At 43.8% G+C, this 288,358-nt stretch overlaps 5 protein-coding genes and 1 long non-coding RNA gene across 15 annotated transcripts in view; 3 read left to right on the top strand and 3 right to left on the bottom strand.

The window, feature by feature from the left end:
* ALG10 (ALG10 alpha-1,2-glucosyltransferase) overlaps window positions 1-38,324 on the bottom strand; it is a 44,154-nt gene extending 5,830 nt beyond the window's left edge. The window contains exons 1-3 of one of the 2 annotated variants that reach the window (XM_061366209.1): window positions 38,093-38,324; window positions 37,597-37,794; window positions 33,818-34,893 (exon numbers count right to left, since the gene is read on the bottom strand). In XM_061366209.1, the coding sequence (XP_061222193.1) occupies window positions 33,838-34,893; window positions 37,597-37,794; window positions 38,093-38,257 (1,419 nt within the window). In that variant the 5' untranslated portion in view covers window positions 38,258-38,324 and the 3' untranslated portion in view covers window positions 33,818-33,837. Of the gene's footprint in view, window positions 1-33,817; window positions 34,894-37,596; window positions 37,795-38,092 lie in introns of those variants that run through there. The other variant, XM_061366210.1, reaches the window with a different exon arrangement.
* On the top strand, window positions 38,317-41,162 carry TPRKB (TP53RK binding protein). Of its 2 annotated transcripts, XM_061366213.1 has the most exons (5): window positions 38,317-38,340; window positions 38,599-38,820; window positions 39,540-39,662; window positions 40,077-40,253; window positions 41,043-41,162. In XM_061366213.1, exons 2-5 carry the CDS (start codon window positions 38,680-38,682, stop codon window positions 41,127-41,129), a joined length of 528 nt encoding a protein of 175 aa, XP_061222197.1. In that variant the 5' UTR covers window positions 38,317-38,340; window positions 38,599-38,679; the 3' UTR covers window positions 41,130-41,162. The 2 variants fall into 2 exon arrangements, with proteins under 2 accessions (XP_061222197.1, XP_061222196.1); XM_061366212.1 differs by lacking the exon at window positions 38,317-38,340 and having other exon boundaries at window positions 38,483-38,820.
* Window positions 41,163-45,901: 4,739 nt separating this feature from the next.
* On the bottom strand, window positions 45,902-50,456 carry LOC133219131 (uncharacterized). Of its 2 annotated transcripts, XR_009727358.1 has the most exons (3): window positions 50,442-50,456; window positions 47,937-48,326; window positions 45,902-46,701 (listed from the first exon to the last, which is right to left on the bottom strand). It is a non-coding gene; the product is annotated as an uncharacterized LOC133219131 (long non-coding RNA). The 2 variants fall into 2 exon arrangements; XR_009727357.1 differs by lacking the exon at window positions 50,442-50,456 and having other exon boundaries at window positions 47,937-48,532.
* A 684-nt stretch (window positions 50,457-51,140) lies between these two features.
* Window positions 51,141-60,832, top strand: GTSE1 (G2 and S-phase expressed 1). 2 transcript variants are annotated; one of them, XM_061366207.1, is made up of 12 exons: window positions 51,141-51,161; window positions 51,628-51,711; window positions 52,432-52,495; window positions 52,576-53,191; window positions 53,671-53,841; window positions 54,712-54,850; window positions 55,667-56,029; window positions 56,216-56,288; window positions 56,651-56,899; window positions 58,214-58,394; window positions 59,484-59,624; window positions 60,601-60,832. In XM_061366207.1, the coding sequence occupies exons 2-12, from the start codon at window positions 51,633-51,635 to the stop codon at window positions 60,682-60,684; spliced, it is 2,160 nt and encodes a 719-aa protein (XP_061222191.1). In that variant the 5' UTR covers window positions 51,141-51,161; window positions 51,628-51,632; the 3' UTR covers window positions 60,685-60,832. The 2 variants fall into 2 exon arrangements, with proteins under 2 accessions (XP_061222191.1, XP_061222192.1); XM_061366208.1 differs by lacking the exons at window positions 51,141-51,161; window positions 52,432-52,495 and having other exon boundaries at window positions 51,626-51,711.
* A 2,304-nt stretch (window positions 60,833-63,136) lies between these two features.
* Window positions 63,137-75,405, top strand: TRMU (tRNA mitochondrial 2-thiouridylase). Its single transcript, XM_061366206.1, has 11 exons — window positions 63,137-63,257; window positions 63,598-63,763; window positions 65,934-66,040; window positions 66,597-66,719; window positions 69,918-70,090; window positions 71,049-71,102; window positions 71,650-71,716; window positions 72,518-72,618; window positions 73,611-73,755; window positions 73,986-74,068; window positions 75,194-75,405. Exons 1-11 carry the CDS (start codon window positions 63,173-63,175, stop codon window positions 75,338-75,340), a joined length of 1,251 nt encoding a protein of 416 aa, XP_061222190.1. The 5' UTR covers window positions 63,137-63,172; the 3' UTR covers window positions 75,341-75,405.
* Window positions 75,406-93,904: 18,499 nt separating this feature from the next.
* On the bottom strand, window positions 93,905-260,033 carry CELSR1 (cadherin EGF LAG seven-pass G-type receptor 1). Of its 6 annotated transcripts, none has more exons than XM_061366230.1 (35): window positions 257,156-260,033; window positions 191,702-192,340; window positions 170,236-170,458; window positions 165,988-166,103; window positions 162,890-162,978; window positions 141,734-141,891; window positions 140,434-140,597; window positions 138,899-139,024; window positions 134,817-134,983; window positions 134,192-134,377; window positions 133,780-133,893; window positions 133,285-133,459; window positions 132,428-132,569; window positions 130,328-130,448; window positions 128,921-129,104; window positions 127,999-128,100; window positions 126,208-126,302; window positions 125,678-125,887; window positions 122,956-123,139; window positions 120,299-120,442; window positions 118,899-119,100; window positions 118,398-118,565; window positions 115,867-115,993; window positions 115,251-115,451; window positions 110,687-110,861; window positions 104,834-104,946; window positions 104,102-104,181; window positions 102,729-102,855; window positions 100,673-100,798; window positions 100,240-100,376; window positions 99,640-99,743; window positions 98,727-98,894; window positions 97,613-97,855; window positions 97,225-97,489; window positions 93,905-96,118 (listed from the first exon to the last, which is right to left on the bottom strand). In XM_061366230.1, the coding sequence occupies exons 1-35, from the start codon at window positions 259,836-259,838 to the stop codon at window positions 96,094-96,096; spliced, it is 8,283 nt and encodes a 2,760-aa protein (XP_061222214.1). In that variant the 5' UTR covers window positions 259,839-260,033; the 3' UTR covers window positions 93,905-96,093. The 6 variants fall into 6 exon arrangements, with proteins under 6 accessions (XP_061222214.1, XP_061222217.1, XP_061222216.1 ...); XM_061366233.1 differs by having other exon boundaries at window positions 118,899-119,097; XM_061366232.1 differs by having other exon boundaries at window positions 100,282-100,376; window positions 257,156-260,032.
* Between the last annotated feature and the right edge of the window lie 28,325 nt (window positions 260,034-288,358).

The raw sequence follows: 288,358 nt of genomic DNA, 5'->3' as shown, positions 1-288,358 counted from the left end.
TATTCAATAAGTGGCAACACCTTGCTCATCTCCGATATCCCATTCCCCTCCGAAGTTCTGATTGTTTCTGGCCATGGCCATCAGGACTGTTTATGTGTTTTATATTTCATGTTTTTAAAAATGTCAGGAATTAATCAAGGAATCAAGAGCAAAGCTCAGGTCTGTTCTCCAGACAAGATCACTGACAACGAGGTTAAATTTTCACCCCTAACTTTTAACCATTGCATGTCCTATCACTATATGTATAGGTTGGTCAAGCTCTTCTGAATCCTCCCAGTCACTACAGTTTTCCCTTTGGAGTTGTGTCCTTCCATAAGGATGGCATAGGCACCCGAGATCAGCTGCACATTGTTTTCTCGTGGACAGCATGAAAATATTGTAATTCATATGCAGTGGAAAAGGCCTCTGCATTAAAGTGTCTGTTAACTATGTGTCTCACGTGGTTTGCCTCTCAGCAACAAGCTAGAAAACACTTACTTTTCCTTCTCTTCTGTGATATGAAGGTGCTCAAGGTTTCCCAAGAAAATCAGAGTGGCTCTGTACTAGTCATGACAGAACCAGTCAAAAAGGCGGCTCTTGCGCAAAGAGCTGGGGAGCAGAAGGATGGAGCAAGGGAGACCAGACAGGGGAAATGGCAAAAACAAATAAAAAAAGATGGGGCAAGAGAGACTTTTTAACCTTATCTTTTAGCTTTTGCATGAAAACAGTGGGAGGACAGGTCAGAAGCAAGCTGTGCACACAGTGACACACCAGCAAGCCCTGAGCAGGCTGGAAACCAGACCTTCTCCCACTTCTCTCACATTGTTGGCCAACAGCATCACAACCACCTTCTGCTCCCTTTTCGGAAGAAAAGACATTGTCTCAGTCATCTTCTGCATTCCTCTGTTGAGAACCAGCTGGGAATGCTGTGGGAGGTGCTGCAGGGATGGGCATGCAGACGCCAGCTGAGCCATGCTATGCTCTCAGGGATCCCTGTGCAGGCAGCAGTGCCTCCCAGCAGAGGTATGGAGAACCTCGGGCCAGGATCCCGGGGCCTGGCCATCCTCCTGTGTCCCACAGCAGCACAGATTTAGACACTGGTGTCACTTTAATCTGGCCTCAGATTAGTAAAAGAAAGAAAAAATTCCAATGAATTGGATTTAACACCACAGCTGTGAATCAGACGAGGTGCCTATGTGCACCTTTGAATTCGTTCCCTACTTCCATGGCATCCCCAGATCCAGGAACCTTTGTTACATCAAACAGTGAACTCATCAAGCCATGCTAATTCTTTTTTTCAGACAGAAATTGGCCTAAACAGACTAAAACCTTGAAAAATATCCATTTTGTTTATTTTCAGGGTTTTTTTGTTCCACCATATTCTGAATTTCATTCCAGAATGGTGATTCTATTCCAAGGGTGACCTACGGTTTCAAAAAAACATTAAAGGATTCAGTCCTCCAAAATGAAACTTATTTTTCCATCAGATTAATTGTTATTTACACAACTCAGTACCCGAGTCCTGCTTTTTGCTAACGACTCTTGAACACAGACTGTACTGGCTGTCACCTGCCAGAGGAAAGCTTTCCATAATTGAATCCCTCTCACCAGCAATGTTATGCTTGATGGTCTGGCATTGAGGATGATTTTAATTAGCTTATGTTTTCCCACCTTCTAGTGCCTTAAACCAGAGCTGCCCTTGTCGAACAGTGAACTTTTAAATACTTGTTCTGTGAACTCTATGCAAATGTCCCTCCCTTTTAAATTGAAAGTTCTTTCAAGTGGAGATTAGGACACTCTTTTAGAAATGTGTTGGTTTGTTTTAACAAACTGCCATCTGGCGAGGTAATACATCCCTATCACTGTGCTTTTAGCTTTATTACATCAAAAACTTCCCCAGTATCCAAGACCAAGTCTGGGTTGCATATTAATCTTTCCATATTAATTCACTGCAGAGCTTAGACATATATCTTAATATCATGGTAATCATTTCTGAAGATCCTAAGTATGTGTTTGGGTGAATGGAGCAATAATGAGTTACTTTATGCTGACATCAAGTGGCGTCTCTTCGGTCAAAATACACCAGCACAGCTGCTGTATGCTGTAACCATTCAGTGCTGGCACAACAGCAAAATGTTTGTGTTCCCAGCACAGCTGAAGCAGAGCTGAAAACCCACTGCATGCACAAGGGCCATCACCCGCCTGCTCAGCAAGACTGTGGCTACAAAGCTGGTGCTGTGCATTTTCCCCTTCACTTTCCAGCACCATGCTGGTGTTTTCTGCCCTTTCCCAGTTTAATGGTCAGCACCGTGGTTAGCACCAGTGAGCTGAGTGGGATGTTCCACCTGGTTGTAGGATGCTCTCCTGCACAGCCCTGGGTAGTGACCCCACTTTGCACCCATACCATGGCGGCAGGCCCTGAGCAAGGCTGGGTGGGAGGGAGGGCAGCTTCAAGTGCCCTGACCAATGCTGATGCCTATTTACATCTCTCAGTTAATACTTATGGTGCCAAAAGAGTGCTCCACATGGTGATGGTGAACAGGGGAAGGGGAAGGACAGGGTTTTGCTACCTCTGTGCCCAACACTGCCATGTATCTGTGCAGCAGAGGCAGCCCTGGGGCTTGGGTCTGGGGGACAGGCTCACGCTGAGGTTCAACCATGCACTTTGACTCATAATGAAGTTGTCACTGTTTGTTGGATGGAGAAATACGACACACTTGAATTTTCCACTAGGCTTCATTTGATCAGAAGAAATTGGGTCCACTGTACCATCTTCTAAATGGCTGCTATTGCACATCACCCCACACCACTCTGTCTCTCTGGCAATTTAAAAAGACTTTTTTTTTCTACTTTCCTGAACTTTTAGACCAGGCTGGAGAAGCAGAACTTTTGCAGTACAGCAATGAAAGCATAGGAGCAGTGTGGGGTTCTGTACCTCGGTCTGTCCCTGCAAACTCCCACCACCACAGTTCGCACAGTGGCTGAGGCGGTTTGGTGGGTGTGAGGACAACCTGCCAATACAGAAGGGAAAACTGGTACTTGCAGAAATACATTCCCTGCTTCCTGGGGTATTTTCCCCCTTCACGTGATTTGTCTGTGCCTGGAGAGACCGGCCAGGGAGCAGAATAGAGGTGGTTATGAGGGTTTAACCAAATGCCGTGAAGTCCCCTCATACCTGGCATGTTTCCCTGTGTTGGGTTTGAGCTGCGAAGCAGGCATGAGACCTCAGAGCCCCACTAAGAGTGACATGATGTGCTCAGCTGGAGGGAAATAGGTCTCTGAAAGCTGTGACTCAGGCAGCCCTCAGCCCACAGGGACCTGCTGAGGAATCCCACATTCATCCTCCCTTGCTAAAGCCCAACATAAAAATAAACTCATTCATCATCTGTGATTAAATTAGCGCCCCTATAAAACTTTAATCTGCCTTCTGAAAACCAGCCACATTCTGAAAGCTCTCCCCTAAATATTTCATCAAAGCCTTCAACGGCAGTGGCCACACAGCAAATCTCTTTTGCTTACAAGGACAGCGTTTTAGTTTAATGGCAGTGGTTAAAGATAACGCAAGTTCTGCACTGAACTGCCTCTCGCACGGAGGCTTGCACCCGTGTCCCACCCCTGCTTCCTAACACACGCCTGTGCAGAACGTGCCTCATTGTCATTTGAAACACACATCATTTCTTACGCAGAGATTCATGATATGGGGAGGTTATTTTAAGAAGTCTAAACAAGACGCTGTGGGAACAGCACAGGGATGATTGAAGGCATTTGTGTATTGCACAATGCTGTTACTGAGGCACCTCGGGCAGTCACTCTGCAGCATAGACTATGTAGGAGGATATAATCCTTCTCTGTGTGTTGTAATGATTGGGATTCATTGTTTAAAACCAGGGTAAGATCTATGGTGCAACTCAATGTAAAGAGAAGCATGAAGTTATTAGTGCAGGAGTACAATTGCTACTGTTAGTGCTATTTGTTAAGTGTTAATTATATTCTAGGCTTAATGCAAGCCATGAAACAACAGCTCCTGCTCTGAACTGTTTGTAGGCTTGGCTAATACATGGTCACTACGGGGTTAGCCAGCGGGTCTCCAGCTGCTGCACATCCTTCACTTTCCTGTAGTGGGGTTTGCCTCTGCTTGGCACTAGTGGCCAAATACCGACCAAGTCACACGTGTGCTATGGCTCTTGTTAGGGAAGAAGTAATCAGTAAGGGAGAGGGATTTGGAGCTGGGGCTTTCCACATACAAACAAATGCCATCAGAAGCTAATTACAGAGCAACTGTAAAACTGATGTCAGTTTTTCTATCAAATTGTAAAGAATCTCCAATTCACCCTCAAGTGGGAAGGAATTCTGCTATTATAATTTTGTAGTGATTAGCGAGGAGTCTGAATTGGAGACAGAGGCTCCATGTGCCATTCATTACATAGGGCACAGGTGAGATGTTTTAGGACTCTCTGTCACACTGGTAACATCAACCAACACCATTTTTCTGAAACCAGGATATTCCCAGGGGTGCTGCCTTGAGTTCCAGCCCTCTGAGGGATTAATTATTCCTTCAGGAGTGACTTTGATATCTCAAAAACTTTCATGCCTTTTCTCACCTAAAATCAATGTTTCCTTCCCTAAAAATAAATAAATAAATAATTGAATAAAAGCTGTCTCCTGAAAGCTTCATTATTTGGTAGGCTCAGGAATATACAAGTGGTCTCTGATTCATTTGTTCTCTGGGGAGCTCAGTAACAAAGCTCCAATAATGAGAGGAACTTCTCAATCTTTTAATATAAATAGACGGGTTTCTTAGGCTCAAGACACCAGGCTATCCTTCAACAGACATTCCTATTGCCACCTTTGCAGGAAAGAAGGGCTCTCAGTTGAAAGGCAAAACTGGATTAGCACATATGACACATGCAGCACTTGCATTTTTAAATGAGGTTAATGTGTGCTTGGCAGTAGGATGAAAAAGCCATTTTGTAGTCTCCTGTTTTCGTTCTTCTCAGAATGCCACACTTTCTCCTTCTCACCTTCAGAAAGGGTTTCAGGCAAGATGTGCCATAGCCAAGAAGAGAGAAACCACACACTGCTTTGCTAATGATGAGTCTTGGCAGCCGCATTAGATGTGGGTTTACCTATGGGACTTGGGTTGACCCAGAGAAATACCCACCTCCAGCCATGGCAATCAGCCACATGAATGTGCAGCGAGACCAATGCCCTATTTTATTTGGGCACAAGCTGTCAAGCCAGGTGCCTTAAAGCTTTCTAAAAGCAATGCCATGCTGCTGGATGTTGGTGAAACCCTGGAGGAGGGTGATGGGCCACAGGATCAGAGGAACTATAAGCACCACTATGTGCTCATACAGAAAAACTTGCTTTTGGGTATTGTTATGTAAAAAGAGTACAGCAGCAATAACTCTGAGAAGGAAGAAAGCTTTAGGGAGTTAGTGAGACAGGCTCTGCAGGGATTCATAACCCAAGAAACAGACCTTTCATCCAAAGGAAAAACAAAGTGCAAAGGATCTGATAGCACTGCTTAGGGATGATGTACTATAGGAAGGCTGTGGCTCCAGAATCTCCTCACCACTCAAGCTGTTACCATCTGCGCGCCAGACATGAGGAGGACAAAATTAATAGTGCAAAATGCTGCAAAATAAGTTGTCCAGACTCTGAATATGCTGAGATAGAAAATGCCAAATGAGGAGTGGTTCCTAGTTACCAGAAAGCTTCCTAACCCAGAGGTAGAAGGAATGATTGGTCTGATAACAAGAACAGTTGAATCTTTAATGTTACGTGAACACAGTGAGATTCAGTCACAAAGGATATCTATAATAAGTCAGATGCCTGCTTTCCATCATGTATGGGTGATGTAAGGGAAAGCTTTCACATAACCCAACCACTTAGTGTTTCCCTAGCTAACCAACCAGCCTGCCATAGATCACCAGGAGCTGACAGCTGAACTGTGAGCAGCAAACAGCCTGGCCTCCAGGGAGACCCTGCAGCATCTGAGGAAACTTCCACTGACAAGATAGAACTGAGTTAGCTCCTCAGTGCTCAGAGCTGAAGTCAGATTTGATCAATACGCCTCCGTCAGGCAGACACTTGTGTGTAATTTCAGCAGCACAGGAAGAGGACTAAGTTCATTAGCTAGGCCAGAGCAAATGACAAATTCCTCTGCCAGGATGTTCTCTTCTCAGTTACAGCAAAACCATAAATCTGTCAAAGTACGTTTAGGCACTGTGTGCTTTAAGTCATCAGCAGTTAGCACGGATCTTACTCAAATCCTAGATAAGCTGGGAGACTGCTCCCTTCGTTCAGCTGCTGAAGAAACTGATAAGGCCCTTTTCCTCCAGAAGTTAAAATGAGCTTCAAACCAAGATATTTTCCTGACACTAAAGCTTCACACCTACGTACACCAGTCTTATTTGGGGAAACATTAACAGATAAGTAAAGAAAAGACTTTTTGTATCATTTCAGTTGAATTACCCATCAGTCTGCTTCCCCTGGATCACAAGAAGGTGGACGAGTATATACATGTATACACTCAGTTTATACAAGTGTGACATGAAGGAGAAGTCTGGTGTGCATCTGCCATATTTAAACACCAAAATGAACTCACACAAGATGCAGTTCAATCAAACTTACATCAATGTCTTGGAGACCCTGTAGACCTGCCTACAATCAAGTCCTCTTAACAAAAGTATCTTCATCCAAAGAGACAATGCAACCCAGCCATTGCAGATCATGCAAATACAGTATTTTCCGAAGCACTTTTGGGATTGACCCAGCTCTTTCCTGACCCAAGGAGGAATGACACAGACAGATACCGTGTCTTTCAAAATGGTCAGCTTCAACCAACCCAGCGTTTGACTGGTGTCCAAGATTTCCTCCTTCTCTGCCCCACTCACATTTGTGTGGCAAAAAATGAACCCTGCCAAACCCCTGCTAGATGAGAGAGGGCAGATGAGCCCCGAGCAGCAGCTCAGTGGGTGAGCAGGGAGACCAGTGCACAGAGCCCTGGGGAAGGAGCGCAGCTCAGCCCAGACTCATGTCAGCTGTCGGCAACCATGCCCCTGAACAGGACTTCTGCATCCTGCCTGCAACATCCAATGTTTCCAGGGCTGAGGTGTGGGACAACTGTGGGCAAGATGCTCCAGCCTTGCCCAAGAGCTGTCCAGCAGATGAGGAGGGGGCATCATCACAACTGTGCAGTAGAACTCCACAAGATTGCTTATGAAGCCCTTCTTTCACTACCATGGAAAGCATTATGTCTCTGGCTATGGGATAATTACACTGCCAAGCATCCTATCATCACTTACTGGAAGAAGTGTTTTAAGTATTTCAGCTATGTTTGTGACAACATCTGACAGCCATAATTCAACTCAATCCCTTTAATGATTAATCTTCATGGATTGTACATCTATTTCCAGTGCACTGCACTTACTTCAAAGGCAGTAGTAATGAAAACTTAACATTCTGAATATCTTACACTGGGGTGGTAAGCATGAAATATGGACCATTGCAGAGACCCTGGGTAAGTGCCTACCAGAGCTCTAATATGCTTTCTTGGGAAATGACTGAGATTATTTATGCTGTAATTAAAGGTATGTTATAATTAATTTGTTAATCTTCAATTGCAGTGTGAATCTCTTTTTGATTAGTAAATATGCAATGCTTAAGTGCTATTATGTAAAAATATATTTATCACCAGACAGAGGGGGTGTCATCGTTAAGTACATAATTACAAATCTATAATTATAGGAAAAGCTATGAAGGCAGTGTCTATAGAGACACAAAATCTTCAAAAAACATCATTATAACTTGTGCTCTCAGGGGCACAAAGAGCTGGAACATGTACCTCTGGGTGCCTGGCAAAGTGCTGTATGCCCATAAGGAGCTGTGCATGGCCCATGGCACATGACAGTGGTTCAGCACCCTGTGACACCCACCTTCTCCACTGGTCCTGCCCATGATTTAACTGCTACCCAGCCCCAAGGTAGCAATGAGTGGAGAAGTGTCTATGAGCCACCTTCCCTTCTGCTTTTCCCACTGTCTGGAAATTAAACCATGAAATGGCCTTAAAAGAGAACAGCAGAAAGAGAGGACAAGTCTGCTCCGAGAGTTCGTCTTGCAGATCGTGCAGTGATTTACGTTCTACCCTGGGGAAACAAAATTGGTGAGAACCACTTCTTCTAGAGGCAGGTCACATTTCAGTGCAAATTTGTCCTCCTTCTAGAGAGACACAAATCATCCTAAGGCATACAAACCAGCAGGAAATCAGGCTTGGGCTTATTTAAATGCTCAGGGTGACATTTTTTTCATCTTTAAAGTGGGTGTAGAAGGTGAGCTGTAGAGTGTGGGACAGGTAGTTGAGATAAAAATGGCAGATGCCAGACAGTCACTGTATGACACTGAAATGCTTCTCTGCTCCCTTTTGCTGCATACACTTTGGTAGTTGCTTAGTGCATGCTATTAGTATAGCTCTATAGTAACCTACTCTAGCCACTTGGCCCTGAAAATTGGACTTCAGACGCTTTTAAGAAACCAACATTCAAATGCTGAAACAGAGGCATGGAGGATTTCCAGATAAAAGGCAATAGCTGCTCTCCTAAGCCTTCCAGAGATTTCTGATACTTCTTTTTAACATTTTGTCCATCCAGCCCTGCTGTTTGTGAGGAAGCAGGGATAAAGGCCATAAATAAAGCCTGTGGTGCATGATCTGCATTTTGATCTGGAAGCTATTCCTCTGGCACAAAGAATCATTCCAACTTCCTTATTGCAGAGCACCATGTGTGTGACTAATGGTAACAAATGTGCTCATTCCCCTGATTTTGTAGAGCACGGAATTTATGAGGATTCATGTAGAATTGGAAATGATTGATTTCTACGCAAACTATATAACTGGGCTTCTCCAATTAGTCCTTAAGGAGGTATCGAATATTCATTCTTGTGTCACAAGTGTTCAGTCCAGATACAATCTATTCAAATGTTTATCAAGAATAAATTCTCATTTACTGTCTACTTCTCAAGGCTAATTAGCAGAGCAGCCCTGCTGATTCTGAACAGAAAACTTCACTTAAAGCAAAGAAAAACACCGAAGAAATGTCACTCCAAGGGGAATGCCTGAAGTGCAGCTGGAGGTGTGCTCCCAGCACAGAGATTGCTAGACTGTTTTTCTGTAGGCCTCTCACAAAAAACTTGGCCTTTGCTTTTCTACCCATCATATGAGGGACTTCTCAAGTAATGGGCATAAGACCAAATGTCCAATAAATATTTAAAGTGAAGTCAAGCGGCCCTGCCAAAGCATGGGCAGGAGAAGCAGCCACTGCAGGAGCAGGAGCAGAAGCAGCATCTCCACCCCAGCAGAGCCAGGAGAACAGAGAGCCAGGGGAGTCAAGGGCTTCATCTGCAGACCTCAACTGGCAGAGGCTGCAAGGGTGCTCCAGTAAATTCCTGTCACCTGCCTGCATCTCTCCCCAAGGAGAAATCTGCAGCTCTGCAGCTCTCCACACATCAGTGCCAGGAAGGTTTTCAGCCGCATCACCTGGTCCTCTGCCAGCCAAAACAGGCGTCATCCACTGCACTCAAGTACACAGTGAAGTGACCCCAATAGCTCCAGGCAAGGGGCTGTGCAGTCCAATTTTCCCAACTAGACTGGTATCTAGCTGGAGCTAGGGAAGAGCATTACTTCATCATCTGAAACACCAAGCAAATATGCTTTAATCTGCTTCAGTGTTGATCATAATATTGATTAAAGTTGGAAGATAACCTGCGCTTCTCTGTGTGTACAGGCAAGACATATTCAACTGAAGAAGAGTCATTTGCAGCTACCCAGGGGAGAAAAATTTTAGCTGTAAGTGATACTTGCCAAAATACATTACCTGGCATTATAGGTGAAGGGGATAAATTAATATCATTATTACCTTCTTTATATTTAAAGCTAATAAGTTATCCAGTGCTTGTAGTGAGGATTACTTTATACTCAGTTAGTGCAAATGAGCTGAGAGATATACAATCCTTGGCTAAGTCCTTAGAGATAAAGAATGTCACTAGTTGTAGGATATGCCTTAACAGGGTTTGGGGTTTTTTTATTGTTTTTCTTTCTAGGGCTATATTTAGGAATATGTAAGGAGCAGAACCAAATTCTCATGCTCTCATTTTAAGTGACAGCAAATTTGATGCAGTTACTACTGACATATGTTAATACAAGTCTCTGGAAATGATGGGTCAGTAAGAAGAGACAGGTTTCTCCCACATAATATTAACAAGCAAAACAAGTACATTGTCAGTACGGGAATATAAACTAACCCTGACATTGCAGCTATAAATTCTGAGGTGATTTTCACCACACATTTTCACACTTTTTTTAAGGTGGTTTAAGGAAACAGAGAAGTCTAAGGGGAAATCCTGCCTGACCAATTTGGTGGCCTTCCATGATGGGACTACAGAACTGATGGACAGCAGTAGAGCAGTTGATGTCATCTACCTGGATTTGTGTAAAGCATTCAACACTGTCCCACACGACATCCTTGTCTCTAAATTGGAGAGACATCAATTTCATGGATGGACTACTCAGTGGATAAAGAACTGGCTGGATGGCTGCACACAAAGAGTTGTGGTCAATGGCTCAATGTCCGGCTGGAGACCAGTAACAAGTGGTGTCCCTCAGGGATTGGTGTTGGGACCGGTCTTGTTTAACAACTTCATCGCTGACATGGACAGTGGGATTGAGTGCGCCCTCTGCAAGGTTGCTGATGACGCCAAGCTGTGTGGTTCGGTTGATACGCTGGAGGGAAGGAATGCCATCCAGAGGGACCTTGACACGCTTGTGAGGTGGGCTGATGCCAACATCGTGAAGTTTAACCCTGACAAGTGCAAGGTCCTACACCTGGGTCGGAGCAATCCCAGACACAGCTACAGGCTGGGCAGAGAAGAGATTCAGAGCAGCCCTGTGGAGAAGGACTTGGGGGTGTTGGTCGATGAGAAAATGAACATGAGCCGGCTTCAGTGTGCACTCGCAGCCCAGAAAGCCAACCGTATCCTGGGCTGCATCAAAAGGAGTGTGACCAGCAGGTCAAAGGAGGTGATCCTGCCACTCTACTCTGCTCTCATGAGACCTCACTTGGAGTATTGTGTGCAGTTCTGGTGTCCTCAACATCAAAAGGACATGAAACTGTTGGAACAAATCCAGAGGAGGGCCACGAGGATGATCAGGGGACTGGAGCACCTCCCGTATGAAGATAGGCTGAGAAAGTTGGGGCTGTTCAGCCTGGAGAAGAGAAGGCTGCGTTGAGATCTCATAGCAGTCTTCCAGTATCTGAAGGGGGCCTATAGGGATGCTGGGGAGGGACTCTTCATTAGGGACTGTAGTGATAGGACAAGGGGTAATGGGTTAAAACTTAAACAGGGAAGTTTAGGTTGGATATAAGGAGGAAATTCTTTCCTGTTAGGGTGGTGAGGTACTGGAATGGGTTGCCCAGGGAAGTTGTGAATGCTCCATCCCTGGCAGTGTTCAAGGCCAGGTTGGACGAAGCCTTGGGTGCCATGGTTTAGTGTGAGGTGTCCCTGCCCATGGCAGGGGGGTTGGAACTTAATGATCTTAAGGGGCTGATCCTGATGAATTTAACTTGATTTTAGGTAAATTTAAATGATGTGAGTGTCAATCAGTCTCAGCATTCAGATTCTTCTAGGTGGGTTCAGCATGGCTGGCAAATGTCTGGGGCTGAGAAGAGAGAGGTTTGTCAATAACCTTTAGAGACCTCAGGTAGGAATCATCCCACCCCATTCAAGCTTCAGAAGCTGCAAGGGCATGTCTGTATTGTAAATGAAAGCGGGTTTGATTCCTGGCTCTGAAGCCAGGCAACACTTCAGAGATAATCTCAATTCATTTGCTTCTGGTACATAATTGCAAACAGTTCGTGCATATACACTTATATACACAATGTGTTATTGCGGGTAGGTAAGTATCTGAGTGAGCACTGGTAAAGCAGGTTGTAGGATACCCAACTGACAGCATGCAATCTACCAAAATATCTTCCATGTTCTGCTAGATCATACATAAAGAAAAAGACAAAGCATCTCTGTGCACTTAAAGATACAAGAGGTTTTGTTGCTTACTTTATGTTGAGTACCGTCAGTGTGCTCATCTCTGAAAACCTTACCTGCAAGCATTTTACCAATGAAGGACTGTGATCGGATCCTAATACACTCTATGAGAAATGAGTGACAGGGCTAACTAGTAGTGAGACACCAGCCCAACTGTGATTTTTTTAATATGAGGAGTTCTAGGCATCATTATTTCTTGTTTTCCGTGTTTCTGGTATTTTTAATAGTCACCTGTTATTCACTGCTTGTTTCTCTGATGCAATTTACTGATCAGTAACTAAGACTTCAAAATGAGTGCATGCTTTAGAGTAACCAAATGGTGCATTCATACAGATTTCATTTGTCTTTAAATATGCAGAATCATTTCACATGGTCTTTTTACAGGTCAGCATGGGGTATGGCTTCCTGTTTATTCTATTAATGAGTCTCATATGTTCTTCTGGAAATCAAGATACATACTCATCGGAATTTTATGTCAGACCAAGCCTGAAAAATGCCCTCAGATATTTCCTTAGTTCAATCTCTTCATTTAAATGAAGTGAAATTAAAATAGCATCGAAATAAAGGTATGCAATTCGTGGGGTAGGTCATGATTCATAAGCCTTTCATAAACAGCAGGGAAATAGCAGCTATTCTGACTGCTATCACAGATATTTTTGGCTTTAAAATCCCATTTACCGTGTCAATTAATAGAAACTATTTGAGCCAAAAATAGCTGTCACTTTTTCATTTTTAATTACGGCATCTGTTATCCCATTTAATCTTGACATAGTAATACAATGGGACATTACCAAAAATAACCCCACGAATTATTTCCAGGCTCATGAAAGAACTGCAAGAACATGTAAGAACCCACAGAAGGGTTTGCAGTGATAAACAATGCTTTTGGTGTGCATGAATGTTTCTAGTGAATTACCAGATGCTTCTTTAAATAAATATGCCTTTCTGGCATGAATAATTTGGTGCAGTCACCAGTGCTGCTCTGGTCCATAAGGGGAGGTGGGATAGGAGCTGGCGATGTGCCTGGGCAGCTCATGGTGACAGACCCATGGCACTAGCATCCTTTACTAATTAGAGGCATTAATGGCACTGTTGTGATTGCCCAGCCCTTGCCTGGCTCTGCAGCAGGAAATGGTTATGTTTTTGGAGGGGATTCTATCCTGAAGTGCTAAAGGCCCATTCACTGGTTGCTGCATTGGGCTGGAAAGGCTGATGGGACAGCAGACATTGCCAAGAGTCCAACCAGTCCCTGACCACAAAAGGGAGCAGGCAGTGATCTCCTTTCCCTGCTCTGCTGTATGACAGCCCCAGGAGAACTGGCAGAGACAGAGAGAGAAATGCAAACCCTTGGGCTGGCATCACAGCTGCACTTAGCAGGCTGTCGAGAGGCAGCACTGAAATGTTATACGTGAAAGCACAGCACAAACATGCCTCACCGCAGACAGACTCTGTGTATGGCATCCTGTCTGTGGTAGAGTTGGTGGTGAAAACAAATGGCATAATTTTAGCACAGGACTAGGCTGGCGAGAGAGGAATTCAAAACACAAAGCATCAGTTCGGTGGGCTTCTCCGATTTCTCTACAGTGCTGCTATTGAAGCTCTTTTTATTCAAGAGAAATTTAGAAAACCTTTTCCTTTGGTTTTCAGCACATGAAGACAAGAGCAGAGTACGTGGGAAGGGTTTTGTCTTTCCTGGCAACTTGAAATGCATTTTGACAGAACAGCTAGCAAGAGTACCGTAAAATTTTCTAAGTACCATTTAGTTTATCTGTAGTTGCTGCATTCTCCTTGGACTTTTATGTCATTCTGAATGAAAAAAAAGAATCCTAGAATAATGTATGGCACTTACTTTTGGTTTTCATTTGCCTTGGGGCTTTTGGAAGTTCATAAAATGAACCTGCATATCTCAGTAATTGTGTTTACAGAAAGCTAGGCTGTAAATTCAGATTTCTAGCTTAATACTGTAAGATTGCAGTCTCCAATTGCTCATTATCCATCCTAAGCATTTAATTTGGCTGGGAACTTCAAATAAGTTCACAGATTTATCTACACATATCAAATATATAAGATTATTAATTTTTTTCTTCCTTTTAGGATAATGAAGTCTGTGGGGTATGCTGGAAGCTGGCTTTTGAGATAGAGCATAGCAGAAGCAATGGCGGGGAAGAGACAGCAAAACAGGGAAGGAATGGGGAGGGAAAGAGACCGAGTTCCATTCAAATAACTGGCTGCCAGTGGCAAAATAAAAATGCAAAACAGAACCCTCTTGCTGACAATTTAGTGGTAAAAGCTCTGAGAGAGTTGTGCCTTCGTGTAATCCTCATGTAGGTCCCTGTGTGCTGAAACCAGCTGAATTATGTGGCCATATTCTCCACACAGGCAACACAGCTGTACCTTTTGTTGAGTAGTTAACTGTAATAAGTCAATGTTGGATTGAACGGGCTGCTGTAAGGTGGCAACATCACAAGAAAATAAAACATCCATTAGCAACCAAGGCTGGTATATCTGACCCAAACTTGCTTTGATAAACATTCTCACAGAATTCTTGTCTTGATTTAGGGCAATTTGAAAGCTGCATTTTCTATTCATCAAATGAAATTATCAGAAGGAAACTACTTCAGATAAATAGATCACTTGAAACGTTGATGAGTGCATTTTTGGCATTCAGGGAGCATTTCAATCAGAGGTGAAAAACATACCCCTTCTGGGTATGTTGCAGGAGGGATTACAAAACTCCTTTACCACGTCATGCAAAGAAAACTAATGTATATTGGAGTATAGGCAATGTTATGGACTGGAGATTAGCTGGAAACACATATTTAATAAATGCTAGACGCTGTGTCTGTTTCAAGACAAAATCTGTTTAAAAATGTGGATGCATTATGGAAAGATGTGCAAAAAACTCCTTAGTTTTGAGCTAAACAGATCACCTGCTACACCATACACTAGATGACTGGAACTACACCATGGACCACATCTTGGTGCTTTCAAAGCCTGGAGGAGTTGTGCCATTCATTCAGTGAAGCAGGAAAACCCCTTGTTTTCTTGGTCCGGCAGGGCTGTGGCAAGGCTGGAGACCAGCACCCTACAGCATTGCTAGGGCTGGCGACTGAAGCGGGGTCCTGGGCCATGGGCAGGGTGTGGGAAGGCACTGGTGGGGCAGGCAGGGTCACGGGTGCCCTCGGGACTGTGACAAGTACTCGAAGTCCTTGTCTGACACCACAAGATTTAAAAAATGGGATAGAAAACATGAAGTTCTGCCTTTACCGCACCACAAGCAGCGCTCACCCTTACTTCCAGGGCCTGTGTGAGCACAGTGGATTATGGAGGACTTTGCAGAGATGCTACCTGATTATCTCTATTTTCCTTCACTAGTCAATCCCTTTTTAAGTTACTACATCTCACTGACACATCTTCACAGTTCTGTTCCTGCCTGAATCAGCTCTCCCATGTGTCCCACTGTTTCCTTTCTTCCTTCTGTCTGGACTGCTTGATCCATTACTCTGATAGCTCAAACTAGAGGGTCCTTTGTAATACCTGAGTTGAAATTGTGTCTGCCACATAAAAAGTTTTTGCCAGGCTTTATCCACCCCTGTAAGCTGGTTGTGGGTTTCTCAGTTGGCTTCCTAGTCTATTTAATCTTTTCATCTGCTGCTTTCTCAGAGCTGCACAACAGTTACTAATCCTAACCCTTTTCCTACCAGAGAAAACAACAAGACTTGAAACCACAGGTTGCTTCTGTGGCTTTCTGGGGGAGACCAGAGAGCCCAAGCAGGTGGGTCCTTCTGCTACAAGACAGTTTCTCAAGCTATCAACAATGACTGGGAGAAGCCAAAGCTGATAAAAGCTTTCGTGAACAGCACAGACAGGAGGGGATTCTTGATGTAATGAAATCACTGATTTCATTAATAGGTATTTTTCTTGGTGACACTTTACACATTTTTTTCAACGTGAAATGAATTAATCTAGAAAAGATTATTTTTAAAAAAGCTAACAAATCATTTGAGGCAGAAGAAAATAATTTTACCTTAAAATGTTTAAAGAAATTCTGCACTCAAAAGCTCAAATGCTCATTAAAGCACTAAACTCCTTACCAAGGACCTACAGCATAAATAGTCTGATCGCTTAAAGAATGGCATTTATTTTGCTGGGAGTGAGGCTACACAGGACATAAATATACAGCCCATCACCATGTCTGTCATAGTGGAACAACACTGTATGGTGCCAGCATAGACATATGCAGTATATATTTTCTGGTCTTTTCACCTCCTCAGCTTCTACATGGATTCTGTCACAAACCAATAGTGCTTGTAGGCTGGTTGAGCCCAGAAAAAGACACCTCACTTTTTGCATTATGCGTCATTCCACCTGCAATTTTTCTTTGCTTTCATTTTTCTTTATGAGTTGTTTGATTGAATGCTATTTTGGCTTGTGACTGTGAAAGCACAGGCACATTTTCCCTTCAAGCCAACGTCACTGCTCACCCAACCAGCCAGATCATACGTGGTGAATCAATGCCACCACACCACAAGTGCTTGCACAAATCACTGTTCATGTCAAGAGAAACATAAAAGGGAGTTTTGAAATGCCTTGCCACGGGATGAGCTGATGGACAAGGTTTTTTGACAAAATATTTCATTTTTTCAGAAAATTTCAATTGTTGAAACTTCAAACTTGCTTTTCACTAAATTGCAGAGGCGGTCCACATACTGCAAGTTGTGATAGCTCCAGTGAAAGAACTGTATAATACTGTTTTAGATAGATAACATAAAATCATTTACATGGTGGTGTTGCAAGACACAGGTGTGACTAAGCTCTACTACTACTACTACCACCACCACCAAAAGATTTAAATCATGTTTTAGAGGCAGCTAGACTACAGTGCCCCTGGACTAGATGACTCCATCTGAGTGCTAAGACACATTTTCCTGGTCTTCTGGTCATTACCTGTTTTCATGGATGATTGTTATCAGAGCCTAGGTAGAGGAAAGGGAGGAAATTAAAGGCAACAAAAGGAGAGGAGGAAAAGTAATACAGTGCTTACTGTCAGTCCATGCAAGTGTATCAATACGAGTCTAACTGTTGATCTTCCATCCTAGTGGGCCAAATCAAGTTATTCCATCTTGTGGTATGTCCCAGAACTAAATGAAAAAATAATGTTAAGGTTTCCTGGACAGAACCCATAGACTGTTTTTTTTATTTGTTTTAACACAAGGCATTTAGTGTAAGGTCTATGAAATCTTTGCTTTCTGTGCAAACAAGCTTAAAGGAGCTCTTGTATTCCACAGAAACATTCCTGTAGTTGCTCATAGTTTCAGATACACACCAACTTGTCTGAAAAGTCCTTGTAAAAACAAATTCAGGAAACCTTGGAACTAGCTGAGCAGGGATGTGTAGGCTTTGGAAGCTGGTAACTAAATTCGTGAAGCGTTCCATATTTTTAAGACTGAGGGAGCTGGGTCTCTATAGTTTGGAGAAGAGGAGATTGAGGGGTGACCTTATTAGTGTATATAAATATATAAAGGGGGAGTGTCACGAGGATGGAGCCAGGCTCTTCTCAGTGGCAAACAATGAAAGGACAAGGGGTAATGGGTACAAATTGGAGCACAAGAGGTTCCACTTAAACCTGAGAAGAAACTTCTTCTCAGTGAGGGTGACGGAACACTGGAACAGGCTGCCCAGGGAGGTTGTGGAATCTCCTTCTTTGGAGACATTCAAAACCCGCCTGGACACGTTCCTGTGTAACCTTATCTAGGTGTTCCTGCTCTGGCAGGGGGATTGGACTAGATGATCTTTTGAGGTCCCTTCCAATCTCTAACATACTGTGATACTGTGATACACAGCTTGTGACTGTGAGCCCCAAGTGGCTTGTGCATCTGCAGCTTTTGGGGAGAAAATTCACTGTAGGTCCCAGAATGCAGTCATGAGGGTGACCCTCTTCTTCTCTTGTACACCTAGAGGCAGCAAATATTGAGGATGTAGTGTGTGTAGCTGTGCAGGGAAATGTAGCACACACGAGTTTTGAAAGCGTTATGTGAGCAGGGTGAAACATCAGCTTTGCATGGGAAAGGGGATGGGGTGGCATCTCAGAGTGCTCTGGTGGATCTGCAGAATACTGGAATCTGCACAGAAACCAAAATTTGGAAGGCTCTGGCAAACCTGGGAGCTGCCGGTGACAAATGACATCCTTTCCAAACAAAACAGCCAGCTATGAGTCACCAAGTCAAGCACTAAGTTACCTGCTTTAAAGCTTTTGTAGCGAAACAAGCTCTTAGGGGGAGATGCTGAGCAAGTAAGGAGGAAATATGATGGAATGGAAGGAGTTTCTGTCAAACACAAAAGCATAAGGAGTTTGTAATGGCCATCTTGAGATGAGTGATTAAACCCATGCTAAAAATTGTGATTTGTAAACGTACAGTTCTACATCCTACTGCAGGCAAATGAACACACCAAATACCAACAGCAACTCTTGTTTGCTTCCCTGGTCTTCTTAACAAAAGATCTTAGGTTTGCAAGAAAAAGATCATCATTCCCAAATGCAGGGAGCTCTTTGGGATACCTTTCTCTTTTCTCACAGTAAAATGCCACATTCAAATTATAATAAGCTAGAAATGCACTCACTGAATGCCCTGAAGGAGGGATCACCAATAGTGACAATACCAGAACCCACCAAGACCAGCTTTTCTTCTCCCTTCCTGGTTTTCAGCCCTAAAGACAGACAGCATGAACCCCCTGTTAACTGCACTTTAGACTCACTCACACAAGGTACTGACTCCCGTTCCCAAAATGAAGGACATCTATGTAAGTGAATGCTCTTCCTGACCCGTTTCTCCTGTCAGTTTACTATCATCTTATTTTCAGGCCAGTGCTCAGGGTCACGGCTGTGTAATTCCCATTTCAGCTGGCAGAGAACATGAACCAGTTAGAAACAAAGCAGCTCAAGTGCCAACATCAACACAGATTTATTTCATTAGTCTGTATAAGCTGTCTGATGCTATTTAAAACTCACTTTGGCAAGACCTATGGACAACAGGCATGCTGGCAAAGGGAGGGAATTTGAAAACATGCCTCTCTGCTCTCCCTCTTCAGCCAGCAACCCTGCTCCAGGAAAGGCCCTGAATTGCTCTTCTGTCCCCATGGGCCAAACCCACTGTGGTTCTCAGGGCACTGGGCTGAAGGCCAGGGAGGGCTTTCAGCGCTCACGGCCCAAGGAGAGGATGGTGCCTTCTCCCATCCCAGTCTCTTAAGCACTCACAGGAGATACCCTCAAGGCAGAAGCCCCCGTAGAGGGGCAATGGGTCGCACCTCCTACACCTTGATGGGGAACCGCTCATTTCATCCTAGAAAAAAAAGCAAACTTTTCTCTACCCTTATTGCAAAGGTTAGGAAACAGATACGAAATCAGGTGTCTCTGACACAGCTCCCCACCTATTTATACATTCTTGTCAGACCTGATTCTATTTTCCTCCACTTTGTGCTTTTAAAAATAGCTCGAAGAATGTGGCTTTTAAGCATTTTAGAGATGGTGGCACAATACAATACAGGTCACTTTTTTCACTGTTTTGTGGCTGATTAAAATAGAAGTTCCAAAGTACTACTTACTATAATTTTCATCTCCCACACAAAGCCTATTTATCTCTCTTCCCCCAAATTACAGGCTTTGTTACTAAAACAGGGAATCAATTTGTAGACATACCAGTCATTGATAACTTTTCAATCTTCTACCCCAGTTAGGCTTTATTTAGTGTGTATATATAGGCTCCCAGTTACTAGGCAGCATTTAAATGTGAATTCATATTTCTTGCAAATCTTTGTTATTTTAGGAATAAAACGTTTAGTGTTACCCACATCTTCCTTTGGGATCCTGATGCTGTAAGCAAATTCTTTATTATGTTGGGGAAGGTGTGCCCTGTAGAAAAAGAATATTTTGGCAAAGTTTTGGTATACGCTATAGTAAAAAGAAGTTGTAGTTTTGAGAGAGAAATAAACATAAAGATGCAATTCTTTCTTAATTATAGAACATAGAGTTTCTCTCTGCACTATAGAATCATACAATGATTTGGAAAGGACCTTTAAGCTCATCCAGTTCCAAACTCCTTGCCACGGGAAGGGACACCTTCCACTAGACCATGTTGCCCAAGGCTCTGTCCAACCTGGCCTCGAACACTGCCAGGAAAGGGGCATCCGCACCTGCTCCAAGCAACCTGCTCCAGAGCCTCACCACGCTCAAAGTAAAGAACAGGTTCCTTATATCTGATCTAAACTTCCCTGTTGTCATGATTTAAGCCCAGTTGCCACGCAGCCTCTTGCTCACTCTCCCCCTTCTCCCCTCCCCCCCCCCCCCCCCACTCCCGGAGGGATGGGGAGGAGAATCAAAAGAATGTAACTCCCATGGGTTGAGATAAGAGCAGTCCAGTAACTAAGGTATAACACAAACCACTGCTGCTGCCACCGATAATAATAATGATAAGGGAAATAACAAGGGAAGAGAATACAACTGTTCACCACCCGCCGACCAATACCCAGCCCAACCCCAGCAGTGATCTAACCCTTCTGGGTAACTGCCCCCAGTTTATATACTGGGCATGATGTGCTGTGGTATGGAATACCTCTTTGGTCAGTTTGGGTCAGGTGTCCTGTCTCTGCTTCCCCCCGGCTTCCCCTCCTCCCTAGCAGAGCATGAGGCTCACAAAGTCCTTGGTCAGAGTAAACATTACTGAGCAGCAACTAAAAGCATCAGTGTTATCAGCACTGTTCCCAGGCTGAAAGTCAAAAACAGCACTGCACCAGCTACTGATAAGGAGAAAAATGACTCCTACTGCTGAACCCAGGACACCTTTTTAAACCCATTACCCCTTGTCCTGTCACTAAAGTCCCTGATGAGTCTGACTCCAGCATCCCTATAGGAATCCTTCAGATACTGGAAGGCTGCTATGGGGTCTCCATGCAGCCTTCTCTTCTCCAGACTGAGCAGATCCAACTTTCTCAGCCTGTCTTCATACAGGAGGTGCCCCAGTCCCCTGATCATACTCTGGCCCTCATCTGGACAATGATCTTTCCGTAGATGGACGGTACTATGATTGGTACTAGATTTAAGGGTCACATAAGAATTTGCATTAAAATAGATAAATCAGAATTAGATACAGTTTGAGCCAGATACAGCAATAGCCTCTGCATTCTTACAGGTGAGCCTCCAGCAGGCTGATTCTAATGGATACTGTAACATTAACATTTGTTGATCACTGTGTCACCATCAATAATTTGTCTCTGATCAGGTGGATCAAAATCTGAGTGATTTTAGCTATGAAAAATGTGTGCATCTGCATCTAGCTGTTATAGAAATTCTAATCAATCTGAGTACAAGTATACTCTTTTGTTTTAAATCCCATGGGATCAGAAAGCTCTTTCTCCCCAAGCTGCAGAGTCACAATTATGTGTGAGAGATGGATATATTTGGAACAGCTGATACATTGATACACCTAATAAAACAAAGGAGGAGCTAAATACAAGGAAAAAGGTAAAAGAGAAAGTTAAATTATCCTTTACGATTAATTTCAAGGAAGCTGATATCTATTAAACTATTTTAAAACCAAAATCTAAACCAAAACCAAACCAAAGCTTTTGGAAACCAGTTCAGTCATTGGCTGTTATCCCTCCCTGGATTCTGACCAAAGAACATGACAGACTTACTTATTTTCTTTGCATCTTTTTTAATTAACATGCCTTTGGAGGAGCAGTGGCAGTGGCAGAAGGGACCACCCCTGACACTCACTTAATTCCAATAAACATCTTCTGTCCGGCTGCAGACAGGCTTTATCTGACAAGCTCTTTCTGGCTGACTAATGTGCCTTGGGTCATGTTTATGGCTAGCATAGATACTTGTAGAGCAGATATGACTTATTACAACATGTGCCACTTGCAATGAAAATCTCACTCTCCAGGAGAGGGAAAAAAAGAAGAAACAAGCAACAGCTTTATAAAGGAACATCTTTTAAGATGTTCTGCTTAGGCAAAACCTAATTCCAAGCATTCCAGCCTTCTATTTTCATTCAGGCAAAAAATGATTACTTTTTGAGGCAGGATTGCTGTTATGTTAGAGAAATGCTATAATAAAATACAGTATCTAATAGCAATATACTATAGTAATTCTGTGTATTTAAGAGCAACACAGCCTTATTTGCAATGAACTGAAAAACTGAAATGACAGAGTCAGTGCTAAGGTCTCATCTCTTTCCTTATTACCCATGTTGTACAGTAATAGATGAGGTGAAGAATGAAAAATGTCACTGTATCACGAGCTCTCAGAGCTGTGGCTTTCATCAGTAGGTCACCTACCTGCTCAGGGTTTCAATTGTCAGCAATTATTTCAAGTTTCCATGAAGGAAAATTGCCCTAGGAAAGGAAAACTTTACATTTGCTAATATTGCATTGTACAGGTTTGTGAGTCCTCCGTGTTTGCTCTTCTGGACACCAGATTTCTGTTACCCCTATAAGGCCATTTAAACAACAATTGAAGAATCCTCTTTTTCGCTGGTGGTTGTATACTGGGCTAAATAAAATCTTCACTTGCACATTAAGTTTTGCACTTTCAAGAGTTGTACTGCTGCCATAATACCAGGGAATGCCACTACAGTTAGTGTCTGCACCGATGTTCTTCATTCCCACCCCATGACTGCCTGCTGCAACCTGGCCTTGGCCACAGCCCTTGTGAGCACAAGCAAAGCTATCTCCACCTCTTTCTTCCATCTTGTTGCAGCTACTGTCATGTCCCCATGCTGCCTTTCCAAGCAGAAACATGCATTTATACCTCACCATGCAGAGCTGTGAGCCTAGCACGCCTGGGATGCTCACTGGGATGCCCATGTGCTGTCAGGTTGATCTGTGCAGTGTATGGAGGTTTCCAGCTGTTCTGTAGCTGTTTTTCCAAGCAGGCTGTAAAGCACCTGGAAATCCTATCTATTTCCCCCCCACCCCAAATCCTCTGATCTATGTAAGCAATACTTTCAGCTGGGAAAAGATGACACTCCTAGGAAAATTCAAACTTGTGCTCTGTCTCCACATTCATCTGGGCTCTGGCATGAACATCAGTTCACCCAAAACCATTTAAATATCTCATCCACAATTTGACTTGAGAAGTGAGTGGTGATAACAGGTAGTTGCAGCTACCCATATATCAGCTACAAGGGCAGCTCCTGTACTCCATGGGGTAATTATATGCTCCTGTCAGTAGGCATCCAGCATGCTCTGAGAGCAGCAGTTCAGGAGCTGCTGCAGCATTTCTAGGTGATCATTGTAAGAAATCTACGCCAGAGCTTATAGTCATGGTGAGTTTTTAACAGGGAAAGGTTGGGTAACACATGTTAGAGGGAGAGGAGTGCGGGAGGGAGGAGGACACGTTCCTCCTTTCAGGCTGCCAGCAGCAGCTCCAACATCTGGTTCAAACCACAGCGCTGCCAGGCTCCTGTTTCTTCTCCTGTTGTATCTCCCACTTCTACATACAAGTGTTAGCAAATGTCAGTCTGTCTCTAGGGCTTCTTTTCTTGTAAGCATTCAGGGTCTGATGAGTTGTACTTACTTACTTATTCCCCTTGGTCTTCTCAATCCGCAGAAAGCTAATGTGGTTTGGAGCTTGGATCTGCTCCTCCCTCGGCTGCAGGATACTTTTTGTGCTGCTCTGATGTTCTTCAGCAACAACAATAAAGGAGCAAAGAGCAACTTTACTACCTATGACAGCCTGTTTCACCTATACTTTGCTTTATTATACATATGCATTGTCTCCACTTGCAGGTCTGCATTTGAAAACATCTTCCATAGGTGATTTAGTGACACAATTTGTATTAACTCAAATATGAGTCAAATCGTCTATAAGTTCGGAACACATCAAAAAGCACCCTTTGGCTTCAGAGGTACTAAAGAGCCACCCATTTCCAGGTTGAGCAGATGTTGATACCGCAGCATCCCAGAGAAGGAAGCCAAAGCTGGGTTAACAACAAACATGTACTTCTATGGCTGTCTTTAATGCTTTTCGAGGGTGGAGCAATACAGAACTCAGATGCTTTGTAACCATTCTCTTAGGACAAGGCAAAAGGGCTGTTAGCTTATCCTAGATAAAAAGGAGCAATCATCTGGAGAGGCCCTACTACAGCTATGAAAATTAGGACAAGTGAAACTCCTGCAAATTTTGCTTTAGCGGTCAGGGTGGATGATTACACACTCTTCCCTGGCAAGTCTTTGTGGTGCTATTCCATCAAAGTGATGGTAAGTACAGACTACACGGACATTTCTTGAAATCCTTGCCTGAATCAGTGCTGAGTTTTGTTTCTCAGCAGCAAGAATGGGGTGGCCAGGACAACTACAGATAATCTGTAACGTGCTTATGTGGAAAAGAGAGGGTTGCAGCAAAGGAAGAACAGCCAAGCAACAAAAGGAACAGTCTGCAGTGGGAGGGATGGGTTCATGCACCAAAGAGAGGATTGAAAGTAGAGGCTGAGGGGTCAAGGTGAAGGAGGATTGCCATTACCACGGAATTTATCCCTGGCCCAAGCTTCCTGCAAACACACATTACTTTCATCTTTCTTCTCTTCCTTGTGACCCAGGCACACCCCTTACTTTGTTCTCATTATCAAAATACAGAAGTCCTAATGGAGGTTCAAAGAAAAAGATCCGATATGTTAAGGTATTTAGGACCATAAAAATGCAGATGAGCACCTGCACAACTACATCCTACTTTTTCAGATTTGGTGCGTGGTTGCTTTCTACCTTACGCAAGCCAGCATCAACCTGCTACAAAAAAAAGTCTTTTCAGCTTTGTTGATCCCTGTATCATTTTCATTGTTGTAAATACCAGATGGTAGCTTTGCAAAAAAGTAGTCTTTTATAATATATAGTTTTATTTTATTTTTTATCATTATGCATTCTACTAAATAAACCAAATCTAAAGATTCTTTAAGGTCTTTATGCCTGCTTCTTCAGGTTGTAAGACCAAGAGCATGCACCTGAAGTGTTTCAAGAGGGCATTATTTCCTTAGTGTGTAGTTCCTGTTGATTTAGATCCTCTAGATAATGCCCTTGGAGAATGAAGTATTGGAATGAAAATAGATCCATCTCATGAAGTTCTACTTACTACAGTTTCAATTAACTTAGTATGTAGGTAATGGAAAAGCGAGTTAGATTGTAATTACCTTTTTCAATGTTCAAAGCACCAAAGAAGTTGTCAATAACGATACACTTGCAGAGCCACAAGAAAGGTTAAATCTGATATCAAACTATCCCACTTACTCTATGCTAGATTTAATGAGAAAATAAAGTATTGGATGTATTCTACCAAGACATACCACTGTCTGCATTTTGACTGCAGAGTATATGTTCATTTGGTCCAAGTACCACTCACTACTTATGTAATATATACACCTTTTTAACTTAATAAAAAAGACCCCAAAATCAATTTTTCATCTAAGAACCAGTAAAGATAAGCCCAGGAAAGAGGATCTTGCATTGTGAAAGAAAACACAAAGACAGCCCAAGAACATTTATCATGAGATCCATCACAGCAAAAGTTACCAGAAATCTTTTAAAGCTCTTTGCCAAAGGAAAGGTGATGACTAGAAGCTGATTTTGACATGCCAAGTAACTGCAGACTATCAGATGTTGTAGCTGACTTAAAGGTTTTTCTTGTTTGTTTGCTTATTCTCTGACAAAATGTCGGGCAAGAAGATTGAAGAGCATCATGTACTCTATTATGTGGGACTTAAATAGCAAGGTAGAATCTTTGCAGGTGTTTAACATCTTTGACTCAGATTCAGTCACAAACAACTTACATTAACTGATCTTAGCCATAATTGCATGTGAAGGTTTATAAAAGCCTTAACTGCTAGTAGGTTTGGCATTTATTTCCCAGAAAGACTCTTTATGCACAAAGAAGTTTTAATTACACAGCTTAGATTTGAAAGTCCAGGAGGAATGTGCCCACCGATTTTGGTGGTGGTGGTGCTCATTTGTTTTCCAAAATCAAAGGTTTCTTGCCAAGTTAGCTGATCTGGTAGTTTATTAAAACAAAGCCTAAAGCCCACTAGCCCTCAATTAGGCTGACTCTGTGGATTAGAAAGTATTTATTGCCCCATCAGGGCAACTACAATTTGTTCCTGAGGGAAAGGGAAGGGGGCCTCCTTCCAGAGCCACCCATTTTTGTCACCTGAATACCTTCAGTTTAAACTGGAAAGAAAAGGAAAACTCCTGTGCTCAAACTCCACAAAGAAATCATGTCTCAAGTTGGCTCTGGCTTTACAGACCAAGACAGTAGTCAATCAACTAAATTTACTCCCATGAGAATTTAACTTGAAGGAGCCCTACAGGAAACAGCCAAATCATAAAATTGCTTGGCCAAACTGAAATTTCACATGCCCTAACTCTGCTTGCTTCTCCCTGGTTATTCCTACAAACCCATGTGTATATCTCAAGCCACTTCACTGCGAGACGAAAACAGTTGTTATGGGAATTGTTAATGTATTTATTTTGGACTGTTTTATCCATTAGCGTGACTTTGCAAGTCAAAAAGTGATGCTTCTCCTACAAGTTAGGCAGCACACTCTTCAAACTAAGAGCTTGTTTTGACTAAACAAAGCAAAGTACACAGGTCTAACTATGCGATACTTCTTGCTTACAAAAAAAGGTAAGAGGTCAGAAGTGTTGTGTAGTCTTCAGCTCTGGTGATCATGCTTCTTTGTACGCTGAAAAAAAAAAAGGCAGAGAAAAACAATCTAGATCACAAGGGTCCTCATGTCTCCGCAGTTCAGTAGGTTAAGAGGCTGTTGGGCTGTGATCTGCACATTCCACTATAAATATTGTGAATAGGCACACGCAGAAGAGGAAAATGAAAATTGTCTTTGCACAGATGTAGCATAATGCTCATAACTAGAGCAAAAAGTTCCCTGAGAGTACAAGTAATTAATCTGTGAGAAAGCTCGTCGAAGGATACAGCAAATTCATCACTACTTGATGGCTTTACACAGAGTGTATTTTCAGATGTGCTCCATTTCAGCTACAAAATATTAAACTCTACAGGATTCACATACATGATGTGCAAACTAATTCCCTCCTCGTTGGAATTCCCAGGGAGCTTTGTGGCCTCCTGTCAGGCAGACAGCCGGATCAGGCCATTGTAACACTACCCTGTCATCCTCTCACCTCCCCTCCAAAATTTAAGCAGTATATAAGTAGTAAAGGAGGGTGGAGGGAAATTATTAGTATTTATCTTTAAGGCAAACATAAAGCTCCTCTCAGACAACAGATGGCTCCAAAATCCTGAATATATTTTCTTCCTAATTCTTAAGAAAGGTGAAAGCACTTAAGTTTTTTGATTTTAAGAAAATGATTGCTCTTCCCTGCTTCAGAAAAGAAATACCAGCTTAGTAACAATTAATTGCATAAAACTCATGGTCACTGAAGCAAATGTGCACCCGTACATTTTTAGCAACATAAATACAACTCTTTTCTATAGCTAGGAAATAATTTCCTTTTCCTTTGTCATGCTCCTGGTTCTTTTCCTGGGGTCTGGACCTGGACAGGGAATGCTATTCCACAAGGCTTCTTGAAGCATTAAAGCCAAGTTAACACATTGTGTTGGGCTGAAACGTTTCAAATTTAGCTAGCAGAGTGGCTGCCAGCAAAATCATCTCAAACACGGTTCATTCTGGCCAGAATCTCAGATTTGAGGCTTCCCCAGCTCATGTGAGTGCCTTGCCCAAAGAGGTTGTGCTCTAGCAAATAGATGGCACTAAAAGGTAGTTTGACAAGATACCTTTCAGATGAATTCCCACCTTCACCACTATCCCAGTGGACTGCTGATGTAAAATAACCCTTTTGGTAATGAAAATTATAGAGTGCTACAGGGGCACAGGAGTGCACAGAGCAGTGAGTAAGGAATCCTATAAGCAACAATGAAAACATTAAGCATAAAACACCTACACTTCTCTTTGCCAGCACTATAGTTCGATGTGCTTACTCCCACTTACTAAGAATGTTGTGGCATTTGCTCAGCACTGACCCAGAGGGTGAAGTGCTGTGTCTAAAATCAGTGATATTCCTGACTGTGTCTCCTTTGTTGTTTCCAAGCTTGTCATTTAAATTTCAATTCAGCCAGGGAATGCTTTGTTTGAGATTTGATGGGAACACAGGAAAATGCAGCATGACTTACATGTAATAAACTTGTACATCTGAAGCAGTGTCCTGAAATTAGAGACTCTTGTCAGTAATAATCACCCTAACCATTCCTTTTGCATTTTATGTTTGCAAGATTACTTCTATGACAATACTTTTAGGAGGGTTGATATGAAAATATGGAAACCTGGTGTCATTAGAGAAGATCTGAAGGTAGCTAGGGCACAAACTTTCCAATTATATCTTTGAGAAGGTGTACACTGCTACTATTAATGAGTTCATGCCACTTTGAATCAAATGTATGTGATATTAATTTACATTTACTTAAAAGCAGTATATAAAGTGCATATGAAGACATTGTTTTAAAAGTGTTTATTTTTTAAGATACAACATTTTTTGCCTTATAAAAACAATGGAGTATCTGGGCAACAAGCAATGTGAAAATGGAATGAACTCCTTCCCTATTGCTGACACCTGGCTGCAATTCAAGTAAATTGAATTTCACAACGTCTTGAACACAGTAAAGAACAGGTTTTATTTACAGATCCAAAACATCTAACAAACCAATTAGCTCCCAAGTTTTCAGGGCCAGATCCAGCAACAAGCAGCTTCTCCTTCCAACTGGAGAAGACATTACCAGTCATGTATGACAAGCTACTCCCCCGTATCACCACTTGCTTTCGTAAGTCACAGTGCACTGCTAAACACAGCAGTGCCCCAAAACCCCCCCAAAGCACCCCACTCACTTGTGCTCCTGGTAGTGTTGTACAGTCTTAGCTATGGCAGCACTGCAATGACAGCCATCTGTACACATCTTTTTCCTCTTGCTTCCTGCACCTCATATCCCAAATACCCCTAAGTGGAAGGAATAGCATGAGGTCCTGAGCATATTCTAAGCTTAAGCACAAAAACTTGCATATTAAGAGCATTTTAGCTACACACTGCTAGCTAGGTGCAGTCTCTCATGGAGAGATTAGTTTCGTTTGCAAAATGATGTTTCTTAATAAAACCAATTATCTGCATCCATCTAAAGCATTCTTTTAAGAAGGATGTTTTTCCATAAAAGATGCCTCAGCTGTGCTGAATCAAAACCAAAACCCATATCCTATCTCACATGAGATAAGCAAGGACAGCAAAGCATTTCAGGGGAATAAAAAAACAGGACAGTGATACAGTCAAAGAATTGGAGATAACTGGAAGCAGTAATTTTCACACACTCTGGCTTTACCCTTTTTCATTTCACAAAAGCTAGATGACGCATTTAAAATGCAGGATGTCAACTACCATAGGGCCAGCAGACATTGGAGTATTTGTATTTTGTATGTGCAACATCCGGCTAAAAAGAGTATTTCAGAAAATCACCATGTATCTGTCTCAGAAGTACAATTACTCTGCTTTCCTCAATTTGTGCTCCAATTTTTGTTCTTTTTAGACAGCAATCAATAGAACGAGCATGTGAAGAAAATAAGGATGCTGTTGAAATTTAATAATCAAACAGCAGAAGGAAATCTGCTAATTTTCTAAGCAACTACATTGTTTAAACAGTGACACCATGTCAACAGTAAGTTCTCAAGTTTCATATTGTTCTCTCAGACCAGATATGAAATTTCCACGAATACCAAAAAAGTCAAAATAGGACACTTTAAAGGTGATCAAAACTTGCTCTCCTCCTAAAACTTAATGTATGATGCATATTTAAAATTAAATACAAGGATGTTTTAGCTAAACCACGTACTAAAACAAGCAATCAACCTTGAGAGAACTTTAAGATTTCTAAGAAAACTTAGAAAAAACTATTTTCTCAGAAATAGTCCTGCTGAAACCCTGCCGTTATAGCAAGCAGCTTCACATTGACCAGTTGGTCACTTCAACAAGATGGCACAAGACTGCCACCTTGTGAAACCAAAACAATCAGACCTGTATAGGACAAATAGCAAATCTCTGTCCCCAGAAAGTACAGAATACTTCTTACTGCAATACACTGAACAATTAATCTGATTTGTCTACTCATAAGGAAAGTAACAGAAAAATACTTCAGTGTGTACACTGTGCTTCTGTGTAAGATTTATCCTCGTCTTGAACACGAACACATGACAAAGAACTTAAAAGGAATGAAATACAGAATGCTCATGAATAACAGAAAACAGTTCACTGCATACCACATTATCAAATGAATAACACAGTTCACAGCATACAGGAGTATCAGACAAACTTCCTATCTTCCTGAATAACAATGTATTTGTAACTAAAATGAAAAACCCATGCGTTCAATTATTTGTGGTGGGTTTTTCCCATCTCAAACCAATTCAGCCATGCTGTGGCTGTTCAGCTCTCTATTATTCTGACAGATATTAAAAATTATCATCTTTCTGTCCAAGAAAAACTGAACCTGAGCCTTTATTTTTAACCAGTGATTAACAGAAATGTTGGCTATGCTATTTTTGTTTTCACCTTGGACATTACAAATGAGTGTGATTTTATCTAAATGGAGAGCTGATTAATACAATAAATTATCATGTTAATGCTATTGTAAGTAATTTCATTGCCAACTGACACCTGCTACGGAATTAACCTAAAGTAAACAATTACAGTTCTACTGAAACTAGAAGACCTTGGCAATGTAACCCAGGATAAACAGTCCTTTCTGCAAGCCTTCAAGAATAAATTATGAACAAACACAATGGAAATATTTCCAGAGCCAAATATTAAAATCAATTTTCCAAAAGATCATATAACCATAGAAACAAGCAATGGCTTGGGTTAGAAGGGACCTTAAAGCTCATCTAATTCCAACCCCCTGAGGGACACCTTCCAATAGACCAGGTTGCTCCAAGCCCTGTTCAACCTGGCCTTGAACACTGCCAGGGATGGGGCAGCCACAGCTTCTCTGGGTAACCTGTGCCAGCACCACATCACCCTCACTGTAAAGAAATTCTCTTTAATATCTATGATACTTGCTCCAGCATTTTAAAGGATGTTTAACTAATTCCAGTACCTAGTTTTAAACACTTTTAAGTGATATTTCTTGAATTTCTAAGAGATGTTGATGGAATTTGCAGCCCTTTATGACTAATAATGATATAATTACAACCATCTTGATTTCTGATACTGAATCAAGCTGACATTGAGCATTTCTTGCAAACTCACTGTGATTCATCACCAAAACTGAAAACACACCTTTACTCTAAAAATAAATTCTTTCATGTTTTACTAATTCATGGACTTTCCACTTTAAATTAAGCTTATAGCAACTCAGCTTGCTTTAAAATTAGCTTTTATAATATTTTCAGAATAATTGTACTCCTAATATAAATCCCTTGGTACAATATTACACCATCTTATAATATTGATTTAAAAACCCCCAACAGTTAAAGACATCTGTCTACATGTAATTTCTCTAACATCTTGTGATGTGGAGCTTATTAGAAAGGTATTGTGCTCTAAATTTTTGGGGCATTCTGTATTAGCTTTTCTTCACAAAATAAATGTATTAAAATTGTATACATTTAAACTCGATTCTTATAACCTGAAACATGGCTGCTATCTCAGTTAAGAGTAAGTAGGAAGCATAAGCGTTGTCTCTTAACAGTGTTAATAATTGGAGGCATTCAGATACCAGTATCAAAAGACATGCTGGACAAAACAAAACACCGATGGACTATGTAAGGAATTTTTAAATCTTCTCAAGCATATGAGTATTTGCTCCTCTTCATAAAGCCAAACAAGGGAACAGATCTAGAAGGCAATTCACAATTCTAACCAGACCCCCATCCCTTCCCATTTTATCATTCCAATTCGCTCACTACTAATATTTCAGGACACAAATAAACTTGTACTGAAACATGCAGATGCTCTCTACCTTGTTTACATTTTTCCTAGCATGGCATACAAAACCAAAATTGGAAGCGGAAGGCATGCAAGACTTCCCTTCCCAAAACCGTCATACTAAAATTACAACACAAGACAATATCCTGGACCCTGCAAGAACCAAAGTATCCCATTTCAGGTTTCTCTTGTCCCTTCAGCTTGATCAGTCAAATACAGAGTGATCAAAAATGGCTCTCCCTATGGTACACACATTATTAACAACTAACATACTGGCTACAGTGACCTGGCAAACATCTTAAATTCAATACAAATAAACCTACTCATTGAAGAGTGGTTTTAAGGTTTCCTTAGAAGAAACAGGGCTGCAAAGACATTGGGCAGGAGAATCTGAGTTGACCACACTCTTCATAGTAAGCACAGGTAAGGAACCAGAGCCAGGACATTGATATCACTGATTGATAAAGAAAAATGAAAAAACCCATGACAGCACTAATGGGAGTAAATAACTCCACAGTACTGACTTTTTGAGAAATAATTCCATTTCAGAGTGACTGGCATGGCAATAGTACAGTATGTTTGCATGGATTTGTCAGCTGTCTTTTAATTACAGAACGAGAAAGAATTCAAAAATGCTACACACCATGCAAAGTTTTGGATCTCCTCCCCTGCCACACAGTTTAGTTATATTTATAAAACAGCTTAATAGTTAACTTTAAGCAATCAAATATTTTTGAGCCTAATTAAAGTCATTTACAGCCAGAAACCATTACAGCCTTCTTTTATTCTCAAGATAATACACTAGATGCTTTTAAAAATATATATGTATACACATATTGTATTTTACCTTTGTAATACAAAATATATATTCCCTAGTTCCATTAGATCTGTATATACATGAAAACCATTTAAAAGAACAATTCAGTAATGCCATTAGCATTTCTTTAAGATTACATGTCACAGATCTTAGAAACACTCAGTTCAACTGAGGAGTGCACTCAGATCCTACATCAGTACAAACCTGTGAACACAGACCATCAGGACATAAAAGCCTGATTATTTAAAAGGGTATTCATTAGGCTGCATTCCACTGTGTAACGACACATTTCAGTCTGACATATATAAATTACTTCCCTCCTAATAGGTCACATTATCAACTGCAATTTATCTTTTGTTGTACAATAACACTTGTTTCCCCAAAGAAGGTACATGCACACAGCCTCCACTGTATTTTCTAAGTATCAGTTTGAAACAAAATTTTCAAACTGCTTTAATGACTTAAGAGCCTACATTCTGCTTGCAAAACCAGTGTAAGCATTTATCGACAAAAAAAATCATGACAATACAGTGGCACGTAGGAGGTTTTGAAAATGTACTTTAGCAGTGGTTCATACCTTGTCTGCCAGCAAACCTAGATGGAAATGGCCTGATCCAAGCAGTAAATACACAGAGGTAACAAAAATGTAAAACACCAAAATACCTTGTTTTAAAGAGAAGCCTCTGAAACATACTTACAAACTGTCATATCCTCAAGAGAATGTTATATAGTATTTTGCTATAATGAAAAATCACTGTAAACATCTCTCTTACTTCACATAAATTACAGAAAGATGTGCTCAAATTCCCCTTCATATTGAATGTTTTAATTCCAGGAGCTCATAAATTCAATATATGGAATACCTTCACATAACAACATATCAGATCTCACATTCAGTTGCAACAATATAAGCAAATAGCTTACTTCCCCAATTCCAACTGCAAAACATACTGGGAAAGAAAAGGTCACCACATAAACCTCTGGATTTCATCACTATTTGGCCATTGGAATGTTTTGTTTAGAAAAACATATAAAGTTATGGCATTCACAGCAATATAAAAAGCCAACTCCAGAAGCTGTCTATATAGAGACAGAAATGGAATATTGAGTCTGTATATTAAGAATGGCAAAATAAAGTAACGAAATTCCAGCAATTTTTGAGGAACTGTGACTGCTAGTAAACATACAAAATACATTAAGATCCAGAATATCGGTTTTGATTTTAGTGTATCAGCAAAACTCCAGCAAGAAAATATATAGACTGGAACCAATACATATTTTACAAGCTCATGTCTTTGGAAGACTTTTCTCCAGACATAAAATGTATAATGTCTGTTATCTGCTAGTAAATACTTATGAACATAGGTAAATTTCCAGATCAGGAATAAAGAGATGGCAGTGATTAAGCTGTACTGCACAGGGTGCTTTCGTAATGACAGAATGAATTTCTTGATTTTAGAAGGGGTCAATAAATGAGGGAATGAAAAAAAGACAGTAAAGGACAGAAAATAGAACAGCTGAGGAAAGTGCAAACAGGCTTCATGGCTACTTCTGTCACCAACAACTATTCCACCATTGATGAAGACAAAGACAAGGAACCCAGTTACTAATATGATGTACGGCCAAGTTAAAGCAGTAAGTGTAACTAAGTTTTTAGGTGATGCAAGATATTTGATAAGAAACTGCAGTACTCTCATCAAATCTGAAAATGATCCTTTCCTGGAAGAAATCTTTTCATCTTTCTTTTTCTGTAACTCTGTCTTCCAGGCTTCATTTAGCTTCTCTGCAACAATATTTCCAGCACAAAAAACTGTCCACACAATGTTTGTCTGACGAAACATGAAGCCACAAAATCCAAGGAGAGCTGAAGTTTTATGGTTACCATAAAGGCACATTAAATAGGCGAAAAGTGTGAAAAATACTGATCCTGGGTCTGTATAATAAAGGAATGTAAAAAAGTAAAGGGTGGGAAACATTGCAAGTGTTAACGTAGACAAGATTCTCTGGAAGCCATACACAGCCTAGAGAAGAAGCAGAAAAATGTGGTTAAAAATGTCCAATAAAAATAACATGAAACAAACAAACAACCCCAAATAATAAGTATAATTCTTGAGAATTCCATTAACACAATATAATATCTCTTATGTTCTTTGGCTCCATTATTGCAGAAGCACACAGGCTGTATTTTTGTTAACCTCCTGATATGTTAATGCAGAGTGTCGGACTACACAACATTAGAACAGCACATTACTGCAGGCGAGTTAAAAACACAGCAACAAAAATACATCAACTTCTTTTATATGTCAGGTGTTCACATATCTGTGCCATTAAAGTCATTGCAGGAGTCTAACTGCTCCCATATCTCGGATAAAATAGCTAATGGGCCAATAAAAAAAAAAAAAAAGACCAACAAATCAACAATGTTTTATGCTCCTGAAATTTCATCACCAAGATTCTGCTTGTTTGTGAGACAGCAGAACACATCATTTCATGCTTCTGCTCTTGCCTCTTTTGAACCCAGTCCACAGAGTGGCCTGTTCAGAGTTTCTGATCTTTGGTGCAGCTTTTACTGTTTATTGTAATTTGTGAGTTAGAAAAGAAACTTCAAAGAAGTTAGGAGACCATGCAGTTAAAAGCTCCTCCCAATTATCCCACTCACTACATGATGAAATGCAATTCACAACATTAAAAAATGTTGCATTATGCTTCTGAATGATATAGCATGGGGTGAAACAGCCAGTCACCACCTTACAGACAGGAGGAACAGAGAAAATGGTGAGCTCAAAACCAACAAGGCAACTACATTTTCTAACTCTTAGACTACTGTCACAAAAACTTTTATTTTCTTACATCTGTATTTCCACTTCAAAGCATAAAGTGTTCTAAAAGTGAAAAAAAAAAATAATTATTGAATTTGACTCAGTTTTGTGTAGTCTTATTGTATGCTTAAAACTGAAGAGTCTCCTGTAAGAAAATACATCAGAAGAAATTTTCCTTAAAGGAATCCTTCAGTTATCAGGGAACAGGAAAAAATGTTCTTATGGTTAAAAGTGAAACTGAACAACTTGACTATGGTGAAAGCTTTTGAATAGGCCATTAATCACTGAAACAATTTACCTGCTGCAGTGGTGGATTCTACACCACTTTAAATATACAATATTCCTATGCCCAAGTTGAACTGTTATGGTCTGGATGGGTGGTCAAAGGTAAGAACTGGCTGGCTGGTTAACTTGTCACACTCTACCCAAAGAGTAACGACCAGAGTAACACAGGCATCTATACTGGGACCTGTCCTCTTTAACATCTTTATCAAGGACCCAAAGGCAGCAAGAGTACACTCTCACCAAGTCTGCAAATGACACTAAACTGGTGGCACCAGGCTGAAGAGCAGAGCTGCCAAACACAGGCTGGAGAAATAGGGCAACAGGGAGGCTGTGAATACTCCATCCCTGGCGGTGTTCAAGACCAGGCTGGACGAAGCCTTGGGTGAGATGGCTTAGTGTGAGGTGTCCCTGCCCATGGCAGGGGGGGTGGAACTTGATGATCTTAAGGTCCTTTCCAACCCTAACTATTCTATGATTCTATGATTATGAAATTCAGTGAGTTCAAATGCAAATTCCTTCACCTGAAAAAAAAGAAATCCCTACACTGATAGAGGCTCGACGCAGAGTAGCTGAGGATCTGCTGCTCTGTGGAAAGGGACCTGGGGGTCTTGACAGATAATGAAGTGAATATGAGCCAGCAGCTTGCCTGGATGGAATAGTAACAGCCTCCTGGACTGCATCAGCAAGAGAGCATAGAAGCAGATCAAAGGAAGTGATGATCCCTCTTTATTTGTTAGGCTGCACTTACAATACCGCGTAAAATTTTGTGCCCTGTGATACAAAAAAGTACCAGTAAACTGAAGCAATGGCAGAGGGCCACCCAGACAGTGGGAGACTGAAACACATGCCCTAAGAGCAGAGGCTGCGGGAGCTGGCCTTGTTCAGTCTGTAAAATAGATGGCTTGGGAGGACTGAACAGCAGCCTACAAATACCTGAGAATGTCACCAGCTTAAGGAGCCAGGCTCCTCCAAGTGGTACACTGTGGAAGAGCAAGAGACAACAGGCATAAACTGAGAGGTTCAGACTGGATGTAAGAAAAATCTTTTCCACTGTGAGGCCAGTCAGTCACAGAGCAGGTTGTCCAGACAGCAACCTGATCTGACCTCAGGGCTGGCGTGTTTTGAGCTGAAGGGTGGATCTTCTAAGGTCCTTTCTGCCCTGAATCATTCCCTACATTACAACTTGAATTATTCTTTGGTTCTAAATATTGGTATGAAAAGTGGTATCTTTCCAAAGAACAGAGTTCAGTTTAAACACAGCTTACAGGGCTTCACTCAGGATTCAGTGGCTGAAATTTCCTGGAGAGTTTGAAGCAATTCCAACTAGATGAGCATTAAGACCTTTGGGCAGTGTGTATTAAGTTTTATTTCAATGGGGCTACTTATCGTTACACACAAGAGTAAATTTTTAGAGGTTTGCACCCTGAAAGCAAAAAAAGATTAAAAAAAATCAAAACAAAAAATGGAGAAAAGGAATATGCCTCCTTGGCCAGACTGGTAGTAGTACTTGCAGTTATATAGCTTGCTCACATACATAGCAAAACACACACTGAGGTATCTAAATTGCTTGTACAAGCGTGTAAAATGTACGAGTACACAAAAGTAATTATTTCACCATACCTTATTCTTCTGATGGATCTTGGACAGTAGTAAATACAATAAATAGAAGTTCCCAGCACTGAAAAGCAGGTTAATAAACCTGAGCATCCCTGTAGAGCACACCACGCTTCCCGTCCATCCACAGAGCCATGCCACAGGCTTCACTATTCCCACCGACACCAGGTACAAGCCCGGCAGTGTGGTGATCATCGGGTCCCACTGCAAAGTGGAAAAAGAAACAGGTTATGGGCTAAAATCACACAGAAAAGGGACCCGAGACACACGGTGGGGTATGCCACACCATGCCCACCCGCCCGCTCCCCTTTCTGTCAGCTTGGATGCTTGGTGTACTGCTGGCATTACTACACTAGAATATTTGAATACTCCGTATCCTGAACCATTAAGAAGCAGAAAGAAGCGTCTGGGGCAACAACGACCACAAACTATTCGCTTTTCGAAACGCCCGCGGTACGTTCATACAAAGCATCGCTCTGACTGGGACGGCTCCGCGCAGCACCTGCAGGAAGCGGCCCTGGCAGTAGGCCTGTGCCTGAGGGACGTGGAAGGCCTCGTCCATGTAGGGTCCGCGCTGCCCGCGATTGACGGCCGCGAACAGCAGGCAGGACAGCAGGAACGCGCCGCTCATGACCGCGGAAAAGCCGTAGGCCTCCAACCGCTCCATGCTGCCGCCGCCGAGTGGGAAGGCCGGGCTGGCAAAGGGCCGCCCTTCCGGGAAGGGCTGGGCGCGGGAGGTGGGGCCTGGCGGTGCGGGACGTGACTGTGGTGCTCGGCGGTGAGGGACGGCGGGGAACAGAGATGGCCAAGATGGGACGGGAGGGCAGGAGAATCAGGCGCGGGCGGTGGCTGCTGGGTGGGGAGGATGAGGACGAGGGGACCGGCGGGCTGGTCGGGAGGTGCGGCCTGCCTCCGGCCGTGGAGGCGCACGCGTGGGGCTTGTCCTCCGGGAGACGTTGCAAACCATCTGCGAATGGTGTTATTAAAACTGTGTTTTATACAGGACAGGAGCGGGTGCGTGTTCGTTCGTTGTTTTGGTAAATGGTGTAAGGTTGGTGCTGCTGGACGCTCCTGGGCTGGCTCTGCAGGATGGAGTTAACGCATGGACTGGAGCTGTTCCCTGACTGCACCGTCACCCTCCTCCTCTTCAACCACGTGAAAAATGCAGCTGCTCTAAGGAAGAAGGCCATGGAAGGGTCCATCGAAGGAGCGTTAATAAACCCTGCCATGGTGAGTGAATGCCCGAGTGCCTATGGCCTCCCGTTTGGACTGCGTTACAGTTCTAAACGCAGCGTGGGAATTCTCTGTGGGAACTCCGTGAAGAACAGCCTATGCTTGTAATCACTTTTCACATGAGTTGCTGCTATACACTGCAAATGCCCCTCCTCTGATTTCATTATGGTGTTGTACAGTGTAAGGGTTCATCTGTGTGAAATAAAAAGCCCTGGCAGAATTGGCCAGAACTATTGTCACCTTGGTTCACTTCACATCCTGCTTGGTGGAGCTATTTAAACCTGCTCCCATCTGTGAAATTTAGTACTAATTGCATTACGCTGTCCAAAACCTAATATTTGGAGCCTTTTTTTCTCATTTAAACCCATAACTAGTTTCTGAATCTGGCCTTTTTTGTTAGAATTAGCAAAGCTGTAGTTAGGAAAGATGAAAAAAAATAATCTGACAATTTACTGAAAGAAGATTTATAATGTGATTATTTTTTCAAAATATTTCAGTAACCTGATTGAGAGAGCATAGTCTTTATGTCAAGTATAACTGCACACAGGAAATAATCACTTTGGAAGAGCAAGAATTCCTAAAGTAACTAGTAAAATACTGGTTTCCTCACCTCTATGATGTAGGCATATGCTGTCAAAATTTAGTGGTCAGGATTTTTTTCAGAGTTCAGAATAGGAAGTTAAATTTCTGTTGAACTTCTTTGTTGTGTTTTACAGATTGTAGATCCTTTTCAAATTCTTGTGGCGGCCAACAAAGCTGTTCACCTGCACAGGATAGGTAAAATGAAAACCAGAACTCTCAATGCCGAAATTATTTTCAGCCTTTCACCAAACAACAATGTAAGCTTTACTGAACAAATGTCTTTTATTGTCAGACAAGGTTGCCAGGATCCATGCAGCCAAACTAAATAGATGTATTCATTCAAGGTCAGGTTGGACAGAGCCTTGGGTGACATGGTTTCGTGGGAGGTGTCCCTGCCCATGGCAGGGGGGTTGGAACTTGATGATCTTAAGGTCCTTCCCAACCCTAACTATTCTATGATTCTATAAACTGTTTACCTGGCTACTAATAGAAGTTACAGCTATTTTTATTAACACTTATAACGTTGTTATCTCTTGTAGCTTGTCAGAATTACATTAATGTAAAACTGACAGTTTATATTCTTAGTCTGTTTGACCCTGTAGCTGAAAAGGTTGCTCATATATAGTGAGAAAGTGACTCATAATATTTTCTTATTTTTCATGCTTTCTTAGATTTCAGATGCATTTAAAAAGTTTGGCATTTCAGACAGTGACACAGCGGTGCTCATTGTTCTGGTTGTGGACAAAGAAAAAACTGTGAATCTGGGAGATATAGTATCTCAGGTGGAAGGCCAGCAGGTTTCTCTGAATGAACTCCCCCAACTAACAGACACTGCCAGAGTTAAAAAGGTATGTAGCCAAAAGAGATGACTGGCGTAGAGAAAAGTGGATATTACCTTAGGGTCTGTATTTCTTTAGCACAACTGGAAACCTGTTTAGTGAACTTGATCATTTCTTACTTACAGTTTTTTTAGTTGCAAGAAGTTCTAGTTGTCAGACTTACAACAGCATAAATTTTAAGTCTTAAAATTCTTAGCATCGTCAGGAAGTTGGAACATAAAAATACATTCCAGATTGCTGCCTACCATTCAGGCACTTTGCTTCCTGTTTTCTCAGGCAAATATTCATTTAATTAAAAATAAATTTCCAGTCCTGAACAGTTTCATAATCTTAAGAACATAAATAGTCCCAGCATGGGTGGCTGAACTAAAAATGTGTTGATTAGCTGCTAGAAGCTGCTTTGGGGCATGTGTGCTCTTAGCAGATTACCATATGCTAGGTAAGTATCTTGAAGCATATGTGTTTAACTTCAAGTAACTTAAAATTCAAGTAACTTAAATCATTTTGATCATGTTGGTCAAAGTAATGATGGGAGACATGAATAAAACTGGACGAATCATAGCATACAACATGTGGAGCTAAAATTGCTGCTCTCATTCAGTTTCTTAGCTTTATGTCTTGCCATTTCAGAATTTCCGTGGTTCCTTAGTCCCAATTTTATGTTGCAGTCATGACAAGATTAAAATTTCCAGTGTAAAAAGTGGGGAAGAAGGGCAAACCTTGGGTACATATTTTTAGAAGACATGTGATGAATTTTTTTCTCCCTTACACATCTTTTATGGTTTTCTTTCTCTGCAGATGTACAAAGTTACTCCGCAAGAGGAAAAACTCGGCACCTTATTGGATAGTATTGTTTGCAGAATGTCAACAAAAGATGTTATATGAAAATGCATAAATAAATTTTTTCTAAAGGAAAAAGAGGGCTTTTTGAGATATAAAAACATTTCATTGCAATTTATTGTGCATATCAGAGGAAGTGGTGTAATACTGAGCAGTTGGATGACATCTGAGCTTTAATCATAAATAAGCAAGTTTGGATATGGGGGTAACCAGAGCTGTGTTCTAAGCACAAAGAGAAATCTTGCCATGGAAAGCAGAATTTGCCATTGGCATTTCTGTCCATTTTCTTAGCAAGATTAAAAAAAAATCACTTTTGCCAGTACCTTAAGTTGATCTAAACAGAAGGCTGGGAAATTTCTACTTACTCCTCTCTTTCATCAAATGTTTTGCTAGGTGCAGAAAGAATTCAAACACTAAATCATTTTTATTAGCCCTCCCTTGATTTGGTTTGTTTTGGCATCCCGATGGATGATGTCCTTTTAATGATACTGCTGCCGGAAAAGACATCTCCGTGGCATGAATTATTGCTGATGGGCTAGGAAAAGGAAAGTTTCCATAAACTGTCAGCAGCACCTCCCTCTTTCTGCTAATGGGATACAGTCACTGCCCACCCATTGGGAACAGGAAGGGCCCTGTGGAAGCCAGTGCTGGAGCAGCATGGAGCAGGGGTGTCAGGGATGTGTGGGACCTTGAATGATGTCAGCATGGATGACGCAGCGGTGATGGTAGCACCTAACAGTGTGATGTTATCAGATGCAGGGTGCTGCTGAGCTACTGGTCTGTTGCTGTGGTAGCTAAGTGTTGGTGTTGAAAGATAATGAGAGATGCTTTCACTACACTGAATTATGCATGGTGATGCTGACTTCCTAGGGCCTGGTTCCTGGTGCAGAGCTCACAGAGAATTTTTTACCCTAAATTTATTTGCTTATATTGTCAATAGAACTTACATAGCATTCTGAAAGGATCATTGAACTTGTTTGGTTGAACCAGTGTTACAGGCCATCAAAAGGAACTAAAAAGAATATTGTTTTCTGGTAGTCATCAGATCCAGCAGTCCTGCATGAGTATCATTTAATCACATGCAGGCATCCTGTTTAAGAACAAAATCTGTTCTAATTAGGTAGAAATCCATTCTGCTATTGCTATGCTATATGGTTTTTCTGGGATGTGTATACACCTGTATAGCTGTTTGAATATGAGTTGGTTTTATTTTTTTCCTAATGTTCTCTGAGGTGTTACAATTTGTGTACTTAGAAGATATTTGGAAGAGTATGGCTCAGTTTCTTCCACAGTATATGGGGAAACAGATGTGTTTTTGGGGAGAGGCAGGTCTGAGTTAAGAGTTGAAATGTTACCCACTACAGTAAACAGACCAGCAAAATGACACATAGACCTAGTATTGTCTGTGTTTCTGTATTTAATATGAAAACTCCTAGTTTCTGTTCTGCATTTTTATTTTGGTTAATGCTTCCCTCCATTAAAACACAGTAGTACAAGTACCATCCTCTTACCAACCAGATCAATGGCCAAATACTTGCCAAGTACCCAGGGAATTAAAAGGTTTATCAAAGTAAGTTATTCAGGAGAAATGACTCTGCTGATTTCTTGATTGAAAGATGGCTCTACAGAATGTATCATCCCCTTAAAGGGAAATGTGAGGCAATAATAAAGAAATGGAGTTTGGAAGGGCTTGAGTCTTTTGAAATAACACATGCGTAACATCAGCATGTGAGAATGACTGGCAAATACAAGACTTGTTTTCCTTTTCTGACAGTATGGTTGGTACATGGATTATATCACCAGATTTGCTGGCTCAATTGCTGACATTGGTTTTGGTAGTTTAAAATAATGGTAGGCAGGTATGCTTAAAGCACAGCCTTTTTTGAACACATGTAAAGCATCAGCCTGGTCTGTTTAATACAGGAGAAATGCTAATAAAAAGATCCCTGCATAACAGTTGATACACAAGTTCCAAACTTCACTGGTGTGGAAACAGTAAATAGTTTGTTACTGTTGCCATGAGTTAAATTATGAAACTGTGATTTACTGTGAGAATTGAACAAGCCATTTTCATGGGTGGATTTACTGGATATTATTTTGGGAGCTGAAGTCTCCTGACTGACTATCGTTCAGTCAGGCAGATGATCTGGGTCTGTTGGTAGTGAAGACTATGCCACTGACCTGCAAGACCACAGTTTTCCCCTAATCCTAGATGCATTATCTGACTTAAACAAATTACTTGCAAAAACTGGGAATAAATTTGGGTTGTGTTGACCCTGTGAAGTTACACTTGTCTTTCTGAAAACTGAAATTAGAATGTCTGGATATATAATACTGCTGTTAAATCAACCCCCACTGTTTTCCAGCAAAGCAAAAGCTTAAGGAACTTGGGTTTTTCAAAACATCCAATGTTCAGCTGCTTCCCTTCAGAACTTTCATACCTTACCACCTCTATTACAAAGGTGAAAAAGAGGAAGCTGAAGCATTTTCAATACCTTCTGGGCTTCAGAGGTAGGATTGCACCTGCAGGACATAGGAATTTAACATCTAAATGTAAAAGTATGATGTGTGGTCAGTTGTTCTAGCTTTTATTTTTAAGGTGGAGTGTTTTTGGGTGGGGATTTTTGGCTGTGCTGCCTGTTTAACATTGTGTATATGATAAAAATTGAGTGAAACCAGCAGACTGTGCTACTAAAAGGCGATGGCCAAAACCTCATCCTCCACAGAACTCACTTTCCTGCTTGAATGCTTTGTAACACATGAGTTTATTAGAGAAGCAGAGGGGAGAAAAAAGAAAGGAAAAACACTGGAGACAGGGCAAGCAAGAAATGGCCAGTACAAAGCCACTTTTTACAATGACGTTGTCATACATGCTAAGGCCAGCAGGCCATCCTTTTTGAGTTGATTCCCAGGCTTTCAGCCCAGGTAGATCTGATGTATATCCAAACTGCTGGGATTCCATGAGGAATGTGGACATACACTCAAGGAGCATTTGCCTGCCCTGTAGCAAGGGAGGTAGTCCAGTAGCACATTGTGATTTGCCAGCAGCCATCACCTGCAGGCTAGTGTGTATGTGCGGGATCAGATATGTGCCCATCCCATGATTAGGGGAGTGTGTATTTTGGCACATAGGAAATCTCACAGTGATGTAAAACGGGCAGTCAGAGGTTCTGCAGGGAAAGAGAGCAGCAAAGGGTAGTCTGCCTTGCACCAAGATGACTCTTCTGAGTGCTGTGCAGCCACATCCGCAGGCCGCTGTGATCAACGGCAGCATGAGCAATGCAGGTTCACTGACCTGACAGCTCAATTTGTGAGCTGCAGCCTGTGCACCTCTGAACTGTGTGTTTGATATTAGTAAAATGCATGTTTCTAAAAGCTATGCATGTTAGGATAAATAGCCAATCCAGTTTACAAAATTTTAAGCAAAGGAAAAATCCCCATCAGCTGTTGGTGACCAGTTCCATGACTGAGTTCCCCCCACCATTAAGTGTGCCCCCTCCCAGCTCTGTTCACTGCCTTCCTCTCTTCTGCCATCCTGAGATGCTTTTACCTGTCTGCTTTTATTTCCAAAGCCCTTCACAGTTCACATCAGTCTCCTATAGCCTAAGCATACCCTTTTGCCTTGTGATTTCAAAGCAACAGCTTCAGGCCTCCTGTGCCTGCTTCAGGTAGGGGAACCTCCCTTCATCATTTTCAAAATAGATGATTATTCAGTATCACTCTTTGCCCCTCTGCCAAAACTCCCCCTCCTGCAGAAGCCTTGACAACGGTACACATCCAGTGCACTGAGGCCATTGCCTGTCACACAACCCCAGTCACACGGGTTTTTGGGCTGCTGTCAGGATGTCTAAATCCCTCTCTCTTCTAGTGTGCTTCTAGTGTACGTTTATAAGAGAGGGACCATCCTTTTGCTTTCACTTGCAATATTAGTTCATGCTGCTTGGTTTATGGCTGGGCTCCCTATGTCTTATGACAAGTTATTTAATGTGCTAATCATCATTTTTTAAACATTATTCCTTTGTATGCTGTTCTTCAGAGATCACCATCAAAGCTCTGCTCCCATGTTAATCATAATGAGGTGGTACCTTAACAAGGACATTTGTTTTGAGTGGTGCAGTGCTGCATAGGTACAGGAACACTGATTCCAGCACCCCCACCTGCTGGGAGAGCTGATGCAGGTGTCCTGGATGCTACACTGTGTTTGTAAGCACTCCTTGAGGTGTGCCAGGTAGGTCTTTGCAGAAACATTTCAGTTTATGTGCCCCTCCTAATTATGGATGGATACCAAAAGGCGGTACGCAACACTTAACAGAATTGTGTTCCCTACTGGTGCTCTGTAATTACGAATATATAAATCTATCTCTTCCTAAGTATTCAGAATATCTTGCAGTTCTTCTTTGTTTATTAGGGTACTGCTAGTTACTTTATACAATGCTGGAGTTTGGGGTTTAAGCTGAGTTTGAGCTCTGAAAGCTTGAAATACTGTTCCCAACAGCCACTGCCCCTCAGAGCTTCCAGTCCATTAACCTGAGCTTATCAGGAGTAGGCAACCACACAGCCAAGAGTGTAACAGAGGCTGCCAACTGGCTGTATTTCCATAAAGCTTGCAGGTTTTCTAAGTAGAGTTCCCTGAAAACATGAGAATATGGAATGCCCTCCATCAAGTGTGGGCTGGTGTCGGTAGAAGTTGGTACGGCCATTAGGTATTTTAATGAACTATGGAAAAGCAAGCAGTTATTGAAGATGAATTAAATATATTGGTATAAGACTGAAGATGAGCCAGTTGGTTCTGCCACAAAGGATGCTTACAAATATAGTTTATTTCATTATTTTATTCCTGAGTTTACAAAGGCATTACCACAGGTTAAAAATATGCAGGTGCAAGTCCCATATAAACTCTTCAGCAACAGAGATGAGAATTTGATTGCTTCATACGTCTTCCTTTGCCTTCAGGATAGCTGGTTTTGTTAATGTATTTGTTTTCTTATGATGTTGTGACATGGCAGATTATTTGCTTGCTTATAGTATATGTTTTATGATGGATTCAAACAGGTAATCTTAGCAGAGGTAGACACTGACAACTGAAGTTCAAAAGTGGAAAGCTGAGGTTTCTCTACACAACACTGACCAACAAAAACATAAGTAGAACTCTTCTTACTAGCATGTTGTGCTTAACGTAAGTTTCATATACATGCGAGGGGTAATAGAAACATGTACAGTGCAAACAGGTATATGTTATTCACAGTCATGTTCTGTATATTGACAATTAAATTGCTTCACAGTTTCAGTTTCACACATAGCAACAGTTTAAGCAGTTTCAAGCAAACTGTAATATGCTGAGACCATTTTTTTTTTTTTGTACCTCCCGGGTATGGATAATTGACACAAATATTCCTTTAAATATTTGACAAAGAAAGCATATTGCTGCTATCAGGATGAATCCTTTCTTGACCAGGCTCCCCAGATTGCCATTAGAAGGATCATGACAATCACTGTGTAAAGGGTATGGACTGTAGCAAGATCATCTCCATGCTGATCCTTGAACCCAGAGGTGCTGTGCCAGTTCTCACTTTTGCTGCCATTGGTTTTCTGTCTGTGAGCACGGAGAGAATGTATCCTGCCATAACAAAAAGCATGATTAAGATTAAAAAGGATTCTTTTTATTAATAGCGTTTATAATGAAGCACAGGGTGTGCATTGTATCATTGACTAGATTTGGGAAAGAGCTCTTCAAGCTGTATGGGGCTAATAAATTAATTTCCATAATTGGAAATGCAAAAAACATTTACCAGCCATTTGGTATTTCTCTCCCACTGACAGGCAGAGAGACTGGGTATGAGCTTGTTAGAGGATGCACAGTGCTTTTTCTCTTCACTGTTGATACAGATCAGTTGTATGAGAAAAAACATACACTTAATTTTGCAATATTATGAAAGTGGGAAGGTTTAAAAAAATAACCAGTTTCCAAAGCTTTAATCCATGGGAATAAGCACAGCCTGTGCTATGTGAGCTTCCCATCCTGCTCTCATAGTGTGTTTCTATCTCCGCTTTTCAAAAGGGACTTCCCTTGGCAGTCTGTGTCAAGGTGCTCATTAGCCAAAGGTAGCAATCAGCGGTAACTACACAAAGCATACCTCCAGGATTCTCTGGAGTTACATTTTACATTGGTTTGCCACCTTTCCCAATTGGTTCGAAAGCAGAAATGTTAACCTATGGTAACTGACCTCCCCTTACTGTTATCTCCACTGAAATTTTCTAAGTCCCAGTGGGCCTGCTTCTTTTTCTGGGTTGTTTTTTTAAGAGAAAAAAAAAATGTTGAATGTCCATAATTCCACCTGAAGTGGAATGCCAAAAGGTCAATCAATCAGCTGGTGATTTTCATGCAGCTTAGGAAGATGTCTCAGAAGTATTAGCTGTAGTATAGCTCTCATTCATACATGTTCCTGCTGTTATTATCACCAAAGGGTAGAAGTTACCAAAAATACTACTGCAGATACAGCTTACAAGTAAAGAGCTTTTAAAGACAAATCATATTTATGCTTATGCACACGTAGAAAAGAGCTGTCAAAACTGATTTCTTAAAAATGAAAGACTAGGAAGTACAATCTGCAAAAGGCAATTCATCAATAAAACAGACGTTCTGCAGCTGAGACTTTACATAAAACAGTTGCAGAATTAGAAATACACATTTAACACTGGTATCAGGACAAGGGCTACCTTCTACCTTGTGTAAATCAAATAACACAGTTCATTATCATATTGCAGCATCATGTGAAAACCATGAGAGGAATATTCTGTCAGTAGTTTGCTTTCCTATTCCCACCTAAGGGGAATGCAGTATATGCAGCTTACCTCCTGGAAGCATTCATGGTGTCTTGGTAATTGAGATCCCAATGCGTCAGATTTCTTCTTGCAGAGAGAAAAAAGGCCTTTTTTATGCTCTTGTTTCCTTCCACAGGAGAGGAAAATCTTCACTCGGTACCAACAAAAAGAATCCTTCTTAATCCCACCAACTTGACCAACACTACTCTGGTCAATCGAAGTTCTCAAATTACTGGTTTTCTAAAGCTGATTTTGACATAGTTCTTCAAGAAATTCCCTGGAGCAGCTCAAAAGGCAAGTAATGAGTAATCCCAACGACTGGCTTCTTTTAGCTGCTGGGATCCCTTCTTATAAACAGTAGCTCACTGCTGAAGGGTTGCCAAATTCATAGCAACACAAGTAACGCACAGATGGAGGGTGCTGGAAATGAAAAATGCAGGATGAGCTGTAACTTAGAACTACTTTCTATTAGATCACAGGCTATTTTGGGGTAAAACCTTTCACAACTACAATTTTGTGTAACTTGCCTGGAGTGAAATTTCAAGCCACCAGCAGTTAGATGTGCCCTAATATTAAAATATTTTTAATGGAAAAATATGTGCCTTCTTTAATAAGCTGTTAACTTTTATAATCTTTAATAAGCTGTTAACTTTTATAATACAATCATACTCAATAATCACAAAAGAAGACATTTTTGACATTTAGGGTTAGTAACAGTCACATATATCCTACTCTTCCCTGACCTCCAGTTAATTGGCAGAAGTTCTCCCAAACCTTGGGCATTGCATGATTAGCTGGGTTAACAGTGAGTTTAGAATAATAAATCCAATGATCTAGTAATTATTTGTAGGGCTTTTGAATAAACACATTTAAATTTGTAGTTTCAAGAAAGAGGCCAAAGCCCTTCATTCCCAGAACAAAATGGGAACACCTTGCATCATCTTTAAACTATATACAAAAAAACCCAAACCTTATTTCTCATTTAACTGTTATTTTAAGCTGGTTGACACATATAATTGCTCTTAAGAAAAATCTGAACTTACAGTTCTGGTGCATTTCTAAAGGCTTTTGCCCTTCCTTACACAGCATTTATATTTTTATATAAATGAAATTGGTTCCTTCAGTTTTACTACAACAATTAGCAATTTGTAAATATGTCTTGGGGTATCACACTCCCGAAAATTAAGCCTGAGCTTGTTGGCTCATACTCTCAGCAATCTTAAAACTCTTTTCCATAAATGTAATTTCTAAAAAGAGCTATTTTAATTACTTTGACACTGTGACCATTTAATAGAAACTGATTTAATTTCCATTTCTTTTAAGTAAACTTGTTACAAGACCACTACGTCAGCATGCATTTCAACGAAGGGTATGTGCTGCATGCTTCCAATGGTTACGTGAGTAAAACTGTCACCGGAACCAATGAAGCTACCAAGGACATCATATCATTCTTCATTATTAGTAATATATTAAATATAGAAATATTGAAATATTACAATGACTTGGAAGAAGAAATTCAGACATCAGTAAATAATTACTGACTTGAATCACTTCTAGCTCTTTCAGACTTGATCCTGAAAATATATGCAGCTATAACTTTTGGATTTTGTTTTCATAAATAGCATACAAAGAGTGGTAGATGCCCCACTGAAAGGCATACACTGATTTTTTCCTGTATGATTTTAGTTTTCTTTATAAATTTTTTTTCTACTTTATAGCCTATTTGCCCTTTTCCCCACTAACTTAATCTTGGTTTTCTTTTTCTTACTGATGCTTTCATTTTTTGACTGAACTAAGCAAAAGGAGGTACGTGCTAGCCTCATCTCAGAAGTGTAAGATTGTGGATTTTTTGTCTTATAATACACTCTTGAAATCTCCTGACTTTTATTCTTCTATCATAATTTTTATTTGTAGAAAATTATCCTTTATAATGCACATGGCCCAGTTTTGTTAATACACCCATGGGCCCTTGCTCAACTTACTGAAAAAGAATTGCTGTTGAGCTATTAGTGAGACATTCTATAGGCTAAAGCAAAGCAGGAGAAGAATGGTAAATGTAGAATTGAAATTGTTACATCAGTAATGGCAATTCAAGGACCCATAAGAAATACAATGAAGAGTAGAGGTATTAAACCCTGAGCTAAAAAGCTGGAAGACAGAAACTCTGTAACAATGACGATCGGCCTGTTTTAAACACAACAGAGCCTGAGGCTTCCCCCAACTGACCATTTCTAGCCAGGAGGCGCTCCTGCGGTGATGGAGAGGGAGAAAAGGTGAGAAATGAGCATGTTCATATTCAGCCTAGTGGCTTGTCCTTTCCTTTACTATGCGTATTAGCCAACACATAGGATACTTGCTATGTATCCAAGTTGCACGTATACTGCTTGCAAGGCTCCATGAAAGATGCCAAAATGGAGAAGAAAAAAAGATAAGATGCCAAGCAGAGGAAGGGTTACAAAAATTTTATCTATATAAAAATCATGGTTAACCGTTCTTATTCAGCTGCTAAATTCCAATCCAGTGATTCCACCATACCAAATACTCAGCACAGAATACATCACTCGACTGAAATTTCTGAGGCCATACATGCCTCAGAAACATGCCTAAGCACTGGACTGCCTTAGATGTCAGAAGAAATGTGGAAGAGTGGCATTTTCCTGGGGTTTCGTTCTGCAATAGGCCTACTTCAAAGCATATTCTTTCATCAGTCACAGGGCTGTTTGGGTTGGAAGGGACCCTATAGCTCATCCAACCCTTCAGACCGCGATTACATAGATTTAGTCTATTTAAAAACTGGTTAAGTATGTGAGGTGAAGCACGGGCCTCTCAACAACACAGCCGGCCATTAGGGAACCAACTACAAACCCCAAACTGCCCTGCGGTGCCTTGTATCGTTCAAACTTGCCAATGAGAGGTCGCGGAGTGCGTCACGTGAGTGGAGGGCGATTTTAAACGGCCGGGCGCCACCATTGCACTGTTCGGTGCGTGGCGGAGGTGAGTGCCGGGGTGACGGCCCTCGGTGACCAGGACCAGGCTGGGACGACCGAGGACCCCCGCCGGTAGCGGCGGCCGCCACAGCTAGAGGTACAAGCAGCGTTGTGGTCGGGGTTGGGGGGACCATGCGAGCGAGCTCCCCCGAGGTGAGGGGGAGGACGGTATGTGGTGTGCGAGCAGCTTTGTGCACGTCGGGCAGCTTCTTTCTGAGGGTGTCCTGGCTAATCTCTTGGCCAAGCCTGAGCAGGTTAAGGTGTTAAGGTAGGGACGAGTCTACCTTTGCTCACAGGAATGTCGTATTTGGTGCGTTTCTGGGCACAAACGAAAGGTACTATCTGAAGCACAGCATGTGTTTCATCTGTGGAGCAGTCTCGGTTACGCTAGCCTAGGATTAGTGCCGTAAGAAGGGGTTTTAGCCTGTGGGGTAGCAGCCTTCTGCTGCACACTGCAGCTGTATTCATGTCAAGAGTCTAGCTGTTGAATGCAGAATTTGCATTAAGGAATTTCAGAAATTCTAGGCATCACTGCTGTGTTTGAATGCTTTTTGCAGAGATAAAGTATTCCTCTGATTATGTTATAACATAAAACATGTTGGTGTCCTTAAACATAACATGTAAGAGTCTTCAAAAGGAATGTTTGCCTCCATGCTAATTTGGCAGTATCATGAAATTCTGCGACCTTATTGGTTTTCTTAAACCTACTATACAGGTAATTCTGTATTTCCCAGGCACTATGGAGGAAGGAAAAGAAAAGGCAGCATCTTGCTCAAGTTATGTGATTGAGGAAAAAACGGGTACTTGCATGAGTAATGGTAAGTGGAGAACAAGTTGGGATCTTCTCTACCTACTGTATCCCTTATTAAAAGCTAAGCCAGTTCAGATCTGCAGACCTCCTGTATCTGCTTCACATCTTGTTCTGTATACTAGTTTCCTTGGATGGGCTGCTGTTGCCGATGTCAGACTTTCAAGCAGCCCCAAGAGTTTGTGAGGGAGCACTGGTGCTAGAGCATGTGCAGTGGCAACGTGTTATCAACTGCTCTTCTATATATCTAATCTGAGCTCCTTTCCTTATCTGTTTGCTGCTGATCCAATTAATAGTTAGTGTACATATTAGCTAACAGTAAAATGAATCTTTCCCACTGGCTTCTGTTACTGTCTTGTGGCGATTTGAACTGAAAAAGAATTGATTGGTAGGACAACTGTATTTTGCAGCTCTAGATTATGTGTTCTCACTTTTCTTGACTGGAGGCTGTTAATATCCTTCCCCACAGCCAGATTTCATATTCCTATTATGGATCCTTAAAAATCAGCATTGAGATATTTCGTGATATTTGGGCATCTATCACAACTATGATCATATTCACAATTCACCTTTAATTTTTGTCCTAAAATATGCTTTTATTATTTTAATTATTTGAACTGGGTAGCTAAAACTTCCTTTGCCATCTGACATCAGCTTCACCAAATTGTCAAAGCATAATGCAATCATTTTTATTGAAATCCCTACTGTGATAAAATTCTTGTTGTTACAGTTTCAGACTTTCCTCTTCTGACTGATGAACAGTTTGATTTTGACCTTTCACTCTCTCCATCAAGGTAAGGGAAGGTTCTGCAGGTAAATATACCTTTAAAATTGACACATGGTAGGTGCTGGGCTGACTTATTTTTCTTTGCAGTGGAAGTGAAGAGGAAGTTTTTATGGGACCTTTGGGACACAAAGAAAAATGTATTTCTGTCAGTATTGAAGCACAAAGTGCTGAAAAAGAGAGAGCACCTGCTTGTGATGATAAACTCATGTGGAGCCCACTTACAGGAGAGAAATTCGTGCAAATCTTCAAAGAAGCTCGTCTGTTAGCACTTCAGATAAAGACTGGAAGCAAGAATGAACAGACTAAAATAAAACAACCTGAAGAACTGGAAAACAAGGTTACAGAAACATTTGTGGAGGACTCAAAGGCAAAATTAAAAATGCTGAGGAACCAAATTGTAGAGGCGAGTCCCAGAGCTGTTAAAAGAGAGACATATTGTGTGTGGGAAAGCCCAGCATGTCAGCTGCCACCTTGTTTCCAGAAGGAATCAGATAAACTTTTGTTAGATGCTGAAACACATGTTCTTCATAATCTTCCAGACAAAAGCCCTGTTAAAATTCCTTTATCTCCTACAAAAATTGCCAGTTCGCATCTGACACAAACACAGAAAACTAAGGAAGGAAACATGAAGGCAACTGGCGAACTGCCAATGGCACAACCTTCATCTACTCTTGGAAAAAGCCATTTGTTGACTACTGAAGAGGTAAAGATAGATTCTGAGCAGCAATATTTTTGTTAAACGTAGCCTTTACGTGTTAGGAATGTTTGAACTGTCTACGAGCTTTATTTTTAAAGGTGAACTTTAATCCAGTTTCTTTACTTCATAAGATTCTTAGGCAGGAAACAATATATACAAAAAAAGTCAGGGCAAGATACTATGGTGTAGTAGCCAACTAGTTTGTATGTTATGACTTTATAGAGCATCTGCAGGCAAATCTGTGTTCCACTGTATTCTGGTTTTGTGAATACTATTATTCCTGGTTTCTGTTTAAACACTGGGGTCTTTGCTGGTAAAATTACTGCACTGCTCTTGGTGACTTCATGTCACTAAGGACTTGACTGGGTTCAAAGCCTTCACTAACTGTTGTTTTAGTTTCTTAACAAGATCAATTTGTGTCAAAAGCTTTATAGTGGTTTCTAGACACATCAGTAGCTTTTAAAATGTTTCATTGAAATTTGCAGCCCAAACTAGGAAAACATACAAATATTTCTACAAAAGGAGACTTGAACAGCATGGGATCACCTGAAGATCTAATTTCTGATAAATCTAGTGCTTATTCAGAAGTCTTTGAGTCTTCCTTCAGTGGCAGTTCCTCAGCACAAGACAAAAAAGCCCTTCCTGCACCAAGTAAGGTAATGGCAAGCATTCTTAATGTGAAAATATTTTTATGATGTTCTGATAAGAAGAAAAAAAATGAATATAGTTTACTTTCTAATTTAAAGCTATATTGTTGTGTGTATAATGGCTTTAAAGCAGTCTGTTCTATAAATGCTGTTCTTGAGTGTGCATTCTAAGGTTATAACACAATGAACATACTTAAGAGCAACTATATATGTGTTGGGTTTACTGTGTTTCAGCCTGTGCCCATTGCCTCTGGTCCTGTCACTGGGCATCCCTGGACACTGTCTTTTCAGATATTTGATATGTTGATGAGATCCTTCTTGAGCCTTCTCTAGACTCAACAGTCCCAGATCTCTAAACCTTCCCTCAGATGAGAGATGCTACAGTCCCTAAATTATCCTAGTGGCCCTTTGCTGAATTCTCTGCAGTAGCTCCAGAGCAGAAGAGAAAGATGACCTCTCTTCTCCTCTGGCAGCATTCCTAATGCAGCACAAGTTACTGTTACCATTCTTTGCTGCAACGGCATGTTGCTGGCTCATGTTCAGCTTGTTCACCACCGCACTCAGAGCCTTCCCTATAAAGCTGCTTTCTAGCTGGTTGGTGCCCAGCATATACTAGTGCCTGGATTACTCATTCTGTAGGCCCATACTCAAGCTTGTGGCAGGAATAGAAACATCAAGCCTCCCTCCTTGATCTCGTTCTGGTTCTGTATAATAACCCAATATAATGAACTGTTTCTGAGAAAGTTCACTCTAAAAACTGTAACCTGAGAAAGGATCTTCTTTAAAATTTGCAAAAAGCAGTAAAACCAGGAAAAAGCACAGTAAAATGTGTTAAATAATTTTTATTTGCTTTTGAATAAATTGTGTTCTTTGATTCAGCCTGGCTTAAAGAAGGTAACGCATTTGAAACTTCCTGGTGTCGGTGTCCCAAGAAAGATTACATCGTCTTTGTCATCATTTTCCAGCATAAACTCAAGTCTGAATTCAAGTTTACCCATTTCTCCCATAGGAAAAAATGGTAATCACTTACATACTTGTGCCACAAATCAAGTTTGAAATGGTTAAGCATGTCTTGAATTTTGGGTTTGGATATGTTTTAATGGTGTCCAGTACATCCAAGCAATAAGTGTTTGGAATGGAGAATAAAATTCTGTAGCCCAATAAATCCCTGTGGACTAAAGATGAACCTTGGGCTTATATTGTTTGTAAAGTACTGGCAGATGTAAGCACCACAGTTCTTGTAGGACCTATCAAGATATCGAGTTATTGCAAGTTTTTAATTTGTAGTTTGTTTCTGGATGGATAATAGTGTATCAGTAAAAGTTAAAGCTTAAGAAGAATAATTTTACATGATGGAAGTGTCTAGTCAGGACTCATCCTATTAATGAAAGCAACCAGCTAGACTAAAAGAATCATACAGAAAACTAAGAAAAGCATTTGTGGGGGAGTTCAGCCCATGGTGTTGATCAGTGTAACTTGAACTATTACCTTCTTGAATGCCTGCTTAAGGGAACATAGCCAACTATGCTGTGAGGAAATGTTGAAAACGGAACTTGAATCTGCAAGCTGTTTTGGCAGTTCTTGAATAATATTCTTCGACTTCATTGCAATAATTTGGAATTTGGTGATGAGACTGTCTAAGACAAGATTGGTGGAGGATTCAGGGAGTAAGTTTTCAGTAGCTGTATGTGTTCTCCTTAAAGCTGAGTTGTTTACAGTATTTAAGTTTATATTTAAATTACTGGGTTTTTTTCCTTTTGTGAGCATATTCTGCTTAGTCAAAAACTTAGCAATAAGCAACGATTCAGAATTATAACCTAACTTTCTGTTTCAGGAAAACCAAACATGTCTTCAAAAGTTAGTGCGAGTGGCTCTAAGCTTTCATCTAGTACAAACAGGTCAGCCTTTGTCAGACCTACCAAAGTGTCATCTCTGCAGGCTGCCAATGCAGAGACATCCAGGAGCCAAGCAAGATCAGTTAGTACTCCCAAAATATCTAGTGCTGTAAGCTTAGGTAAATCTTCAGCTTCTGCAACATCATCTGAGGCTGTAGGCATTGGAATTCAGAGGCTGAGCTCTGCTCCCAGGCTGCATAATAAAGATGGAAGTGCAACAAAAGGAAGCCTGTGTCCAAAGCCCAAGGCTAGAGCTTTGTCAGTTCCTACAAGTCAAGCTAAGGTTCCAGTGAAGACTGGAGGTAAGCACATACTTTGGAAGTCCTGTCTTCTAGCTTGCCTGTTAAAAGCAAATGTTACCTTGAATGGTTGTTCTTTGTTTCATTGAACTTCTGTCCACATCTTGGAAGGAATTAGTATTTTAACTGAAAGGTATCTGTTATTTAAAAAATAATATGGATAACAACTAATAAAACTTTTCTCTTTAGACACACCATCAAATAGATCAGCATCAAAGGCAGGACCATCTATTGGTTTACCATTTTGTGGCACATTTGGAAGGTAAGGCTGAACTGAAAACTGAATGTACTGTTTCTAGAATGCAACATGGCTGGGTGCTACAACAGTCTTTAAAAGTTCTAACTTTACTGTCTAGTCCCTTTGGGCCCTCCAGGTTAGCTGTGTTAATGCTTATTAGAACTGATTAAAAAAAAACCAACTCACAACAACAAAACCAGACACACTTCTCTGTCCCTCCCCTTTCCCTTCCCCTCCCGCCTGCCACATCACTATGCTGTGATAATCACTTTATGATAATTACTGTCCCTTACTGACCAAAGGGAAACTGAATCCTATTGTTTAGTAGAATAGCTTGGATAAAACAGTTCCTAGAAGCTTTTGGCTAATGCATGTTCCTTTTTCAGTGCCATGGCAGTAAGCACTCCTGTGAAAGCCTCTGAAGATGGGCTCTTTCAGAATGCTTGTTTCTCTGAGAGGTCTGTCTCCATGACTCCTGCCAGTCTGAAACGGTCTGGTTTACCTACACCTCTTCGTCGTATCTCAGGCTTTCCAGCAGTGACTCCTAGATCTGTACCAAGAATGGCATTTTCTTCACATTCTGCATCTGTTTGCCAAAATTTCAGCTTTTCTACCAAAAAGACTCTTAGAGCTGGGTAAGACAAGCCTCCATATATGAAATGTGTTGTAGGGAAACTGCCTCTAAATGAATTTTACTAATGACTTTCAGGTTTCAAGGACCTCTGCAAAATGCTAGAATAGAGCACAGATTCTGTATAGGCCTAATAAATCTTTATATCTTGTGACTACTGAAATACTGCAAGACTTACTGAGATGAGTCAGTATGTAACATTAAAGAATTATAATCTCTAATAGGAAGTTATTTTTATTTCTTGAGCTAGCAGGCAGCTTAAGACTTGTATCTGTCTGACTGAGAACAGATTTGGTGTTGGTGTTTTTCCTATTGCCTTCTGATGAAGGGAAGCAGCTGGGTTAAATCACCTATTACTCTTAACTTGGCTTTATACTGTTGCCAGTGCTTCTGTAAAATTCCACTTTATTAACGTATCAGTAAAAAAAAGCCAAGGATTTAGTTGACAACTACATTTTCTGAGCAGGTTTACATGTGTTTCATCTGAAAGAATTGCTTGCAGAATGGGTGAATCCTATCCTGCTGTTAATTGCTTTCTGTAAAAATAATGTCATCTTCATATTATCAGCCCAACATGATCTCACAGGTGGCATATATATGTATGCAGGCTTGCTTCATGGTCAGGGGAGATGAACAGTATTAAAGCAGGAATGGCTAGAAAAGCTGCTGCTATGTGTCATGTTACTTAGGCTAAATGTCCTAAATAGATTTTTCTCTCAAGGAAGCAATTACTTTCTCTACAATGATTTTATCATAGTAATGGGATTACAACCCTTGGTCCTCCAGCTTATGTCAGTACTTCCTCTCAGCAGGGACTGAAGTGGGTTGTTCAGTGATATGCAGTATCAATACTCATTTGCTAGTTGTTTTTTCAAAGCCTAAAAAACCCACCCCAAAATCCTGTGTATGAAGCTTAGACTGCATATATATGTCAATTTAAGATCAATTTCTTCATAAATATGAAGTAATTAGCTTTCTTTTTAACATGGGTAGGCTATACATTTATTGCAGCATGAAATATCTTGTAATTTGCAGGTAATTAGCATACTTTTGGATGAAAATATGGGAAGCCTTGGTGCTTGTCTAAGAATGAGCTAGATGCTTAAAAACTTGAACCACCTTTGTGTGGTGCTTGTTTTCTGGATGCTAATGGGAATCTTGAACAAGAAAAGAATGTACTTGAAGACTTGTTAGAGATTATTGCTGCTAGTTATACACAACAGCTAAAAAAAGATGCGGTTAAGGGCATTAGCTTCTCTGTCTTTAGGAGTTCATGCTGATTAAAGAATGCAGTTATTGCTAATGCTCTTTCCTCTAGTTCTAAACAGACAAACGAGAGTAAGACACAGATATCATCTTCAGAAGATGATACATCTCCTCCACCTGTGTTACCTCTTGCACTTAACTTCTCACCAGAAAAAAATGCTACAGAAGTAGTAGAAAACAAATTAAAAGAAGCTGAAGTACAAAATCAATTGGCTGAAGAGAAAACAGCTGAGGTAAGAAATAACACATTTTTCTACAGTACTAAGCAAACAGCTTGAAAAGAAATTATTTAAAGATGACGGATTATGGAAAACCAGTACACATGAAGTTAAAATGGATTAACTCCAATTGTTAATTTAGTGCACCCTCTAGTGCTTATATTTAGCACTGAACAGATGTTCAGTGTTTCTACTAAGATCGTTCTGCTAAGGAAGCTGAATGGTCAACTACTTGTAGTTTGATATTAAATTTCCACTTCTGGATAAGTACTGTGAAATCACTGTGGATTTGATTAGAAAAGCAGTCACAAGGCAGTTCCTACTGCAGCCATAAAGTAGCTAAATTCTAGCACCTAACAGAAGTGCAAATCTGCATACAATGAATGAGGATTAAACCCCAAAGCCCATGTAGCAGTAAATGCTGTAGTAAACTTGGTTAAGTGTCACTTATTTAGTCAAGTAATCACTTTTCCCCTTTCCCAAGAATCTACTGGCTTTGTGTTGAAAGCTGCTACTCCACAGGCACTAAGGAGAAAAGTCTGAACTGGTAGTGCTGAAATAGTAACCTGTCATAGTGGCTACTGATTTACAAATATTCAGTTACAGAATATCTGTAGATTAATTGATATAACTGCATCGGTATTTTCCTTGTTGACTTACTTGATGTCACAAAGTATCTATTATAGAACTGTTCAGCACATGTCTAGAGTAGTTGAACAGGACAAAAGCATGACTAAAGTTTGGAGGTGTATGGAACAGATTATTTGGCTAAACAAGATTGCAGAATAATTGCAGTCAAGTAATTTAAATGACTTCAGAATTATTACTTTTCTATGTAATTTACCCACTTTTAAGTGAAAAATCCTTTCATGCCCAAAGGAGCTCTTTTGCTTTGTCTTGCTGCATTTTCCTTATTCATGATGCCAGCCTTTGGCAGAGCAGGAGCTGAGATTTTACACTGCATGCAAATAATCCTGCATGAAAAATACCCAACATGTACGTTAAGCCTCTCTTTTGATTATTATGGCTTCATAAATTGCCTAAGTCCTTATGAAAGAAGCATGAAGAACAGAGGGGAAAATCTGAACTTTTTTTTTTTTAAAGGCCATTCTGGTAGATATTGGAGTAGACACATCTCTCCCACACATCTTGGAATGTGAAAATAGACCTCTGATTGACCTTTCCAATACTCCTGAAGTGAATAAGGTTACTCCTCTAAAGCCCATGTTCCCAGGGCAGGTGAAGGTAAGTTACATTCAAATCTTCTGGCGCAAATATGCTAGCAGAAAAATGTCAACTGGCTGCATGTGTTTTGTCTGCAGAGCAGCTCCACAGTACTTGTAAGGATTATTTAACATGAGCTCGTATGTTCAGTATGATACTACACACAAGGGATCTTAAGTAAACAGAACATAATATTTAAAATTGGTGTGCTCTAAAGAAGCTCAGTGAGCAATGTGCAAATAGGAAAAGGAGGAGGATGGAGAAAGAACTTGATGCTTAAAGCAGTTCTCAAAGAACGAAACTGCTCTGAAGCAGGAAGTGAATGCTGTCTTCAGCACAGCAGCATGCTGACTTGTTTTCCTTTTCTTGTATATTTCCAGTTCTTAAGAGCAGCTGCTCATTTTCAGCAAAAAAGCAGGGCTGTCTCTTCTGTTTAACTCCTCTCCAAATCCCCTCCTTAGTTGAAAGGTGTGCATTAGAACCTACACTAAATTTGACAGATGTTTCTGGGGAAATGTTTTTTGTACACTAGTGGCTTGAACCTTTAGTAGATGCCTTTAGACGCTGTCAGATAAATGGTTCTAACTTTGAGGATGTAGCCTTTGGTGATGTTAGATGTAGCTGGGCTCAGCTTACCATCAGGTCCTTCAAACCATCTCAGAAGAGGATTACAGAAGTGACTTCTGGAGGCATGCTCAGAAGTACTCTGCCCTGCCTGGGTGACTGTGTCACTCCAATACGCACAGTTGTGAAACTCAGAAAAGCCTTTTAGGCTCTTAGCGAGTATGGGCAAATAACCACCTTGTGAGAAGCTTGTGCTTGTCTAAGAATAAGCTAGATGCTTAAAAACCTGAACCACCTTTGTGTGGTGCTTGTTTTCTGGATGCTAATGGGAATCTTGAAAAAGAAAAAAAAGTACTTGAAGACTTGTTAGAGATTATTGCTGCTAGTTATACACAACAGCTGACTACAGTAGCTAAAATGTTTCTTTTTTCAGCTAATTGATTTGAGTTCACCTCTTATTACTCTGAGTCCTGATGTGAATAAAGAAAACCTGGATTCCCCGCTCCTCAAGTTCTGAACTTGAGCCGAAATGAAGAATTCTTGGCATCTGTGATCTTTAAAGTATACAGGAATTACTCTTTGCTTCTACATGATTTTTTTGAAGATGGCTGTAGATTATGTGGTAAACTGTGTTAACACAATAGAATTCAAGCAGTCCTGATATAGCCTGTCTCGTTAATGGTTCTGCTCATGGATGTGCTGCAATTAATGTGTTTAAACTGCTGCTCTAAGGCAAAAAAGTTACTCTTTTTACTGGAAGACTTTCTTTTTATTTCCTATGTGCAATGAAGATTTAATTTAAAATAAATGGTTTACCAAATTATTGTACGAAATGGCAATGTTTTCATACAGGCTTTGGTTAGACGATTTTAGTGTTTCACTAACAAATGTTGAGATGTAGGTAAAGCTAGTGGATTCAGAGTGGGTTTTCATACAGAAGTGTAGCAAGTTTAGAAATGCATGTTTTATTGTTGAATGCTAGTGGAATACACTACCAGCAGCAGCTGAGTATTTCTAAACCAAAGCAGAGATATATAAATACTTAAATAAAAATTCCACAACTTTTTAGTGAGCGAAGTAGGTTTCTGCCTTATACTTTAAGGACTTATCAATTTGATAGGTGGACCACTCGGTGGATAAAGAACTGGCTGGTTTGCCAGCACACAAAGAGTTGTGGTCAATGTCACAATGTCCACCTGGAGACCAGTAACGAGTGGTGTCCCTCAGGGATCGGTGTTGGGACTGGTCTTGTTCAATGTCTTTGTCACTGACATGGACAGTGGGATTGAGTGCACCCTCAGCAAGTTTGCCGATGACGCCAAGCTGTGTGGTTCGGTTGATACGCTGGAGGGAAGGAATGCCATCCAGAGGGACCCTAACACACTTGTGAGGTGGGCTGATGCCAACCTCATGAAGTTTAACCATGCCAAGTGCAAGGTCCTACACCTGGGTCGGAGCAATCCAAGGCACAGCTACAGGTTGGGCAGAGAAGAGACTCAGAGCAGCCCTGTGGAGAAGGAGCTGGAGGTGCTGGTCGATGAGAAAATGAACATGAGCTGGCTTCACTGTGCGCTTGCAGCCCAGAAAGCCAACCGTATCCTGGGCTGCATCGAAAGGAGCATGACCAGCAGGTCGAAAGAGGTGATCCTGCTCCTTTACTCTGCTCTCGTGAGACCTCACTTGGAGTATTGTGTAAAGTTCTGGTGTCCTCAACATAAAAAGGACATGGATCTGTTGGAACAAATCCAGAGGAGGGCCATGAGGATGATCAGGGGACTGGAGCACCTCCCATATGAAGATAGGCTGAGAAAGTTGAGGCTGTTCAGCCTGGAGAAGGCTGTGTGGAGACCTCATAGCAGCCTTCCAGTATCTGAAGGGGGCCTACAGGGATGCTGGGAAGGGACTCTTCATTAGGGACTGTAGTGATAGGACAAGGGGTAATGGGTTAGAACTTAAACAGGGAAGTTTAGATTGCATATAAGGAGAAGTTCTTTAAGGGTGGAGAGAGGCACTGGAATGGGTTGTCCAGGGAAGCTGTGAATGCTCCAACCCTGGCAGTGTTCAAGGCCAGGTTGGAGGAGGCCTTGTGTGGCATGGTTTAGTGTGAGGTGCTCCTGCCCATGGCAGGGGGTTTGGAACTGGGTGATCTTAAGGTCCCTTCCACCCCTAACTATTCCATGAGTCCATGACTTGCAGGCGAGCCAGGTGTTTTATGCCCCTTGAAACCTCCCTTTTGTGAATGTATGCTGTTGCAGGCAGCTTATCTAAATCCTGGGTTTGAGCATGACTACTTACAAGCAAGCATCAGTCCTCTACCAGTAGAAACTATTTGGGTGGTGGTTGACCATGGCTACCTGAATACTTCTGATGTTGGCCAGCTCTATTGACTAGGCCGTTCACTGGAATTTAGGCACTGTGGTGATAGCTCTATGTGTCTTCAACTAAGAGCCAAATTCCAGCCGTCAAACTGCAGGTCAGTTGCTCTCAGGTTCAGGGATGTGCAGGAGGCTCTACTGCTCTGCAGTAGCAGCAGAGTCAGCTGGATGAGCCCTTGGCTTATCAAGTGCTAACAAGCACAAAGCAATGAAGTGGAGACTGTTACTGTCTTCGGGTCTTCCTTTGTGCAATTCCATCTGCCGAGTTTTGCTCATAGATAGCCGGCGGCTGCCTGCATGAAGTGTGTTTGAAGGCTCCTGAAGCGAGGAGGTTCGTGGGGCAGCAAGCTCTTCGGATTTCTCCGCTGGGCTTGATCTGACAACGGGTTATCCTCTCCTGCGGGGAGAGCCGGGCTGGCCACTAAGTGAAAGGGGGAACAAGCACCGCGAGTGCGTCCCCGGCCTCGCCTCCGTACGCGAGCGGCTGATGCTGCCCGCGCCGGAACCCTCGAGGGCCGCCCTGTTTACCCCGAGCGCCAATGGCCGCCGCCCCGCCCCGCGGCGCCCGGCGGAAGCTAAAGGCGGGCGGGGCGGAAGCGGCGGTGCCGCGGCCGCTGCGGGATAGGGGTGATGCTGGCGGGATCGCGCCGCGTGGCCTGCGCCGTGTCCGGCGGGGTGGACAGCGCCGTGGCCGCGCTGCTGCTGCGCCGCCGAGGTGCGTGACGGGCGGCGGGGCCGGGCGCTGCCCTCCGGCGGGACCGCCCGGCACCCGTGGGCCGAGTCCAGGCGGTCCTTCCAGCCCTCAGCAACGTCCTCCGGCGGGTGGGACAGCCGGCCTGGGAGCGGCGGGAGCGAGCGGGGAAGGAGGGGATGGAGACGCTCGGAGGTCTGAGATACCGCGTGTGCGGCTGACTTCATGCTGGCTGTGACTAAAAATAGCCATGCGGTATCCGAACAGTAACGCTGAGCAGATACTCGAGCAAGGCTTAACTCGGGTTTTGGTTCCAGGCAGTTAGAATTACATTTTTAAAGTCATTCTTGCCTTCATTTCATAGGCTACCAGGTGACAGGCGTCTTTATGAAGAACTGGGACCCTCTGGATGAGCAAGGAGCTTGCTCCGTCGACAGGGATTGTGAGGATGCTTACCGCGTTTGTCAGAAGCTGGATATTCCTTTCCACCAGGTTTCCTACGTGAAAGAATACTGGAATGAAGTATTCAGGTACAAACACGTTTAAAATGGGTGCTCTTTCCCTGTATTGGTGTAGTACTGTGTTACTGTGGGGAGGCAGGGTGGACAGATACGTACGGGTCAGTGACAGTTTACTGCAGTATTGTGAATGCTAAGAGAAACTACTGAAGCCTGTTAAATAACACAGGCATTATTTTTGCTCTCATTCATATTCAAGATCAGAATTTCTGTCTTGGCCTTAATATGTTTGTTATTCTTGAAATTAATAGGAGGCTTTTCTCTAGTTGTTATGAGCGTGTAGCAATTACTTTGTTCCAGCTTATTTCAGCTGCTGCCCACAACTGGCCCAACTTTACTGCAGCTTCATAAGAAAGTAGCAAATGGGGAGCTGTTGTTGTCTGTAGTTCATGTGGTGCATATTACATTAGCAAGTACTGAATCCAGTTTACTACAAAGTGATCATGAACTAGCCTTGCTTCTTTAAGCTTATAATAGATTTGAAACTGAAGAGGGTGTTTGGATTTTCTGTGGATTTGTTCAGCTTTAAGGAAAGTTCTACTTAGGAAAAGCCAAGGTTTTTTTGGAGGCAGGAGAAGGGAAGTTTATCTTTTATGCACGCAACATAGGTGCACAAAAGTTGTTCACTGATCTTCATTGCCCCCCTTTAAGTAGTGCTGTTGTTACCTTGTCTCAGAAGAAACCTAGTCATGCTGCGTCATGTTGAAACGAGATCGAGTTGAGGACTAAACTTTTACACGGTCAGTGAAGGAAAGAGCCCTGTTCTGGGAAAGTTAACGCCATGCTTCCCCTCTGGTGTGAGAGTATATAAATGGTACCAAAGCTCCTGAGGGGTGTCTGTAAATGACAGTGAATCAAAGATCGTAGAAGATCAGCTTTTCTTTTGCTTCTCATCGTTTATTAGTACAGTGTTCCCAGAGTGTCTGTGGCAGGTTACTTGGTTTGTTTGGAATCCTGTTTTTGTTACTGTCATCATTGACCTAGGATTTACTCTTCCTCTGGATCTCTCTTTAGAGGGTTATTCATCAGAAACACCTTTTATCAAGAGAACTATCCCAGGTCTTGTCTTGCCTGTGGTTTGTGCGCAGCCTGTTTCAAATCCTTACATCAGAGGGAGATTCAGCAGAAATCCTTCACTGCCTTTTCTCCAGTTCTGTACTTTACTTGAAGTTCTGAACTGATGTGAGTCTGTCTTTATGCTGAATCTTGGCTAAGTCTTCCAGCATACTTCTGCAGTAATTACAAAGAAGAATTGTGTTATCCTAAGAGTACAGTGCCGAGTCAGCAAGGGGGAGGCAGCTCTGGGTAGACCCTGGTGATTTAATTCTTAGTACGAACTGTTGAATTCAGAACTGTTAGAAAGGAGCTAGACAAAATTCAAGATATGTTGCTTTATTTTCTAGTTATGAATGTAATGAATAACATGGTGAAGAAGAAGCGACTGGTTCTGTTTCAGATGTTGAAAAGTAAAACCAAATAATAAGGTTGTTGGTGTACTTTTAAATCCAGCTTGTGCTCATTCAGTTCCTCTTGACTTCAGTTACTACTGAAGACAAGCTAAATAATGCAGTGATCAGGCCTTTTGGTATCTCAGTGCAGTACTGCATGCTGGTTTACTCTCACTAGTTAATGTTTTCAGGCAAATTATGCTAAGCACTTTAATTATGTGACAGTGTAAAACTACAATATGACTTTGAGAAACTACTTGAATTTCTTGAAGGAAAGAAAAAAGGGGAAAAATCCTATATAAAATTAAGTCCCGTGACTGTTTATGGTGGCATTATTGCAGATTAAGTTGTTATCCGTACTGAGCCACAGTAACCCCTGGTGTGTGCTCTACTGCACTGTCACTTAGAAAAACGAAGCAGGGTGGTTTCATTCTGAGGAAACAAGTAGGGTGTGTGCTGAGGGCAGCCATGTCTCCCCCCAGGGGAGCACTAATTTAATAAAACATGTTTACAAGACTGTGAGTGAGCATTTGACCGTGTCCTCAGTGCACTTTGGTGAAAATCTTCCAAGCATTGTGTTTTACAGGTTAACATCCAATGGGTGTTTTATTTCTAACATAACATGCTCAGTATGCCTAGGTCTTGAGTTCTCATGTTTAAACAGATCTTTCAGTCTCAAATAGTATTATGCTGTGTTAATAATGTCAATATACATTCGAATCTTTATTTTACAGTGACCTCTTAAAAGAGTATGAATTGGGAAGGACTCCTAATCCTGATATTGTGTGTAACAAGCACATCAAATTCAACTACTTTCTTCATTATGCTATGGATAACCTTGGTAAGGCATTTTCAAGTGTGTCAGTACAGAGTGTGTGCCATGGAAATACTTACAGGATACAAACTCTTGAAAAGGTGGCGGAAAACCTGAGTTCATATGCATGCCTAATTCACCTGTCTCTGTGGCAGTATTTCAGTATTTGCAGCTTTTTGTTTTAAGTTTGCTTTTACATATAGAATCGTAGAACAGTTCAGCTTGGAAAGGACCTTTGAATATCATCTAGTCCAGCCCCCTTGCTGTGGGCAGGGACACTTTCCACTAGAGGAAGGTGCTCATAAATTGGAACAGATTTACTCTGGGGACATACATTGACCTGACCATTAAGTTTTACATTCTTAGGTGGTCTTTCAAGTACAAAAGCACAAGTGCTGGCATGCTCATTAATAGTTTACGTTGTTTGAATAGCAGGAGTATGATTATTGTCAGTATAACACTTCTCTATAGGTTTTGTTCCATCACTGCTTTCTGCTTTTATTACTGGATGTTTATAATCCTGTTTTAAACTGAGTTTCAGGTATGTGCACTGATGTTTTGTTTTGTTTTTTTTTCTTGATAGGAGCAGATGCAATTGCTACTGGGCATTATGCTAGGACCTCACTAGAGGATGAGGAGGTGTTTCAACAGAAACATGTGAAAAGACCACAAAGGCTTTTCAGAAACCGTTTTGAAGTTAGAAATAGTAAGTGGATTCTTCATTTCTTATTTCATCCTAGGTATGAAACAGAATTTTAAACTCTTGTTTGGTGTCACAATATCACTTAAGTTTGTTACCTTACACACAATGATTACCATGAAAACCCCAGCCTTTATAGGAGGTTGATAGTGCAAAACAGAAGATTTACATTACTGAAAATTACCCTGACCGGTCAGGTATTACATTTTCTATTTTAAGAGTTCTAATCGAGGTGCAGAGGGAAGAATAAGCATTTCAGTAATGAACTTTCTGGAGGAGCTGTAATGTGGATTAAGGAGACAGAGCTATCTTTTGTTCCCTGAGAGAAGTATTTCAAGAAATCTTTATCTAGTATTTTCATGACTTACATAAAATTTTTTAATGTTTCATCTAGTTTAGAGAATGTATTATTTTGCTATTCAGTATACATGTAACTCATAATGGGGATATGCTTCAGTGGAATTTTAGAATCAAGGCTTTGAAACATTAAAATTAATAAAATATACTTTTATAAAATAATTGGATTGTATGTTATTTTGGAATTTATTATGGAAAAAATCAGTAACTCAGCTGTTCTGCCTCATTTCTCTGTTCTCCTATAGCAGCTTGGTTTTCCTAGGTAGATCTGCACTGCAGTTGAAAAGTACAAGTGCAGCATGTGCAGACATTTTTAAGGCTACTATTCTCAGGTCAGCAAAGGTGCTAGTAGCAGTAGTGCAGGTTTTTCTCTTTAATAGTCTGCCTGTGGCTGTATATAATCAAAGGCTGATCTCAGCACCCCAGTGGTTCTCCTGTTATCAGTGCAAAAGCCTGCTTGATGGATGTTGTTTCGGGTATGTCTCTGCATGGCACTAGCAGAGGTTGGATGGCAATGTAGAGATTTCACAAATAGCTCTGCAGTGGGCCATAATGCAGTAAAATAGATAAAACTGGTGCATATGGTGAGAAGCGTGTTATACCCACAGGGAAAGAAACTTGCAAGCACCCGGTATGCAAAGCTGCCACAGAGATGGTTTTGTGTTGTAGCATCCCCTTTTTTGATTTGGACTTAAAGGGGCTTTTTTGTTTCTTTGTTTTATTTCTGGAAAGTTGAAATAGGCACAGCAGAGCAAATGGTCTGTACTTGTGGCAGGCTATGATTCACTGAATTGTAGGATTTGACCCAGGGAATTACAGACCCTCAGTCTCACCTCTGTGCCTGGCAAAATCTTGGAGCAGATTCTCCTGGAAGGCATGCTAAGGCACATGAAAAACAGCGAGGTGCTTGGTGACAGCCAGCATGGCTTCACTAAGGGGAAATCCTGCCTGACCAATTTGGTGGCCTTCTATAATGGGGCTACAGAGCTGATGGACATGGGTAGAGCAGTTGGTGTCATCTGGAACTTGTGTAAAGCGTTTGACACTGTCCCACACAGCATCCTTGTCTCTAAATTGGAGACACATCAATCTGATGAATGGACCACTCGGTGGATAAAGAACTGGATGGATGGCTGCACACAAAGAGTTGTGGTCAATGGCTCAATGTCCAGCTGGAGACCATTAACGAGTGGTGTCCCTCAGGGATCGGTGTTGGGACCGGTCTTGTTTAACAACTTCATCGCTGACATGGACAGTGGGATTGAGTGCATCCTCAGCAAGTTTGCTGATGACACCAAGCTGTGTGGTTCGGTTGATACACTGGAGGGAAGGAATGCCATCCAGAGGGACCTTGACACGCTTGTGAGGTGGGCTGATGAAGTTTAATCATGCCAAGTGCAAGGTCCTACACCTGGGTAGGAGCAATCCCAGGCACAGCTACAGGTTGGGCAGAGAAGAGATTCAGAGCAGCCCTGAGGAGAAGGACTTGGGGGTGCTGGTCGATGAGAAAATGAACATGAGCCAGCTTCAGTGTGTGCTCGCAGCCCAGAAAGCCAACCGTATCCTGGGCTGCATCAAAAGGAGTGTGACCAGCAGGTCGAAGGAGGTGATCCTGCCCCTCTACTCTGCTCTCGTGAGACCTCACTTGGAGTATTGTGTGCAGTTCTGGTGTCCTCAACATAAAAAGGACATGGAACTGTTGGAACAAATCCAGAGGAGGGCCATGAGGATGATCAGGGGACTGGAGCACCTCCGGTATGAAGATAGGCTGAGAAAGTTGGGGCTGTTCATCCTGGAGAAGAGAAGGCTGCATGGAGACCTCATAACAGCATTCCAGTATCTGAAGGGGGCCTATAAGGATGCTGGGGAGGGACTCTTCATTAGGGAATGTAGTGATAGGACAAGGGGTAATGGGTTAAAACTTAAACAGGGGAAGTTTAGATTGGATATAAGGAGGAAATTGTTTCCTGTCAGGGTGGTGAGGCACTGGAATGGGTTGCCCAAGGAGGTTGTGAATGCTCCATCCCTGGCAGTGTTCAAGGCCAGGTTGGATGAGGCCTTGGGTGATATGGTTTAGTGTAAGGTATTCCTGCCCATGGCAGGGGGGTTGGAACTTGATCTTAAGGTCCTTTCCAACCCTAACTATTCTATGATTCTATGATTTTGTGATGTTCTAAACAGTCTTACTGCCCTTTACTGAGATTTTATATTATTAGTTGTGACTGAACTGTTGGCCTGTAGTTAATGTTTGAGTCAAGAAACATGGAAGTGGAGTTTGTACAACAGCAGTGTTATTAGGTGTTAAAGAGAGTGGACAGAACATGACTGAAAAAATATACCAATTTTATTTCGTTTGGGCAATTGGAAGACTTTGGTTTTAACAAAAAAGTCAAACTTGCCTCTCTGAGCACTGGGAATAACTGCTTATTGTTCAAATCACTGATCGACAGTGCTGTAATTTCAGGGCAAAAGTGGGTGAATAGTATACTCTAAAACACTCAAATCTTCATCTCTCTTGCACATGAAATGGTTGGTTTTGTTTTTCATATTGTTGATGTCCTTGCCAATGACACATACAGTATTATAATAGATAAGACAGTGTAAGACTTTGTAAGATTCTGCACTCTACTAAGTCAGAATCCTTCTGGATCTTATTAGTGGTGAGACAAGTGCCCAAACATTTTCAGTTAGATTTTGCAAATAAACCCATGAAGAGAAGAATACTTTCTTTAACATGTATTTGGAAATAATAAAACTAATATGTTGATTATCAAACAAAATACTAAAGGAAGTTGAACTAAGGGAATCCCCTTAATGTTGAGATGCTCTATATTCTGTACTTTGCAGCTGTGAAACTCCTTCAAGGGGCCGACCTCTTTAAGGACCAGACCTTCTTTCTAAGTCAGATCTCGCAGGACGCTTTGAAGAAAACCATTTTCCCTTTGGGGGATTTAACAAAAAGTTTTGTCAAGAAGATAGCAGCGGAAAATGGCCTTCATCATGTGCTAAAGAAAAAAGAGGCATGGTAACACTTAAACTCTTGATTTGTATTTCCTTCTAAAGTAGACTTCCCTGAACTATTTGAACCTTAAAACTGTGACAGCTTGTCTGTTTCTGAGCACTGTAATAGAACAGGTTGGGAAGCAGTTTTATAGCTGTCTACTTCCTTAAAAGAACTTTGATGAGCTTGTGGTTAGTTGTGTGTTTAGCTTGCAGATTATTTGTCTGCCATTGTATCTCAGAAGAACTAAGATGAAGGTGAATGTGTTAGGATGCTGTGAGCCTTAGGGAAGGTACTGTCTATCACAGCAGGTGAGAAGCCTTTGGTCTGTATTTTCTGTAGCTGTTAAAGGCTTTCTCACTAGAATTGTTTTTTGGTATGTCTTTATGAAATTGGAGGATGCTGTTTTCTACAGTTACTCTTTAAAAAACAAACAAACCAAAATTCTGTTCTCTAAGAACTCACACTTGATGAGTTGATCCCAAAAAAATGTAATGCAGGCAGTGATTGTGTTGCTGATGCTGCCTTTGTCACTTTTAATACTCATACTCCTCCACTGTAATGGGTGCCTGAAGAATATAGGCAGTAACTGAAAAGGAAAGGCTGTTTGTTTTTGAAAGATGATTTCAAGAGATATACCTTTACTGTATAACTTGTGTTATTTTTGTACTTTAATCTGCAAGAGCCTTCTGGTTTTGATATGCACACAGTATAGTTACCAAGGTTAATGTATTTATTTATTGAACATATGTTCTGTTTCCAGTTTTTTCTCTTTTGTGCTTATGGCTCTTACTGATACTGTACAAAATTAGTTTGCCTCTACTGGAGCAGATGTTGTGGTTTGGTTTATTTTATGAAATGCCTAGCATAGTTTGGGTACATGGGGAGGGAGTTCTGTTTTGGACAGATCATTAATAGACAGTATTTCAGATGTTTTTCTTTGCTATTATGGATTCAATACCACATTTCCTTTTCAGAGTATGGGAGTATGTTTCATTGGTGAAAGAAACTTTGAAAATTTCCTTCTCGAGGTGAGCAATGTTAAATCCTTGCCAATCTTTGCTCTGTTCTGGTTTTCAGTAGTAATTTATAACGCTGTCTACAGAAACACCTCCAACAGCTTTTGGCCCACACTAAGTCACAATGTCCGGTGTCCTTTTGCATTCCAAGCCTACCCAGAAGCAAATGCCAAGACCCTGTAGGAAGTACCTTTCGCCTCCATCCCTGAACAGTCAGTCACTTTCTGTAGCAAAAGGAGTGTGTGAACTTGCAGTGCTGTGCTTGTGAGGCTCTGACGAGTGGTTGAGATGTGAGAGGGGCAGATGGCTGAATCCTGCTGTCCCCTGCCATGAGTAAGGATGAGGGGTGGGGTGAAGCCCAGAGTTACTGCTGATAGGGACTGCCCTTCCTTCTTTTCTGTCTAAAGCAGAATTAGGGAAGAGGCAGTAAGCTGCTTGGGTAGAGTTTGCTGCTTGAAAAGTTAGTTTCCAGCTTCAAGAGAATGTAGTGACAGAACCTAAAATACACTGATGGGGTTTTTTTGGGCCATCTTGTGACTTCTCTCTTCCTATTTGGTAGTATTTAGAACCTCAACCAGGTAACTTTGTTTCCATTGAAGATAAGAAGGTGATGGGAAAACACAAAGGTAATTAGCTAACCCACCTTAATAACTGCTTTTAGATAAATGGAACAGCGCTGCTTTTATTTTGAGGGACAAACTTTGTGAAATTCCAAACCAGTTTTTCCCAGTTTGAGAACTAATAGTTGTGGAAAACCTACTTCATACAATAGTTGAGCCTTAAACTACAACTGATTTTGACTGTGTTCCATGTTGCAAGAAAGTAATTGGTAATTATAGGGTGACTCTGTTGTTACTAAGTGGTGGTTAATTTAATACCAAGAGACCATTGTTCATTTAATTATTTCAGAATGACTGCGCCTCAGTTCCAGAATCTTTAGTACCTGAACTTTGCAGAACAAATACACCATGCACCTCAGTGATGCATAGCAGGGCATCACCAAACATGGGCAGCTTATGTTTTCCTTTTTTCTGTGTGTCTTTCCTTTGCTCTCCTCAGTTCTGACAGAACTGAGTTCCTCTCCCAAATAGTTTATGGGAGTAGAATGTTCTTCTAGCAAGTAAAAGTAAGGGAGACTGGTGAGACTAAGTAATAATAAAACAACAAATTGAAGCTTAAATGTTTGTCTTTTATAAACCCTAAGAATAGTACAATAGAGTTTGAAAAAGATGAGTTTGAAACCATGTGCTTCAGGTACATCTTTGAAGTAGGTGCTAGTTCAGCTTGTAATTGGCAGACTTCTCTAAGACAACTTGGTTTGTTATTGCTTGTTTAGTGGTGAAGTTTTAGGGAAAGGTTTGTAACATATTTTTCTGAAGGTAAAAGATAAAAATTGCTTCCAGCATTACATTTTTATATTTCTTTAGGCTGGTTCCTCTACACCATAGGCCAGAGGGCTAGACTAGCAGGCCTGAGGGATGCTTGGTTCATTGTAGACAAAGATGTCAGCACTGGAGATGTCTTTGTGGTGAGTTAATTCATACTGGTATTGCGAATGACTAATGCAAGCATTTTGTGACTCCTGCTGTATGGAATGTGATTCTGACCTGGACAGAATTCTTGGCTTTCCTGGGGGAAACAAGAGCTAACTAGCATAGCATCAGCAGCTTTGAAACATCTTGTCCAAACTGGCTTTTCTTGAGTAGAAAATTGGTTTAGACTTCGGCATAGAACTTTTCCATACAAAGGGCTGAAAAGATACTGAAAAGTATCAGCCAATCTACTGAGCTCTTATTTTCTACTCTGAAACATTTTATTGTAGTTATTGTGACACAGTGTATACACTGTGTATTATCTTGGTTTACTACGTATTGCTACTTTCTTTTTCTAGTAAAAGAAATAGTAGCCAGTAATACAATTTAATAATCTTGAAAACTGAGGCAAAATACATATAATACTGCAAATAGTTGTTGTGTTAATGACTAATCATATGAAACGACTGAGAGTTCTGCAGCTTGCAACCGTTGTTAATGTTTCTTGATGTTCATTAAGTTGTTACTTAATACTGATGTGGTTATAATGGGGTGGTCTGCTACTTGTTGATATGCCTGGGGGGGAAAATCATAATCAAAAGAGAGTTGAGAGGGAAAAGGCAGGACCACTAAGAACCAGCGCCCTGGTTGGGGGGATGTTGAGTTGGGAAATTAGAGGAGAGGTAGCATCTTGTTGAAATGGGATAAGGAGGGCAGTACATGTCTGAACTCTGTCAGAAATATGATTGAAGGAAAAAGAATACAAGAAGCAACATGACTGAGATGTAGAAAACTGGCTATTAAGGTTTGCTTTAGACTATTCTTTAAATTAAAGGCTTCCACCTGGAAGCTGATTGAGTGCTAATAAATGCTTGCTTTCTTGTTTTGCCTTCATTTTGGTACGGCTTGATGATTCTTCTGTATTTCAAGCATTACAAGTTATGTGCTCTCTGTCAGAAACATCAGCATTAAATAAATATATTTTAAGGCACCATCAAGAGATCACCCTGCTCTGTACAGAGACTTGCTGCGGACAAACCGAGTGCACTGGATAGCAGAGGAACCTCCCGCATTGCTTGTTAGGGAGAAGATGATGGACTGTAATCTCAGGTTTCGGCACCAGATGGCACTGGGTAATCAAACCGTGGTGTTTTGGGGTTTTTTGTTTTACTTAGTTTGGGAAACTGTGGTCATGCGTTCAGTGTAGTTTTGTAGAAATAGTTGAAATGTTTTGGCTTGCCTTTCTGTTTCTAGAGTGTCTTCATAAAACGGTTCCGTGTATAATATCATGATTTACATCTGTTTAACTTTTAATGTGAACATAAGGATTAACTGGCAGGTGTTTGGCTATTTTCTGCTCTAGTGCCGTGTGTGCTGACTCTAAACCAAGATGGAAGTGTGTGGGTGACACTAGTGAAGCCAGCAAGAGCTATCACACCTGGGCAGGTAAGTTATTAGAAGTGATTTTCTTTCCTGTTTTGTGTGTTTTGGCATATCTAGCTAATAAAACAGTAGATGAAGCAAATTAATATATTGTCATGGGAGCAGTTAGCTCTACTTTGGCTATTCATCAGCTATTTTGAAGGAGGTTGTTTCTGGTATTAAATGCTCTGTTGTTACCCATATAATCTGAGAAACTGGTTTCCAAGTTTAGAAATAGATGAAAACATCTCTGATAACAATTGTATATGCAGAAATGAAATCTGTTGTGTTCAATAGATTTAAAAAGGCATTAGTTCTATAACTGGCAGCTTAATACGGTTTTAGTGTTCAAATTTGATTAGTGAGGATCTGTGTCCAGTGAATTTCATTGTCCCAGGACAGTACTGAGAAGAGGTACTGTTTAGTGATGCTTTCTAACACTGCTAATACCAGGATACTCCCATAACATTGTAAACCAGTGGTTCTCAAGCAGTTTCTGTGTGCCCTCTCCTAGTATATGTTCTACCCTCCCTCTCCCACCCCAAAACTTCGGAGCCTGTGGGACACATCAGGAGGGAAATAGTCTGAGAACATTTTGTAATGGAGAGAGGGATATACTTGAGAGAGGTGAGCTGTGAGCTGAGCTGAGAAGACTCAGCCAGAGCTGATGATAGGTAGAAGCCCCTGACTGCCAGGAGCTGCTGAGCCAGTAACTGGGTTCTTTACTGCAAGGTAATGGGACAAAGCCAGGAGGTTTGTGCTCCTTATCTCCTGCAAGAACCTCCTGAGCACATCGGAGCCCCAGTCACTTCGTTCCAGTAGCCCTTGGTCCACTTCCTGTTTGGGAAGTGCCACTGTAGCCCATGGAAGGTCAGGTGAAAATGCAGGTGGTGTTACGTACATCACCCCCTTAGGGAAAGGAAGCTTTCCAGCTCAATCCATTCCACCTCAGTAGTTGAAGTTTTGAGATAATCCTGTAGAAGTTCATGATGGAATTTCCACCAACATGTTTATATATTTACAGTTGTGTAAGCCTACAATCCTTACTGCCAACAAGTACACTCACTGCCCACCAGGTCTTGCACAGCCTAAAATTGTTCACCATGCCATTTGCAGCTGCTGAAAAGGCTCTCCCTCTTTTTCTCCTAGTTTGCAGTGTTCTACAAGGGTGATGAGTGCTTGGGCAGTGGGAAGATCCTAAGGATGGGCCCATCGGTGTACACCATGCAGCAGGGCAAAAACCGAGAAGAAGGTCCAAAGAAGGAAGAGATTGATAAGATAGAACCAGCAACATAACACATGGGTTTGTTTATTGAAGGAGAATTTGCTGCCTGGGCATAATAAAACCAATAATAAGCACATTTTTTGTTGATCTGTATGTTCTTAAGGCCAGTTGACCATCAGGTCCCAGCTCTTGACTTTTAGCACTGAGCAGGCTTAAAATTGATGCCAGTTTGGTACAATTTTACTGGTCTGAATGGTGATATTTATATTAATATATATCAAGTGATCTCTTAAAGCTGTTCTGTAATGGTAGTTATGCATACAAGAATTTTAATATAAAAATAATTTCTGAAATCGTAAGTCTATCTTTTAAAGTGTAAATGAAATACTTTTTTCTTACTTGAAGATACCTATCCCTAGGTGACGTATGTGTGTTGTTTTACAGTAATGTATGTTTGTGCTTTGAACACTGGAAAACGAATGAATGACTTTTGAGCATTTTGAATGAAGTCCAAGCAGCAAGAGATTTTTCACTTTCCACAGTTTTTTAAGAAATGCCTTGGATTCTTCACTGTGTTAAGTGATGGTTTCAGAGGTTTACCTGATGCAGAATTACAAATGACGGGGCTTAAAACCAGTCTTGATTGTTGAATTTCTTTCATACAACTGACTGATTTTATGTAACTGATGAGGGCTGTTTGGTTTGTGTTCTGGAGAAGAGAATGCATTGTGCTGCTTCAGAAAGATACAAACTTATATGCATTTCCTCATCATGTAGCTAACTTCATGTAGACCCATTAATAATTACATGTCGCCATGTGTCAATATAGTATGGTATTAGGAAGAAATTAATACCCCTGTCCAAATTATCTTGTTATCTATATTATTATCCAAATACCTTATTATTAATAAGGTTTGGGTGCATAACGAGGGCACCCTAAGCTTATAATGAAATTTTATTACAGCAAGTCAACAGAAATGCATTCCTGTCTTTCAACATGGTAGTAGGTCACTGCCCCTAAAGCACAGGAGCAGGACTTTACAGAGGGGTGTGGAATTTTGAGACTTGCATCCAGTTTGGGTGGTAGAAAAGCTGTACCATGAATAGATCTTTTCAGAGATCTGAAGGCTTGAGTTACATGGACATCCTTTTCTGGTGTCTTAGTATCTTCTAGGAATTCCTTTTATTTCTTCTGGTAAGAAAAGTAAAAGGCAATCTCTTCTTAGAAGCGTGCAAGTAAAAGGCAGAGAAGATACTCTTCAGTGTCTGCCTGCTAGTCTGGCAAAGTTAAAACACACAGTTCAGGGAGCCCTATGCAAAGAAAACCAAACCCTGGACTGTTAAATCTTTATGTACTTGTTTGACGTTGCAGTAGATCTGATTGAGAGGGCAGAAAAGGCATCCTTTCTCACTGGTGCCAAAATTAGTTCAATTTAGAAGTCTGTATCTAATGTCTATCCGTACACAGGTTAACTGTAAAGACTATTCATGCTTTGCACCATCTCCTGATTTGTGTTAGGTTAGTTGTGTTATGGGTCCTGGTCATGACTTTTATGTGGTTTTCCAAATGCTTTCAGTATCTTTCCTGAACCTTTTGTCTTTGCAAAATGTAGAGTTAATTCCTAAGGAGTTAATGCTCCACATTATCCTCATCTGAGTTTTCCAGTAAATGTCCCAATTAAAATCTTCACAAGTGTTTTGTGTTATACTAGTGTGGTTTTTATTATTACTTATGTTCAGCCTGGAGAAGAGAAGCTGTGTGGAGGCCTCCTAGCAGCCTTCCAGTATCTGAAGGGGGCCTACAAGGATGCTGGGGATGGACTCTTCATTAGGGACTGTAGTGATAGGACAATGGGTAACGGGTTAAAACTTTAACAGGGGAAGTTTAGACTGGATATAAGAAGAAGTTCTTTTACTGTAAGGGTGGTGAGGCACTGGAATGGGTTGCCCAGGGAAGTTGTGAATGCTCCATCCCTGGTGGTGTTCAAGGCCAGGTTGGACAGAGCCTTGGGTAACATGGTTTAGTGTGAGGTGTCCCTGCCCATGGCAGGGGGGTTGCAACTAGATGATCTTAAGGTCCTTTCCAACCCTAACTATTCTATGATCTGTACAATTTGTTTCCACTGTTCTGGTTTGGTTTTAAACCCACTTGCTCTTAGATATCTTTTAAACCTGCTCCAAAACAGTTTTCTAGGCAAGACAGCTACTTGATAAATCTGAGCAGACTTTGCTTTCAGAACAATAAAAATAATCCCTCAACATTTTGTACAAATCTGCTGGTTTTTTTTTCCCAAGAAAACGCTCATCCTGCCCCATGGGTTTAGAAGTCACTTGTGGTTTCCTGGGTGTGAGCATTACTGCACTGATGGGTGGAGCTGCTGGGTGGTTTGAGCTTGTTTCACCACCTGGGTATAGTGCTGCTGGCTGTGAGCACAGGGAGAAAGCGCCTAACTCCAGGGGCTGGCTCATTCAAGCAGAGATGTGTTTACCTGTGTCTTGAAAGCATTTCCTTAACCTGTGAAAAGGGCTTTTTTAACCCTTCCTCAGCTTTTTAAAAACTTTTTTATCCTTTGGATAAGGCATTGGGATAATTTTGCTGCTGGATTGCTGGTGCAGTGCTGGTCGCATCCCAAGCCCCGGGGTGTCAGGGTGCTTGCTTGGCCAAGGCGCTGTCAGTGCACGAGCTGTAAGTGCTTTTAGCACTGTTATGGTGAATTTAGGAGTTCCGGCAATGAGATTCCAGCTTTGCTGAGGGGAAGTTTAGCCAATGCTGCTTGTAGTGTAACTGGAGTGGGGCATGAGTGTCTGCTACAGCTCCTGTAGGATGGAGCATTTTCAACAAACCGTGCTTCCCTCTTTTTTTCTCTTTAAGCATCCTTGTTTGGATACAGCAGCAATCCAGGATGGCTGATGCACAGAATTCATAAACTAACATGTTGCTCTTCAGTGGAAACCTCTGTAGCAATGGTCTCAATTCACTTCTGAGGCTCAGGGACTTTGATTTTATCATCAAAGCAGAGCCTCATGGTTCTACTGAAAAAAATTCATCTGAGGAAGAGGTGAGTACGGTCAGTGAATTCTACAGTTAGTAGAATCTCCTCGTCTGAGAGGGATGGAGGCTTCTTCTTGGCTTTAGTACAGGTCAGCCTCTTGCAATGATGATGAGCAAATTTGATATGATAAAGCAATTGCTGTTATTGCTCCCAGTGAAGCTCACCATCCTGCTGGGAGCTAGGAATTGGTAGGCATTTGTGTAATTGAAATTGCACATAACTTCTTGCATGGGATGTTTTACAACAGCTTGCATATGTCCAGTCACATGAAGCCTGCATGTTTTAAGCAGCATTTCCAAATAGCCTGTACTGTTCAGCATGAGTGGTATGTTTCTCTTTCTATCCCATGTGTTTCTCCTGGGTAAGGGTCTCAACTACTGACTTCCTGTGTGAGATCCTTGCTCCTCTCGCATGTAGGTTCTTCGGCAAGGGGAATTTTATTCCACCCTGTATAGGGCCACAGCTTCTCAGGGGAGTCTGGCAAAGCAGCCTGTAGAGGCACATTTCTACCGCTGGCCCTGGCTGTTACACTCAACATGAGCGCCACCATCACTGTTTCTGACTGTTTGTAAGGAGGACGATGGTGTCAGTAGCCCCAGTCCCACGCAGCTGGTGCGTTGAGAGAGGAGCCTGAGTCCTATGTTCCATTGTGCTCAAGGTTTGCAGAACCAGCATGAAATGCTTGTGAAAATGCATGGGAGCACATCTGTAACAGCTTGCTAACAGGGTGAAAGAGTGAGGTGAGAGCAGAGGTCAGTGCCTGGGGTCAGGCAGCCACGCTCCCCAAAGGGACCATCACTGCCACCACGTCTCATGCTACCTTTGCCAAGGCAGGAATTTGGCCAAGATTTGGCTGGAATTGGGTAAGAGCAGTTTCACTGGTATGTGAATTGTCTTTTCTCTGCTGCACAAGGTTCCCATCAATGTGCTTTTTAACACTTACCGGTTTTTCACTCTTTTGTCATTTTTCCTCACTTCAGGCAACAAATTGCAAGCAGGTGAACTCGCTTCCAAGTTGTGACAGTAAGCCTTACACGTCTGGGAATACTTGTTTGCAAAGACTCAAGTGAATAGCTATTAAAAAAAAGGACTTTCCCCTTCCAAATACAGAACACAATAACCAAAACCCACAACTCGTGCCAGCTGAAGGCTGGGACTGAACTGAAACCTCTGTTGTACCCTATGAATACATTCGAACCCTGTGTTTCTGAGTGCATGATGTCTGAAAAAGTTGTGCTCCAAACCCTCCTGGTTTCCCTCCTTCTTGCAGTGTTCCTGCCCCAGCTGGTCCCACACAACTGGAGGTCAGGGCTGCTCCCCATGCAGGGACATCTGTTTTCACCTGGATGGCTGCTTTGGAGAGGTGAGACGTTGTGCAGGCCTTGTGAAGGGCTTCGCTCGCGGGGCAGCAGCTCAGTAATTATGGTCCAGCAGTAAAAGCATTGGCTCTTGGTGCTCACATTGCCTTGTGGGACTGAGAGAAGCTTTCATCTTCCTGCTTCAAGGTGAATCGTGCACGTGCTGTCTCTAGCTGCAAACCACGGGGAACAAAGCTGATGTTTTTATGCAGCTTTCTTTTACCCTTTTTAGAAGAGATCTGTCTCTTCAGCATGTGTATGAGCAAAACGTAAGTGTTTTGGATGTAACGTTTAAGTTTGTACACACACATATATATAAAACATCTCGTAGTTCAGGCCCTGTGGAGAAGGCTGAGCTTTGCATGGAAGCTGGGATATGAATGACTGTGTGCAATCGCCTGTGCTGACTCACCCTGTAATGGGATGGGACTGAAGATTCCTAGCCCTTGACCAAGGCCAAGAAACCCCCCAAACAGGTAAGCAAACAGAAGGGATTTGTTTTCCATGTGAGAAACAAGGATAATAATGGATGAGGCGATAGGTACTGGCTGGCCTTCAAGCCTGGAAAACACGGATGTTATAAGCATCAGGGTACGATGCAGAGTCCCGGGACCATGACAGTAGGTAAAGAGGATGTCCCACTGATGAGCATATTTGCAACCATGCATATTAGCATTTTAAAAATGCTTCCTCTGCATTTATATGTATTTACATGTTTTAGTGACTTAAACACAATGAAATGATCTATCTTAAAGGTGATAATCGCCTCAATGTGCGACGATGCAGCGAGGTGCAGCGCCATTGCCAGCTTTAGCACCTGGAGGCACCAGGACATCACGTTCATGCCTCCTACCCATCAAGGACACTGCTGGGGGATGGTGGCTATAGGAGGAGCAATTAGTGCATCTGTAATTGCCAAGTTTTTCCCTTTGTTTTAGAGTTTTGCTGAGCCTGCACATGGGAAAAACTGTCACTGGGTGGGTTTGCTCAAGCAAATTCCATTACAACTGGAAGAGAACTGGATGCACAGAGGGATGAGAGAGCTGGCTCCCATCAAATCAATGCTGCATATCTCTGAATCTCTTCTTTCCTACCCAGGGGCTTTTTCAGGGCAAAAGAAGACAAAGGAGAGTTCACCATTTGTCCAAGAGCCCAGCTAGAAGTTTGTCAGGACAATCCCAACAACAATCCCAAGGGCTAAAGCTGTGCTGTCATTTCATCCCAGTGATGAGCTGGCTGAGAAGAAGCAGCTTTATAGAGCCTCAACTCAGGTCCGGGCTGGGAAGTGGTCATGGCAGGAGTCAGCTCAGTGGCAGAACACACACTCTTTATTTAGAGTTCAGGTTCAGTCTGTCCTCAGACCCCTGCAGCATGCTGTGCTGGTCATTCACTTCCATAGAATCACACAATGGTTTGGGTTGGAAGAGACCTTAAAGCTCATCCAGTTCCAACCCCCTGCCACAGTCAGGGACACCTTCCACTAGAGCAGGTTGCTCCAAGCCCCGTCCAACCTGGCCTTGAACACTGCCAGGAATGGGGCAGCCACAGGTTCCCTGGGCAACCTGTGCCAGGGCCTCACCACCCTCACAGGGAAGACTTTCTTCTTTATATCTAACCTGACTCTCCGGTGTTTAAGTTTGAACCCATGGTCACTCCTAAACTTCATCTTGCTCTTGGATGGCTGGAGGTAAAAATATTTCTTTTTCTACCATGTCTGGTGTTTTACTAAACGTATAGCATTGAGAGAAACTTGAGAAGGAGAAAGTTATTGGACTCCTCCTTCTATGCAATTCTACAACATATGGAGTAATTTCTTCAATACAAAAGAGCTTCAGACCCACTCTGAAAGTTTTAAGGTCCTAGAAACAATGAAGTACATGGGGAGATTCCCCTTGACCTGACCCTACCTGGAGAAATGAAATTTTCCCAGGGGACTGTGATAGTTCAGTCTTTCTCTGGACTTCAATAGTTTAGTGGCAGCATTCCCATCCAGTAGCACCCTTTTTTGAGGATGCTCCCTGGAAAACACCAGCCTTGTAATTCCAGCACATCAGTTCCCATGGGGAAAAGCAACAAGAGACCTTACCTCTAGTAGGAAGCTTCTAGCAGTGTCAGTGGTGGCTGTTACCAGCAGCTCTGGCCGGCGGATGAGCCACTGGGATTGTCCTGACAAACTTCAAGCTGGGCTCTTGGACAAATGGTGAACTCTCCTTTGTCTTCTTTTGCCCTGAAAAAGCCCCTGGGTAGGAAAGAAGAGACTCAGAGATATGCACCATTGATGTGATGGGAGCCAGCTCTCTGATCCCTCTGTGCATCCAGTTCTCTTCCAGTTGTAATGGAATTTGGTGAGAACAGAGGTGAGAGGTTCAACTGCATCCTGTGGAGCAGGGAAGATGCTCCATGTGCTCCTGTCTTGGGGCAGGTACTGTAAATATCCCCTCTCTGTCCCCTATCTGCTGCTTTTTCCAGGGCTGATTAACACCAGAACAGCAGGAAAATCCTGGGTTGTGCCCACTGCTCACAACACGGGGAGAGAATGAGGAGTTACAACCAGCAGTGCAGCATCTCTTATTTGAAGGACTTCAGGGAAGTTTGCATCTAAGGAAAGGATGAGCAATAGCGCAGACCTCTGACAGTCTGTGCATCTCAAAGGCTGTGTCCCCATCCCTGCTGCAGCTTCTGCCCCATGGCAAAGCAAACAGCTGGGCTGGGCTGACTTCGTTATACTGAATGAGGCTTTGTATGAAATTATAAACATCAAAGAATGATGGATTATAAACTTAAGAAAGACTGGTATAAAGAAATGGGATAACCAGGTATGAGGCATCTGGTAGATCTAAGGTTATTGCTGGATTAAAGGTAGTTTTCATTTTAATGTAGTTACTTAAGGTGGGTTTTTCTGCTGTCCATACATTTTATCTCTCGCTGCTCTCTGGGAGTACATGAAGGACTCTGCAGGTTGTGTCACACCAGCCAGCTCCACGGCAGAGGAGCTCTGTTACCACATTTGGTGAATGTCATAAAACTGTGATCCATTTACTACAAGTTTGAAAGGTTTCAGGCATGGTTTTTAACCTGAAGATCACTTTATGTACTATTAGTACTCCTTGATGAAGCAGAAATCAGTCAGAATAGCCTGTGCTGGCTTTAAATATTAAAGAAGGTGTTAAATGGTGTAAGAGGTTTACACTGTACTAGTTTTACACCTGCCTTTCAGGGTGACAAGAGATTGCACAAGAAAAATGTCTGTGAACTGATTAGTAGCAGCCAGGTTTGATCCTTACTTAAGTCCCATGGCCATCTGATGGAGCAGAGGCTGTCCTCACCTGGTCTGTCACTTCTTCACTGTAGTGCTTCAATTACAGAGAGAGCAGGAGAATTCCCTACCCAGAAGAGAGGATGTGACACTGATGACTTCTGGGGTGGCTCCCTGCAAGCTACCTCCTTGCTGAGTCCAGAGGCTGAGCACCACTGATGGGTCAGGCGGAACATGTAAATACTCTCTAAGCACAAAAGGATGATCCTTGGAATCAGAGCAAGCAACAGCCTGTGTGCTGCTGGCCACAGCTGTCTACCCCCCTCACTGCAGTGGGCATCAGCTGTAACTCATCCCCATACCTAGTGCTGCCATGAAAAGCCAGCCCAGAGGAGGCAAGTCTCCTCTCCAGTTAGAGAGGCAGGTTTAAAACAGATGGAGCTTACAGCAAATCCCAAGGGATTCATGGCATGTACCTGCACCACATGGGAGGCAAGCTAAATGCTCTGTGAGAAACAGGAGGGCTCTGCCACTGGTCTGCTCCAGTGAGGGGAATCAGCATCAACAGAACCCCCTCAAGGGTTCGTGCTATCACCTGGGCTGTGATAGAACTGGCTCTGCTGCAGAGGGGAGCCATGCATGGGGTAGACAGACACCAGTGACACAAGAGTGTCACTTGGGTGAGTGAGAACTCAAATACACAAGGTGCTTTTGGTTAGTGCTTGGCATAACCGAGATGACATCAGGCAGGGGAGTGCTTTCCCTTGGACAGCCTGGGGTAGAAGAGCCGTGTGTCAGGCATGCTTTGGTGGTAGCTCAGACCCTCATGACTGCCTGCTTGTTCCCATTAGTTTGGCTATTCCGTGCCCTAACCAGGGACAAGGAGGCACAAAATCACAAAATGAAATATAAACCTTTGTAAGCAAGTAGAATCAGTTTTAAGTAACGTTAAGTTTGATGGCTTTGGAACAGTAGCAATGGAATATAACTGAGGTGCGTGTTTCCCAGAAGACAAAATAGTAGAATGCAGCTAGAGGACATAATGAGAATCCTTGTATAAGATAAACCGTTGCAGTTGGCGTAGTTTTAGGTCCTTATGACCTTAGTACAAAGATAAGTGTAAGAAAAACAGGCTAGAGGAACAGGACGTGTGGATGGGGAGTATCTGGACTAGCAGGTGTGCAGGATGGGCTGCAGCTAAACTAACTGATAAGTAGGAGGACAGGAGGGTTGCTGTGTCTGCAGTGCTACCGAATCAGTTAAGCTGGTGTAAGCGTTATCTCCTGTGCGTGCTCCAAAGGCTGCCAGAAGTGATGAAGATTGTTGGAAGAAGTAAACGACCCTCAGAGACCACCACCACAATTCTGTACGCATGCGGGGGAACTGTCTGGAAAATGATGTAATTGATACGCGGCCTCATGATTATGCATGTCTGTACGTAATGAATATGTATGCTCTCAAGGAATACGTATGTCCAGTGACTGTAGGAGGACGGCTGGTGCAGCAATAGGAGAGACACGCGCTAGGTGGAGCCATCATCCCCCGTGTCTCCCGGCACCGCAATAAAGAATACCTGCTTGTCAGCTTGGAACTCTTGTTGGCAAGTTTGTTCCTGGAGTTTTCTCTGAATCAATTTGGTGACCCAGGTGGAACCCTCTCTGCTCGGCTGCAGGACCCGCTGAGGACAGGGCTCCCTAGGGCCCTCGGGAGTTTTTCCCGGAGGGACCCCTCGACTCATTCGGATCGCTGCGGGAGCAGACAAGGACCATCTCATCAAAGGTATTCTTTTCTTTTGTATAGTCTGTAAGGTGCGGGGGTACATAAAGACTAAATTGGGTTGGTTTGGTAAGCGTATGCAAGGTCTGGAAGCCTTCTGTAAATCGGGATAGGAAATCTCGTAGGTAAAGGCTGCTAGTGTCCGTTTGGTATACACTCACAAGAAGCAGGGGTATCTTGTGGTTTGCGTCCTGCAAGACGCAGGGGGTGTCTTTTGGAAACGGTTTTGGATCTTACTGGTATTTGACTTATTTTGTGGCTTGTTACAGTGGTGATTTTGGTCTTGTGATTTTGGTATTGGTGACAGGCTGTTATAACTGTGTTACTAATTGTGGTTTGTTTGATTGAATTTTAGTCTCTATCTCAAGTGTGGAGAGTGTCTGTGGGGTCCTGTGTGTGTGTGTGAATGAGAGATTGACAATGGGAAATCAGCAGAGTGGAGAGATCTTAAAAAGGAGCCCTTTAGGGTGCATTTTGGCACATTGGAAAGAACTGGGAGGGTCTCCTGGGGGCTCAGTGAATAAGAAAACGTTGGTAAAATATTGTAATCAGTGGTGGCCTTCGTATACTTTGGAGGTTCAGGAAAAATGGCCTAAAAATGGAACTCTGAACTATAATACATTGTTACAACTGATGTTGTTTCTGAGGAGGCAAAGAAAATGGGATGAAGTGGTGTATGCAGATATGTTTTTCACATTGCGAAACCACCCAGAATGGCAGAAAGAATGTGGAATAAATATAGCGCCTTCAGATCCTGTAAATTTCGCTTTAGAAAATGAAAGGAAGCAGGCTGGAAATAGATTGGAAAGATGTTGTTCTGGTTGTGATACTGGGGAAATGTGTTTAAAACTTAGGAAGAAAGCTGAGGATAAAAAGGTTGAGCATAGAATGGAGCGATGTACCAGGATAAAAGTGAGTTTCTCTTTAAGAGATTTAGCTAATTGGAAGCAGATTGCAAAAAATTATCAAAATGACCCTATAGGGGTAGCTAAGAAATTTGAGATACTGGTAAAAAGTCAGGATCCTGATTGGAAGGATATAGATGTAATATTGGATGCATTAACAGAGACAGAAAAACAATTGGTTATAAAAACTGCCTGTACTCAAGTAAATGCTCAGATTACTGCAGGGGTGATAGAGGGGAGGGTTGAAGATCATATTCCCCTTACAGATCCAGACTGGGATTATAACGATGCTGGAGATTATGCAACTCTGAAGAGATATCAAAATTGGATTAAGTATGGGCTTGAAAATGCTATACCTAAAGCAGTAAATTGGTCGGTGCTGTTTGAAATAAGACAGGGGCCGAAGGAGTCGCCGACAGAGTTTCTGGACAAGCTCAGAGAAACGATGCGAAAATGCACCACAATGGATCCTTCCTCAGAAGCAGGCAGATTACAGCTTGCAAATTCCTTTGTGGGGCAGTCATCGGAGGATATCAGGCGAAAGCTTCAAAAATTATCCGTGACTGAAATAAGAGATATAGAAAAGTTATTGGAAGTGGCTTGGAAAGTATACAGGAACAGAGAACAAGTAAAGGAAAGGAAATTAGGAAAGATTTTGACAAGGGCCACAGTTACAGCATTGGAGCAAGTGAATGAGGAACATAGTGGAATGAGAGGTAGAGGTCGTGGCCGGAGAACAGTGATGAGAGGTAGAGGGGGGGGTTATAGAAGGACTTCCCTTGGTCCAGATCAGTGTGCAAACTGTAAAGGGTTTGGACACTGGAAACGGGAATGTCCACAAGGAAAGTAATAAACTCAATTTATTAGTGAACTAGAATTAGATTGACGGGGACCTGGGGAATCTACCCTAGTGGATCCACTGGTTAAAATTAAGCTAGGGACCATGGAAAAAAGAATCTCATAGATACTGGGGCAACATACTTGATCCTAAACCAAGATCAAACATTAAAAGGAAAAGAGTCTGTAATGGTTGTGGGAGCTACTGGCCATCAGGAAAAAGCATTCTTTCTAAAACCTTTAAAATATAAGACAGTAAAACAAATTGGAGTACATTAATTTCTATATATGCCAAATTCACCCAAATCATTGTTAAGAAGAGATTTATTAGGACATTTAGAGGCAACCATAACTTTCAAAGGAGGTGACATAGAACTAAAAGAAAAAGAGGATCAATTAATTGAAGCTTTGAGTATGTCATTAATTCAACAGGAAATCAGGAAATCCAATTCACCCAAAGTCCTCAATCAGGTGTATCCAGGAGTTTTGGCATCTGAAATCCCAGGTAAGGCAAAGAATGCTTTGCCTATTAAAATTGGAATAAAAAGGGAGGCCTGCCTGATCCAAACAAAACAATATCCTTTAAGGATAAAAGATAGAAGGGGAATTAAAGAAATAATTCATAGTTTTCTAAAATGCGGTTTATTAGTGGAATGCAAATCAGAATATAACCCCTCAATTTCAGCAGTAAAGAAAGCAGATGGGAAAAGCTATAGGCTAGTTCAAAACTTAAGGGCAGTAAATAAAATAGTAGAGGACATCCACCCTGTAGTTGCTAATCCATATACTTTATTGACCAAATTAAAATTAAATCAGAAATGGTTTGCCATCCTGGATTTAAAGGACGCTTTCTTTTGCTTATCGTCGGCCAAGCAAAGACAGAATTTATTTGCTTCCAAATGGGAAAATCCTGCCACGGGAAGGAAAACCCACTTAACTTGGACAGCATTACCTCAGGGGTTTAAAAACAGTCCAGCAGCTTTTGGAAACCAGTTAGCACGGGAACTAGAATCACGGAAGCCACCTACTCAGACGGGGACTCTGTTACAATATGTGGATGACCTGTTAATTGCTACAGAAACAAAGGAAGAATGTGGACAGTGGGATTATTGAATTTTCTGGGACTGAATGGTTATTGGGTATCCAAACAAGGCCCAACTAACCCAAACCCGAGCTTCCTACCTAGGATATGAAATAACAGGAGGACAGAGAGAACCTGGAACTGCTAGAAAAGAAGCTATTTGTCAGACTCCACAACCGCCGACTGTCAAGGAGCTCCGGACATCCCTGGAAATGATTGGATGGTGCAGACTTTGGATCCATGATTCTGGTGTTCTGGTAAGACTGCTATATGAACTGTTGAAAGGAAACTCTCCCTCTTTAGAGTGGACTGATACAGCAGAGGAGGCTTTTAGAAATTTAAAAGCAGAGCTAATGAGAGCTCCAGCTCTGTGACTTCTGGATGTGGCTAAATCCTTTTGGCTATATTCCTGTGAAGAACAGGGAATAGCTTTGGGGGTCCTTACTCAGAAACTAGGACCTACAGAGGGGCAGTGCCATATTTTTCTAAACAGCTGGATGAAGCGAGCAAAGGGTGGCCCGGATGCCTAAGGGCTGTGGCAGCAGTTGTCATGAATATTGAAGAGGCCCGCAAATTCACCTTGGGGCAAAAGATGACTGTACTAGTGTCCCATGTGGTATCAGCAGTCCCGGAGCAGAAAGGAGCCCACTGGTTATCTCCTTCATGTTTTTTAAAATGCCAGGCCACCATTGCAGAACAGGATGATACAGAAATTGTGGTCACTAACGTTGTGAATCCACCATCCTTTTTCGCAGGAACAGTTGACAGAACCACTAACACACGACTGCTTGGCCACCATACAGACTGTATATTCGAGCCGACCAGATTTGAAAGAAAAACCTCTGGAAGATGCTGATTCTTGGTTTACTGATGATAGCAGTTTCATGAAAAATGGTGAATGGAAGGCAGGATATGCCGTTACCACCACTTCACAGGTAAAAGAAGCTAAACCTTTACCTGCAAACACCTCCACCCAAAAGGCAGAAAGAAAAGCAATAATAAGAGCCCTGGAACTGGCTAAAGACAAAAGATAAATATTTGGACTGATTCTAAATACGCATTTAGTGTGGTCCATGCGCATGGGGCTATCTGGAATGAACAAGGACTTCCAAGCACACAAGGGAAACAGATTAAACATGATACAGAAATTCTACACCTGCTGGAAGCTGTTCAGCTACCTGAAGAAGTAGCTATTATGTACTGTAGGGGGCTTCAGCGAGGTGTCTCTCATTAGGAAACTGGAAATAATTCAGCCGATTTTGAAGCCAAACAAGCAGCTGAACAATGTAAAATCATGTCCTTAATCCCTGATGGCAAACTAACAATTGAGAAATCTAAACCTAGATATTCAAAAGAAGATAGAAATTTGATTGAGGATCTCAAAGGACAGGAAAACAAAGAGGGTTGGGTTCAGATACCTGATGGGTGAATTGTAATTCCCTATAATCAACTCTGGAAGATAGTTCAGGAGGAACACAATAAAACTCATTGGGGTAGCAACTCTGCATAAATATTTAGACAAACAAAATGTAGGAAGGAATCTACACATCACAGTTCAATTAGTGACAAAACAATGTCAGCTATGTGTTAAGAATAATCCTAAAAATGAAAATAGAAATCAAATTGGGACAATTGAGAGAAGAAGTTATCCAGGACAGCAGTGGCAAATAGATTTTCCTGAATTACTGAGAAAAGGAGGCTATTGATATTTATTGGTGTTAACGGATACTTTTTCAGGCTGGCCAGAAGCATTCTCTTGTAGAATAAATAATGCAAGACAAGTAATTAAATCATTATTAAACGATATAATACCTTGTTTTGGAGTACCAGTGGCAATTTCTTCCGACCGAGGCTCACACTTTAGTGCAAAATTGTTACAAGGAATTAGCAAATTAGCAATTGATTGGCAACTGCATGTTCCATACAAGCCTCAGGCCAGTGGGCAAGTAGAAAAGATGATGTCAGGAAATGAATTTATATTGGTACCAAGCCTTACCACTGGCTCTGTTAAGCATTCGAACTAAACCTCGGTCGAAAGAAGGGGTTAGCCCATTTGAAATTCTATATGGAAGACCATATCAATCCCAGTTTAAAGGAGAAAGTCTTCAGGAAGAGGGAGAAGGCTATCTCCGACAGTTTCTGATCAATCTGGGAAAACAATTAACAGAGAGAAATAAGAGAATATTAGGGACAAGAGCAAGAGGTCTGGATTATCTGATTCACCCTTTCAGATCTGGAGACTGGGTTTATGTTAAGAATTTTTCAGGAGATCCTCTACAGGAGAAATGGAGCGGACTGTACCAAGTATTATTGACCACCTTTACAGCAGTGAAGACAAAGGAACAACCTGCTGGGATACATTATTCAAGAATAAAGAAAGCACCAGCGCCAGAGAAGACACGGCGGATCGAACCTTCAGGACCCTTAAGTATGAAATTGCGTTGGTCACAATTTGGATTTACATGATGACTGGTGTACAAGCCTGGGACCAAAACTTATACCTGAAATCAGTGCAGGCTTTAACTGTAGTGTTAGTTTTTAACTGTAGTGACTGCTGGCTGTGTACACAGTTGCCTCAATCAGGAGAAAATCCGGACCTTCCATTAATTGGAGTTCCAATTCCTAACACTATCTCATGGACAAATTTGTGGGTGAATACTAGCAATCTAAGTCCAAGGGAAAGGTTAACATTTGGGATAGTTAATTCTAATCAAGGTAACAAATATTATACCTGCACATAAAGATGTATTCCATCAGGAACCAGAGTAGGAGATTATGTTTGTTTAAAGGCCACAGATGTAGGTCACGATTCAAATTGCAATCATACTATTACTATAGGTGGTATAATAGTTCAATGGCTGCCCATTCCTGAAGGGAAAGGATGGTATTGGTTATGTGAAAATGCTGATAAGACTCAACCCCCTCTCTGGAAGGGGGCACGCACCTTAGGTGCTGTGGTACCCAATCTTACTATTACTGACATACATCCTTCTGGAACCCGGGTTAGAAGTTTTGTTAAACGAATCAAGTGAGGGTTTAACCCTATTGCTGAACGGAACACAGCATTTCATAGTTTTGTGAGATGTTAATTCCATCTTTGGGAGTAAGTGAATTAGGGAAGGTGAGTGTGAATATCTCAGCAACCATAGAGGAAATGGAAGGTAAAACTATTGATATAATCCAGGTGGAACAAAAAGAGATAGCTAACTTGTCTAAGGTGATATTACAAAACCGAATGGCTCTAGACATGTTACTGGCTTCACAAGGAAGAGTTTGTTCCATAATCAATGAAAGTTGCTGTTCCTATATAGATCAAAGTGGCAGAATTGAAACAGATCTGGAGGACATTTGGAAACAAACTAAGAAATAGCCATGGATGACACCTCGTGGGGTTTGGAAGTAATATGGAAAAAGTTAACTTCATGGTTACCCGATCTCTCCTGGTTGAGGCAACTGGCTGCAGGAATATTATGATGTTGTTTTAATACCGATTACTTGTGGTATGATACAGTGTTCCTTCTGGTGTTGTACACGATCTATGAAGACTGGAAAAGGAATGTCAAACATCAAGTAGAAACAGGAATATATTTCAAAAAGACTGTTAATGGAAATGGTGGTATATAAAATGTTGCAAAAGAATTTGCAAAATGACAGAAAAAGGGGGGATTTGAGACAAGGAGGCACAAAATCACAAAATGAAATATAAACCTTTGTAAGTAAGTAGAATCAGTTTTAAGTAATGTTAAGTTTGATGGCTTTGGAACAGTAGCAATGGAAAATAACTGAGGTGCGTGTTTCCCAGAAGAAAAAATAGTAGAATGCAGTTAGAGGACATAATGAGAATCCTTGTATAAGATAAACCGTTGCAGTTGGCGTAGTTTTAGGTCCTTATGACCTTAGTACAAAGATAAGTGTAAGAAAAACAGGCTAGAGAAACAGGACGTGTGGATGGGGAGTATCTGGACTAGCAGGTGTGCAGGATGGGCTGCAGCTAAACTAACTGATAAGTAGGAGGACAGGAGGGTTGCTGTGTCTGCAGTGCCACCGAACCAATTAAGCTGGTGTAAGCGTTATCTCCTGTGCATGCTCCAAAGGCTGCCAGAAGTGATGAAGATTGTTGGAAGAAGTAAACGACCCTCAGAGACCACCACCACAATTCTGTACGCATGCGGGGGAACTGTCTGGAAAATGATGTAATTGATACGCGGCCTCATGATTATGCATGTCTGTACGTAATGAATATGTATGCTCTCAAGGAATACGTATGTCCAGTGACTGTAGGACGGCTGGTGCAGCAATAGGAGAGACACGCGCTAGGTGGAGCCATCATCCCCCGTGTCCCCCGGCGCCGCAATAAAGAATACCTGCTTGTCAGCTTGGAACTCTGTTGGCGAGTTTGTTCCTGGAGATTTCTCCGAATCAATCAAGCCCCAGCCCCTAACCCTAGGCCAGCAGGGCTTCTCCCTGGCCCTTTCCATCCCCAGAACCTGTTCGTGTGCGCAGGCAGTGAAGGAGTTCACCGTTCCAGCCTTTCTCATTTGGTTCATCTAGAGAATTGAAACATACAGTAAGAAGTACTGATCTTTCTCTAAGTCAAGGCTGATTCACTGCTGCACCTGGAAGCTTGTTTGCTTCACTGGCTCCCAACTGCAGCTACTGCTGTTTGCACTGGATTCAGTGGGATGTTCCCAACCTGAAGGGACCATGTAGAACAGATCCAGGCAAAAGGAATATTTATTTCCTTTAAAACCAGGTATTCTGTCCCCCCATAGATCCTACTGGCCTTCTGGGAACTGTTTTTATAACTAATGAAATGACTGCTGTAGGTTCTTTTATTTTGCTAAATCCAATGATCATGCACTGGGAAAGCAGCTGCTTTGATTGAAGAGCGTTCATACCTGTTTGTACCTTCAAGGTGCTTGCTCTAGCATGGCTCTGTTACTATGGGTGCTTGCCATGTGCCATAGACATGGGATGGTTTTTGTCTCTGAGGAATCGTGTCACTACAGAACCCGCCTGTTTGTCTTCCTGCTGCAGACCCTCCAGTTGGCTTTGGGAAGCACTCACCAGCACTGGGAGCTTTGCTGCTGCTGCTCTGTGATTTTCCAGCTTGATGCAGGAGCTGTGGGCTCCGGAGGCTCCACTGGGAGCTGCCCTGGTCCTCTGCCCCAGAGCAGCATCACCAGCTTTGAGGATGCACTGGTGCCTTGCATGTGGAGCTTGTCTCACTGCTGCATTACCCCCACCCCTTTACTCCTGCCACAGCTGTGGTGCTGGCTGGCTCTGGGGCACTGGGTGGCTGCCAGGGGCTGGTGTGGGCTCTCCCTGCTGATGCTTTTCTAAGGTCTTCCCTTAGGAATAGCAGTGGTGAAGCATCTGCTAAGGGGGTTTGGGGGAAGACTTGTGCCTTCATCTGCTTCTCACCCAGCAGAGCTGGTGCTGGAATCACTGGTACTTTATCAATAATCTCACTGCATTTAAACACATCATACACAGGCATTCACTGCTTCAGCTGCCCTCTTTATACATGCACAGGACTTCACACCCTCACTATTTCCTTGAGCATATGAATATCTAACAGCAACACAGCCCCAGCCCTCTGTTCTTCGCTCGGGAAGTTTTGGAAGAGCTGTTTGCAAAGTGAGGACCCTGTCTTTGATTTTGCCCCTCCACCATGACAGTAACCAGGCTCTGAGCTCACACCCTCCCAGTTTGTTGCTTAGTGTTTAGAAACAGTTATGGAAAAGCTGGCTATATGTTACTGGGACACACTTTTATTTCCAGGAAGCTGCAGACACATGCAGGGCACTGCTGCCCCTCATGAGACGCGTGAACACAGACTTGCACAACAGCCTGGAAAGCACAGAATGCACAAGACCACAGCTTGGCCTCAGTTGGCTTGAGAAAGACAAGAATGTAGGCAAGAAAATCCGTGTCATTGCAGCTTTCATGGCCTGGGCTGGCTGCCTCACCCCCTCTAGCTCCTCTCCAACCTCCCTTTCTAAACCCAGTGCTTTGCTGGCTTTGCTCTGGGTAGCAGAGGGTGCTCTTCCACAGAGGTGTGAGAAATAGCAAAGGTCTGGACTGAAAACCCCAATGCATGGGGTGGAGCTCTGTGCCAGCACAGGGCACTGGGCTGGAAGAGGGACTGTGTGTGTGTGTTTATGTGTGTCCACCCCATGCAAACCCTCTATGAGACACAGTCCAGCAGGGCTGGCAGCATCGGGCAAGCTTTACAGCCTCTGCTCCATTGGCAAGAGAGCAATGGATACCTGTATGTCCCCCCTCCTGCTACTTTCCAAACCCTGGGAGATGCCATTCGGACCCTCGGTACTGCACTTCAAATAAACACCAGAGGAAGGATACAAGTTCAAAAAACAATTTCTTAATTTATTGTAAATTCTCCTTTCATCTGTGCTGCAATTCCAGTGTTCTGCACATTAATAAATACACATTTGTTAAAAAAACAACAACCTCCAGTGTCTAATCTGCCATAAAGCTTTTAAAAAGTCATAAAAATAGCTTTTAATTTTTATTTTTTTTGTCATTAATACAACTGACCCTCATTTACTGCAACAATTGTGATCAAAATAAAAACTACCTACATCTCACTGGGACAAAATATACATACACAGATGTAAAAACAGCCAGCGTGGGTTATAGACAATGCCTGAGCACACAGCCACGTGCCAGAGCCTCAGCACATTCAGAACCTTTTTCCATGAGAAAATGTCACACAGTATGTTGCATCATTTTTAAAGGAACAGCATCCTTCCTCCCTCTCCCCTTCCAAAGGCCTCCTCAATACATTTGGAAATGCTTGGCAATATAATGATACTGAGATCACAATATGTATTATTTCATTTTTATCTCCACTCCTCCATGTTATTTATCCTGATTTTCTACTTCTTCCCTTTCAGATGCACAGTTACACAAACAAAAGCCAATGTTTTCCCAAAAGAACTGTTTCACCAAGCGAAGGGCTCCTGAAGCCTCAGTGGCAGACAGCAGGTCACAGCCACACCACTGCTGCCCTTTGAGTCACGTATTCCCACCATGGGGAGCTGCCAGCAGAGATTTTGGATGCCAGCTTTTTCACATCTTATTATTCCTTTTCTTGCAAACCATTGCAGGAAGGTGAGGATTGTGGATAGGCCACACTTGACTGTCCTATACTTGTGAAACCAGCATGTTTTATGGGAAACATGAAGCCTTAGGTCTTCCATGTGCTTTCTGAAACACCAATGAGGCCATAGGGCTTTCTCAAAGAGCTGGGCAGTGAAACCTGGACATTCTTAAAGACTCCTATTTCTGCTTTGATTAGCAACATGTTGAATCCATTGAGAAAGAAATTAACAGTAAACTAAAACACTGCGTCTAAGGGAGGACTTGCCCCATGGGAGGAGAGCCCTCTTCTTAGGACATGCAGAGCCAGGCCAAAGGTAAAGCCTACTATACAATGACACCACTTCTTTTCTCGTTCTTGGTAAGGCAAGTCAGGATTTTACTTCTTCCAGACAAAGACTGTGTTGAAATCTTAGGCAAAGATACGACTTATTTTTAGTCCTGAAGTTCAGTTGCTGAACATTTCAATGCACTTGAGAGAAGAGGTCAAAACACCAAGAAATGAAAAAGCAACACATTTCTTGTGGGTTTTAGAAGAGGTTACAAAGAAAACATACTGTGTCCTGAAAGTGTTCCAAAACCTGTCAACAAAACTTGTAAATTACAGCCACGGATTTCCATTTAATCTGTACCAAATTACTCTGAAAACTGCACTGCCTTAAGGTGGCTTCCATGCAAACCTCCCTTATTTTATCAAATGCCAAATTCAAGTAAAATTGTGCAATGTTCATATAAAAAATATCAAAACCTCTTTTAATTGATTTCCTATTATCAAATTAAGATCAGTATAAATGTAAAATATACAAAGGGACTTTTTCTTTTAGCAACACCATACAAAATATATAAAAGTATCTACACTTTATATATATATATATAAAGGATTTTTTTTTCTTAAGACGACGTGTCCATAGGGAGGTGGATAGAGATGCTGGCATAGAAACAAAAGGACACTTGGTGTGATATTCCTCCCTAGAGCCGAGCAAGCCGAAGGGTTCACACTGTAGCCAGAGAAAACTCCAAGACATGTCCCCTGGCACTTGTCTTCAGGCTGATGGATTGACTTACTGCACAGGTCCACCATGATAATAACATATATTTCCTTGGTTCTCCCCAGTAATGAGTGACCCCTGCAGCACTGTCCACACTGTGATCAGGCATCCGTCCCTCACAGTGCATCCCTGTAGCCATTTCCATGTGTTCAGGCAAGGGCTTGTGCCACAGGGAGTGTACCACACAGCAGCCTAACTGCAGGAACGTCCGGGCACTGTGTCTCCGCCGTGAGCAGTCAGGAGTCTGCCATAACGTGAAACCACGTGGGAATCAATGCCCACCTCGTCCTCCTCGCTACGCGGCCGCTCCGATGAAGTCCAGGGCAGGCGGCCCCACGGCGAGGGGTCCAGAACCGCCAGCAGTGCTCACAGTTTCCTGATGGTTCAAATTGAAGTTTCATTACTGCCTCTGTTAGTGAGAAGAAGCAATCATGCAGGCTCAGTGTCACACAGGCACAGGCAAACCGCGCCCCCGAACCACCCGCCCTTCTTAGCAAGGGCTCATGCTTTGTGAGGTTGCCATGCCTTCCCGATCCAACACTTGCAAGGGGGATGCTGCCCTGGAGGGGAAGGCCAGTGGAGAAACAATTCCAGGTAGTACACAAGAGATGCACTCTTTAGAAGAAGCTGTGGTGGGGGTTTGTACTTGGCTAATGCTTTGGTGAAGATGCAAGGCTCATAAGCTGTTAGAAACCTGGTATTTCAGATAGGTTCATGCAATCTGCTGTCCAACAGCAGGGGTTTATACTATGCAAAAGGTGCGGAGATAAAACAATTGCTTAGTACAAGTTGGCTGTTTATTCTCCAGTGATGACTGTATTACCTGGTAGTAGCTTGTTAAAGACACCTCTGGCCAGGATATATTCCATCAGCCAGTTCCTGGCATCCCAAAAAGATACTTTTATAGTGGACTGGGAATGGGCTGCACACCCAGACAACATGGGTGTGTAAAGCATGGTGGGACATGTCAAGAGTTAAAGCTGCATGAGAAATTTTCTCTCGGTTTGGAGAAAGAATGAGGCTATTATGTGTGGTAGTAAAAAATGAGACTACATGCGTAAAATGTTTGCACAGACTTTACATATGGCTGCTGTCCTCATTTTAAATGTATGGATTATGATGAGTAATGAGGTTTTGAGAATACTCTTTTGCTGAGAGTTTGCCCAGCCTTTTGTTAATGTTTGATTTAGTTTACAACAGCAAATATGTACAGTGATCACAATGCAGCAGGTGGGAACCATGCACCTGGTTATTTCGGGTCAGTAGCTTGACATGGCACTTTCTCTGCAGCCTTTGGATCTCCTACCCCAGCACTGGTTTCCTTCTGCCCAGCTGGACACCCACCCTATGTTGCCTTTCCCCACCAAAACACTAGGCATCCTCAGGGGTCCTCATCAGTGGGGTCTTCCTCCTCCCCTCCTCCATGCCGACTGCCAGATTCCCACAACAGCTCTTGCTGGTCATAGTGGACATGCATTAAGAAATGTTGCTCCATGTTCACCCTCTAGCACTTACTCTGAGTCTGAGGTGTCAGCATGTCCTGTTCCCACGTGGACGTTCATAGCCATGCCATTGAGCTGGTCTCGAGACTGCTCCCTCCGAACATTCTTTACTGTCACCCCCGAGTCCGAGGGAGAGCGTACCCCATCATTTGTCCCCAGGGAAGCAGTCCTGGATGAGATTGTGCTCTGATTGTAGTCTGATAGCTTTTCCCGAAGTCGATTCTTCATATTCTTATCCACCAGTGGGGGAGGGTAGGTGACTCTGTTCTTTAAGATGCCTGTTATGAAAAGAGAGGATAAGGAGAGTTTTGAAGCACAGAGCTACCATATGATCTAATTAATGCTCATTAACCCGCCTCTAATCTCCCCGCCTGGCTGTGAGGCGAGGTTGGCTGCCCTACCTTTCCTCTGCTCCGGCTGCTGGTTATTCTGCAGGGACAGAGGTCTGTTCTCCTTCTGCTGCCCTTCGTTCTCCTTGTCTTGCGGTGCTTCGTTGCTGTGGTTCACCTGGTTTTCCCTATGAAGCTCTACGTTGACCTTGGTCTCCACTTTGAGTTTCTGTTTCCCGCCGGGGTCTTCGCTGTCGCTGGCTGTCATGCACTCTGTGGGCCAATAGGGTTTCACATGATTGGGAAGGGTATCAACTGCAATGCAAAAGAACACTAGCTCGAAAACCACTTTTGATATGTGTTCTCAATCACTGCCAGCCAGTCCTGCGGCCTGTGGCTGGGGAGGAGTAGTGTGTCAAACCAGACCAATACTGCAAATAATCCTTGCTGGACTGCACTGCCCTCAGGGCGCAGTGACACCCACAAAACACACCCGGTAGGGTGGCAGGGTGTCCAGACCCTTCCCAGAGCAAGGCTGCTGGCTCCATCACAGAGAAGTATGAGGCAAACCCGCCCCTCAGCTGGTGATCCCACCAGCTCCTCGGCGAGGTTAAGTTCTAAAGGGTAAGTGCACCCTGTGCTGTGTGCAGAGTACGAGCACACAGCCTAGATGCTCATCAGCCAAAGCTGACTTATCTTTGGGACAAGATGAACTATGCCTAGAAATGCCTGCACCCTGCCACACAGTATTAACAGCTAATGATCTCCAGCTCTTTAGGGCCAGGACCTCCCCAACACCACTAAATCCACAAGCCTGTACCGCATGAGGAGAGGCAGGTATTTCTTGCTCCTGCCCTCAAAACAATCAGCTTTTTCCTCCTCTTCTTTCTTCATGAGACCTTGCTGGCTGGTTAGCACCATTCCCAAGTGCTGTAGGAACCTGCCTGCAAAGCCCACTCTGCCTGATTTGATCAAGCATCCTTTTACTTGTACTCAGCCACCTCTATGAACAAGCCTTTGGGATGAAAAAAGTCTCTAAGCTGGAGATGAGAAGCTTCTCCACAGAAGCAAGGCACAGCAGGAGGGATGTTGTCTCAGACATATGGTAGTTAGGCAAATTTGTCCCATCTGTTCTAAAGGTGCAGGCTGGAATAAACCTATTACTCTTCCCTTGCACTGGGAGTACCTTTGGGTGTACTGTGGAGTGGGCCACGTTCATTATTTTTGGAAGTAGATGTGTTCCACTTTTTCTCTGTCTCAAGCCCATCTTCCTCACTGTCCGACGAATGGGACGAGGCATAAGAGCTGCTGTGTTCATCGAGGGACAGTTCGCTGTCAGAGTCTGAATCATGCTCTACAAATGCAGAAAGGGGAAACACAGCAATGAGTGTGGACCCAGGCTAAACAAGTCTAGCTGACAAACGCACAAGGAGAAAGAAAAGACAGGCATATGTTTCAGGCCATGCCAGGGTTACATCTGGAAGTGTACACAGGATCAATTCACAAGGGCTGTGGCACCTAAGTAATATGGGAAGCACAACTGCTTGGGTCAGATAGTGGGCAGGACCTTTTATGCATGGGAGGTGCAGAACAGAATGGGAGCACTTTGTGCTGTGCAGAACAGTAACTGCAGGATCTCAATAAAGATAAAAAATAAATAACATTAAAAAATAAAGAACTGCTACAAGGCAACAAAATTTAATGTCAAGACCCAAATGAAAGGAAATCAGCCAACAGACTCTTCTCATGTTCTTGTACAAAACACACAGCAGTAAAGGAGGATATTGCCTCAAGGTCTCAAATGCTAAAAGATCTCCAATTAAAAATGAAGAGCAACAGCACATAATTTGTGAGAAAGAAAGGGGACGCCAGAAACTGTCAACAGCTGTGACAGCTGTCAGATTAAAACTGAACCATCACAAGAAGCAGATACATGATATTTCTATTCCAGGATTCCCTTGTAAGGCAGCCACTGCATAGCTCACTATGCCAAGAGTGTAACGAGAACGAGACACTCCAGGTCAAATTAACCGTTCTCCAAAAGTGCTGAGAAGGGGAAAGTGCACAACTGGGTCAAAGCATTTAGATATAACTCTTACCATTGGATTTTGATGGATTCCTATGGAAAATAGAGGAATCTGCTTCAGTCTGACCAGCCCTTGCTTGACCTGAGGATCCACTGAGCTTATGAGCAGCCTCATCCCTTTGAGAATAAAAACACAGGGCAACTTTCTTGGTCACTTCACTGCTCTTAACAACAGGGCAGACATGCAGATGAGATTCCTCCAGCCAAATGCAGACAGCTGCAGTGGATACTTGCCAGCCTCTGCTTGATTGTCAATGTGGTCACTTTTACAGCAAGACACCGGTTATCCTAATGAAGCTGTCTGCCTTTGGCCACATGAACCACACTCTGAGAAAGCCCGAAGTTAATAAGCTAAATTGCACTCCTTGAGACATGTCTGAATTTTAACAGGCAAGCAGCACAGCCCATATTGTTAACATAGCAGTTATGTTAACCACTGCACTGTTGGAACTCCCCTCCAAAGATGCATGCAAAAGAAAATGAGAGTCACATAAACCAGAACTGTTAAGACATAAACCGAGCGGCATTTGAACCACAACATTTCTGTTTCCCACAAGAGCAATGAAAAAGGAAAGGCAAGCACCTGAAAGCCATGCACCTGCCACCTGATTACCTGAGAATATAAGCAAGGTAGCTATTGTGGCTCTTGGCTGACCTGACGGTGCTTTCTAGGGAGACAGTGGATTCCCCAATGGTTGTGCGATACATATTTGGCTCTTCTATATATGTGTTGTTACAGTTCAGAGAGCGCTGAAGGGGGAAAAAAAGACACAAAACAATGGTGAATGATACCAAACCCCACATTACCCATGAATGTAAGTTTTGAAGGAAGCAAGTGGGTTTTGATGCTGAGGAAGAAAATCCTTTACTCTCTAAAGTTCTAGTTAAAATAGTAGTCAAAGCTTCTGAGAGAGGCCATCAGTAATCTTTGTAGAGGTGACTGGAAGCAGTCAGAATTCACTTAATTACGGACAAGTCACCTGTAAGTTCATTTTAGGTAACATCTACCACTAAAAGGATATTGTTTCCCAGTGTTTGTTCCTTACAGTTAATAATGTAGCTCTTGTTGCAGTGGAATCATCTGGAAGAGGTTTCTTCCCAGTTAAAGTGTTCTTCAAGTGCTTCCTGACTTCTTTGTCGAACACGCAGTGGAAGAATAAAATGAACAGCCCCTGCATCATTTTAGAGAGAAGAATAAATGTAATTGATCCATTAATACCAAACTGCAAATACAGATACTGGAGAATGGCCATTCTGAAACACCCCTGAATTCTAGATTGTAGTCCACGATTTCAGTAGCAATAACTATTTTCTGTCTTTGATTGAAATGGTGTTGATTGATCTTGTAGGACTTCTTCATAAGTGGCTTCCAAGTTCAAATGTGAGTAAGGCCTGGGAAAACATACAAAATGATGTGTTCCTCCAGGATTTACAGAGCTGAGTTTGTGGTAGGTGCCACCCTCCCTCACTGTTTGGGAAGAAACCTTCTTCTCCAAATATCCTATAGGGACCTCTGTGTCCCACCCAGTAGAAGACATTGCAGGGAGTTTCAGGGTTGTACTTGTACCTTACAGTGATGATAAGACAAAATCAATAGCAGCACATAAAAAACATCACAGATTTTAGTGAAAACCTCTGGAAATGGGGAACTTCTGTGGTAAGTGTCTTGAGTACTTTTGCTGAGAGAATTTCAGAAAGCCTCCTGAGATGTGGAGAGATACTGTGGGCAGAGAGGTCCCAACTGTTGCCCCATACTTTCCTTGGTTCAGCCATACCTCCTGGTGGGAATAGCATTAAAATCCCCAGGGCTGGGCAGTTGTTGGCTTCCAGAAACACACATTCACAGCTTTTGCTGTGGGCAAGGGGCACGCACGTGCGTGCCTTCAGATGTATTTGCTCTGAGGGAATTCATGCAGGCACCAAATTGTTATCAATTTTGGTTGGAGATACAGTATATAGAAGCCAATCACTTGTGAAGTTGCAGCTGTACCAACATCACAAGATGGTTTCAGACAAAGCAATTGACCTAGAGTAACTTTCAACTTCAAGCTCGCTTTCTAAGCATTCAATCACAAGTGGTCTTAGCTGGCATTAGCACTTTGGGATTATTCATTAATAAAACTCACATAAATGTCTTTAAAAATACAAGTTCAAAGAAAGCATTGACGTGAAACGCCACATACCAGGCAAGTTTGGAGAATTCCAGCTGCTGGCTTCCCTCCCTCATCAGGTTTATATTTAATTTAATAGAAATTAAATTGACTTGTGGAAGCCTGGTTTTACAGCCTGAGGAGGTGTAGTTATTTCAGAGCACACCAGTTACAGCAGCAAACTCACCTTGCTCCGAGCTAGCCTATCTGGTGTGCTTCCAGGGCATGGACACTCATCTCTGGAGAAGACCCATCAGACTCTTTTCTCCTTGGCTACAATTTGTGGCTGTTGTGCTGCAGCTGACAAGAGTGACCTGCTAGCAGTAGCTTAATACTGCAGGCAGTTGCCATAACAGTTACTGCCATCCTTGGTCGCATTCAAATAACGACCGACATGAAGCTTCATGACCACTTCCATGCCAGCTCTCCTACAAATAACTACTTTCTGCACCTTTAATCAACAAGTATGTACACTAGGACAAGCAACCCAGTAAAACCTTAATGCAATCAGTTGTATTTGAAAACCATTATTTGACTAATTTCCTTAAACAGTAATTGAATTTATGAAAGCCTTGAACTCTTAGCCATTTACTCTCGGTGAAATAAACCAGTCTCTTGGTTGTGATAGCAACAGAACAACTGTTAACAATGAGCACACAGAAGACAGTAACAAAGATTTTGTCTCTAGAAAAACAGAAGTACAATTGCCTAGTATTATTTATCTGTCACAAGTTGTAATAGTGGAGCATTTTAGGATGACTAAAGGTGAGAGATGTAATTACTCAAAGTTATGGTTTTGGTAAAAAGAACCCTCTCCTTGAGAAAACAGAGCAAAAATTGTACTTAACACCTCTGTTATTCTAAGCCAACTCATGTTTAGCAGGTTTTTGAAGTCTGAGTGCAGCATCATGCTCACCGAGATCTGCCATGGACAAGACACCATCCAACTCACCTGCAGGCAGCTGAAAATGGCAAAGAGATAATGAAACATCATGACATCGCAGTTCACCGCCATCAGACCCAGCAGCCACGTGGCACTGATAAGCAGCAGGAGCACAAATGCTGTTCGCAGCCCAGAGCTGTAAAGCAAAGAGGTATTTGCAGCATGACAAGATACAAGAGTATAGCCCAACTTCCCTGCACTTCCTGGGTGGTATCATGTGCCCAACAATTTGGCAACTGGAAAGGCCCTTTGGGAAAATCAGGGCAGTGCTCCCCAGCTCCCCATTCCCAACTCTCTCACTGCACTACTCAAATGATTTAGCAAATTCAAGCTAAAAAAGAGGTGATTTCAAGTTTGTTTCCAAGGTTTTCTTCAGACAGACCAGTCTCTTTGCCAAGGCCATGCTGTTCAGCCTTGTTGACTCTTAGGAAGAGATCTGGGTGGTAAATGACCACATACGTCTTATTTCTGTTTGTCAAGTTCATTCTCACATGCCTTCTCAACGTTACAGCTCAAAGTTTTGGATCCAGGGCACTCAGGGGAATACTTGTTTACTTAAGAACATTATTTCCACAGATACTTTCAAAAGATGGTCACAATTCCAGTGGCAAAAGGTTTGTGTTATGAGTAAAATACCTGCCATTAAATAGCCATTATACTCCATTTGTTTAGGGAGATTTAAAAAAGAAACTTAAAGAAATTACCCAGCAGCCAGGGCTGAATAAATAGCTAGAAGAAGCCTTTTGAAACCTCATACAGTTGCCTATTTGAAAAAAGTAAAACTAGAAAAGGGTATGTCCTGCCACTAGCTAATCACGTTTCAGTTCACAGGTAAATTCTGAGCTTTGGGCAAAACAGACACTAATGGGAACAGGCTGCCCCAGCAGCTCAGGAAGGCGGCAGGTTGCAGCTTGCCAGGCTTTCTGCTCATCCCGTGGGGATGGGGCTGGGGGAGGCTGGTCCTCAATGGGTCTCTGCGACATGGCTGGTAACCCAGGCATTCATGAGGGGAGATCTGTCTGAGCCACGTGTGAGCATGGGGACACCCAGAATTGAGTCTACCTGGGCATGCCATGGGTAGAGGTGAAGTGACGGTGTAGCAGCGTTTGTGATGAAAGATCTGGAAGGACCATAATGATACCATCTGTAGACCAGACCTTTCCCTCTCCCCTTCCTTCTCCTGCCTACATTTTCTGGTGGTGCAGAGCATCATGGTGGAGGTTTTCAGACCCTCCAAGGGAACCCCATGGGTAGGTGCAGCTCCAATTGCTTCTGCCAAATATCTGTTTTATCTCCTACTCCAACGCTTCCTTTTAGGCTATTCCATCCCTTTATTGTTCCTGGCCAGAACTTTTTTTGCAGCTTTTTGGACCTAAACTTACATGACTCCGGTTTTTTCAAATGAGCGTTGCCTTCGCCTGCATGATGCCTTCATTGCTAGTATAAAGATGACAGCGTTTATCTGAAAGGGAAATAAAAATAACAGCATGGATTCTTTCTGTACATTTGTTAAGAGCTCAATTTTCAATGAAAACGCAATTTTTACCCTAAAATGGTTCATGATGCCAAGAATATTTTTCCTTTAATTTACAGGTGTCTAAGTTCCAAGATTAATCTCCTTTCAAGCCAGCATAGTGAAGAACATCCTGAGAATTGGTCTGGATGAAACCCAGTAAGATGGCCCCGTACAAAAGAGGCTTGAATGAAAGACAGGAAGTCAGGAATGGCTGTCCTTGTCCAGACCAGAGTCCACTCAGCCCAGCATCTTCTTTCAGCTGGGTCAAACCAGAATATCAGAATACAGTAACAGAGCAACTACACAGTGGTAATTCCTCTGAATAATTCTCCATTGAACAAAGCAAATGAGGAAAAATAATAGGTTTCTGGACACATGGCCACTGCTCCACAAGCAAACTTCACACTGACAAGCAGCCCCCCGATTTTCAGGAGCTTGGCTCGTGTCTTATTTGTTTTAGCAAAAGAGATAAGCTCAAGCACATTGGCTTCAAATGTAAAGAATACAGTTGCTTTGCATTATGAGTACTGTTTGACAAAACATGAAAAGGCAGCAGTAAGGAAAAGACAGTGCTGGATGCCAACTCCACCATACTTACAACTACAACAATTATGATGGGCCCAGCAAAACTCCAGATAAGGGTATCATGAACAGACAACCAGCAGAAATCAGGGTTCCCATAACCTTGTGGATCCAGACCAACAGCAAGCCCTGGGTCACAAAATGGAGAGAAAGCACATCAGAAAGGTGCTGCTGAGATCTTCTACATTTTCAAATCACTGTCTGACAAACAAAATGCCAATGGCAAAATGTGTTCACTAGGACAGTCTGGGAAGTCAAAATCAAGGCAAATACTGAAATAAAACTTCTGTAAATCACAACCTTTACATTGGTCACTCCACATCAAACAGTACTACAAGTTTTGCCCACCAGAACAAAATCCAGCTGCAATAGAAATGACAGCAAGTGCAAGCCCCAAATTAATTCTGTTTCAGCACAGTTTTACAGGCGTACACAGTGGGATGAAGCCTTGAGGGTGAGTGACATGTTCAGGAATTTCAATAAGCCTATGCAGCTGAATGACATGAATCATAACTGAGGAGATGTCAATGCTACAACAAATAAGTGCATTCTTAACTGCCGTGAGCTCGCTGTCACTAAGATAGCCCCAGAGACAAAGGAACCTGGGAACTCACAGGAGTTAACTGCTTGAGCTCAGGTGGGATTCATTTTGAGCTGCCATCTCAGATACCTCACCTTGCTTTCAGTGCTGTTTGAAATGGAGCTTGCTAACTCCCCCAAGGCAACTGAGTTAGGAACACACCTTTTATTGTTTTATTTTTCAAAGCTTGGACAATTCCAAGGGAGCCTCTGAGTTCAGCCCCCACCTGCTGATTTACAGTGCTGTCTGATATGGTGACCTACACCTCACCCATATGGCAACGGACTGAAATTGCTGCCTTTGACCTGCAACATCACAGAATCATAGAATGATTTAGGTTGGAAAAGACCTTTAAGATCATTGAGTCCAACCATTAACCTGGCACTGCCAAATCCACCTCCTCCACAGGGCTTTTTCTCTAGACTCTCCACCAGCTTTGTTGCTTTTCTTTGGACACGCTTCAGCACGTCAGTGTCCTTCTTGCAGTGGGGGGCCCAGAACTGAACACAGTATTATAGGTGCAGACTCACAAGTACCCATTACAGGGGGATGAACACTGCCCCAGTCCTGCTGGCCGCACTATTGCTGATACAGGCCAGGGTGCTGTTGGCCTTCTTGGCTGCCTGGGCACAAGCTGCTATGTTCAGCAGCAGTCAGTCAGCACCCCTGGGTTCTTTTCTGTTGAGCAACTTTCAAGCCACTCTTCCCCAAGCCTGTAGCATTGCGTGGGGGTTGCTGTGACCCAAGTGCAGGACCTGGCACAACAAGGAAGCCTTGTTGAATCTCATACTACTGGCTTCAGACCATCAGTTCAGCCCGTCTGGATTCCCTCTGTAGAGCCTTCCTACCCTCCAGCAGGTCAATACTACCCAACTTGGTGTCATCCCCAGCACTGACAGGCCTGCAGTTCCCCAGATCCTCCTTCTGGCCCTTCTTGTGGGTGGCTGTCACATTTTCTATCCTCCAGTCAACTGCGCCCTTCAGGGTTAGCCAGGACTGCTGATGAATGATGCAAAGTGGCTTGGTGAGCACGTCTGCCAGCACTCCAGTTGTATGGGTCATCCCACCATGTTTCCATGATTGCATCTGTATCATTGTTTTCCTGCTGCACAGTGGCTTCCAGCTCCTCCTATTTGTTGCCCATGCTGCATATACTGGTGTGGTCCCTTCACCTTTTTTGGGGGAGAAACTAATTCCTGTGTGACGATTCTCAGGTGCTTCTGTGGTTTCTAACGCAACAACAACCCTTGCATCTTTGCTGTCACGTGGAACGTGGATCTCCATCCTGTACCTCCACTGAGATGGTGGAAAGAAGGACCTTGTTAGCAAACCGTCCATCAAACACCAGTATGCCACCCCCAGGTTTATCTCTAATGAGCCTACTATTATTCCTTTCCCTGTTCAAATGTAGTTTAAAGCTTTTTCAGTAAGTTAGTCTTTCAAACTCATTGAAAGAGCTTTAAATTACATTTTGAAAGAGTTCTAACTCCTGTGAAAGATCCTTTTTCCCCCTTTGAGTCAGATGTACCCTGTCTGCAGAGGTTTTCCTTCTCCAAGACACAGAAATTGATCCCTACAAGGCCTATGGCCAACAACATATGGTAAATGGCTGCAGCATGTTGTCTGGGCATTGAGGCAACCTACTGCGTTGAGCGTATGTCCTGACTCAAGGAGGCAGCCAAGGCTGATGGCAGTGCTGTTCTCTGGAGGAATTCATGTGCATTAATGAAAGCCTTTTTGAACCGAAGCCTGTGTGCTTGGATGAAAAGACACTGAAAAAGGGAGAGGTAGCTGTGTTTCACTCTTGCTGCTCAAAGCTGGCCCACAGCCAATATTCACATCTGGTACAGGCCTATGGTCTATGAAAATCAAACTGGCTATTTGGCAAAGCAGAGGATATTGGATCTGTTTTCACTCAAACGTGGAACGAGGTAGGACCGGTCTCCCTCCCTGCTCCCACTGGCCCTTCCACCACCCCCTTCAGAAGTTGCCGTCCAGAGTTAGCCATAAATGATTAAGGGACCATAAAGTATTTTATACAGATGCAATTCTATAGACGCAGTCTGTTTCCCAGGACTTGATTTCCCCATTAGTGGGACTTAAACTACAGTTTGACCAAACGTCTGGCTCTAAGGGTAACTGGCAGACAGAAACATTTTTTCACTCTCAGAATCCTACCCTGAAGTTCTCTATAAAACAAAAGGGGCAAATTGCAGTCTTCAGGTCTATGGTTCAAATGTTACTGCAGTCAACAACATGTGAAATAACACCTTACCCAAAGGCAGAATTAACTCAATGCAATTCTGTCATACACAGAATTGCTCTAGCCGATGACTGACATGCTGCAGCCTGGCTGTCCTGAGCACACTGAGTGTGTGGGCTGTGTGACAGTCACTGACATTTGCAGGATCTGGGGCTTGTCCTATGGCCAAGCATCCTGTGGGGACCAGGAGCTATTCCAGGACATGCCAAGAGCCTGCCGTGGGGAGGTGCTGCCGGAGGGGCATGTTTTAACAATTCTGAGCTCCTGCAGGCTCAGCAGCTGCCGGTGACTCAGGCTACTGAGGGTCAGCCTCACCTCTCTCCTGACTCAGCACCTGGCTCAGTATTCTCAACAGATATGGAAAGTGACATTTTCTGGGGGCACTGGTTTTAGGGCGATGTAAGAATCTGTTTTAACATGAGCACTGCAGTCTCCATGCCAAAGCATGAGCACACACATGCCAACCGGTTAGCGTGTTGCCACAAAGACATGCAGAACTGGAGGGGTCCCACTGGGTGCCAAATCCAGCCCTTTGCTCCTGACACAAGGAAATAATAAAATCCCTTTCCTAGACAGCTCAAACTACATTTGAAAATAAGCATGCTTAAAGCAAATTTAAAATGTTTCACTATCACTCTCCATGAAGAAATATTGCAGATCCACACTCTTTTGGATGGCCTTCTCCCAACTCCTATCCCTTTTTTATTCATGGCATTTTGCTTTTCTGTGCTGTGATTAAATGTGGTTCTTCTCTGTTGGAGTTCTTCTCTGTTCACTATGTAAACGTTTTAGTAAGCTTCTCCTCTTCTAGGCTCAAGGTTCCCTTCAGCAAATAGCCTGGTCCCATCACAGATATCTTAGGACCACTAAGTCCCAGCTTGACATGAATGTCAATCTGAACATGGAAAACAGAAAAACTAAAGAAACAAAACAGAGCAAAGCCACTGCTACTGCAGGTTCACTCTTTTTCAGGAGAGCTTTGATAACGATGAAATGGGCTAGACAGTTATCTCTCAAATAAAACATAAAAGCCCTCTGGATGTCCAAGACTAACATTCCTTCCCATACCTAGACTTTTCCACTATTAAGAAGCATACACAATCCTTCTCTCACAAAGCAATTTAAAAGAAATTGTGTTTAAGATGAATGTTATGAAGTTGGGGCCTTTTACTCTTATATATATTAAAATCTGTAAAAGAAGCTTATTTAAAATATGTACAGTAACAGAGCTATCCAGAGGCAAGGAATCCCACACTGTGCTATTTATGATGAAATAATCTTCTCTTCAGATGATTTCTAAACCCGGAAGGCCAAACTGAAGGCTTAGTTTGCTTTATTCTTGTTTACAAAATCCTCTGACTTGCTCAGTAATAGGGATCTGACTTTTCATTTCAATGAACTGCAAATTCAATAGATTCAGAAATAACAGGAGACAACAGGGGGCTGTAACTCACAGTTTTAAAAGTGCAAAATAGTTCCATATCACAGAGAACAATATGTAAGTAGAAAAACATAAAAATGGCGTACTTGTAGGATTTAGGTTGCCTAACACTGCTGTTGAGAAACTCTGAATTAATATAAAATTCAGGAGAGAAGCTAAACATGAAACACAAAATCCTTCTGACAAAAGTCTTTTAAAAAGTTGTATTCTGAAATGCAAATTGTTTATTGCTATTTAATGATAATACTGCTCTTCTGCTAGGAATGATGCTGCCAATTACACCATTTCACTTAGACATTTCTAAATGTACTCAGTAGTCCTGTGTGTACTGATAAAAGTTACACAGGTCTGAGACGTCTCAGAAGTCCAAGGACCATTTCCATTTAAAATGTCAGGGATACGTCTATAGTGGCAGAGCCTTCTGGATTGTGCCTTCCACTGTGCTCTGGACAGATTCATAGAAGTAGAAATTATTTATGCATGAGGTGATACAGAAAAACTTACTTAACCAGTTCTCCAGAGAGAGAACTGACCTCTACTAATCTATGCTATGTTTTAGTATTACACTTTCCTAAGTCACAGAGGAAAATCTCCATATATTTTTAAGTCTAACTTCTTCCATAATATTTTTCCAAGTGTGATATTATTTGTTTGACCTGAAAGACATCTAAACCTCTGCCACTGCTGACAGTATGTTGTTATCTGTAAAAATAAAAGTAATTGGATAAAAGTTAACTGTCTGCCTATGATCTGGTTTCCCATATGGCAACAGATACATGCTGAAAGAGTTGAACCAAAACCCACACCAACTGTTCTGTGAAGCGCACTTCCCAAGGAGCTGTCTTCCTGCATTAACAAAGCTCCATATGCTGCACTGGAAATGTCTGATTGCAAAAATAAGCATGGTGAGGGTGGAGATGGATGTGCTCCTGTGGATCACCCTGGAACCGTTTAAAAGATTACTGCCTCCAGCTTTTCATTACTTTTCCTTAACTGGAAGTTATTGCCTTTGTATCTGAAATGAAGTAAAAGGCTGCTTGAGTATTCCCAGCTCATTTTCAAGCCAAGTAAAACAGAACTGCTGAAATCCCTTTCAGGGAACATTTACAGCTGGTTGAGGGTAGGCAATGGGAATGTCCAGTGAAGGGCAGCAAATATCCTGGGGGCAGCATTAGGTTCTGAAGCCACTGCAGTTTCCTCCCTGAGAGACCATGTGTCCATATCCTGAGGTACCAGCACAGGGAAGAAAAATCTCTGAAGGCTACTGGCAAGTTGTTAAAATACTGTTATTCTCAAGCAATGTTATCAAATCCTGTTTTAATCTCTGTGTGATTATGCTTATATTATTGTAAAACTGTCAGCATCACTTCAACTGGGCCAGCAGACATGTGGTACACAGATCTGACAAATTCAGAATGACTTCTGCTATACATGAGCTGGTGTTGTCCTCATTCAGGAAAACACTGAAGCGACAGCAGCAGTTAAGTGCATCCATAGCTGGCCTGGATAGGGTAATGTTCATAAATCTGGCCAGTGAAGTTAGCAGGGAAGGGAAGGGAAATGGTGTTGGGGTAGTTGAGCGTACCTGTTATGATGGCAGGAATGCCCCAGCCAACAACGTAGTAGAACCGCATGTGCCCGAAATTGATGTTCCTCACTTCGGTCAGCATTCGGTAGATGTGGAGCTGCTCCACAAACATCCATGCAAAGGTACTCATGTAGAAATAATGCAGGAGGATGGCAATCACGGTGCACACAAACTGCAGAAGAGAAAGTGCAGCACTATTAGAGTTGCTTTTCTGAATCACAACCCAGTGAGTCACTGGCACCCCCGTGCAGCCAAAGGCAAGTGTAATAAAAAGGTTTTGGCAGAACAAATACACTGCCATTAATGAAGTTTTTCAGTTTCAGAAAAGCTGTTCATGTTGTGAAAACTTTTTTAATTTATTTTTTTAAAACAACGTGGCCTGCTCTGTGTCTGATTCAGCTCTACCTTATCAACCCATCATGCTTTTGGGTTTTGGCCTTGCCCTCCACATTCTGTGGCTAATTTCTCTGTGCATTTGCTGTAGAAGTGAGGATTTTGGTTATTCTGACTGAATTCCTTCTGCTCGCAGGAGGGACAGGGCTGACAGAGCCCCCGTTCAGAGCAGGAGGTGGGGATGCTCCTATGAAGGCTGCAGACTCTCTGCTCTCCCTCGTGTATGAGTCTTGCCTGCATAATGCCACTGCACTGAATTCAGCCACAGCATGTTTAACCGCATCAGCTAAATCGGTCTCACTGCAAAGCCAACATATTGCTCCCAAGAACAGTCACCCTCAACCCTACACTGACTTGGTGTCTCCCATTTTCACATCATGGGCCATCCTATGGGTTTTTCTGTTACCTCATACTTTCCAGAGAGAAATATTTCTCTTAGAGGAAGTGTGCTATTTTGGTACAGTTTTGTTTTGTTTTGTTTCCAAGCAGACCATGTTTGGTGCCTGGTATCAGTAGATAAAAAAACTACAAAGAAACTCTCCTTGTGCTTGGCAAAGGTGGAGGGGAGCTGAGAGAAGATCTTAGGTTTTCAGTTTAGGACCAGCCCCTGACAAAGTCCTTGGTCAGAAAATCTTCTCTTCTGGGGACAGAAATCCATGAAGCTTCAGACCAAGATAAATGAACATGCTGAACATGAGCAATGGGTGATCTGTAGACTTTCACCAAAGTCCTTTCTTTGAGGAATTTTCTGCTAAATGAAATGTCTGCCTCAAAAATAGGCAAGATGTTATGTAATCATACCATCTAACCTAAGACCAGCAGACCATTTTGCCCCTGTGTCTGTATCTTAGGTCTTGTTTACTTAAGCTTGTTTTCTGGCACTCTCTTAAAAAATACTGAGAAGCAGAAGCATGGATGCATCCACGGGGAAAGGTTTTGGCCATCTTTTTTGTTCCTGCAGCTCTGCCCTTCACTGATGAAAAGACTGAAGACCTTGCGCATCTATACTCCAACAAGTCATGGAGGATGGCTGGTCATTATCATTGGACTAAAATGATGCAGCCAGAAGCAGATCACCACCTACTCTGCGGATCAGTCTTTTACCCAGCATCAGAGTATTTGACTAGGAAGTGAAAGAGTGGTTTCTAGGTTCTCCCTGGCTCAAGCAGGGGGGTCATCCCCCTTCTCATCCACTGCAGAAAACCCCCCTAAGCACCAGGCTGCAAGATATTCTGGGTCAAGAAATGCTCATCTCTACCCTCCTCTTGAGGATGAGCAAATTGCAGTCAGGCACAGAAATCATGAGGACAAACAGAAAGCAGCCTAGTGCTGGCTGGGCAGTTCACATCTTTGGCTAGGAACAAGGGGATCTGGAGCTTCCAGACTCAGGCTTGGATTTGGTTGTATCCTGAGTCAGCAGAACAAAGTGGACCATTCAGCTCTGCTAGGCTGAGAGGAGCAAAAGTGAAGCACATCCTGAAAGCAAAGAGACCAAGGGTCCTTAGTGTGTCTAGGAGTAACAACTGCAGTGAGCAAAATGGTAGCTGAAGTCATCTTTGCAACTAAATGGCTACCCTGAAATCTTGCATTTCTGTACTATCTGCTAAGCAGCTTTCCCTCCCAACTTCACAGTTTGATGGATGAAAACAGGAATGACCACAAGCATCTGACACCTGAATTGACTCACAATTAACTTTCTCCTTTCAGAAGCAAAGCTAAAGGGTTTTGCCAAGGATCTCTTGATAAACTTGATTAAAGACCACTTTGTGTAACCACTTAATTTTTGTTTCAAAATGTTCTGCATTGTGTTTTAGAACCTTCTGTTCCCATGCAGCACTGATCCCACTTCCGTATTTTGGCACAATTTTTTAGTGGGGATTTTTCATGGTATATTGCCCAAAAACATAAGTTTCCCTGTTTAACTTTGCTGTGCAAAGGAATCATAGAAAGACCGCCAACTTTCTGGATTCACTTACTGCATGAGCTTTATTGTAACATCAAGCATTATAGAAAATGCAGCTCAGCGATCAAAATACCTTTCTTCCCTCTGTGTAAGCAGGGCTTTTTTTGCTCCTACTCCCACATGCATATGAGTTGACTGCTGCCCTGAACATTACCTTTTTCAGGTAAGAAAAAAGAAAGAAAAGAAATCACTTTCTATCAATAGTCCAGGGAAAGATTAAAACCTCACCCAGAAATGTGACTGTTAATTTACAGAAACCCATAAAAGCCAGGCTGGGTGCCAAGCAGTGCAGCGTTATTTGTGCTCCAGCATTCTTTACCTCTTTATGCTCATCAGTGCATGACTCGTTAGACAACTCTCATTCCATACAGACAGATGAATAATTGTCTCAAGCAGAAGTGGCTTACAGCCCTCCTAACTTCTCAAATGGACTGGGTAGGCTGTAAGGAGTGGCTTTCTGCTGTATGAAATATGTTTTGAAACTTAAAAATCTTCCTAAGTGGGTTAAACCTTTGGGGTGTTTCACTAAGTCCTCATACTAGTACAAGACATCATCACACCACGAGCCCCAAAGCATGAAAGTGAGAAGGAACAAAAAGAGAACGATCTTACCAAGTACAACCATTACAATTTGTGGTATTGCTGTAATGAGCTGTTTTCCTTCTCTTAGAAACCTTTACTTGGTGCTTCGTGATATCACAAAATATCTGCATATAATATCATCTACTGCATAACTTTTGGTAAGGTTCTGCAGGGATGTGGGCTTGGTTGCCTGCTCCTTAGTATCCATGTCAGCGAAGTGAAAAAGTATGAACTCCTTGCTAGTGAAATGCAGTGAAAAATGAGTGATGTGCTCAAGAAGGTATGAGAAAGGTCAAGTTACACGGAGTGCTGTGAATCAGATGGCAAGATGAGTTCATTTGAACCATGTCATATGAATATGCAAGCTTGTATATTATGAACCAAAGACAACATGGGTCACACATGATGTGAGACCATATCCCAGAGGTCACTGCTGAAGATCTCAACATAGCAGCAGGTAAGGGAACAGAACTCCTGGTGCAGGGATGAATCGGAATATGGGACCAGGCATGACACTAGCAGCTGGAAAGCTTCATCCAGTTTAGCATTCACAATTTTTCAAAGGATAAAGTGGGGAAAGAAAGCCCAGGAAAAAATAAAAGCAGAAGAGTAACCTGAATCTTGGAAATTGAAGAATTTCAGCAGCTTAATTTTAGTTAGTTTTCCAAAATAAATACTATTAAAGAGAGGGCTTCCTGGGAACACAGTTTTTATACTAGAGGTCTCTCAAATTTACGGGGAAAAGGTCTTGACAGCACTCAGTTACTGCAACCTGAAATTAGCCAAGGTCAGGTACTTTCTAAAATGTATGTTATATCTCAAACGGGTATTAGAATTCAGGTGACACTTTAGGCTTAAGCTACCCAGCAACTGAGGCTGCATGGTTAGGCACCATGGTGCCATTACCATAACAGTGATGATACTCATTGAATGTAGTCATATTTTCCCCATTTCTGCTGCTTGGACAATGTGGAATCAGCATGGCTCTTTGTGTGCGTGCATTTTCACTTCAAGATTGTACTTTCCTCTCAAAATTTAGATTAAACATGTACCGTAATGGATTTCTAAAAGATAAATGTTCTTCAGCGTGTTCAGGTAATCCCTAACATAACATTTTAATACTTTTCAAGGACACACTTTTTATTGCATGTAATCCCCCATCTGTCTACAGCATGTTTGGTAAAGGCAACTGTAAAGCCTGGCAGTGCTGGAACTCTTGCCTGCTTTTCTCCTACCTGTCTGCATGGCAACCACGACTTTTGAGACTGGTGCTACTAAGAATCAGCAACCACATTAGATATAAATCAGGTTCTTGTACTGAGGACACACACTTCATATGTGGCGCGTATCTCATATTCAGCCTGTTCATAGCTTGTGTTTCTTGACATGCAACAACGCTTGGAGGTGCCTGCACTAAGCTCTGGTAACAGATACGATAGGCTGAAGCCAGCAATCACTGTGGCTAGAAAGCACAAAGCAAAGTGACAGGCTTCCTACTAATTCTTGGATGTAGTAAGTTGTCCCATACTCGGAAAGTGGCAGGTAAAAGTCACAATATGAACCTCCCCCACACAGTTTAAAGCTTGACTACAATCCTAGCAATAAGCACAGAGTAACTCTTACTGGGTTTTCAGTCTGGTTGATTCCAATGAGAAATACGAGCTCAGAGAAGAACAGGGCAGCCACCAGGTTTTTGTGGATACTGTGCAAGTTGGAACGTAGCGTGCGGATCAGAACCAGCAGTATGAAGGTGATCAGCAAAGCCACCAGTGAGATGGATACGGTTGTGTAGGTGACGATCTTCAGAGGAAGTACCTCCCCATTCTGTAGAAGGAGATTGACAGGAATTCTGTGAGTTTTTTCCTTTTTTTTTTCCTACAATAAAATTTAATACTTGGAATAGCAATGTTTTCATTACTACTGAGCCAATGGGCAGATCTGCTTTAGGAGCAATAGAAGTGGATGATGCCACCTCTTAAATCACTCTACATGTTTGAGTGTGTATGGGCAGCACCCAAAGGGTGCACCAAGCAGGTAAGAAGCTCTTTTCAGCACACTGAATGATGGGTGCTATCAGGTATGGGGCAACACACTGCAACATGGGATCAATCCACTGACAGTGCTCTGAGTCATGCTCAAAGCTCAAGCTCTGGATCAAAGCCCTTCAAAACCAAAGCTCTTGAAAAACAAGCCTTTGAAACCCACAGCCCTCGAAAGTCCTGAGCCTGACATCACTGACCTCTCGTTTTGAAATGTCCATCAGGACGGCAAAGCTGGTTATGTGGTTGCACTGGCAAGCAATATGGCTCTGGTTTCTGGAAAACAGCTCACATCCTCTGGAAGACCAGGCACCTGAACCACCAACCCTGTGTGGAGAAAACGGATTCCTGAGACCCATCCTCTGACCTCCCCTCACCTCCTGCTGCTATAAATCTCTGGGACAGCTCTTGCTCCACAACCTGAGAGGACTCCACAACTGGAGACCTCTTGTAAGCACCAAGACAGAAATATTTTAGCTGTCACCTTCCTGAAAGAGTATCATCAACTTAAAAAGCTTTCAGATGAAGTAGTTTCTGGCATGACAGCTGGCTTTGCTGGGTTTAGAACAAGCTGGTTTGAGTTAAAAGTATTTCAAGATTGCTTTTGGGTCAGTGACCACACAAGCAATATGGGGAAGTGATTGCACAGAGCAAACTAGTTGTTGAATAGGTAAAAAATAACAAAACCACAGAGAGATACGTGTTTTTTGGTCACCTCTATTTCCATATACTTAGACACTGCTTGCAGAGCTCTTATATGAAATATGTTTCAGCAACGATGTAATTTCATTATAATGTTCCTCCAAAAAGTACACAAGAAAGGGTTAAAACCAGTGAATGCTATTTCATATTTGGAGATCTCTTGTACTAACACTGCGGAGGAGCTGCTCCCTTACAAATTGTTCCCTGTGCAGCTGTGGTTAACTCCAGTGGCTTCAGAAATTATTTTGTATCAATATTAATTATTCTATTCTGAAGTTAAGGAGTAATAAAAATAGTCTTGCAGTTACTGAAAGAGTTTTTGATTAGACATGACAGGACATCTTTTTAATTCAGCAATAAAATATTTGTTGAGCAGTTTTAGTATCACTTTCTCTTGAAAAGTAGTCACTTCTTAAAAACTCTTTTGTTACCTGCAGTTTAAGAGCTGCTTTTCAACTGTGGCTCTATGAAGATGTAACACACACAACAATGCCACTGAAGTTGCCAGCAAATAGCTAATAGATGAATCACTTGAAAGCTAATGAGTTATTCAAGCCCATACAATGTTTAAAAATTTATGAACAAGGGCTTGCCATTCCCTCATAATTGGCAGAATCTGTACATACAAGCAAATACACTACTTCACGTGCAGGCAAATGGAGCAGTTTATTACTGCAAACAGACTTCTGTTGCCTCTTTGACCCCTTCAAATGATATAATCTCCTGAAGCTTTTGAATAGGACGCAAACATTTTCTAGGTTAGTTTGCTCTTTTATTTCCAGCAGCGGATATTGCCCTTTAATGGATTTTTCCACAGGTTTAATAGAGGTTTTGCGTTACTAAGAAACAAGCTACAGCTCTTCCCCTTACCCTGGGCAGACAACATCATCGTCTCCCTATATACCTGGCTTTATGGCTGGAAATTGCATTATATATGTAATAGTTACAAAATTGCGAAAGTATAACATGCAGAGCATGCAGTGATTCTCAACACATTTTCTTTTGTTTTATCCACACCCTTGAAATACCTCCAACAGGACTGTGCTGTTTGCACAATGCCATAAACAAAACACCCATGAGCATATACAGGTCTTAACATTTTTCACATTTTCAAGAAAAACATGTCTGTCTTTAACTTTGCTGAATACCAGAGACCTAAGTGAGCCATTATCAGAGTATTTCATCTCCCTCACGCTTTCCTCCTAGAGAGTCAAAAACTCCCTCCCTAAGTTCTGCTTATGTAGCACAATTTCTTCCTAACAACTGGAAGAAGTCTAAGGACCCAAAGAAGGTACTTCCTTCCTCTCAAATTCCTCACTAAACCAAATGAAAACATATGCACAATAGTTGATGGAATGAAAGGTAAGCTGCTTCTTATCAGTGTAACTGTCTTTGGGAGGACTTTTGATTCAAAAATTTAAGATTCAAATATTTATAACCTTTACCCACATAACTTTACCTGCAAAACCTCAGTCCTCCCTTTTACCAGCATGAAAACTTGGGTTTGTAATTTCTTTGCACTGGCCCTGGCTAAGGCACTAAGGGTGGGTGCCTGCTTGCCATATACCCTCTGTCCAGTCACTGGAATAAAACAGGAATTCAATTATCTCCTGGAGATCCCTCCTAAAAAAAGGGCATGGGGCAATGATAATCCTGACTTATGAACCTCAGGCGAGCCATCAATTCAGGCTCTGGAGTTGGACTATGCCTGTCCAGATATACATCTGTGGGCAAAAACCATACAAGGAAATGGTGAGAATTATTATTTCTGGGAGAAAATGAACCCTGCAGAGAGACATGACGGCACTGTGCTTGCTAAAACCACATGGTTAATCCTTTGTTTGAGGAGTTATGATGATTATTTTATCTTTCTTAGGTTGAAATGACTACATGGCTCTATTCCAGCAGAAATCAGTTGCCAGCTGAATGCGTAAAAAGGGTTTTTCTCCAGAATTGTCTTCCTGTGCAGAACTTGTCTGCTACTGAGACAAGTTGCCATGCACAGCTCTAATACAAGTAGGAGACTTACGTGATGGAGTGATTCCAGAAGACACAGACGGGCTTTGTTCTCTCCTCTGTTTCCAGCATGGCATACTCCACTATGATGGGCTTTTCCACCAAGTTGGGAGGAAGCTCCCCATCACTGTGAATAGCTGTGCTCACTACAGGAGTATTAATAATAGGGCGATTTGGCAATCTGCAGAAGGAGAAAAGTAGCACAGTGATCTAAACATTCAGATGCAAAGCACTGATTTGGTAGACTCTGCAAATAAAACATTTCCATTTGCTTCCACTCAGAAAGCAAAGTAGATGCACCATCAGCCTTCCACACAGCTGTGTTTCCAAAAGCTGCTGGCACTACTGACAGTTATTCTCACACAGTGTGCCAGAGGAGGACGAGACCATACTGCAGTGACAACTACAGCACAGATGACATCTGGTCTGTATAAAAGGAGCTCTGTCTCCCCTGCACACTCAGAGCAAGTGGATGGGGGGATCTGCACAATTCACACACGGGTTTGAAGTTTACCTCAAGCTCCTTCGGTCGGGATCATAGTTTTCAGGCAGGAGGTGTCCCAGGGATCGGTATATGATGACCATGGCAACAGTACGATGTGTTGAGTCACCTGGGTGTCGCTTCTTTCTCTTTGCAAAAGCACTCTCAGGGCTTAGTGCATCATCGTTCCCCTTGGAGGATAATTTTTGATTTGAAGGCTTCATTGTAGGCACTGCTATGGAATTAACATGAATATTAAGTTCCTTCAACACAGCCTTGGAGCTATCACCTAAACTGGTAATTTTGCTTTGCGAAGATTCAGAGCTGTTACTGTTGCTATAACTCCAGGCTTACACAACTGAGGATGCTTCTAATGTTATATTTGCTATTTTTAATAACATTTTAGCCACTTCATAGTTATATAGCAGGTATCAAATAACTACTGAACCTTGAATAATCATTTAGTCCAGCTAGAAAATAAGTTATTTCTAAGCTAGAAGATCTGTAAGTATATAAATACTCTGTGCTTGATTTAAGGTGAACACTGAAACACAACGCATCCTATTAAATTGCATGTACCTTGTATATGGCAAAACTAGTGTTATGAATACACCAATTGGTCACATGGGATTTCTCTCTGCTAATCTGCCATATAATGAGCTTTCAGTTTCTTAAAATCCATATTCCCATTTTCTTAATAGGAAAGATACAAGTCATACAATCAGATGCCCTTTTTCTAAGGAAAAAGCCATGAAGTTGCATCAGCTTATTAATTATCATGTGTTATTTTCACAAGTGTCACTATTTCCTCATTTGGAGGATATTTTTCCATGATACATGTATAATTATTGCACTTTGAGTTACTCTCTCCATCTTCCCTTGCCCAAGGTAATGTGTGGCTTCTCTCAGCAATGTCAGGGTATTTCAAAGACACTGGGAAGCAGGCACTTCCCCATGTATTCCCCCTCATCACCCATCTCCCTGCACAGCTCAAGACTTTGTTTTCTAGTTCTGACAGCGTATCTCTGCTCTCAGATATGGGCTCTGCATCTCTTTCACCACTGCCCTCCATCTCTGCAGGGACCAGGGGAAGGCAGCTGTGGGGCTGCAGGCTCGGGTGGGCGGGGCGTGCCCATCCTATCCTGGTGGGAACGGAGGCAGAGCATGTCTCCTACTTTGACAGGGCTGTGAGGGGCTATGAGTGAGACCTGACAGACAGGTACAGCCAGTTACACAGCCCCCCATGCTCCCAGCACTGCCGGCAGGCAAAATGCCTCCGAAGTATGCACAGCTGCTCCATCCCCAAATAGTGTATGCTTGTGCAGATGGTCACCCTGCTCTCACCCAAGTACCATTCTAGCTTTGAAGGATCAACCATCATCCTTAGGAGCTAGTCAGAATTGCCCTCCGAATGGCAGCAAAAAGGGTTTTACCTTTCCTGTCTGAAGGTCTGAACAAAGTATCAGGGAAGACAACAGATGACTCCAGATCTTTCGGATAATCTTCTTTAATCTCGTGAAACCGTGGTATTCTAGCTCCCGTGAAATTAGACTTGTCAAAGATGTCAACAGCAATAACTGGGGGAAGAAAAGTGTTTCCCATAAAACTGACTAACTTCAATGCTTTCAAATAGGATACTGAGACACAATGGAGCATGACTGAAATGTAAAATGCCTGCACAACGCAGGAAAGAAATTTAAAACCCAAAACACAAAGTGCAATTTTTCTCAATTAATACCTTAAATGACAACTAAAAGCTTATGTGCCAGCATTCTATTACATTTGTCAAATTATACATTTATTTTGCAGTCAAAAGGAATTCACAAGACAGTATCTCCTATAGGAAAACACTACTGCAAACATTAGAAATATACAATCATAGAACCATAGAAATGTTTAGGTTGGAAAAGACTTTAAAATCATTGAGTCTAACTGTTAAGCTAACACTGCCAAGTCCACTGTCAAACCATGTTCTTAAGTGCCACATCTACATGTCTTTTAAATACCTCCAGGGATGGTGACTCTACCACTTCCCTGGGCAGCCTATTCCTGTGCTTAACAACCCATGTGGTGAAGAAATTTTCCCTAATATCCATCTTGATGTAGATCACTTTGTTGTACTTCTCCAGCAGCAGCTGACTCTGTTTTCACAAAGGCCTTTCTCTGGCCAAAGAGCTTCTCTGTGTGCTTCATGTTCCAATTTCAGACTTGCTTCTTTTAGGGAAGGCTAAATGTGCTGCTTCAGAAATATACTTCTACATCTGTTAAACTGCACAGTCAGCCAAGCAAAGATAATAACCTGCATTTTACCTGGGACTACTTAGTCCTCCAGTTCTCCTTTCTCCACGCTAGCAGTTTCTCTCTAGCTCACCTCATCAGCTCTGCCTGTTGTCTAACTGCCAAAATATTTAAAAGCAGCTGAGTTGGCTTGAACTTTCCCATTTAAGAGAAGTCACTGAGCGCCAATTTACATGTTCTAATAAAAGTGAAATCTGGAAGTCCTGAGGGTAACCCTACACTGAAAGCTGTGATCCACTGCAAATTTCTATATGAATATCCAAGTTAAGATTGGTAAATTCCCATGTTTCTAAGTAACTCCCGGATGAGCCATTAGGAAACTCCATTAACACCATGTTCACCTGGAAAAACTGTTCAAAAGAAAACAGACCCCTTTCAGGTCAGAGCCGCCTCACCCCTCCCAGGAGAATGCCTTTTTACCCACAAAAAGCTGGTGGAAAAAATAATGATTCATAACCTGCAAGAAATCTTGATTTTTGTTTTCATCTCGGCTCAGGTTGGTTAAAATGCTGAGCATGCCTTCTTCTGAGTGTGAAGATAGATAAAAATATTTTGGTCTTGATAGTCCTGAATCAAAAGGAAATCCTGCAGGATCGGTTTATAAACAGAAACCAAACTGTTTCAGTTTGGCTTAGTTCAACCATTATCCAATGCCCCTGGAGTTGATGCAGGACATTATAAAATCTGTAGTGTGATTCTCTCATGCATTTGCTTTTTATGCCCTTGTGACTATGCACACGAAGCACTCTCAGGACAAGTAGTAGGCAAACCTAAATTCACTTCTTGTATTAACAGGTGTAGTTAGGAAAATAAGACGAGCTTTTGGGCACATAAGCCCTACTTTAGATCTGAAATAAAAGCAGTAGCTTGAAAAGCTAAATACAAGTTCAGGCTGATAGTAATTTAGACAACCTCTTAAAGAAAAACTATATAAGCTATATAGATATGCTGCTTAGGAGGGACCTCTGAAGGTCTGACCTCCCGCTCAGAGCAGGACTATCACCACCACTTGTTCAGCTCAGACTGTTGGTACCTTGGGAGAAAATGAAATAGAGAGAGCAGGGAGAAAATGGGGAAAGAAGCAGACCAGGCTATGGCTGCTGTGCTGCACTTGAGTGTGTACCATGGGGACATCTGTGAAGTACATCATAGCCCTGCAAGCACAGCAGCTGCTATTTCGGTTATTGGGGGAGCACTGACTGTGATATGTGGGAAAGGTGTCCTGGTACCTCTGATGGTACCTGGTACCTCTTTCTCAATTTAGAACCATTCTGGATATTTTGGACCCCAAGGATCTTGCTCTGATGATGGGTTTTGCAAGGCTGGAATTACCATAGAATTTGATTTCTGGGATAGGTTCCAGCCTAGGAAGGCATGTGAAAATCAGAGGTATACGATCAATAGTAGGGTTCTTTTTGGTTTTGTGTGTACTGCAGTAATTCTTCAGGTGGTGGTGGTATGATTCTTTCAAAACCAAGATTTACTGTGTTCAACTATACCAGGTTGTCTCAAAAGGCATTACCTTTCCTTACAAACTTTGTCCTTCTCACCATCTGTACACTACTTTGGCTGCAAAGAAATGCCACAAGGGAGCAGGGGCACTGCCCAGAGTGAAAACAGATCAGGCATCTCCCAGGAGGCCCCCATGGCAACTGAGAGATATGGATCAAGGCTCAATTGACTTGAAATGAATGCACTGAGTGGGCACCACTAAAACAAACAGCTAGCACCTCTTCCCTGTACATTTTTAAAGCTCTAATACAAAATGGCAGTTTTCAACACAGATACTCACTGATGTTAGGGGTAACAATGACAAAAGGTCTCATGTAGGTTTTCTTCATGTTCTGGGCCACATTGTTGAAGTATTCCTCATAGTGCCTGAGCAGATGAGCGGTGCCACCCTCCGTTCGCTGAATTTGCTCCCAGTGCTCCTTGTTGCTGGGGTCCAGTAGAGCACTCCCCACTTTGATAATATTCTGAGAAACAAAGCACAAGCCTAAACTATGCAGCAGGGTGCTGGGTTTCAAGTGAGGAATATGGAAAATGATTGGCATTATGGCCTCAGGTGAATGTATAATGAAATACTTTAATGCACGCATGTTCGACTACAGCCGTATGAAACCACGCACAACAGTTACTCACCCTGAGGTTTTTTTTTGTTACATAAAGCAAATCCTTCCAAACTTTTTATGAGCAAAGTAAGTCAAAATTGGAGGCTGTAAGGGAACTGCCTAATTTCTTTCCCCTTTATGACAGGAAACCTAGCAAGAAAATACAGAAGGAAAACCTAACCATGTTTTCTTTGTCTCTGAGAGAGACAAGGGAAGCAGAGTGCTTGGTATGTACACTAAAGAACTCCCCCAGAGAAAAAATAGTCATATGATAAAAATCAAAAGAAAGCCCTAAATAGCAATATGGCTTTCTCTTTTGTTTTGATTACACTATTTTTTAGTTTTGTTGATTCCTGGATAACCAGAACAACTTACATGATGAAGAATGACAAGAACGAATACTAACTTCCATATACAAACTTGGAAATACACTTTCATGCTGCTTACAAGCGGTGTTAAAAGGTTCTAGCTGAGGACCTGCCCCTTCTGCCTTTTCTTAAAAAATATGCAAAGGGGCCCTGAGGCTGAAAGGCAGAACACCCCAAAAGAGAGTGTTAAATGGCTTAAATGGGAAAGGTGCTGAGAAGTTTTTAATCTTGGTGAACATATGAACTACACTGATATATCAAAACCTAATTCCTAACTAAGGTAAGATTTGCATAAATGATGGTAGGAATTAATCCGCTCAAGCTCTAAAACAGCCAAGGCAAATACTCAGGCTTCATTTAGAAGCAGACAGGGAAGATGCTATATCCTCTAGGTACTGAGGATGCAAGCATGAATCTGAAGTAAAAGAGGTTGCGCCAGTACAACTGCCTTTATCTAGGGTGAGAAGCACGACATGGCTCCCCAGGAACGCACAAGACACATGCTGTACTTGGTACCAGGCTTCCTCAGTGTTTGTGAATGTTATTTATATGCTTTTTATTATCTGTTTTTCAGACTTCTCCTTGAGACTATTAAAAAAAAATAATAAATCCTTCTCCCCTCATGCTCCCTCAGCCTGGGACGTTCCCTCCTTTTTCTCATGAGCTTTACTGATTAGTTTTCAAATTCCTGACCTATCCCAAAAATATTTAGGGAGTTCTTGAAAACAGCGCCTGTAGGAGTTTCAGTGCCAAGCACAGAGAATAATAAATTAAAGCAGAAGCTTCCAAACCATTTTTATTTGCTTATTGCTCTTATTTTTACTTAACAAAACATGCTAAAAAGGAAGTTCCTTCTCAAGATGTAAATGAGGGAATTCATTCACTCCGCAGCCCACAGGTCAAGTTTCTCAGCACTGTCTCCATAGGAAAGAAAAAACTGAATCTCTTAAAACCTGGTGCACCTAAAACGTTAAATGCTTCAGAAGTTCTCCACTCTCTGTTGACTGTGCAGCCTAAAGGATTGTCTTAGCTACATTTCCTCCTGCTCCCCCACCTCCCCTGGGATGTCCTGTCATTGTGCAGCTTGGACTTGCACAAGGTCTTCAACCTCACCCTGAAGCCTGCCTGACCTGGCTGGTCCTCCTGGAGTACTGCGAGCAGTAAGCATGGTGTAGCATGCCTTCAAAGGGAGCCAGATCATTTTTACCCAGCACAAAGGACATTCTTGGCCCATGGAGGGTCGTTCCAGCAACCCTAAGCTCCTGGCTCTGCTGGCACATGTCCAGAAGGATGTTCTAGCTTGGACTCTGTGCTGTGCCATGGTTGGGATCTTGGAAATAGTATTGGCAAGCATGGACAGCAGTACCCTGCAGTACACCTGGCAATGAAGAGAGCAATACGAGCCTGATATGGATCATCCAATTTCACATTTTCAGACAACAGAAAACTCCCAACATCTTCCACATCTGACGTTTTCCCACCACAACTGTGTGTTTCTGCCAGACAGGGAAGGTTCTACAGCCTCTACAGCTTGTTCTCTAGACCTGGCCAGGTCTTTGGTAATAACTGGGTCTTCTATGAATGCTCTAACTAGCAGAAGCCCCCTGGTATGTGCCTGAATCACTTAAAATGTCAATATGGTAAGCATGTCTTTCAATGTACCAGGTCTTTAATAAACATCACTCAATTGTTTCCACACTGAATTCTAAGAAACCTTCAGAGTCAGTACTAGCTCAGAGTTATCTCACTGCACATTTAAATGAAAATGATCACATTAGGTAGGTTTTCCAACAGCTGTTTTATCCAGGAATAACGCATCAAGCTGATTATTTTCATTTGGGGGATTTTGCTTTTGGCTGTTACTGCGATAACCAACTTTCCATCCTAAACTGAGAAGCCTGACTCATTTGTGAAACAGATTAAGCAATTACATGATATTCGCTCCACCCTGGTCAAAGACAAATTTAATTATCCATTGCCATAAAACTTTAAAGGGGAACTATAAAGGCTTAGCACAGTATACAGTATTTCTTACCTCATTGAATTCCACGTCTCTTGTGGCTGCCAAGTCAAAGCCTTGCTGCTGGCTCTCGTACCAGAGGACCCGGATCATCATCTGGTAAGCTGTCCTCACATCATTGCCATACAAGCTGCGAGTGTGTTTGGTGGCATTCTGCAGCACTCTCACAATCCGTATGGTTTTGCCTCCATCCAATTTGGTCTCGTTGTGGTGTAACTTCTCATTCTGAATCAGAGACAAGAAGGAAGAAAGAAGGCAGTGATGGGTTGGGGTTCTTTTTTTTCATTCTAGTTACAAAGACAATCATCATTTAGTGATTTTTGGCACAAAGGAGGTGTCTGATCAAAATGGTGTTCGTCTAGAGAAAGGGTCGGCAGGAAAACTCAATGCAAAGTGTAACTGAGAGCCAGAAAAGCACAAGGATCCTGATGGGAAATGAGGAGGTTCAAGGACTTGGTCAATAGATGGAGTGCAGGAATATCCAACTGGAGTCTGCATTGATGAATACTTACAAAATAAAGGCAAACTCAGAAAACACAGCTTACCATGATTTTTAGATCCACAAAAGTGCTGGTGGTACAGTTGAAAAGCTCGGGAGGCAGCCAGCCCTTCTCAATGTTACAATGGCGAACTGCATTTCCTAGAAGAAACAGTGCATTAATGGTAAATAATGTTCTGAATTGTGCTGAGTAAATCTTCATAGATTTCAGATATCCTGGTCTTTCAGATTTCCCACATTTTCAAGTTTATTAGAGCTATGCACATGTATCACTTTCCAAACTGGGGATTCCTGTCTGAATCTTCATGAACTGTTTTCCTCAGGCTTTAAAGAAAGGTTATGGCAAGCTTCAAGATCTGCCCAACCGCTCTCAGTCCTGCTGCCCTAACGTTCTCAATTGTATTCGGCCATGTATTTATAATAAATCTGAGCAAGACTGTGCACTTCCTCAGTACTTCTGAATACATATCCCTGCTCAGATTTCTGTGCAACAGCCCATATAGGAAGACCTCCCGGAAAAATGCTGTCTTCAAGTCAAAACATGCTAGCACGTCCACACACTGCATGCTGGAAACACTTCAGCCAACATGTATAATTGCCTTTTGCCAATTGTGAATGGTCTGTGAGCCGCTTACTGTTTAATTTAGCCTATTATTTAATACTATTTGTCAAATCACTTTAAAATGCGACTCTTGGCTGCAGAGCCTTCACAGGGAATTGCAAATTATCCCATTCAAAATTTAGATTGTGTCTAAGCCATTTAATTACTAATATCTAAAGAAGAATTACAATTAATTGAGTAATACCTAATTATATTATTTCTCTTCCATGATTAGGTGCATACAATTAAGCCTCAGGTTCTTTTTTTGAGTGTTCTGTAAAATTCACTTTAAACGAGTAATTTCTCCAAGTACCATTGCCTGCTTGCCTATTTGCTAGAAGAGACACTGGGGTCAACCACAAGAACAGTGCAGAAAACTTACTTTAATTCAACTTTGTACTGTTTAATAATGTAAATAAACTTTACTTACAGAAAGTAAAAATCAATTCTATCTCCTAATATCCTCAGAACAGGAGCTTGGTTGACCACACACTGACTTCCCCTCAGTGATATCGGAAGTCACATAATCACCTATAACTCATTGAGCCTGAGAAGCACTTGCAGCAGAGATTTAGCAGGCTCAAACCTGAGACAGAGGTTTCACTTCCCACAGAACAACCTTTGGAAAAGATAATCCCAATTTCAAAATGTGACAAATGTTTTTAGGAGCACACAAAACAGGTTGTCATTTGCTCGCTGCACAAAACAAGACGGCTCACGTGCTTTATGAAAAGCTTTTTCCAGCCGCCTGACTTATGGGTTAGAGAAAAGATGTTGGGTGGAAAAACACAAGTTCTGCTGCAACTCTTAGCTTTATTAGGCTGCAACACTAGTAAAGCAATCATTGCATAAAGGATTCTCCTCATTTTATCCTTGCCCGGCGGAGCCGTATCACCAAAGAACACGTACAAATCAAGAGAAGCTAAAAGTTACATGGAAGAATTGCTTGACAAACAGAAAATAGGACTGTTTCTTTTGAAAATACAGATTTTCTGTTCTTTACATGTGTTTATCTGCTACACTTTTGTATTTATTTACTGCTACTATTTTCAAATGTACTTTAACAGTTCTTTAGTTTCAGCTAGCTAAACTTGTCTGCTTGCAATATGTATGAGCAACACTGTAATCTCCAGACCCAATGAATTAATGCCATTCCCTATGTAGACATCTTTTCACTCTTTTCCCCTCAAACAGGTATGTAGATAAAGTGGTTAATGTTTTACCCAGGGAACTTACCCACTGATCCCTTAGGACATGGCACAGCAGCTGGCTGGCCAAACTTGGTCTGTGGCCACCAAATACCAGCCTCGAACGCTTTGGGACAGCCATTATAAATTACTGAAAGCAGAAAAAGAAACGATACAATTCTGCTGACAAGAAAAAAAAAAATCACAACAAGGGAAATATTTCAACCTGCCTAAAGGACCTTCCTGCAATTCCCAAGCCCTGTCAGGATACCTGTCCTCTGCAGTGCCTTCCAAGCTGCAACCTGTCAGTGGCTCCTTATCCAGCAGTGTAGGCAGACAGGTACAGGCAGAGGAGAGCCCAGGATGATTACGGGGTTCTGGATTTTGGCTCTGCCTATCTCTGACTGCTCCTTTATTGTGGGAAACGTTTCTCCTTCTTTTCACCCACACACTGTAGTGAGATGGCTGCTGCAGAAGCTTTGTGCTGATCACAGGATGAGGGTGGGTGGGCGGGTGAGAGGAAAGGCAGGATGGGCAAGACAGGAAAGAAAGGCAGAGGTCACCAGGCACACGACACAGCCTTTGTGGGCAGTAGGTGTCAGGGTTCTCTCCCACCTCTTCAGCTGCAGCACAGCAATACAATGCTGCAGTGGGAATGAGCTCACATTTCAAATAAAATTGGGATAAGCTTGCTTTATTCCAGTTTGATGAAAATTAAAGAAATATGAGCTTTCTTCTTTTTCCCCAGCCCCCATGAGTCATACTGGCACAGGCTTAGGAGAGGGATGCATGTTTAGGCTGCTGCAGCTCCCGTTGTCCCTGATGGAAACACTCCACTGGGCTCACATGCATCCCTGGGTGAAGCTGCATTCCCACCACAGTGCAGCCTTCCCCTGCCCGCTGCTAGCAGCTCAGATCCTACAATTAACTACAGCCCCACTGATCAGCAGCACTGGCTACACAGGAGGTACCTTCACAGCCCTTTGTGGTAACTTCAGCAAAAGGGTTGTCACAGCGGTTGCACTGCCGCCCGATGACACCAGGTTTACAAGGACACTGTCCCGTCTCCATGTCACAGGCACGTGTGTAGGATCCAGATGGGAAGCAGTCACAGGGGTAGCAGGTGTCACTGCTTTGTGGCTTGTAGTAATTTGCCTAGAAGAACCAAAATGATAGACACAAAGTATTTGACTTCTATTCCAAACTGCTTGTGTTTCTGAAGTCCTGCTCTAGCAGCATGTGCACCATAAAAGGGGCTAATTTTACCAAGAGTGGGATTATAATGTTATTAATATTAACAGCAAATGTATCAGCTGTGGGAAGTGAGCCATGTTTGCCCAGGCAATGCAGAGAGGCAGAGCTGAGCACGGGGGGATGGCTGGGCTGCCCTGTACCACAGAGACCTGGTGTTTAGAACACCACTTGCAGGTGGGGTGAAAGGCCCATCTTAGTCCTCATGTACTTGCTGCCAGTGCCCAGCAAATGTATTCTTGGAGGACTTGAAGTTTTCTGTGCTTTGCAATTCTGCTCTTGTATGGTATGAGCAAGCCAGGACGGAAACTTCTTGCACCGTTCACTTGCTTTTCATGTACAGGGTGGAAAGAATCAATGATCCCATATTCCAATCACATCTGTAAATGCTTTTGATTTGAGGCGTTACGCGATTACACAAGAGTGTGGTGCTGGCACCCCACTGACTTGATTTAACGCAACAGTGTGTCCTGCTGGCATTTCAGAGGGGAGTATGGGGCCAGATTCACTGCTGCCGGTCTGCACTGGACCAGCTCCTCTGATGTCATTCAAGCCTGTTGTAAAACCTATTGTGAGAAGTCCTTTGTAAAACCTTCAGGAGGGAGTTGCCTCCCCTCCTCTGTCCCCCTCTGTCCCTGCCTGTCCACAGCAAATTCCTCTTAAAATTGACAGAGCTGGCACTGAGGAAATGATTTGCCTTCTCATTTACCTCTTCCAGCTGCTAGGCCTTTTGCTGGCCATTGCAGAGGGCAGAGCTTCACCCAGCTGGCCTGAGCTGTTTCATGGCTATTACTCACTTGTGGTACACAAAACACCACCAGCACTCCTCTGCGCTCTGGTCTGATCTCCCTCGATAAGCCAGGCTGCACTTCAGAGAGATCAGAGCCAGGCTTTCATCCTCACAGTTTTGCTTTCCAAACGCAAATAAGATAAGAGCTGCACAGTATGATTTTGTGAAGGGTGGTGCCAGCAAAATGTTTTAGGTAAAGATTAACTACACTGTGCACATATATGTATGATACAAAGCGCAACTGTGTGTACTTTGTCTCAGATAGTCTCTTGTTGTAGCTATTCTGGTATTTTTAAACTAAAGAAATTTTGACTTAAGACTGGTTTCTTTTGCTTACCTTGCAGCGGCATTCTCCATTGGTCTTATTGCAATCAGAATCAAACCCTTTACTGGTCTCACAATTACATGGACCACAGATGGGGTTTCCCCACCAGCCTCTGGGACAAGGCAGGTCAATCCTATGAAAAAAAAGTCAAATTGAAAGCAAGTTCTTTTAAACTTCCTCTTAAAAGATGAGAAAAAAGAGCTTTGAGCCAAATCAGCTTATAGAGTGCAATGTGTCTCACCGCAGCAGCCAATGATTCATCCATCCATAAATATATCTATACATTGCAATAAATGAAAATAAACAGTATCAGTGCTACAAACCCCTAGAGAAAATGCGCCTCTGAATGTTTTCAAGACCAGCTCCTCTTTATAAGGAGCATACATCTGTATGAGCAAAAAAGTGCTCTTTCCTCTGGGAGAGGGCGATGGGGCCCACATTGACTAGTGGAAATCATCCTGGTCCCACCACCCTCAGTCCTCTACTGGAGAAAGCGCTGGCTGGGGCAGGCTGAATGCTGGACAGGCCCTGTTGGCTTGTGCTGGCACTTTGACAGCTTGGGCAGCTGCATACTGTGCTGAGCCCATGCCCTGTTTTACCTACTGCTACAAACAACCAGGATGCAGCTCCCTAACATTTTATATTCCACCCCTCATCCCCATGGGTTCCTGTCCCAGCCCTGCCATGGGCAGCAGTGCTTATCCAGCCTGTGGTAAAACCAGCTCAGGTGCAAAGCTGGCTGCAAGCTTACCCTATAAAGACAAGTCACTACTTTCTGTCAGCCTGACTTTCTCAGCCAGCTCATCACAGGGTCTGAAAAGCCCTGGACTGCCACTAGGGAGGACATGTGGTTGGAGACATAGAAGAGAGATGGGTGGTAGCTTTGATGCAGATTATGAATCAAAGACTGTGATTCACACTATGAGTGGAGAAGCACAGCTTGGCAGAGGTTGTGCACAACCCTAAAGCCGCTTCTGTGGAGGATAACTCTCGTTTTTGCTGGTTCTGTTTCTTCTGGGTGAGCTTCTGATAAGGTTTGTCCTACAGATGCCCCAACACCAATACTGGTAAGGAGAGCTCTGGGAAGGGGCTGGGACAGCAACCAGGGTCTCTGCTAACTGGAAGTCTTTGTCAAGCAATAGCCTGAAAGTCACACTGCTGATGTTGAGTCTGTGATCAGTGTAATGTACTGGTGAATGTAAGGAACACCCTCCCCGCTGCTCGTTTTAAGAAAGAAAAGCTGTTTCCCATCTGTTTCAAAGACCACAGCTGAATTTTGTTTATAGTAATATCTAGGTTTGTACTTCCGTGCTTTATAATATGAAAAACCACAATGCTGCACTTGACATGATGTTAGCAGATAATGACAAGGGACAACGTCTCTGTGTTGCTAATCCAGAGGAATGAAAGATGAATTGGGCAACAGCACAGCCCACATTTGCCAGACCACACAACAAAAGGCAGAGGAAGAAGCTTTCGGGTTTTCAAAGGGAAGGAAACATCACATGAGCTATTCCTAAATGGGCAGACAAATGCACTTCATTTGCACATCATGAATGGCCCATATTACAGTAAATCAAAGTGCCGCCTCTGGGATAAGGCTGGTTGCTGAATGCTTATCTGAGACCAGGAAGCTGGTGATGAGGGAATCTGCACATTTCTCCCACACAGCAACAGGACATAGTCCTCCCAGACTGTCCAGAAGAGATGGCTTTTTGTCAGCCCACGGACTGGACCCAAACTGCAAAGCTGCTTTATCTGGCCACAGGCCACCTGACTGGGTGCATCACTCTGTGTGTGTGCTTGAGGAGCCGAAGGAGAGATAGAGCAAATTCAGGCCAAGTCCACCACAAGGTACAAGTCAGATGCTGTCCTGTGTAACGTAATACAAGCTGATGAAGAAATTCAGGCCCTGAGTATATGAAAGTTTGCCTGGTATCTAGGCTCAGGAGTGCTAAAGGGCAGAAAGCCTGCAAATACCATCCACTATGAATATTCAAATTGTAACAGGAAAGCTAACTGAAGCAGAAAAGGAAACAGGAGGACTGCTGCTGCCTTAGGAGAAGGCATACCTGGAAAGATGAAGAAACCAGGAACAAAAACAATTCTTACTTGCTCTCACAATACTGTCCGTAGTAGCTTTGTCCGCATTCACAGGTGTAGCCATGGGACGAGCTGGGTTTGTGCACGCACGTGGAGACATGCTCACATGGGTTCAAGTTACATACATCAACACAGTCTCTTCCAAAGTACCCTGGGGAGACAAGGTCATAAAATTACAGCAACCATTGTAATTTATGATTTGCATGTCTCCAAAAGACCATCTATTTTAAACTTATACACTAATAACACATCTTCAATAATCAGCAGATTCCCCCCGAGATACTGTCAGAAGGAAGGTACTCTTTTCCCTCTCAGCAAAAAAGATAGTGGGCTGTTCTTTTCCACAATCTGTTAACATGCTTGAGGCACCCTTGTGCCTTTGGTTCTCAGTTTTATATTCAGGGCATGTGTTACAAATAGTTTTGTATTCTCTCCCTGTGTGCATGGGAGGTGAGTGCTGGGTGCTGACAGCATGTGCTGGCTACATGCACTAAAACAGAGAAAACATTCAAAGTATCTTGATTAGGATGCAGGGTGTGAGACTGAGATTCAACAGCAGAAAAGGCTGGGAAAGAAAAAAAAAGGAAAGAGAAAGAAAAGGGGAGGTACATGGAAAGAGCCCTTTGGACCAGAGACCATCTTTCTGTTTGGTTGATATGTTGCCTAGAATAAATGATCCTTAGTCCATGACAGCAGTTTCAAGGGTGCTACTGTAAGACTGAGAAAGATAATACTGATTATAAGAAGAAGAACCAGAAGATGAGCACTCTGCAAGCATGCTGCTGCTGCTACTGCTCTTCTTCTGATGAGTGCATGGAGATGTGATCCAGCTCCTGGCTGAGTGCCTGGGATGGTCACTGGGTTACCTGGGTCACAGATGCAGGAGTAGCTGTCCCAGTCGTCACTGCAGTAGCTGTGCTGGGGACATGGGTTGGAATCACAGGGGTTATCCACTTCACAGCCCTCTTTCACGTTGATCTTGATAGCCTGTTTCATGTTGAGTGTAGCTATATTTGTAGATGTCTCTCCCATTCTTACACCCTGGTGACAAAAGACAATTGTTCTAAAGTTACTCTTCACTCAGAATACAGTACCATGCGTTTCACTACTTCATTAATCCATGAGGGTACACTTTAAAGAAACATCACCTGCTGAGCCAAACCTAGTTTTTTTCTTAGATGCTGCTCCCCTATGTAAGATTTGTACCTCGGACTGTGGGTGGACTTTAATATTTTGATTCTTAGATATTTTGATGGAGGAAACAGAAATGTTCATGGATGGATGAAAAAGAAAATCCCTCATTTTCACATGGCTATTTTCTTAAATGTTCAAAGTTTGTTGCTACACATTTAATTTCGTACCTGCATACAGCCATAGAATCCCTGCTGAACAGAGACTTGGTCTCCAGAGACACCTCCCACAATGATACTTTTCATTTTAAGTCCAGGTAGTTGATTTCCAATCTGCACAGTGCTCTGTTGAGGAAAAGGATAATCAGTAAGAAGAAGCACTATCATCCTCTATGACACAGACAACCTACTTTCTAGTGATGGAGTCAAGCAGTAGCTGACAGTATATTCAAGAAGAAATATCAAAGCAGTGAGGAGCTAGACATCTGAATGTGGCTTCTTACAGACTTGTTCAGAAGATATTACTAGGCTTAGTAAGTTAATATAATTTTATTAGACAAATCACTGCCCACAATCCTTTATCCTGATTTCTCCTGAACACATTTCTGCAGTGCTTAGTGGCAAAGTTATGATGCTGCCTTACCTGATACATCCCGTAATCCAAGGACATGACAGCAAGGTACTTGATGTCTTTACCATCTTTAGCACTCTTCAGCTCTATTAATAAATGATGCCATTCCCCATCACTGACTCGTGACTGGCTCATCTTCAAACTAGCAACCTGGCTCAGGCCACTGTACACTTCAAACTGCACGTAGTTGTTCAATATCTGTTGAATAAAAAACCCCAAAACATGCCTATTTTTTGCTACATATTTGTATTTGATGCTGAAGAGAGCAGAGGGCAAGAAAATAACATTTCCTAAGACAACCCAAAAGAGAAAAAAGCCCGAACAGTAGAGAAGGGAATATTTGTTGGACATTCAGACTCTAACTTGCCCTATTGACAAAGACTCCCCAAAACAATCAAGAGACACACTTGTTTGCATCTGTATTAATGCATGCTACTACCTCTGTTTAAAAAAATAAACCAATGCATCTGAGTTTTACACTGATCTTATGATCTCTGTAAAAGGCTGAAGAGATCATTTGTATTTACTGATGTGCATTTTAGGTGGGTGGATGAAGCTGGGTAGCTCATGTGGCCATACCCACTGATGGTGGAGAATTTCTTAATTCTTTTCTAACCAAAGGCAGCCACATTGTTACCTGAATGTTGATCTTGGATGCAGTCCCAGCATTGGCTTGCATTAACATGCCGTTGACTTTTCGGGTTCTGAACATCAGCCCAATGTACCACGGCACCGAGATGGTAATGTCAAGGTCACTCCAAATGATAATGCTTTCGCCACTGAAACGTTGAGGAGAAGGCATTGCTGTAAATAAAGAGGCAAGAGAGAAACAGTTTATATCCATCAGGACAAAGGTTTAAAGGAGAAAAGATGCTATGTGGTGTTGATGGCTCAAGGTAGCTAGTCCCTTGTCCACCGAGCTATTTTTAATCCACTATGGAGTGAGAGCCAGTCTAGGAGAGTCACTGTGAAGCAACTGATAATACTGTGAATTCACAACCTACCCTTGCTGTGGGGCAGGCACATTGTCTCGGTGCCTGCACACAACAGGCAGCACCCCCACACTGCTGTGGCATTACACAGGTGAGGGATGTTCCTAGAAAGGTAAGCTCAGGATCTCTACTGATAGTTCTGCTGATGAGTGGGTGGACAGAGAGGAAGTAGGAGGGCAACAGTTGCTGCAGATGTTTTCAACATATCCTTGATTACATGCTTCTAATTAACAGATTAAATACAAAGGAAAAGGCTGGGAGGCAACAGTAAGTATTAATTAATTATAAATAAGGTCAGATTATTTAGCTGTCTCAGCTATGCAGCCTGTTCATAGGGAGAAAGCTTGTGGAATTGCCTAGGTTATCTGTCTTAAATATCTCAAGGTGGCAGCTGAAGAGTTGCCTGCCCTCTTCTCTAACCTTGCATGAGCACAACTCCTACAGGTAGACACTGATGACAACCTTCAATGGAAAGCACTTTGCTGATGGAAAACAAAGGAACACCCACCCTTTGGGCTTTTGAAGTAGCTACCTCAGGTAACAGGAGCTACAGTACCATGGATCAGTTGATGTCACTGATCAGGAGCACAAATTAAGCTGTGGGAGCTCTGGCTATTTGCAGCACCTCAAATAGCACCTCCACCATGTGTGACACCTTGTAGCAGGATCTACCATCTGGCATCAGCCCTTGCCTGATGTCCTCAATCATAGGCATTCGGGTGAGGCTCATGGAAGGTTTTTGCAAGTGGGAGCAGGCTTTAGCAACTGGGTTCAACCACCAGAGATTAGCACCTGTCCTTGTACCTCCAACATGTGCTGAGCCCATGTGGATGCTCAGTGAGATGACAGGGTTTAACAGTCTCCTTTGCTTTCTGCTCCACATTACCGTATCTGCCAACTCTTCTGGATTTTCTTGTAGTAGAAGAGACCATATACATACACTTGTATATACAAATGCACGTGTGTTACTGTAAGGTGGAAAGTCCTGAGAAAATGGTAGAGACACCATAGCAGAAGATGGAGTTAGCTTGATGTAAAGTTGCAACTTACGGTGGCAAAAAGCCCAAACCTCGAATTCTGATATATCTGCCTTGCTGGTCTGTGTAAAGGGAAAGATTGTAGTGAGGGAGTGCAGGGCTGTTTGTGAGAAACAAGGTGTTAGTGACTAGTGGACTACCACTGGCCAAGCCAGAGATGTAAATTGACTGGTCCTTCTTTAAGGTGTTACTCAACCACACCACAATGGGGTAAGTGCAGGCACCATGAAGGACAACCCTTCTTTCTCCTCCTCCAGGCTGTGATTTCCCCCTTGCAGTCATACTCAGTCCTCCACGAATGCTAGCATGGGCAGATGGTGGAACAACTGAAGCTCAGCCTGCTCTTGAAACTCAAGACAGCAATTTACACTGCTTTGCCAGCAGACACAGCTATTCCTAGCTTGCTTAAAACCTGAATCCAGTGCTCAAGCTCTGTCTATCTGGTCCATGGCATGATTCATCAGCCTGTGCTGCACATCAGTGTAAAGGTAACCAGGACATCAGTGTTGAGCAGGATCATTTCCTCCTCTGGGTATACACATGCAAAAGTCAGCCCTCTCCTTCCTCCGCTACTCTGCTGACCTTCAAAATGACCTCAACTTCCAACCTCTTTGCTAGTGGTTTTCTGGACCACTGCTGAGATTTTTAAGTCCTCCTGCCTGTCCGGAGCAGAGCCAGGATGCAAACCTTGCGGGCTTCCCACCTGCTGGAGGTTGGGAATGCTATTTGCAAGTGCTTCAGCACAGCTCCTGGGAGAACTGGACTGGCATGGCAATTAGCCACCTTCTTCCTTTTCTCACCAGTGGTGACTTCTGCGCTTGCAAATACCATTCCCTTCCCACACCTCCTCCTAACTCCTCTCCCTTCCCTGGGGCCAGGGTGCACCTTCCTGCAAGTAAAACAGACATCCCCATCCGTCAACCCCCTCTGACCTTGTTCCTCTCCCTGGCCCTTTCCCATGCCTGGAACCAGGGGTCTGCTTGGAGGGGCCGGGGGCCACATCCAGTGTACCCAAATGGGACCTGACCACCCCTGTCACCACAGAGGTGAGCACACGTGCTTCCAAGCACAGCATCTCCCTGCTATTGGCGATGCAGTGATGCAAACCAACTGTTTTCTCAGGGTTTGTCACTTTGAAGTGCTGCCTGTGTATTCACAGACACTTTTTAGAAACTCTTACATTTAAAGGGCCATCAAAAAGACATAGGGCCTGGGGAAAACATACTGCTAACACTGAGGTGTCACCTGCAGTTTGGGTGTAGGACACGTAACAGCTTATGTTTTAATGCAAACCTGTGGTGTTCAGCCCAAGACTAGTGCAGTGACATTAGCCACCCAAGAGCACACTGGGCACAGCTGCTAGATCTTCTTGACACCACTGCGGTAATTCAGTTTTTAAAAGAACAAAACTACAAAAGCAAAACTAATTTTTCCCTAATTTTACCTCCTTTCTATAGAGGGAAACAGGAGCTGCCAGAAGGTGAGTTAGCAGGCCCTAGGAGGGTGGCAAAGGTAAAATACCCCATCCTCAGCAATGCAGACGAGGAGTCCCTGTCTGGGGGCTTGGAAATAGATGATGTTTAAGGTCCCTTCCAACCCAAACCATTCCATTTTGTGATTCCTTTCCCCTGTAACTCACCCTGCAGAACTTCCTTTTCAAGCCAGAAACTTGTGTACACTCCTCCTAAGCTGCTGCTTCTCAGGGAAGAGAAGAGCAGTTGCCATCACCAAGATCTGGCCCAGGATGAGGCATACCGTGCTAAAGTGGTTTGCAGATCACTGCGGTGTGTGTACCTCACCTTGGTGACCTGCTATACCACAATCCACACCCTGCTAAGACTAATCAAGAATGTCTGGTTTGGGGTAGATACATCAGAAGAACAAAATCATTGATCACACAGCAAACTATTCTGGGCTATCACGAAAATGAAGACCTACCACATCTGCATCAGAGGCAAGAATCTGGCTTGTGTTTCTAGGAAAGCGACCTGTTTAAGCAGGTGTTCATTCCTGGAAGCCTCCAGGAAAACTCTGAATGAGGAACACTCTGCTAGCTGTGGAGATGCCACCTTACGGCGGGCAGCCTGCTGCCCACTGATCCCATGGGACCCCTCACGCAGACAATTCCTTGCTTCCTTGGGAAGAAATGAACTGCAGGTTCTTCACGCCCTATAAAACACACCTGCTGCTCCTTCCTCATCCTTTATTAATGAGATTTTATACGTACACACGTATCGTGTTCAGTCAAAGAAAAACCCCATAAATCTGAAAGGGCTTGTACTGAGCAGAGTGCCTTCTTGCCAAGAAAGTGGTGATTAAAACTGCACATTCATCCCTGGTTTGAGTCGAAACCCAATAAAGTCAGCGGGATTCTTTCCACTGATTTAAAGGGGCGTAAGATCAGGCATTTTTACTATGAACAAATTACTAAATACTGCCAAGTTCTGGGTAACTCCTTTGCTTATGTAAGTAAATCAGTGAAAGCTGCTGTTACTCATGACAGCTATCGTATTTATATATAGGTGATCTCTAGAATAATTTCAAATAGATAAAGGGTGACTTCTAGTCTTAACATCAATTTTCTGTTTCCTAGTTTCCTATCCTTTAAGTATCACAGTTTGACATATGTGCTATGAGATGTTAATGATGGGTAATGAATGACTACACATGAAGAGGTCTTCACATCCCACCTTGCTCGCAGTTTTTGCCTCCGTAGCGCACGGGGCACTCGCAGATGTATGTGTTCCACTTGTTGATGCATGTGCCTCCATTCTGGCACCAGTTGGTTTCACAATAGTTCCTCTGTGCTGCACAGCCTGAAATTCAGGAAAACAGCTATTTTACATGGTTTTAACAAGAAAAAGGCTTTGAGCTATTCTATCTGAGTTTTTATGTAAAAAGACATGACCATTATAGGTTTTGTTTGGGTTTTTTTAATATCCTCTAAGTCAGTGAAACAAAATGCGAATGGCAAAAGTTCAGATGAGCTGAGCAAGTGTCAAATTCATAAAGACAAATCTATCAGAGGCTATTAAATGCAGTCACTGAGCTGTGAATCTTTGGGAACTACGAGAAAATTTGCGGGAAATACCACTGCATGCTTGCCCTGGTTTTATACTCTTTCCCTGGCATCCACTGCTGGAGACAGGCAGATCAACTGGTGCTGTGAGTCAGCACCACTGTTCACAACTTACCATCATCTAACTGAGACACTAACCAGGGAAAGGCAAGTGGCAGTGGAATTATGCTACTTAAACATCATTATTTTAAACACGTTTCTGTATGAGGAACAAAAAGATCCATCCTAAAAAAAAATATTTATGGCCTTCTGATGTGTATTTCCCTAAGATAAAACTCATGTTTAACTAATATTAGAGACATAACTGTTTAAAAAGGTCTCTAAGACAAAATAGCTATTTGAAGCGTATGTTATGACTCCCTTCCTAATCCACGATCAATGCAACATACCTAAGAACTGCAATTTAGCTCTTACACAGACCTTCATCAGAGTGGAAGGAACTTGTCGTTACTGCATGTAAGAACCAGTTTTATGATGATAATGTGTTGTACACCAGAACTAATCCTGGGATCCCACTAATCAGGGATCCAAGGACTGGAAACCAAATCAAAACTTCCAACAGGCTGCTTCATAAAGGAGGTTTCAGATTTGGAGAACTGCAGAATTCGATGTACAGAACAAACATAACATGAAATAGTCTTAAAACCCATATTTTTCATGAACTAATCCCACTGGCTTTCAGAGCAAAGTGACATTTAGAAGCTATTAAAAAAAAACCCACCAAACAAAAATGAGAAGTTCATTTAGGAGTAAATTCCTGGGTGAAACTCTTAACAATGCGGAAAGTCTAAACAAGACTGGCCCTCTTTTGCTGCTTAATCCTCTAAGTGTGTGCTGTACCACAGGCTATTGTGTGTGTCCCTGGCACAGGCACAGACTGCACCTTGCTCAAACAAGCCAGGTCTGGATGGAGCTGATGTGGTGTCAGCACAATGCCCAGCAGCACCCTGAGCTCCTTCCACATGGCCTGGGGCAAATGCTTTGCACTCAGTGCTGCTAACAGGGGGACACTGCTATCTTCACACCCCTCTGGCCCCTTTCTGGGCTTTGTCCAGCGCTGCCCTTTGATATCCTAAGCCCTGTTAGACCCACAGCTACCAGAGAGAGCTTCCTTGTGTTGACTTTTGGGGCAGCAGTCACTCATACCTGGCAGAGTGCCATTATTGGCGATGAAACTAGCCATGTCAATTGGCTTGCTGTCGATAGAGAGGTTCCTCATGCAGCCGACAAACTGTCTGTTGTGCACTGGGAAATCTTCTGGCAAGTTTGGGACACCGCCAAGGAGGAGAGGGCCAGTGAGGTCCAAAGATCTGAAAAAACAAAGAAATGTTCGTAATTTCTTGTACAGAGTTTGTTTTGTTTTGTTCTTTATCTTACTGCTTCCATAAGCACATTTGAGCTGTTTAGTCTGCCTGTGTTGCCACGAACTTCCCTCTGCTACATCAGCACTTTCAGAGCTTGTAATCGAAGGATCTTCCAGAAACATCACTAACTTTCAACTTGGGAGCTGTCATCACATACAGAACCCTAGGACCTCTCTGTAACAGTGGCCAGTATGAAAGAGAAAATGAAAATTATGGAAAAATGTGCAGCCACAGGACACTTCCTTCTGACTGCAGTCATGCTCCTCAGCACAAGGGCTGAGATGCTGTAGATTTTGATACAGTTACTTAATTATCATACAGTGATGACCCTTTTAAATTCTGAAGATCTCAGTCTTAATAACACTCAGTGGATGCAGGCTCCACTGAATGACTCCACACTGTGTGAAAAGTGTATCATCTGGTCAGTTTGAATTAGCCCTGATTTTTATGGTGACCCCTCCTCTTGGGATTTTACAGCAGCATATGTACCTCAATGGTCTTTCTGCTATCACTCATTACTTTATATTCCTGCTACATTGCTTGCTATCCATCTCCTCTTTAAACTCAAAAGTACTAATCTTTTTTGGTCTTTCCTCAAAGAAAATCTTTTTTTATACCTAATGATTTTCAATGGCCTTTTCTGTGTCTCATTTATTTCTATCTCCTTTAGAGACAGGACTTTTAACTTATATACTTAAATGACAGACATAATAAGCTCTTCAGCAATCACTTTCATTAATGAAGTCTAACATTTTATCTGTCCTTCTTTCTACATTTTCATACTGAGTAGATGCTTTTTGTGGGCTGGCCACACTGAACTCCATTTTGGGTTTTTTTTTTTACATTTTACAAGTAATTTGGGTGCATGTGTGTATCTACACAAAACTTTCTGCACTCCACCCAGTTTATTGCCAATTGCAGTAGCCTGCAACAAATTCCATTGCCAAACTAAACCTTGTTACTTTTTCTTGTTAAATCATAACTGCTTTTCCAACTCTATTTCATTAGTGGTTAATCACATACTGTTGACTCTCCCCTGGAAGAAGAGAAGGAGTGGAACAGGCAGTAGAGGGAATCCTTACTTCTTGGAGCCGGTCTGAGTCCCCTGGGCAGCGCAGGTGTAATTTCCAATGAGGCTCCCGAAGCGCACGGCTACTGCTGTGTCACAGTCATCCACAGTCACCACCGCCACCTTCTCTCCAGAGGGCCCATGGGGAATTCCTAATCGCCCAATGTTGGGCTTCAAGAAAGAATTGGCACATGTCATTAAGTGCTATGTACACATGGGGTTTAGATGCTGGTTCAGCCATCTCAACAACATACTTTGTCCTACCCCCAAAGGGGACTAAAATAGGATATGTAAACAAAACAGCAGAAGTTAACTTGACCTATGACATTTAGGCAAGAAAAAAACCCAATGGACAACTTCAGAGAGAGTTTACAGTGGGATATACAGCATGGCCAGAAATGGCTTTGGTCTTTTCCAATGCTGAACTACTTGGGCCCAAATCACTTCAAAGAGGCGTTTTCTTACGTCTGCATAGCAAACTCTAACAATTCTGCTCATTTTGTAACTCTTCACCTCAAATGAATGAAGTCACTTGATTTTTGACGTTGTTTCTGCCCAAACACAGAAAACCACAAAATGATGTAATGTCACAAGTGAAGCTAAAGGCTTAAGTCAAATTTCCTCTGATGGGGATACTCTGTCAGGGCCACCAGAAACTAAGTGCAGGTTCTTATAAAGCTGTAGTGAAAGGCTGGCTGATAACTAGGAGGGGGCTTAGATAATGACCTCTTATTTCAAGTACAAGATGGAGAGTGTGTATGAAGGCCAGCATAGCAGCCTTAGTAAAAACTAGCCAATTCTGTAAGAAAACTGTTTTCCACGTTTAGTGTTCGCAGAGCTACAGAACCCTAATCTACCACTGGTGCAGGATCTCTGCAGACTTTAGGGGTTCAGGAGAAGCTGAATGAGCCTGAGTGCTGTTGTTCCTCTATGAGCAAAGAGAAACCCCACAAGAATGGAGTCACCAGGATCTGGCCAGACACCTGGCACAGCTGAAAGCCAAGAGGTATTCTTATGACGTGCTGATCAACAGTATTTATAACTATATGAAAACAGCGGACAGCTGGACATCACACTGTAGTTTGCTGTATGGCCACTTTAAAACATGCATTACTCAACTGCATACTGAAATCCCTTATTTGTAGAGCAAACGCAGAAGCAGTACAGGGATAAGTGCCCATTGTTTTTGTTTCCGTTGTACACACATAAATTTGTTGAAATACATACAGCCATTTTGATCATGCATCAAAATGAAATACGGATCTATTTCTAAGGATAATTATCCCAACGTATAAAAACATTTTTAAAAGCTGCTTCCTGGTGTCAATTCCAGTTGGAAAGTATTTTCCATTTCCTCTACCAAGAAATAATGTGATCACATACTTTGGCAGTGGCATAATATAAGGTTTTGAACTCTCCTGAGTGATATTAAGTCAGATTTTATTTTTTCCGATACTCCCAGGCCTTTGCCACTGCCTAGCCTGGAACGACAGGAAGCGTACATATTTGCAGTGCTGAAAATGTTATTGTGTGCGATGATGGCAGTGTTTGTTAGTGAGCAGCTTTTCAAAGTGAATGAAAAATTACATAGAAAATTAATGAAGCCACTGGCAGCCCTTCCCTTCCAAAATTAAAATGTTTACATTCTGGGTCCTACTCCTATTCATCTGAAGGAGCGATCCGATTAACATTTGTGGTTTTGTGATTCACTGACATAACCTATTGTATCTTACATGGGCGCCTTGACAAAGGCAGGGTATTTATTCTCGCAGCAGGGGGGATCTGCCCAGTGTTAATCAAGATTGCAACCTGATGAGAGTCAGCAGTTTGCAGCTGCTCCTTCACAGTCAACTAGCTCAGTGGCGCGCTGAGTTTTTCTGTACTTTTATTTAACACAGAAAGTGCAAAGTGTTTCTCTAGATGTTAACTGATCATTGCAGTGCAGATCTCTGGCATCTTTTTGGCTCTGATGACCACACAGAACAATAAGCTGATGAAGAAGAAATAGACTATTCCAGTGAATGAACAGAGACCTACTGGCAGTTCATACTTAGTTCAAACATGCCATGATTTTCTGACCATGTCAAAAAGCTCATTTGACACAAAAGGCTTTTCCCAAAATGTAAGAATATGTTGATGGGAGAGGAAAGAGAGATTTTTCTGGCGGATTTAATAGGACATGGACTCTTTTTTCTCTTATATATGGCAAGTACTACACTACTCATCATCTCAGCACCTAGTATAGGGAATACTTTATCAACTGAAATAATGTGAAATAATTAAAAAGACTGGAACAGAGGGAGCCCAAGTTAGGAGATCTTTCAGAGTTACATCATGAAACTGATTTTATTCATTTAATATTTTGATTAATATAGTTTGCTGGTGAATCAAAGGATATTTAGAGCATTGTGCATTTGAATAGTTGAGTGCTACAAAGAGAATTAATCACACAGCATGAAACTTGGGGTCTAATGACAAGAATTCCTATTGAAGGTTCAGAGACCATCAGCTATAAATGATGAAAAATGAGAAAAGTATAACTATTAATTGACTACAAAAAAGTTATGACCCATGGTGTGATTAAGAGGCAAAAAAGGCAATACAACAGTGGTTTGTTATGAAGAAGGGCACGAAGAAATTTCATGACACTGAACAGGATAGAATATTTTTTACCATTTTGAGTTCATTTATTAAAAATAACTTTTATCTACAGCATATTCAGCCAGAGCAATGGAAAGCTTACCTTATCAAACAGACAAAATGGACTTGGCTTGTTTAGCCTAGCAAAGTAAAGGCTGGGGAAGGGTTTTGGAAAAGAGAAGATGCTGTTACTGCAACGGACACAGAACAGAACAAATGGGTATAAGATGCCCATGAGTAAAGCAAGCTGGAAGGCATCAGGTGATGCTAAGTCATAGCAGGGATCATCACTGGGAAAACAGCAAGGGCGAAAATTATAAAAAAGAGCTTAATTTGTTGGTGAAATACACATGAAACTGAATTGCCAACACTAAATGGTAGCACACACATTCACATTTCAGGCATGATCTTTGCCTCAATGGAATCCTACTGGAGCAAGACTGATCCCTAACAGTAGGAACAGCTAACACTAACCAGCATTAATTCACACTATTATTTTCTGGAAAAATGTTCAAGGAGTTAAAAGCCAGACTTTCATCTGGGTACTTAGGAGCCCTTTCTGCCTGTCAGACTCATCTCCTGAAACCCCATGCTACCCGAAAGGCAAGTTTCATTAGCTGTGCCAGTTCTAAACCCGTGAGTAAATGTGCAGTGTGGTGTACAGGAATTTACCAGCATGACCCCCATTAATGGTGATACAAGTCATGTAACTGAGTTACTGCTCATGGGGCTGAAAATTTACCTTGTGCTGCCTAACCCTAAAAGCTCCTTTTTGCTTAGTGCTTGCCCAGAAAGAGGCTGGGATTCAAACTTCAAAGACCACATGCTGTAAAATTAAGTAGCAAGAACGGGAACCAAGCAGTGCCAGAGACAGAACCTGATCTCCCTTAAATAAAAACTTGGAAAACTGGATTTATCCTGGACTCAAAAAGTAAAAAAATAAAGCAGTCCTGAGTGTTGCAGTCTATTAGCACCATTACACAGTGATCTTCAAACGTCCTGTGAACTCCATATAAAGTGTGTTGTGTCTGTTGTACTGACCCTTGTGTTTCCTTGTTATAAACACATACAGAGTCACTTGGAGAAGAAGTAGTCCTGATTCAGGATCCACATATGAGAGCAGAAGCCACCTACCTTTCTTTCTGTCTGTAAAGTAAGATGAACCACATTTATGTTCCCCAAATAATGGCAATTAGTACCTAACATTGTACATAATGTCATGAAACAACTTTGCCTCACTGTGCTTTCCTGAAGGAAATTAGTGGTTCTGATCTATGGATGGACAATCTCAAATCTCATGTCTAATCCATGACATTCAACCCTGTCCAGAGTCATGGGCAGATTGCACGAATGACAGCTTCCCTTTCTGACCACAGCGGAATTAACAGCGAGACTCATCTACTGTCCTCAGTGGTGACCTTGAGGAGTGACCTTCTCCAGCTGCAAAGGTGCATGCAACTCCCTTTGGCCACCTGCATTGACTTTCTCAGGTTGCAATGAGAGAACAGTACCACAAAGGTATTTTACTAGTGATGCCAAACCTGATTTCTGTGAAACCCAAGTATAGAGCAATAAACTGTTTGAACTTCTCCCCACAGCTTCAGCAGAAACACATGTAGATTCTCCCAGGTGCATGTAAAACCCTGAGAAGCTTAATCTGTGAACTTGTGTTTTATAAATGGAGACCAGATAGAGGAGAAAAGGTCATCAAAACACATCTGTTTGTAGTTTACAAAACTACTGCACAAATCTACTCCCATTCCACTTGAAACACCAGACATGGATATTCCTCTGTATCTCAGTTTCATTGGGATCCTCTATTATTTTAAAGTCAATATTTAAACTGCGGGAGCCCACACAGTTACTTATTAAAGACACAGATGGTCTAACGATGCAGAGTGAATGGAAAAGGCAAACAGATTAAGGGACAATAGAAGCCTTGTCTTAAATACTTAACTGTTATAATTTCACATTAAAAATACCATTGTTTTGAAAAGTCGTGATGCAGAATTGTTGGAAAGGTTTAAGCAAATAGTCCAGTCTTTGTAACCTTATTTTGAGTTAAACCAGACTAGCTACTGTACATGTAATAGGAATACTACAAAGTGCAAATGTTTGTTTAGTCATTCAGCAGCAGCAGTGACACTCAGATTCCTAGATCCCACCCTTTTATTAGTTAATCTGCAAGATAACAGTGCTTTTCCAAAGGTCCCACAAACATCTCTACCAGAAACACCTTTTTCCAACTTTCATTCTTAGATAAACAATTGCCACTTGACTTTTCCCACAGATGGAAAGAGGGAGAGAGGTTTTGGCTGGCCATGGGAGTGTTCCAACATCATGGATATTCCCTGAACTCAAACTGAAAGCTGTGCCCTCCATCCCGAACCTTGGCTATGAGGATTTCCGCCGCTTTAGCCATGCCATTGAGCCTTTTGAAGGAGCTTGAGGAGACGATTCAGCAGCAGACGGTAAATACGGCCAAGACACTGAGAACCCAAACTGGGAACCCTTGCAGATGAGACACAACCCACCTCATTATTCTCAGCATGAGGAGATCTGTTTTCTTGGGGGACAGATATAATGTTGTATAACTAAAATAACTGCATTTGCTCAGGTCACTGTACTCATTTAAAAATGTATCTATTTTTAGGAAGTTGGTATTTTTCTAAATGCTTTGTGTGGCATAGCTTTAATATGCAGAGCTTGACTTGTCTTTTTAATAAGTGCTAAAGTGTAAAAAGAAAAGCCATCCTGAAGTCAGTGCCAGCCTTTCAGTGCTTCCAAGAGTCTGCTTACCAGACAATAATTTACCCTTCTGTTTTTGTTAATCAGTAGCTAATGATTTATTGACTGTTTGGAGTGGTTAAAGGTTAAAAAGAATCTGTTTCCTAGTTATTTTTAATACAAAAAAACCCTCTCCTTTGCATTGTTAGTGTGCTGGTTCAGACCCCCCCCACCACCCAAAGTTATAGGTGGAAAATGCCTCATGTTCATATCCTTTGGGGCTCTTTGCTTTCTAACACTTCCACCTACACTAACAATGGGAAGAAATGGAGCAACTGGCATCAAGTCCCACTGGAGGCTGCTGCTGGGGCTCCGGCCGGGTTCCCCTTATGGGATCCCTGGTGCTCATTAGGCAGCCTGCCAGGCGCCTGGCTCCTTCGTTAACCCTCCGGCCTCTGCTCTGCTATCTGCCGTGGGGAAGGGAGAACTCCCCTCCCGTTCCCAGGCGATGCTGTGCTGCTTCAGTGGTCAAAAAGCTCATTAGGGGCTTGAGGCGGCGGCAGTCTCCCTGGGCAAGCTGCTGGAGCCCAGGCCCCTGCAAGGGAATAAATAAATAAACAGGGAAAAAAAAACAAAACGGGGAAAGCGCCACACTTGTAATCCCAGGGGCAGACGAGGAAATGCCAGAGAAGCTTAGCGCCAGGGTTTGCAGACCATTCTGATCCATCGGGAAACTCCAAATTAGGCCAGATTAGAGAAACTGTTAACGTTAATCTGTGCTTTTTAAAGTTTCCTCCTACACCTTTTCCAGAGCACCTTTAAAATGAAGCGGTGTGAATCCTTTACACATCCTGATTAGTCACCAGGGAAAGGCAGGACAAATCATTTCACATAAACCCCTTACTCCTTTGATGTATGTATCCCCTTTATTCCCCAAATATTTTAATGGCATTTCTTTACACAAACTTGGCTCGAGTGTGTAGAGAAACATGAGAGCCTGTGACAGTGAAAAAGAAAACCAAAAGACTTCCCATCAGTGAGTCAAAAATGCAAATCCTGAAAAGCCACCAGACCAGTTCCTTTTCCTAGACAAACTCCCTGAAACACGGATTGTCAGGAGCAAGGCTGGGCTACAAAGTCAAGCAAGTTTTACTAGCCTGATCTGTTATCTCCTTCACGGGCACATCCAGAGGCTAAACTTTGATATTCAAAGCAGGAGGCCTAAGGCACAGCTATGAGACCTGGCACGGTGAACAGCATGGCCTGAATTGCTGCTGCTCTTCCAGTTGCAGGGCAGAGAGGAAAGCAGCCCTCCTTTCCCACCATGGGGACAAGGTAAGGCTGTTACACATACACAGCATTCAGACTTGCTCCTTCCCTCCACAGAGTATGGCCAGTACCTTCACAAATATCATCCCACTCCTGCAAAGTGAGGTGGGCTGATGCCAACCTCATGAAGTTTAACCATGCCAAGTGCAAGATCCTACACCTGGGTCAGAGCAATCCCAGGCACAGCTACAGGCTGGGCAGAGAAGAGATTCAGAGCAGCCCTGCGGAGAAGGACTTGGGGGTGCTGGTCGATGAGAAAATGAACATGAGCCAGCTTCAGTGTGCACTCGCAGCCCAGAAAGCCAACCGTATCCTGGGCTGCATCAAAAGCAGCGTGACCAGCAGGGCGAAGGAGGTGATCCTGCCCCTTTATTCTGCTCTTGTGAGACCTCACTTGGAGTATTGTGTACAGTTCTGGTGACCTCAACATAAAAAGGACATGGATCTGTTGGAACAAGTCCAGAGGAGGGCCACGAGGATGATCAGGGGACTGGAGCACCTCCTGTGTGAAGATAGGCTGAGAAAGTTGGGACTGTTCAGCCTGGAGAAGAGAAGGCTGCGTGGGGACCTCATAGCAGCCTTCCAGTATCTGAAGGGGGGGCTCTAAGGATGCTGCGGATATACTCTTCATTAGGGACTGTAGTGATAGGACAAGGGGTAATGGGTTAAAACTTAAATAGGGGAAGTTTAGATTGGATATAAAGGAGGAAATTCTTTCCTGTTAGGGTGGTGAGGCACTGAAATAGGTTGCCCAGGGAGGTTGTGAATGCTCCATCCGTGGCAGTGTTCAAGGCCAGGTTGGACGAGGCCTTGGGTGATACGGTTTAGAGCGAGGTGTCCCTGCCCATGGCAGGGGGGTTGGAACTTGATGATCCTTTCCAACCCTAACTATTCTATGATTCTATGATTCTATTCTTGGATTGGACTAATTCTGTCAAAGGCTGTGTAGTGCTGATGGGAAGAACGGTTTTTCCCTGCTTGCAAATGGAAATTTTATCCTCAAATTTGTATTCCCAAGTGCTTCTCAGCTCTTTGATGCTGAATCAGTGACTCTGCAAGAAAGAGCTGTTTTGGCTGTCAAGAGACCATGCCCACTCCCCAAGACAGCATTCAACTTTCTGCATGGGAGACAGCATTCACGGTGCTCTGTTGCTGCAGCCCCCCTCTTCCATGCTGTGCAGCCCACTCCTCCCCTTTGATAAGCTCCTGTGGCTGTCGCACCTTCCCCCTGCTCTCTGAACCCTTTTTTTTTCTCTGTTTTGCTGCCTCCCTGCCTTTCACCAACAATGATGTTCTTCCAGCATCTTCGGAGACTGGATAAGGAAAGCACATGAGGGATGCGAAAAGAGCATGCTCTCCTCTCCTAGTTCATCAAACCCTTCTCCCTTTGCCACTTGTCCATATCTACCTACCAAAGAACCACTCCCAAATATTTTTGGCTTTATATAAATTTTTAAGCTTGTAATCCAGGATGCAAACATCATTGCCAACAGTCTCCAAGGAATACCCAGAAATAGCAGAATGTTACACTCACAGCAACCAACTCCTTCTCCTTGAACTCATCCCTCGTGACACCTTGCCAAGCAAACTGCTGCTCAGTGTGGCTGATGGGGCACAGCTATGTCTATAAAATCCAAGAATCCCACACTAGATCTTTGCGAGGGTCTCCTGGTACACACAGACCTCTCCATGGCCAGGTAATTGCAAACTGCTGCTTCCCCTCACTACAGAGACAGATGCAAAATACCTGAAAAGTTACTGCAAATCAGGCAGCTACTGTAGATTTACTGAGTGATTAAATGGAGATAACAGCGCACTTCAAAGAACTCGCACCAAATTCCTGAGGTGCCATTTCAATGACTCTGCTGGCTTTGCACCAGGCTGGGCTGCACAGCACAGCCTTCAAGCACTGTCCTCTGGCCTTGCGGTGAGCCAAGGGTCATTCAGACTCAGCCAGCTCTCATGGAGGTCCCTTGCATCTCCTTGGCCTTCAGGAGGAGCTGAAAATCACCACTTTGGAGAATAAACCTCTGCGGAGTTTTGTGGTGTGATGGTATTAGATGGTACTAGATGGCTTGAGTGAACCCAGCTCCTGTGTGGGGTGGGCAGTGCTGTAACTGAACACACAAATCAAGCATTTTAAAACTTGGAAGGAGTGAGAGGAGTAAATACTGAACAGCATTTCTGAGGATGAGCCTTGCAGAAGAGCAGGGCTCAGGTTGGCTTTGCATGACATGGTCCCTACTGCCACTTAGAGAGCAAAAAAACCTGTGGATGGTTTCTGAAAAGTTACTGTTTGCATTTGGTTATAAAATCACTGCCACAACAAGGAACATTTTAAGGTGGTGTTTGCAAACTGTGAGAACACCACTTCCAAAAGCAGGTTGTAGGAGAGAAATACGCAGGCACTGGGTATGAGCTCGCCCTCTTCCACCCCAGCCACCAGAGAGACTTCTCAAAGCTATCATGGAGAGCTGAGGAGCAGGTCACACTTCACATCTCAGTGACCTCCAAATGACTTTCACTGATTTACACTTTCATTTCCCGGGACACGGATTTAGAGGCGAGTTATTTGTTATTTTGTGTCAAGACAATGGAATGTCGCTCTGCCGCCAAATCCTGATTTCCTTTCCCAGATACCAATCACTTCGCACTTACCCTCTACCAGAAAGAAACCCCCCAAGATCAACATAAACAATGACTACTGATGCAGGATGAATAAGTATCAGTGCAGTTACAGGGAGGGGCTTTTAAAGTCCAGGCTCACGTGTTCTGCAACCGCAGATCAGCTTCCCCCCACCCCGAACACCTGCAAAGGCTCTGCAACCACATTTGAGAGGACCAAGAGAAAGTAAATATTAGCCAGGCAGCCCTTCAGTGCTTCTCAGGAGATGTCAGGAATGTAAATGGTTGCCACAGGCCAGACTGAAGTCCCGCTCAGGGAGTGGTAGGTGCTGTGGAAGAGCCTAAAGCAGGGCAAATGTGCAGCAAAACTTTGCTTGTCCTCCTGGGTCTCGGCTTCCCACCTGCAACACTGCAGGCTGGAGCCCGGGATGGGTTTTCACAGGATCATACCGTATTTTATGGATGGAAGCAACTCATCATCTAATCAGCCTTGGTCTTATACAGCCATAGAACATCAGCCAGCGAGTCCTGCTTCAATAGCAATGCTTGCACCCAAGCTGAATTTTTCCTTTAGAAAGGGAAATACTGGCTTGATGTAATGATTTCAAAGGACAGAGTGACTATCAGAACTGTAGGAAGACTGTCCATGGCAGGAGGGTTGGAACCAGATGATCTTTAAAATCCCTTCCAACCCAAACCATTCTGTGATTCTAGGATTTCTTATCAGAACCTGTCAAGCTCCATGTTTTTATGTACCAAGTCTGTGGTCTTACCTAGACTCGGAATTTCCTTGATGATCCTCTGGATCTCTATGAAAAAATGAGTTTGGCCTCAGGAAGGACAGGAGTTTCTGAATCTTCAGCCAGAATGCCAGGAAATGACTCATAAACCAAACTATTTTTGCAGAGATTACCTTTTTTTGTGGCATTATAAAAACTGAGTTCTGACCATGTAGGAAATGACATGTTTTACATCATGACATGAGGAACATGTTTTATGTGTCTGACTACAACAACAGTTTGAATGTACGGGGTTGGCATGCATTCAGCAATGGAAAGCCTAATTTCTTCCCCTTCCTTTAGCTGCTTGAAATTTTAACTGATAGGTTTTTTTAAATGGCCATGCCCACTTGCTCCAAAAATACACAGTACAGACTAATACAAACACACACCTACAAATTCCTCATACCCTCATACTGTACATGTGCCTCCAGCACTGCCTACTGTATGCTTCACAAGCCTGCCCACCAGAAAGCACTATACCCTGCTGATAGACTAACTCTTGCTCTTGCAAGAAAGTTGTGAAAGAACTATCATAGCCAGCATCTGGCTAACAATACTGGTAATCCTTCATATAAGTAAAAACTCTTTGACGTATTGAGTTGAAAAGTAAATGAAACATGCACATCCCTCTAGATGTTTGTTACAAATACTGGTTGTACTAGCACAGAAAGTGACTTTTTCACTTGAAAAGTGATTTTCTTCCTCATCTAACTGAAGAGCCCCCAGCAACTTGCTCTGTGAAGAGGCCCTGCAATTACACAGGTAACCACAGATAAGTCCTTCTCAAAACTAGAGGAATGAATTGAGTGTGGTCACACTCCCTGTGTTTTTGGTGTCCTGCAAGCTTTCCTATGCTTAAGCTATGGCGGAACTTTTGATCCCATGAAAACGCCATAGAAGGAGAGGCACCAGCACAAATTGATGATCTGGTGAAGTATAACACCAGTGCTCTGCTGGAAGTTAGCACTGTCTGCTGCCTCCTCCTTGCTGTGCCACCACCGATCTCTGCAACCCTGCTATATGTTCACAATGATAAGGAAATGATAACACTGGAAATATGATTAAATCTTAAGTAAGAATATGCTAGTTTTTTTAAGAGGAAGCACTAAATTTTAACACATGTTCTTCTTTGCCCACTTGAGAGGGCTTTTAAAAGCTGTAATGGCATTTCTTAGCAATATTACGCATCTAGGTTTGGAAATGCAGACTCACAAAATTATACTTCCTGGAAAAATATGCTCAGAGAAGTAGGTTGTTCCTAACTGAATGACATGATCGGTATTTACAGTAGCCTGCCCCCCAATATTTGCTTAACAGTACAATTAATGTTCTGCATTTTTCTTTACCAGACGATGCTAAGCTATACTAGAGCAGGCTGCTGTTGATCACGGATGCTGTAATCACAGCAAGTCAATCTGAGCCAGCAAAACCCAAACTGTGGTGGGGCCCACATTTGATCAACAGTGGCATTATCATAATCTTCAATAACTGCATTGTTTATTTAGAAAATCTCCCTCAATCCCTTAACAAATTAGTCTGCAAGCCACCAAGAGGATTAACTTCAGAAATTCTCCCTCAGATCACAATTACATCTGCTCAGATGTCACAAGTGATAGATATTTGCATAAGTCATACCCAGCCTTTATTACTTACTGCATCTCCAGTGATGTGACTTCTTTTGGGGTCTGTCTTTTCCAACTGAGGTACAAAGCACACCACTTGGCAGGGGCAACCATGACCTGGTGTGCGAGGTGCTCCCAGGCACACTTGTTTAATTGCCCACCACTGTTCCTGACCACTGAGATTAAGAAGTAAACGATACTGCATGGTGTCCTGGGTACTGTCAGGGCAAAGTCTTTCACCTTGGGTCCAATGACTAGAAGCTATGCCTAGCTGCTGCAGCTATGTGGCTCTTCTCCAAGGAGCTGGCAATCCCTATTCAGCCACAGGCATATATGCCTGCCTCATAACTTACCCGCGGCACTGGCAGCCTCGCTGGCAGGCTTGGGGGGCAGACCCAGGGCTGAGCAAACAAGGCTCCATGCTGGAAGGGTAGCCTCTGCCAATGGGGCAGTGTGGTAGTAGGGTGGCCCAGGGAAGCCCATGTGGAGCTGCTGTGTGATGCTCATGTTTGCCTCTTGGTCATGGTGGAGGGCACCGCGAACCCAGCACTTAAAAGAAGAATTAGCTCCCTTTATGGGAGAGAAAGCAGTAACCAGTGCCATCTGTGTCTTTTGGCACAGTTGTCAAGGTCTGAGTTTCACTAAAACGTTGATATTTGCCTTTCTCCCCACTCCCCCAAGGGAAAGTGGTGAAATCAATTATTGGTCCTGAATAAAGAATATATTTCCATAAGAGATGAATTTGCAATCATCAAAGAGGGTCTGTGTTTTCAGAAGGAAACGAGATAACCTATCTGCTAGCTCCACAGGCACCTGGTGCAGGGCATGTCTGCCACAGTCAGCATGGCTCTTATGGTCTCTGCAGCAGGCCATCAGAAGTTGCTGTATTTCATCCCACCCTATTCAAAATAAAGTGCTGCATTAACCTCTCGAAAACAGACCAGCACTGCTCTCACTGCCTGTGACTGCCCATGCCACTTGTGCTTAGAAAAGGGTTTGGATTAAAGGTCATGTCCTGCCTGGCCATAGCAAGGGAACGTGAACGGCCACCAAGCTTCCAGGTGCCCATGAGTGCACCAGCATGCAGCCCTACAGATCTTGACTTTGGAGGTACAGCTGTGTCACTCCCCAGGGACTGGTGGCTAGGTCAAATCTGGTCCCAGTGGCTCCTGGGTGGGACAACAGGAGTGGACCTGAGTTTCTGAAAGAGCAGTTTTGCATGCACGTCCTTAAGTCCTTCAGCACTGCTCTGCCCCTGGCCATTGCTAGGCAGCTGCACTACACAGGATCCCAGAAACAAAACAGAGGCTCTAGTTAAACAAAGACAGTGATGAATGCTAGAGATCTGCTATAAAGATAATCCTAAAGATAATTCCACTAATGAGTAGCAGGCATAACACATGTAAGAGTATGAGTAAATGCAGGGGTTGTATAACACTGAGCCCAAGAGCTTAATGCTTTCTATACGGTCAGCTGAAGCAGGTGCTCTGTACAAGCAAGGCACGCTTCAGCAAGACCTATCATGCATCTAAGTGAATCTGTGCCATCCTTGCTGCATTGTGCAACAGCCCCCTCTACATCTGCTGGTGGGCCCTGGAGACTACTACACACTCCTCATCCCCACCACCCCTGCAGCTACCCTACGAGACTGATGCTTGTTTCTTGCTTAGTGTCATTGTTTAACCCCAGCAAGCAGCTAAGCCCTACACAGCCACTCACTCACTCCCCTCAAAATGGGATGGGGATGAGAACTGGAAGGGTGAATGTGAGAAAACTCATGGGTTGAGATTAAGGCAGTTTAATAAGTAAAGCAAAACCAGGAATTTGCTCCCCACTTCCCACAGGCAGGAAGGTGCTCAGACATCTCCAGGACAGCAGGACTCCATCACACGCAGCAGTTACTAGGAAAGACAAACGCTGTAACTCCAAATATTCCCCTCTTCCTCCTTTCCCACAGCTACCTCTTGGCATCAGTGGCCAGTCTGTGGGGCACTACTAGTGATCCACAGAATGGAGCAGGCTGCAAACAGTAAGTTCTGCTGGTGCCACAGCACAGCTCTATGGCCATGGTTATTAACCCTTCAGGATCATCTCTGGCAGAGGAACCCATGGAAGAGAGAGAAAGCTGCCTTGCCATTCACTTGCCCGCCGGCTGAGCAAGCACAAGGGGAGAGCTGCTGCACGCACCCAAGGAACAGAACATCAATTACAGCTCAGGACTTGGCACTGAAACAGAGGGTGTTTTGGCACCTGGAAACAGCTTCCAGCCGATGGATGAGGGATAGATCCTCCCTGGGAAAGAAAGGTACTGGCAAAATGTAGTGCACGAGTGGGCTGAGAACTAAATCTCTACAGCATTAGCTCAGTCTTTGGTGATGCTCAAGCTCCAGCTTGCCCAGATGAAGGCCAGTTAATTCAAGAGAAACCATCATTTACCACAGGCAGGAGACTTTTGAAAGCATATGTGAGTCTGATTCAGGGCAATGCATCTCCTGTGCTTTGAATTCACAACACACCGAGTATCAGCCCTAACAGCCCCTCATTTCTTTTAAGTTTATCTCTAACTGAAGAATTTGCCTGTCTTCCCGGCAGCTGTCTTCAGGCCAAATACAGGTCTGGGCTCTGCCGGGTGGGAAGTGCACAGGGATGGAAAGCAGCAGGTCCCTGATAAATGTAACTGCTGTGAAAGGGGTGGGCTACCCCTAAGAGAGTCAAGCATCAACAACCACAGCACTCTTCTGTCCAAAGACATGCAAGGAAGGAGGGAATGAGCGGCAGCTTACTACCAATTACCAAATATGAGAGGAAAACTTATCGCAGTTATGGAAAAAAGAGTAATGTTTGTCCTGACTCTCTCATCCTAGGAGCCTGCAGGCTCAAGGGACCAGTACAGTGCAGACACCCTCCAAAGCACCCAGCATTTTACACCTCCTGAGCATGGAGGTGTCCATCCCAAGCACACCCACTGCTGGGTCTTACAGCCCTTACTCTTGTGAGTCATTCTGTGAGTCATTCAGGGATTTGTTCATCCCATCCTCCAGAACTACTGTGCTCCACATCAGACACTATTTGAGAGCACGTTTCTCTTTGCTATTCTATGGTTTTCTGTCATTTAGGTAAAGATATCCTGTGTCTCCTTAAACAGACCCAGAAGGAGCTTCTGCCTACAGAACACTCACGTCCTTGAGCAACTTTGATGTCATATATGTGTAAGTAACACATAAGATACACAGTATATAAATATACATGTACATGCCCCCTATAATTAAAAGAACATGTCCATACTCAAAACATTTTTATCTTGTGCCAAATGATGAATTCTAGCCTGAGGTAATGAGTCAGGTAAAACATTAACATAAAGTTGATGGGGTATCTCAAATTCTGAACAAAATTGCATTTCTATCATCAGAAGTCTGTGAGAGTGGCTTGAAGTTTTAACTTAATTAAAAACACCACCCACTACCAGAATCCCCTGTCCCAAGCACTGCCTATAATCATATATGATCATGTGTGTGCAACAAATGCCAGATATTCCATGTGCTATCACTGATACTGAGCATCATTCCCATCAAAAATCCTGGTGGTTTTGCTCCTATTCCAAATCAGTGTCAGCATGGCTAAACCTACTGCCTGTTACTCATGCCAGCAGGCTAAGGAGAGCCAAAGGGTAAAGACCACACTCCATCAGGGCTGACTAAAAGGAAGCACATTACCAAGGCAAAGGGGGCAGCTGACACGGCTGCTGCCCTTTATGCCAGCTATCCTGTGAAGAAGCAGCAAGTTATTTCCGCTGTTGTCTATCAATCAGTTTTGTTTGTCAGGCTGCAATCTTCCCCCTTCTCACACCCTTCTCGCCAAAATAATATAAAAAGTCCCATTTCTTGTGAATTTCTTATATATTTCTTATACACCTCTTGAGAAAGCAGGTCACATGCAGGTCATCTTTAATTTAATGCCTCCCATTGATTTTAATGGCTGCAAGATCAGGATCCCAGAAGGTAATGTGTTTGAGCTAACAGAGCCAGAAAGTAGCTTTCCTCCCTGCCTTCCCCCCTCATCAGCAAACATCTGTAATGGCAAGTAACACTGCTAACAGGTAAACTGATACCTTGCTACTGGGTAGCTGAAAAGTCTTTCAGTATCTAACTGGAACTGGAGAATGGTTCTAAAACACCCTCAGACACCCCCAGTCCACTTCTGCTCTCTTATAGCTACAGATTTCTTCCCCTTAGTGTTTTCCCTTCCAGAAATTCAATACAGAGCCAATACTTCCTTAGCACAACATCCATGGGCTTCCCTTAGGCACTCCCACTGAAACTGTGTCAGCTGTTACCCGGGGAGGAAGCACCCATTTCCATCACTGCATGGTAAATGAAATGATGTTGCTTCCTTTCCTCCTCTGACAATCTGTTTCATTACTACAATGTTTTCAGTGCCTGAACATACCAGGATTTGAAAGAAGGCATCAAATACTTGAGCTGGTAGAGGTTTGTTTGATGCTTCTCCACAAACATGGTGGCACAAAGCCAGCTCTGGACTCATCTCTTACCAATGAAACTCCACTGTTTGTCTCTGAGGCAGAGGACCCTTGCAGTTGTAAAACAACACAACGTTTTTCATTAACACTAAAGATAAATATTACCAAGCACATTGCTTCTGAGCTAAGTACAGAAAATGATTTACAGAAGTCACTTCTACACTGCCTATTTCATTACCAAACTGACTTTTCACAGGGTGGCAGCATCACCAGGATGCCACATTAAGGAAATAGCTGCTGCAGAAGTTTCCCATCAGCTACCCCTGCATTCAAGTCACCCATTCCTGGAGTCTAAATTCCAGTGATGATCAGTCAAACCTCATCCACAGAGCTGCACATGACAAAAACCACTCAACCTTTGCTTGTATCCTACCATGATCAACTCAGACTGCAGGAACAGATTTCAGAGCTGTGAAAACTCATCTCCAAGAATTTGCTTTGGACTGAAGTGACTTAGATTATGTATCAAAGCCTGTTAGTCATTCTCCTCAAAAATGAAAGATCAAAAATCGACCTCAGCTGTGATGAAATCTAATATTCTCTATGTGAATTACTGTATTATCTGAAAGCTCAAGGAAGACTGAACCCTTTTTTGCTTGCTAGATGCTGTACAAATGTGGAAGGAAGGAAATAAACTGAACAGTTCCTAGCTTAGTTTTTAAACAGATGCTTTAAAGAAGCTTAAAAAAAAGGCACTTGGAAAGAAGGGTGAACCTAGGAGAGTACCTAACACCAGACACTTGCTGCGAGCACAACAGGAAACTTCTAAATTGCTATTTATTTCAACCTGCACCGCAACATCTCTCACATTTGTAAAGCAGGAGGAAAGAGTCCTGCCTGAAGAAGCCTGTCACTGCCTAAGAACACAGTGTTGGGTAGGGAAGAGGACAGGCACAGCTGTAATGATCCCAGTATCAGGATGAGCAGCCTGGCAGCAGTCAGCTGTAGGAGAGTGGATATGAGATGTTCAAAATGTCTATATGGGTTTTGCTGTTGAAAAGAAGCACAGAAGTGGCACAGGAAGGGCCTGATGAATGGGTAATAAAAAGTGATCACATTTATTAAATAAAGAAATCCTGCTGGTGGAGCAGAAGGCAACTGAAGGCAGATGAAACTCAACATGAGTGAGGGATAACAAAGAGCAGGTATAAATACCTCTTCAAGGACTTTTTAATGTGAGACACAGACAAATGAATAGAATGGATCTCTACAGGTTCTGGAATGATGGGTTATGCATTTCCCAAGGACAGCATCAGGAAGAGATGTTTAAAAAGGAGCAAAGACCAGAAGCTCCCCAAACAGCAGAATGGAAGAAGGGGCAAGAAGCCCCATAGGCATGCTGGTGGAGGTAGCCCTGTGGCCCTGTTGCCAGGGACAGGGTGCTGATACAAAATGCCAGAGCAAGCCAAAGGCAGAGACATGGGAGGGGAGTGCAGAGGGGGCTGGAGGTGGGGATCAAACATGAGCTGGATGCAGGGAGGAGGGAGACGACTCAGGAGAGGCTTTCCCTGCTCAGGAAGGCTGTGCAGCATCTGAGTAGTGATGGGATGAGGACCTGACATTATGGTAGGATTTTGGAAACAGCAGAAGGATGCAGTGCCTGCAGAATAATATGAGCGTGTAATTTAAGCAAACTCGTGAGTTTTGGGTCCTCTGTTATTCAAACATGTTTTAGCTGCATCAAGTTTAGACACAACATCCATTTATCTTGGCACAACTCAAATCCCTAAATTATCTCTGTCTTTTCAACCTCCTCACAGGAACTTTACTTCCAGCTTTGTTAAAACATGAAGTAGCCAAGGAACTGCTTTACAAACAAATACCAGAAGGCTTATCCCTGCTGCAGGGTGCGGCAGGCAGCCTGCAGGCAGGTCTGCAGAGCTGCCTCCGGCCGCCACTGCCCCGCAGTGCCCCGCAGTGCCCCGCAGTGCCCACTCTGACCTTCACTATTGAAGAGCTGGTGAAACACAGGCAGTTCCCAGACACGATGCAAAGGCCTGAGAGCATGCTAAATGTATGTAGGTTAGCACATCCTACTGATGCCCTTTACTCAGTATTGTGAGCTGCCCAAATTTAACCATTCTTCAATAAATCTCTTCGTCGCTGACACGGACAGTGGGATTGAGTGCGCCCTCAGCAAGTTTGCTGATGGCACCAAGCTGTGTTGTTCGGTTGATACACTGGAGGGAAGGAATGCCATCCAGAGGGACCTTGACACGCTTGTGAGGTGGGCTGATGCCAACCGCATGAAGTTTAACCATGCCAAGTGCAAGGTCCTACACCTGGGTTGGAGCAATCCCAGGCACAGCTACAGCTTGGGCAGAGAAGAGATTCAGAGCAGCCCTGCAGAGAAGGACGTGGGGGTGCTGGTTGATGAGAAAATGAACATGAGCTGGCTTCAGTGTGCACTTGCAGCCAAGAAAGCCAACCGTATCCTGGGCTGCATCAAAAGGAGCGTGACCAGCAGGTCAAAGGAGGTGATACTGCCCCTTTATTCTGCTCTCGTGAGACCTCACTTGGAGTATTGTGTACAGTTATGGTGTTCTCAACATAAAAAGGACATGGATCTGTTGGAACAAGTCCAGAGGAGGGCCACGAGAATGATCAGGGGACTGGAGCACCTCCTGTGTGAAGACAGGCTGAGAAAGTTGGGACTGTTCATCCTGGAGAAGAGAAGGCTGCGTGGGGACCTCATAGCAGCCTTCCAGTATCTGAAGGGGGCCTACAGGGATGCTGGGGATGGACTCTTCATTAGGGACTGTAGTGATAGGACAAGGGGCAATGAGTTAAACAGGGGAAGTTTAGATTGGATATAAGGAGGAAATACTTTCCTGTTAGGGTGGTGAGGCACTGGAATGGGTTGCCCAGGGAGGTTGTGAATGTTCCATCCGTGGCAGTGTTCAAGGCCAGGTTGGACGAGGCCTTGGGTGATATGGTTTAGAGCGAGGTGTCCCTGCCCATGGCAGGGGGGTTGGAACTTGATGATCTTAAGGTCCTTTCCAACCCTAACTATTCTATGATTCTATGGTTCTATATTAAATACTGCTAAGGGGAAAGTGATGACCTTGATCTCTAACACAAAGGGTGCAGCGCTGCTTTCCACAGTGACCTTGCTTTTCATCACTTTTATGTCATGTGAGTGGCAAATGCAGTGAAGTCAGTGGTGTTTCCTAGCATGGGCCCCCTGCTTTCCCTCTGTGCCCTGAGCTCCCTCCCATGCAGTGGGGACTGACTTATTCCCCTTTGCAGAACTGGGGCAGAAGAAGAAAATGATGACAGGGTTAATGACAGGAAAACACCATTTGCTAACATGGCACACCTACCAGTCTGCTTCAACAGCAGCAAGCCCTGGAAGTGAGGCAGGGGTTTAATTTTAGCATCCATGTCAGATCTCTTTGCCTTTTAAAGAGTGTCTTGGGGCTGCCTGGGACCCCTTATCTGGCCAGCAGCCCTTCAGCAAGCTGCTTCTGTGGCTGTTCCTGCATCTGTGCCCTCCACTCCTCATCCACGAAGAAGCTTGAAAGCTGGGATGTCCCTCCACTGCATCAGCAAGTGCCAGTTACCCTACCAAAGTGATTCACTGAGAAATACGCAGACTATGGAAACATAGCACGTTGCAGTTTGTAAGGAAGAGCCTCAAAGTGTCCACACATGCATGCATGGTGACACACTAAGTTTTGCTTCTATTTCTCTGTGCTTTGGATAATACAAAGTATATTAAGTATATTAATTATTTAATAAGTTTTAACATTTATTATTTAATACAAAATAACTAATAAGAAATTAATTTCCTCTGTAAAATACCCTCGGGCTAGAAGACCCTATCTAGGAGTCCAAAGAAAACTTTAATCCTCCCATTCAAACTGCACACAAACTGTGATGAAAGGATGCAGCGCTGGGAAATAAAGAACTTGCTGACTATATTAATCCTTCAGCTTCCATTCAGCTTCCTACACCAGTATCCTGTTTCCTTTTTAACAGCCAACAATGCTCCTCTATTTCCTTACGTGATCCACCATAATGCTATCATGTCAGACTTAAAAGCAACGTTTCTCAGTAACTAACTAGATTTTCTGATTTTTGTTATAGGTTACAGAAGGGCTCTGACATCTATCTGCAAACAGTGACACCGTACACCCCAGCACCATGCTTTTTGGTTCATCACAAAATGGCTAGCTCACAGAAAGCCCCTGCCTTTGGTTCAAAGTGAACCTGCTCTTGACATCTACCAATGGTGCAGCTGTGGGATGGGGACCATTGAGCACACCTCTGAGTGCCATGGGCTGTGTGCAATGGCACTTTTTGCACTTCTTCTGCATATATTTTTACATAGCAGACAAAAAATTGATTTAGCAAGATAGCCCTTGATCACTGAAAGTGTCAGCCATGTAATATCCAAATCTTCCAAACGAGAGAAGCTTGTGTGAGCTAAACTTGCCATTTTACAGAAGACAACAGTTATAGGGAAGAATTTTGCTTTGCATCAGAAAATTGTACACCAGTGGCTTGTAGTTACTACGCTAAAGGCTCCTGCTCTGCACAGTTCTTTAAAAAGATCCTAATCAGTGAATCCATTGTTTGAGATGCACTGACACTTGTGAGGGCTTAAAGACCTGAAAACCAAAATAGTTTCAAGTACTGAAGGTTCCCCGGTAGTATTCCTGAATAGGACATACTAATGTCTGGGGGCTTTTTTGCCTTCCTGAGACAAAACTCAAAAGCCCTCAGAGGGAATTTTCATCTCAGGCAAGGTGAGCAAGACCAGTACCACTCATGCAGAGCTGTAGCAATGTGCCTGGTTAGATGGGTAAAACTCAAGTCCTCCGCATACATCAGGTCAGAGCTACACAACCCATGGCTCTATAACTTTACAAATAACAGGTTATCTCTGACACCATTAGTCTTACCTTATTGTAGTACTGCACCTGGACCGAGTGCCACTGCCCATCACTGACCCCCCCTGGAACGAACGGTGCCACTGTAGTGGTTGTCTCCCCTGCAAGGGCAGGCAGAAGGGAAAAAGTAAGTGAGCATCACTGCAACCTTCACTCTGCACTAAACCTAAAGACAGAGAGACCCTCATCAGGCACAGGATGCAGCTGTCTTACTTCACCATGGAGGTGTTCGAGGTTTTGTCCTGTGAAATGGAAAATATCCCCAGATTCATATAATTATTTTGGTGCACAAATACAAAAATAGATTCTGGCACATCCAGGTAAATTGTGTTATTTTCCATTGTGCTGCTGCAGAGCGCTGTAGCAGATGCAGCGGGTAGATACAGCCATTGATGAAGCAGTCAACTGAGGAAAAGATGTACATGAATTTTTCTGCATTTCTGCCAAAGGCAGCACTTTGAGCTGTTTTTAACATGATGGGTATCGTGCCAGGATTGTTTTGTCAGGGAAGGGAAGCCTACTCCTAGTCGGAGTTGAGAGTGAAATCCAAAAGCCCTCCAGTGTAAACCCCACGGTAACCTTGGTCCCAATAACATTTTACAATGATTAATAAAATTACTGGCAGCCTTTCAGTATTTAAATTAGAAAGCAAGTCCTTGCCATTGCAATTGTTAAACTGAAGCTTTTAAGCCAGGTCTGAGTCAGCAGAAGCAGCTCAGTAACCAGGCATATCTGTTCTGAGGTAGCAGCAAAATAAACATTGGTGTTGAAAGTACATGAAAGGCATGGCACGGAGGAGGGATTGCTGGGTTTTGGCCTGTTTTTTTGTTCTCTCTTTTTTTAACAGCTGGAAAATTCTACATAATAAACCACAGGAAAAATAACTCCCTCCCATAAGCTAACAAAGTTCGGAGTATCGCTGAGCTGAAAATGTGCGTCCATCTCTATCTGCAACAAATGCTTCACCCCGTGTGAAGTATTAATCCTGTGTCTCCTACCACCCTTTAACACCCATTCTCTATACTTCTGTTATTTAAACAGTACAGATTTCAGCTTAGCATATTTTTGACATCTTGCTGTATTGTTTTTTATCATTTAGTGATAAAAAATCTATGGTGAAAAGTAGGCTTTCTAAGCAGCTTGCATGTTTCTGTGAAAGGAAGTTTTCTGGTCTCCAATGCTTTTGCTTTGCTTTCTATGAAAAAGTTGCTGCGACAGGTAAAACAGTCAGATCAGGTGTCCGAAACTTGTACTGCTCGTGAAAAGCCACTTAAAACTATAAAATATAAACCATCCTCCTTCCAAAGAAAATACCATTTGTAACATACAGGACCAGACCTGCTCTCAGGTGCAGCAGTGCAAATCTAAATTTAGTTTCATGTATTTTAAAGCAGTTCCTCCACATTTAAATGCATATAAGCGCAAGCAGAATTTATTTTTTTTTCCTCATTCATCCTCAGGGTGCCTTCCAAGCAATTTAATTCAAGTTTAGACAGGCAGAGCAGAGCTACAGAAGAAAGCACATCACTCCGTATGCTGCATGTTACTTCATTGCATTAATCCACTCAAAAGTCTGCCTTAAAATCTAATTTAGACAACTTTGAGCTAATAAAGGGAAATGAAACCAAATAACTTCAATTCAAAGGTCTTGATATGCATTTAAGCATTGCTGGTAAATCGATGGGGTCGCTTAGGATTTATCATGAGGTCTGAGTGACTGTCACTGCTGATGAGGTGGGCTCTGCCTCTGCTTCTACTGCTTTATTGCTTGCAGTGTCTCACTTTTCACAGCAATAAACTAAGAGCTGACTAGAGCCTGCATGCTTCATTATTATCTCTAATATGGATAATGGGAAATAACAGTATTATTACCTCGATTACATGCCTGGTACAGAGATACAAACATCTCACTTGACCTGCATGTAACCCCACTTGACCTACGCAACAACAGACCTTCCCAGTTTCTATCCCAATGGAAAACATCCTCCTAACTTGTGACAACTAGAGTTTGTCTGCCCTGCTGAGATTTGGTAAAGCCATCAAAGCCTCCCCAGTGAACAGACCTGCTCTTGGCCTGAAGCAGGAATGCAAGTGTTCCATCAAAAGGGACTCCAAGAGCCTCAGCAAGTCTGGTGAAGCCCAAGAGGTGATTTCTGGTAGCTTCAATGTGTTTCACCCATGCTGTACAGCTGCATGCTACCCCTGTCACTGCAATTAGCACAGCTGGGCGTGAGGTTTTAGCTGAAACTTGAGCTTTTTTAACTTGGGAAACACTGCTCTGCTGAGGCTGGAATAGTTAAGGTTTGCTCTGATCACACTTGTGTCATGAAGAGCTTCGCCACTGCCACGGCTGCTTTTCTGGAGGAAACCCCTCCCCTGTGAGAAGGCCACAGTGGCACGGATACATGCCACCCCAAGCTTCACTTGGTGGCCTTCCCCTCTCTCCGCTCCCAGAAGCACCAAAAGACACTGGCTTTGTCCTAGTGAGAAAGCAAGCAAACGCCAAAGCCTCTGTTTCTTGTTTCCTAGCCTACCGTAGCAATGAGCAGGCAGCTAAGTTCTTCTAAATTCATGATCGTTTATGGCTTCTTCCAAGAGGAGGTGCTTCTACAGCACAAAAGTGCATTTCTGCAGCATCACTGCTCATCACCAACCGCAGTAGCAGGCATTTCTCACTTGCCTGCTTTGGCTTGCTTGTGTTTTTTAGATAACATTTACACACACCAAGTTTCACTGATGGCGCAGTGTAAAAATACATAAACACACAACGTTTATCACAGTGTGATAAAATGAAGTCTCATTTAAGCACACACTGGCTCAGAGGCCAGCTTTCAGGCTAGTGCCAATCTTTTATAGCAGTCATAAACTCTGCTTTTATAACTGATATGTTGACAAGCTCCTGCCTGTGACAGCACTGTAACCACCACAAACCGCTACAATCTGGAGTACTTTGCAATACCTGGCATCAGTTGTTCACTGTAAAACATCAGCCAGCTACTCAGCTAATGAGGCATCAAACAGCCATATAAAATCCTTAATGCACATTTCCAAACGGCTTGAGAGGATCTCCTGACCACAGGCAGAAACACTTGACTTGAGCGAGACCTCACCTGCAGAGAACGTGAGCTGGATCTGCTCCTCAATGATCTCCAAGGCAATGAAGTCATGCTTCTCATTGAAACGCCCGTTGTAGAGCAGGAGAGCATTCCTTTCCCTGGTTGCAAACCTAGAATGCAAAGACAAGGGGTTTGTGCTTAACGGTTTATGAATTAAAGACTGATGGCCAAGTCCTCCAGAAGAAAGACAGCATTGTGTCTCTCAGAGAAGGAAGCCTCTGGATCTCTCTTCAGAGAGAAAATTGTGACATTGAGGAGTCAGCCACAAGATCAGTCTACGCTTTCACTATCAACAGATGCAAGCGAGGTGGAAATTACAGAAACCTACTCTGCAGACATCTGCTGTGGATGCTGACCCTCACAAGGAGTAAAACATGCAGCACGATGCAGGGTGAGTATCCGACACTCACCAAACAGTAGCACAGACTACACTTTGAAAACAGTCCGAAAGCTAGAAAGCGTTTTCACACCAAAAGGGGGATACTTGCTGCTTGCTTGATGTCTAAATGCTACAGTGTACAAAGAGAGTCACCAACTGATTAGAAAGCCCTGATAGGAGGCAAGGGAAAAAGAAAGGTTGGGGGTTCACCAATCAACACGTCAGTCAACTGGAGGAAGGAAAATATACATTCAAATGATTCCACTCAATCAGAGTGCCAATGGGTGGTTTTTGGTTGGATTTTTTATGCTTCTAATATGGGATGTATCACATCTTTCCTGCAGGAAAAGAGGCATCCCCACATTTAAAAAAGCCTGAGGTTTTTTGTAAGCACAGAACTCCTTTTGCAAATTTCTGTGTGCTTTTTGTATTTTATCATTTTTAATTAAATCCCATTATCTTTGGGAATTTACACACAGCTTCCATCTACTTAGAAATGCAAAAAAAATAATTACACTTCACATAAACAGTTTTACAAAGATTAATACTCTATATAAAGAGAGAAAGAAAGAGAAACCATGGGAATTTCTTGTCTTTCCCAATGGCAGTAGTTTGATTTTGTATCTTGAACTTCAGGAAATATCCCTTTTTTAAATTAACCCACTTTTCCTACAAATGAATGAAATGCTGAATACAACTAATGAAAGCTGCCTTTCACAGACAGAAGATATGATTCTTGTGCCTGTCATGTCATGTCTACTAGCAAGACTCTCCCGGGTTGCAACAAGACCTGCACTCAGGGAATGTGAAGGAAGCAGTATTTTAGGACATCAAGGTCTGATATTTGAAATAAAGAATTTAAAAACCAAATAGTATTTTTTAACAGCAGTTATTTGACAGACATACGTATGTTGTGGATCACATTGAGTAGAGACCTTTCTGCCTGAGTGTGAGCTACTCTGAAATGCAGACTTTTATTCCATACATTTTTTTATATTTTTGAAGGAGAATGAATTATTCTGGCTCAAAAAAGAGAAGACAAAATTTTGGTATTTCCAGTAAAATACAAATGTCAAAGAATATCATCTGCAGTCCACCAAAATAGTACATGATTGTTCCAATTACTTTTAATCAGTTTTGAAATCTATCTTTATTTCTAAATTTATTTAGCATAACGCTCTAGAATTAAAAAGCAAACTAAATGAATTAAGACAATACTGTTGAAATAGCTCAATATTATCAAAACACTGATTTTGTTTACAACTTTCACCATCAAACTTTTCATCAAAGAAATACAGTTCCTGCATTTCCCAAGACTGTATCTTTCCATGGATAACTGCTTCATCAAAATGTTTTGATCAGATTTATCCAGAATATATATGACCAAAAGAAATGAGAATAACATTAGGAATGCTTCTTTAGAGGGCAGAAACTTTGATTAGCAGCAACAGGAACCTTAATTCTGTTTGGCTGTATTTTCTGACATGGTTACAATTCTCTACCATCATTTTAATTATTAAACTATTAAGCTATTCTCTACATTTCTTTACTCTGTGTGTGCTCAGTTCCATTGTCTGCCACTAGTCAAAAGCATCTTTTGTATCATACTAACAGCTAAAACACTACTGCTTCTGAGCTGGCCTGGTTACCACCAGCTGGGAAAAAAAATACTGCTTTTTAATAGGAGGGATAGTTTTACTCTCAGGATGTAGGGAAAAAAAATACACTTTCTATGAGAATTTTGAACAAATACTCAGAAAACCTCTCAACTGACAGTGTCTCTTGAAGTGAAGGAGTAGCAAATGCCGGAAGTAAGCAAGGAAGATGTACACTGTTGGAAGCAGAAAGCCATGCCTGGTCAGTAACCTAAATACTTCTAAGAAAACATATAAATTTAGTTAGCACACTGGACAATGCAAACATTCTGCTCTTCGCAGGATTCACTTGAGGCTAAGGTAATCTAGACGCTGGCATTTTACAAAAGCTCCCAAATCACAATACATGTAATGGCAAAGCATCTTCTAGTCAAACTGCTAATTCCTGTTTATCCTCACATAATGTTTTCCACCTGCACTGAAGGATAATAAAAGCCAAGAAATAGTAAGTGTAGATAAAAATGAACTTCAGGTACGAAAAGCTAAACGTGTCGTTATCCCAGACCATCTTGGCTGAATCCCATTATCACAGAATCATAGAACAGTTAGGGTTGGAAAAGACCTTAAGATCATTAAGTTCCAACCCTCCTGCCACCGGTAGGGACACCTTGCTCTAAACCATGCCACCCATGATGCTCCAGACTTCTTATACTCACACTGAGTGTTTAGCTCATGACTAAATATGCCATCTTGTTTTAAGGAGAGTGAAGAAACCACTGCCTTGTACAGCAGTTAGCTGTTTCTCAATAACCCCTACACAGAGCACTTGAGTCGTTTCAGCCTGAAGCACCCTCCACGTCAAGGATTCCTTCCTGAAAGCCTGAAAAATGACACGCCGTGGCTGAGGGGACAAGCCAAGAGCAGAGCAGGTAATTCATGCTGGCAGCCGGCCCAGACTGCTCCTTTGTTTGCACTCACTGTAGGTCTGATGAAGCCTTTCACTTCTCAGCTCTCCTGTGTGCTTAGATCTGACGCTCCAAACCAACCTGCACAGGCGCAACTCCTTACCTCAGCTCACGTGCAAACCGTGTCTGTGCTTTCTGATTTAACCAAAATGCCAAGATTCCGTGGAATTTCAGATTAAGGCAAATGAAAGATAACTGGGGAGAAGCTGCCTGGCTCCTGACAGTGTAAACCACCAGGTAACTGGTGCTGGGTGAGACACATGCCTGGAGGTGTCCTCCCTGAGCACTTTCTCTGGGCAGACACACACAAACAGGTCAGTCCTTGCGGTTGTTGTTGTCCCTATAAACAAATCCCAGGCCTCGCCCTTTGGGGTTTAACACATTTTGTGTTATTTACTCACAGTCAACGGTGGGGGAGAACCAAAGGTCAATGCCCATGGGCTAAACCATGGGAAAGCTGAAAACCCGCCCCTCTCCAGAGAAGAGGTGTGTGTGCACTGGGAGCTCTGGCTCCGCAGCAGGCGATACCTGCTCCTGACCCCAGAAGTGCTCTCCTCTGGGATGTGTGAGCCAGGGGAGGAGACCCCTGGTCCACGCAGTGTGGCTGCCATCATCGCCCCCCTTGCCTGCCTGAGTGCCCCCATGGAAAAGTGACAGCCGGCCCAGAAGACTGTCCAACATGGGGATGTCCAGGCAAATGGGATGGGGGTGAGGCTGGTCATGCCTGCAGTTGGGATAGGACCAGAAGCAGGAGCTTGATGTGAAGGCCAGGGGGAGTGAGGGGAGGAGCTGAGACAGTTGGGGTTTTCCCAAGCCAACAGAGAGAAAGTCTCTGAGGAGGACCAACCTGTGCTCAGCTGTTGCCTGATAAGACCAGGTCCTCTTCAGGCTGGGAAGCAGGAGAGCGGAAGGGCTCTCTAAAACAAGCATCGCGAATAGGTTGGCTCTGGAGCCAGCCTCCAAGGCTGGAGGCTCAACTATAAAAAGTGGCAATTCTACCACCTACCCTCATGCCTCTTCAGCTGAAGGCTACTGAGAGATGGCCAGGGAGGTCCTGGTGCCCCTGTCCCAGCACCATCACCCTGCGTTGCAGCAAAGGAAGGTCAGGAGTCAGCAGCATCCTCAGCAGGGCATAAAATCAAACACTCGGATAACACAACTGTGCCCCATTTGCAGGAATCACCATCAGAAATCCCCCAAGTGACCCGTACATGTGGGTAATATGTGACAATACTTAACAAACACCCCCCAGACTCAGATGGAGAAGCCACCAGGCACAAAGCCCTTCCCCACTGGGACTTACATGAGGGAGACAGTGAAGTGGAAGCGCTGTCGCAGCCCCTTGAAGGTGATGAAGGACTGCGGGGGGAAGCTCCGGGTGGTCATCTCGCAGTATGGCCGCTCGTATTCGCCTGGGGGGCACTCGCACTTGAAGCCCCCAATCAGCAGGTTCACGCAGGTTCCTCCGTTCTTACACACCCCCGGAGCACAGCGGCCGGAGCGTGCATTCACCTCGCAGTACTCTCCTGAAAGGGGACAAGCAGACGTCAGGGAAGGTGACAGCAGCAACCTGTGACACTCGGATACCCGCGTGTTTCTGCTAAAGGATAAGCTGCTTCCAAACTTCTGCACCTAGCCCCTTCGCAACTGAGGTCTGAGGCTGTAACTGCAGGGGTTAAGGATGCTGCATTAAGGATGCTGCAGCATCTGTCAAGTCTGAATTTTCACGGGGGTGCGGGATATTATTTGCTGAGCAATCCTCTTGCAAATACCAACAATGCTGGCCTTGGTTTTCAGATTCCTTGGCTGCTCCCAGACTGAGTGATAAAGCTGGTGACAGATCAATATGGGAGGAGGTAGCAACACCACTTAAAACCTTGCATGCTCCCTCTCAAGCAATATGTGTGTGTAAATTGTTCTGGCATTTCACTATGGGTTGGAAATTGTGTAAACAGATAAACAGGGAAATGTTTGCACTTCTTCTTGAGTGGAATTGTGCTTCGCTGCCCATGGAGGCAGCACGGCATGGCTGAGCTCGTGACAACGCTCTCAAAGTGTTCACAGAAAGAATGAGCAGGATGCAGATGACACACGGATTACTTCCACTTTTTCCCATGCATGCATCCTGCAGTGACTTTTTTGAACCCTTTAGACACAGGCACAGTAACTCCATAGAAGTTACAGATTCTGCATGCTGCTTGCTGAGGCTCTTTTCCCCCCAGATGTTTCACCTTTATTCAGCTTCCAAGTCTGTGTTGTGTTAAATGCGATACCAAAGACGGAGGTGCCTTGCTTAGTATGTACACTGTAACTTTTCCTGTGTTTGCCCAAAATCTGAAGCGAATCACAAACAAGTAATGTATAGAGGATGTTCACCTTAAAAACTCTGCTGCAGTTGGGACACAAGCAGCTGCTGAATTAATCATTGCACAGAAAGCTAAACCCTCTTTGTGAGTTAATTTGTTAACATTTATATTTTGTCTTCCTAACGTATAAAGCGTGTTCAGCTCCCACACATAAAACTGTTCAGAGAAAGTGAGGACGGCATATACAGTTGGATTTTGCCCAGTAACAGTGTCTGACAAATAAACGTAGAGCAAAACTACTCAACACAGCCAGCTGAAGGAATACATTTCCAACAGTTCGGTATTTGCATGGTTATTCACTACCAGATTCTACAGTTACATTAATTCAAGCACAGCTAAAGCCGTGCAAATGCATTCCTGGAGGAAAGTAAAAGGAGCAGGAGGTGTGGGCAGTGACTCACAAACAAAGGCAAATTAAAGCAGCAAGGTTTGATCCAGTCACTGTCCCACAGTTTCCCACGGCAAAGCTGGCTGCAGGCAGCACTACTGCCCCATCCAGACCTGGATCTGCACCTCTTTTCTATGCCAGGCTGTAAACTGCAATGTTTTGCAGCTGGTTTAGCCACTGCCCCAGGGGTAGCAATCCCTGAGACAAGGTGAGGTGGACAGCCCCACTGCTTTGGCTCTCCAGTTCCGCTGGCTTTCTGCTCTTGCATCAACATCACATTGCCTTTCAGGCAAACAAAATGTATGCTGGCAAAATACAACAGTGCCATGATCATGGATCGAGGCAATGCACGATTCCCCACCTAGGCAGATTCAGCTCTGGAGGATGAACCTCTGGCCCTGCTCTGTGCTCCACCTGATGGGTAGAGCCATCATACAACTGCCTCCCAGTGAATGCATTTGTGGGTATATCCTGGCAAACAATACACGGGAGTATTTCAGTATATTTAGAAAGGATACAACACAAAGCACAGGGGAGCTGAACACATCTATAATAATAATTCTCAGTTAAGAAATTATGAAATAAATCTTTCCAGTCATCCTAGAGGGATTGCAATCCTAAGCTTCGGAAGTAATAAACCATATAGACAATTCAACTCCAAACCTGTCCTTAGAGCTTTTCTGATTCAGCACTCATGTTCCTATAGTCTCCTTTTAACATATTAAGATGAACTGCTGTGAAACCCACTTGATAGATACCTTCCTGTTCCCATTTATCAGCTGTACCAGGCAAGATTGCATGAATACATCTTCCTTGATACTTTAAAATGTTCTAGAGAGTGTTTCTTTTGGGAGAAACTGTGTGAATAAAGACAGAAAATTCCCTCAGTGTACTGGATATGCCAGAAAAAGCACAAACACACACACATCAGATGCTCTAAGAGGCTGCTACAGAAAGCACTTCCTGATGATCTGCTGCATAAGCACAGCCAATACCTTAACAGACACGTACCAAACTTCTCAAAAAAATGGAATAACATTCCATTTGAATGATATTCCATACAATCCCTATTAGCAAGACAAAGCACTAGTTTGTTGCTTTAAAAAAGTTGTAGGATATTCTATGAAGCAACATTCAGCTCAGAGAGGAATGCAATCTTGAAGGCTCTCTGAAAACAGAATGATATATTTGGCAAAAGCAAATAACACCCAGGCTTGAATACACAGGGAAACAAAGGAGTGAACTAAAGGGAGAGATTCCTGGCACTGCAGCATGCTGTGGAAATGCCATGGCAATATGGAGGCAAAATACAAAAGCCTAAGCTGGAAGTCACTGACGGTTCTGTTTCAATTCTGTGATATTTAGATACCTATACAGGCATAAAACTACTTAAGAGAAAAGAAAGCTTACAGAAAAGCTCTATTGAATTATGTTTATTACTGCTTTTCATTATGATGTTTAAAGAAGTAATTTGAAAGAATGAGGTTCAACTTTGAATAAGATCCTTTGTCCTATATTCATTCAGCTGTAGCATCATTGATGTCCCAGTTACTAAAATTATTCTGAATCCTCTTTAGTCTACAATGTAAATGAGAACTGTACTTGAAGCATATTCTTTGATGTTGAATTTTCATATTTTATGTGTATTTACAAAAATACATTAAAACAGTGGTTTTGAAATTTCTACAGTAGCTCCGTCACTGTGCTTCGAGGCACAAAGGTCTACCAAGAAACTTGGTAACTTCTTAATTATCCTTTTTTCAAAAAATGCCTGGAATTATTTAGGAAAAGGGCATTTTGAGCTTTATGGAGTAGCCATCTGAGCAAGTATTCAAAGTGTTGCTTTGATCAGGACTGGCAACAGAACCTTTGTGTTGCACTTGGGTTTGTCACTTCCAAGGGCAGACACCTCACCCTGCACAGGTCACTGGCCCACAGCACTGCCCTGCAGGAGCCTTGAGGCATGTCCTGAAAAGTGTCCTCAGTGTCTGAACTGAAGCCTGCATGTAGGTGAAGGACAAGCTGCTTGCTGGCTGGAGCTGGAGTTAGAAGGCCCTAAGGGAAGAGCTGCTTGAGGAACTGAAAAGGAAGGGACGTGCATCCTCCAGTCTTTGGGATGAAAAGCGCTGTGTGCCTGCTTGCAGCTGGATGTCAGAGGGTGGGGACATGCTGTCAGAGGGAATGTCTTGCTTTCCAGGAGGAAAAAATAGTACAGGAGAGAGAGCTGCTGTGCAGTGAGGCTCTGGAGGAGCTGGGGTGATAAGCTGTCACACACAGCCCGGGGTTGGTCTGCGATGCTGGCATGGCTCACACCTTCACCCAGCCTGTGAAACTCCCTTCGCTCCCTGTGGCATTTCCCTGGTGACTATGATTTGATTTTTCACTGGCCAGAATTTTAGGAATCACTTAAAAAACTAGTTATGTATTACAGCTCTGTGAAATCCAAGCAGCAGAGGTGAACCTTAGTCCTTCCAGCTGCTAAATCTAAAGCATGCACTGTCAGATAACACAGGCCACAGCTGCCTGTTATCTGCTGGCAGATTCCTGGGCTTTGAAAACCTTCTGCCCATAGTCAGCAAAGGGTTTACTGCTACAGAACAGTAGCTGATCTTACAGGCTCTCAATCAATACTGATTGATGACTCTCAAAACTACCAGTCCTGTGGCTTTTACCCAGCCCTTCATGTGATGCTTCCTGGTTTTAAAGCCCTTGAGATCACAGAATCATAGAATGGTTAGGGTTAGAAATGACTGTAAGATCGTCTAGTTCCAACACACAACATGATAGCTGCTTTCAACACTGCTTCCTACTCACAACCATCCTGTCTCTAATACAATTCTTCTTCAGTTTAAGGACTAACTTTATAAAGACGTTAATAATAACATTTCTCTTATTAAGTAGTGAGGACACCATGATATCAGGTGAAACGTAACAAGAACAGGCAAAGCAAAATCCTGGCTAGAAGATCTGGTCTTCCTCTGACCTATTCCAAATAAAGTAATGAAGGAGTTTAATGAATAAACAATAAATGGCAACAAAAAAAGTGAAAAGAAATAAATATATATGAAAAATGAAAAAAATAAACTTATAATTGGAAACACTTTGTGAGCTGAACATGATGAGTTTCCAGCAGCACACTGGTGTGCATCAGTAAGCCAGTCTTTGGTAGAAATTTGCCTGTGGTTTTACTGGTGAGTTGCTTGACCTTACAACAACAGACAATATATAATGTTGGGAAGCTTGCTGGAAACAGTACGACAGCATTGGAATAAATACAGAATTACTCTACACTTCAGTTTACTGCAATGTGTTTCCACATAGTCCTCAAAAATTGGTAGTATTCTCCAAATGTTTCAACTTAAATACTACATAAAATAGGTATTTACATGAAGCAGCAGACTTGCACTGATGTTCTTGTTTCTTTTTCTCCAGTTTCCCATGACACATGTTAATTTTTCACTGAGTGTCTGTAATTGTTTAACTTGAACAGATTCTTCTCTCCCATCTTCCATCCTGCCATTTGCTCTAGATACATATTAATCTTCTCCATGTTTGAGGTTGCTTCACCATAATAGCAAGCATTTTAAGGAGCTGATTTAAGCAGCCAGCCTATAACAATGTACTTTAATGTGGAAAGGAGAAACAACAAGAAATAGGGCAACTACATTCTTCAAAGAATTCCCACTGACCCATTGCCCTAATAAAGAACAAACCATCATTAAAACTGTATTTGCTATCTTGCACATTATGGGAAAATCAACCCTCCTTTTCCTCTAGTAAGTAAACTGCTACTAACCTTACATGACAACCAGCACTAAAGCAATCAGTGCACTAAGTAATAAGAAGGTTGTTAAAAACAAATTAGCTGCAGAATCAGCATGGAAATCTCTACTGGGACAAGAGATAAAGAGGTTGGGATCCAACACACCCACTGTAGGGGTGGCTTCACCATAGTTTAGGCTGAGTAGGAGTTACCATAGATTCTTAATTCCCAGAATGTGTTGCACTTTCTTCCCCCTCCCTTGTGCTGGCATTTATGTACTCCTGCAGTTGACTGATTTGTGGAACTAAGATAGCAAATCACCACTCATTTCTTCATTGTACTGTTAGCGATCTTCTGATTAGATCTTTCCTAGGGTTGATGGGATGAATAGCACAGCAGGTGCAAGGGAAGGAGGCAGGACCATACATCCAGGAGAAAGGATGAAGGAATGGTCTTATGGAAACACAGCTTTAACCCTGTGTGAGTGGCTCATGCTTGACATAGGTGAACTGGATCAACACCTTCAGTAGATATTCACCTCTCTCCACTGACTACGCTCGGATACAGTGCAGGAAGATTTGACTGAAATGTAGGCTCAAGTTAAGTAATAAAAATGAATATTGGATTTTGCCCAGAAAGGGAAATTCATGACTTCAGTGGCTCTGCAGTGCATGACCCTGCCCTCAGAGCCTACTGGGAGAAGTCAGCCTTACCTCTCAGTAAACACCTCTTACCACCGAAGCAACACACAAACAAAAATCTAATGGTTTTATGACAGAACTTATAAAGCAGTTCCCCAGAAAGAATAACCAGGTCGTTCTGACTGAAGGAGAAGCTGGGCCAAATAGAAGTTAGAAGCCACTGGTGCACAGGTGACTGTGGTTAGTTAGGGGATGCCTCTGTTGATGCATCATTTTGTGCAGAAGAATCAGAAATGCTGTTTGAAGCACAGGGGTAAAATCTGTGTCCCTTAGAAATCAACAGTCAAACCCCTACCACCGTTTCAGAGGGGCCATGCAGATGCACTCATTAGACTCAGCACTGACACTGATGGTCACCACTTTCTGAGGGTTCTGTGCGGCTTGTCAAAGTTCAAATTTGAAAACATACCTTGGTCTTTCCTTTTACTTTTTCGTTTATGTTTTTAAAATTGGGACTGATCTGGGAAAATTAAAAAGAGCCCCAACCCTCTTACAGGGAGAAACATCAACTTAAGGTCCACTTTGGGGTACCCCTCCTTCTCTTTGCTTTCTGCTCCCTTTGCTGCTTGCTGTGCTATAAAGGCATATTGTGAGAAACAGGATATAATAAAATAGTATGTAAATACATACATAACTATACACAATCACACTGTTTTGGACTAAATCCCACTGACTCGTAATGACAGCTGTCCTTCATAATTTAAGTTGCTAACATCTCCAGATTTAACAAGATGTATTTGCAAGAGAGTAACCTGAAATTAAAACACTAAGAAAAGTAACAGCAAAACCATTCCTATATGTATATCATCTATATCTCATCTATCTATATCTATGTCTTGCCAAGTAACTCTCTGTGGCAACAGAAAATGATCCTATACTCAGCTACTCAGGATATCACTGTTTTATCTCAAGATCTGGTTTAATCTTCTGTAGGAATAAGCTTTAAACTCTGACCTGGTGGGAAGAGAGGATGCAAAATTACCACTGATCTCTTGCCTATATATATCAACCTTCTCCTTCACCATCATCCTTCTCCCTTTCCTGTGCCTTCTTCCCCAAAGTTCCCCCAGGCATTCCTGATAACTCACAAACCAGATTTCCAAAAATCATGAGACTGGCCTAAATAAAGGTCATGAGATCTTCAATCATGAGATGCTCCAACATAATGAACGTGGAAGGCTTTTTACTTTCTTCTTTTTTGCCTCTGAAGCTGTGGGTGGCATGTGCTGGCCCCAAGGCAAGTGAGAGCTCTGTGTGGTCAAATTCCTGTCCCCAAAACCTCAACTGAAACCAACTGCTCTGAGGGAGGTCCCATCCTCACTCCCAACAGGAAGATGCTACTCAGCCCTTCCCAGCTCTTCTTCCCGCTGGGGTCCTTGGGGACAGCATCTGCACCCCAGCTGCTTTGTGGTCCTGCAAGCACCCAGGAGGAGGACCACAATGAAAAACTCCCCTGGCCAGATAGGCAAAGGAGAGGCCAGGACCCTATCCCACATCCTCATCTTTCACCACTAGCAACCAAGCTAAACTGTATTGTACAAAAACAAGAGCAGGGAAAGCTCAGGTCTGCATCTCTCAAGCCGCTTTGGGCTGTCCCCACTGATGTACCGCACACGCAGAGCAGCCACTGAAATGGTAACTGGGCCCCTCATCCATCCGAAATGAGGCCCAAGATCCTATGCCCAGTGTCAGCCTGAGCAAAGATGCTCCTTCTCTCCCCACTTCCTTCCCTTCCTTGGCCACAAAACAAAACAAAACAAAACACAACCTTCAGGGATGGGTGGGTGGGTGGATGGATGGATGATTTGGGATTCGGGGATTTTTTGGTTTTGCATTTAAATGAGGAGTAATTAGGGAAAAAAATAACAAAACAATACTGAGGAGGCTTAGTGATATTTGGGACACATCTGTTGGAGAAATGAATTAATCTGTGGATTTCAGAAATTATGAGCATGTTCTGCAGATGATATGTGCTCAGTATGAATGGTCACTGGACCTTGTTTTCCTGTGCAACTTCCACCAGTGCTGGCAGGAACAGAGCATAGACAAAAGTCACAGCTGAGTCTTTAGTAGCTGCGTTCTCTTCCCCATATATTTACTGAGGATTAAAAATGCTCAGATACTAAAGCTTCTACTCTGTCTACAGCAGACAGCTCACTTTTCACTGTCCAGCAGCAGGAGTGGTGTGAACACCAGAAGTGCTGCAGTGCTCACCACAAGCATTGTGATCTCTTTCTATACATCACTCTGATGAGCAAGGAGGCAGGCACCACAGTGAAACATTCTCAGTTTAAGAAAACACTCCATTTCAAAGCCCACCTTGAGGTTTGGGAAAGAAAAGATGAAAACCAGGATTTTACAGCCCATGGATTAGTGCCAATACCCCAAAGAATCCCCAGCAGGTTGTATGGCAGAGCTGGGGAGTGTGCTCAATGGCAAACCCATGCAGAGCTGTTCCTGAGTGAAGCCTGGGCACTGCTCTCTAGGCTCATGGAGGTGGGCAGAGGTGCACACAGCGTGCTTGGCTTCTCCCCACCGCCTGCTCCCATGGCAGCAGACATGATCACCCCCCGTGCTGAGGAAAAGCACTGGTTTTGAATGTTTTAGACGTGCTGGAGGAGAATGAGAAAGAAAACATCCATGTCTGCAGCCTGCCATAGCTACCCAACAACTTCTGTTCTGTGAGCTCCAATAGGTGATTTCTTAATGTCTTAATCTTGGCTGATTTTACAACTCTAAACCCTATAAATTATTGAACCTTTTGTTGTAAAGGACAGTGCCCTCAAAATACCTCTGCCTTTAACCTATAAGGTGAAGCTTTAGAGATCTTTTTAGGTTCTGTCTCTCATCCAAGACTATACACAGCACAAATCTACACAAGAGAAAAAGAAAGGCACCAAAATTCCCAGTTTATATTGAGCTCTATGGTTTGTATGTAAGACAATTTATCATAATGCAAATTGCACTGATTTGGGGTAAGATATGGTGATGAAGCAGTGCCTTTCAAAAGCCTAAGCTTTATCTCTGGATGTATTTAGCAGGGGGAAAACATTACCAGAGATGTCAAAGATAAAACTTAGATTATGCCATTGTGTCTGCAAGTTGCATTATGTCTTCCTTGGAATAAATCTCTTCCTAAAAATCCCACCTTAAAACCAATGAGAAAGCTGGAGGTGTAAGAACAAAACACGGTTCTGCATAATATACTTACACTCGTTTACAGTGGACTGTCCCTCCCTCCATTTATTTTTCAGGCAAATGATCACACCCTACCTTTACTGCATATACATCTGATATCATATTTTGTATTCTCACTCTGTATGCCCCTGGATTCATCTCCAGCAGTGTTATTTGAGGAGGGACACATGGAGTGAACTGAAGGACACAGCAGGGCACACTGCCTTTGGGACAGCCTTTGGAGTCTTGTCCATATTTGCATCCCTGCGCACGTGCAAGGACTTCTGCTTGGGAACCAGCTGCTGTGCCTTGTTCTCACTTCCTTCCGTGGGCAGCAGTGAGAAAGGAAAAGGCACTCAGACTCGGTGTGTCTCTGCTGAGATGACAAAAAGCACTATTCCACCACTCAAAGCTGCAGTTTTCATTGGGCACTGGATGCCACCACTGGCACCCTTAATTCCCCAAGGCCCTTGTTCCACAGGCCATTCTGGCCTCCCACTGGGCTTTTCAAAACACATTAAGCTATTTACATGAATGAGGAAAGCAAGCAAGGCCAGGGGTGTGTCTGCAATAACTTCTTTTGTCACAGGAACTCGGGAGCTGGAAAATCAGTCATGCTTTTTAGGTACTGCCAGGTTTCCTGCTCACTTTCCCCAAGCTGCTTTCCACAAAGGAGGACACCAAAGGGCTGCAACTCCCACTTCCCATACTGGTAGCGATGGGGAAAGGTCTAGCACTATATTTTTGATCAAGTTAACACCTCAGTGCAGCTGAAAAAGGGAACATACCTGCAAATAACTGACCTCAGAAAGAGAGGAAGAAAAGCGCTCAGGAAGATGCAGAAAAGGAGATCAGGGTCTCCCTTTCACTGTTTTCTTTAGGAGAGTCCAATCCTTACTTCACTACGATCCTGTTTAATTTTCTCCATGTAGCAGTTACAGACTTGATGCTTCAGTTCACAACAAGAGACAAAGCACAGGAGAAACCATCTGCCCTTGCCCCCAGCAGGGATTAACTGCACAAGCAACTAACTGCACACCTCCATTAAAGGAAGACTGGTGAGAACCTGCATTTCATGTTTTCTCTAAATCAGAGGTTTTCACAGGAAAACCTCACTCTCACATCTGGTGCACAGTCCAACACTATGGTAAAAATGATGGCCTTCAGAAACAGGCAGAACTCAAACCAAATCATGTCCCTTAACGTCCTAGGTGGTCCCAGAAGCTCTGGTGGAAAGCAGCATAATGGCCAATTAGTGAGAATAATTGAAGAGAAGCCATCAAATATTAATAAAACAACTGAAAAAAATGCTTAATCTGCTATTGGAATTGCATCTTAGGAAGCTAGGATTTCACAGCTTTCTATTTTCATTTTGTATGAGAAGTAGTATGTTAAAAGCAAGTTATACTTAGAAACACTGTGTAACTGTATTTTGGATTGTAGAGTTCAGAGGTTTTGTTTGACAGAGTGGATAGAAGTGGCAAAACCAATCTGATGCTCATCAAATTTCCATTATTACACACTGAAGGCTAATTCTGAAAAATCAAAAATGCCCCTTGGCTTGTAAAATTAAAATGATCCGGGTTAAAGAAATAATCCCCATAACCTTATGTTTTGGTACCTCACAAGTATTTTATACACTGGTCAGGGACATAAATTTTAAACAAAAAGCAACTTAATCAGGGAAGCTGACCTTATTTCTTAATGACTCCTGAAAATGGCCTTGTAATGTGACATTCATCTTGCACAGAAACTCTCAAACCCAGTGTATTTTTAAATCTCCACAACAGGTAGAAATTCAAAAGTTACTTTTTTAGAATGGTATTTTTAAACACTCATCAAAAATGAATCCCGCCAGCTTCCACAGCTTGCACTTAACTCTTCTTACAGCAGTTCAGGAGATTAAATGTAGCCTGTCTGTAAAATATGGTTTAAAGTCATTTATTACCATTTTGTTAGAATGAATATGCTTTATTGTATCATCTAGATTGTGTTAATTATTAATATAAGGTACTCATCTTCATAATAATGTTTCTTGTAATAGGCACATCAGTGCGTTGACCCCTTGAATGTGCATGGCTCTATCTCATTAAAATAGGGGGGTTAATTACAGTATTTGAAAATGATGTATAATGGCTCTCATATGCTTCACTATGGAGAATTTGAGAGACAGCCTGAAGTAAAGTATCTTTACTTCAATTTTGAGAAACTGGAAATTTTGGCTGCGGACTGCTTAGGAAGCTGCTATTTGGGGGCACCACTCAGGGTGGGTACAGAACAAAACCTGCCCCAGAGCAGCGGCGGCTGGGATGCAGGCACTGAACCATGATGATCTAAACAAAAGAGCCTTTGCGGCAACAATGAAATTGTGGTTCCCACCATGCCCTGCACAACTGTATTGCAGAACTGTAATTATCTTGTTGTTCAAGGCCAAGTGCCCCAGTCTGGTGCTCAACTGTCAAAGCTTCCAATCATGAAAACACAAAGAACAGACACACAAGAAAACTACTAAATACTTTTTCCTCGCTAACAGGACATCATCCCGATTCCCTCACCTCTGCACCCAACCGCCCTTCCTGCTGCTTTCCTGTTGTTTATCTACTGATGAAAATAAAAATGGCTAACTTGGGAATTATAAAAATACACAGAAGCCAAATATTCAGTCTTACTGAATTCTAAAGGGGCTTCACAGTTGCATTTATAGCCAGGAGAAAAGGAGTCCTGTTACCTTGGTCCTTGGAAGATGAACTTCTTTACTGTTTTGGAAGACCTGAAATATTTATTTCCATTCTCCCTGGAATTTCATGTTTTCGCTTTCAGCTCTGATCTGCTGTGAATATTGCTCACAGCTGAGGTGAGGGGCTTTCCAGAACATGAGGCATAGTGGAAAAAATAAATACAATCTCATGATTTTATCTTCCTTACAAATAACTTAAAGGCAAGTTGTTTATTTTTTCTCCTCCTTTTTCTTCTCCTTCTTCCTTATCTGATTTGTTTTCACTGAGAAAAAAACAACCAAGACACCTAACTACTGGCAAAAAAAGGTGTAGTCTAATATATGGGCTATTTTGACACTCAGAAAGTGTGTGTTTGGGTACATTAGAATGCATTTGTGTGGCTTAAAATTTTACCCCCGCTAATACTTCTGACATTAAACTATGAGAAAATAAACCCCAACTAATACGCTACAGAAGGCTTAACCTGGTTAAATTAATAAAATCATAATTGTAAACTACAGTTTACACAGAGAAGTTGGCCATTGCTTAATAAACTGCTATTTAGAATATTTAAATGGAAACAAAGCTCACTGTGTGTACGTTCTCTCAGATCAGTGTTCTGCAATGTATATATACGCTCACAATTATGATAGTGCGTGGGAATTCAGCTACGTCACTGGGAGGGGTTTTACATGTACCTAGAAAATTATAATCTCAAATAGCTTCACTTTGTGTAATTGCGCTCCACTTTCCACTTTCTTTTAGTTACACCGATGAAGATAAGCAAATGCATTACAACAAAGGTCTTCAAAAAGCCTGGGAGAACTGTGATTCCCATTTACATGCGGTAACAGAAAACACATCAGTATAAAGCCAGCAGTACAAGTCAAGAGCTTAATTGATGGAGCAAGGTTATTAAAGAAAAAATAGAGGTACTACAGGCTAAAGACAACAAAGGAGATTTCACCTATGCTAGAACAAAGGGAATCCTCAATTTATGCACTTCTGTTGCTAACCAGGATGCCAACAAGACACTTGAGGTGCTCAGCACGTCCCTCTCCCCTTGAACACCACTAGCTGATACGGTCATAGTCACAGGACATTTTCTTTACAAGAGGTGAGGAGAGGCCAAGGCCAGAAGCAGGCAGGTACCCACGCCAGGTTCGCCTTGCTCATGTAAAGCCAGCTGACTGGCAGCAAACATGAGCTTACCTTGGCGCAGCTTCAGGGTCAAATGTGTTATTTTCACATCATGGATTTAATGGTATTTGACTTCAAGGAGAAAGATTGAAGCCAATGTTAGCCATGGCAGGGTGGTTGGAATAGATGGCCTTTAATGGTCTCCTCCAATCCAAACCATCCTATGATTGATTACACTTGGCCATTCAGGCACAATATTAAACACCTACATTAAGAAGAGCTGGCACAGCACTGGTTCAACAGCTGCAGTGCTACACATCACAGTGCGTGCTTGCAGGCCCCTCATGTCTGCAATCTCCTTGACTTCATACCGTACCACAATTAAGAACTTACCTTCTCTCTATATTGTAACATAATCTAACAGACATCAGTGGTGTTAATAGCAAGGAGGTGTAAAAACGTAAGCATCTGTAAAAGTGTAAACATGGAAACATCCTCAAACAGGTTATTGCCCAAGTTCTTTGGATACTGAATTTTAGCTACATGCTACTTAAAATTATCAATAATGGGACAGAAAGTGAAAAATCACCAGTGATAAACTCTGTGGGGAGTGGCTAAATGAAGAGAAGAACAGGCCAGGCACCCAGCCATCTTCAGGAGAAGCAAAAGAAGATGAGCTGCAGTCAGGAGGACTTCCCAGACCCTGAACTGTTTGGAAGAGCTGAATTCATAACTATCTTGGAGATGAATTACTAAGGTAAGTTCTGAAGTTGGGGCTGAGCGATTACGCTGGTGTGTGATCTGCTGCTTGCTTTTACAAAGCACCCATCACACCTCCGCTGCAGGAGCACCCGGTAAGAACAGAAGTCCTGACAGACCGTTCTAAAGCTAATGAAAAAGAACAAACACAACATTAAGTCTGTAGCTAGGCTTCCACATGACAGCAAAAGACTTTGATCAGTGCAAGCATTCCCACGGGCAAGGAGGATAAGATGCGAGGCTCCAGAAGAGGCATCCGAACCCCAGGCACTTGCAGCAGTTCAGCTGAATCAGAGATCATCCATGTGCAGCATCTCAGGGCGTGGGCAAGGGAGGGTTCATACAAGACCAGGAAAACTTTCAACTGTAGCTGATTTGTGCACATCAGGATGAGAGAAATGCGATAAAACTCTCTTGCCTGGGTTTAGGAAGAGGCACAGCAGACTGATGTGAAGGCTGCAGGCCATTTACACTGAGAACTAAACTGTCAACAAATACACCAAAGTAATCCCATTAGAAAAGGCTTTTTGCATCCTGACAAGTGAGCATAGGCTGAAGATTAGCTGAAGGACATACACTCCACATAATAATCCGCCTGTACAAGTGGCAGACCTCTGTGAATCTGATATAAACCCCAGATTTCCAGATTCATCACCTGTGACAGGAATATAATCTTCAGAAACATGACAGTATTTGAAAGTTTAACAGACTTCAGCTTTTCACTGTGTTATATAAAAATATAACTCTGTTTTTACTGTTTCAGCTATCTTCTGGAGCAAGCAGTCACACAGTTGTGCTATCTGGGCCATAACCTCAGGTCCAACTCAGCATCACTTGTGCCCAGTTATAAGGTTGTGGCGTGCTGGCCCCATCCCTGCATGCATTTAGCAGTGAGCCTTGCCACAAAAACAAGCAAGGACCCCTTTTAACATGCACCATAAATCTCTGAGTGAAACACAATGGGCCAGTGAGCACGCAGGCTTCTGCTGAGAGCCTGTGTCAGGAAAGAGATGTCCTTCATGGGAATCTGACCCAGGTTTCCAGCTGCGGGCAGCCCAGGAACTGCAAAGAGGAGCTGCCTGGGCCATTGCCCAGCTGGGCTGGACTTGCCACTGACTGCTTTTATGTGACCTGGAACTGATGAAGATGCTGTGCCCCAGCTGCCCATCCCTTTGGTGAGGGGGACAGCACCCTCTTGATCAAAAAGGTATCTCAAGAGGCTTCCTTTGCTGTTAGTAATTTCTGCAGAGTCCACAGTGATCCTTAGATGAAAAGTATTTTATATAGGTACAGCTTGTAATGATCTGAAGCCATAGTTCTCTGGGAGTACAAAACAGAACCAAAGAGAATTTTGCCAGTGATACCTCTTAATCTGAATATTCAAAAATAACACTTGTTTTCAGGAATTCATGACATAAAATGGGCATGATGTTGAAAGGAGAGAAAGTAAAGTAAATATCACCAACTGTGACTGCTGTGCTTTTCAAATGCAATATGCACTGCCCAATAGCCAATGGAAGACTTATTACCCATGGCTAATTGCAAAGAATAGGTTGTATGGGTTCCTTATATGTTTAGATATTAAGTCAGATCATGAGACAACATCAGGGGTTCATTGCTTTTTGGCATGGGTAAATGCAGTGGTCATATGGGGAAACTTCAAAGCACTGAGGGTAAGATTTATGAGACACTATGTCTCACAGTACACAGCTGAGTGGTGAAGATCATAAAAGGAGAAAATGATAGTCTTTTCCAGCCTTTGCACCAGTCATGCTCTGAAAAACCTTCACAGCAGTGAAGCACAGCTTCTGCACCATCCACTGCACTGCTTATGTGGTCCCTGCCAGCTCCCTGAATGCGGTGAGCCCTAGGGGCCTGGTAGGAGCCACAGGCTGGAAGGAAACAGAGGTGACCATCTTCGCACAACTGATGCCAGGCAAGGGGACACCAACAGAGATGCCTGCTGGTTCAACGGGGGCAGATGAGGGCTTTCATGCTGATCATAGAATAGTTAGGGTTGGAAAGGACCTTAAGATCATCAAGTTCCAACCCCCCTGCCATGAGCAGGGACACCTCACACTAAACCATGGCACTCAAGGCTTCGTCCAACCTGGCCTTGACCACTGCCAGGGATGGAGCATTCACAACTTCCCTGGGCAACCTATTCCAGTGCCTCACTACCCTAACAGGAAAGTATTTCCTCCTTATATCCAATCTAAACTTCCCCTGTTTAAGATTTAACCCATTACCCCTTGTCCTATCACTACAGTCCCTAATGAAGAGTCCATACCCAACATCCTTATTTGCCCCCCGTTCAGATACTGGAAGGCTGCTATGAGGTCTCCACGCAGACTTCTCCAGGCTGAACAGCCCTGATCTCCTCAGCCTATCTTCATAGGGGGAGGTGCTCGAGAACGTCATGCTGAAGAGATGGAGAAAGTTGAAAATTGATGGAAAAGACTGTGCTGGTACACCTGCACCAGAACAAAACTAAGGAGTACTAATTGTAAGGAAGAATTTTATGAGCAAATAATCGTTTATCACTCAACCAGACATGAAAAAGTTATCTCAGGTCCACAACAATCAAAAGGAAATTATGTTGCAGTTCTGAGGACCCACTTTCACTCCAAAATCAAAATAAGAACATGGCACAGCACTACTGAAAGAGAATAAAATGTCCTAAACCTCCAGTGTTACACTGACCTTCATCAGGGTGCAACCACCCTACCTACATCAGCTTTCTCACAGTATTGCCATATAAAAACACAAGGAAAGGCAACCATGGATTCTCCTCTGAGGCACTGAGGAACAACAAGAATTATAAAAGGCTGATAGCCAGCACTCTCCTTTGACTTTCCCTGCACCCAAAACCAGCAGAAAAACTTCCCAGAAAACTGTTAAGACTTTTTGCAAAGGGGAAGATAGACAGCTTTGAATTCTGAAAACAGTGCAAACCACCCAGCATCTGAATCACACTTAAACTCTTGAACCCAAATACACTATTTTGTACAGTACTGGATCTTGCCTAGGCTGATTTCGTCTTTTAAGTATATAAATACACCTGCAATCCAGTAGCATAACTTTGAAGACCTGGACTAAGGGACACTGTTAAAGCAGTAACAATACAAAACATTTAGTACCTTCACTGCATTGCCCTAACGTTTGAATGAGGTATCAGAGAGACGACCCACAAGGCTGCCCCATGCCATGGACAGTGTCTACATTTATGGGAGTGTTTGGGAACTAAAGAATTTCTTATGTGGCATTTTGTATTAAAGACAAACTTGGTCCCAGCTGTTTGAAGGTACTGGCAAAGCCCCACAACCCTGAGGATAATCTTTATTCAGCCTTGCTTGCTGTCACAAAACCATGTAAGCTAAAGAAGGAGTTAAAGATGCAGCAAGGAACCTGAAGGAATCAAATCAAGATTTGCTGCACAGGATCTGGCCGTTAGGTAGCTGTGATCCCATGACTCCAGTGGAGCTGCAGAAGTGTAACTGAGAGTGGAATTTCAGACCCTCTCACCCAAGATAAAACACTCATTACGGCCACCCTGGCTGCTAGACTTCTCTACTTGAAAGCTGAAATCCTCCCAAATAAAATCTCTCTGGCCTGAAAAATGAGAGTCAGGTATCAGACCGAGCTGGGAAATTGCTATCTGAATAATGGATATAAGTAAAGATAACGCAGAAGCAAATCTTCACATTTACTGCTGTAAGTTTGCAAGAACCTAATGCTGAGAACTTATTAAGCAATATGAATAGACTTCTGGCATGATGCTGTGAAAACAGCTATAATTACCTTCTCACAACACAACGTCAGAATTCACAGCGGCCACATTAGATGTCAAGATTCCTCCTGTCAATATGGTATCACAAAAATAAACTGGGAGGAAAAAAGTATAACACGTAAAAGATCTCTAATTGCTGTATTTGATTACGAGAAGATTTACAACCACTTAAGATTTCTCCCCTCTCTGAAGTGAAATCCAAGGAGAGATGCAGAGGATATGGGAAATTCTCTGATGATCTTTTTCCCTAGAAATTTCTCCTTCCTAGGGTTTACATAGAGAAGGAGGCACAGAGAATGCCATACGCTAGGGAGAAGGGAGAACTGTGGGAACATTAAGTCTCTCCTTTATGTCAGGGGTTGTTTTGTTTGGCTTTTTGTTCTGTGCCAACTGAGTTTCACTTTTTGGGAGCATGATGTAGAGGAGAATGGTCACAGTGGCTGCTGAGCAGGACTCTGGTCCTTGAATGGTGATGGGAGCCATGGGAGGCAATGGCAGCAGACACCCACTCATGGCAGGGCAGGAATCGTGGGAATTCACACCCCAAAAAGGTGGTGATTTATGCTGCAGTGGCACACTCTGTAGAAGGCACCAGGACTGGGCTGGAAGTACAGCTCATGCAGGAACCACTGTGGCAACCATGCCTCCAAAACCGGTGTGGATGATGTGACACATTTGGTCTTCAGGGATTTGCCCCTGGGGAGGACTGACAATTCTACCTCTGTCCAGGCCTTCACCAATAGTGAAGCTGCTTCTGCAGCACTCGAAGATACAAGAAATAAAGATGGAAAAATTACACAGGCTTTCCACAGTGTCCATTATGTTTGTTTGCTTAGTGTAAATTAAATCCTTTAACCCTTTAGCTATTCACATAGCTCCCTGCCATCCATGGCACATTGTTCACTTCTCTACACTAATTTGTATATGAAGAAAGAAGTTAAAGGGGTTGCTATTCTGAAAAAACATGATTAAAAATATATGTCCTTCTTTACTCACCTCCTCACATCACAGGAAGCTAATGCCAAATCACCCCAAACTAGCCAGTAATCAGGTTTCAGAAATATCTTGTAGAATCTCAGTTTACCTTTGTGCCCGTAACAGAAGATTCCTGAAGACAGAGAAACTTTCATCATGTATAAATGACTAATAATTACACCAAAACAAATGGAGGGCTTCAAAGTGGGATGGAAAAACAGGGGGAAATTCCATCCGAATAAGATAGGATGTAATTATCTTCCACAGGAAATAAATGCTATATTTTTAACAGGTGACCAGTTGGATAGATCCAGTACAGGGCTACGATTGTGTACTGATTTGTCATCGAATTGCAGTGTATCTCCCCAAAGAGATGACAGATCTTTGTATTTTCTTGTAATTATTTTTCTATGTAGGCTCTTAATTGAGAAATGGAAACATAAGAGCTCCCAGAGCAGGCTGTGTTTCATTGACTGTTACCATTCATACTTCAACTTTTACAACGAATTCAAATGTTCATGAGTACCTCATACTGGTATGTTACTACTGAGTTAATACCGTGGTAACAATATCAGAATCTCCCAACTTTCAGCCTAGGAATTTTCTGTTCATGCTGATTTACAATAGCTGCATTCCATTAGCCAATACACAGTGCTGCTACTGAAACCAACCTATACTGCTTTAATATTAAATAGATATAAAATCTGGATCGTTGTAGACAATAATACGTATATACAAGTGGAAAACAGTGTAATGATTAACAGATATAAACTGAACTTGCAAATTGATATGAACATATTTAAAGTAAGAACAAAAATCGCTAAAATAACAGTTCTTATAAGGGTTCAATAATGCATCTTCAAGAAGTATTTTTGGTAACAGATTACTTGTTGATAACATTTTCCACCTTGTTCTGTAATGGGGATGAAAATCAACCAACTAATGACCACCAGATGTGAGTGTGTCAGGTTTGGTGGAAAAAAACATTGTCATGCAACATGGAGCCTAAAGGCACTAATATAACATAAACCAACCATAGAGTAGGTACAAAATTTCTACTGTACTCATTCAGCAATAAACCAGAAATATGAAATAATGTTTGTATTAATTTACAGGATAAGGGATTCCAGAGCATTTTTGATCATGGTTGGGTGTGTTTTGCCCTGGCCAGCTGACTGCAATCACGACCTGAACTGCCCTTCCACAGAATAAAGTGCTCCACTGAACTGCAGTTAACTCTGAAACCGAACGATGGCAAGGCTGCAAGCAGTGCTCACTCAGTGATCAATTCTGATTTAATATCCTGGCAGCAGGACATTTAATAAACAGCTATGCACTGACAGTACAGTTACAGATCAAATCTTTCTTTGTGTATGAATAATAAGGTGCCTTTCCTCTAAATATGTATGGTGTCTGTTCTGACTACAACATTAATTATTAAGTATGTTCATTAATTATTAATAAAAATGTTTCTCTTTCATTTTGAAAGTATATTTAGCTTTTTTTTCTTGAAGGTTTCTAGCAAGAGACTCTCAAAATATGATGTAGAAATGTATGCAATTCCACAGCCTAAGACATGGATGAATGAGCTCTATTTATATGCATATCTTTGCTTAATGAATCTTGCTACTTATGAGCATTCCTATTTGCAGTATAATAGTACATAAACATGTTAAATGAAATCAACTGGTCTTACAATCTATTTTGTGATGCTCAGTACTTCATGTATTTTATATCAGCCATACGTAATGAATAAAGGACTTACTTAATCTGTTTCACTACGGAAGTCATTCATGAAAAGCCTGGCAGGAAAATCACTCCTCAATAAGGACCAAATATTCCAGCCACCTCATAGCTCCATTCAGGGTTTCATAGGTCAGCTTGTCAGCATCTTCTTAGGAAGGTTTTGCTGCCCTAAGCCCCCTCTAATCTCAGGGAGCATCTCCTGTCCCCCATGCTGGGGAAAGCCCATTTCACTTGCTGCTGCCATATCCCTGATCACTGACTGCTGCCTCCTTCCACCACACTTAACTACAGCCCTGAGTCAAAAGCCCTAGAAAATGAAGGAAACCCCTTCTATCTAGAGGCTGGACCCAACCCAGTAGACATCCACATCATCCAGATTTCTTTTACACAGAGACTTAAATAATTCAATGTTTTATAACTTCAGCAGTGAGAGGCAGTGTTGCGAACAGCCCCCTATGCTTCACTCCTCTTTTGCTGGGGTCACAGCAGATGTTGCTGAGCCATCAGTGTAAATTACAGGCGGCAGCACGTCAGTGCAGAACGCTTCAGTGCGTGTGCAGTCTCAAATACATAAATAATCTCACTGACTTACTGAAGCACCAGAAAACACTCAGCTAATATTCCTTCATAACTTCTCCGGAGTATTTGAGAAGCAGCACTTTGATCTTTATTAGCTGTCAAGTCCATGATGAGGCAAAGTACATTCCTTAGCAGGCTGCTGGAGCCAGGCCTAGAAGCAGCTACATCCTTCTGGAGTTTATCTGGACATTTACAAACTGGAGCTGACTTGCAGGGTTTCCCACACATGGGTATTACTGCAGTTTCTTCGGACCATGAACCAGCCTCATGCTCTTGTGCACCACCACATGCTAAGGGGCCAGGAAGGCATTAACAAGCAAAACCATGAACCAGGGGAATGTGCCCTACCTTCTTCCTTCCAGACAGAAGAAATACATTTGCATAAAGCATCGTGAGCAGAAATTCACACCATGCAAATTACTTCAGCAGCTGTGGTCCCCCTGCATGAGCAGGAGCAAGGCACCATTCCTACCACCATCAACGTACAGAGATAAGTGACTTACCCCAAGTGATGTGTGACACTCACAAGCCTTTTACTGACTAGAAGGCAGCACCAGGAGTTTTTCTCCCTTTGACTAAGAATGTCAGCAATTTCAGCTTGACACAAAGCTGGCCTGGCTGATGGTCTAATGTATAAATCATGGGTCAAAGATAAGATAAACACATACCAGTGTAGTCCTCGTAGCATTCACAAGTGTAGCCCCCTTCACGGCTCCGGCACAGCCCGTTGCTTCCACAGGGGTTGGAGTAGCAGAGGTCAATCTCTGTCTCGCAGTAGTCACCCGTGAAGCCTGCAGGACACCGGCACCGCAGGCCATTGATGGGGTGGATGGGGCGGAACAGGACAGTGTTGGAGCTGATGAACGGGGCTGAGCTGTCGAACTTGAGGACAGAGACACACTTCATGTAGTTTTCACAGGGCTCACGCAAGCAGATGTTGTCGTCGAAGGGCAGCACCCTCTGCGTGGAGATCATGGTCAGTAGGGTCCTGTTGAGGTAGATCTGCTCCTGCAGGTCCTCCGAGGGGAAGAACTTGTTTCGAATGCCACCAGGGAGCAAAGCAGAGAAGGTCACGTTCAGGATATTGGAGCTGACGTCCGTGTCATTCTGGATGTTGAAAACAAAGATGCCGTCCTTGGCGGTGGAGAGCACTGTTGCCACCCCTTCCACAAACAGGGATAGGAGGGGAGAAAGAAACCTCTCCTGGGACATGTTCTCCAGCCTCACCGTGATGCTGTTGGTGAGCATGTCATCTGTGATGATGGTGACACGAAGGGTGCAGACTGCTGTGACACTGTGGACACCATCTGAAGGGAAGAGAGAAAGATAACAGTCAGAGACAGTACAACAAAATTATCTTCTCCAGGTGTGGGCTCAGGCTTAAGGAGCCAAAATTAGGCACAGAGAATGGTGACAAAGGCTTGAGATAAAAGCCACCTAAGGAAACGAGGGACTTGGCAGTCCTGAGGTAAAGGCTGGACTTGACCTTAAAGGTCTTTTTCTACCTAATTGATCCTATGACTCTATTTGAACACCTGAACTTTGTCATTCCTCACACCTAACTTCTTTAAAAACTTTGGGGGGGGGGGGGTGTCAAATTAAAAATGCTGTGGTGGGAAGCATACATTTCAAAGCTTTTACATTTTATCCTTTCTTTAAAGCATTTCTGATACAGCTGTGGATGTTCTGCAATAAAACCTGTAAGTATATAAATATAGCACTAACACCCAACACTGGACTGAGAGATGCCACTGTAAAATCTCAGTACACCCTGAGGCTTACAGTAGTGCTGTGAATGTACAAACTCTAGAGTGTTCTATCATTATGAAACATAATTATGACACAGTAAGTGTTATAATTAATCCAAATTCAAACATGAGCAGGGAATGGGAAGTTGCAACATCACTGAAACCAAACCACTTAGTTTAATCCTGTCTCCTTGCTATCACTAAGGACTCATTAAAATACAGATCGCATTACAGAAAATATGATTAGTGTTACAGCAGCATCAAGAAATCCCAGAAGAGTTCAAAAGTGGCTTCTGACAGGAAATGTTGCTTCTCAAAGTTCTTGTACTGTAAATATACAACTAGAAATAGGGGTGAGCTCATCTCATGAGAGAGATGAACTGGTCTGAGTGGGCAGTATCAGGCCCACTGTGAGGCTAAGAACTGGTTCTGGTTCCCCCAGATCCCAGCTCAGTACCTTAGGCTTGGTCCAAAGTATCCCAGAAATAATAATTTCACAAGTAACCTAATACTACATATATTTCAATTAAACCACACGGTACATGCAGAAATGATTATGCATCACATTGATGTAAAAATCACAGGAGAAATTGCATTCGAATCAGTCTAAACCCAGTGTGAGATCAAAATTCTAATACCATGGTCATTTGCCCAAGGTTTATTATCTCAAAGTGTAAGTTTCTGACCCATTATGGTCTCTTATGAAAGGTCTTTCAAGAACAGAAAAATCAGAATGGCTCCTTTCCTATTCACTGTCACCACTGCACCTCAAGTGCTGCTTTGTTGTAAAGAGAAATGTATTGTTGCAAGGTTTTTCCTCCAATACATAGTAGCAATGTAGTAAATTACAGTGGCATAACTAACCAAAAGGCTTCTGACTCCCTCCTCCTGATCAGGTTGCCTGTAAAAGCTCAGCTGTTGACCTTTTTCCACTCTGAAGCAGCTTTCAGGCAAATAGGAAAACCTTTTCTCCTGTGTGCTACTTTACTGCTAAAACCAAACAGGAGAAGCTGTTATTTGGAGGGATCTGTTTGATGTGCCCCTCACAGAAGCTCATGCGCCAGCTTTTACTTTCTCCCAAGTGTGCAGAAATCTTTTATCTCCTCTTCCTCAGACTCATTCTAGAAACGTGTAGCTTCAGCCTTCAGCAAGACCCAAAGCAACCTTTAAAACAGGGTATGTAGCCAAAATCTTCAACACAACCTCCTCCTCCTGCGCTGCCAGTGGATTTCTGGCCCGCAGACAACACAGGATGTGCTGTATTTTCATAACTGAAATCCTCAGACTAGTTTACCCACTTCTGTCAACTGCATGGCTCATTCCCCTGAAAGGCCAGCAGCAGAACAAACTATTCACTTTTTCTTTCCTAAAGCAATTGACATTTGCCTGCCTGTCCTATAGGGTGCCTGAACTATTTTGCTATTTGTTGCACAATACACTACAGAAGCTCCCTCATACCAGCAGGAACGCTGGACAATGGGTCCTTTTCTGAAGAAAACACTATGATCTATAGCCCATGGTATGTATAGTAAGAAGACAAAATGCGATCCACTGTCTGACAACGCACTAGAGTCTACAAACTGTCATAATCAATATCAACTGTCACAATATGCAAGAGCTTCCCAGCATTCACAACAGCTATTCTGACACAGTTAATAAATCACTGCAAAAAGCCCGGTGTCAGATACCACACAGGCTCCTTGTTCCGCAGGCAGCACAAAAGAAAACCGGGCACATATAGCTGCAAAATGAAATGGTGTTTTAAAAGCCAGTCCAGCTTTGTGCAGCCCTGTTGCAGAGCATTAAAATAAAAAGAGAGTAAAAAGGAGCTGAACATATGTACTATGGGCAACAAAAGAGTGGCATGGCTATACAGCCAGCTGGACAAGCCCCTCTTTCATATCACCAGCAAGTCTGAAAGCAGCATCACGGGATCTGATCATCTATTCATTCAGAACTTTGTGGAAAGTTGAAACAATCTGTGGTTTTATGGGACCAAATTAGTATCTATTCTATTCTACTCTCAACAGACAACGTTCACTTTGAGGGCTGGAATAAAGGAAGTGGAAATTCTGTCCTCCTCTTCATTGGCAATTGAATGAAGCCCTAAATACACAATAATAATAAATGGGGTTTGAGATTCACAAGTTTAATACTCCATGAAAGTTTCAAATATTTACTGCCAGAAAGATCAGAAAAACTGTATTAGGAAGCATTGTATTATGGAGTGGCATTAGTTTGTGGTCTCTCACTCTCTGACATGCCTACCATATGCAGCTCTCCAATATACCCACACAACCAATCTGTTATTTTGCTGAAGTGGCTCTAGCAATATGATTTTTCAAAGGTCTTGTGATACAGCTACAGAAAGTCCCTCTCATGTTTTGGCAAATGCAAGATGTTTTCAGTCAGGAGTGTGAAACACCCTTCGAGTGGTGCTACACAAGAGAAACTCTGGCTATGCTTTACTCGTGGGAGCAGACCGTCACACAGATGCTTACACACACATACAAAAGGCTTACCTCTCACTGTATCTCATAGACACATCTGCTTGGCTTTAGCAAACCTGATGGATGCAGGAGTCTTCCTGAAGGAGATCTAAACACACGGGCCATGCTGGCAAGTGGGACATTTAGGCATCCTGCTAAGGGTGGTTTGAGTGGATAGCCCGAATCTTATCAGCACAAGCCACTGCCACCAGGATAGCCTTAGTAAAGGGAAAAACAGGACGGACCAAGGAGGAAGACAGGATTTTACCTGTCCTTTTGTAGGATTGGCTCCTAAAGTGCTTTACCAATGTTTTTGTCATTCTACCCTTGAGTTTGTTTTCTGTGAAGTGGGGATAATGGCACTTACATGTACACTGTGAAGTAGTGAGTGCAGATGATGAAATGATGAGATACTGGGATAATGAAGGCAACATAAATACCCCAGACAAATCACAAAAGGTTCTTCCAAAGCTGTTTCAACCATGTTTATCAAAAACAAGCTGGAAAGATGAAAATAGAATACGCAGTGTCTCACACGTCAGTGAATGGACACAGGAGTCTGTCTGGACAGCTGGTGGCTGCAGAGGTGAAGAGGTGTTCATTACAAATGTAGTCCCTGCACACTGAGTTTATATCTTGACAATATAATTTTATATCTACTTTCTACAAAAGGCATCTCCAGAAGGAGGAAAACAAAGCAGACTGTTGTCTTTTGTGTCACTGTCATTGTTGAATAGGCTCCTTAAAAACAGAACTACTCATCTTCACTCTCCATCAAACTAATGAAAAGATTTAATAGCAACCACATACCCTGACACATTACAAAGAAAAGAGAAGACTTCAGGCTGAAAAAAAAAGCCTGAACCTCTCTAAAATATAAGAATAACTAAGACTTGATTAAATAGTTATTGTATCATGATTACCTAATCATGACAAACCTAATCAAATGTGAGACTGTAATCTCAGCTTCCTATCTTCTGACAGTCCATAAACCAAAGCATTTTATTATCTGGAAATGTAAACATAGCAAAGTTTAACTGAAATGCATATTTGGCAATGCCAGCATCTGGCCTGAAAGGTTCCTTTGTTTGTTTCTTAGATTGCACAAATAAAATAATTAACACTATTTTGCCTTATTAAATACAAAGGTTTTGGGGCTAATTTTGAAAGCTGCATATTTCATATAAACACTTTAGTATCGCAGCTTTCTTTCATAGATATCCCAACCCAAATCTATTATAATTCTGCTTGATAATGCATCTGGGAGTAACGTGTCAGAGTTTATGACAGCCATGCAAAGTCCTGGGCTAGCAAAATGTAGAGTAAGGACATGCCACAGGTTCAAATAAGCTCTTGCTCTCCCCAGCTCATGAGAAGCAGAAATGCCCACGGGTACCAGCCATTACTGGGCAACATGCCTTGTAATGATCAAACCTTCATCACCCATTGCTTCCAGCCATGTCTTTACATATGAAAGTTAATACACACCTAGTCCAGTACTAAGCTTTGATTTACTGATGAGGATGCTGTGCACTTAGCATCCTCTCCACTGCTTGGGCGGCAGTAGCATGTAAGTAGCTCACAGACACTGAGACCACAGGCAGTACTTGGCTGCCTGCACAGAGCTGGAACCCAAACCATGCTTCCCATTGAGCAAACTGCAGTAAAAAGTCCGTAACAGTGAGATGTACAGCCCTGCACTAAGCTTCAGTTGCCCCAGTAAGTCTGCAGTCTGCAGGGCTGAGTCCCTTCCCTGCATTGTGCTTCCACCACCACTGAAACAGATTTAACATGCATAAAATATCAGCATATTAATATCATCCTCCCAAACCACTGCTGTAGGCACGACAAAGCTTTGCTTTTATGCGTAGAAATAAGAGTCTATGAGCATCCAGAAGAGAAAGTCTTTAAAAAGTTTTGTACATTATGGAAAAGCTCAGGAGCTTATAGTGAAAAAAAAAAAAAAAAAAAAAAAATCCTGAAAGAAAATAAACTGAATGGAAAATGGCAGGGGGAACCTAAGGAAGCTGCTTTATGGAAACACTACCAGAAAGAAAAAGAAACATAGGCATTAAGTGTGAATTTACAGACCCTACCTCAGGGTCTTCCCAATTAGTGAGCACCCTCACTGGAGAAGTGTTTCAGGGCAGAAACTGTGTACCTGACCCCACTCTGTGTGTGCCTTCAGGGCACCTTGGCAAAGAATGCAGGGGCCAGTGTTGGCCTTACCTCTACACAAGGCCAGAGCAATGGGAAGTGGCAAATGTCCCCTGTGCATCCCTAAGTAGTCGTTGTTTTGTGGTAGGAACATATGAAAGTACAGTTGTCTCTTTTGCTAGAGAAAAGTGATATTAAATGGTGCAATAACAGAAAAGTAACATCCATGAGCCATCCAGAGGGACCTTGACACACTTGTGAGGTGGGCTGATGCCAACCTCATAAAGTTTAACCATGACAAGTGCAAGGTCCTACACCTGGGTCAGAGCAATCCCAGGCACAGCTACAGGTTGGGCAGAGAAGAGATTCAGAGCAGCCCTGCAGAGAAGGACTTGGGGGTGCTGGTCGATGAGAAAATGAACATGAGCCGGGTTCAGTGTGCGCTCGCAGCCCAGAAAGCCAACCGTATCCTGGGCTGCATCAAAAGGTGTGTGACCAGCAGGTCAAAGGAGGTGATCCTGCCCCTTTACTCTGCTCTTGTGAGACCTCACTTGGAGTATTGTGTGCAGTTCTGGTGTCCTCAACATAAAAAGGACATGGATCTGTTGGAACAAGTCCAGAGGAGGGCCACGAGAAATTCACACAGTACCGGAGGTTTATGGTGGAACCACTGCTCTGAAGAACACTGAAGCCCAGGTCTGCTCCAAAGTCAGATTGGAAGATTCCCATTGACTTCAGTGGGCTTCGCTCCCAGCCAAAACTGAGCCTAGAGCCTAACTCGCTTGCCAGTGCACTTGCACAGAGCTTCACTCCCGACCCAGCAGCCCCAGACGAGAGCTAGAGTCTGTTTTTACAGCACTGGCCAATGCTGCCCTTCATCCTTCAAAGAAAAGAGTTGGGAAGGGCCACAGGAAGGGGGAAGATAAAGAAATGTTACCTGGTGCTACAGGGGATTTCAGATCACAGGTGAGGTAAAACAGAAGGCAGCTGAGTTGTGTGGTGTATGAAGCACACCAGCAATGGAGGCTAGGTCCTGAAAAGAAGCTCTCTGGGATTAACCAGCCCAGGGGTGGAAGACTGCTGGAGGACAGACAATGGTCCATGCTGGCAGAGTGAGTGCCTGTGTATGACTGTACCAGCGATCAGCTCTCCCTAAACCAGCATTAACCACACTGCCTTCAGCACCATTCTGCTGCCACTGCAGCAGCTCAGGGCCCCCAAGGGTCTGCCCAAGCCCCCCCAAGACACAGGGTATGTAGTAGGGTTGTGGCTATGCCAGCTTGTGCCCTGCCACTGCACTGCACCATAGCTGCGTAGCCACATCCACACTTGTGAAATGAAGTCAGGGTCAGGGCAAGCAAAGGATCACAACAAGCCTGCTCACACACTTCCAGGGAAAGCCACCTCTAATGCTCGCAGGCTGCAGACACACTTAAAAACACTTTCAAGTGCTTTTGCAAGTCAAACTTTCATTTACTTCCTTTTACAAGATGAGTCATCTCTTCATCCTGACAGAAATGGGTTTCTGGGACACTTGTGGAAGGTGGGCAGTGGGACCTGGCCTTGAAACTTAGGGCAGCTCTCACTGCAGGGTCCCCTTGGCAGCCGTAGCAGTACCAGCTAACTCAGACAGCTAAACACAAGCTGTGGAAGGAGAAACTGTGCATAAAGCAACTGTGAATTCCCAGCACACAGAAGAGAAAAAAACTAATGTTGGCATCATTATTTTCAATGTAGCCTGTGCTGTTCAGGATTATTTACTTTGTACACAATACTGAAGAGAAAATAAAAATATTTTGATTTGCAGCTTGCATAGGGGATTAGGAACAAACTGACGCCAACTGGATTGCTCAACACTGTACAAGACTGCCACTAGCTCTTCTGAAACCAGCACCTGCAAGCTGGGAATTTTGAAATGTTAATTGAGCTGATAACACTAGTCTGGGGGAATGTTTCCGGAGGGTGGGAAGTAAGGCACGCTGGATCTGCTGGCAGGAATAAACACTCCTGAATAATAACTGCAGCGAGGCTGGAAGTACTCCTCCCTTCCCTGAACACCCTCCCATAGCATCGCTTCTTGCTGCTCAGGTACCTGGTGCACATGGGTTATAACTGCTGTGGGGGATGAGGTGCAGGCAGGCGAAGCTGGCAGGGATGCAGCAATGACAAGGCAGCAAGGAAACAAGTCCATGTCCTGAGTGGAAAGCACAAGTATAAAGGATGAAGGATACTTAGAAGGAAGTATGATACGTGGGAAGACAGTGTGAGCATGCTAATACCCAGCTCCTTCCAGGCCATTTTACTGATGATGAGATTTTCCTGCTAGCTAAAATGCAAAGTGATTTTCCTTCCTGGGCTCTGCATCCCTGCACCTCAGCTGGTTTTCCTTGTTAGCAAGGACCAGCAAGACTCCTCTGCCCGGCCATGGGGGCTGAGCCTGCCCCAGCACTGTGGCTCCAGGGGGTTCCCTGCCTGCTGTCACCAGCAGCACTCTGCTGCCCAGCTCCCCCTTGGTGGGGTGCGCAGCCCAGGAGCCCCATGGCTAGCATACAAGCACTGATGCAGCTTCTGAGCTCCAGCTGCAGGGGCAGGTTTCTGTTTCATGCTAATGACCATGGAAACCGTCTCATGGCACTCATCAGACCTGTTTGGATGAAAAACCCCTCTCCAGATCCCTACACCAGATAGATTCACAGACTGGCTTGCTGGGGCCTCCGCCAACAATAAAACTTGATCATGTTTCATATATAACCAAAACTATTGCCTAATTACTGTGATAATTTTTAGGCATCTCTGAACTTTAAAGGGAGAGGGTTTTAATATCATTTACATATTAATTCTAACAAAATGCATAGCTAAATGCCCATTTAGCTGTAAGATGAAAGTTTCCCAGCAGGCTTGCATTATCTGCAGCCACATCTTGCAGTGCACTGCACTGCTGGCTGCATTGGCTTGGACAGGCAGGAGATGTGGGTGAGCATCAGGAAGAATGAAGCATAGGCACAGGGAGCCCAGTCACCTGCTCACCCCACAGCCAAAGGGCTATTTGTGGGCATCTCTGTAGCTATAACCAGTCATTCTATATAGGATTCTATATACAGGAGTCCAAACAGGTTTTGTACAGACCCATGAAAGCACCAGACAAATTAAACTGCACTCATGTGATGCTCCAGTGCTGATCTCCACTCAGGGCATGGTCTTTAAGTGAATGATGTATTTTGTACAGAGTGAGATAACAGCAGTGTGTTTACCCCAAGACATGCTTCTGCATCACTAACCCCACTTCAAAAGACAGACCCGCTGCCTGGGGTGGTGCTGTGCTGCCAGGGACCAACCAATGGGTCACCACAAAAACCTCTATTCTTGTGACTATGCATCCCCTGCAAACATTTTAACTCACTCGGCCTGATTAAGGCAAGGACTCCCCTAGACAAGCCAGGGCTTTGCTCAAATCCCTCTCTTTGCAGTTTCAAACCAGGAGTGGATGAAAACTATGTTGGGGATGGCAAGGGGGGGTGGGAAGATTTGGTGTTGGGGCCTGGGAGTCTCAAAACTGGGAGCAGCGATAATGAAATAGTTTCTCTGTCCCAGTGTCTGAATCCATACTGCATATGGGTAACCTCAAAGGGGCCCTTTCAAAAGAGTATCAGCAAAATTAAATCCACTGGGTTTATTTTTCTCCATAGTCCCAAGTTCCTGTTGCCTGGAGATACGATACGCTCTCCTCCTTGCTCTGACCCACAGGGATACCATGGGGATGCTTCCTGCTGGACGGAGTTCAGGTTCACTATCTTGAGTGGAAAACAAAGGAGGGAACAATGAGAAAAGACACTGATGTCATTTCTGTCTACAGACAAGCTTTCAGAACAGTTACACATCATCTGAAAGAGTTACTGATGCACTGGGCAATGCAGAAACTTGACCAGCTCCCTGAAACCACCAGGAAAATTCATTGGTAGCTCAACAGGTTGCAGGGTGTGCTCTGTCAAAGCATGGCCTGGGAAACTAAGAGGATTCTTAGGGACATGTATGTGTGTGTGGGGGGGGTGGTGGGTCACTTTTCTGTAGTTTCAGCCATCATAGGCCCATTTGCAAATGAATACAAGAGAAGACAGAGGGCTACGGCCAGGGAAGGACAAGCAGTAATGGCCACATGTCAGCTTCCACATGCACTGGGCACAGGAAAGGTTGGCTCAGCTGCTCCTTCTGCCCCAGGAGATTTGAACATGCTCAAGCACGAGGGACCCACACAAGCAGGGTAATGCTGTGATGCTGCTTCACTTCACATCACATCTGTTGCTGGGAGCAATGACTGGGGCATGGATGTCACACCTGCAGCACATGTGTGTCCTGAAGGAAAGGTTATAACTCTGCCTTTCCCCTCTTTCTCTCTTAAGAGTTCTTATTAAAAGTAGATTGAAATCGAGAGAAGCAATGGGGAACATCAAGGTCCATCAGCTGGGACCTGACACAAAATATACCCACCTCCCACAGTCTGAAGAATTGAGACTTTCAGTTAGCTTGACTCCATTAGAAACCCACAGAATGTAAATATTTCTTCAATGAAATAACATGTTTTCCCCCATTTCTGGCCTCAAAGGGAACAGGTTTTCTTTTTTCTCACTAGATTTCTGACCGACCAGCTCTGCTGATCTTTTGTTAAGTGAGGTCTGCTGAGTTAAGCAGAGTAAGAAGCAAGTAAGAAACTTGAAGAAATAATCTTTAGCAAGTAAGAAACTGAACTAAAGAATATTGCCTGCATCACATGATTAAATTAAGGAAATAAGAGCAGAAAGATAAAATAAACACACAAAACCACCCTTAACCAAACCTTTGTGGTTTTGGGAAAGACTTCTCAGGCACTGACAATGTTTGCAGGAAAAATGCAGTGCACTTTGTCCAGCCTCTCTGTTGATAGGCAACACACACAATCTTCTACAAATGCAATGCAAGAACAAAGAAACCCCTTTGATTAGCTAACCATCTACATGTCACTGGCCACTGGCAATGAGATCATGATGTTTTTGGCTGCATGGTCATCTGAGAAGATTATTCTTGGATCCCTGCTGTTAAAACTAGCGTGCTGGACACGAGTCAAAAAGGACAAAGCACTTGTTTCCTGTTTCTATAGTCCTGAACCTGCAGCGGGCGTTTTTCTCTCCAAAACATTCCCAAACAGAAAAGCAGCCCCATAGACAGAATCAAGTGAATGCAAGAGCATGAATCCTATAGCCTTACATCATCTTGGGAAGCCGATGCAGAGAAATGGCAGGTCAAGCTATGACAGATTAAAGTGGGTAACATCAGTGAGTTGGAGCCACTGGCAAACACAGAAACTACTTCGATCTTCAGGAACGATACTGTAATCTCAAATGCCTATCTAATGATTTCTGTTCAGCCAAGCTGTAGCCTTAACGACATGATTCACTTCTTCAAGCAGGTAAGATTTTTCTGCCAGGCACTTTGTAAGACACAGATCCTGAGTGAAGAGGTATTTTGCATTCTAGCACTAATGCAAGGCTACCCAACAATTTCCATAATCAGAAGTTTCTCTTTGAAGGAATTTATTAGACCGGGTAACAGAGGAAAAACTCATGCTCCCAGTCCATCCTTGCTCCCACCACATCATTACCAGGGCATCAGCAGGAGTGTGCTAGGCTGGACTCTGCCCAGCAGTTGCATTCTTCTGGCCAAGGGCAGGTGACTGTGTCTCTTCTTGGGAATGGTTCTTTCCTTCCTCCTCTGCCAAGGCCACAGACAACCCAGCAAAGCGGTATTTGGAGAGCTCAGGGTATCCAGCAGCAAACAGAGGCTCACTACAGGAGAATGCCAACACCCAGCAGGCATGTGCCCACCACTAAGCAGGGCAGGATGACTCCCTGTGTCACCTGCATCATGCATAGCACAAAGTTCTACTGATGCAGTGGCAATTTATCCACCATTTCCAGGCATCCCATTGAAACTATTGCTCCTATCAGATTGCTGGGCATCCTAACATCCAGTAGGAAAGACCCCTCTTTCAACCCAGGTGGAAAAAGAGGACACATTTAGTGAAAGCTGGACATAAAAAGACCTTTAATGGTGCCACAGAAGAAACACTCTGACTCCCATGGAATAAATTACCCATGGAAACCAGCTTCATTGAGCACCGAGTTTTCTTAAGGCTGTTTGCATTTTCTATAAAGTCTAATGAATACATATATCTCATTATAGTGGCAGTAGATTGCTAATGATATATTTAAAGGCATTATTTTTCATTGGTTTAGTTGTATTTTATGGAAAAACATAAAATAATGAGCTTATGCAAAATGTCCACTGAAACCAGCACCATTAATGTTGAGCCTTAAAATGCAAATCAGTCAGGGAAAACATGAAAATCCTCATTCTAGGAATCTTCACCCATCCAGTCCCACTGATATCAGCAGAGCATAAACATTACAGGATTTTTGGACATGAAGCTCCCAGACTGTGCTTTAGTGTGAATCCAAGACAGTCCAGTATCTCGAGAAACCACTAAGGTTCTGCCTCTGTGAGATCCCACCAAGCATTAGTAGAGGTCCTATCAACTTTCCATATAATACATGGAAAGGTGCGTCAGACATTTGCATGATGCAATATGGGATAAATATTACTCCTGAGAGGGCACAAATACTATTTTTGTTTTTAAGAAGTCCTTTTTAAAACACCGCACTACTCGCTGTGCAAAGCAGCTGTCTGTAAATCAGGATTTTCTCTGCAAAGAGCTTATCTGAATTCCTGCAAGATGCTTCATACTGTGGAGCCATTTCCCAAGAGCTCAGATAATTGCTGAAGTTTAATGACTAGAAAGGGCTTGCTATTTCAGTGTCCAGAGCACAATTTTTCACCACCTGAGCCCCGAGGCCTTCTGTACGGACAGGACATTGGCTCTCTGGAACCTGTCATGGAGTGCAGCCACTTGTTCTCTCTTTCCAATGATAAAATTAGGCTTACGTCACTGACCTCAATCTAGTGATGCAATTCTCAGAAGAAAAGTGTATTTTAGGCATTTTCTAAAATCTCAGTTTTCAAAGACCTCTTTAGCCCTGACAGATTTAGGCTGATACTTCTGTACTTGGCCAGTGCTGAGCATCTACATGAGATTACTAAATACTGACAGGGCACCCAGTTATAACACCCGCAATCACTGCACTGGGTTAATGATCCCTGCAAGCATCCTGCATGAGGAGACTCGCTCCTTCCCTCCACAGGGCATACCAGGAACCCTGCTCTGCCTCCAAGCCTGCAAGAAACCCACTGATACCAGAGGAGGGTTCCTAAGACAGCCAGAACCTACTCGTGGTGGTCCACAACTGCAGGACCACAAAGTGCTGGCTGCTTGAAGTATTAATCTCCTTGGATGTCTCACAGGTGGACTCTCGGGAAAGGGAAGCAGAGGTCCAGTATCTGCATGGAAAGAAGCATCTCTCTCTGATGTGACAGCTGGTGATGGGAAGGCAAAGCAGCTGCAGCCTGGATCAGGAGAGGTGTACAGGGCTATTGGAATGTCTCAGCAGTGCAGGCAGCAGTGGCTCAGCATGGGCCAGGGTTAGTAGAAATGACAGCAACATTCCCATGAATGTGTGCTGCAAAGGGAGAGGGCTGTGGCCAGAGGCAGAGGCACAGGCAGGAGGGCTGGGACAGTGTGTGATACTCAGCTGCCACCCAACGCGGCTGCACAGTCCATCACACGGACATCATTCATTCCTTGTGTCACACAAACACTGCACAAGATGCACACAGAATTACCATGACAGCTGGCTGCAACATCTGCAGAAAGCATTAAGTGGACAAAAAGCATTTCTACCAGAAGTCTTCCTCTATCATTGTCACTGAAACCAATATAATTTAACAGAAACGTATCAATTCCAGTGAGATTCTCATTGGGAATGACTTAGATCATTTCTACCACCCCATGTGCATTTTTGATGTCTATGCATAGCTCAAAATCCTGTCCTGGCAAGGATGACTGTGTAGAGTCCCTGCTCTTGACCTGCAGCTCAGGTTGTTTCCATTACAACTGACTCCTGTGGACACAGCTCTTCCTCCAATACCCACAGAACAGCAGGGAACTGCCCCAGAGAACCTGGCTTTTACTCCTCTTGCTCTTTCTTTCTGCCTTCCAGCCAAAGCAAACTGCTGCATTTGTACCTACAAGGAAGTGGCGACGGAGCAGTACAGTCCACATGGGTGAGCTATAATGCGCAGTGAAGCAGAAGCAAACTCCAACTGCATTTGGGGGTGGAGGGATCTGTCCACAGGCACTAAGCTTGCAGGGTGAGCGTGTGCAGGCACACTGGAACCTTCACAACCTCTAACTTACTCTGATTTCATTACAGCAAAACTCAGACGGGTTTCGCAGCTTGCCAAATGTATCTTCTACTTCAGCTGCATTAAAACAAACCAAACCAACCTGCTAATGAAGGACGGATGTATTATTAAAAGCAGTAAAATTTCAAAGGACATTCAAGCTCAAAATACTTTAGCCCTTAAAACTACCGATTTGTCCTCATCCCTTTTTTCAGAGACCTGTTTGGCAAAGAAAACGTTTCATGGTCTCCCCCTACAGAAATCCAAATCCATGTTCTCGCCCCAGGAATGCTGCTGGCTCCATGTTTAATGGCCAAATCCTTCCAAATTTGTCTTTGAAAGAGGCTCTTGTGAACAGGAAACTGCTGCGACACCAGGCTCTAGCGCCCTTTAAAACAGCTCAAGCTCTGCTAAGTGACTCCTCTCAACTCGCTTTCTCAGTTGGCTCAGGACATCTCCTGCATTTTGTTTCTACAGCAGTAACCTGAGGCTTAAGGAAATGCTGTAACAGGTGGTTAGAGTTGTCAGCACCCAAAACCAGGAAGTGTTTTAATGTTATCTACCTAATATACATTTTCCTTACATCGACACTCATAACCAGGATTTGGGGATTCTTTGTACAGGTCCATGACACATCCCCAGACACCACTCAATAGATAGGGTATTACAATTTGTTAATATCTAGCATCAATTAATATCTGCTGGATTTTAAGGACTAATTGCCTGTAAAGGCAGGATGCTTTGGAGACCATGAAAATCCAGGGGACTCCTTAGGTTTCCGAGTGTATCTTGTACCTCTCTTCCACCACTGTTTTAGCTTGCCAATCAAGTAATGATGTTCCTGTAATTACAAGTACTGATCTCACTCAGCGCATGCTGTGCACTGCTGTGTAAGTGGTGGGATTTGTGTAATTACACCATCCTAGAAAATACCAAGCTGTAATCCCAAGTTACCAGCAGAAGCTGAGTAATGTAGAAAGAAATAATGTGACAACACTGAGGACATATAAGCATGAAACAAGGATAGCTCTCTATTACCACTTATAGAAAGAAGTAAACTAAATACGGTGCTTCCCTCTCTCCCCTCTTAGTAGACAGCAATGTTCTCAGAATCACTGAACTCCCAACAGTCTCTACCCAAAGGAGCAAGGCAACCACTCTGCTCTGCAGCATCTTTGGTGTACTGGAGTTAGTCTAGATTTGCACAGGGGTACAGAAGGCAGTATCTGGCCAAATCACTTTAAAAAGACTGAACTGCTTGAGATATTAAGACCTGAGAACTCACCTCTTAATACGCCCTTGCTCTAATTTCTCTTCTTAAAGCATTTGCACCAGTAATCAGAGGTGATCACTGAGCTCCATCCTGTACCTTTAATTAAAGTCTGTTCGGAAAGTCCTGTCTAGAGAGGCTAATCCCCCTCTACTCAGCTGCTAGATTTGCACAGCAAGGCAAGGAGGCTGCTGCATGTTTAAGGAGGTGAACAGGGCCCAGTCTGGCACCCCAAGCTATCATGAAACATGTACTAATACTGAAGCTAACTACTTCAAAGGCAAACTGCCAACAGTCAGTGAAGAAGTGGGGCAGGGAAGCACCAGCAGGGGAAAACCAGGAGGGCAGATATGAAAATGAATCCTCCAAGGGTAACTGCCTACCGTTTTAGTTCAGTACTGCCAGTCTGGGCTCAGGTCCTGTCAGCCCTGGTCTGGAGCAGATGCTTCTGCTGGAGCAGATGCAGAGACCTGCAGAGCTTGCAAAGAAGGAAACTACAAGGAAGTCCTCCCGACAAGAACTCAGACGAGATGGGAAGGAGAGCTGGCACACCAAGAGAAGCAGATTTAGTCCTCAAAGCAGGAGTGTAGTGGCTCATGGGATTCTCATGAGCCAGGGAATTGTGTTGCAGAGCTCACTGTGGGCATGGCACATTGAGATTTCGGCACCATTATGGTCACCTGCTGCCTCTACTCCAGATGCATTGTCACTTATCCTCTGCCCTTCCAACATGTGGTGCTCCATCTCCCAGTATCACATTTCCCCTACGTATCACCTCCTCTCATGTGTCTGCCCCTTCCTCCACCTCCCAGAGTGGCCACAAAGCCTGCCCTCCTGTTCTAAGTGTAAGCTTCCCTCCTGTGAGGCACCCGTGGGGGCACCTATGGAAACTGCCTGCCTGTGGTGTCAGGGGAGAGCAGGCGCAGAGCTTCACTCACTCATGACTTCTTCACATGCCTATGTGAATAAGGAAGGGTCCCAACTGCACATGTAGATGTAAATGTACATGGGCAACTGCTGTCCTTGCCCTTCCACAACCCCTCACCCTGAGTGAGCCTGGCAAACCACTACCATCTCTCTTCTTTGCCCCAAGGGTTGTACATCTGTTGCGTGTTTGTACATCGTGCTCTGCATCTCAGCAGGCTGCTAACACACAAGGCAGGTAACAGTGACAGAGCCAAGGCATCTCTGCAGAAAAGGATTTGTAGTCCCAGGGCATATGTTTGTGGAGAATTTACTGGGTGGTCTTAGGGACTGCTCAGACTGATTGAGCTGCAGCTCCCACAGGGAGAAGGGAGTGGAAAAGGACAAATGTACCCAAACCTCCTCAAACTCACAAAGCAAACCTGAGACTAAGCCAGGAGACAGAGACATGAAGTGACCATGACTGGTAGCTTAATGGTGAAGATCCACGTCTGTAACAAGAGAATGGGATGTGATATTGCCTTCTGGGAGCTACGATGGGATTAATACAATAAACATATGGAGAGAAGATCACCTCAGGAATACAGGGGGAATTTTCTGAGTCAGCATTTCAAGTGAGAACTAATGAGACAAGCAGCAGGCAAGCCAGTGCTTAATAGGATCACGCTAGAAATGTGAGACTAGGAAAAGACAAGGGAAGCCCTCTGTGAGGCTGCTCTGGTACCTGGTGCAGTCAGCAGAGACACTGCACCCCAGCCAAGAGATGCAGAAGTACCAGGGAAGCAGACCTGCAGTGGCAGGGCTCACGGGTGCTTTCTGCGCTGAAAGAGTAGCACTAAGATTAAATGGTCTTAAGCAAAGAGGGTGCTAACCTCCCTGTGTTCACAGCTGACAATTCAGAAGAGCTTCAAGATAAGTGGAAAAAAACAGGGGAGGGGCTTGGCTCAGAGGTCTCATCACTGGATCCAGCATATAGAAGATAAGAATAAAAGAAAAGATAAACTGATTCTTTTTCTGAGATCCTAAGTATACATTCTCACTTCTCAGTTGTAAACATACAAGAAGCTAAGCTACATATTGCACACTGATGGCTGGTGTTTACCTCTGCTGCTGACAGCCCCACAGTATGCAAACAGCTTCCTAATACGTTATGTTACCTCTCAGGTCTATGTAATCTGGGTTTTCTGCAAGCCTGGGGGAACAGCTGAGTATGTGACTGCTAATCCAACTCTCTGCTGGTACTTTTTATGGCTTAAAGAAACCCTCAGAAGTTAAAAAGAGTGAAACCTAAGTGCTCGGAGACAGCTACATTAATGTACACACACACAATGTAGAGGGTATGGGGAAAAGCAAGCTACGGTAAAATCGTTAGTAAATGATGCAATTTGTGACCTCTAAACAGAGAGCACTGATTCTTGGACCTGCAGTGGAGAGGGAGAATAGAGGTGGAGGGGTGGGTGATGCAATGCTAAATGCTGCTAACAAAACCCCATACAATAATGCAGAAGAATAGGGAAGTGAAACACTGTGGGAGTGAATAAACGGGACAAAAGTGAAAGCTATAATGAGAGGAGATGGAAGTTGGACCTCAGGAAGAGATCATAGCACAGTGTGAACTTGCTTGGCTTTTCACGCCATGCAAAGCAGTAGGGAATTTTAACACACACTGTGTTTTTACACAGCAACAATAATATCTTTATTTCCTGCTAGCAGAGCTACAGAACAGTTCTGCAGGACAGAAATAGTATAATCTAATGAGAAGAGACTTAAGAGGTCTTACAAATTAAAGCAAGAACTAGCTGGTGATGCAACAACATAGTAGTTCAGTGCTAGTAATGAATACAGCAGCCAGCATATTTAAAATTGACTTGCCAAATACACCAAGATCTCTAATTCTAGTGATGCTACCCTCTGCAGGACTCAGACGTGACACAAGCTAATTTAACCCAACACGAACTCCACTGGTTGCACTTCTCTCACATAGGCTAGTTACTGATTTTAACAATAAATTGAAATAACTTAAAATCTTTAGATTGTTTTTATTTGAAACACAGAAGTAACTCCCAGTCCACCCGGACCCAAGAGATGGCCACAGTATGTTGAGTTTCCCAACCTAACTGGGAACACCACAATGACTTTGTCACATCCTGTATGATTTCTCTCCCTCTTGCTGCTGGTTGCGGTGCAAGCATGTGAACTTGGCTCTCGGCACTTCATGAAGTAATCCAGAGAATGCACATTCAACATCTCAAGCCAGGATTCCTTGCCGAGTGCTGGTTTTCCAGCTAATCCACCTGACCCGCATACCACTGCTGCTCTTCCTATGACAGCTTCCCCCATGTACCAGTTTGTTCAGCTCAAACAGCCCCTCGTCAACATGCCTTGAGGAAGGACAAGCTTTCCCTTCCAGTGAATGATGGTGATTGAAGCTCCTGTATTTAATGTATCTGCTGGTTTCAGAAGGATGTATTTATCACCCTTCCAATACCTTATGGGAGCTACAAGAAATCTGGAGAGGGGCCCTTTACAAGCGCATGTAGTTACAGGACAAGGGGGAATGGCTTTAAGCTGATAGAGGAGAGACTAAGATGAGATGTTAAGCAGAAGCTCTTCCCTGTGAGGGTGCTGAGGCCCTGGCACAGGCTGCCCAGAGAAGCCGTGGCTGCCCCATCCCTGGCAGTGCTCAAGTCCAGGTTGGACACAGGGGCTTGGAGAACCTGGTCTAGTGGAAGGTGTCCCTGCCCATGGCAGGGGTTTGGAATTAAAGGAGCTTTAAGGTCCCTTCCAACCAAAACCATTCCATGATTTCATGATTTAGCCTGGTGACACCATGACAGGCACCAAATCATGTTTGGGGATTTTACAAGTAGAAAACAGTTGGTTTCTCTTCTTGATGCCTTCATTACAAAAAGATACTAAAAGTAGTTCATGTAAATGAATCCATAAATGCCAGACTTCGTAGTCAATCTGTCTGATATACTGATAAAAGTGAAATAATAGATGATCTTTTTAAAAGTGAGCACTTACACTACTTCTGAATCCTCTCTAAGGTCACCTCTGGTAACACTTTCAGGTTTTAAGCTGCATTTTACCAGCCAAGGGTCTTCTAAAAAGATGCCCACCAAGAGCAACACGACATTTTGCCGTTTCTGCAGCTGGCAGGGAGAAGACATAATCTTTTAACTTAAACCAAATCCCAAACACCCAAAAGGCTCCAACAGGGGCCCATGCTCAGCAATACGCTGCACTGTAACCCTCCTGCTACACCATGGCAGCTCTGCCCTCATCCACTGTCTTCAACCATGAGAAACCCCCTGCCATCCTCCCTCTGCTGAGAAGCTGGGGAGCCTGAGCATCTTGACAATACTGCCCCGAAGGAAAAAAATTACAAATACTGGCTTAGTAGCTGGAACTTGTTTAAGTGTACTCCTCCTCCTTGCAGAGCTGAGAGTGAGAAGCTGAAAGGTGATGTGCGTGAGAGCCCCTTTGATAAGGGGCCAAGAACTGACACCAACAAGATAATCAGGCCTTTAAACCAGGCGTGCACATCTGGGACAACTACCTCCAGCTTCCATCTGACAAAAGAATAATCCTATTAATAAGAGTCTTTGACACCAGATTGAGTGCTGTGGCAAAAGACAGAGATTAAATGAATTTAACTTGGCTTCTCTCTGGCTTTTATTGGTGTTCCAAACACTGACTCATGCAGCACAGGGAGGAGGGGAGGTTTTGCATCAAGGGGGTTTTCTTGTTCAGTCCCAGCTCGGTCACTCTGGGACCTTTTGCATTAAACTTCCAGCTATAGGAATTTTGGTGGTGACCGCTCGGACATGACTGGGACTTCACATGGACCACGCAGAAAAGCCAAGCTCCACATGCTGATCCATAGCTGCCTAGTGCGAGGGAGAGCAGGGCTGTCCCCAGGCAGTCCTCAACACCCTGTGCACTGCAGAGTTCCACACCCAGCTGAGGATGCTGCCAGCGGCAAGATACAACACCTCTTGCCCAGCACTAGATACAGCACCGGGAGCATCTGCCTGGGCCTCTCACTGTGCTCCCATGTGATGGGCTCTCTGGAAGCAGCGGGTTGTCCAACATAACAGAAGTACATGAAACATCCATTCCCAACTGTTACAAGCAGGGAAGGAGGGGAGGCCTCCAGAGTGCAGGCTGGGTCTGTTGGGAAATGTGTTAACCCCAAAAGGATCAGCGGCTCGGCTCCCGTGGCTGATGTCAGCTGCTCCCGCTTCTCCTGCCTCAGGTGAGTTGATTCATGCATTTTATAGACATGAAGTATGAAGGATGCTATTGTTCCTCGAAGATCCCCACAGGATGCAGCTTCCACCCTGTGTGGCCCTGTCCCTGCCTGCTCACCAGTGGGGCTGAACCCCAGCTGTGCAACCCAACACTGCCAGTTTTAGAGAACCTCGGCTCCAGGTCACTCTTTGGCCAACCCTCACTCTCCTTGCCTGGAATTCAACTACCCATACCTCTGCGCACACAAGATCATGGCAGACAAACTGAACGCAGACAAGGCTTCAGCTCAGCCCGGCGTCTTTCAGCTCCCTCTTTTCATGCTCTGGTTTTCACTGCCTCCCCCGCCTTCGTTTTTTCTCACCAGTCTGGTGCAGGTAATGAAGAGAGAATATGCATTTTGCCTCCAGCAAGAGTTTTTCAGTGCAGATCAGCTGGCTCTGACTGGAGTAGGTGATCCTGGTACAAGAATGGGATGCAACCCACAACAAACCGAAAAAGAAAAAGCTGATGGCTAAATTACTGGCTGATTCAAGAACATTCTACCCTGACCCCTTCTTGCCTGCAGCAGCTATGGTGCTTTGACATACTGCTGCTCTCCTGCAAAGAGCAAGACAATACATGCGCCTACAGCTGTTCCAGAGGTTGATTTGGGGTTGTGTTGCTTGAGGCACTCAAAGTCCTCCACACTGACCTAGTGAAGGTGGCAGTCCCATGGGACATCAGCCTGGCAGGACACTCTGCACATGGCCAGGGACACCCCCCCATGCAGCTCCACTGAGCCCTGGACAATGGCTGGAATCATGGATATGCACCACAGCCTCCTGGGGTGGGGGGAAAGCCAGCATTTAGGTGAAACACATTAAAACCAGCCCAGCAATTAACAGCCCACAGCTCTCAGTAGAAGAAAATCAGCTACTGCACCACTTGAAGTGCAGCACATGTACATACATGAAACGACTAAAAGGGAGCTTCAAAAGATACGCTGAGGAGAGAGGAGGAGCTGGGGAGGCTGAGGGCTGCCCAGAAAAGAAGCCTACAGCAGTTTTTGTCTCACTGCCTTTGCCAATTGCCTTTCATAAACAGTGTTTGGGAGAAAAAGCCTTCATAAATGTCAACAATTGCAGATTATTACATGATCCATGACCTGTTTGTAAAGTGACTCAATTTCTTAATTATATTTGCCTTTAGATGGTAAGAACCATACAAAAAATTGGTGTCTTTTGTGGAGCTCTAAGCGAGCAAATTACTGGCTTCCGGAGCCTTCCTAACATGTCAGCAGCTTCTGGCACAAACTCATTCAGGGAGTATGGAAAAAAGACGACGTTTATGAGAAAGAATGTGTATCATCTGTTATTCCTATGTTGCTCCAAACCAGGGCAAACAGCCAAGCCCAGGTAGAGCTCAGACACACACAGCATGCCTTCTTACGGCTCTGAAGAGGGAGAAAACTCAGCTGCTTAACTTGCATCGACTAGCATTTAGAAGGCTTTCACATATTGATCTGTCTCCACTATACTAATGCACGTTAGCTCAGGGGTCAAGGCTGGTACCCAGGGGATGCTATTCCTCCTTGCATTAGAGACTACACCTTGCCGAGAGAAGCTAAGCAAGTTCTTGAAGAAGGTACTTAAGCAAGGGGTAATGCACTGCAGACACAGCAATTGGCATGAGCTAGACCTGGGCAAGCCAATGGCACCCCGTTCCTGATAACTTTTATTGGTCATTACCCTGTGTTTCTTTTACCCAGTGCATTTCAACAGCTATTTTACAGGACACAGAATCAGCAGAGCTAAGCTGCAAAATGTCTGTCACTGAAAGACTTCTTAAAAGCAAAGTTAAATAACTAAAAAGTAGAAAATATTTGTAAGCTGGCCTTTGGGCACCAAACTAAAGCTTTTACCTTGCAAATTAAAGAATAACAAATTGAGTAAAATAATACCTTCACAGAGCACAGCAATTAGGCAATTTGAACAATAAAAAGACAAGCCAAACATACTTCAACTGAAGACAGGAACAGCAATGTAACATCTCTTCCTGTATAATGGTCACTTCATTTGCCACCTCAGCTTAATTTGGATAATCAGCGTAATTCTACCATTTATAACAGCATGTAAAAAAGGACAGAAAAAGAAAACAGCTTGCACTTTTTCATCTAGTCTGGAACACACAGTTAATCATTATTAGGAGGTGCAGTCCGTTCCCACACTGTTCCTCACTCTGTTTTCGGCTCCCACCTTCGGCTGTTCAGCCCCTTCACAGTCCAGCAGCTACAGCATCCCACATACAGGCACCCCCAGGCAGGGCACAGGGCCACTGCAGCAGCAGCACCCACTGCACTGCCCATCACTGTGCCGTGCCACACAAACACTGCCACATACTGCTCCTGGCATGCTTCAGGTTGCTGAGCACCACCTCAGCTAACACCAGTTAGAGCCTCCTTCATGTAAAGCTTGCAGAAGCAATGCCCGCCCTGACTTCTCTAAGCAGCAAAACGCAACCTTAACAGTGAATGTTAAACTGAAAGCACGATACAGTCCTCAAAGAGCACCAGAGGGTCCCTCTGTGCTGTTCTGCAGACCGCTATTTCAGAAACAGGAGCTTAAGAGACTTCAAGAAGCCTTGTGCACTGCAAATGAAGGCTCTACTGCAGGTCTTTTTCAGTGCAAGGAAGAAGACAACTAAGTGCTCCTCTGCTCTGCAGGGGCACAGAGAGAAAAACGCTCTGTTCTGGGATTGTTGTTTGACAGGTGAGAGACCATCAAATGCAGCTGGTGTAGAGCTCAGACACACCATTTGCTAAGATTTGAGACACCTCCCAATTCATACCAAGCCTCATTGTGAAGAATAAGGCAACACAAAGCTAGCCTTATTGAAAACAGTAAAAGTAAGCAACTAGCAAAATCATTAAAAGGCCTTGTATCCTACTGCATGATTTAAAAAATGCTGGAGATGAGCTTCATCTTATGTTCCTTCCCAATTCAACTTCCAGTTGAATTTGTACTTCTGGATCTTTTTTTTCCTAGAAAGATAAAGACACACTAAAAGCGTCCATTAAAATGTGGGGATGAAAGGTTTACAAGATTCTTTTTAATGTGCTGAAAATCCTACCTGCTGCATTCTAACCTTTCAACGTTTTGAAGGGTCTTGTTGCAACCTGTTTGTGGTTCACCTCTGCTTGCTTGGGAAGCAGCAGCTACTGCGTGCAAACTGTAAGACTGGTGACTAACTAGCACAGGAAGAGGTATCTTAAGGGCACGAGTGAGGTATGGCCAAGCATCAGCCTTCAGAAACATCAACCATCAACCTTTACAAACCAAATCCCCCATCAGCAATCTCTGCTGAGGTGCTTTTAGGGGAGCCAAATAGCATTAGTCTGTTCTCAAACCTGTTCCAGAAATGCCCTGGTCTGGGAGGTGGGTGATGTGCAGTTTCCCCAAAGGTTTCCAAGCGCCTTAATGCTCAGCTTCAGAGCTCATGGAGTAACCAGAGATGTGTTTGCAAACAAGAGGAAGGAATGGCCAGGATTCTAATTTACATCATGAACCTATTTTTACCTCCTTTTTTAATTCTTTTTCTCTGCTGTATAGGTGGCAAACAGCCCTTCCAGTAAAGCCTTTGTTTGTGAAGGGTGGAGGCATTTGTTTTTACAGTCCATACAGACTCTTTCAAAAACACAGCTTTCTTGTGTTATGTTGTGTAAATAGAAACGATTCCTCTGTCACTACTTGACTTCAGCTGTTAACAAGTAACCCACACCTTGATGAAGGCTTTTGTGAGGAAAAGGATAAAAACTACTACTATCCAAACAACCACCTGATCACTGTTTGAGCTGTTCTCTTCCACTAAGCTTGTGTCCACGCACCTGAGGGGCCTGACAGAGAGCATGTGGGACCAGGGGATTATTTTCAGGCAGGTAACACTCCACACTGGCCACAGAAAGTACGTGTGCAGTCAGAACAGACAGAGAATTCTGAATATGTGTGTGTATAATGATAAAAACAGAACCGAAACTGTGTTAAGAGAAAGTCAGTGATGCTGTTGGGCTGGGTACAGGGTACTGGGGCAGTACTATGTGCTACCCTAAAAGGGTATCAAGCAGGAGGTGCCCCTGCCCGTCACCCCAGTACTGAGCAACACCTAAGATCTGTCACCACATTCCATTAAATAAAATACCTTGAAGAATGAAACCACGTTAGTTTGATGCACATTTCCAGGCAAACCTGCCCAGCTGTGATCTGCTGCAAAGCAAGGGAGTGCAAGAAAGCAGCTTCACACCATGCTTCACACACAATGCATGAAAGACTCTGGCCGATAAAACTCACTCAAATGTGGCTGGAGAAAAACTGATTAGTTTGTAGCAAGGCAAAAGAAACCAGTCCCTTTTTATCTGTATTTGAAGTGTGGCAGGAAGATAAAACATCACTGTCTTCATCCCCAAAGGCACCAGCACAAAGTAACTCCACCTATTTTGATGAGTTCTGTTTCTGAAGAGAGAACTTGCCATCCCTGATTTTAACTGCAAAGCTGAAGTTAGCACTGTGAGTCTCTGAAACAGCAATACAACTGCTCTGGGAGTGAGAGAATGATCTAGAGCAGCTGTTCCAGCAGGACCCATCCTGAAGGTGCTTTTGCAGTTGGAATAAAGATTTGCATGTGAGCCAGCCTACCCTGTCTGGCACCGCATGGAGGCTGCACCCCCTGCTCCCAGCCCTCAGCAGGCTGCAGCATCACCCTGGTTCCTTTTGGCAATTCTCACTCTGTTTGAAATGCACATAGAATACATGTATGGAAAAAAGGGGAAAGACCTCGGTATAAGGTGTCTCTAATATTTCCACTCACTGCATTTATCTATGTACACTTCTTTTCCTGGTCAAACCACACAGGGAAAATGGATGAACAAGATCATGCTCCCTAATAGCCAGCAGAGAGCCAGCACTGGGCAAACGTGACGGGCTTCCTAGTCCCACATTATGCCTATTAAAAGACTGCCCTGTCTTAAGGACAGCCAAAACTTTTGGAGGCCATACATGTCTGCTCCATTAACCAGCATATTTATTAGCCTGAGCTTCACAGGGAACAACATGCTGCCAGGACAGTGTCTAATGTCAAGTGCCGTTAGGTACAGAAGAGGGAATGATGTCTCTTACCATACCATTACTTTTTGTTGTATGCAGTACCTGAAGACCCTGATAATGTAGATAAGCGGTGGAAATGTCTCAAAATAGGTTCTGCTCCTGGCAGCTTGTAGGGAGTCAGCACTTGAGAACTTCTCTGTCTGCATCAGGCCTATCACTTGGTTTAATATGAAAGCTGCATTGCATATTGACTGTGGACAAGTGGCTGATCTGATAACAAAAGCTCTTTCAAATCTGAAAAATACAGCAATTTTTCCAGCTGTCTTTAATTATCTATAATATTTGCCATATGAAATGCTAAAACAGTACAACAAACTCCTACAGCTGTCCTATGAAGAAGCTGGAAACAAATGAGCACGCATTGTGAAGGGAGAAAATGTCTTGGTTCTCCACTGCAAACACTTCAGGCACAGTATATCAATCTTCAGGCACAGTATATCAATTTTCTTCAAACCGTATCTTTTTATCATATGTTCAAACTAATATCAAAACCATATAAACAAAACCAAATCACACTGAAAGCCAACAGCAGCTCCAGTTAATATCCGTTTAATTCTACAGGCAAATTCTGAGCCAATAGTCTTGAAAATCAAGTTTATAATTTTCCAGAAATGATATAAATACATAATATGGAAGCTTGCTGTACTGCGGTCACCTGTGACTCAATTTACTGTAATATAGACTGCCTAAGAACTATTTATTTAAATCTCATATAGTCCCAAAATAGACACCTCTTAGAAAAAATGCCAAGTGAATGCAGAAGAGAGGCAGCTGACCCAGCACCCTCCAACACCTGCGGCCTCTGCTCTCAAGTCTCTGCTGCAGCAACTTCTCGCAGGGTAAAGAAAGGATAGCTCAGTCTTCTTGGTTTTGCTTCCCTGTGGACACTCAATAATAGCAATTTCAGTGCTGTCAAAATACAGAGGCCAGGTCTGGGATCTGGGCTGGTCTCCATTGGTTTGGGGCTGGGCGCTGCCAGGCACACTCCATAAAGGCCACTGAATAAAGGCTACTGAATAATAATTAACTGTGTTATTAAAATACAATGTGCATAATCTGTTTAATTTTTAATTATCCAAGCACTAACTGTAGAACAACTAAAAGACCAATTATTTTCCATTATTTTGATACTCCAGAAACCCCTGAAAAAAACAGACAGTGAACCAAAAATTGATTAGCAAGTGAAAAGAATAAAGTTTAGATCCTATTGTTTGGTGTTAAGAGAAAACTGCAATGATGTAGTGAGTTTAAATTTGTACCATTTCCATAATAATTTCGGTGCATTAAGTTATTTTTTTCACTGGTTTTATTACACTGTTTTAAATCTTTAATGGAACTGTAATGGAAAAAGTGATTGTCAAGATCAAGAATAAGCAATTCAAACTGGCATGATATCAATAAAAGTCTTAATCCAGCTTCCAGCAGAAACAATAGGAATTTTGGCATTAGCTATAATAGAAGCAGATCTGTGATTTAGGACTTTGCACAACCTTTCTTTAGCTTTCAACTTTAATGACACTATTCCATGCATTCATTTTTTCCCTTGTGAAGTCACAGTTTCACAAGAAAATATCAGTGTGTTTTACCTGTGGGTTTGACTTACGGCGAGGAGCTAAAACATTAAGATCACAAGCCAAATATTATCCTCACATTCACAGATGCCAATATGAAACGATCCCGGTGGTTCTGATAAGGTTATACTACTGCGACTGAACACAGACACACATGATGCATGCATACTGCAAAAAGACAAATGCCTTCACCTTTCTTAAAGCTCAGATTTCTAAAATCAAACGTACATCTCTAGGTTTATGATCTCCCCCCCCCGCCCCCTCCTTCATTTTAAGAAGATTTCACTTTCAGGTTTGAAGATGAATGATTTCCAGCTGCAGATAATGGATATGATAATTTTTCATTTATAGGAATGGGAGGGTTGGTTTGTTTGGGGTGGTTGGTTGGTTTGTTTGTTTCCTAACTCAAAGACATATTTTTGTTCACTGTTTTCCATCCAGTCCAAATGCTACTAAGTAATTATATAATAACACAGGCAATTTCTCATTCAACACTCTCTTTACAGAACTGAAATTTGCATTGCCATATGAAATCCCAATATATGACTATGTATTACAAAGACATACACACACACACACAAATGGATTGAGGAAAAGCACATATATAGACAGTCGTATCTTCTAAGCAATGAGCTTAACTCCTGTGTCCTTTGCATTCTGGGAAACCCAAGAAGTTCCCAAAGACTTATCATGTATTCCTCCCATCCCATTCTCCCCTTCCATGTATTCCCTCTCTTAATAAAGCAGTAAACAAGAATCTCTACACCTTCATAGATGGGCATTTCGTCAAGTCCAGGGTACTAGGTATTTCTCTACCAGAAGGGATGGCTGTGAACTCTGGGGCAGTCAGGAAAGGAAAACTAGGATTAAGTAAGCAGCTTTCCACAACAGACAGCCTTTTCCTTTCTTTCCCACTTCCCTCGGTTCTCACCCCCCCCACCTTGGGGGCTGCTTTGCTTCAGAGCCAGCTCCTGACTGCCCGTGATTCCCTTTATAATTAGACTTGTCTTTAAAAGTAAATGTCCTTTATTTCTTTCACAATATGAACCTCAATGCCCTTGGACCTTACCTTCACAAGGCTCTGTCCATCATGACTCTCTCCCCTCCGGGGCCAGACTGCTGTTTGTCTCCCGATTCACTAAGCAGCAAAGGTTTTCCCTATGTTACTCAATACCACTTTTGTGAACCAAAACAAAATACTCTGCTTGATTTCTCCTAAAGAGGCTTTATCATGACACAGGGCTGGAAGCACTTCATGCCTGTGTTGTACAAAGTAGTCCATCACAAACTTCAAAAGACTATCACCGAGAAAACTATGTACCTAAAACCAGACAAGTCTTCACAGCAATGTTATCTTTAAAGCCAAAGGAGCACCCTAGTTACCGTTCTGGTTCAGGCCTGAAGGACACAAAATAAACTTTCATCCTTTTAAGCAGCTCTTCTGACAGTCAAACAGATGTGGAAGCTGGGTCATTTTGCATCACTGTTGGATGGGGATCCCTACAGACTGCTTAAAGCAAGCGGAAAAACCTAAGCCACATTGCAGTGAGGCTCACCCTTTATAAGTCTGTATTTTTTCTTGCTCCTGTTTCTTTTTTTCTGTTATGCAAGCAACTTCCACAAACATCTTTAGTGAATCTGCCCTAATGCTTGCTTTGAATAGCCCTAATTATCAAATAAATCCTTAGGCAAAATTTTCACACAATTAAAGTACATATCTAAGGGACCGACATAAGCAGTTTCATACAGGCAAAGTCCTGTTTTTCTGCCTGGACAAAACTGCTGGGAAGAGAAAGGAGATTTGTCCAAGAAAACCTAGAAATGTGATTCTTTTGTAGATAATTCTTACTGGATTCATAAGTAAATTAGAACAATTTACTGCCTATCTGATTTGCCAGGGCTTCCTGAAAGTGAAACTGAGACAGCATTTGACATACTCCTTTTGCAACTACCGTGTTTAAATTAGCCAATTCTACTACGCAGTACGTGCAGTAGAATAGAAAGGGGGCTTAAATGCAAGGTTTCTGCATTTAACTCAGGAACATACAATGAGATGTCCAGTAACTGATTTTGGTTCTCATAAAAGGAAAATCTCAGTAAAGCAGGCTGTTTTCTTTCTCTCAGCATCACAGAAAGGAAATTCTTCATTCACCAAGACAGCCGATCAATGAACTTAAATCCTAGGTTGGAGAAGACCATTGTTACGAACACAAAGATAAAGACCTCCTGGACTGAACAAAGTACCCAACATTTTGACATATTAAGCCTTCACAGCCTTAATATTCCTCCTGAAAGCAAATTTCTTCTTTTTACACATCCTCTCATTATTGCATTATCAACACTAACATTGAAGTATATAATGCCTGTGGTTTTAAACTGGAGTGCACCTCTCTGCTATGCAAGGCTGTCACTATTCTGTTTTTGGGCTTAAGCAACCCTATGTAAAATAGTTGTTTAAGGTCTTGTGTCCCTTTTCTGGTGGAACAATGATAAATCACCCGACATTAGGTCACGCCTTTCTGCCTGATCACTTCCCAAAGCTAAGAATTCATGGAACTGCTCTCCCCCAAAACACCCAGCAATGCCAAGAATGCTCTCCTGCCCAAAGGGTTATAAAAGCTACACAGAAAGAAGAAAAAGAGAGCTAACATTTCAAGTTGAAGACAATGAGCTGTGACCAAAGGGGACAGTTACACTGCCGCATGCACCATGGCTGGGAGATTGATACGTGGCTGTGACTGTACAACACATGCTGTGTGTGGTCACTTTAGTTCTTAAGTACCTATTTCCATGTGTGATACAGAAAGTTCATAAACCTCCATATTAACCACCTTTCTGTTAATCTACTCATGTAATCCCAGAAACCTTCACGCTCTGAGGAATCTCACTGCAAGGATTCCCAGGAGCTACAGCCCATGGTGGAGGAGTCAACTCTGGTCCACTCTTGTAAGTGTTACTTCTCCAAGAAATGCTCCTCAGTGACCTCTGGTCTTGGTCTAATTGGACAAATCTGATGAAGTAAGGCTTGTGTGATCAAGCTCTTACTCAAAGAAGCAGAAACCAAGATTTTTGACTGCCGTATTCATTGAAGAAGCATGGTTGCCACCATGTTGAGAAGTCAAACTGTGCTTTTCCCTCCAAGCAGTCCCCACCAACACAAGAGCAATGGGTACCTACTTTATGAGCCACCCCAAGCAGGCCCATGGTCATCCTTCCATCCATCCATCCATCTGCTCACCAGACCAGTGTGCTCCACCAAAACATTCATGATTTTCACTCATTGTTTTCAGGTGAAAACACTTACTCATCAAAACAACAAAGTACAATTAATAAAAGAGCTCTCTATTACTAGTTAAAAGCGGTACAGGGCACATAATTAAAATCTTTACACAACTTCCTCTATTATTCTCTTCAAATAATCCTATGTTAATAGATGGAAGTTTTAAAAGGGGATTTATAGGTTAATTATTACTCCGTTTACTTTAGTAGAGAGTGATTCCTGCTATGAAGGGAACATGGTTTTGTCCTTACTCTACCTTCTACTTCAGCACTTCAATGCTGCCTGACACAGAGTCCTCACACACTGCTTTGGAGTGCAAAAGTAATGGAATAAGAAATCCTTATGTGGGCTCAGGAACACCTGGGATATTTGTGTGGCAAATATTTGCTTGACAGTGAACAAAACAATACATTGTGTAACCCTCAGGATGTGTGACTTGGGAAGCAAAGGCTACTCTAATGCTGGACAGCTAATGGCTCTTCAGACTCACATCCTGACATAGCATTTCCAGGCACCTTTCTTCACCATGGCACGTGCTACAATGCTACCTGCAATACAGTCAAGTGGAGAAGACGGGACAGGCAACCCTGCTTGTCTGCAAACCAGAAAGGACTCAGTGAAGGAAGCAGACAGATCCTGGCTCCTCACCCCATGAAACCAGCTCATTAGCTATTAGAAGACAAATAGTTACATTCTGTTGGCTAATGCTGTTGCTCTAAAACTTTTCAGTGAGCCAAATGAGCTCTATTAACAGCAGCAAACCATATGCAATGTGTTAGGGTTTTTTAAGGAGAGAGCACTCTTCCCTCCCAGGCCAATACCTCCACCTTATAAACCTCCAGTCCTCCTCTCTCTCCCCGGTTTGCTTTCTGTGGCTCCCATGACCTGAGGTCAATGTAACTGCCACAGCAAGCCTACTCCCAGTGCAGCCAGGAGGCATCCTGGTCAGAGCCAGTCTAGGTCTGTGTGAACATACACCAAGATCTTCTGCTGCCCTGGTATCCAACTTCAAAATCACCATCTCAGAAGACACACCTCCAGAATCAGAAGAGAGCACAGCTGAGAATCCAACTCGACAGGTTTATAGCAACAAATGATAGAGGAATCTACAGGGCAGTAAAATACCTTTCAGACAAAAACACTGAGCCACTCAATGAGGAACAACCTCAACAATTCAGAAAGCCATGTAAGCAACAAGTCAGTCTGCTGAGACTAAACTCTATAGCACAGAACTCCTTCCTTTGAGCTACCTGCAAACACAACACACCAACAGGAGTTTTGTCGTCAGAGATTCTTGCCACTCCCTCTGAAAGAAAATCTGATGAAAGGCGATCAGGATGTTGTATGTAAATAGACTTGGAGGGAGAATTTTGCTAATAAAGCAAATACTGATTACTGCCCAGTTAAGGTCCTCAAAAGTAAGGTGTGCTTGGAGGCTGCTGCTCTCCCTCATTGGAGTGCATAGTCTGCTCTTCTGTTATAAATCTCTTCAGATCCTAACACAATAAAGTATGGCACACAGCAGACTTTATTTACAGTAAAGGATTAAGTTAGTTTATTTATCAGTGTTAATTTAGAGGCATTTACTTCTTGAAGCAGTTGCACATTAGGTTCATAGGCTTACCATGAGAATGCGACCAACACCAGAGTTGTCTAACTGGTCCCTCAGAGCTCAGCAAAATGATCTCTATCTCACTCTCTGCCAAGTCAAAGGAAAAATTCCCATCCCCGGGAACGACGCAGGCTCCAGCCCGTACCACACTTCTTCCAGAGCTGCAGCCAACTTTTCCAGTCACATTTTTACAGGGAGTTCCTGATGCTTAATGAATTCCCTTGGCTTTTAGGTAGAAAACAGCTTTATCTAGCTCTGCTGAACTTCAGGTATTAGACTTTGGAAAGGCCATTATTTCTTTTTACACTAATGAGAATCTTCCATCAGGTAATTAAATTACAAGCTTACTCACGGTGTGCAGTAACGTACTCCTGCTAATTGCCATATGACTGCTCCTGGAACAAAGCCTTACTTAATGCAAACATGGCAGAATTAGGCCCTCGGACTCTAGTAAAATGAGCACAACTGTCAGAGTATGGCTTTTCCATAATAACATGTGATTTTAAAATGAAATTGCAGCAGGTTGGGAAAGCTTACATTAAAATGATTAAATGTCTGCTCATTGAAGTGGTTTATCTTTTTTCACTCAAACTCTCCTTCTCACGCAGGTCACAGTCTTTCTTATAAGGGATCACAACAGCAGTAATACCCAGGAACAACAGGCAGACATCATGATGCCAAATCCTCTTGGGTTTTGAGAGTTTAAGTTAGACCCTTAACACTAGCTTAACAGAGGTTTTTATTCCCTCTTAAAAAAAAAAATTCAGTCTAAGATGCTCAAAGTGATCTAAAGGATTAAGATGTGCAAGTCCCATTAGCTGCAACTGCAGTACTTCAATCTGTCAGAGGAGCTTTGTGGCCAGGGTTAACCCAACGGATGCTGTACATGGTGAAGAGACACTACCGCATAGCGCCGTAATGCTTCAGTAATGATCAAAATTGCTCATTGCCAGCCTGTCATACTCAAACTTGGTCAAGTCCCCAGGCCTTGTTAAACAGTGCTTGATGCAGGGGACACACACGCTTGTCGTGACAGTCACGTAAACCACGTCACTCTACTGATTTCCGCAAAGGGAGGTGTCAGCTGGACCTGTGTCAACTGAGTGCGATGGCTACTTAGCAATGGCTCACCCTATAAAGCCAACCTTAATGAATCTAGAACCTGACTTTGAAGACATTTCAGATAGTATCAATAAAGGAGAAAGAAGAAAGGCCTAAGGCGCTTCCATGCTAATGTAAGAATATTAGCTCTCCCTGCTTGCCACCCAAGAGAATTCATTTACAAAAGTATCCGAATGTTTATGATATTTTTTTCCAGCGCCAAGTATGCAAAAATCCTGAGCTAAGCCTCAAAAAGAACAAGGAAGTTTATCCAAATAAAAATAAACATTAGTATCTTACTATGTGGGCTATAAAATAAAGCCATTAAATGACACCAGGGACTGGGGGATTCTGAAGTTTCTCTATAAAACTATGTTTTTTAATATGGAAAACAGATTCTTATGAAACAGTTGAGCTCCAGGTGTCGGGCCATTCAGACAGTCTGGAAGTGCTTGCTCGCAAGAGTTTCACGCCAGAAAAAAAAACCAAGGTAAGTCTGTTCCCAGTACTCTCCTCTGGGTAAGGAACCTGTTTTGCCATCCTGGCCGTGCCGTGAGTGCCCTGGGAGCAGCTTGGAGGGAGGAGGAGACACACAGTCTGCGTGCAGGAGGCACCTGCAGCTCTTTGAGGCTGGTCAGTGATTTGTGCCAATGCAAATCTCCAGGAAAACTGAGCATAGGTTTTACCAAGAAAGGACAGGAAAGACAGGACTAACTACGAGTTTACAGTTACCAACATGATTTTAGAATATGAATGTCTGTACTTAGAATGAAACCAACTTTTTAACTATTAGCAAATTTTACATATTTATAAGAAGGAAAAAAGAAGTTGCTGAAAGGCCAGTAATTCATACACTTCATGAAGTTGCTGGCTGCGTGAAATGCAACAGACTAAGCAAGTCAAAACTCCTTGTGCATGAGTCAGGATTTGATTCACGATCTGAGTTTTTAAGAGCGTTAATGCTCTCATTAGATCCTCAAAGCCCTACTAAATCACTGTCCACTCAACATAATTTGGGCTAAATATAAGAACAAGGCAAAGTGTTCATGTATTTTAATAACACCATAGTTCATGTCATTGCCTTAAAAAGCTCTATGGAGTTTTAAACTTTCTGTAAGAGAAACACATATAGATATTGATACATTCATGAACATACATAGAGAGATAATTTATACTGAAAAATGCACAGAGGAAATGCAAGCCTGCACACTATTTATAACTGGGACTTCTGCTTGCCATGGAAAACAGACTGACCTAAAGCTATGGCAAAACAACAAAATAAACTCTCCTGTGAGCTACAGCTGCATCCCTTTGTCTTCTGTATTTGGGTACATGTAAGGATCCTGCTCCCAGATCACCATCCACATCCAACAGGAAAGACCCACGAGGGTGCTCTGGAAATTCAGTTAGCAAGAGCTATGTTAACACTGGCAATATCAGCAGAAGTGCAGGAAGGAAGTTTAGGACAGTATTTGGGATCTGAATTACTGGGAAAGAGGATTTTGTTTTAACTGCAGTTAAATAATGCATGTCACCTCCCCTGCAGGAAATCATAGCCAAGATAAGGCACCCATATTTTCTGTAAGGTCAGCTCACAGGGCTTAGGTAGGAAAACTCTACTCACCTCAGCAAATTCGCAAGAGGATTATAGAATTCCCTCATCTTCTTGATTTTGTGCCTTGGGGCACAGGCCAAACCCCAGCAACTGCCACTTCTCTGCCTTCCTACCCATGCAGTGAAGATCTCACCCTCTCCTTGAGTACCTCCTGATCAGAACGCATATTCCATCAAGGCACCTTTTAAAAAGCAATTGTACCCTAATGAAGGATTGTGTCTACCATGTTTGTTCACTTTCTTTTCCTATGGCCGTCACCAGAAATGTCACTTTAAGTGCACGTACCAAGAGCAAACCATGTCTCTGGTCTGCCCAACCACCTATGATGCAGGTATAAAGGGAAATCAAGAAAAACGAAAGACTTCATTGATTCCCTCAAGCGATCTCACAAAAATAAAAAACACCTAAGCAAACAAATACAATTACCAAGACCTCAAATACCTTTCCACCAGTAAGCCACAGTGCAGAACAGACCCTGCAATAACGACAACCAGTGGGGAAATTTGTCCTTTTTTAAGCACAAAGGACATTTTAGAGATTAAAAGCTTGGAAAAAAAACAAGCTCTCCCTATCCCATTGACCTTTGCAGGAGAGGCAGGTTTCCAAACTCTTCAAAATCAGGCCATGAATGTTCTGCTTTTTGTGAGTACTCACACAGTATCTGTGTCATTGTTACTCAGAACTGTAGCTGGTTAAGCACTGCCTAAATCCACTGCTTTGGCCAAGAGAAAACTCAGAGACAGCCCCAGCCCCAAGGTATTTACGTGCATTTGAGATCCTTAATGAAGCTGCCAGACAGAGCAGAAAAGATTGACAGATGTTCCTGGTGGTGGAGCAAGAATGGTTAATCCGACAGGGAGACAAACACGTGAGACACACAGACCTAATGGTATCACTGTACAAGCACCCTCAGCGGTTTAGGTATGCAAATCACTGCAAGTGTACAGCTTTCACCAATGTAAGGGTTCTAATGAGAGCAGAGGAAGAATGTTACAAAATCCCCAGGCAGGCAAAATCCATGTGAAAAGAGGACAAACAACAGGGCCTAGAATGCTTATCAAAAATAGGCAGTCATCTTAAAAATTACCTGAAAATGGCAAAATCAGTTTGTTATAATAAACTCAAGCCCTTTGTGAGAAAGGATGCCAAACTGTTGACCTGGTCTTTCAAACATCTTCCTACCCAGGCATTTGGAGTGAAATTAAGGAAATTGCTCAAGAAAAGAGGACAATTCACCCACGGAACAATTTGCAGTGTCAGGAGAGATGTTTATGAAGGATAGACAGAATTTTTAGACCTGAGAATTATTATAATAAGCTTCCGTGTGTCTGCTCTACAGAGAATTGGCCTGTTTATACCTGAAAACTTGCTTGCAACCAAATTACATGTACTCTAGTAGTTTAAGCAGAAAGAGGAGGCCATCACTGCTAGCCACATTGAATCCTGCCAAATATCCCTGCAAATCTATCCTCGTTAGCACTGCACTAAGTTGTCTAATTGCAGCAGCCTACTTCCAGTTTCTCAAAGCAATTTATCCTGAGAGTCAGCACTGAAGAGTCCATTGTCTGCAGTGATGTGTGGTGGCACGACTAGGTATAAGCCATTGGTATCTACATGGGAACTAAAAGAGCTCCACCAAAAGTAAAACTGAATGAGTATTTGCTTCTCAGAGCAGAAGGACCACTAAAATCTAACTCAGCAAGATTATAAACAGCTTTAAGATACTTTTACACAAAGATTAAAAACTGTTTCACAGGATGAATTTTCTCTAAAGCAGAAAAAGCTACTGACATGAGAGTGACATTGTCTAATATCTACCATTTTAATTCTGATTATATACAACTGGGATGTTTTGGGTGCTCTTTCTACTAAGGTAATAAATAATTGTTCTCAGACTCCTAGTCTGGAGTGATGTGACATTAAAGGAACTAGAGGGTATGCATAAACAGTATTAGAACGCAACACAGGAAAAGAGTTGCTTTCTCAGTGTATTCAAGGGGAGGAGTTGGGGGATTTATGTCTTTAAAAATGGTATAGATATTAAAAAATTACAAGAAAGGAGAAAAATATATCCTATAAAATCAAACACCTCACAAAAACGTCATCACAGAACTGCAGTTTTGAAGGCTGTGAGGCATTACACCTGAATCTCTTCAATGTTTAATGCCCCAAGTAAGGCAGATTGTGCTGCGCAGGCTGTGGTCACACTAGCAGTCAAATCCTCACCTCCCTGCTGGGAACAGAACCACGGAGTCAGGCAGGACACACTGTGTGACTAAGGTTCATGGGAGCTGCTCATGGTGAAGTGATGGGCTTCACTGTAACGTGAGCAAATGCAAAGATGCTTTTTATAGCTAAACCACGTAAGACACCCTTTGCAACACTAGGTAAACAAAATGTATTGCCAATGGATAGGAGATGGGTTGTTCAGGAAAAGTAAAGGCTAATGGTATTCTCGGCTGCACTAAAAAGAACCCTTTATGCCACAGTACAAGCCCTGGTGAAACTATATCTGGCCTATCACCTCCATTTGGGGCTGTAATCCTGCAGCAGCACAGAGCCCTCACCTGCTGCGTTACCCCAACCTGACTGCTTCCCCACACGTTTTCTCTGGGATGTCTCTCCTCACAGCACTCCTCATGCTCTGCATCTAGAGATCCCAAAGTGGCGCAAGGAGAGCATCACCAAACACACATGTTGTTGGGCCCCGTTGAATCATACCCAGTTTGGGGTCTTCATAAAGAATTGAAGAGGGAACTGAGAAAAAACTGGATACAGGTTTAACTGCATTAATTCCTTTGGTTTTATTCCTGACCCCATCCAAAGCTGACTGACCGTTCACCCCTCCGCGGGACCAGGAGCCAACACAGCATGCCACATCACCCCTTCTCCTCCTCTGACCCAGGGGCACGACATCTGCTGTTGGCAGCAAGCTGCCATCTTCCCCCTGTAAGGGCTGAGAATCTTCTCAGAGCCATCACCCAGAGCTTAAACTCAGGCAGACAATAATTTCTTGGGTGGTTTCATTGACATTTGTGAACAGGTGACAGTCTATTTTCCATGTAAGCACTGAAGCAGTGAAGACCAGAACCCATATGTACTAGGAGTGGTAAGATGAAAGGACTGCTCCCAGAATCCTAAACAGAGCTCAGAGTAAGTGTCTGAAGCACATAGGAGGGGGGCAGTGTCCCGGCATTGGGGGCAATCACAGCACTTAACATCTCTTGCACTTCCCCTTCAGCCACGGCACTACTCAGGAGCAGCAGCCCCTTTCCCTGTTACACCCCTGCCTAGAACTAAGCATTTTAAGTAATTCAAGTAAAAAACAATGCAATATGGAATAGATGCATATGGCCTATGGATACATACTCCTCTGACAAATGAAGTCATTAAAGTGATGTAACAATGAATGTGAGACAAGGTACAATGGTAAATGAAGCAGTGTTATCATGTCTCCAGTGCTCTGGCCCCAATTTCTGTTATCCGGTAACATATCTTTTTGCAGCAGATAAGCATGAAGTCCTGACTGAGAGCACCCTCCCACAGGCAGGTGACTGCAAGCTTTCAGGCTAACACATTCTATTGTGGGACCCTGGAGAAACTTAACGACTTCACCCGTGGTTTTGTTGCTGTGACTACACAGACAAAGCCCTGAGCTCCTTTTCTGTAAGTTCAGCCCATCGCTCAGGGCACTCAATGCATTAATTCTGCTGGGGCCAGATGAGTGATACCCTGGCGCAGATAGGATCTGGCTACTACCGATGAAGGACTCATTAAAATTTCCTTGCTGTGAACACACAAGCACAAGAACAATTTTGAGTGACCTTATACCTCTGCGAATGGCTGGCTGCCAGCCACCAAACCCCCACTGCCACGCATGACCCCTGCACCAGACCTACAGAAAACAAACTTAGCAAGACCAGAGCTGCAAGGGAACATGCCTGGAACTTTAAAACCTCCCAGCGCTTCCCTCATGGCGAGGCAGAGGGATTTCCTTTCCGCAGAACAAGTCACCGCTTCATCCGCCTTGTATCAGATAACCTTTTACATCCCGACTCCCGGAGTTTTGTCCTCTCCGGGAGCTGTGAAAATTCCTCCGGAGCGGTGGCTACGGTCAAAGATCGCATTTACAAGCGGAGCGCGATGCCGCCGGTAACCACAGTAACCGGTCACCCCCGAGCCCCAGCGGTTGATGAGTAACTCGGGGACAATGGCACGCACCCAGCGCTCCCGCAGGTCCCTAACGCCGGCCCCGCCGGGAGCCAGGGATGAAAGGCTGCGGCACGAAACAAACCCCAGGGAAGGAGGACCAGGGAAGTCGCCAGGCTGAAACTGCAGCTGGAGAGACACCTGTAGCTGTGGGAGTCATCGTAAAGGGAATATTAACACCAGTTTTACCAAATGCCCTTATTATTCTTCCTAAAGGATTTTAGAATGAACGTTTACAGCACTTTCTCATGTGCAGAACAACACGTAAGAACTCTGAAGTGGATCCAGATTTTGGTTCTCCTTAACTTCGGGGCTTTCAAGAAGAAAGGGCAGACAATAAGTGGCTCACAACACCGTTTCAACCACAGTTCACCTGTAGCAACCACTCTGCCAAATTAAACTCCAAGTCCAACCACGTTGTGCTGCTTTAAAAATCTGTTGCCAAACATACTCCAGTTAGCCCAGGAGTATTTCTGAAGTGTTTAAAATCAGCTGCTTGTGTGGAAGGAAAAACTTTTCTATGGAAGCAATAACCCAGAGCCTGCTGCAGCATCCCAACAGCGACAGCAGGTATACATTGGGCGAGCACGGCTCTGCTGAAATAACAAAACACATCTCTTGTGAGCTTGGTGACCCTCCGGTGGATTCTCCTTACCCAATGTAGACTTGCTCCAGGCTACATCCTCACACCCAGGCAAGGATGAACAATTGAGAAATTCAGGCTTCACACATATTCCCCTCCTGCTGTGGCAACAGAGGAACATGATGTAGACATGGCAGTGCAATAGGATCTGCATGGATCTGACAACCTCTCTGTACACATTTCAGGGGTTCCTGGTCTCACCAGCCATGGTTCAGCCTCAAGGATGAGCTGACAGTGGTTAGACTGCATCCTCTGGACTGGTTCATTTGGCAGGAGCCCAGTTTGTGTGCTCCCAGGCAACCAACCACATGATGCACATCAAAGCGGAGTAAGTGGGAATGATCAGCAGATCTGCTTCAAAAGCACACTTGTGACCTGAACTACTATGGTGATGTAGGTGCACCCACGGTGAGACAGATTTAAACTACACTGCAGCTTTGCTCAACTTCCCAGACACCCTGATGCAACATAACAAACAGCCCCTGTTTCTCGCTCAGATGGATTTTCCCATACCCACAAGCCCCTCAGTCACTATTCCACTATTTTGGAACTGATGAACTCTCACACAGTGGATGAAAGTAAAAAAAATGGCTCCCAGGTCCTGCTCCTTTCAAGTTGATTGCAGAAGTCCCTTTGACTTCAGAGAGAACAATAAGAACAATAATAGGTTCTCATTAGGCCCTGTTCCCAGCGGGGCTTTGGGTACTTCCAGAAATAACAAGATCTTCCCAAAGGTCTCTTTCTTTGTCTCTTCCTTTAATCCAAACAGGATTGGAATTTGGGGTTAATTTTGTTGCAGGAGTAGGCATTGAAATGCAGTGCAGCTCACATCAACACCTCTCATTCTGCCACCGTCTCCAAATATCTCAGGATTAGACCTTTCTTGTTGGGCAGCCAGGTAAAAAACATGGGTTTCTAACAGATGGCTCTGCCCTAGCCACGAGTTTAGTTTTCATCTAATTAATATTCCTTGCGTGTGCATGTGTTATGAAAGAACTGAAAGTAGGTGTATGGAATAAGGCACATCCAGAGAATCCAAGCATTTTAAGATATAATTGCCAGGAGGCTTCTACAACCTCAGCCCTTGTGCTAGTTTACTCCTAGCTTAATTCTCTAACAGTCTTTTCCCAGATTACCTAGCATATATTTCACTTCAGTTTATATAGTGAAAACCCTATCTTAGAAACATGTGCCTTCTCATCTCATTTTGGTAAACAGAAATGTAACGCAGCTCTAACAGCGATTCAAATGAATAATTACATAAACCCCATACTATATAAAACCCATACTGATTAAATGCCATATTTCTAGATTTAGTATAAAAATGATATGCTCATGTTCTCAACTTTCTCTGCCCAGACCCAAACACAGTGGTCATACATGTTAATCTGCCTGCCTGGGAGAAAACAGCGAAGTCCTGACCTTGCTTAGGGTCTTGTTAGGCAAAAGACCAAACTTCCACAGGGAAGGATTTCCCAGGCTGTGCTTTTCAAGCCTGCTCAGAGCCAGTCATTCAGGGCTTGGTTTGAGTGTCTTCCTCAAATCTTTTCCTATTAATGTAGGGAACCAAGCTGTGATCCTGGTTTAGACCTAAAAAAACCCTGGTGCTTTGCAATAGCAAGAAATTGGAACTTAATTCCCATTGAGTCATTTCTTGTAGAAAGTAATTAAAAGAAGCATTGATACACAAACAGCACTCCAGAGTCCTATTGTTTCACAAGTGACAGAAATCTGCATTTAGACAATGAAATAGGCTCTTCAATTTAAAGGGTCCCTTACTTAAAAAAGGGACTACAAAGGTGCATCTTGCAGCCTACTTTTCCTAAGGAATGTCTATGAGGAGGTTTCAATCACTATGACAACCTCTTTTTAATGCCAATGCTCTTCTAGCCCAGACAACTCTTTCCTGAGAAAGGGCATGTTTCAAGGCTCTGCCAAAACTGTGGTTAAAGCCTTATTGACAAGAAGATAATCTATGAGGTTACCATTTTGGCAAACATCAGCTTTTCAAAACAACTGGTAATCTTGCATTATGGCTGGCCAAAAGATTGCTGCTGTAAATGGAAAAAAAACAATAGAGAGAAAATGGAAAACAAAATCTGCCATAAGCATCAACTGTGTAAAACGTGGACATTCTGGGGTCTATCATTTTTGGTACCTTGGGAGTTTGCAAACCTGTAAAGATGCATTGTATGGGGACACATAAGGAGAACATGAGGTGCCCTCTCCAGATTTGCACTTTATTTCAATCCAAAATAAAGATCCTTTAACATGTGTCAGTTTTTACCTGCTATGTCTCTGCTACATCTTCATCAACAAAATCAAATGCAACCATTTGTTGCAGCTCATATTTACAGAGCATTCTTGTACTATATTGCCATCTCTCTCTAGAATAAGCAAATAAAGGGGTTTCCTTTCACCAGTGATTTGATGTTATTCTGTAACAATTACCTCATGGGGAATTCAATAAAAGAGATTCTTCAATATTCACAGCGCAGTTGCAACCCGGTGTCAGTCCAGAGGCACAATAGCACAGCCCCATATGGGCTCTGAATTCCCGCAGGATGGTTTGCAGCCATGTGGCCGCCCCGTTTTCCCCTTCAGTGAGGATTTGCACCCACCCAGCTTCCAGCCAGCTCATTTTCTGCTGTGATTTCCGACCCGCCACTACTTTCACTGGGAAATAAACTAACACAGGTTACAACAGCTCACAGTACACCAGCAGCAGATGCCGGAGCTCAAAATGAGGAGTGTGGAGCCTCATCCTGTACAAATGGTCTCCCTACCCAGCCTGCTGCAGGGGCGGCAGATCAGCACGGGAAGAAACAGGCAGAGAATGGTTTTGCAATGGTAGCAGGCACAAAAGCCCCAGCAGCTGTTGCTATTGAATCTGAGGGATCGAAAGGCTATACACACACTCAAACAACCGCCTCCATCCACGGCTGGCAGCTGTAACAATGTGTTGCAAGAACTGCTCACTTACCGCTGCGGTGCTCTTCACACATGTAGGTATGCACACAGAAAAGAGGGTTTCAGTGTTCTACAATAACAATGGGTGTTATACAATACACAGTAGTTAAAAGGAGGTAATTTTATGTAAGACGTGCCTGAGTAGAATATATTCCTGCAGGATTGCCTTTGACTTGACAGGAGTAGCATGTATGTTACAAGACAAAGAGATGCTACAATAAAATACACAACAAATAAAGGGCTTGGGGAAACACCTTGGGAAGAATCTACATAAACCTGTATATCTGTGCCTATGACTCTTACTAGGATCTGCTGCTTCAGTAAGCCATTGAAAAGGTCAGGCTAACATAAGATCTTGTCTCATGCTCCTCCCACTACTCACAAATAGTGGAATAGTGGATCTTAGTATTTTGTCTCAAAAATAGCTGCAGTGATATACTGGGATATGGTCACATACAGACACACAGTAAACATGAAACATGCTGCAATATAAGGATATTTATACATCCCTCTGAGTATATAAGCCACCAAGTAACTGGTAATAATTGCGTCTGTGCCATGCTATCATCAAAGGAAAAGAAACTAAGCTCTGAAGTGTTCAGCCAAGGGATCTGAGGAATTTTTGTATGTTTATGGATGCCTATACATTTGGCTAATGAAAATAAGCTTTGTGAGACAAATTCCATCAGTAAAGGGACAGGCAGCCAGATCCCACATCAAAACACAACACCCAGCTAGGGCTGTGTCCCCACAGACTGAGCAAAAAGGACCTTCAGTGAGACCTCTGTGACATTCTGGCAGGGCAGGACTGGCAATGCTGCTCTCTGCTCCATTATGAGCGACAAATTCCTTTCCTGAAATGCAGCCTCTTGCTCCGAGGGCAGCAGAGCTATGTGTGCACACATTCAGCCCTGGGCTATCTATAGCTTCTGTACATAGATGACATTGTCTCTCAGCTAAGACAAAGGCTGGTCCTTGTCTAGTCCTCCAGGACGGATACTGGGAGCAGCTTGAACAGTGACAAACTTGTACATCCATCAAAGTCAATGGAGGCACAGGAGCAGAAAGTCAGGCACAGCCCCACTGATCTTCTGAGAGTGATGGAAAACATCAGCCCAGAAGGCAACACCTCCCAGGCTAAAGCTAAAGACATGGGTCAATTAATATAGAAAAGACGTGACTGTCCAGGGTCGAGTGTATTCCTGTGTTTCAACAGTGCATCAGTCTGGCAGGGCCCAATGTCAGCAGAGATGTCCAGCTCAGCACTAATCATAGAATCGTAGCATCATAGAATGGTTTGGGTTTGAAAGGACCTTAAGACCATCCAGTTCCAACCCCCTGCCAGGGGCAGGGATGCCTCACACTAGACCATGTCACCAGGAGGTGCAATGACCCAGGTGCCAGCCATATGAAGAGCTTAGGCAGCAGCATTTGGTCCAAACAAAGTTTTAGGGTTCAGGTAAAGATGGAGGCAGTCCAGAAGACTATAGGAGCTTTACAGTAAGCTCCCGTCAAAGCTGGGAAGACCTCAGCACAGCTTCAGGCTCCTCCTGTAGGCTTTTGGAGAGACACTGATAATCGGTGTTAATATCCCAGACACTGATGTAGCTGTAACTCTGGAGCACAGAGCTAGCATTGCTCAGTTTAAACAAAATAGGCCGCCTTTGTGAGCTCTGCCTGAGGTGGTCAGCATCTAACAAAAGACCACTGACAGCCCTTTGGCACGATCTCAAGCAATTTGAACTTTCCATGGCTTTTGCAGTAACACAGTTCACTTAAAGCTGACACAGGCAGGAACTTTCCAGTAATCCTCATGTTAGCTCTTATGCTGGGTTAATAATTCCCTGCTCAATCATCTGTGACCAAGACACCACCATAAGATTCTGGTTAGGTCACACCTACTAAAAGTGCAGGCAAAAACATATACAGAAAACTTTAAAAAAGGAAATAAATCAAATACTCTATCATACTCGTATGCAAGGCAAAGCAGAGTTGCTGTCTTTTTTCATATTATTATAGTGATTTATAATCCAAAATGGGACCAAAACCAAGACCCTACGCTCTACAAACAAAAACACAAGAAAAACAGCAAACACTTTCCTTTTGAAGTCCTTTGAACAATGTTGCTTAAGATTTTCTGGTTTTCATTTCTTGCCTTTTTTTAAACCTGTAAATAGACACAAATTTAAACCTAACACCTAAACAGAATATGCATCCTACATCATTAGCTTCAAGGTAAGCTCCAACTTCCCACTTTGGGCAAAACTGTTCTCTGATGGGCTGGTGAGAAGGCCCCCATCAAGAGCACCATAAGGATCCCAAACCCCTGTGTGCTGTCAAGGTTAACATTCTCACTGCTTTGATCTTTTCTTGAAGCCTACACAAATCTTCTTTTCTCAACTGATTTTGGCTTACTGAAGAAATTCACTGCATTATAAAAGTAATACAGAGTTTTTACTATGCACTTTCTCATGACGTATATCAAATTTATTTTCATACGTGTTTTTATATAATTACTTAATGAAAGTTTGAACTTATATCTTATCACTATTTTTTTAAATATTTCTTTTTAAATTGTGTGTGTTGCAAAGATTTGTAAAGACTGATCATTATTTATTTTTCAGGAGAATGTTATGATACAAATTTAAAAGGGATATGTCCTCCTTCGGTTTTACTGCAATGTATGGTGGTAACATTCTCCCAGTTCAGCACAGAAGGCCACTGGTGAGGCACTGGAATAAGTTGCCCAAGGAGGTTGTGAATGCTCCATCCCTGGCAGTGTTCAAAGCCAGGTTGGACAAGGCCTTGGGTGACATGGTTTAGCGTGAGGTGTCCCTGCCCATGGCAGGGGGGTTGGAGCTTGATCTTGGGGTCCTTTCCAACCCTAACTAGTCTATGATTCTATGATTCTGATTTTAGAGCTCTTGTAAAAAAAAACCAAACCTGCCCACATACACTCACCTTGGTCTTTCTGTTACAAAGGGCTCTGCAAGGAGTCTGAGAAACCAGGCAGCTGTACCTATGCCACCTCAAAGCAAAATCCCAACCAGGAAGGCAACATTAATTGTCAAAGGAAAATACAGGGCTTTTTCCTAGCGATTCAAAGGTAATTCATATAGCAATTAAAGTATCAGGTTAAGATGTGCTCACAATTAATCTGGTTATAATAGCAAAACTATCCATATATGTAATAAACAAATGAATACACTGGCAAACAGGGTGAAATGTTGAGCTTGAGTCAAGCTCTTCTCCTAGGGATGAGAGCCCCAGGATGGTCCCTGCTCCCATCACAGGGTCAGCTCAGCAGTGTGATACGCACACAATGACTTAAGGTGAGCAGAGACCCTGCAGTCATGGGTACCTCCCACCCTCCCCTTCTCCCGGTTGTTTCCACAACCAATAATTACCTGCAGATCAGCCCAAATGGAATCAAAAGTCAAACAGGGACAAACATCTTAATTTTGACAAGAAACTCAGCCCAGGTCACGGCCACCCCGTATCACCTGCAGCGTGGGGAGGAGAGCACAGCTCTCCTGCCTGCCTTACTGTTGGCAATGTGCAGCCTAAAAGCTGCCAACAAATACAAATAAAAATGTAAAAATACATTTGCTGCACCTGGTTCTGTATTGTTCTCTGAAATATATGACTAAGCTTTGCTCTAACATGAGTGGGAAGGCCATATAGCTGCTATTTGTGTATTAAAATGGGTATTAGCTGTATCCAAAACACCACAGAGAGGGATGAACAAAGAGAATAACAAAAGGCTAGACAGGGCACTCCACTGCTTTTCAGACAGTAGCCAGCAACCACTAGTGGAGCCATACCACTGGTGGTATACATTGGCCATACCATGGCCAAAGCTTTGCAAGTTTTGAGTTTTAAAGAATGATATAAACACATTACAAATTCTACAGAAGAAAATGAAGCTCAAGGTATCTGAGAACACTGCAGACAGTCACTACATCTGTAACTTGCCCTTTCCCTGGAAGTGGTTTGGGCATAAATACATCCATTTACAGCAGGATGCTTTCATTTACACTCTCCTCAGCAAGTCAGACACATCTGGAGAAATCATCTTCACTGTACATTAGGAGACTAGGAGCACTCCTTGTAAGATCGGAAGACACAGGCTAAGGGGAGGCATGACAACGAAATATAAAATCACACAAAGGGAAACAAAGGACAAATAATCCCCGTTCCTCACAATATAAAAACCAAAGGTCACATGGTGAAATAATCAGGCAACATGTTTTAACACAAGACAATTTTTCCAAGCGTGTGCATCTGAATGGTGGGGACTGTGATCAGGCACTGGGCAGAGCAGAAACCTGAGAGGGATTAAACAAGTTGAGAGATGAGAGAGCCATGGACTGTGGCACTGACTTGCCCTAATGCAAGTCAACACTGTGATCCAGGGGAAGCCTGTAGCCTCAGAAGCCGTTAAACATCTGCCTGCCCGAAGCTGGGACAGTGCAAGAAGGTAAGGACCAGTCTGTACTTGTCCTGTTTCTCATTCTCTTTCCTTTCCATGTTTTACTAGGCAGAGCTAGAGTGGCAATATTAGCTTAGACATCCCTTTGGCCTCATAATTTAGCAGGTCCAAGAGGTGATGCTAATGGTAGCAAATAAAGCAAGGCGCCACACACAATCACCTGCAGCAGTGTCAGTACTGGACCTGGTGCTATTTTTGGCCAGTGCAGCAGTGCCTTGCCAAGCTGGCTTGCTTGCAGGGATGGATCCTGGCCATGCCGGGATGGGATGGAGCGGAGCAGAGTGAGCGGTGCTGGCCCAGCCAGGCTCTGCCATTTAGCCTCCGGGACAGGCGAGCATCCCTGCCTTGCTTAATGAGCCTCTGTAAACATTAGCAGGGCAGGTCTTTTCTAACTCTAAATTACTTCAGCATGCAAACCAGTGGGTAGAATCATCCAGACTATTTTCTGCTATCTGTACGGCAGTTGGGTTCATCGATCTCACACATCAATAAAAGGGACACTTAGGCTAATTGGAGGATATACCTTAATTACCTACACATGGCACTGAATCAGGCAGTCCAGCTAAACCCCAGTTCCCATGTAGCCTCTGCGCCGTAGAGTGAGCGGTGCCAGGAGATCCTCTTTCACTGTTTACCTGCCTCTTTCAGACCCACTCCTCCAGAAACAGCAGGAAGCCGGTGTGCTTTTTGACTAACAAACACATCCAAAAAGGGTGTGTTGTACCTCGCAGAAATCCCGACTCACAGAGCAGGATACACCCAGAAAACTTCTCCGGCGAGCACCAGCTTTTCCCAGAGGCTGGTTCTGTGCAAATTATAGCCAAGACAATGTATTTATGAGAGACTGTTCCTGTCTGCAGAGGTTGGTGTGAGGGAGCCCCAGGGCTCCTTCCCACCCAGCACAGCCCTCAGCAGCTCCCAGCCACCACACCAGCTCTGCAGCCATGGGAGCTCTCATCTCGGATCAAACCAGGCTCTCCTCCCAGTGCATCACAGCTGGGACCCCCTCCCGCTCACCTCTTCAGCAGGGCTTCTTGTGCAGGAGGAAAGCAAACCCCACTGGAGTTTTCCTGACATGGCGGGGGGGGGGGTAATCCTGGTGTCCATCTGCCCATGCTCTCCCTGCCTCCACCTGGCCCCATAAAGGGGCCATGAAGACCAAGACCTGTGACTTTACGCCACAAGAGAAGTGGAGGTACCAGTGTGCAACGAGTATCTTTAACACAAGGATACCCAAGAGAAGAGTCAGAGAGAAGATGGTGTCTATGCCGGTGCTTCAGCCAAAGCTGAGGTAGAGTTAATTCTCTCCACAGTAGCTAGTATGGGGCTATGGTTTGGATTTGTGCTGGAAACAGTGCTGATAACACAGGGGTGTTTTAGCTAATGCTGAGCAGTGCTTACACAGAGCCAAGGCCTTTTCTGCTCCTCACAGCACCCCACCAGTGAGCAGGCTGGGGGTACACAGGGAGCTGGGAGGGGACACAGCCAGGACAGCTGAGCCCAACTGACCCCGGGTATATCCCACACCATATGGAGTCATGCTCAGCATGTAAAGGTGGGGAAGAAGGAAAGGAAGAACATTCAGAGCGACAGTGTTTGTCTGCCCAAGTAACTGCTACATGTGATGGAGCCCTGGAGATGGCTGAACACCTGCCTGCCCATGGGAAGTGGTGAATGAATTCCTGGTTTTGCTTTGCTTGTGCAGCTCCTGCTTTACCTGTTAGACTGCCGTTATCTCAACCCATGAGTCTTCTCACTTTTAACCTTCTGATTCTCTCCCCATCCCACTGAGGCGGGGGTAACCGAGTGGCTGTGTGGGGCTGAGCTGCCGGCTGGGGTTAAACCATGACAGTGTCAAATCAACACACAGTTCAAGAGACATGAAAGCAGCTCTCCTTGTCACGCTACAGAAGCCTGACATTGGGGAAGCAGCTGCTACACTTTCTAGACCAAAATGCTGAACAATTACAGGCCGCTTAGCTCAGTGCTACCTACTGTGCAAAGTCCTCCATGCAGGTTTCCAGACAAATGAGAAGTTTGAGCTTTTCTGGTCACCTTTGATGATGGAGACAAGGAAGGATGATGAAGAACACAAGTTTAGTCTCAGCAGCTGCTCGCAGTAACATGACTGTCCCTGCCTGGAGCCACTGGGTGACTGGGTATCAGCCACGCAGAGTTACCTCTGCTCTGACTAGGGACTGACATGGGTTTTCTCCAATGGCTCTGAGGAGCAGCAAACCAAAGAGAATGATCTGAGGACCGTGACAGCCCGATTCCCAACTCTGAGCATTTTACACACACACAGCATCACAGGAGCCCGATTCTGATGAGTCACCCTGTTTAGTTTGACTCATCTCCCCTGCTCCTCACCAAACACAAGCCAGTACAGGCCAAATCCTACCCAGTTGATACTGTCTCATGAAAGCAATTACAGCAAGCTGCTTCTCAGACTGTAGGGCCTTTGGGTGCAGCTGATGAGTGCAGCAAGGGAATGCATGTGGACACATCCTGTACACTTGGATTGTCTCCATCCAGTTCTCTCCATACAGCTTTCCTCTACCAGAGAGAAACAAGTGTGGACAAGACTCAAGGTGGCTCTAGATATGATAGCGCCTGAAATCCCAGCAGCCTCTCCGGAGCTACTTTTCTCTTCCCTCTTCTAGCAACATACCTACTAGTGAGGCTGCACCCGTCTTTGCAAAGATAGAAGCTGTTTTTCTCTCTTTAAGTGTAGTCAGTTATGAGTAAAATTCTCTGAAGCCAGCAAGGTTTCCTAAAGTGTGTGAGGGGCCAGAGACCAGCCTTTTCTATTCCTCCTCTTTGTTCGGGTCAGGAATTTGCAATCCAAATCCCAGCCACACCAGGGCGGGCAATGAGCCCAGCTGCTGCAAATAAAAAGCATCTTAAAGAGTCCATGAGGCTGCATGCCAAGGACCTGCTGTGAGACAAGGTGATCTGAGCCCAAAAAAACGCTCTATGTATATAACAACATTAAGACAGCAAATATGAAAACCTGTCCTGCAATGCAAAGGAATGTGATAGTTACTGACTGCTCCCCTATAGTTGCAAAGAGTCCTTGAAATATTAACAGGGTTATCAGCATTCACTTATCGGTTACAGTAGTGCCTAGGATAATTCAAAGGGCTAAGCCAGAGCTTATAAATACACACACTTTCTCAATGCAAAATCCTTACTGACAGAGAATTTCTTACTTTTTTTAACAAAATGTGTTAATTTCTGTAATTAACAAACCTAGAAATGCAGCAATCTACAGGGAACAAAGCACTAAAATTACTCAGTCGTTTATTTTTGCTTTCAGTTATTACAGTATTTTCTTGTGGTGTGTGTTTTCAAGGCAGGTGTTTTTAAACACGTTTACTGAATCTCCTACAGTTTTGATGCAGCTGCATTTTGCCCCACAAAACCTGTGGTAGGTTCAAGCTGCAGGATTTCTGGGTGGCAGAACTTCATGCAAATGAAAGGTGGGAGTTTTGTACCCACACAAGAGAGTGGTGAGCACTGACACATGTGCCCACGTGGGTTAGGTGCACAGTATTGCGCACAGAGCACTGGAGCAAATCTCCCCTTAGTTTGAGTCAGTGTGGTCACACAGGCCTAAGGGAAGGACAGCGCATCATTTTCATATGTTGAAAGGGCTTTCCAGCGGATTTCTACCTTCTAGAAGGGGCAAAAGGCAAATATTTCTCTAGGCTTTGCATTTGGCTGCAAATGCACAGCAGCCCTAAGCTGATCTAAGGGGTGGCTGCCACCACCCCTCTCCTCTGCACTGGCACTCTTACTGCATTGAACTGTTTCTTCACACTCAGAACCTTTTTGTTTGCTTGATTTTTATTGGTGGTTTGGCTTTTTATCAACTTCCATACTCCCTTGCACAGTCTCTGGTACTCACCTGATGGACTGACCTGTTTCTTAATGCTGAACCTGAAGTCTGGGGTTTTTTAATGGCAGGCTGGCTCTTTAGTAACTTGGCACATAGAGACAGCCCCACACAAGGTCATACAGGTGCTGGGAAGGGAAGGACTGTAACAGCCAGAAGCAAGACTGGCTCAGATTTGCTGCAACTTGCAGCCTGTGACATTTGTGAGTAACTTCCAGCCCCATTCATTTACCTGTTGAACCACGCTGCCTTGTGGATTCTTTATCTTTTGATCCCAAGTTTAGAAGAAGATAGCAATGCTGTTATCAACACACAACAACTTACACAAGCTCAGTCAGTTCAAAGGGCTAAACCGCATTTACAATTTGTTAATATGCTTCTTTAGTTTCTGCAGCAAAAAGGCAACAGGAAAGAATTTTCCCACCAACAAGTTCAATTTTCTATTCAAGGAAGCTTCTCAAGGAAGCATATTATATATACATACTACTATTAAACTAGCAAGTGTTCACTAATTTATCAAGCTTCCCCTTCAACCCAGCTACACTTCTTTGGACCCCTTCACAGGGATGTTGTTCCAGAAATTTGCTTCCCTAAAGGCTTCAAACTGTCTTCTAACATCCCACCTAAATTTATTGAGTTGGCTCACTTGCAGGCTTTCCTTTAAACTGCCCTGGTCCTGTTTTCCACAAGTACTTCAGAGAGATAGGCAGCAATCAAAGTCCTCTGGTTTTCATTTTGCAATACTAAAGATGCAAACTTCTAGTGTGATACCTCCAGTGAAACAAATCATCCCTAACTTGTTCTCTTTACAATATATATTAACTTTTCTTGACTAGGAACTATCAGAATGGTACAGAGACGCAATATTCACAGTGCTTTGTACAACAGCACATAGTATCTTTAGTAAACCCATCCCCCTTAGCAAACCCCTGCAGTGGAAGCCCTGAACCAACTCAAACACACAGACAGTGGGTGGACAAGAAAAGGCAGTCACTCAAATAGTGTAATTTTAGAAAATTGAATAATTCTCCATGCCAGGATTCGAAAAGCACTTTAAATACTATGTAAATGGAGTGCCCTTCTCCAGCGAGAGAACAGCGTGGCCCTGGCACATCACACCCAGGTAACAATACACTGCTTTCCTCTGGGAAGTGGCAGAGCTGCCTCTAAGCAAGCAGCAACACATGATCCAACTGAAGGAAATGCAAGAGGTGCTGAAATACCGTCACACAGAGGCTAACCTGTTCAGAGAGATTTCATGTCTCATAAATTATCGGAGGGAAAATTAAATCCTACAAAATGCCTAAGAACAGAAATAGAAAAGAAATTAAGATGTCTAACAAGGACCAGAAGCAGTGGCTGTTCCTTAGTGTGGGATTATTAACTACTGTGCTGTCCAAAAGTGATTAAATTACCGTGAAGCTCTAATGGATCAGCATCTCATTTGCTAGAGGACCAGCTCTCAGCTGCAAGCTGGAGCTCGACCCCTCCAGGACCTCCACAACGTGCTTACACCCATCACCATCTCCCACCACACCACGAGGATGGAGGGGGTGTTCAGCAGCAAAACAATCATCCTGAGGACTGACCACCAGCAAATTAGGCACTGACTGCCGGCAGTGGGGAGCAGGGAGGGATGATTCTGGTGACAAAACCAGTGAGAACCCTGCATTTAATAATCACTGTATTGTAAAAGGGAAAACTGCCACAAGAAGGAAAAAGCACTGGAAATGCAAATGCAGATGCACAATTGTAAAATCCTCACACTGAGCTCTCTGCTGGGTACATGGAGGGATTCAGTGACCCTGAGGCAGCCTTACCTGATGAATGAGCCAAGAATACGCCTTGCAGAGTGTTAGGCAATGTCATGTAATATGACTACAGCAGTAAGCACAAAGGCTCTACAGTGTGAAGAACAACATTGTGAATTTCACAACTGCTGAAATCTCAAAATGATTTCTTTAAAATTCATTTTCAGCACAGGAATAAAATTTAATTAGCCTTTTCTTAGCATTAATCATTTTTACAGCTTCATTTAAATACCTGAAAATGCACAATACTCCAAATTCAAACAGCACTAAGCCAGAAAAACGCCATCCTGTATGATCAGTATGGGATGTGTAGAGCGTGAGTAAAGTTGCTTACCCCATGGGACACTTTCTAGTCTGAGAAAGCTTTCAAGTTGACTAAAGCTGTCGCTTTACTTTGCCTTTAGGCCTTGAAAAGAACAGTGGGAACTTCTGGTAGCTAAAGTCTGATCAAGGACAAGCAGAGCAGAAACCCAGAGAGTCACTGGCACCACCTCAGAGCAGGCAAACAGCCTCTTCTTGAGGACTTTTCTCCCAAGAACAAAAGAAAAGGGATGGATGCTCAACAGCCACTGGTGCCATGAAGAATTTTATCTGATCATCTCAGCACCTCAGCTCAGCACAGTCTGACCCACGCTAAGCAGTCATTTCCGCTTAAGAAATCCCCAACCACTGGCAAGGCACATACAAAGTTCATAAATTAATGCATACAGAACAAAGAAGTTCACTGCACAGAATACAAAAAATGTCTTTATCTCTCCATTCTCACCTGAGTTTATTGCCAGCAATTTGTCATGTCCATCAATGCTGCTGGTAGTAAATCGGAATCTCTTATTTACAGCCCCTTCAAGCTGAATGAAGTCTCAGACACTGCTGAGCCACAAGGGAGCTGAGGCACAGTGGAACCAGCCAGCAGAGGTGACTGCAACTTGACACAGGGATAGGACAAAAATATAGTCATCATCTACACCCAAACTGGGACAGATTCCCCATTTGTGGGTACAGGTGTTGCTCCCACGGACTGCAATGACAATGACCACTGACATTCTGCATGCAGCATGCCCTGTGACCCAGGGCTGGCCATGGACAACCCATGACTGCCTGTGCTGGGCAGCAAAACCTCTGTGGGACTGTCACCACCTCATCTGTGGTCCCTAAGGCCCTGTGCAAGGAGAAGGGCAAAGCATCGTGGCTGCAAAACCTCTGGAAGCTGCACCCAGCAACCAAGGCTGCTGAAGTCCCAACCCCACAACAGCCAGTGGGAGCGCAAGGGCTGCATGGGCAATGCGATGGCTACCACTAGTACACTGGAAGCATCTCATGAGGTATCCCTTGAGGGGATGGACCCTGCCCATCACCTTGGGCCAACGCACTCACCTAACAGCAAGTAACAGCATGGTGGTCAGAAGAGGGTGAGGGGTGGATGAGGAACCTGCCCTGCCTCCCCAAAGGCAAGACAGAAGGCAGTGAGAAAGGATGCTGCCACACCACCAGCCCGCTCCCAGCGCCTGCTGGACACACCATCATCCAGGCCTGGGGCCATCCCCAGTGCCGCCATCTGTATCTGGCTATCTCCTGGGGCAGTCGGTCAGTCGGTGTCTGGTGGTTTTCCTAATTATTTACAGCAGGTATTACAAAAGCAGAGGTCTCTGCTGCGCACAGCCCTGTACAAACTTGCAGCAGACAGACTCTGCAGATGTGGCGCCTTGCTGCACAACAGCACACAGCAAGCAGATCCAGTGAGCTTGAAGGGACAGAGGAGGAGAAGATAAGAAGGAAAGAGGAGCACCAGCATGTTTTGTGTAACAAGCTTTCAGCGTCCACCATGTCCTAAAAACGTGCCCGCTTTTCATAACTCGTGCAAACCACCAGTGCCTGCTGCCAGCAGCTTGGTCAACAAAACCATGTGTTAGGTTGCCAGGCTCAATACAGAATAACACTGGGTAGCTTAGTAAGCAGGACCTAAAAGTTAACCTATCTTGCCTAACATTCCAAAAAACTCACATTGATTTACCCACATTGCTTTAGCTCATAACAAATCCTTTTGCAAACAGCCCTGCAAAACCAACCAGAAGGCAGCAGCAGACTTCATGATCTGAAGAAACTATAGTTAAGATGGGATTTAAACTAGCAGGCAATTATCTGCCAGATGGAGAGCTCATCACACAGAGAGAGCACACATTGCTAAATTACACCGTGTCAGTAAAAGGAGGCCAACATCAGAAATACACCCCGTGAGAAGGGAAACCGAGTCAACCGATGGGATAGTTCAGTCATTGCTGCCAAGAGACCTCTCCTGCATGTGTCAGGACAATGTTAGCGAGCTGTAGCGTCAGCGAGCACATTGCGGGAAAAGCCACAGGATCCAAGCGACGAGCAGCAACATGTTGATAATTACTAGCAAGTCTATCATCACAGCAAACTGCAGTGAGAAAGAGGATTAAACACTAGGTGAAGATGGGCTGAACTCTGGATATGTAGCAGTGTTATTTAAGTCTGAGCCCATGACTCCTTCCGTAACTGACACTTCAGCCCATTTGGGAACTACTCAAAAGCAAAATACATTTACAAATAGTTAAAGCCAAAAGACAAACAAGTCAGCTCTGATCAGCAGGAAAGTACTCCCTGGAAAGCCTTATGATTTGTGTTTATTTTACCTCTGAGTTACTAGGTGGGAAGAGCTGAGTCCCTGGCTACAGCAAGAACTGACCTAGTCCTGACATGGCCTGAACAGATCATGATCCAGCTTTTATTATGGCCTAAACAAAATCCAGCAGCTGAGGGTCAAAGCCAGACTGCCCACACCACTGCTCAACTGAAGCAGAGGTGCCCACATGCATGAGCACGAGCCAGAAAGCCTCCTCTCCATCACCCTACAAGTGTGAGCAAGACCCTGTAGCTTATGGCACTTACCAAAGACAGAAACGTGAGTCACACAATGGCTTCTGTATCTTATTTGGCTCCTCTTTAATGTATAGCACAGAAAGACGTTGAGATCAAGGGCTGGAGGCCAGCCCATCTCTGCCCTCGCTAAGTGTCCTGATCGCTATGCTGAGTGAAGTGCCCAAGCTGTAGCAGGATGGTATTTCAAGTACACCCACTTCATAGGACACTTAACTGCCTAAAACAGGATACTGCTGCAGGGAACAGGCACCTAAAAGTGAGGCACTGTGGTGTTTGATGGTTAGATAATAAGTGATCTACTGGACCTAAGCTGTGAAAGGTGCCAAATGCCTCTTCCTGGCCATGCTGAGCTGTGTCTGGAGGCTGGCATCACGCACTGCTAAAACAGTGATGCACTAGTGTGAGACATCGTTTATATGACTTAAACTGAATTCAGACAACCAAATAAATAAATAAGTTTTAAAACTAAAAACCACAGCTTGGATGTTAAAGGGTCTCCTTTAGAAATACACCCAGCATGAACACTGCTGCAAGGACACAGGTAAATGAGGACCTGGGCTGGGCTGGTTCCTGGAAAGTCCAGAAGTGCTGTGACTGGAATTCAATTCAATAAACCCAAGAGATCAAGCAGCTCTTTGTACCCATGATGTATACTTTGGTGGCATGGGAGCTACAGAGAATCAACTTCACATCTGCTTCCAAACCTAACAGCCCATTGGGATTTAACTGCAAAGACAGACTTATAGGTGCTGGCCATCACACCTCTGAAACTCAAATCTGATTACACAGTGTCTCCTTTACCTCTTTTGGTGGGCTCCAGGTGCTTTTGCTTCTCTCTGAACCTGCATCTAGCCCCCAGACTCTGCAGCAGGCAGGAGGTGCCATGCTGACCATGTTTGTTAATGACGGCCTCTCCTTCTCCCTCCTTCAAAAAACAAGGAAATATTTTGACCAGATGTGCCATATTCAAAAGTGCTGGAGACCCATCGGAATGTAGCATCTATCACACATTCAGCAGTGGTGTTGAAAACAGATTACTTGCCTTTGTATTTGATAAGCGTAACCTGTCTATGTTTATTATGTGGTCCCCCGAGGATTTATTACAGGTTTACCATTTCATTTACTTGCTTTTTTAGTGCTTGGCAAGTGTAAACACTGGAATAAATACGAAGGTGGTTACAGCTCAGCAGAATTAACGACTTGTTGAAACAAAGTCCAAAAGTTTTCCTTTCTCTCCAGCAAATCCTGCTTTTCGTCCGACTGCTTTTCTTCCAAGTGTGAAGATCATCTTTCTGAAGTATTGTAAAATTTTCTTTCTTTGTTGAATGCCAAATACCCATAAAAGCATACTTTCCCCCTTCATTCACTCAAGCTCTTGACAACATTTAAAGTCTGTCTTAACATTATTCATGGCAAAACATTTTCCTGTTCGCAGATTATAACCTCCCCCATCCTTTCCATCTACTCTGCTGAACCTGTTACTACAGGCAGTTTGCTGTAACAGAAATAAGTACTATCATCCTTACAAAGAAAACAAACCCTTTTGTCCTGGTGCAAAACATTGAGGGTGGGTTCATCCCACTGAACTTTAGCCACTTAACAGCAAGGCAATTAGTCCAAATGAGGCACTTATTTTCCGTCTTTAATCAGGGGGTGAGATGGGCATCTCCAGCCACAGCCCTCCTGCCTATCAACCAATCATGGCTGCAACCTTCCTGACCACCTTTGAAGAGATACCACACTTCTTGGGCAGATGATGGTAGGTGATACAAATCTGTCCATAGAGCCATGTTGTACCTTCGAAAATGCTGTTTCAATCCAACAAAACCAAAGCATTGCAATGAAATCTCAATCAAAGTGTCTCACAAAAAAGGTGTTAGGCAAATCTCGCCAAACAAACAAGAGATCACTCAATGGCAGATTTCAAAATCTTCCATGATTACCTCCTGGACCTTTTGGAAACCTGTGCTGCATCCATAAATAGTTCAGTGTTTTTCAACACTGAAACAAGAGCTGCACCGCGGGGGTTAGTGGGATAATAAAACTGTCACTTGTCGCAGAAACACAAAGTGGCAAAACTGAATTAAATCAGGTCCTAGATGTTTCAAGCGGACAACTTCTGTGAACAAGGCTTTGAAGAACCAAGCCCATAGTCAACTTTTTCTGTACTCGGATTTATGCAATCTTTTGGCCAAATACTCTTTACAGGAGCAGACAAAAAGGCCTGTCATTCACAAAAGACAGCACTGCCATACTTGTTACTTAAATGACAAACTACATGTCAGAGCACTTGGAGTACTACTTTACCTAAAACCAACACCATTCCCACGGAAACCAGGACAGAAAAACTGCAACTTGGAAGACTGCCAGAAAGGTTCATTACATGGGTATCCTCAGCTCTTCTAACCCTCCTGCATTTCCTAAAGACTCTCCACAGGTATTTTTGGAAATACAAGTCAGAATGCCAAAGGAAGCCAAGAGAGCCAGTTGCCCAAATCCTGTAAATCAGGCAATACTGAGGTAAGCAGGTAAGTTGCGTTGTTACCTCAAACACTCACATGTAGAGTCTGTCCCAGCCAACGGGTTCTCAAAATCAAGAGGGCTTATAAAAGAGAGGGAGAAGGGATGGAGAGCACAGATCCTGTGTCTGACATCCAATCCTCCCCTTACTCATTCTCCATGCATGAGCGTTACAGCTAGAGTTGCCCAAGCTGCTAAATATTGAAAGGGTATTTGTAGCACATAGGATTAGAAGAGGTTCTGCTTCACATTTTCTTGTTTCTTGCCCAGAAAGTAATTCTGCTCCCGATGTCCAGAGCAGCCCCATTACCAGAGCCTTTCTATCAGCCTCACCTGACCTGCAAGGGAAGCAAGGAGCCCTATGAAATTGCAAGCTGAACCCATGCTATGGTGCACTCATTGCTGTTTGTACCCAAAATAACCAGATGAAAGTGAGCTCAGCTATGGCAGCGTATGCAGCAGTTACACATCTGGCTGAACTGTAAACACCATCATAGGTGTTACCTGCTATCACATGCCCCTGAACCCATGAACCCTGAGCACCCAGCCAGCCAAAACTCTGGAGTCATCCCACCTCCTGCAGGGGTGTCTGGCAGAAACCCAGAGGAGGAGGCAGGAGACCACAGATGAGTGTCTCCAACCCTTCCCTGAAGATGCTGGGAGACACCAGGGCCATGCTCCAACCAGACCAGTGGAAATGTGCAGATGCCAGGATTCCCATCCAAGCATCTGCTAGGGGTCTCACCAGGAAGCACCCTATCAGAGAGATGGTGAGCACACTACCCACCCTCACATAATGTCATACTTTAAACCCCAGCATTATTTCCATCAGTCATGAGATGCCTGAGAAAACCCATTCAGCTTCAAGATAGGAGTCAACAATGAAAGGGAGTTTCAAGATATTAAGTATACACCTGAAGGAAAACAGACCATTCAATGAGCCATGTAAAATTATATGCTTTATCAGCAGCCAGCCACTTCCTCAGGTAGCACTTGGGATGCTGGAGATAACAGAGCATAAAATCCCAGTGCTTCACAACACCTCCTTTCCCCTCTACTGCTTCTACTGCAGGTTTACTATCATCCTGACATCCAAGCCTAGAAAACTGCTCCTGCATTCTAAACGAAGAGTTCTTTTGCCATTACCCCTGACAACAATTCAGTGTTAACTCTGTATCAGAGTTTGCAGCAGGCTCCACAACCCCAGCCCTAAATCAGTTCTGAACTGCCAGGAAAGGTGTGACTAGAACAACAGAACAAAAGAGGATTCTTCCCAACCCACAAGCGCAAGTCGGACATAAGCGTGCTTCCATGACTACTACAAGGGAAGCAAATCACAAGGGAACACACCAAGAAAACTAATTCATTAATACACCCTGAGGCTTAAAAAGTAATAATAAACATATAAAACTACTACTAATCCAATTTAAAATGGTTATTGTAACTACTGCCTATTCGCAAACAATTTGAAAATAGGGGAAAAAAGTTTCCCAAGTAATCTCACCATTACACTTTCTCCCTCTCTCATCTTCAGTCTCATTCTTCTTACACCTTCTCTTTGTTATCCTAAAATCTCCTTTTCTGGAAACCACTGAGAAAAGCATCAACATTAATGCAATAAAAAAATAAACTGATTGGTATATGAAGCAAAGTGTGTACAAAACCAGCCAAACCCCCTGCCGCCTCAGTCAGCCACTTCTCATACCCAGCAACATGTTTTTAAACAGCGCTGCTGAGTTAGGGTTATGTAGGACTTTGATATATACTTGGGTTTTTTTCCTCTGGCAACCAATTATGACCTATAGTATTTATGGTTCCAAGTTTCACTTTGTGGGAGGAGGATAAGAAGTTCCATCTGCATATATGCTTCAACCACCAAGCATACTACGGTATATTGCTAAAACCTGTAACAAAAACCAGGAACATACAGCCTGCACTGTTCAGAGACAGAAACGGGGAGAAATAAACATTTTTACTGATAGCTGTGTTGCACAGCAGCATTTTCTGAAAGAATCTGATGGACAGAACAGCTTTATCTGAGATATTTACTTTTTAAAGTGTGCTGCAGTAAACATTTACCTTTTCTCTTTCTATTACTAGGGACCACTATTTTAGCAAAGAAATTGCTTATTTACAGTCACTTAAGCTGCAGGTAACTCCCTGTCTTATTTACATGCAGGAGAGAGATACCTTTTATCTCAGTATAAAGTTACTTTGTCAGTCAGCCTTCCACTAAATATTTTCCTCTCATAGCCATAAATGCTTTCCTGTCATTTGAAACAAAAATACACCACTCCTATGAAATCCAGAGATGAAGAGGAAGGAAGCCCATAGGAAAGCAACAAGGCAGCCACAGCTTTTTATCAGCTGGAGCAGATCAGACAGTTGAAAAGGGAAAGTCACATTCCTGCAAGCTGGACGGATGCATATCTGAAATGCATCTCACCTACAAAGAGATCAGAATATAGAACCCATATGGAAGAAATAAAGGGTTTAGGTAGACACAGCAGATCCAGGAGCTACCCTAACTTTAAAATTACAGTCGCTACTCATGATTTGCTGTTATAGGCAAGTAAATGTAAATGTTCAAAACCACAGCTACTAACCATTATCAATCATCCTTCACTTCAGCCCCACTTCAGACACCAAGTTTTGCAGCTCCTGGTGTCATGCATTAGTTCTAATTGAGGTCCCTCATCTTTTCCTGCTTGGTCCCTGCAGCCTCTGAGCCACTGTCTTCACATCCCTCACCTTAGTGCAGGATGCATGCATGAAGTTCAAGCTCCCAAGGTCCCTGGGAACACCATGGAAAAGACCTGCAGCCACACGACACACCCGAGATACCTCCCACAGGGAGAGAGGGAAGGAGAGACCTCCACCCATCCATTTCCATCACCTCCTGACTGTACAACCCACAGGGATCCCACCAAAGCCGCCTCAGGGAGTGTTTCCCTGGGAGGGGGCTGTGGAGAGCAGTGTGGGTGATAACTGCTCCTCATTGACCCTGAAAGCAAGTCAGCCTAAGGCATCACTTCAAAAAGAACCATTTTCCTTGGGGAAAACTCACAAGGCCCCATCCACCCCATCCGCCCCCCTCCCTGAAGGCAGGGGCAGGAGGACAGGGTCCATCCTGATGCTGACAAGGCACTGGGCCTGCATCCTGTGCAGTCACCCTGCGCCTCCTCTGCACCCAAAGGTGTCCCTATGCTTACAGAGACAACTTTTCCCTTCAGTTTCTTTTTTCCTTTTAATTGCCAGTGTTCACAAGCACAAGTAACCCTGCAATGCCTTGCACCTCACCTGTGCCCTTACCTTTATCAGAAGGGCTAAACCAATGTATTGCACCTTTGGTTACATTTGTATGGAAAAGAGCTGGAGATCCAGGATCATTAACATAATGACTTTTAAATTACAATAATAATGAAGATCCTTTACTGAGCCTTGAGTAAAAATCCCGAGACCTTATTGCAACACAAACGAGCTCAGTCTTAATTTGTACTTGCTGATAGTCAGTAACCTCATTGAATGCTACTGGAGATTAAAAGCCAAAGAAATGTAAAAGATACCTGAGCCTGCACTACCTCAAAAATGCTTGGGTGCCTATACCTCCCTGTGTGAGGCACACTACCTTCCCAAAATTGTGTATTGTATGTTGTATAATGAATGGTGTTTTACATTTACCTGGAGCACTTGAAAGCTGCAGCATCCAGTCCAGTTGGGTTTTGTCTGCACTGCTGAATTAGGCTGTGTTCCCAGAGGGGTTTGCACACACATCTATTGTACCCCATTGAGCTGTCGTGGATGATAAGTGGGACTACTTGTGGCAGCACAGCCAAGCAGGTGCCAGCAGCGTTTGCAATGTGATACCCAGGCAAACTTGTGCAAAGTTGAGGCTAGCACCAGCCTTCCCCCCAGCATCGGCAGGGCCCCCAATGTAATGTTTAACATGGGCAAAGGCAGCGTGACTCGAGCAATGTTTAACCTGGTTTTTGACCAAATAAATCCCCATTTAAGGATATTGTGAACATCAGTGTGGACAAAAACCAGTCGTTTTTAATAAGCCTGTCAATTTAAGTCATATATTTATTAGTAACACTAAGAAATCTCAGACTCATCTACTCTCAACCATCTGTTTCAAAAACCTGGAGTAAGAGCTTACCCCCCTGGAAAGCCAGGGCAGGATTTCAGCAGGGTCCAGATTTCACCCCAGTTGTTACAACATAAACCTAACAACACAATGTGCAGGCATGGCAATGTAAGGCTCCATATGAAAGCCTTGAAGGTATAATGGAAAAAGGAGGAAGAGGTTCTTTTAAGGAACCCCTGGAGCACACCTGGATTAGTTTCCTCCAAAAAGGGTCCGGTTTGTTCACTCAGACAGCCCTGCACGACAGGTATGGGCAGAGGGGCTACCCAGAGAGATTCACTTCAAAAGAGACTGACTTCAAAAGCTCCTTCCCAATCCAAAGCAGAATGCTAATATGCACACCACCCACATTCCTCCTCCTCCTCCGCTTGGGTCTGCTCCTGAGGGGCTGCGGGGGCACAGACAGGCAGGTACTGGGGGAAAGCAGGGCAGGCACCGAGCCTGCCCAGAGCTTCCCACTGTCCCACATGGCTCCCAGTGATGGTGATGCCACTGGGACAAGTTCTACATGCCGAACGTGCTGTTCTCAGGTTTTACAAAAGCGATCAACCCCACCTGCTTATTTCTTGATTCTTATAGTTTGTCTATATGCAGAAGGCCAAAATTACTTTGCTTATTAGAATAATGCCCAAGTCAAATGAAAGAATGCTGGGTTTACCCAAGTATCATTGTCTCAAAGTAATTCAACTGAGTAGCACAGCCCTTCACTAGCACCATTCACACTCACGTGCCTCCACAGCACAACACCTCACTGGGTGGAACTGAGATTTTTATAGCAGCAGTGTTACTTCCGACTTGTATATAGACCAAATTCCCAAGTTCATAAAGAGCTCTAATCCCTCCCTGACCCGAAGAGTAGCTGTAAGCAGGGCAGGACTTGGTGTTTGTCTGGGTTGAGAGGTTAATGGCTACTCTGCAGACAGTTAACTGGCAGGTCATTTTAGCAGATGATTTGCAGGTATTTCACAACACTTGGAGATAACCCTGTGGAGTACTTCTGTCTTGAGCTTCTTCTCCGCCTTTTTTTAAAGGCTGCATCAGATAAACCAGAGAAAGCAGTCAGGTGAGGCGGTCCTGGGCTATTCACACACTGCCAAACTCTGCCTTTTCAATTTACAAACAGTAAACTTGTCCAAACGAACGATAAATGGAGTTCAGTGCTTGTCAGAGTTGTTTTAAAATCCTATCCACAAAAAACTTTAATCTCTCAAATATCTCAAGGCTCGCAGCAGACAGAGTTTTGATCAACATCACAACAGAGTTTCGAAGTTCACACCTTCACCAACATGAAAACGATGCTGGAATGATCAAACTCCTGCTACTTAAGAAAACAGGTCTTATTCCTGAGATTTCACCCACTTGAACTGCATCAATCATTAGGGTGAGAAAGGAATAGTCACCTATTTCTCTGCTCTGAATACACTCCTCATCTAGTCTAACAACTTTTCCAAGCTTCATGCTCCAATATGAGTTCTTATCTTCTTCTGCTACCAGATAGAGAGCTACTGGTTCAGACAGTGACCATGCAATCACCTGCACCTTAATCCAAATGTTTTTCTTTAAGGTCACAAGCCAACTGCCTGTTTTTTCTGCAAGTCCTCACAGGATACGGAAACAGCATTTATGAGCTACTTTACCATATTAGCTGCCCCCCACCAGCATTTTGGGAGAACCAGAAGCAGCTTATCAGGCCACGCATCGCAGTAAAATCAGTCAACTCTGTTAATACCACTTTCATTTTCCCGAGGCAAAAAGGACCTCAAGCCTGCAAACACACAGGAGAGCATGACTCGCTCTCCCAGTGCTGCACACCATGACTATGTACAGTAAACCAAGTGCTGCCAGGATTATATCACAGTTTGCTTATTCATTTTTAATACAACCATCTAAAAAACAGCATCTCCCAAAGTGTCATTTTATGTACCTGGTACTTTCAGTTATTATTTTTTTTTTTTTGCTAAAAGAATACAAAAATCATTTTTAGGTTGCAGAGGGAGGCAGTGAGGAACATATCTGGTTAAACTTTCGAAAGTCAACAGAAGTATGGGATCAGGTCCACAGTAAACTTACAGACTGGCACCTGAAGAGGAAATTACTCACTGCATGATTGATGCCACAATTAGAGGCATAAAAAGCAATTCCATGGTAAACAAGCAACTGAGCAGAAAAAGAATGATATCCTAAGAGCATGTATGTGCTTATAAAGAAGTATATATTGGATGACATCAGTCTTCACACACACAGACATGAATTCTCAGAGGCAGTTAATGGTAGAGTAACCCTGCCTCTCTCCTCCTCTCCCTCTCTGCAACAGCACTGATTTTTGGGGCACCGTTTGGCCAGTATCTGCCCCTAGCACTACTAAAGCAACTCCAGTGCAGCCAGCCACATTGCACAGCTGTTACACAGCCGTAACTCACTGCTTTCAGAGCTGCCATTCCTCACAGGAGCACATGCCAGCAGTGCAAACCATCACAGCTCCACCAGTATCACATTCACCCAGGCCACACCAGTGGAGAAGCGGTCTGAGACTCTACCAGCCAAACCTCCCAGTACGCAGAAGGGAATAAACATGTTTTGTTGCTAAAAAAGCAGAGATACCAAATCTCAACCGTTTTGTTTTGGTTTTTCCTAAGAGGAAAAAAGAAAAGGGAGGGAATACAGCATTACAGATGGCATTACAGATACACATGCATTCTCTACATCTTGGCAAGTCACATCATTTATTACCCTTCTACAACCACATCAGAAAAGCTTCATCTGAGCTACCACCTCAGCTGAGGGAGTATATACCCCCCATGCATACTCGTATTTATTTACCCTTGTGATCCAGATTTACTAAACAACTTCAGACCACCACTTCAATCAACAGCACATGGGCTTGATGCATTGCTGTGGTTCCTCTCCCAAAATTTCAGAGATAAGCCACTGCTTCAGGAAACCTAAAGCTGCACCCTAGCCTGCAAGTGGGCTATTTCTGCCCATGCCCCCATACTGTTCCAACAGGCAGAATCACACTTCATGAACCTCAAAAACTTGCTTACCTGAGACCGACACTTTCATGAGTGCTTCCAGGGGTCTGTTGTTGTCCAGATCACGACTGAGTTTGAGTTCCCCAGTGGCAGAGTCCAAAAGGAGTAAGTTTAATTCATTGCCTTGCACAAAAGTGTAAGCCAGGCTATCAGACACATCAGGATCATGAGCTGGGATCTTGCCAATCACACCAGAGGGGAAGCTGTTGGACTTGTTGGTCACATAGTTGTTGAAGAGGATCTGGAAGTCCTGAAGCACAGGTGGGTTATCATTCTGGTCCAGGAGGCGGATGTGCACTGTTGCCCGGCTCACAAGAGGGGCAGAAGTGGCCTGCACCACAATCACGTACTCTGTCCGGCTCTCATAATCCAGGTCCATGAGGGCCGTGAGGTCTCCATTGAGCAAGTCTAGTTGGAAGACCTCAGGGATATTCCCTTCTACGATCTGGTACATGATCTGTGCATTGGTACCCTCATCAGGGTCGGCTGCACTAATCCGTGCCACAATAGAGCCCACAGGGCTGTTCTCTTCCACAAAGATGTCAAATTCATCCTTTTCAAAGACAGGGGGGTTGTCATTGATGTCCAGCACAGTCACCTGGATATCCACAGAGGCTTTCAGTGGTGGGCTGCCCCTGTCCACAGCAAAGGCCCGCAGGCTGTAGACAGCCACATTCTCACGGTCCAGCTTGCGCAGTGTGCGTATCACTCCAGAAGTGGGTTCGATGTAGAAGTCCCCATCTCCATCGTCACCACCTTGGAACGTGTAGAGGAGACGGCCATTGAGGCCCGAGTCACGGTCAGTGGCAGACAGCTGCAGGACACTAGTGGAGAGTGGCACATCCTCAAACACAGAGCCCTGGTAGCGGTCACGCAAGAAGCGGGGCGCATTGTCATTGGCATCCAGGATGAGGATCTCGACATAGGTGGTGTCTGACTTCTGGGGGATGCCATTGTCATGGGCTGTAATGGCCAACGTGTAGGAGGCCTGGTCCTCATAGTCCAGCTCCATCAGGGTGGTGATGGTGCCTGTATCAGGGTCGATGCGGAACTGGGGGATGTTATCATCCAAAATGTAAGTGATTCTTGCATTCTCCCCTGTGTCTTCATCAGTGGCACTTATGGTGACAATGGAGGTGCCAATGGGCTTGTCCTCACTGACGCTCACTGTGTAGTGGGAGCTCTGGAAGACTGGGCGGTGAGTGTTTGCATCCGTGACATTGATGAAGACCTGGACAGTGTCAAAGCGAGTGCCATCAGAGGCAGTGACTGTGAGCACATATTGCCTTTCCTGCTTGTAATCCAGGGGCAAGGCCAGCGTGATCAGTCCCCCTCCACTCTGACTGGTGATGGCAAAACGGTTCCTGGTGTTGCCACTGGTGATCTGGTAAGTCACTACACTGTTAACATCCCTGTCCACTGCTGTCAGGGTCAGGACGCTGCTGCCCACAGCCGCATCCTCATTCAGTCTGAGGTGATACACCTTCTCTGTGAAGGTGGGGTTGTTGTCATTCACATCCAGGACAGTGATGGACACACTGGCTGAGGAGGTCATGACCGGCACGCCATGATCCCTGGCCTCCACCCCAAAGTGATAGTTCTCCACAGTCTCTCGGTCCAGCTCTGCAGCCACCGTGATCCACCCTGTGCTGTTGTTGATCTGAAAAGGGAACCCAGAGTCACTTGCTACAGGGGCACCTCCGGTGGACGGTGCCATCTCTACCAGTTTGTATTCCAGGCGAGCGTTCTCCCCTGAGTCAGCATCCACAGCCTGGATGTGCAGCACTGAGTAGCCCAAAGGAACGTTCTCCAGCACCGTGGCCTGGAAGGGAGTACTCACAAAGATGGGGGCATTGTCATTCACATCCACGACCTGCACCGACACCATGCCGCTGGAGTTGATCAAGGGAGGCCTGCCCCCATCCTGGGCTTTGATCCGGAGCGTGTACTCCCGAATAGTCTCATAATCCAGAGGGTTGATCAGGTCAATGGCACCGGAGAAAGAGTGGATGTAGAACTGGCCTTTCAGGTTGCCGCTCACAATGCTGTAGTGCACCTGGGCATTGCTGCCTCTGTCCCGATCTGTGGCCTGCACCTGCAGTATCTGGCTGTTCACCGGGGCATCCTCTGGCACCTGGACAAGGTAGCGCTTCTCACTGAACTGGGGGTAGTTGTCGTTCTCATCCTCCACAGTGATGTGCACCATAGCTGTGGCGCTCCGTGGTCCAGGATCCTTGCCCTGGTCATTGGCTTCCACCACCAGATGGTACTCAGAGACCTCCTCGCGGTCCACGGGGGCTCGAGTCCTCACCACCCCAGAGCGTGGGTCAATCTCAAAGACCCCATCACCAGCTCCCGGCTCCAGCAGGCGGTAAAGCATGTTGGCATTGGCTGGGGCATCACCGTCGGTGGCGCGGATGGTCAGCACCTCGTAACCCACCTCCAGGTTCTCGCGGATGCTCTCCCGGTACTCAGGCTGCTCAAACACCGGCTCGTGGTCGTTGGTGTCACTGACGGTCACCGTCAGGTAGGTGGTGGCCGAGCGGCGGCGCGGGGAGCCGTGGTCGGAGGCGGTCACCTTCAGCACGTGGGTGTCCTTCGTCTCCCGGTCCAGGCTGCGGGCCGTGACCACGCTGCCAGTCTCGGCGTCGATGGAGAAGTAGTCGTTGGAGCGCTCGTCGAAGAGCGCCTCCATGGAGTACGCCAGCCGGCCGGCTTCCCCCTCGTCGGGGTCCTGGGCCCGCAGCACGATGACGGCCGTGCCGGCCGGCTCGTTCTCGGGGATTGAGACCTGGTAGCTGGGCAGCTGGAACTGCGGGGGGCTGTTGATGCTCCGCGCCCGCCGCCCTCCGCCCTCCTCCCGCGGCGGCGGTTCCCACCCGGCGGCGGCTCCGCGGGGCCCGGCGGGCGGAGCGCGGCGCAGAGCGGCCCCCACCGCCCTCAGGCGCCCGGCGGGAGGCAGCGCCGGCGGCTCCGCGGCCCCGGCACCGGCGCTGCGCCCCGCGGCCCTCGGGGGCAGGTGGAGGAGCGGCACGGCACGGGGCGGCCGCAGCTCCCCGCCGCCCGCCGGCGCCAGGGCGCAGAGCAGCGCGGCCCAGGACACGCAGGCGGCGGCGGACAGCCGCAGCATCTCCGGAGCTCAGCGGGCAGCGGTGCCGGGCAGAGCGCTGCCGCACAATCCATCCACCCGCCGGGCTGCCCGCCCGCCCTCATCCAACAGCCGCCGGCTCGGGCCGCCGCCGCCGCCCAGAGCCCCAGCCCCGTCCCCGGGCAACGAGCTGGAGAGCTCCAACTTTTCCACCTTAAACTTTGAAGTGAGTTCAAAATGGCTCCCCTCCTCCGCCTCCCCCCACCGCCGCTCCCGAGAGGGCGATTAGCATAAACCTGCTGATCGTCTCCCTCCTTCGTAAAAAGAAATCAATAAATTAAACACCGAGGTACCCCCGCGCCGCGGCCGGCCCAAGGGCAGCGCCGATCCGTGTGGCTGCGCGGCAAGGCAAGGCACGGCACGGCAATGCACGGCACGGCGGAGCCGCCCCTCTCCGTCCTGCTGTCCCGTCCCGTCGCGTCCCGTCCCGCTCCTGCCGCTCCGTTCGGTTCCGCGGCGGCGCTGAGGGGCACAGGCAGCGCGGAGCGCGGCGGGCGCTGCCCGGGGCGGGGTTTCCTGCCGGTCCCGCCCGGCCGCTCCCGGGTGGTGGCGGTGGGGGCCGAGCCGAGCCCGTCCCCGTCCCTGCGGGGCTCCCGCCCCATCGCTCGGCGCCTCTCGGCGGCCGGGCCCGGCCCCGCGCCCCAGCAGGCGGGAGAGCTGCGCGCCGGGCGCAGGCTGCGCGGGTACCGGTACCGGCGCTGCGGGGCCCGGGTGCGCGGAAGGCGCAGCGCCGCGGGTCGCAGCCGTCTCCCCGCCCGCCGAGCAGCCACCTGTCGCCCAGAGCAGAGTTACACCGAGTTCAATTGATTTCGTTGTTTTCGATCTCTCCCGGTGCGGTTGAACACCAAACAAGCGGTAAAACCACTTTCCAGGACAAACCGAACCCCGTGCGCCTGCCGCGGGACCCGCCGCTTTCCCCGGCGGAGGGAACGGGGACATACGGTCCGCCTTGCTCTGAGCTTATGCGAACCGGCAGGGAGGATCTGAATGAAGGATTTCTTTTGGGGCAACTGCAAATAATTACATTCAAACGCAAACTTAGGTAGTCTGTGGGAAGAAGCGAAGCTAAACCCGCATGTCAATGTTGCGCTGCTGATTATACTGTTAATTCTACGAATTTATGCTAAATCCCTACTACCGGTTTACTTTTCCCTCTGCTAAGGCGCTCGTTGAAGCGGTGCGCCCCGGCCGAGCCTCCATCCCCGCGACTGCAGTGTCCTCTTGTGGGAGGACTGTCAGCTCCGGCTCTTCAGCACTTGGAAGACAGGGAAAAAACCCGGATTCTTTCAACTGCTTTCATCCCGGAACTGCATTATTGCAAGGGGGGGAAATACACTTGGATTATTGCCAATCTGTCTGTCGGGGGGGGGGGGAAGAGGTTTATAAATCGCAGTTTTGGAAGACGTTTGGCTGATTCAGCTTTACTCAATTAGATATTTTTTTTCAAACGGAATTTAGGAGCTTAGCTGGCTTTTCAGATCCTCTGATGAAAATGATAGCTCTGAAAAGGAGGAGGATGAAATAGGTTAAATTTAAACATCACCTTCCCTCTGTCAAGTTTCAGTGGATGTAGTGATCTGTTCTGTACTCCAGAAATCAAGCAATTCCCTCTGTAGCTGTTTTAAATCAGCTCAATATTAACTCAGGATCTGGTTCAAGTTCATACTGCTTTCTCTGTGCTGTCTTGCTGTGATGCTTAATGCCCACATTTAGAAAACTAAGCTTTTGTTACAAAATAATCCTTTCCCATGGCTTTTAAAATGTGAAGTCGAAGTATGTGTTTCCAGACTTTGTATTAGATAAGATGGATCCTCAAGAAAAGACAGTTTAATTTCATTTTATTGCAACAAGAGGCAACATCTGTGAGTCGGGAAAGAGAAGATATTGTAAAAGCATCTGTATGAATCCAATTGTGTGTATAATTACACAAAATCCTCCATCCTCTTCCTGTTTGTGTGACTTTGCCTTCTATTTTCAGATAATTTTGTTGTGTCTATGTGGTGTGTTTCACTGTCTTCTCAATAAGTGTATAATCCCTATTGTTCCTGTCATGCATTACAACACTTGTCATATAATTTTACCATGAAAATAGATTGCAGATGCAAGATGGTGAATATAATGAAGACCAACACATTGTCCTAGTGAAAAGAGTGAGCTATTTTACATGTAGGCAACCCAAACGACTTTTTGGATGCAGGCAGTGGTGAGATGTCTCACCCAGTTCCCACATTGCTCCGTACAGAAGTGAGGGTCACAGCATGGCCAGTGGTTGGGGCTGGCAGGATCCGTCTCTGCTTCCATGAGTCTGGAAGAGTCAGAGAAGGCAACAAGAAAACTGAATGGTTGGAAAAGGCAATTCAAGTTGGGGAGGGAAGTGGGGATTATATCTGCCCTGTGTTTTAACTGAAAAGTTTTCAATGAAGGCTGATCCTCCTAAGAAAAACAGATACTCCCTTTGGGTCTGATTCTGCAGATTTTGGTAAAAGATGCTTTTTCCTACAGAAGAAATCACACCAACGCCACCATGATGAGCAATATCCATACAAATATGCAAGTGGGCGAGGTTTGGCTTGACCCTTTGTTTCCCTGGTACCAATTAATGACATGTTCATTTCACAGTTCAAGAAAAAGCTCTGTTTTGACTTGTCCAGGAGTGACGTGTTTCAAGTTTCTTTCCAAAGGGAATTTAAAACAAAACCAGGCAGCTAAAGAAAAAAAGGGTAGCATTGTTACCCAGCTCCAATCAGTGCTCAGCTCTAAAAAATATATATTTAATTAAATTTTAAGGATTTTATTAAAACGTGAAGTTTACAAGGCCAGGGAAGAGACCAAGAATGATTCCTGAATGGTTGCTCTGTAGTGAGACCTGCAGCCCAGAGGAGGAGCAGTGTAGAGCTGGGGTTGCCTGCATCTAGATCTGGTAACAGTTTTCAGGCTGGGAATAAAGTGATTCCCTGTAACATCCATGCCTGTGAAGGAGGTGGTTCTATGGACAGCGATGGAGCTTTTCCCCTCTTGGCCCACCAGACTTAAAAATCCATCTTCAGTAATGCTGTGTTAGAAATAATTAACTCTGTTTTAAGAATAAAAGTGGTGAAAAAGCTTTTTGTCATGGGATTTGTGAAGTATATTGGTGCTATAAGGTGATGCTGGTGATAAAAGGTGATATGCAGTATGTCTCCCACCTCATGAACCAGTGGGTTCATTTCCTAAACCCTTGCTTGGGGCAGGTTATGCATGAGAAGAAAAGTTATCCTCAGATTTAGGCATCCATGCAACACAAACTTGTATAGCATCTCTATATACATAGTGTTAACATAAACTGATAGATGTAACACGTATTCATGACTGCATTTATTTACTTCACAAATGCACCAGCGATCTGTTCCTGCTAAAGTAACGCTTTGAGAAAGTAATCTGAGAAACCACAACAGGCAGCAGTAAAGCAGCCTTTAACCACACTTTACTTTTCAGCCTTTCAATTTTCCAGCACCTGGAAAGAAACTGAAAGTTTTGTGCCACACATTAGGAGTGAACAAAACCAGGTTCTGGAGGGGACTGTTATTTATTATCCCTTATTTCATATAAACTGACATTTCGTTAGACACGAAAACCAAAACGAATAACTTGCTAGTTTTTAGGCTACCTGTGCTGGCTGCTGCTGCTGCATCCCGCCCTCACGGTTGGTTCTCCCCATTGTCTGGGACCGCACATAAGCAGAGATAGTCTTCTGTGATCCCAGGCAAAGTCTAATTAAAGAAGAAAGGGGCAAGCTAAGAGCAGTTCCTCAGTCTCGAGGCTGAGCCTTGCTCTCATGTTGCTCCCTGCAGGGCTGCCACTGGCTGACTCACCCCTGGTTCTCTGGGACTGGGCACTGCAGAGGGGTCCCCTTTGCCCAAAGCACCCACAGGGCACCTTGTCCCAGTGCAGGGCAAACTGGGCCAAGCACTGGTGCCGAGTCCCAGTTCCATTAGTGAGCTTAAATTGGACAAACCCAGGACGTTAGACAGCTCCTCCAGTCACCACAGAAAGCATGATGACAAGTTGCACTGTGAACAGGCATCTGGGCTTCCAGTGCCCATAAAAATCTGTTCCACATCCAGCCCAAGAAAGCTCAAATGAGCCAAAGTAATTTATTTTTTCATGTTTCATCTGAGTTTATTTTAAGAATAGAAGAATTATTTCGAGCTCCAGAATGTGAAACTTGAACCTTCACCTATTGCAGGAACCACACGGGTTTGGAAAAGTTTCAAAAAATGCCTTTATAGCTAACATTCATCATTCTTACAGCCAAGAACAGATTCTAAACTGGTGGGATCCTTATTGCAGGAATGATGTTTGGGGCTTCTTGGCTTCTGTAGCTTCTGTTCTGTAGAAAGAGAAGAAACAGTTCTGAGCTCTTCGACAGCGAGTTGTTGTAGCCAGTCGGACTGTTGCTTCTTTTAAAATCCTCAGTGGAGATAGCAGTGATTCAGTGTTGGAACTTGTTTATTTCCTTAGACTTAATACCATCCATTTATAATTTACCCTAAGGAGCTGAGCTCCACCCTTCTCAAACACTGCCTGTGAATTTCCTCACTCTAAATTGGTTTGGGTATTTTTTTTCCCCTCCTCACTCACATTAGCTAAAGGCTGCACTTGTTACAACATGCAAACAGACAAATAAATGAATAGAAGAGCAAATTTCATGCCCAGAAGTTGCACGGTGGCCAAAAGCAAATAAAAGCTGAGTATGATTTGACTTTTATGTATGGGAAAAGTGATGCAGAGGCTAGTGAACCAGAAGTATAGTTCTATAAACTAACAAGCTGTGTAACAAATTCTGTATCAAACTAGTATATAAAACCCGAGACTAATGATCCAGTTCAAGTATGCAGAGTAGAAAGACCAGGCCCATAGATCCACGTTATCCTCTTTACTTTTCAGACCTCTCCTATGCATTAACAGAGGTACTGACTGAAAAACAAATCCTTGAAAATCACCTTTTAGCATCGGGTTTGCAAGACTTGTCCTTTCTCTCTCACAGGGTCTCACCCTATGTTGTACAAACAGATGAGAAAACCAGCTCTCGTGGCTTTGCCCAAGAGGTTCAGGTGAGTTTGCTACAAGTTTGCTGTCAGCCTACAAAATTGAAGGTGCAGCAGGACAAGTTTCCTGGCTTTGCCAGCTGCTGTTACCTAGTCAGGGGATTAGGGGACCAATTAATAAGAGAAGAGTGCAAACGGCAGACACATCCAGCTTGGCTAAGAGATAAGTCAGGGACTGGAGCAGGCTGGGGTCTCACCACACATTGCAAACATGCGGGTGTTGTTACTGAGGAGCAGTTACTGATGATGGAACAAGAACATGAGGAGCAAGGAGATGACACGGAAGATGAGTAGACTGAGTAGTAGTGTTGCTCAGCTACTGACACAGATGTTTCTGCAGGACTGCACAGTACTCCCATGGGGTAGGCATGCTCTGCATTTACATGGGAGTGTGAGGATAATGTTCCTGTACCACTGTCAGTAACAGCTCCTTGGTGACTAGACCTGGGTGTTTGTAACATTTTGTTACACTCCAGCCTGCTCCAGTTTCTCTCCAGTAATTCCTTATGGTCTCTCTATTCTTTTGTTAGCCATTTAATATTGAAACAGTGATTTCCAGGATTTTAATGCCTCAAAACTGATGTATTCTGAACTTTTTTTGGCTTACACAGAGACAGAATTCAATTTCTTCCTCCACTCTTCATTGCTTATCAGCATCTGTGACTGTATTACCTATTCACTCAGCACCACCAGATTCTTCACCCCTCAGAAGCTGGTTAGATTTGATGTCATTAGATGCAACAATCACAGCTATTTTTGTAACATCTGCACTCTCAGTCACCTCTGTTCAGCTCTCTCCCATCAGCAGGGCTTTGTAGCCTGCTTTCCATGAGCTTGCCGTGGGCAGCTTGGACACAGGAAAACCATCAAGGGTAATTCTGTCAACTACTTATAAAAGAGTATTCAAAGTGCTTCTGGTGGATGGGCAATGAAGGTGGAGGGAAAGCAAGGGCACTGTGACTTTGGTCTAAACTATTCCTTTCCCAGAAGTTCAATTACTCTCAAAGACAAGGCATTTCAGGCTCTCAGGGGAGGGAGCACACAGCTGTAATGAAACACTTGCAGGCAGGGTATTAGTTGACCTGTTGGAAAAATAAAAACGTCGACTGAAATGCCTAATGTGGGAACATGAAGTCAGTGTAACAGGTTGCTTGGATAACGGTGCTATTTGGGGCTTTGTGGCTCTCTCAGCAAAAATACCCTGAGAGGGTGATGTAGGTGTTCAGCATCTCTCTTAATCACTGTGTTTTTTGCAGATGGGGTATTATGGCTGCTGCTATTTCCTCCTCTTTCTTAGAGTTATTTCCTACCTGGAGCTCAATGTGAAGATACAGTCTTGGTTTCCAGTGCTGGCCTGGAAGCACACCGTACACCACAGTCACTTTTCACCTTTCCGCAAGAGGCCCAGGAACAGCCATTTTTTTATCGTATTTTGCATCATATTTCCCAGGATTCGTCATCATCCCTGAGGCTTGGCACTTCTGGGTGTGAAAAACAGTGTTTGAAAAGCCAGTGTACCAAATTGCTTTGAAAAGCTTCAGTAAGGCTGCAGTGGGCCCCAGTTTGGGGTTTCTCTGGCTCTGGCTTGCGTATGCAGAGCCACCACATCCTCCTGCAAACATTCAGAGCGGTCAGACCTGAGCACTGGTGCAGGACAGCTGTGTTGCACTGCTGCTCTGCTCTCAAGCTGAGCTTTGCCCAATGCCAGCCCACCCTCTTGGCACAACCCCATGCCCAGCGAGAAGCTTGGACAGGGTTACCCTGTGTAAGTCGGGAAAGGTAAAAGAGCTTTTCTCTAGGTGCAAGCCATGCTGCACCAGTCGTCCTTTGTGCCAAAGAACAGCCCTGTCCTGATTTATTTCCTGATATATTTTTAGGTTTCATTTCAAATGCCTGAAACATTACATTTTCAAAATACAATTTTAACTGTCTACTTTTTCTGTCCCTTTACCAGCTACATAGCACCAGAGCGCTTCTTGGGTGGGATCGGTTGTGTTGCCTCTCTAGTAAGGGCTCACCACTTACTTGCAGCTCATGTCTCCGGTTGCCAGATTTCTTCGGGGATCACTCAATATTGTTTCATAAAAGAGAGGAAGAGCATTTGCACTCTTAATGAATTTAGTTGTCATCACTTGTCAGCTCTGCGTGCTGAGGTCTCAGTTAGGTAGCATAATTATCATTCTATTTATATATAGGTGATTATAATCTGGGAAATGGTCCAAATTCTGCTTTTTAAGTAGAATTGGTCAAGCCTATTTGCAGCAACTGGAGCCCCTCTGCATGCAGCAGTGGCTGTTGGCTGTTGGAGGATGTGCTGTGTGGGAACAAGGGGACCTGCTTTCTTATTCAGGTACAGCCAGGGGACATTTCTTGTTCTGCCTGGCATTCCCTGAAACATCTTTATCTTCAGATATTCTAGCCTGGAAGCTGTAGTCATAATCACGGGGTACACCGGATGGAGAGTGGGAATGTCATTAGGCTGTCAGGCTCGTATTGCATTCCTACCCTTGCTGCCAGGCTGGTTTTCCCTATAGTGAACAGACACAGGTCCCGCAGTCTCCACAAGATGGTTTCTCATGGAGTGGCTTTGGTTTCAAATCCCATCATCACTCTTGCCACAGCAAGTTCCCAAACAAACAGCACAGGGCTCTGCAGAGGCAAACCAGCAGCATAAGCACCCTGCCTGCTTCTCCAGATCTGACCTACAGCCATAAACGCTGTTTTGATGATTTGTCTGTTGTCAGGGGCACAAAATATACATTCAGGTAAAATGTCCATCTGGGAATATCTCTCACCATTCCTACTGGAGTGTGCAGCATCACCCCTAGCTGCTGTCGCTACAATTAACTGCACCTTCTGCCATGCGATGTTTAGATAAATGCAGGGTACCCTTGGGTTTTGCAGGACACTGGCAAAGCATTGGACTGCCACCATCATCTCTGCTGCTCATCCAGGGATCATTGTTGTGACATTAGAAAGCACTGATCTCCATTTCCACCCACAGTGCAGAAAATGACATATTTTCTGAACTACAAGAAGGCTGAGAGACTCAGAACTAAAAATACCCCTGCAGCTGCCACTGTCGTTGATGAGGAAGGTTGTCAAAATTGGCTTATTAGGAATATTTTAATCAGCAAACCATGCTGTCAGCACAGAGGCAGAGAGGGGTCCTGGGCTAGTCATGGAGCACAGTGCTGGGATGCTGAGGTTCTCATGAGTGGATGTCACTGGGTGCTAATAGGTTGCTTCTTGGTAAAGGTGATGAAGGGAAGCCTTTGGTCTTTTTAAAGAGGGAATTCTCCTATCCTCTGTTTGCTTTCTCACCCAACTGCATGATGCACATACCCTGGAGATGCAAGAGCACCTGGGGACAGCAGAGCTGCTGAAAGCACGTTGCCCTGTACCTGCTGTATGTCATTCTAATGCAACAAAGATTGCTACTTGTCCTAATTCATGATCTCAACTGTAGTATGGCCATATGGCTCTCTTGGAAAGGCCTTGCTTTTCTCCTATCCTGTGACTTTTGATCAGATGGTTTGTTCACCCCTAAGGCAGCATTGTTCTAAAACATAGAAGGCGTGAGGGAGGTTGTGGAGTCTCCATCCTTGGAAATATCCAAAAGCTATCTGTCCATGAGCCTGGGCAAACAGCTCTATGTGTCCCTGCTCGTGCAGGGTGTTGGATCAGATGACCTCTAGAGGTCCCTTCCAACCTCAACCCTTCTGTGCTTCATCGCCTGGGTGTGGACACAGAAGTTTCCCATGGATGTGCAGAGGTGACGTGCAATGATCCAAGAATTGTGGCTCTTAAGCAAGCATTTTTCTGTGGTCTTCCCTCTCCCTTGGATTCTGAATCCCAGGAACTGGAACTGCTTCAGGGCACAAGCTTGCAGCACTGCAGTGCTCCATCAGGAGCAGCTGGCATGTCAAACATATGGAGTGGTGGGAGGGCTCCCCAGCAGTGTTCATTTAGATTGCTGAGTTATCCATTGACAGATTTGCTAAGTGAGACATGCTGGGATGTGATAATCACAGTGACATGTTGTCTGCTGGCAGGTCTGAGCACAGCCTCCTTCCTTTGGGCTGAATGATGCTGCATTGCTGGTATTAGCACTGTCATTGCAAGAGTTTATCCGGCACCCATCAGTGTCCCTGGAAGCCATACAGACCTGTCTTCTTGCTCTTGGTGCTGCCAGAGGCTGGTCATGGAGTGAGGACCATGCCTGCAAGTGGGGTGGCCATGGCAGTGGCTGCTCAGCATCTCTCAGGTGAGCCTGCCAAACACTGTGCTCACCATGGACCTACATTCAGGGTTTTAGTGCTGTGGGAGCACTGACTGTCCCGAGACAGTCTGAATGAGGGATGCAGGCAGACAGGACCCTCCACAGGGTCAGTGTTTGCATCCAGCATGGGCTTTGCCTGCACCTACAGAAACAGAGCAGGCAGCTGGAGCCATTGGATCTGATAAAGGGAAGTTATCCCAAAATGACTCAAAAGTACTGATGTAAAGTGTTGCTAATTTTATTAATTATTCACACAAAAACATGCACAGAGACCAAATTAAATGAACATTACTGCCTTTGCAAAGTCAAGCTCTAAAGAGCACGCCAGAATTAAAGTGACCTATGCATGCTATACAGCCTCCTTAAGTACACCTATTACAGGAATATTTTGCAGTTTCCCAGTGTAACACTTGTTCTACACTATGGATTTACCATGGAAAAGATTTTAGCCCTCTCACATTTAGCTGAGACTTTCCTGGCTATCTTTTTCCATTCCTATCATGAACCATGTAGGTAAGCTGCTCCTGCTGATGTTTGAGATATAATCTAGTGGGAGATGAGATGTGCTCCAGAAAATGTAGCCTTTGGGGCTTTTCCTCCAGTGCGGAAGCCACTGGATGTAAGTGATACATAAAATTCAAGAATGAGCAGATCAAAGGCTTCTTGGCTTGTTACCCTGCCTCTGGTGGTGGCCAGTAACAGGTTTTGCAGGCAGAGCATGCGCAGAGGACGAGCAGGTACTGGTGTTGCCTGAAAGTGCTTGCAAACTGCAACCATCTGTGGTCCAAAGACTTTCTGACTAGAAATTATGCCTTTGTTTTCAATAGTGCCAAATGAATTTTCTTCCCCAAATCTGGCCAGTTCCTTTCTGAACCATGTAAACTTTGCTATATTCCCATAGACTGTTGTGAAGCTACAGCATACGTGAGAAACTCTCCTCTTCCCTCTCTATAGCATCTGTTTGGGCTTTCAGACACTCCTAGACAGTGTCCTCTATTCCCTCAGGACTTCATGGGCAGCCATCACAGTCCCCCTCTGTTGTTTGTTTTCAGGGTTAATGTCTGTAATTGTTTTCTGTAGCTGTTTTTTTCCATTACATTTGCCTTGAGACGGGGCCCCAGGACCTCTCATCATGTTTTGATTTTCAATAGCTGGTTTAGAACTGTGTTTGCTAATGGGTTTGACTGAAACTTATCTACCTTTTATCTACAGATTCCACCTGCCATTTTAGTGTCCAATTTCTGGGTATTATGAAAGCCTTTTGCTTTACCCCTGAAGTAATTTTCATCCTCATTGCTTTGGACAGCTGCGTACAGCTGACTGATTTTACCCATTATCCCTCAAGGTCTATTTCCACCTTCTTTTGCTGATTCTTTAAGCATTGGTTGCTCAGAGCAGCCACAGCACATGGTAGTGTAGGTCTCCAGCTGGGACTCCCTTTCCGTGTGCATACTGCTGGTATTCCTGGGTTTTGGCAATTGCTTGCTCACATGCAGACATTCTCTCTCAATCCATGGCAGCTCCTTTATGAGCTGCTGTTGAAGGATTTCCCCAATGCCTTTTGAAAAGCGAGTTGACTGTATCTATCTGTTGGATTTTGGTTGTCTGTTGACACTCTCTTGTCGATGCCTTTAAATAAATCTTACAGATCTCTGAGTCATGACTGCCGCCTCTGTGATTACTATATTCTGTTATATTTATTCACATATCCACACCACTGATCCTTTCCAATAGTTTTTTTGACCCGACTGTGGAATGGGGAAAAACAGAAAGAGTCCATAGATTGTGATAGCTTAGGGTGTTTTTCATGTTTCTATATATATTCTCATCCAAAAGACTGCCTGCCTCCCACCAAAAACCAGGAATCGTGCAATTCATCTTCCAGCCACCAGGTAGAGGCAAAAGCCATTGCAAAATAGCTACCCGGGCTGCAATAAAGCAGTATTTCCAAGATACCAGTCTGATTGACATCAGATGAAAGCTTCTGGCCAATCTGTCTTCGTGGTCCTTAAAATAGGTCTGGCCAAATTCAAATATAAGAAATTCATTTGAATCCCATTAGCCCCGTAGTCAATTAGTTAATTAGAACGCAGTTGCAGACAACTGGTGTGAAGCACACTAATTATCCCTTCCTACCCAGTGCATGAAAAATTCATTATGGGAAAGTTGCTCTGCCTTTTAAGACAATGATAAAAACAGTGGAGGAAGCTTTAGTGATGCTCTTTAAAAGGAGCCTTTTTCTTTTTTGTAGGAAAAATTCATAATTGCCCTGCTAAGAGTTTTCTAAATCACAGACTTTCATGTCTGGGTTTATGAAAAGACTCATTAAAAAAAAGGGCCAAATCTTAGCACCAGAACTCAAAGGTATGAAACACTAAATGTGAGCAACCATATCTATATTATATTCATGATTTTTCAGGGATTAGAAGGAGAAGAAACGTAAACAAATGTAAACTACTGGGGTACCAAGGGCAAAATTTACATCTATCAATTATTCTCTGTACAGGAGCAGCACCAACCCTGATCTTTCAAAGGCATAAATCTTCTCTTGACTTTATATATCAGATACAACTCTTATTATTTGCATTGTGTCAGCTCAGTGAAGCCCCTAATGTGAATCAAAACATCATTACACCACAAACTATGCATGCATAAGCTTGAATGAGACTACACATAACCCATGTCTGTCTTGGCGGAGCAGTGTTGTAGATGCTTTGCTGTCCCCTATGGCCACATGACATTTCCTCAGTCATCGGAGCATGGCGGGCAGCACTGGGAGATGCGTGGCTTCGCAGCATGCCAGTGGCACTCCACAGACTGACACTCCTGTCCAAAAGCAGTCTCTGAGTTTCTTTTCATGTAGCCTTTGTTCAGCAGTGGCAGTCATTTTTCTCCTTCTTGGTAGCTGGTGCAGTGCTGTGTTTTGACTTTCGGCCTGGGAACGGTGCTGATAGCATCGATGTTTTTAGTTACTGCTCAAATGTTTGGTCTGGCCAAGGGCTTTCTGAGCCTCATGCTCTGCCAGGGAGGAGGGGAAGCCGGGAGGAAGCAGAGACAGGACACCTGACCCAAACTAACCAAAGAGGTATTCCATACCACAGCACGTCATGCGCAGGATGCAATGGAGAGTTACCTGGAAGGGCTAGTGCACTGCTGGGGTTGGACAAGGTATCGGTCGGTGCTTGGTCAGGCTGGGGTCGGCCAAGTTATCGGTCGGCTGGTGTTGAGGTGTTGTATTCTCTTCCCTTGTTATTTCCCTTATCATTATTATTATTGGTGGCAGCAGCAGTGGTTTGTGTTATACCTTAGTTACTGGACTGCTCTTATCTCAACCTGTGGGAGTTACATTCTTTCGATTCTCCTCCCCATCCCTCTGGGAGCGGGGAAGGTGGGGAGGGGAAGGAAAGAAAGAGGGAGGAAGAGGGGGAGTGAGTGAATGAGGTGTCTGGCTGGGTTTAAACCACGACATTCTCCTGCCACCACAGACCCATGAAAGCCTGGGCTCTGGCACATAATGAGGTCTGGACACATAACGCAGTGCAGTGTGGTGTTTCGGTCTGAAGCCCCAGGACTGGGCCTTTAAATGCATTTTGTTCCATTTGCTGCCAACCACTGACATACCCCATTCCTTGCATGGAGAGACTATCCTGCTATGACAGCTTTTCCAGTCTCCTTGCTGTAGCGTGTTTATAACAGCAATTTAATGGGTTGAACCTGCTTTTCACCATCTTAGAGTTACTCAAGAAGAGCGGGAACCTCTTTGTTGTCTGATTACTTAACAGGAATAAACCAGAGAAGAGCCCTGTGAGCCAGCAGCGAGCCATCAATGCCAGGCAGAACAGGAGGACATGGGGAAGGGGTCAGCGTCAGCCAGCAGTGGGGTAGAGCTGGCAGCACCCTGCTCTGTCCAGCCTGGCTCTGAAGAGCTGCTTCTCCAATTTTAGCTTTTGTTGAGTATGTAGTAATGCAAAAACATCTGGCATCTAATACTATCCTCAGGATAAGGATGCTGCTTCAAAAGTAGCACAGTGGTGCAGCCAAGACTTGGGTTCAGTTCAGCGCCTGGATTGGTGTGATTGTAAGTGGTTTTGAGCTATCTTCTGTGCAAGTTTCATGACATCTCAGGGGAAGCCCTTCCTTCCCAAAATAGAAGAGGGATCATCAGCACTTGCTTTGCCTGACGTGAGTGGGAAGCTCTGTTTTTCAACCTTTGGCTGATAGAGCTAGAGATGAGATGATGTGATTTACCACTAATAGCTGCAATTTGATTAGTCTGAAAAGTGGATTCAGTAGCAGGATGATCCAGCACTTTTAGGCTTTGATCGAAGCAGAAAGAGGCTTAGTCTGCCTTCCCAGATGAAGGAGAGGGGTGAACACATGACGATGAGGAGGAGGACAAGGAGGAGAAGAGCTGCTGAGGAATCAGAGCCATTTTTAGGAGAGCCTGGGAAGCAGAGGAGAGCACTTAAGGTCCTTGACAGGCAAGGAGCAAAGCGAAGCAGTGGGAGCTTGCGAGCTTGGTCCTGGCTCCCTGGGGAATTTCAGCAGTGAGGCTTGAGAGGGATGGCAGTCCTGGAGGAAGTGCGGCAGAAAAATAATAGTGATGTACAGGAGAGGCAGCCCAGAGGGAAAAACAGAGGGTTTATTTTGAAGCCATTTTATCCTGGACTGACAAGATTACCTGAGCCTCAGGAAAAGACCTTGTCAGCCTGGGGACTTGCTGTCCAAAGCAGACACATCCCAAAAGGGGAGCTGTGACCCAAAGTGCTAACGGTGGCACCCTGTGTGGTGGAGCCCCAGCACAGACCCGGGGCCATGCAGCTTCATATAAAGCCCCTGTTTTTAAGCCCCTGACTCAGGTGAGGGTCCTGCACTGGCAGTCCCCAGCTCAGCAGCGTGGAGATGCAGGTGATGCTGCCTTCACTCTTAGAATCACAGACTGGTTTGGGTTGAAGGGACAGACAAAGATCACGTCATTCAACTCGCTACCACAGACAGGAGCATCACAGACAGGAGCATCTATCACCAGATCAAGGTTGCTCAAAGCTCTGTCCAGTCTGACCTTGAACACTCCAGTGATGGGGAAGTGCTGTTGCTCTGCTCAAACTAGCTTTTCTGGGCCCAGGGTGTACATGGGTCACAACAAACCATCCTTCAGGTAGTTATTCTGCAGCTGACAAACATGGCTTTGCTTCATCTCATGGAGTGTTTCACAAGTGACAGCAGCTACAGCCCTGCTCCCTTTCTTCCTGTCTGACTTTGGAAGAGCTGCAGTGATGCCTCTGGGCTCTACAACACCTGGAAATCTTTCAGTGACCAGAAATAACCAATGTCCTCCCTGCTTCACCTGTGCTATTTGCTAGGGGTAGGCCTTCTAAAGGCAAGTGAAGGTAAGAAGGCAAGGAAGGTTATTTTGCTGGATAAAAATCTGACTGGATGGACAGGCTCAAAGAGTGGTGCTGAATGGAGTTAAAGCTGGTCACAAGTGGTGTTCCCCATGCTCAGTACTGAGGCAAGTTCTATTCAATGTCTTTATCAATGACCTGGACAAGGGGATCATGTACACCCTCAGTACGTTTACAGATGACACCAAGTTGGACAGGAGTGTTGATGTGCTAGAGGGTAGGAAGGCTCTACAGAGAGATCCGGACAAGCTGCATCAATGGGCTGAGGCCAGTGGTATGAGGTTCTACAAGGCAAAGTGCTGGGTTCTGCACTTGGGTCACAACAGCCCCATGCAATGATACAGGCTTGGGGAAGAGTGGCTGGAAAGCTGCCCAGAGGAAAAGGACCTGGAGGTGTTTGTCCACAGCAGCTGAACATGAGCCAGCTTGTGCCCAGTCAGCCAAGAAGGCGAGTGGCATCCTGGCCTGTACCAGCAATAGCGTGGCCAGCAGGACCAGGGCAGTGATCATCCCCCTGTAATGGGCACTGGTGAGGTCACACCTCGAATCCTGTGTTCAGTTCTGAGCCCCTCACTACAGGTCAGACACTGAGGTGCTGGAGCAGGCCCAAAGAGCAGCAATGAAGCATTGGAAAAGGCTGCCCAAGGAAGTGGTTGAGACACCATCCCTGGAGGTATTTAAAAGCCATGTAGATGTGCTGTGCTGCTTAGGGACAGGGTTTAGGAGTGGTCTCAGCAATGCTAGGTTAGCGGTTGGACTTGATGATCTTAAAGGTGTTTTCCAACCTAAATGGTTCTATGATCAGGAATTTCAGTGATGTCTTAGGTGTGCCCAAGTTCCTTACCGTCACTTATAAATAAAGTGCATGCTCTCATGCTACAGGCCTGTGATGCCCAGTCCTAAAATCAGTGTGGATTTTATTTCTCTGCCTGCTTTGCTCCAAGAGCTGGTGATGTTGAAGCTGTCAGAGTGATGGAGGAGGAAAGCTGGATGGAGCTGGTTGTCCTCCCTTGCTACACATAATTAAAGAGAACAAATATTTGTCACTAGCTTGTGACTCTTCCACCCTGCATATGAGAAAGATTCATACTGCTTAAAGCACTGTGTAATTCAGTGCTACTAATCCCCCAAACTCCCACTATACTAGGATCTTGTCAGTTTTAGCGAGAGATGTGGCATGTCGGATTCTGTTCCCACAAGTACCTTATGAAATAAGGGATATGACTTGCAAGAAGAGTCAAAGAAACCCAAGTCTTAGGGGTCTAAACACAGCCTGCTCTGCTGCCTGAGGAAAGCACCATGCTCTCCTAGATGAGGGCAGGCAAACTCAAATGGAGCTGTCTTCTGCCCCTGCCACACTGGTGCAATGGGAGTAAGCCCTTTAGCATCAGCAGAAGCGATGCAGGATTCAAATAGCTGTCCCTAATCCTCACGCTGACTCTGTGCAAACAGATTTGTCTGACTCAGGGCAGCTCCAATACAGCAGCAGAGAAGAGAACCTGCGCTTCCACCTTCAAAATGATGATGCTGGGTGAAGCAAACACCCCCCTTGCAATGGCATCACAACTCTGCTGCAGAATATGCCCATGGGAGTATGCCCACATTAGCACTGTGTGTTTGACCAGTGCTGTTGAGCAGAAGAAACACTGGAGGGAGAGTGTGGATGGTTGAATATGATGTCGGATCAGTCTGGGACAAGATTTAACCACTCTCCATAAGCTCCAGGGATCTGTGCTTTCCTTATCCCTTTTCTTGTGGGACACAGGGTGGGAAGAAGGATAATTTCCCTGGTTTATTTCTCACCAGCAGATGAAGGGCTGTGTGTGGGCCACCCCATGACCACTGGCACTAGGCATGAATGGGGTCCCTAAGATGCTTTCGGCTGAATTTGCCCAGCTTCATGCTGCTCCTGCCATGGCTCTATGCAAGAGAAGCACATGCAGGTGGCTTACAGATGTCTTTTCTGTGTCAATCCTCCACTGCAGGCAGGCAAAGCTGAAGCTCCTGCAGTCCAAGGCTGTTCTCAAGCTCCTGCCCATGACCAAGACCTCAGAACAGCACAGATTTGGGAAGGGCAGGTAACTTTTGGCAGTGGCTGCAGGCAGGACAGAAGTGTGCAGATGATGTGAGGTGCCTGTGAAAGCTGCCTGCAAAACCTTTATGCTCTGTTCCTTCTTTTATTTTTTTTTCCTGCAGGTGGATTTGTCCTTCCTGTGGGATTCAGAAACAAATACTGAGTTTTCCTTTCAGGAAGGGTTCCTTCAGGGAAGGCAAGGTGGCTTTGCTGGCTGAGCAGGTATGAGCAGAGCCACGGGCATAACCTTCTCAAGGGGTTCTCCACTGCCCAAAGGGCTGTGACACGAGTCACTGATGTGCTGCTTTCGGAGAAACCCTGCTGAGAAGTGGCTCTGGCAGAGTTTCTGCCTTAAAATACACAAATATAGTAAAGGAAAGCCCACAAGGGCTGTAGCTCCAGAAGGGCTTTTGGCTGGGATATGTCCCTGGTTCTGTCAAGCACTGGGCCAGTGAAGATGAGACGTTTGTGCCAGCCACTAGCACGCTGAGCTGGACCAGCTGTGGTGCAGCATCTCTCAGCACAGCGGCTTGCCATGGCAAACAGTTCACAGACTACATACAACTGCCGGTGGGAGGGTCAGGGATGTGATATTCAGGGGATGCACAGCCACCAGGCACTGCTGCATGGAGCCTTTGTGGGTCTGTGTTCCCCTGCTGCCACATCCTACCCACTGCAAACTTGCCTAATTTCAGATGTTTGTCTTCAAGGGAGGTTTTCAGACTCCCTCCACTGTTAAATGAGAGAAATGTGCACTCCTGGGGTGCAGGTCATTTCCTCCTAGCACAGGGCAGGGGCTCACAGCATGGCAATCGCTCTGAGCCCCAGTGACAAGAGATACCAGCACCTGCACGAGCCACCCAGGCACAGCGGGGTAAAGCAAAGTGATGGTACTCCAACAGTGCTGCTGCAGCTACCATGGTGTGTGGGGGCTGCAGCTCCCCTTTCAGCTGCACTGTAAGCACGTAGCCTCCTCCATCAGGGGGGCAGCCCTCTGAGGCCTTTCCACCTGTGATTGGTGGTGGGGCCTTTGAGACAGATAAACCCCCTCATTTCTTCAAGTCTAATCCACTTGTGGAGACAAGGGCTGAGAGAGGGAAATGGTTCCTCCTTGGGTCTTAGGGAAGAGCTGGCTAAAGCCACCTGTAGTGAGGAGCAGAAGAAAGAGGGGGAGGCTTGAGGAAACTTTGCAGAAAGGCTTTTGAGCCTGGCAGAGAGCTGACAAGGCTTGGCTGGGGAAGCTTGAAAGCTGTGGGGAAGGAGGTAGGATATAAGCAGCTATTGGCACCATGGTAGCATGTTGACTGAACAGGCTGCAACAAGGGATGCCATGCATGTGTCTGGGATCAGTGAGAGACCTGCAGACACCAGCGTATCTTGTGTGAAAACTGCCTCAACATGCTGGGATTGCCAGTGCTGAATCAGAGAGGAGGATCTTCATTAGGGACTGTAGTGATAGGACAAGGAGTAATGGGTTCAGACTTAAACAGGGGAAGTTTAGATTGGATATAAGGAAGAAGTTCTTTACCATAAGGGTGGTGAGGCACTGGAATATGTTGCCCAGGGAGGTTGTGAATGCTCCATCCCTGGCAGTGTTCAAGGCCAGGCTGGACAGAGCCTTGGGTGATATGGTTTAGCGTGAGGTGTCCCTGCCCATGGCAGGGGGGCTGGAACTTGATGGTCTTAAGGTCCTTTCCAACCCTAGCTGTGATATGATTCTATGATCCGCAAAATCTAAGCTGGAGGTGGCCAGGTTTAGCACCACACTTCCCTTGGCTTTAGTGGTGAGCACACTCCCTGCCTGCTGGCCCCTGCCTACAGCTCTCTGCCTACAGCGCTCTGCCTACAGCCTGCTGCTCTTGCAGACCATGAAATACAGGAGCTGAGGTCATGGACAACACCCTATAGGGCTCGTTTTGCCTAGAACACAGCCATTTTCTAGGCTGAGCAGTCCAAAGCATCAGGCACAAACCTCCCCTATTCAATGTCCCCAAGAAACAGCCGCACATGGAGGTGTCACAGCTCTCCCCAGGAGCCCGGTGCACATGTGTGCTGTACCTCACCAGCGGGCACCTGTGGAGCTGCTGCACTGAGCACATCATCAGCCAGCGGCAGGGTGGTGGAGCCAGGGGCAGGCACTCGTCCTTCTGCTGCCCTGGAGCCTGGCATGGCTCCTCCTTGCTGTGCCCTGCCAGCATGTGCCCGGGCCTGTGAGCAGGTCCCTGGCACAGGAGCTGTTTGCTTTGATGTCGGGACCTGCTCCCGTTGGCATTGTTTTAGCACTGCTGAAATAAAAATGAGATAACAGGGATGGATGACTTACTCATTTTGGGTTTATTTCAGCCCGAACACGAGTTGGCTGGGTTTCAATGGACTGATTTATACCAAATACTGCTCTGCCACATCCACGGCTTGTCTTTATCTATAAGAGTGAAAATAACTGTCAACAGCAGGTTTAATCCAGCTCATACAGGAGCTGCTGGAAGGAGCTGTGTTGTCCTTCCGGGTCAAGGCTTTGGACTGGATTGCAGGTGGGTATATCTGCTGTGCCCAAGGCCTCTCTCCCTGTGGCCATGTCAGTGAGTCATGTCAGTACAGCACAGGCACTGCTTCAGCTAGTGATGATATCAGACCTATTTCTGTAAGGACAAGGTGCTACCAAGGGTTGTGTGACTCAGCACCCTGGTGGAGGTGTCTTAGGTGCCAGACTCGAGGGGGGGAAATGAGTCTCAGAAGATGAAAAAGGACCTTTTCCACCTTGCTAAAAATAAGTTCAATTCTTAGTGAAATCTCACTTAATTATGAACCGAGAATCTAAGTAGGATCTCATACTGGAGCTTACTGAACACAGTGACTGGGCCTCTAGCAAGACACTCGGGATATAACACATCTTATGCTTCAGACTATGCACATCCACATCTTAAATCTCAGCTGTGACAAAGCCAGGGAGATGCCAGTAGAGGAGGACAGCAGCCCTGCATAACCTGATGTGTACTGTGCCATGAAATCCCACTAATGAACAGAGATGTCAGCTCAGTCATGTCTTCCCATAAATCTATAGCACCCAGGCAAACGTTATACCTGGCTGACTCCTGGGGATGGGGAAGTCTGTCTGATATTGCTACTACCTCTTCTGGGTCATCCTCTGAAAAGTGCAGGAACGTTACCTAACTAAGATATGGAGAGGACACTATTATCAGTGCTGAAATAGTACCAAGGGAACCAGATGATCCTAAGGTCCCTTCCAACCCTTACTATTCTAGGATTCTATGATTCTGTAGCATTAAGTGGACAAGGAGTGGCTCCATGCTCTTGCTTTTCCTAAGGCAGTCTGATGGAGAGAGACTGGAAGAGCATTATTCTTAAATATCAGTACAAAGTTGCTCAGCCTTGTATAGGCACAGATATTTTGGCATCTTTGTGCCCAAAAGCAAGGCTGCAGGTATTTGGGTTGACTTCACACGTTTCCAGGTCACTTCCAGAGCTGGTTGCCCACTCAGGCCTTGGCAGGTGTGTAGTTGGGTGTCAGTTACCCAGAGCCAGGCCAAGCCCTGAGGAAAACATGAAAAACATGAACCAAATGGTAAATTACAAATAGAAATCAGGAGAGAAAACTTCCAAAGCTGAGTATTCCTTTCTGAACTCTGAACTCAGTATTCATTCACATGAATTGGGCACTTAGGGCATGAATTTCTCTTCTGCACCTGTCTTGTGGAGGCTCCTTGCCAGAGCCAGCAGCTATGGGCTGTTTCTGAGGACGAGGATGATCAGGGGACTGGAGCACCTCCCATATGAAGACAGGCTGAGAAAGTTGGGGCTGTTCAGCCTGGAGAAGAGAAGGCTGCGTGGAGACCTCATAGCAGCCTTCCAGTATCTGAAGGGGGGCCTATAGGGATGCTGGGGAGGGACTCTTCATTAGGGACTGTAGTGATAGGACTGGGGGTAATGGGTTAAAACTTAAACAGGGGAAGTTTAGATTGGCTATAAGGAGGAAATTTTTTCCTGTTAGGGTGGTAAGGCACTGGAATGGGTTGCCCAGGGAGGTTGTGAATGCTCCATCCCTGGCAGTGTTCAAGGCCAGGTTGGACGAGACCTTGTGTGACATGGTTTAGTGTGAGGTATGAGAGCCCATGGCAGGGGGGTTGGAGCTAGGTGATCTTAAGGTCCTTTCCAATCCAAACTATTCTATGATCCTATGCTGCAAGCCCCACAGCAGCTAGCAGAGTGGGAGAAGACCTCTCTCTGCTGTTCCTTTGTACCCAGTGTAACTTGCCTATAAAGCAGAACACTACCATTGCTTGCAAACTTGCATCTATTTAGTCTTTTATTATTAAAATTCTTCTTGCCACCTATGCACTTCTAATTCCTTTAAACCATGGCTGAGCTCTCAGTTGCTGTGACACCCTATGGGATGGAGGACCTCCTGCTCATCCTTAGTGGTGTGTGGCTGCTGGCATCAACCTTTCTGCTGCTGCTGCTCAGTGTTGTTCAGCATCCTGCCCTACAAACATAGGATACCACAAGTGGGGTTTAGCTAATGTCAGGGACAATGCTGGCTCTGAAAGAGAGATGGTGCAGGCAGTGCCCTGTGATTCCTGAGAGCTCTATCCTTTCCATTTAAAGGTACTTAAATGCCAGAAACAGCACTGCAGGCATATGCTGAGAGAATTGAGAGAATCAGGAGTTCGTAAGAAATTTGGTCCCCTTGTATTTAAAACTTGAGAAGAGGCGTGATGAGAAGAGGTGCAAGATGCCTGCTGCTGAGCTATAAAGGCTTCTTTGTGCTGAATCATCTGGGCTAAAAAGAGCTCTGGCTCTTTCCTGCTAAGTGGCCAGAGACTGCTGGTAGACCCCATGAAGACAACTCTTGCTATCCGAGATCGGCTGCAGCGAGAGGTGTCTGGGTCCTTTTGCTATAGCACAAACTGCAAAAGGGGCTTGGGGTGAATATGAAGTTTCTTCTTTTGCTCTCCCACTGCTTTCCACTGAAGCTGCAGTTGGTTTGCTCTAGACCTGAGCCAGAGTGCAAGTCAGCATTGGAGCAGTGTGGACTTTGTGTGGCCGTGGCATTGCAGGGTGCTTGTAGAAGGGAGGTGGGGATGCTGCACCTCCAAAGTCAGCACTCAGATGTGACTTTTCATTACCTTGATGAAAGAAGGGAGTAGCTGTGGGATAAATGTTCCTCCTTAAAAAGCAAACTCTGAACAACAGCAACCATCTACCTCTCAAAGTGCTCAGGCAGCCCCTGCCATCGCAGGCTTCCAATTTTGATAGAACTGAGCCATGCCCCAGAAAGCTTTCTGCAAGGGCAAGTTTTATTGGGATGGAGAAGTTTAATAGCCTGTGTCCATTAGTGCCTGCAAGACCAGGCTTCCTGGGAGCCCTTGGATGCTGCAGCACTCCAAATAAACTGAATGCCTAAAAAAGAAAATAGTGAGTGGCAATAGCATCCTCATTTCCTTCACTTTAGTGAAATTGGATGTGGTGCACTTATGTTCCCTCTTTCTGTGGTCTTCCCAGACTGTCTCAAGTGAAGCGAGGACACCGAGTGCTCTTACTGACAGCACTCATGGCTCTCCCACCTGGAGCTATGGTTTTCAGAGGCAGCCTGGTACTCACACAAATATGTGCTAGCCCATGGGGCAGGTTAGGTCAGAAGCACCTTCTGGTTTATTCAAAAATTTGTGGGGGACACTGTTTCGATTGTTGGCAAATATGAATGTATTTCCTATAGGGGATGCTGTTCATACCTGCACAGGAGGAGGTTCAACGGCCAATAAATAGCAGAGGTGCACAGGAGATGAGACACTCTTCCTGCCCTGACGCTGGATGTACATGAATTGATGAACAGCCACGATGTATCATACCTAACACAAGTCCCTGTAGGAGGGTGACGTTATCACCTTACAGGCAGGAGAACTTATTTTAAAGCAGTACTGATTTGACTCAGTCACTCTCATATTCTTGTACCCACCTACTCATGCAAGGGGTTTATCCAAGCCATTTGACCAGCATGCAGACACCAGAATGGGTGTGCCCACCTCTGCAATGACTTTGAGATGAGGGATGGTCCCATTATATCCTAATGGAATTGCTTAGGTGTTCCTCTTAGGCTGGTGACTGCTGGCTCTGGATGTGCCTTTTATACCTTTTAGCTGCTGGTAGCAACTACACTGTCCATCCTGCTCCACCTCTGCGAGTTACTAGGATTTATTCCCTGCCCTTTCTTTCCTGACTGTGTCCCACACAACTGCATGCTCTATTGTGTGTGTGGGCATCTTAGAAGGCACCTCATCAAGGTCCCATTGGCTCCTGCCATCCTTACAGCATTTATTCATGGACTCCTGCATTTGTTCCCTTCTGGTGCCTCACACCCAGCCATTACCATTCCTTCCCTATTCTTACCAACCGTCCTATCTCTATTACTATTGCAATCTTGTTCTGTCTTTAGAAGACATGTAAATCTGTAAGAATCTTTTTGTGAATGAATTCTGTAAGAGATGTTTTTGTGGGGGGGAATTAGCATTATGGACATTAAAAGGCAGGAAATTGTGTATAATTCTTTTTAAATTAGCTGCTTCAAGGGAGAAAATAAATGTTTTTGAGAACAGCTTTCCTTTATATGAGAAAGTAGAAGCTCCATTCCTCTCTCTTTCTCACACCATCTGTGTTTATTAACTCTGACTATTTTAGAAACAAAACATCTCTTTACATCTTTCACTTAAGTCAGGCTAACACAGTCCACATACATAACCACCAGTGCAAGCACAGGAGCCCCATAGGAAAGGAAGATGCAAAGCTTTCTGCTCCTCTTTACTTGTTTCAAACCTTGTTCTTGCATAGCTTCTTTTGATGCTCTTGAGTTTTTCTATCTGGTTCTGCCAAAACCTGAGTCCATGCGGCACCTGAGTCCAACTCATGGTCTTTGAGCAACCAGTCAATAATGACTAACTAATAAATGAATAACTAAAACCCCCCAACAGTTATCTCCCACCACCCATGGGTTATGATCTACGTTTTGTAACCTGGTTTGGGTCTTCCTGAGACCCAGGTGTCAGCTCTGTTACGAAAGTGCATTGTGCTGCTCTGCAAAGGGTTATCAAAACGGAAATCAGCATTAGAAGTAGCATAGTATGTTTATTTGGAAAGAAATACTTCAGATCAGTTAGCTGTAAGGGATTTTTTTTTTTCTCCAAATACTGCTTTCCCCCAATATTAAGTTTCTGAGTCTGTCTTTAGAAAGACTCTGAATCTTTTTAGCTCTGATTTCTGTTACTTGCCATATCTTAGCTTGTTTCTCCAGCACACATCTAGCATGGCACATGCATTTCCCACTCCAGTGAGTGAATTATGGTGCTGATGTCCAGCTGGTATGTTTTACTTGAGCATATTTACCAATAATTCTTTAAAAGGAAGACATTTTTCTTCCCAGGCTTTTCAGATGCTACATCTTACTCTATGTTTGTTGCCTACAGACTTCTCATAGTGCAAGGAAAGATGTTCCTAGTGGCAGCAACCATTAATTCAGGTGAACAGAAAAACTCTGAATGTGCACAAACCACTTTTTCAGACACAGAATGTCACAGTGCTCAGTCTGTGCCAGTCAGAAGTGTTGTCCCTTGAGGGCTGAGTGATGGGTGCTGGGCAGAGAACACCCAAGCAGGAGCGTGGCAAGGACAGGTTGCAGGCTTGGCTCTGTACAGGGCAAGCTCGCTGGAAGGGCTTGAAAACACACACACACACGCTCATGCTGCACCCATGTTTGGGGCGAGTGACACCCAGGAGGGGTCACAGCAGCGGCTTGTGACATCCCAGTGTGGGGCTGCTCTGGCTTTGTAGTGACCCTCTAACAGGACCAGCTGGGCTCCATATATGCTGGAAGGGTGGCTGCTGTCACCCCGGCTCTGGATGATGGAGAAAGGTAGGGCTTGGGGGCACCATAGTGATACAGAAGCAAAGACATCCTGAGAGGTGGGTTTCATCTGATTTTCAACAGGTTGGCATTTACATTTTATTACGTTTAACAGAAAACAGGTAATCAGCAGTAAGACAGGTCATGAACCAGCAGTAATATAACATAGATCATACCTGATGTAACACTTACTGTCAGGAAAACTCTGTACATAAGCCCAAAAGATACCATGCATGGAGTAAGCATGAGAGATTGCTCTCCAGGTGCTGTCCCAGGGAGCTCTTGACATTCTGTCAGCAAGTGAATTTTACCATGTAGTTCACATTCCTCCTTTCCCTGTAAACAATTGTTCTGGATGTAAACTGTCAGGAAACGCTATGATGGGACAAATGCTCAGGGCTGTGCAGAGGCCATGCCAAGCTTAACCCCAGCGGTGGCCAGGTCTTGGGGCTACATCCACATGGCTGCCTGTCACCAGGGCAGATGGGCACACAGCTCCTTTGGGCAGGGCTCTTCAGCGGTTGCAGCTCAAGCATCCCTTCCCAGGAGACGCAGCAGTGCTCAGCACAGGCACTCATCATCCACACTCGTTTTTACTCATTCTCCCCATGCTTGACTAAAGACTTTCAGTCCTCAGTAGGAGCAAACCTCTGTGCATGTTGCTGCTGAGTTCTCCTCTAGGTTGAGCTCAGCTGTGAAGGCCGGGTGGACTTTCAACCTTTCCAGGTGGAAAATCAGGAGTAGATCTATAGTAGCTAATTTTACCTCTTGAATTGTACATGGAAACAAATAACTCAGTGCAGTGATGTCCACTGGGTTAATATGAGATTAATATCAAGGCTGCGTTACTTTTTCGGCTTCCCTTTCCAAACACAGGAACGGCTCAGAGATGCTTCTGATATTGCAGTAGGAATCAGGTAGGGACAATGGGGCTTGGTATAGTATCTTAATCATTAAAACATTTTATCAGTTCCAGAGCTGGAAATACCTATTTTTTAAAAGCACAGAGCCCAAAATGCAGGACTCCTCTTCTGCAGACAATCCCCTTACCAGGGAACGGTGGAATACGTCACAATTCAGATTACTGAGTGGCCAATCTACACTTGAACTTTTAGACCATCTTCTATTGCCCCCACTGCTAAGGCTCAGTCCAAGCTCACCACAAAGTAATTCCTGTTGCAGTTGTGTGAGTGTGCTCCCATGCAGCAGCAGGCAGCTGTGGGAAGGGCATGCTGCCTCACATGCTGCTGCGTGCTGAACAAGGAACCTCCAACCACTGCAGCTGGGTGGCTGCATGGGAGCAGAATGCCCTTCCCAAGCTGCTCCCTTCCCATGGTGTAACACTGGAGTCCTCTGGGACCTGTGGAAATGGGATACATCTGATTCCAACATCAGAGAAACTGCTTGTGGGACACTGCAAAGGTAACACTCATAGTGATGCATCTAAAAGCCGTGTCGTTGCTATGAACTGGACCACTGCAGGAGACACAGATTTCTTCATTAAGGCCATTAATTCCAAACTGCTTTCTGCAGCAGTCCTAGCTTGTGCCAGCCTTGTCTTTCCTGGATCACCCCTTCCCTTAGCTGGCACAAGTGTCGGTACAACAGTGGCAGATCAGAGCCACCAGGACTGTATTCAAACAAAACTTGAAAGAATACTGAAAAAACCAAACAATGCAAACAAACAAACAAACACCAAAAAACCCCAAACAAAATAAGAGGTTAATTTTAGCCTGGATCATTTCCTCAGTCCTGTGCTCCACATTATCAGGAGTAAGGTAAAACATCAAGTAAAGAAATGATACAACGGGAGAGTGATGATCAAATGATGTGTGAAATGACAGCCTGAACTATAACTGGATGGACAAAACCAGTCTCAGCCACTTGACTTTAGACAATATAAAAGATCCTTTTTAAGCTGTCAAGTATTTTTATAGCCTTAAATCACCGTTTCTCTCTCTGAAACAATCTCCAATAATGGAGAGTGGCAACAGTGGCACAGGAAAATGAGGGCAGTACTGGATGTGTATGGGGACAGCATATTGTATGTACGCATACGTATGCTGTACATACATATGTGCATGCACAGCAGCTCTTGTCCGAGTGTCCAGCCTTGTCCTCAGCTTCCTGAGCTGTCCAGGAGACCCTGGAGGGTTGATGCTGTGTTTTCTTTCCTGACTCCTAGCAGAAGGACTCTGCTCAAAAGAATGAGGATTTAGAGGTGGTGACAGGTAACCCTGGGTGATGTGTGTCCTGGCTCGCACACACTGCTTGGCCTGGAGTGGATTTATTCCACTCACAACTCCTACCTCCTGGAGGACTCCCCAAGGGGATGAGTCCTAGGTACAGGAGGAAGAAGCTCCAGCACTGCCAGCCAACCCTTCACTCCCGATATCCCCCTTCTGCATTATCTGCTTCGCAGTTTCTGGTGGGCGAGAGACCAAGGACGGCGGTTCTAGGCTCACTGCAGGTACATTTTCATCTTTGGCATCCAATTCCGACTATCTGAATGGAAAACAAAAGAAGCGCTAAGCTGTCACATCCAAAGTGTCCTGGCCATGTGGTCCAGGTTACCAACACCACTGAGCACCATGGAGCTAACAGTACTGTGGGAGCTGACACCTGGAAAGCAGGCTTTGCTCCTTCTGAAAGGCATCACCAGGGATTCCTGCTGGGATGAAACATGGCTGTGTGCTGTCAGTGACCCAAGTAGGGCAGGAAAGCCCCTTTTTGGACATGGGATGTTCAAACCCAAAGCAGGGAGATGGGAGCAGCCCAAAAGCAACTTGACCTTCAGTCTTGCACAAGAGATCACATGAGACCCTGTACTGCTCTGGGCTTTCTGAGGTGCTCTTGGTTGAGCAGGTCAGTGTGGTCCTTTCCTCAGACCAACAGGAAGATGACTGCAACACTGTTATAAAAAACAGAAATAACTGAATCTTCTGGAGCGGCAGAGTCCTACAGCTCCAAAAGCGATATAAACTTGTCACATGTCCCCATCACCCTCAAGTTGTAAAGAAACGGGACAAAGATAAACGTAAGGGAAAGTGAGAGATGTACTGCGGGGTTGGTATTTCAGGGTATGAATTTGCCTTTCAATAAAAAGCAAGGTCCTGGAGTCTGGGGAGAACCTGCACTTAGTTCCTGGGTCTTTGCTGCCCCTTTTATTTACAGAAAAAGCTGCAGAAAGTAGTTGTTATTTTAGACCTGAATTATTTTCTATCCGAGTGCTGCTGCCTACCAGAGAGTTGGGTTTTCTTTTTTTTTAATGATGGCTAATTTTGTGTTTTGAGTAGGAAGCTTCAAC

Source organism: Neopsephotus bourkii, unplaced genomic scaffold (assembly GCF_033783945.1).
Source record: "Neopsephotus bourkii isolate Nb327-2 ecotype Australia unplaced genomic scaffold, CSIRO-AGI_Nbou_v1 NB_1328, whole genome shotgun sequence".
In the NCBI taxonomy this organism is placed as follows: Eukaryota; Metazoa; Chordata; class Aves; order Psittaciformes; family Psittacidae; genus Neopsephotus; species Neopsephotus bourkii.
This window is presented reverse-complemented; position numbering and strand designations above follow the sequence as displayed.

Coding starts and splice junctions, on each gene's coding strand:
- TPRKB (XM_061366213.1), top strand. CDS start 38,680: ATGGAGTTAACGCATGGACTGGAGCTGTTCCCTGACTGCACCGTCACC. Junction 38,821..39,539: donor CGTTAATAAACCCTGCCATG/GTGAGTGAATGC, acceptor TGTGTTTTACAG/ATTGTAGATCCTTTTCAAAT. Junction 39,663..40,076: donor GCCTTTCACCAAACAACAAT/GTAAGCTTTACT, acceptor ATGCTTTCTTAG/ATTTCAGATGCATTTAAAAA.
- GTSE1 (XM_061366207.1), top strand. CDS start 51,633: ATGGAGGAAGGAAAAGAAAAGGCAGCATCTTGCTCAAGTTATGTGATT. Junction 52,496..52,575: donor CTTTCACTCTCTCCATCAAG/GTAAGGGAAGGT, acceptor TTTTCTTTGCAG/TGGAAGTGAAGAGGAAGTTT. Junction 56,900..58,213: donor AAAAAGACTCTTAGAGCTGG/GTAAGACAAGCC, acceptor TCTTTCCTCTAG/TTCTAAACAGACAAACGAGA.
- TRMU (XM_061366206.1), top strand. CDS start 63,173: ATGCTGGCGGGATCGCGCCGCGTGGCCTGCGCCGTGTCCGGCGGGGTG. Junction 66,041..66,596: donor TTATGCTATGGATAACCTTG/GTAAGGCATTTT, acceptor TTTTCTTGATAG/GAGCAGATGCAATTGCTACT. Junction 66,720..69,917: donor CCGTTTTGAAGTTAGAAATA/GTAAGTGGATTC, acceptor TGTACTTTGCAG/CTGTGAAACTCCTTCAAGGG.
- CELSR1 (XM_061366230.1), bottom strand. CDS start 259,838: ATGGAGGCGCTCTTCGACGAGCGCTCCAACGACTACTTCTCCATCGAC. Junction 123,140..125,677: donor GAGACGTGGAATTCAATGAG/GTAAGAAATACT, acceptor TTTGTTTCTCAG/AATATTATCAAAGTGGGGAG. Junction 97,856..98,726: donor ACTCCACAGTACACCCAAAG/GTACTCCCAGTG, acceptor TTTGCATTGCAG/TTGATACCCTTCCCAATCAT.